At 41.5% G+C, this 288,358-nt stretch overlaps 2 protein-coding genes and 1 non-coding gene across 3 annotated transcripts; 2 read left to right on the top strand and 1 right to left on the bottom strand.

Moving 5' to 3' along the window:
- The first annotated feature begins 66,561 nt into the window (after positions 1-66,561).
- On the top strand, positions 66,562-66,634 carry trnav-cac. Its single transcript has one exon. It is a non-coding gene; the product is annotated as a tRNA-Val (tRNA).
- A 292-nt stretch (positions 66,635-66,926) lies between these two features.
- On the top strand, positions 66,927-237,910 carry dpp9 (dipeptidyl-peptidase 9). The gene is made up of 21 exons (XM_039767093.1): positions 66,927-67,112; positions 111,357-111,448; positions 149,064-149,302; positions 149,421-149,533; positions 157,837-158,010; positions 168,715-168,883; positions 171,808-171,918; positions 176,505-176,633; positions 183,703-183,764; positions 187,477-187,577; positions 197,334-197,511; positions 202,381-202,540; positions 207,184-207,263; positions 207,357-207,509; positions 217,534-217,669; positions 218,735-218,880; positions 222,302-222,448; positions 222,943-223,095; positions 223,222-223,364; positions 233,124-233,235; positions 237,634-237,910. The coding sequence occupies exons 2-21, from the start codon at positions 111,393-111,395 to the stop codon at positions 237,724-237,726; spliced, it is 2,655 nt and encodes an 884-aa protein (XP_039623027.1). The 5' UTR covers positions 66,927-67,112; positions 111,357-111,392; the 3' UTR covers positions 237,727-237,910.
- Positions 237,911-248,532: 10,622 nt separating this feature from the next.
- angptl4 (angiopoietin-like 4) lies at positions 248,533-283,811 on the bottom strand. The gene is made up of 7 exons (XM_039767092.1): positions 283,225-283,811; positions 272,275-272,385; positions 270,104-270,200; positions 254,579-254,692; positions 252,142-252,237; positions 249,053-249,331; positions 248,533-248,900 (listed from the first exon to the last, which is right to left on the bottom strand). Exons 1-7 carry the CDS (start codon positions 283,735-283,737, stop codon positions 248,719-248,721), a joined length of 1,392 nt encoding a protein of 463 aa, XP_039623026.1. The 5' UTR covers positions 283,738-283,811; the 3' UTR covers positions 248,533-248,718.
- Between the last annotated feature and the right edge of the window lie 4,547 nt (positions 283,812-288,358).

Below are 288,358 nucleotides of genomic sequence, written 5' to 3'. Positions count from 1 at the left end.
TTTTTGGGGCGCCTTTGAATTCAGGGCTCTGTAGGTTGATCATTTTCATTTCCATCAAACGATGTGGCATCCTTTCGTTCCTAACACATTACCCAGTCTATATCAGTATAGATATCCAGGAGGATTTCTTTTTCCCATTGAGATCTGATGTGTTTTCAAAGTGTTCCTTTAATTTTTTTGAGCATTTTATATTGAACAATTATTTTAAAAGTAAAGTTGAATAAATGGGACTCTGCAGCTGCATGAATAAAAAAATTTGCTATGATAATTTTATTTTGGCGAAGAATTCAGGACTTTCAGTAAGTGGGTCAAAAGTTGCAAGAGGCTTTAGTGATGTGTGTAATGTAATACTTCTACACAAAATTTCAATTACATAAAGCAAAAAGTTCTCAAATCTGCTTATATTACCATTTGAGCGTCAAACAGAAAATTGTGATTATGTCAAAACATGGTAGTTCCTTGACAAAATGCAAAGAGACAAAAAAATGCTTACAATGTGGTGCTTTACCATAATATGATGTGAAATTATGAAATTTGTAATATTTTTGGGGAAATGTTTCACAGAGTACCACATTCCCGGTTAGCGGAAATAGCTCCAAATTTGATAGAAATCTATGTTTTGTACCTAATACTTGTATGCAAAATTTGGTTTACCTAAGTGAAAGCGTACTCAGGTTATCGTGTTTAAATACACGCACGGACACACAGACATAATTTCAAAAATGGTATTTTCGGACTCAGGTGTAACATGAATGCAAGTTTAATGTCACTGTGCTCTGTACAAGAAATTATTTTATAAATTCACTCACATGTGCAGGTCAAAGTTAGCACTTTGGAGCTAGTCAGCATTGAGAAACTGCCAGCATTTGGAGAATGAAGGGGACAATTGCGAAAATAGGCATTTTACTATTCCTGTATTTCAGAGATGAAATTGAATCTTTTCCTTTCCTTGTTTGGAAACAAAAGAAGGGCCTACACGTGGAGAAGACAGTATCAATACGTGGACAAACTGTCAAACTCTTCGAAGTCGATGGATGGAAGATTATGTTATCCATCCGGAAAATCCTTTCAGCGCAGTGACGAAAATGACAAACTATACAAAATATGTTGTCATGATTTCCTCGTCTGTAATGCCGCGTAAATCGTCATTAAAGAAAGCTAAGTTACTTTCTCTTAAGTGATTTTTACCGCCGTATCACTATGGGAGGGATATCGCCTTTTACATTTTATCTATATAGTTTCTGGTTACTTAAAACGCTGCAATTTAAAACAACAGCAACAACAACAACATTTATTTCTATAGCACATTTTCATACAAACAGTAGCTCAAAGTGCTTTACATATTAAAGAATAGAAAAATGAAAGACACAATTATAAAACAAAATAAATCAACATTAATTAACATCGAATAAGAGTAAGGTTCAATGGCCAGGGGGGACAGAAAAACAAAAACTCCAGACGGCTGGAGAAAAAATAAAATCTGTAGGGATTCCAGACCATGAGACCACCCAGTCCCCTCTGGTCATTCTACCTAACATAAATGAAACAGTCCTCTTTGGATTTAGGATTCTCACGGAAGGGCTTGATGATGATGATGGTCACGTAGACTTCTGCCTTTTAATCCGTCCATCATTGTTGGAGCATCATGAAGCTTTGAGTAGGTGGAGGTGGCGCAGGCCACCACCACAAAGAAACCGAAAAAGAAACAGAAAAGAGAGTAGGGGTCAGTACGATTTTAGAGCCACCATGAATAGTTATTTTGAGGAATTGAACATATAGAGTATCAGGATTAAGTTAAATTAAATTAAATGAAGTTATAAAAAGGCCATGTTAAAGTAATGTGTTTTCAGCAGTGTTTTAAAGTGCTCTACTGTATCAGCCTGGCGAATTCCTATTGGCAGGCTATTCCAGATTTTAGGTGCATAGCAGCAGAAGGCCCGCCTCACCACTTCTTTTAAGTTTTGTTCTTGGAATTCTAAGGAGACACTCATTTGAGGATCTGAGGTTACGATTTGGAATATAAGGTGTCAGACATTCCGATATATAAGATGGAGCAGATTATTTAAGGCTTTATAAACCATAAGCAGAATTTTAAAGTCAATCCTGAATGACACAGGTAACCAGTGTAGTGACATTAAAACTGGAGAAATGTGTTCGGATTTTCTTTTCCTAGTTAGGATTCTAGCAGCTGCATTCTGCACTAGTTGCAAATGATTTATATCTTTTTTGGGTAGTCCTGAGAGGAGAGTGTTACAGTAATCTAGTCGACTGAAAACAAACGCGTGAACTAATTTCTCAGCATCTTTCAGTGATATAAGAGGTCTAACTTTACTTATGTTTCTTAAGTGAAAAATGCTGTCTTAATGATCTGATTAATATGTGATTTAAAATTCAGATTACAGTCAACAATCACCCCTAAGCTTTTACCTCCTCTTGACTTTTAATCCTAATGTATCCAGTTTATTTCTAATAGCCTCATTGTATCCATTATTGCTGATCACTAAGATTTCAGTTTTCTTTATTTAACTTGAGAAAATTACTATTCATCCATTCTGAGATACTAGTCAGACATTCTGTTAGTGAATCAATAGAATCAGGGTCATCAGGTGCTATTGATAAGTACAGCTGTGTGTCATCAGCATAGCTGTGGTAGCTCACGTTGTGCCCTGAGATAATCTGACCTAACGGAAGCATGTAGATTGAGAAGAACAGCGGACCCAGGATAGAGCCTTGTGGAACACCATATCGGATATCATGTGTCTTCGAGTTGTAATTCCCACAACTAACAAAAAATTTTCTCCCTGTCAGGTAGGATTCAAACCAATTTAAGACCCTGCCAGAGAGGCCCACCCATTGACTAAGGCGATTTCTAAGAATGTTGTGATCAATGGTGTCAAATGCAGCACTCAGATCTAAGAGGATGAGAACAGATAAATGGCCTCTGTCTGCATTTACCCGCAAGTCATTTACTACTTTAACGAGTGCAGTTTCTGTGCTGTGATTTGTTCTAAAACCCGACTGAAATTTATCAAGAATAGCATGTTTATTGAGGTGGTCATTTAACTGCATAATGACTGCCTTCTCCAGAACTTTACTTAAGAAAGGCAGGTTAGAGATGGGTCTAAAATTTTCAAGAGCTGAGGGTCAAGATTATGTTTCTTAAGTAGGGGTTTAACTACAGCAGTCTTAAGACAGTCTGGGAAGACCCCCGTATCTAGTGACGAATTTACTATGTCCAGAACATTATCAATTAGCACGCCTGATACTTCTTTGAAAAACCTTGTTGGTATCGGGTCAAGGACGCAGGTGGAGGGTTTTAATTGAGAGATTATTTTCTTTAAATCAGGTAAATCTATCCTAGTGAAAGAGTTTAATTTGTTTATAACAGGATGCTGGGGTTTAGGAGGATCCTTAGTGTTGGAGGGATATACTATGTTATTTCTAATATCATTAATTTTTTAAAAGAACTTATTCCAATTAGGGAGCTATTGCCCTTAAAGGAAACATCAGGGTAGTCTAAAATGTCGAGACTTATCAAAATCTTGAAATCGAATTTTTGGACGATTCCAATACTTTCCCTATACTTTGTATACGAGAAAGGAAAATGAAAATCTGAGCTCATCACACCAGTCTTAGCGTCACTAAACACATTACCAGTGTCTTTTAGAATTGACTTTAAAACAATGCTAATGGTGTATAAAGCTTTTTAATAATCTTGCCCCCACCCATAAAAATCTTGTAATGGTAGTCTGCTTATTATTCTAAGAGCCAACCATAAAATAAAAATTGAGGCAGTCTTTTGCTGTTGTACATCAAAAATCTGGAATACGTTACCAATAGAGATACACCAGCTAATACTATCATGACTCGGGAGTCCCAAAAAGCACCAAATTTACAATAATGCTTTCAAAGTTTCTCTCTAGGGGCAGAAATTACCACACAAAACCCCGACTAGAAATTAATGGGCCCAGGAAAATCTTTACTAAATAAAAAGATTATTTTAAACAAAGACTCCACAATCCAAGGAGCTCCCATGAACACAAAAAGAATTTCCTGAGAAGGCAATTCACTACAAACAAAGTCCCAATATGGAATCTAAAGGGAAAGTCAAAAATGGAGCACGTGTTCAAAAATCTAGAAATCGTGAAAAACAGTAAAGCACATCAAAAACACAAATGACACTCCATGCTGTGGTGCGTTCAAATTGAACCGATAGGAACTGTGCAAGGCCCTCCCATAAACAGTGAGGAGGGAGGTTCCTGGACATGATTGGCAGGTGGCCACACCCCTTGGGGGAACCACCCTCAAAACTCATGGGATGTAATCAAATAAACGCTGAGCATAATGTACATAATAAAGAAAAGAAACATTAATACAAACAAATGATACAAAATTAGACAAAACACACAACTCTGAACCCCCAGCCAGGGGAGAGATGCTGGTTGAAAGATGGCCAACACTGTGGATTATTTAAAAAAACCTGTTAAAGATGCACTTTTTTAATTTGGCCTGCTGGTAAGTACAATTTTAGATCTAACCTTAATAAAGTAGATGTGCATAGAATGATTGTAGCCTTCAACGATTCTGCAGTTTGTATTCATCTTTACCTGTCTGTTTTCTTTTCTGGTTCTCCCACCTGATCAAAGTCCTGTGCAGCCCCCTGTGATGTTTGAATGTTTGGAGGAAAGTGGATACCCCAACCTCCCATGAGGCCCACTATGCTGAATCCTCTAAGACGAATCCTTAATAAAATCAAATAAAGAACGACTTAAGAACATTTATGTTAGACAGAACGCCTAGTGGGGTCTGGGTGGTCCTGTGGCACTGAACCCGTACAGATTTTGTTTTTTCCTCAGCTTAAATGGACTTTTTTTATTTTATTCTGTCCACCCTGGACAAATAACCTTATTATCGAAACATTATTTAAAGACCTAAAAAAAAAAAATCTATATTTAAGGACTGTGTGTTTCTCTTAAATATGTACCTGTCTCACGTAAGTGTACATTGTTTAACTTTTTATACAACTTATGCACCTTAACCTATCGTCTGTGGGGGAGGAGCAAAAACTTTCTATTCATCAAAAATGTAAATCTCCGGTTTTCGGGGGATCTCGATGCTTTACGGTTCACCGATACTGAAAACATCGATATTTCGATGATGGGTGTGTGTCTGTCTCTGTCTCTATGTGTGTCTGTCTGTGTGTCACAGTTTCTTGAGGACGGTCGAGAGCTAGTACGGCTGAATGGAAAAATGGCAAACTCGAAACTTAAGCGTATTATGAGATGACGACGTGCTAATTAGTTTTTGAGTCAAATCATGCAAGAGAAAGGGGCCTTCTAGAGGAACCCACAAATACCATAATTCTGTAATAAGTTATGAATTCTTCTCGTCAATTGCTATCGTAATGACCCATTTTATGATCAGAACGATCGGCATCAGAGCAGTAAATAATTACTGAAATGTTATAGAATAGTTCGGGTAACTTGGTTTCTGGGGCGCAAAGCCTATTGACGCTCATGTCCGAATTTTTTTTTGCATGTAATTACTTCTCTGACATCACTTGTTTGAAATGAATGTTGTTGTGTTATCGCATTGTGCGACTTTTCCAGCAGTTTTCAGTCGTAGCCTTCATTTATGTATTCTTAGTGAGTCGTAGGCATTTGTCAGATGCTGCCATGAGACCATTCGCATAATGTGACGTACCCAGAGACTACGTACGTCCAGCTCGTCTATGGTTCGGCCCACCTTGCATGAGCATTGTGCATTTTCATGAAGAAATTTCTCATTAATATGGTAAGATCTGAAAGATTGAGCAAAGCATTACCGTTGAAAGGAGGCCATTTCAAAATACAGTAATCCCTTGCTATATCACACTTCGACTTTCGCAGCTTCACTCTATCGCGGATTTTATATGTAAGCATACCTAAATGTTTTTCACTTAGACAATGGGTCTTTTAACTTCTGGTACATGCTTTCTCAGTTGGTTTGCTCTGTTGATTTCATACAAGGGACGCAATTGGCAGATGGCTGAGAAGCTACCCAATCAGAGCATGCAGTTAAGTTCCTGTGTGCTGATGGAGCGCCAAATTCGATTCCGCTGCGTTAACCACGAAGCCTCGTCTCGCTCATTCAGCATCGACATGTTTCACTGTGTGAAGAGTTAACTTTTGTGCATTTTTCTTGCATTGTACGTATTTGTTGCTGGTGGCCTGTCTATCATAATGGCTGCAACATAACATGTAACATATGTGCTATCGGAGACGCTCGATATCTTATCTATAATGTTTAGGTTTTACTGTATATAAACAGTGTGTTTACATACATAATTTCAACAAATCTTACCTAACATCTAAGAGAATACAAAGGGTTTATGCTGTATAACTGTGCGGGAAATGTTTATAATAGTGTGGGAGAGTTTATAAGGGCTTAAAAATTATAAAAATAACCATATGAACATATGGTTTCTACTTTGCGGATTTTCACCTTTCGTGGGGGGGTTCTGGAACGTAACCCCCGCGATAGGTGAGGGATGACTGTATATGGCTTTTCAGTCATATCCTTCATTTATGTCATTTTAGCAAGTCGGTGTGATGTGAAATAGCCAGCGATTTAGTCCAACTAGTCCGCGATGTGGCCTACCCGACATGAACATTCAACATTTCCAGAGGAGTACAGGGTATATGTTAGAATCTCTGCATGTCTTACTGATACTGAAAGATGAAGGACCTCCATCTCCAGCTCAGCCTGGCAAAGACGGACCCTCTTGTTATCCTAGCCAGCCTGTCTATTCAGCACCCCATTTCTGTTCAGCTTAGCTCGTTATCACTAAGTCCTGCCAAGTTGGTACACTACCTCGGGGTGGTGATCGATGTCCAACTGCCCTTCATTGACCATGCTGCACACTAAACAACATCCGTAAGACTGGACCATATCTGATGGAGTATGAAACACATCTCTTGGTCCAAGCGTTGGTCTTGTCACATCGGGATTCCTGCAGCTCTCTGCTGTGTGTGTTACCCATCCATCCATCCATTATCCAACCCGCTATATCCTAACTACAGGGTCACGGGGGTCTGCTGGAGCCAATCCCAGCCAACACAGGGCTCAAGGCAGGAAACAAATCCCGGGCAGGGCGCCAGCCCACCGCAGGGCACACACACACAAAGCACACAATATGGACAATTTAGAATCGCCAATGCACCTAACCTGCATGTCTTTGGACTGTGGGAGGAAATCCACACAGACACGGGGAGAACATGCAAACACCACGCAGAGAGAACCTGGAAAGCAAACCGGGTCTCCTAACTGCGAGGCAGCAGCACGACCCACTGCGCCACCGTGCCACCCGCATGTGTTACCAGATGATTCAAAATACCACGGCACGTCTGGTGTTCAACCAGTCACGGCAGGTATGTGTCCTTCTCTTTTTGAATTGCCATGTTGGCTTCCTGTAGCAGTACACATTAAGTTCAAATCCTTGATGCTTGGCTACAAACTAGTCAGTGAGTTGGCACTTACGCATATGGAGACACTTGTGAGGTCCAGTGCTCCATCTTGTGATAAACAGCGTCTGGTGAAGCCATCTCTGTGTGATGAACTGAAAGGAGTCCTGGTAGCGTGTTCTGCTTTTTAAAAATCCTCCCAGCTATCAATGTCTGTCACATATTGGCTTTATTTATCTCAGCTCTGTGTTATTTATAAAATGGGGAGCCACTGAGGATTAAATGTCAGGACCCTTAAAAGACAAAAGCAGAAATTAGTGCAATTCATGTCCCAGCAAATCTAAATCGAGACCCTTTTCATGCATGGAATGAGCTGCCCACCTCCATCCAAACTATTTGCTCCCTTCAATACGTTTTAGAAGTGTTTAAAGACTGTGACGGGTGGCCATAGCCATTACATGAACAGAATGGACACTAGAGGGCAGTCCTCCCGGGTAGCTGTGGTATCATGGATTTCCGCAGGGCATAGTGGGAGTTTGGTGCAGCACTTTTGGTCGCCAGGGGGAGCTGCAGAGGCCTATAGTGGACTTCCAGGTGATTCCAGGTAATACTGATGAGCCACCTGAAGCACGCCCAGGAGCGGAGTAAAAGGTGCCAGAAATCTACATGTCGAGAGATCTATAACAAAGTTGCTGGAGTGTTTTAGAGAAAATATCCGCAATTTTGGACATCTAAGAGACGATTCTGTTTGCTTTTAACGCTCTGCGTGTGCGTGTGTGTGTGTGTGTGTGTGTGTGTGTGTGCGTGTGAGACGTTTTAGGGTTAGGGTGCGACCTCCTGGTGAAATTCCCCAGAGCAATGAATCAGTCAGTCATTGAATCCTGACAATAAAGCTGCAAAAATGGTGGCACCTGAGTCAAATCGCAGGAAATGCAAAACACGAAATTCATCTGGCACAGCTTGAGAGAATGTGCAAATCTCCAGCCATGCCACCTGAACTTCAGAAAGGTCATCCACCAGAAGGTAAAGGACTTGAGCTGCTAATGAAAGAAGCGTTGGGGAGGCCAACAGCGGACACATACCCCGTGGTCTGTGTGTGGATCCAGATGCCCCAGTGCAGTGATGAGGACACTGTGCTGTAAAATGGAACAATCCTTCAAATAAGATGTGAACCCGAGGTCCTGACTCTCCGTGGTGATAAAACATCCCTGGGTAATGTAAGAGTAGGGTGCACCCCGATGTTCTAGCTAAGTTGACCACCATGACCTTCTCCACACTGGGACACTAATCATTCCCTTTCTCTTGTTGGTTAACTATCTGACACATCCTCTTCATCACCTCATAGCTAATGTATGGTGAGCGTACTAGAGCAGGAATGGCTACCGTTGCATCATCCTATTTATCCACATAGGTGGTGGTCAAAGTGGCTCCCCACTGTCTACGTAAAATGGTATAAGGATTAGTTTCTATTATATAGTGCCTTATATCTATCTATCTATCTATCTATCTATCTATCTATCTATCTATCTATCTATCTATCTATCTATCTATTATATAGTGCCTTCTATCATTTATCTATCTATCTATCTATCTATCTATCTATCTATCTATCTATCTATCTATCTATCTATCTATCTATCTATCTATCTATCTATCTATTGTCACAGGAGGCTGAGGGACAGAGCCAGCCGGGACGCCTGGAAGGACTGGAAGGACCGGAAGGTGGCATATACATCCAGAGGAGCAAGGAAGTTCAAGCCTGTTAGGGCCCGTGGCCACTGTCAGGGGGTGCCCCGAGCCTCATGGAGCCTGGGAAAATTCACTTCCGCCACACGTGGGAAGACGGAGGAAGATTCTTCCAGGGATGCTCAGAGTACTTCCGGGTACAAGAGCAGCACTTCTGCCACCAGAAAGTGCTGCCGGAAGAGCATCATCGAGCACCTGGAGCACGTCTGGGTGAACATAAAAGGGGCCACCTTCCTACAGTTGGGGAGCTAGAGTCGGGAGTGGGAGCAGGACGAAGCTCCCGTGGAGAGAGGAAAGGCGGTCCAAGAATACTGGGGAAGAGGCCTGTGTTAGAGGTGGTTAGTGCTGGGAGCACAGTGTGTTTACGGGACTGTGTTAATAAAATGTGTGCTTTTTATAAAGATGTGGTCTCAGTCTGGTGGTGTCCGGGTGCCTTTCCTATATCTATCTATATATTATATAGTGCCTTTCCTATCTATCTATCTATCTATCTATCTATCTATCTATCTATCTATCTATCTATCTATCTATCTATCTATCTATAAAACTATTATATATCACCTTTCATCTGTCTATCTATCTATCTATCTATCTATCTATCTATCTATCTATCATATAGTGCCTTTAATCTATCTATCTATCTATCTATCTATCTATCTATCTATCTATCTATCTATCTATCTATCTATCTATCTATCTATCTGATGTAGAAATCACATGCACAGTATGAGACAGCCAGATAGATGTAATGGATGCTATTTAAAGTAGACAGATGCTAATGAAAGGCACTATATAATACATCAGTAATAAAGGCGCAGCATAAGATGCAGTAGATGCATGAATGTTGGAGACTTGAATTGCACTGATTTCTGCTTTTGTCCTTCCAGTGTCCTGACATTTAGGATGAACTAAAAGGAGTCCCGGTAGCGTGTTCTGCTTTATTAAAATCCTCCCAGTTATCAATGTCTGTCACATATTTGCTTTTTTCATCTCGGCTCTGTGTTATTTGTAAAATGGGGAGCCACTGAGGATTAGTTGGGGCTTTTTCATGGCAGGCAGATGCTTTCGGCAACAGCGTGTTCTGTACAGTAGGATCCAGCAATATGACGGCTGGCCAAATTCAGAACTGCCTTTGCATTTCCTGGCATTTAAAATGAGAACAGGTCTTTTCTTCTCAACAACAAAAGGACTTTGAAACCACAAACTTGAAGCTTTACTGCGAACAAATGCCTTTTGTATGGAGATTTTCCAATCAGATGGCATTCTTTATTTCAGCGAGTATAAAATGAAGATTGAATGTCTGATAGCCTCCTCTGTAGTCAGTTGTCACTTTCATGGACAGTCCTCAGCTTAACCTGCACTTGTGAAGAGTGGGCATGTGGAGGTCAGCTGGCCTTCTGTCTATGTGACTGGATTCTAGGGGTGCCATTGTGTCAAAAAAAATCAAAGTAAGCCAAAACTGTAAAAATAAAGTAAGTTGGGTTTTATGGTAAAGGAAGGACACGTGAAGAAGGAGAGAATACAAAATAATAAGACAAGACAAATGATAAAAGACGTACTGTCTCAAAAGGCCTGCCCATACACCGGGTCTCCCGGTCTATTTCTTCACAACACCTCAAAATGAGACCCCACTGCTTACCTTCCTTGAGCAACACCACACGTACCTTGTCCACATCTTGGTTTTCTATCCTCCCTTCCATCAGGCTTCACTTAACACGTCCTAACTCCAAACTCCACAGTCTGCTGTGAAGAAGTGGCTTTTAAACTCTGTTCCCTGATCACTTCTGGGGTAACTTGCAGTCATCTGTCACAGGTCATAACACCCTGAGCCTGTACTAGAGGCCCAAGATACTCCTGGATTGTCCTAGCAGCACACGGCCAGGCTGGCTGTCCTCCTCAGTACAACTCAGTCCATTCAGTACTCCACTGAGGGTAAGGCAATCCCCCTTCCTACTCCAACTCAGTTATGTGGCAGTACCGCCACCTGCTGGCCCCAAATGGTGTTGCTACACTGTCTGCATTTCCTTCATGCATCTGTTATACAGTATATTGCCTTTATGGTGAAATGTATATAGTACCCTTCATTTTGTATGTTTCCAATATACAGCACCAAAATCTACCCATATGTTATATAGCACATCTAGCTATCTTTTATATAGTGCCTTTAATATCTATCTATCTATTGTGGTAGATAGGGGGCACTCTCGGTCCCTTGAACCCCTGTCCACGACTCCAAATACCAGGTAAAAGTCCTCAGTTCGACTTTATTCTTCAGCCACAGTGTACAAAACACCCTCTCGTCCACAATACTCATACAAATCACTAATAATCACAATAATACAATCCTCCAGCTCCCAGACGCGTTGCCACCCTTCCACAAAGCTCAGCTCACCGTCTGTGAGCTCCCACAGTCCTTTTATATTCCCTGACCCAGAAGTTTTTCCAATACCCAGTCCTTGTGATTCTCAATCACTTCCGGGTCAGGTAAAAGCTCTTCTCTTCAACCCGAAAGCCCGTCGCTCTTCCTATGACGAACTTCTGGGTCATAGGGCATGAAGAAGTCCTCGGTCCTCCCTGCAGCTCCCTCTTGTGGCCCCCATGGCATCCAGCAGGGCTGTGCATAAAAACCACATTGTCCATGATGCCCTGCTGGCCTTCTGGGGACCTCCATGCTGCAAGGAGGGCTCCAACTGGCGGCTTGAGGGTATTGGCCAGGATAAACGGCCGGCCATCCTCCACACTATCTATCTAATCCTGCCAACTACTATCTATCTATCTATCTATCTATCTATCTATTGTGAAGGACAGCCAGGTCCCATGCCCGGCAGGGACACCCCTGCTGCTTATGTTCCGGGGGAGCCAACATGGGCAGTCCAGTACCTCCCCTGGGATGCTTGGTGGCAGCCTCCATGGCTGACAATGATTCCCCAACCACCTGCAGGGCTCCATGGGAGATGGAGTCCTCCACAGCCTGGTTGGGGGCTCGGATGGCCGCTAGGGGGAGCTGCATGGACTCAGCAGCCTGGCTGGACGAATCTTCAGCCCCACCCAGAGGTGCAATTAGGACCAGGTGGTCAAGCACCTGGAACACTTCCAGGTGGGTTATAAAAAGGGCCAGCCACCACCACTCGAAGAGCCAGAGTTGGGAGGAAGGAGATGAAGCTTGGGAAGGAGTGGTGGTAAAAGAAGAAAGGTGGTGTTGCTGCGTGTTGGACTGGTGTTTTGTGGGACTGTGTATTGCCTGTGGGTCACGGGGAAGACGTGCGCCCACGGGTGAAGAAAAATAAAGTTTTTGTGTTTTATACATGCCTCCGTGTCCATCTGTGTCGGGTCAGGCGCCTATATAGCGCCTTTGTTACACTATCTATCTATCTAATCCTGCCAACTGTGCTATCTATCTATCTTATAGTGTGTGACCAGTAGGAGTTGTTGCAGCACCTGAAACCCCAAACACAACCACACAGACACAAGTCCTCAGTGCAAACGTTAGGTTTATTATTAACAATTACCTTACAAAAGACTTCTTTACCAATATAGAACACCACACTTATAAATTCGTTGTCTTCTCCCTCTCTTGCTTCTCCTCCACTTCTCCCAGGTGAGTGTTGTCTATCCCCTCTCCCAACTCCGACTTGATTGGTTGTGATAGATCGGTTCCTTTTATCGTTGACCTGGGAGTACATAGCCTGATGGAAGCACTTCAGGTTCATCGGAAATCTTAAAAAGTAGGGATTACTAATCTCAATAGCTGCCCCTAGTGAACCCCACAGAACCCAAACAGGCCGCCTCCACTGAACTACAACTCCCATTATGCCCTGCAGGTATCTGTGTGGGAATTCTAGCCTGGGTGTGCTGCCATCTAGTGTATCAGGGGAGCCAATGCTCTGAATACAACGTCTCCTCCTGTTCCTCAATTACATTGGCCTCTTGGCTGGGTAATGAAACTTGGCCTGTCCCAGTCGAGATGGCAGGCCATGCCTGCTGTTCATTACAACTACCTTTCAAATCTATCGATTTTATTATTTAGCACCTTCTCTATCTATCTATCTATCTATCTATCTATCTATCTATCTATCTATCTATCTATCTATCTATCTATCTATCTATTATATGGTGCCTTTCATATCTATCTATCTATCTATCTATCTATCTATCTATCTATCTATCTATCTATCTATCTATCTATCTATCAATCATATGGTGCCTTTCATATCTATCTATCTATCTATCTATCTATCTATCATATCTATCTATCTCTATCTATCTATCTATCTATCTATCTTATTCTGTATATAGTGCCTTTCATATCTATCTATCTATCTATCTATCTTGATGAACTTGATCTTGATGTTTCAGTCTGGTCGGGATGTCCCTGAACAGAAAGAAGGAAGAAGAGCAGGCTTTTTAGGACACTGTCTCCCCCAGGACGTTAGATGGCAGCTCTCCTGGATGGAAATAGTTCCCCGGATTCCCTCAGGGCATTATGGGACATGGAGTCTGTTTCTTCAGCCCTGTTGGGTGCACTGGGTGCCACCAGGGGGAGCTCACAAGAAACCTGGGGACTCCTACGGTTATTACGACCCGGAAGTACTTCAGAGGCATGAGGACGGAAGCCCGCAGTACTTCCAGGCTACTTGAGGAGGATGATGTGGCGTTTGACCCGGAGAAGGAACACTTCAGGGTCGAACTATTTAAAGGACTTTGGGAAACCCAGCAAGGAGAGCCAGAGTTGGGCGGTTTGGTGACAAAGCTGCTGGGAGTGAAGGATTGTATTATTATTTGTGATTATTGATTAGTGTAATTATTATTAGTATTAGAGAATTGTGGAGTGTGCGGTTATAGCAGTTGATGCTTAATCCCCTGTATAAGGAACAAGCATCCGGACTAAAAATAAACTTCCATTTAAAACTGAAACCAGTCCATTTTTGCCCAGTGGTCTGGGCAGCAGCTGCTTTCCCGTTTCAGTTTCGCTGTCCCTGCATAACATGCTCTTTTTTAATCACCTCAACATGAGGAGTCGCACTCCACTCATTGACAGCTGAAATGTGAACCACCTTAACTAATGAAAGCAGAACTCGGTAGGCTGGCGTGGTAGATGGTCTTTTGTTAGTGGAGATGTCTTTTCCATGGCCGGCTCGCTCCATTTTACTATTGTTACACATGCATTAGCTGTAAAGGTGATGGCCGCTGCAAATCCACCACTAACTGACAGCACTTTTTTTCTTTTTCTTTCAGGTAAAAAACACTCAAATGGATGAGCAGATTTTGCTTTGCTTAGAAATCTCAGAAGCCCACCATTTTAGTGAAGGCACGTGCTTGAACCCCTCCTCCAAATGTTCAGCAGTGAGCTTCTCCAGTTGCTCCAATTTAATTTGCACTGTCAGAGGTGGTCTTAGGAGGAAGGGACACCATTTCTTGAACCCCAGTCAGGACCCCAGCTGGGTGATTTGAGGGAATGATGGAAAAACTAACATGTAATGTCAAAAACGTAGTACTCTCCTAAACTTGAATACGCTCAACACAAGAACGGCACGAGGTATGAGAGTACACAGTCAGAGTATGAGCAGCAAAGAAAATCACAGAAACAACACCTTTGGATTATCACAAACGTGAGCTTGGGAGACAACGTCAGGGCTCATCCTGTTGTAGTTCCACCCTGAGTTAAGGGGTGGTGCTGTTGGCAAATGTCTCTCCTCTCCATTCTTCTGCTGACCTGACAACCAGGGACGGGAAGACAACAAAAGTCGCAGAGATGTCGAAGAAAGTACAGAACAGTAGACGGAAGTGGTATGGACCTGTGATAAGGAGAGATGTGGGCAAAAGAGTGATGGAAATGGAAGTCCTGGGGAAGAGAAAGTGGGGGAGGCCAAAGTAGAGGAGGATGGATAAAATGAAAGAAGATCTGAAGGAGAAAGGGTCTGACTGGGGTGGAGGTGCCGGACCGAGATGTATGGAGAAGGTGGGTCAAGCACATCGAGCCCCAAATACAAGAGTCCCTGTACCTTTGTTTGTCTCATTTCTTATCCTTTCTCATTTTTGTAATCCATCTCCACATTCTCATTTCTGCCACATCCATCTTCTTCTCCTGCAGCACTCCTTTGACTGCCCATGTCTCAGCTCCATACATCTTGGTCTTTCCACTGTCTCAACTTTAACCTTAATTCTTCATTCACACAATACTCCTGATACTTTCTGTTCCATCCACACTGCAACCTGTGGGTTATCTCAGCATCTAATTCTCCATCTTGGGCTACCACTGATCCTACATATTTAAACATCTCCACTCTTTTCAGTAGCTCCCCCTGTAGGCTAACTTCTAAATCCTGATCACCATTAAACCTCACCTATTCTGTCTTCTTCTTCTTCATATTGTGACACTATTGGGCGCTGTCGCTTCTCAAACCCAATAGACAAACGCCCAAGACACCAGGTAAAAACACCAAAGGATCTTTTATTCCTTCTCTTCTAATGGTGAGGCCTTGAAGCACCTCCACCACCATACAAAGACAATAATAACAACACAATACACACAATCATTTTTCTCCTCTCCTCCCAGCAGCTCTGTCACACTCCCTACTAATTCCGGCTCTCCAACTGGGTCTCCACTAGTCCATTTATATAGTCCTTAACCCGGAAGTGCTTTTGTCCTTCCAACTGGCTGGCACTTCCGGGTCTAATAAAGAACAGAGATTGTCTTCAGGGCTTCCGTCCTGGTGATTACTTTGTACTGAAAGAATATGTCCCCAAGTATTTTGACAGCTCCTTCCGGTAGCACCCATGGCACCCAGCAGGGCTACGTATCCGAAGTCCATGTCCCATAGTGCCCTGTACAAATGCACTCCACGGAACCTGCCATCTAGCGTCTTGGGAGAAGCAGTGTCGGCAAGTAGCTGCCTTCTATCCCAGGGATGTCCCGGCCGGGTTGAGCTGCCGGCCATCCATCACAATATTTACCTTCAATCCTCCATCTTCTAAAGCCCCTCTCCATTCTTCCAACTTTCTCTCCACTTCCTCCTTTCTGATGTTACACACCTCAGTGTCATCAGCACAAATCCTGTACTGGGGGGATTGGCCTTTTTTCCGACGACCCACCATATCCATAAGCAGACCAAATAGAAAAGGACTTCAAGATCCCTTATGCAGACCTCCTCTAACTGGGGTCTTGTCTGTTACCCCAACCCGAGTCCTCTCTCCCTCATACATACATATCTTGGGTAATCCTCATATACTCTACCTATCATATTTGTCAATTTCCCCTTGGGATTAAAAAAGTATCTATCTATCTATCTATCTATCTATCTATCTATCTATCTATCTATCTATCTATCTATCTATCTATCTATCTATCTACCTAACTATCTATCTATCTATGTATCCATTTTATATAGTGCCTTTCATTATCTATCTATCTATTATATAGTGCCTTTCACTCTATCTATCTATCTATCTATCTATCTACTCCTCTGGTCCTCCTTTCTCTCTCATGGACCTCCAGACCTCTTGACGTAGCCCTCTATCACAAGCCTTCCCCAGATCCATGACCATCATAAGCCGACTCTTCTGGTTTTCTCCATGCAAGGCAGCTCAGAGGAGTATAAATCAGGCCATGGTCACCTGTAATTGTTAATGACACTTATTGTACTGAGCTCTTTGACTTGACCATCTTCAGGCCATTGGCTTCTTTTCTGCACAATTTTAGATACCGAATGAAGAAACCTTTGTCATGGTGGGCACAAATCAATACAATACAAGCACAGAAGATGAAGGAAAGAAAGTTAGTACCTTCTGCTAAGAAGCTGGATAAGGTGCTAGTCACGGCAGAAATAAAATTAGTGATAAACCACCAAGGTTACGCAGTGAAAGAAGCCCCCTCTAGAGAGCCCCCACAAAGACATGTGGTTTAGCCATCCTGCTGTGCAAAATATCCTCCAGCCAGTATATAGCTCATTAAGTCTTCATCACTCGCTCTTACCTGAGAGCTCGACTGAACGGTGGAAGGAGGCGAGAGTCATTTAGCACGGAATGGTGTATGGGACCGAATGAGCACAGGGTCAAGGACAGAATAATTGGCAGAGTCGTCGAAGATGACTACTTGAGTAGAAGAGTCAAAACAAAAAAAAAAAAGAAGAGAGCAGGTAGACTGTGAACCTTGGAAACAAGCAAAAGCATTGAGACTGCGAAAGCATGAAGAGATAACACTTCAGGCTTATTTGGCTGGTGTGTGCTCCCAATTAGCTAATATGGATAAAAAGGGATCTGTTCCTCTTTAGAGCACATTGAGATAAAGTTCACCCTTGGAAGATCCTAAATAAAATCTAAATACTTAGGGTCAGGCCTAACAGGACCCCAAGTGAGTCACTTACCCTTCTATTTTTTTATGGAGAGGGCCAATCAAAGAATTCATACTCTGCCACTCCCCTTCATCCCACCCCTTGGAAGTTCTCACATTTTTGTTATATAAAAAGGAATCACAGTGGAATCAATTTGGATTTTCAGAATCTTCAGAAAGACCCACCCTGCCCACATTCCACTGTACATCTAGATCTGTATGGTAGCTGGCAGAGGACCTGACGTGGTCTATCAGTACTTTCGTGATCTATCAATACTTCCACCATGACGAAGAAAACACAGCAGTGACTCCAGCTGAAGAGGGCAAGCCTTATAATGGCATATCCGCACCACATTCTACACGGGCACCATTGAAATTGTCCTGACCATCTGCATCACTGTCTGGTATGGGAACTGTAATGTGTCTGATTGCCAGTCCATGCTGGGACGTCCTTACACTGGCTGTCAGTTAAATTTAAGGCTTATTTCAGAATCCTCCTTTTAACATATAAAGCTGAGGCCCTGCTAACTTATCTGAACTTACCATTACTTCCAAACCAGAGCGCACATTAAGATCTCAAGATATCGGCCTGCTTAGGATTCCATGGATTAATAAAATAACAGTGGGAGGTCAGGATTTTAGTTACAGGGCCTCGAACCTGTGAATGGTCCGTCTGCTACTATAAGAGATTCCCCTTCAGTCTCAGCTTTTAAATCCCACATGAAGACTCACTATTATTACAAGAACCAGAAAGTACAAACTCATAACTCCAGTTCTCACATCCTTATACTGGCTGCCAGTTAAGTTTAGGGCAGATTTCAAAATCCTGCTTTTAACATATAAAGTCGAGGCCCTGCTTATTTATCTGAACTAATTGTTACTTGCAAACCTGAGTGCACATTATGATCTCAAGATGTCAGCCTGCTTAGGAGTCCAAGGATTAATAAAATAACAGTGGGAGGTCGAGCTTATAGGTACAGGTCCTCGAACCGGTGAATGGTCCATTTGCTACTATAAGAGATGCCTGTTCAGTCTCAGCTTTTTAATCCCACCTGAAGACTCACTATTATTACAAGAACCAGAAAGAATGAACATATCACGACAGTTCTCATGTCCTTGCACTGGCCTTCAGTTAAGTTTTGGGCAGATTTCAAAATCCAACTGTTAACAAATAAACCCTTAAATGGCCAAGGCCCTGCTTATTTATCTCAGCATATCATTACTTACAAAGCACAGGATGCTCAATAAGATCTCCGGATGTCAGCTAGGCTTAGGATTCCAACAATTATTAAAATAACTGTGGGAGGTCCAGTTTTTAGTTACAGGATCTCGATACTGTGGAATGGTCTGCCTGCTAATATAAGAGCTGCCCCTTCAATCTCCTGACTAGAGCTGCTGATTAACGGTGCAGACTGCACCTCTGTGGTTAGTCATTAGTACTAACATACTAGTAATAGGATATTTATAAAGTGTTTCTAACCTTCGCCTATTCTGTTTCTCTTCTCAGTATCTGGATGTGGCACTTGGTGCCACTGCTCTACTTCAATTCCGGTCTCCTACACATAAAAAGTCACCTCAGATAAAGGTTTGTTGGAATCACTGGGTGGTAAGATTCTCTCATCAGATTGGATGGCCAGCACAGACTTCACTATAGACAACCCAGGAGTGGGCAGGCGGCCAGTTGGCCGAAGTCTCCAGGTCTGTCACTATGTCTGACTTGTCAACTGGCCGTAGCTCATTGATTAGTTAATAGACAGATATTGTTGGATTCCATTTATGTTAACTTAAGTTTCTGCCTTGTTCTTGGTGTGTCTCACTTACTTTATTTACCTATATTCCAATCTATTTATCAATAGTATCATATGCTGTATTTCATAGCACCTTTGCAATATATTTATAGTTTCATATAGTTTTTTTCATTTACATAAGAAAGACATGTATGTATACTGCATCAAAGTTTTACATTTTTCAAATCTATAAAACACCATCATGAAAGTCTGGACTGAATGTAAAAACAGAGGTCAGGCCGGCATGGAGAGAATTTTATAAACCCCTAATAATAAGAGAGCAGGAGATTTACAATAGAGAATCGTACACGGGGTCATCGCAACTAATGTGTTCCTAAATAAACTTCAGAGTGATGTGAGTGATAAATGTGCCTTCTCTGGGGAGGCTTACGCCTTACTCCTTACGCCTCCTCCAGACCACAAGGGGGCGACTGCCCTGGTGGCTTTGGGGAGCACGGGAACTGAGCTTGAAAGCTCAAACCCTATAGGGGCCTGTGGTCACCGCCAGGGGGCACTTCAATGCCTGAGGAGCCCAGGCCCTCAGCACTTCTGGGTGTGGCAGAAGAAGACCAGGGACACCCGGAGTGCAGCCAGTACTTCTGCCACACTGGGGAGTGCTGGCAGAAGATTATCGGGAGGCACCTGGAGCACGTCCGGGTGATGATAAAAGGGGCTGCCTCCCTCCGTTCAGGGGCTTGAGTCGGGTGGAAGAGGACAGAGCTCAGAGGAGAGGAGTGGAGGCGGGCCAGAAGAGAGAAGAGGCATTGTGTGAGGGCCTGGACTTTGAGGTGATTGGTGCTGCGGCACTGGGCTGTGCACTTGTGTAAATATTCTGTAAATAAACATGTGTGGAGCTTTAAGATCATGTCTACCTGTCGGTGTCTGGGCAACTTACCACACTACCTATCTATCTATCTATCTATCTATCTATCTATCTATCTATCTATCTATCTATCTATCTATCTATCTATCTATCTATCTATCTATTATATAGTGCCTTTAATCAATCAATCTATCTATCTATCTATCATATAGTGCCTTTACTCACTCTATCTATCTATCTATCTATCTATCTATCTAATAGTGCCTTTAATCAATCAATCTATCTATCTATCATATAGTGCCTTTACTCACTCTATTTATCTATCTATCATAGATAGATAGATAGCGCCTTTAATCAATCAATCTATCCATCAAATAGTGCCTTTACTCACTCTATCTATCTATCTATCTATCTATCTATCTATCTATCTATCTATCTATCTATCTATCTATCTATCTATCTATCTATTATATAGTGCCTTTACTCTATCTATCTATCTATCTATCATATAGTGCCTTTACTCACTCTATTTATCTATCTATCATATAGTGCCTTTAATCAATCAATCAATCTATCCATCAAATAGTGCCTTTACTTACTCTATCTATCTATCTATCTATCTATCTATCTATCTATCTATCTATCTATTGTATAGTGCCTTCCACATCTATGTATTTATCTTTTTAATATAGTGCCCTTTCAATGTTCTTTTCTCTCATTGTTTTGTTCTCACGTCATCATCCTACCAATTTCCTTCATATCTTCATATCCTATAATATCATCCCTGTCTAATTTAACTTTAACAGCCTGCGCATCATCTGGATTTTCTTAACAATGCATCTGAATGGTGTAAATTATTTGAATAATATATAGAATATAATTAATATCCTTCTGATTTAGTATTAAAAGCCCAAACATTATCCAGATTTCCTAGATAATGTATCTGAAAATTGTAAAGCTTATTAATAAGGCCATAAATTGAAAATAGACAGCTAAAAAAATCGGCGCCCATTAAAGGAAAATTAGAAAGCCTGGCACACAAAAAGTCTATTTGTGTGGCCGAGGCTGCTTCTTTCTTCTTGCTCTCTGCGAGCTTCACCCACTTGTGAAACAAAAGCCCCTCCACTCGCGCGCCCAGCAAATGCATTAGCAATAATAACGGTAATTGGGGCTGCAGTGGGGAGCGCGATGTGGTCGCCATGGTTTCGCTTTTGTTGCACAAACAAGGCCCCACAATGTCATCTGTAGAGAAAGAAGACATTCTTCCTATGAATTCTTTTCGCTGTATTAGTGTTGGGTTTAACATTAATTTTTTTTTCTCTTTTTTTTTTATTAAAAATTTGAAAAAGTGAACTGCACAGCTCCAGGTTGGTTTAGAAAGATAACGAAATAAGACATGACCTCCTAGTTGTGAGTCTAGACTGGTAATGACAGATGTCAGCCAGCATCGACTGCAGCTTCTGTTTTGACACCACAGTCCCTTAATCTACCAGGGTGCTCCCAAATCCACCATGTGGGGACGATAAAAAGAGCAACTGCCCGCAGTGCCACAAAGCCTGAGAGGACATGAGAGGGAACTCTCAGCTTGACTTTTCTTGGTATCCTGATGAAAGGTTGAACTGCCCCACCTGCCTTAGCAGGTCAGGTGGGTTTCCTTGTGAAGACCCTTCAAACCCCCCCCCCACTTCATCTGCCCCATGACCCCTGCCGGCCTGCTTGCTCCACCAGCACATGCCCACTCACTCTTTGCTCTTTAAAGGCTTCTCTTCTCTCTGCATTGAAGCATCACGCCGCCAAGGCCATTCCCTTTATTGTGGCATAGCCTGTTATTCAGGTATTGTTTGCCAGCATACGCCTGCACTTTAAGCTCGAACACGCACACCTATATATGTCTATAAATACACACTCGGGTGTCTTCTCCTTCTGACTGCCTGAAGGTCTTCAATGGCAAAAAAAAAAAAAATCAATACGGGATGCAGCACAATTGTGCAGAACAAAAAGCTCCAGGGCTTCTTATTGCCGAAATGTTTGGGTGGCACTCAGTGTTGGCTCTACCATTTAGGCCAGCTAGGTGGTCACGTAACGTGGCAAAATACTGTATGTGGGATGGAATTTTTTAAAACAATATCAACCCTGACAAATAAACATTTGAACTCCTATTAACCCTTATCTCACACGTGCGATTGTGAGCCTGAATAATGGCAGTACCATGCCAGACCAGGGGGTGGCAAGCTGCACTGACTTTCTCTCTCAATCCTCTGCAGACCATCCTGCTAGGTCCCGGTGCTATTGATGATGTCACTGTTGGTCCTGGTGCAATTGATGAAATTAATTCCGGTACCCGGCGCATTTGATGACATCACTTACGGCACCCAGCGCCTTTAATGACATCACTTCTGGTACTGGCACTATTGACAATGTGTCAATTTCCGGTCCTGTAGATGCCACTGCCGTTTCTGGTGTTGTTGATGGTGTAACTTCCGGTCCCAGGTCACGTCACTTCCAGTTCTGGTCTGGTCCCAATGATGTCACTTCCTGTCCCGGCCTTTAAAGCCGCCATATTTGCACTCTTCAATCAGTTCTGTTTTGGACTCCAACTTGTGAACAACTCAGCAACTAAAAATACCCATTTGCAGCCAAGGCATAATTTACGGGTGGTTGCCCCAAACCTTTTTGATGTCTGTCATTTGTTACTGTGACACCCTATTATTACTATTACACTATTACACTACATTATTACTATATTGTGTTCGCTAACAGCGATGTCTGACAACCTTCACGAGCCCTTTATGGGTGGTTTTTCAAACCCTGGGATGGAGAGCACTCACCTTCATGGGGGCTCCCTAAATTTGTTTTCGTAAGAATTACTCCTGAATACTTTGAAATCCCATCTGTTTCTTTTTTGTTAGTCTGTTTGAAGCCCCTGTAGGAGAAGAAACCCCACATACGATACACCATTCAGGTCGTCTTGATGTCTAGTCATGCAAGACATTCTGTGCCACATCGCATGGTCACCATTACGGTACACATCCAATCTACAGTACAGTAACTCTGAAACAGAGGGGCACAGTAGAGATTGTATTAAGTTTCACTTGGCTTGAAAAGGAATAGTTCCTTATCTAAACACTATTTTACAATGATTTCATACATTTCAATCTGTTAATTGTCCAAAGGATGTGGCGTATCTTCCCATGCTACACCACAAGTTCAGATGTCTTCCTGTATTGTAGCTCTCCACGACTTTCTGGCTCATCTGCGCCTCTTTTTCTCCAATCGATGGTTTCCAGACCATGGCTATACATGCTGGATGTGTGAAATTGAGGATGAAAATGCGTCCTGTGAACGTTAATCTATACTCAGTGATGGAGTCCTGTAACCTCTTTTGTTCTGATTAGGGTTTGTATTTTTCCATTTGTTACGTGATCTCAGAATTGATCTTCAGAATTGTTCTCAAGCATCACTGATGGAACGCCTCCAAATGATGTGCTGATTTCATTGTCATCTTAAGCATTTCACATCGCATGTTCGCCATGGTGGCATACATTCGGTCTACAGTAAATCTGAAACAGAGGTGAAAAGTACAGGTTGTATTAAGTTTAACACGCCTCAGCAAGGGCAAATTCCTTCTCTTAACATCATTTTACAGTGAATTGATTCATCTCAATTAGCTTATAGTGTGAAGGACGTGGTTGCTGAGTCACTGAAAAATGCAACACAACCAGAAAATATCAAAAGGATAAGACTGTTGATAAGCAGACTTTGACATTCAGCATGACAATGTAATGGCCGACTCACTCTCCCCAACCGGCAGTTACACCAACAACACCTGTAGCCTGGCGAGCTGAAGACTTTAAACCCGACAAGCCATACCTCTTCCAAATAAACTTCCCCAATCGACGAATAAGGCAAAATAAGCCAAAAAACAAACAATATGCAAAATAATAAAGTGAGTATATTTTAATAAAAAAGAAATGAAATAAACTCCAAACAATATATATCTCTCTATTATATAAAAAAATCTTTGGATGAGACTTTTTCAGAGAGATAGTTTCAAGTCCCACGAGATGAGACGTTGTGCCAAGAGATTTAACCATGCCCATGGTCCATTCACCTCTCATTAGTGTGAATGCTATTGTCAGACACAGTTCCTGTGCTCTCAGCTCTTATAAATTTTTACGCTTTCCTCAATTTATTGCAAAACATACAATCTATTCGTTTCCTTCGATGTAGACCTTTTCTGGACAATAATTTTATACGTTATAGATGAAATGTCAATGACTAAGTGAAGAAGGAAGGGCAGCATGTCATAAAGAGGGCCAAAAGTGTTGGAGAGAAAAGAATTCAAAAAGAACAATAATAATCTAAGTGCAAATCTGAAAAATAAGGAAAGTTATAATCAGCCTGGACCAAGTGGAACTGAAAACCTAACAGGTACAAACGGGGACAGAAATAAAAGACAAAGAGTAGAAGACAAAGAGGTTCAAAACCATTGGTGCGATACACATGCAGAGCAGGTTAGAGATAATGGAAGTACGAAAATTCAAAGTCTCAAAAAACTCACATTAGCGCTAATAAATGGAAATTATTACTCCGTGAAATAATGGAACAGCGAAAAGAGATCAAATATATGGACATCAGTGATAAAGAAGTATGTAGATATTGTTCTGCTTTAAAGTATAAGTCGTAGAATTGTAGAGCGTCTAATTTGTGTTGCCATCAGGGAAAAAAAAGTAGTGCTTCTTTCACAATGAAGAGGCGTATTCGCGAGAAATAAAAGATTTGTTGTTTGGTGAAAGTGAAATCCCGCGAGTGAAAATTTCAAGCCCCATGAGACAAGACTTTATGCAAAGAGATTTGGAAAAGTCCTGCCTACATCTAAAACATTTACAACCACGCACACGGTTCAATCATTTATCATTTGTGTAAATGTTATTGTCAGACACAGTTCGTGTAGAGAGAAAGAAACAATATTCACTCACGGCCAATTATATGCTGCATTGTCACGAAGTAATTCCAAACACAGACTCAAAATTCAATGCGATATTGATGGAAAGGTAAAAGAAAAAAGAGATTGAGTATATGGACATAGGTGATATGACAGAAGTATGTAGATATTGTTCAGCTTTAAAATTTAAGTCAGAGACTTGTAGATCGTCTAATTCGTGTTGCCATCAGCGAAATGTAGCGTTTCTTCCCAATGACAATGCGTATCCAGGAGAATTAAAAGATTTGTTATTTGGTGAAAGTGAAATCCACAAACACTACAGGCAAAATATTCAAATCTACAATAATCTGTTTATTCAATGCTGAAAACGTAGATTTACACAATTCAGGACCATATGCTATGAGAATCTGTGATCCCAGAACAATTAAACCTACTACAAGTTTAATTTCAAAGAAACCACAATTCGGTCAGGTTTATATAGATAGATAGATAGATAGATAGATAGATAGATAGATAGATGTGAAAGGCACTATATGATAGATAGATAGATAGATAGATAGATAGATAGATAGATAGATAGATAGATACTTTATTAATCCCAAGGGGAAATTCACATAATCCAGCAGCAGTATACTGATACAAAGAAACAATATTAAATTAAATAGTAATAAAAATGAAAAAAAATTAAAATAAAATTAATGTTCGCATTTACTCCCCCGGGTGGAATTGAAGAGTCGCATAGTGTGGGGAGGAACGATCTCCTCAGTCTGTCAGTGGAGCAGGACGGTGACAAAAGTCTGTCACTGAAGCTACTCCTCTGTCTGGAGATGATCCTGTTCAGTGGATGCAGTGGATTCTTCATGATTGACAGGAGTTTGTTTAATGCCCGTCGCTCTGCCACGCATGTCAAACTGTCCAACTTTAATCCTACAATACAGCCTGCCTTCTTCACCAGTTTGTCCAGGCATGAGGCGTCTTTCATCTTTATGCTGCCACCCCAGCACACCACCGCGTAGAAGAGGGCACTCGCCACAACCGACTGGTAGAACATCTGCAGCATCTTACTGCAGATGTTGAAGGATGCCAACCTTCTCAGAAAGTATAGTCGGCTTTGACCTTTCTTACATAGAGCATCAGCATTGGCAGTCCAGTCCAATTTGTCATCCAGCTGCACTCCCAGATATTTAAAGGTCTGCACCCTCTGCACAGTCACCTCTGATGATCACAGGGTCCATGAGGGGTCTGGGCCTCCTAAAATCCACCACCAGCTCCTTGGTCTTGCTGGTGTTAAGGTGTAAGTGGTTTGAGTCGCACCATTTAACAAAGTCTTTGATTAACTTTCTGTACTCCTCCTCCTGCCCACTCCTGATGCAGCCCACAATAGCAGTGTCATCAGCGAACTTTTGCACGTGGCAGGACTCCGAGTCATATTGGAAGTCTGATGTATATAGATTGAACAGGACCGGAGAAAGTACAGCCCCCTGTGGCGCCCTGTGGTGGTGTATTGCTGAACACAATGTCAGACCTGCAGTTCCCAAGACGCATATTTGAGGTCTGTCTGTAAGATAGTCCACAATCCATGCCACCAGGTGTGAGTCTACTCCCATCTCAGTCAGCTTGTCTCTAAGGAGCAGAGGTTGGATGGTGTTGAAGGCGCTAGAGAAGTCCAAAAACATAATTCTTACAGCTTATATTTATGATCACGGAGAAGCGATGCTACATAGAATCGAAAAAGTTAAGCGATCGGACGAATTCGAAATTCTACAGCCAATAATGGATACAAATCCATACGTCCAAAAGTATTGCACTTTACACAAAATGTATCTGAAAAACACAGACAAAGAAGTTTTCTTGGATTTCAATATGAATCTGAATGATCATGCTCTCGTATATAATAAACAAACATGTGACTAATTGTCAGCGATAATAGTTTCAAAAGACAGAGTTGATATTCGTGTTTATCCTCCTGTTTAAATAGTGAATGTCCTGGATGCAGGTGATGGGATTGACAGGACAAATTATCATGAGAGACCACGGTTCCACAGTGTTATCAATCCCCCTTTGTTTCCAGGGGAGCCTTTAGACACACACACACACCATGTAAACAGGACAACGCTATGAAAGATGGGACTCAGCACAAAATACACGTATGACGACATTAATTATGTAGCACTGCTTTATCATTGCAGAACAGTTTAAATACCTCGGGGTAAACATCACAAGTAAACATAAAGCTCTTTATCAACAAAATTTCATCGTCTGCATGGAAAAAATTAAACAAGACTTGCATAGATGGTCAACCCTTCATCTCACACTAGCTGGAAAAATTAACACTGTTAAGATGAATATTCTTCCTAAGCTCCTTTTTTATTTCAAAACATACCAATATACATTAATAAATCGTTCTTTAAGCAATTAGATTCAACAATAACCTCATTTATTTGGAATTCTAAACATCCACGCATCAAAGGAGCGACCCTACAAAGACAAAAGGCAGAAGGCGGCATGGCTCTACCTAACTTCCAGTTTTATTACTGGGCAACAAATATACAGGCGATAAGAACCTGGACACAAATAGAAGAACATACACAGGCTTGGACCGCAATAGAAGTAAAATCCTGCAGTACTTCTTTGTATTCCTGCTGTGCTCCAATAAACACACGTTATCGGCAATACACTAATAACCCAATTGTGCTCCACTCACTTAGAATCTGGAACCAATGTAGAAAGCATTTTAAGACGGAGAAGCTTCTATCTGTGGCACCCTGCAAAAGAACCACCTCTTTCAACCTTCACAAACATATGCAGTTTTTAATATCTGGAAAAAATTTGGAATTAACTTGCTTAGAGATCTTTATATAGACAACGTCTTTGCATCCTATGAACAATTACATTCCAAATTTAACATTCCAGCTACAAATTTCTTTCACTATCTTCAAATCAGGAACTTTGTTAAACAGAACCTTCCAGATTTTCCTCATCTTGCACCCTCATCCACGCTGGAAAAAATATTGCTCAATTTTGAGGAATTAGACTCCATCTCTACAATATATAAAATCATTTTACAATCCCTTCCTTTCAAAGATCCAAGAGGACACTGGGAAAATGACCTCTCAATTAATATATCAGAAAAGGAGTGGAAAGTAGCAATGCAGAGAATTCACTGAGCTCCATATGCGCAAAGCATACAATTATACAACTCAAAATTATATATCGAGCACATCTGTCTCGACTAAAACTCTCCAAAATGTTTCCAGGGCGAGATCCAACCTGCGAACGCTGCAACCAAGTCCCAGCCTCACTGGGTCACATGTTCTGGGCCTGCACCAAATTAACATTATTCTGGACAAAAATTTTTAATTACCTCTCAGACAGCCTTGGACTCACAATCCCTCCTAACCCATTAACAGCTGTGTTTGGGGTTCTTCCAGAGGGCTTAAAGTGGAGAAGACAAACAAATTGTGATTGCATTCACTACACTGTTGGCACGCAGACTTATTCTGATAAACTGGAAGAACCCAAACTCTCCTCTTTTAAGTCAGTGGGAAACTGATGTGTTATATTATTTGAAATTGGAAAAATCAAATACTCAGTTAGAGGATCTGTACAGACTTTTTCAAAACATGGCAGGATCTAATCAGTAATATTTTAAAATAAGTTTATAAAGCACAGAGAATTTATTAATTTAGGTATTTTTACAAGCCTTAAATTTTACACCGTTTGGCTTGCTCTCTCTCTCAGGGGTGGGGATCGATCTGTTCTTAACATTATTCTTTTTTTTGTAAAAACTTGATTGCTATGTATTGATTGTAATAAAATTAATAAATAAATAAAAAAAAAAAAAATTATGTAGCACTGCTACAATGTCGATCGGTAGCATCAAACTCTTTGGTGAATTCTTCATGAAGATTTATCTTATCATCTGTCACACACGTGCGCATAGGGAGCGGCTTAAAGACCCAACGGGCACCGCAACATCTCATGTCAGGGAACAAAAAAGGGGTACTAACCTTTGTCTCTTTGTTCCTTCAGGAATAACGAAGCAACACCACCGTTAGTTCACCTGGGCTCGATAAAACTCAAGCCACCTCCGAGTTCCTTTCTTCCCTCTGGTCCCCACTTGATAACGTCATTTCCACCCATCTACCGCCATGGTTCCTTCCCAGCATTCTGTCTGACCACTTCCATTTCTGACCCCATAAATTGTCCACTTGTCACTATGCTTGTGGTCTAATGTTCTATGTGTGAACTGACCGAGGAAACTAGAGTATACGGGGAAGGAAACCCCAAACCTTCATGCTCTGTTGGTGTTCTTTATTACACACCCTTAAGCCTTAAAGCGCCGGAACCAGCTATAGTCTGTTCCCAATGCAATTTACCAGCACACCGGAGCTGAGTATATTCGGCGACGTACATTCGTTGAAAGCTGCAACCAGCTATAGTCAGTTCCCAGTGCAATTTGCCAGCACGCCGGAGCTGATCAGTCCATGTCGTACATTCATTGAGCAGCCAGCTCATGACCACTGGTGCCCAGAAGCGAATCGGCATCATTGTCCCTGGGATTCAGCCGCTGCGTTAGACGAGCCTGCAAATGTCAGCATTGGCCTTTGTGTGTTTGCGTGCAGCCAGTTAATGGGCAGTTGCCTCAGTGATTTACTGAATCCCATCAATGGCGTCAGTTGAACCTTGTGCATATTGTTCCAGTAGTGTTTTTTATTAGCTTTTACAGTTCATTGGCAGCGTGTACAATCATCAGTGTTGTAGTAATTGTGATGGTCTTTGAGTGAAAAAAAATGTGTTCCATTAAAATTTCACTTTTTCTTGGTGAATTGTAACATTTACTTAAAAAGTGCTGCAAAAAAGTATTTTGCGTCCAAGGGGTGAATTAACCCCCAAGTATGTGGCAGTTTAAGGGTTAAAAAATAAAACAAGTCCATATGTGTTTATAAGACTTACTTACAATGACTTTGAAATCAATTCAGTCCATTTATGTATTTATTTATTTATTTAAATACCTGCTCTTAACAATATTTCACAATGATTTGGTAAATTTCAACTCGTTAATCGTGCAAAACCCATGTTTATTAAACAACTGAAAACTTAAAGAACACCAGAAAATATCTAAAGAGCAAGATTGTTTTAAAGCAGACTTTGATGTTTAGCATGACGTCAGTCACTGGCATTAAAAGTTTCATGTTTTTGAATTCTCCTCAGTAATGTAGCTTATCACCCACATAAAGTAAAAAATAGCGTAAACAACTTGTGTTCAGAAGAATTACCTCTAACTGTTTTGAAAACACATCACCACCAGTATGAGAAAATCCCACATATGATATACCGTTGAATTGATGTGTAGTTATGAAGGACATTGGTGCCACATCGCATGTTCTCCACTGTGGCTTACAGTATATTTGAAACAGAGAGGCACAGTAGAGATTCTATTAAGTTTAATGCGGCTTGACAAGATTCATTTCCTGTGTCGAGGTCAGTGACTATGAGTGGGATGTTATTTCTGATCCTTTACTCAGGGTTTAGCCCTTGATGGACCTCCATTACAGGGTGATAAATGACAAATGTCAAACACAAACATGCAGGGTATCGTTTTAGACTTTTTCAAGGTCAGTTATTACAAATATGAGGTCACGTTTGATTTTGATACTTTACTACACATTTATCCCTCTATGGACCTCTATCAGAGGTTGAGAAATGTCAATTTTTTTTTACAATTGAAATATGTAGATTTTACACATTTAAACTAAAGCACATACAGTACTTAAATATTTCAAATATTTGACACAATTTTGCTTGTTTGTTCTGTATTTCCACCTCCTTCCTCTCGGCAATTTCTTTCGTAAATATAACACTGTTACGCTGATGACTCCCAGCTCTACCTCACAAGCAAACCAACTTCTTCCTTCCCACCCTCCTTGCTTATTGATTGCATAGCAGAAATTAAATCCTGGTTTTAAAATAATCATTATCCAAAGCCAATAATCTTTCTCTTATTATTGATAACTCCGTTCTTTCCCTATCACCTCAGGTCAAGAGTCTGGATGTCATCCTTGACAGTACTCTATCTTTCTAATCTCACATTAATAAAATCACCAAGTCTGCTTACTTCCACCTACGTAATCTTAAATCACATCCGCCCTTCCCTTACTTCCCATACCACCTCTATTCTTGTTCACAGTCTTGCTACTTCTCGGCTGGACTCCTCTTTGGTCTCTCTAATAAATCTCTTCATAAGCTTTAGCTGGTCCAGAATTCTGCAGCTCGCATCATTACTCAAATCTCATCTGTTCACCATATTACTCCGGTCTTGCAGCAAATTCATTGGCTCCCAATTAAGTTTCGAATTGATTTTAAGATTCTGCTATTAACATTTAAGGCCATTCATAACCTCGCCCCTCCATATCTGTCCGACCTTCTTCATGTTGCCATAACCTTAGATCCTCTTCCTCCATCCATCTGACTGTCCCTCTCGCCCGTCTAACCTCCATGGGGAGCACAGCATTCAGTCATTCTGCTCCCAAGTTCTGGAATTTATTACCTACTGAGTAGAAATTTCAAATCATTTTCAACCTTCAAATGTAAACTTAAAACACATCTGTTTAAAATGGCTTTTTCTTTATGATTACAGTGGTTTTCTTTGGTTTTAATTTTTATATTTTCTGATGTTTTTAGTTGTTTATAATTGTGTCTTTTATTTATTTATTGTTTTCTCGGTGTCCTTGAGTTCTCAGAAAGGTGCCTTGTATTAATAAAATGTATAGGATACAGCAGAAATAACTCCCACATTTTGAAAAATCACTGTGGGGTCCCCAAAGCAGGTAGAGGGGTGCGGTCCGTTCCCTTAGGTATGGTACATAATAAAGTTTTCAGTCGTCACCATGCCGTGGTCAAGTGAGCATCGAGGATTTGTAGTGGAGGCTTTTTTCAAAAATGGTGAATCTGTAGCTGTGACGCAGAGGGTGTTTCGTACGCGGTTTGGTTTACATGCTAATGAAAGTGCTCCAGACCAGAAAACGATTTTGCAATGGGTTCAAAGAGTAAGGGCAACAGGTTTTCAAACATCGTCCTCGGTCCTTGGACCAACTAAAAGAGGCTATTTAAGAAGAAATTGAAGAAATTTCGCCCGACATGCTAGTGAGAGTGATAGAAAACTTCCAAGAACGGCTCCAAATGTGTATCAGCCGTCAAGGCCACCATTTGGAAACTTAAAGTAACAAAACTTTTTTATATCTACATTTGGGAAATAAAAAGTTTTTAGTGATACCTCGTAGCATTTTTTTTCAATCCCCCTTTGAAATGTGGGAGTTATTTCTGCCGCAACCTGTATTATTATTATAATTGGTGGTCCTAGCCCACTATGAGTCTCTCCCAGAAGGTTTGAAATTACATTACAGGGTGAAGAATCAGTCAGTCAGTCAATGTCCAACCCACTATATCCTAACACAGGGTCACGGGGGTCTTGGAGCCACTCCCAGCCAACACAGGGCGCAAGGCAGGAACAAATCCCGGGCAGGGCGCCAGCCCACCGCCAAGGGTGAAGAATGACTAATTTAAAATATAAGCATGTTGGGTATCGTTTTAGACTTTTTTGTTGTTTGAGACCATGTCAAGGGTCAGTGGTTATGAATGTGACGTTATTTCTGATCCTTTACTCGCCGTTTAGACTTCTGTGGACCTCCATTACAGGATGAAAAATGACAAATTTCAAACATAGGCATGCGGGGTATCATTTTAGACTATATCAAGGTCATTTATTGCGAATATGAGGTTATTTTTTGATTTTGATCCTTTACTACACATTTAGGCCTCTATGGGCCTCTATCAGAGGGTGAAATGACAGATTTCTTTTACAATCGAGAAGATGTAGTATGATGGAACCAGGCCATCAGCAAGCCCCGAACCCCAAATCATGAACACGCAAAGAGTCCCAGGTTCAAATAATGGAAGGTTTATTCCACACAATACCTCCACAAAGTTGCAAAGGCACAACATGCATTTTCCTTCTCTGTCTCTCTTTCTCCACAATCCCCTCCAGTCGAGTGTTGCTCCACGTCCTCCCAGCTCTGACTCGCCTAGATAAAGGAGTGCAGTCCCTTTTATTAAGTGTCAAGGCTACTGCCCGATGGAAGTACTTCCAGGTGATATATACAGTAAGTCCCATTTATTAGGGAGCACATCTCCCTGCAGCAGGAACCCCAGCAGGGCTGTACTGCTGGACTATACTTCCCAGCATGCTCTACTGCTTTTGCACTGGGCACCGATATCCAGGGCCACTGCCATCTAGAGTCGTAGGGGAATAAAGAGTCCCTGGCGACATCTTCTGGTGGGCTGTCCGTCCGTCCACTGCTGCCATCACTTTCTCTCCGTTCGGAGCCTCCCATCCGTCCGTCCCTTTTCTGGTTGGGGTGCCCGTCCAACCCCTGTGGCATTTACAGTCGATTTTAAACATTTAAATTGAAGCACACCTTTTAATTTTACAAATATCTGACACAACTGTGCTTGTTTATTTTGTATTTCCACCTCATGAAGTAAATTGTTGCATTTCTTATGAAATATCCAAATTAGGGTGACTTTGCCCATTCAGACTTTTTCTTTACTGTCTTCAGCTCCAAGTTTGCAGTTCTACTTTTGTTTTAGTGGTGTTTTTTTCCCCTTTCAGCCAATTTTTTCTTTATTTTCTTTTCCATCTTTCTTTTGACATTTTCTTTAATGCATATTTTGGATACTTACACGTATTTTTCTTTCTGTTTTGTCCTTTGTTTTGCAAGAGCTGCATTTTACCAGCAGTTTCAGAAAGGTCTTTCCTGTGTCTATTATGAACACTCAGTATATTGAACCACACCTGGGGCCTCATGCATAATGGCGTGCGTAGAATTCGCACTAAAACATGGTGTACATACAAAAGTGGAAATGTGAGTATGCGCAAAAAAATCCAGATGGATAAATCTGTGCTAACGCCTACTTCTATGTTCTTCTGCGCCATTAAAAAAATGTGCACCCGCCTGCTGCCACTCCCCAAACTCCTCCCAAAATTACGCCTCTTTGAATATGCAAATCAATATAAATAGCCCTTAAACTCAGCATTCTGTGAAAAGACAATGGCAAAAGCACAGGGGGAAATAGAAGAATTTTAGCGAATACCAAGTGGAGGCAAAGAAAAATGTACTATTTTTTGGTTTAAACAGTGATATGAACAACAAAAGGAAGTTGATTGAGTGACATAGAGTGTCGGAGAAACTCGAAAGCTCAAGTTCACAAAGTCACACAGTGCTGGAAATAAAAAAGAAGTCAGATATCAAAGTCGCTGTGAAAAGCCGAGTCGTAGCCCACCGTCTGAGTGTCATATGGAAGCTTATCGGGGTACAGAGAAAAAAAATAGGGACACAGTGAGAAAAAAGCACGAAATGTCAACTTTAATCTCAAAATTTCCACTTTAGTCACGTAGTTTATTTTGTCATTAAAGTAGAACATCCATCCATCCATCCATTATTCAACCCGCTATATCCTAACTACAGGGTCACGGGGGTCAGCTGGAGCCAATCCCAGTCAACAAAGGGTGAAAGGCAGGAAACAAACCCCGGGCAGGGCGCCAGCCCACGGCAGTAGAACATCATAAACTTAATCTTAAAATCGTTTAATTTACTAGTTTCTAAAATCCCATCGTAACTAAAGCAGCACATTAAATGCTTTGTTTTGTATTTGTTCTTCTATGTGTGTGAATCACTAGTGCTTCTTAAACGGGTTTCCTCTTCCTCCAACAGGACACAGAATCCATTACATTCGTGATATTACAGCTCTCTGAATAATTTAAATAGTGATATGTATATGTGATATCATTTTCATGATGGTAGGAGTTAAAGCACGTTATTAAAAACGGGAACACGGTGGCACAGTGATAGTGACGAGCTGGCGCCCTGTCCAGTAATTGTTCCTGCCTCCCTCAAGATGCTTGATGCGCTGTGAGCGACCTTCGATGAAATACTTTATTGTAGCAGTACTGTTTCTTTCAAACTAACTACTAACCCCCAATTCCTGTCCTTCCTTTTCTTTCTCCAAATACCCAATTGCCACACAATCAGCTCTGTAATAGATGTTAAGCCTTCTGTAAGCTGAGAACGCGGATTCTTCAAAACGTTTAAATAAGGAACATTGAAATATCTTCATAGTACGTGATTAATTATTCTGTCCATCTATCCTTCCAGTGTCACGTCAGCACCGGCAAGAATACAGCGCGAGGCAGGAACAATCCGTGAACTAGCTAGTGCTGCTGCACCATGTCCCCGCATGTTTAATTATTAACAATATAGATTATTTAAATTGACATTTTATCTCTATAATGTAATAAACATATTTTGCTGCATTTTATCTTAAAAATTATATTGTCATCATTTGTAAATACGCGCTTTATAAAGTGGCTCAGGTTGTTCTATATTATAACTGTATCGCAAGTTTACAGTGAGGTGATTTTATTAATAAGTACTAACAGTTCTGCCAGGAGCACTTGATGGACTGACTGAGTGCGTTTAGAGTTCTTGGGATGAAACTGTTTCTGAACCACGAGGTCCATACAGAAAAAGGCTTTGAAATGTTTGTTGTATGAGAGAAGTTCAAATAGACTGTGTGCATGGCTGAGACAGCATGTGCTTGATGCTGTATACCGATAATTCTCTTTCTGATCAGCTGCTGTAGAGCTGGGATTCACACCCAGATACAGCGATATAAATACTCTGAGTGGTGCAGTAAGAGTAACAACGCTAAAGCAGATACTGTATGGTATTTGAAATAGTTTGGCCATTCTGTGGACCATTATATTGTTACTGGTTGTTTACAATTAGCTGCCTTAAACTAATACACAATATGGGGTTAATTTCAGTGTATATGATAAAGCCACGTCTATAAAAGAAAGGAAAACCACACAGGAACAGCAACACTGCTTTGACGTTGGGTGCCACCAGTTTGCAAAATTGAGCGGAGAACTTGCGTACGGCAGTTTAATATATAAATATTGATTGATTATTCTCAGCAACCTTATCAGTGGAGAATAAATTAATCCAAAACAATTGATTTTGAAGGAAGACCATCTGTAACCTCATAAAGATAAAGTCAACAAAAAGGTGAGTTTGAATTTCATGGATTTGTATTTTTATAATTGTAATGTAGAGAGGTGGGCAAAAGTAGATTTGCAGTTGTATGTGAAACCAAGAGTTTATTCATGTATTATTATTAATTTATTCATTATTGCATTATGTATCTTTATTTAAACCTCAAGAAGACCGAATACTTGGAAAGCGGCCCACAGACAGGGGGAACAATAACCGTGGACAGCCACGACCTGATCGTAAGCTTCCTCGTGAGAGACCTGAAAAGCGATGGCTCGAAAGAATCAAGGAGGACATGCGACAGATTGACGTCGACCCAGAAGACGCCATAGATTGGAAGAAGTGGAGGAAGGCATCAAAAGCAGCGGGACAAACGCTAGGAAAAAAGTTTTATTTATCTCTGTAATTTGTCTTTTGTCAAACAACCTGGAAGTTTACTTTTGCCGACCCCTATATTGTTATTTAATTTTTAAAACTGGTATTCTCTTTGTAAAATGAAGCTACCATCAAATGATCAACCCATTTGTTATCATGTCGCATTGCCATATTTGGATATTTTTTGTGTTTACACATTTTATAAATAAAATATATGTGGTACTAAAAAGCTTAGTCAAATGAATATTTGTTGACATGGTACCTTTGGCATCATTTACCAAGAATTGTGAGATTCATTATAACAAATCTATACCTGTAGTCTACATAAACTGCCTACGTGAATGTGAATATGTTAATCAGTTCATAATTCATTTACATTACTGTTATATCACACAAAGGTTAATACAGTTGGTGGGGGGGTGCCAATTACAGCTCACCTACGACCACAAAAATGCTGCAGCCAGCCCTGGTGGCATTGCCAAGGTGTGCCAGCCTAATCTCCCCTTTCTCACCACATAATGGATAGCCAGGCTAAGAAATGCCCAATCCCAAATAGTGAGGCATAAAATGACAGTTTCTGACTTGAAGATACCTGGGCATTAATTTAACTGGCACCGTGGCACATTAAAAAATAAAAAAATTAAATATAAAAAAAACATATTTTTTTATAGTTCATTTGTATTCAGTTTGGGTATAAATGTAGAGAAATGTAAAGCTGCCCAGAACAGCATGTGCTGTGTCCAGATGGCACGGAAGCAACGGCACAATCGTGCCATTGATGAACAATGTGTGGGGATGTGCCATCGCAATCTGTGCCATAGCCCCCCACCCCCACCACTCTGGCACTCAGTGCCAATATTTACTCATGGTATTTTTTTTTAAAGTGGAAATTGAACAAGCGCCCAATTTACACTCACACGTCACATCTATTTGAGTAGAGCGGGAAAAGGGCACCACTGGTGGGAGATGCTGCACCTTCGGCAGCTGCCACAGATCAAAAGGTGGGCGGCAAGTTTAGTGCTGAACAGACCCTGACAGCTATGAGATGTGAAGGATCACAGGGCAGAGTGTCCATGTATGTGTGTGTAAAGCAGCATGGGTACCCTATCATATGTGTGGTATGTGCAGTGGAAAGTAAATTGTGGGCACTGCCAGGATTTCAGGCAACTTTGGCACTAGACAGCTGCTGGGGAGAGTCCAGGAAAACAGGCATAATAAACAAGAAAAAAGAATATAAATACATGTGGAAATTATTAAATGAATATACACAAGTGAAAATAAAATATGAAATGCAGAAAAATTGAATTCATAAATGAACAAAAACCTAACAAAGTTCACAATCAAGCACACATATAAATGACAAACAAACATAAGCCAAACAAAAATAGTAAAAATCCAATAGACAAAGAAAGAGCACATAATAAAAATGTCAAAAGACATGTAAGGCACTATATGATAGATAGATAGATAGATAGATAGATAGATAGATAGATAGATAGATAGATAGATAGATAGATAGATAGATAGATAATGTGAAAGGCACTATATAATAGACAGCCAGATAGATTAAATTTTTGAATGGCAACAGTGCATAAGGGGCTGGGGTTCCAGTCAAGATGGTATACTGTTAGTGCCATCGTGAGGTCCGGCCTCTAACTGCTTCCACACAGAATGCTGATTTCCAGTCTTCAATGTAGCCTGCAATCGTTGGATTTGGGAACACAGGGTTGTAAAGAGAGTGACAGCGCCAATCTGTGGTCCTGGGTGGAATTTCATTTGGCACCGAAGTCCTGAACATGCCCCCCAAAGCATGTGTGTGTGCCACAAAATAAAGAATTCATATTTATTGTTATGCTTTTGTAAATGATTATTAGGTGCTATGTGAAACACCTTCTGAAGACACTCTTTATGAAAGGCACTATATATAATAATGATTACATGATAATGACATTTAATTTATTTTTATTATTGGATTAGTCATAAAGCACCCCTATATGGCATTGTCTAGGAAAGGCACTATGCATAATAGACATTTATTGGTATGCATTAGGATGTGCTTTTTAAAACGCCATGTTCTGAGTTTCACGTGGTATGTAAAGCACCTTCTGAAGGCTCATTATGTGTCCATGTGGTTTCTCAAGCATTTTGGGTTGGCGATTTCTCTGAAAGTTTCTGGATACCCATGTCCACACTAAACCTCCTTTGTTGAAGTGCCCTCAGAAAGGCACTATAAAATAGACATATTGGTCAAGTGGTTTTATTATTGTGCATTTTTATGACATCATCTGTGAAAGGCTCTATATAAAATAAGCATATACTGTGTGGCAGTAGGGGGCGCTAGTGCTCCCTTGAACCCTCAGGGATGACTCCAGACACCGGGTAAAAGTCCAAGACTTTTTATTCTTTTCCACCGTGCACAAAGCACCTTCCACACTACTCATAAACTATTAAATCCAACAAATAAACACAATATTCTCTCTCCTCCTCGTCCAGACACTTTGCTCCTCTCCCACCCACCACAGCTCAGTGTCTGGACTGAGGCATCGTCTTTTTATAGCCCCTGACCCGGAGGCGTTCCTGTCCAATCAGACCACAGTTCCTTTTCCCTTCCGGGTCAGGGCAAACAGTCCTGTTCTTCACCCCGGGAGCACGTCGTTCCTTCCCGTCACATGACCGTGACATACTCCCGGGTCATAAGGCACAAAAGAGCCCATAAGCCCCACAACAGCGACTCCTGGTGGCCCCCAAGGTATCCAGCAGGGCTGTGTAAAAACACTACATAGTCCATAAGGCCCTGCTGGAACTCGGGGCACGATCCTGCTGTCGGGAGAGCTCCTCCTGGTGGCCTGGGGGTGAGGGCCGGAGCACAAAGCCGGCAGTCCTCCACAACTGTTAGGCATTTGTATGTGCTTTCTAAAACAACATTACAATTATGGGGTAAATATTTTTGGGGTAGTTTTATGAACAATCATCTTTGAAAGGCACTATATAAAACAGACATTTATTCTAATGCATTTCTATGTGCTTTCTATTATGGTTATTATTAGGTTTAAAGTTTTTTTATTTTTATTATTGGATGACTTATAAAGCAGCTTTGTGTTTTTTCACCCATGAAAGGCACTATATAAATAGACATTAATGGTTATGCTTTGGTATGTGCTTTCTAAAGCACCCTTATTATAATTATATGGTGTTATGAAGTTTCATTAATTTGTGTTATTAGGCGCCATATAAAGCACCTTTGCATAGCAACACCTGTTAAAGGCGCTATATAGAATAGACAGGCATTGTTAAATATTTGTGCAGGATTTCTAAAAGCACTTTGTTATGATTATTGTGTGATTTAAGGTTTCATTAATTTTTATTATTGAATGGCTCATATAGTGTCTTTGTATGGTATCATCTTTGAAAGGCGCTATATAGAATATACATTTATTGTTATGGAGTTGTATTTGCTCTCTCAACTACAATAATGGATATTAGGTGGTTTAAAGATTCCTTACTGTTAATGATTGAATGGATCAAAAAGCACCTTCGCATGCCATCATCTATGAAATAGATATGTATTGTTAGGCATTGGTGCGTGCTTTCTAAAACTCTATTATGATTTTTAGGTACTTTCAAGCTTAATTAATCTTTATTCGTAATGCTTCTTTGTATGGTATCAGCCATGAAAGACACTATATAAAAGAGACATGCTATGTTATGGAGGTGTATCTGCTTTCTAAAGCATCCTTATTATAATTATTAGGAGTTACAAAGTTTCATTCGTTTTCATTATTAGGTGGATCATAAAACACCTTTGTGTAGAATGATCTGTGAAAGGCACTATATAAAAGAGACATTTATTGATATGTGCTCTCTAAAAATACTGTGTGATGATTATTACGTGATTTAAAGTTTCGTGAAGTTTAATTATTGGATGGCTCATAAAACATCTTTGTGTGGCAAAATCTGTAAAAGGCACTATATAGAATAGACATGTGGTAGACTGTGGCATCGTAAGGAGTCCGCAGTTTGTAGCCCGGGTCCTCCCTGTGTGGAGTCTGCATGTTCTCCCCGTGTCTGTGTGGGTTTTCTCCCACAGTTCAAAGACATGCAGGTTGGGTGGATTGGCGACACTAAAACAGCCTTAGTATGTGGTTGGGCTGTGTGTGTGTGGCTGTGTTTGTGTGTTTCACCCAGCAATGGACTGGCACCCTGTGCAGCGTTTGTGCCCGCCTTGTGCCCTATGCTAGCTGGGATAGGCTCCTGTTCAGGACAAAGCGGGATACAAAATGACTGACTGACTGTTACGCATTAGTATGTGCTTCCTAAAACACCTTATTATGAGTATTAGATGTTATGATGTGTCAATATTTTGGTGACTCATAAAGCACTTGTGAATGGCATTGACATTAAGCTTATTTTTATTTATTTATCTATTGATTGATTGGCTGTATGATCTGTCCTGTGAGTCTATATCATTGTTTTTTTTTATGTTTCTGCTGGTGTATGCACTTGAATTCCTCCCTAGGATTGATAAAGTTTATCTAATCTAATATACCTAATTGTTATACCCTAGAGTCCCTATCAGAGACTTTAGCAGGAACTTGGGGACATAAAGTATCAGGACCAAGAGTCAGTTGGACAACAAGAGAGGCAGACATAGCTGACGTAACAACTAAAAAGGTGTATTTATTGAAGAAAAAAAAAAGTCCATAAAGAAATTTTTAAAAGGCACCCAAACACTGCAATAATTAATTAAGATGAAAAACAAACAAACAAAAACAAAGAACGTTCCAAAAACTGTATTCTAACATGGAAAGCACAAACAAACAAGGATCAGCCCCCTCTTTAATATGCTCTTCAGTAATAAAATTCTTAGGCAGCTTTCTCCCGCTATCCAGAAACTCGGGGTTAAAGCTGACTTGTCCTAGCAAATCGGAATACCAATCTATTCTATCGCCCTGCAGCTCTTGTATCGCCACTGAACTGAACTGAACTGAACTGAACTGAACTGAACTGAACTGAACTGAACTGAACTGAACTGAACTGAACTGAACTGGACAGGTCTGAACTCCCCCGTATCCGGCGGACAGACTGGCTTTTATCCCGGGTCAACCATCACCTGACCGGGGTCGAAGAGCCCTCGCGGTCCCTAGTCACGTGCCTAGCCCTAAACGTTATCTATGACGTGCGCGCCTCAGTTGCCCGCAACACGTCTTTTTCTCTTATGCCCGCGACCGGCTTCGGCCACGCGCCCGACTTTTTTTTAGTCCGCAGCGCCGCAGCCTCCAAATACCACGGCCGCGTAAGAAGAACGCCGGGACGACGCACGACAGGCAGCGGGCACGCGCCTCCCAACCCGCGGAGCCACCCAGTCCGGACCACATGTGCACCCGAGGAACAAACCGGTAAGTAACAAAAGTTTTTTAATTATAAGGACGTTGCATGCAAAGAAACAAAAACGGTACTTTTAAATTACTAAATTGGGAGGTGTTTCCTCCCAGTAAGACAAGTTTTTGTTGTGCATTTGCAGGTGCCTTCTAAAACACCTTGTTATGATTATTAGGTTGTATGTAAAGCGCCTCCTGTTGATTCTATGAAAGGCACTATATAGGGTACAGAATACATGATAGTTCTGTTTTTCTAAGTGAATTCTCAAACATTCTGGGATGGAGTGTTCTCAGAGAGGGGCTGTGTGTTGATGAATAGTTCTGAATACCCATGTGCACGCTAACCTTCTGAAAGGCGCTATATAGGATAAAGATTACATGATAATCATGGGAATTCACACTATGCGACTCTTCGATTCCACCCGGGTTTAAACGTTAAACGTTAACATTATACAAAGTTATTGTCTGTTTTACCTGCATTTTTATCACTCTTTAATTTAATATTGTTTTTATTGTTTTTTATCAGAATGCTGCTGCTAGAGTATGTGAATTTCCCCTTGGGAATAATAAAGCATCTATCTATCTATTATATAGTGTCTTTCATTATCTATCTATTGTAAAAGGCGCTATATAGCGCCCGGCCCGGCACAGACTACGCAGAGGCACGTGTACAAAACACACAGGCTTTATTCTTTTTCTTCACCCGTGGGCGCACGCCTTCCCCGTGACCCACAGGCAATACACAGTCCCAAAGCACTATAAATCCCACACAACAACTCTTTCTAGCACCGCCACTCCTCCCTGGCAACCTCGTCCTCTTCCTCCCGATTCTGGCCAAGAATGAAGGGAGGTTGGCCCACTTTATAGCCCACCCGGAAGTGCTCCAGGTGCCTGACCAGCTGGTCTTAATTGCACCTCCGGGTGGGGCTGGTAAGTCGTCCAATGTGGCGGCTGGCTCTCCGCAGCACCCCCTAGCGGCCACCCCATCTCCCAACCGGGCTGTGGTGGACTCCATGTCCCATGGAGCCAAGGGGGAGACTGAGGAAGGACCCACGGCCAAGGAGGCTGCCCCCAGGTGCCCCGGGGAAGGCATTGCACTGTCCATGGTGGCTCCCCCGGGACGTATGCAGCAGAGGCGTCCCGGCCGGGCATGGGACCCGGCTGTCCGTCACACTATGTATCTATCTGATAGTTGTGCTTTTCTTTGTGAATTCTCAAATATTCTGGGATGGTGTGTTCTCAGAGGAGGGCTGTGTGTTGATTAATAGTTCTGAATACCCATGTACATGCTACCCTTCTGAAAGGCACTATATAGGATACTGAATACATGGTAGTTCTGTTTTTCTATTAGAATTCTAATGCATTCTGGGATGGCGTGTTCTCAGAGAGGGGCTGTTTGTTGATTAATAGTTCTGAATACCCATGTGCACTCTAACCCTCGGAAAGGCACTATAAAATGAAGACCAACTGGTCCAATTCTTTATTAATATTCTGTCTGTGAATGCATGATATTTAGGTGTTTTGAAAAGTGTTGTACTGTTTTGTTGGGTGGTGTGCAAAACAGCTTATCATGAAAGGTCCTTCTCAGATCTAATTGTATCGATTGATTGATTGACTGACTTGCCAAGCCACTGTTGCACTGTCAAGCTGTACATAAAATCACAGATGCCTCAAACAGCTTTATTTCAATATTTATGTTTTTTAAATCAACAGTTAATGAAATCTTTGAACAATACAGTTAACAATCTGCATGGCTCATTGACGATGCTCTGTGACGATGGTACATAAAAGAGACAAAGACTTGACAGCGTTAATGACTTAACACATGACTGCCCCCTAGAGGGTCTCCAGGGTTACAAAGGCTGCCTACTGTAAAATATGTTAATAGCAAGATGACCAGCTTGGTCAGTAAGCTCAGAATGGCTGAACAGAACCTTAAAAGTGGCTGTGAAGGTGACAGCAGAGCAGTGGAGTGAATGTGAAGATTCATTGGTGGTCTCAGAGGGAGATTTACAGTGGGTTCAGAATGTATCAAGACCCCCTCACTTTCTGTTCACTTTAATTTAATTTGAAATGACTAAATGTGTCATTAGTGCCCATCAGTCGACACTCAATAACCCTTAATGACAAACTAAAAACATGTGACTGGAAAGGTTTGCACATTTATCTCTTATTCATATGGTCACTCACAGCCTAAATCCATTACTTTGTATAAGCCATTCTGCAGCAATTCCTGCTTTGCCCCCTATACATTTTTGGAGGCAAAGACCCATTTCTCTTTGATTTGCCCCTCTGCTCCACAGTTTAAAATTACAAATTAAGATGTCGTGATTAAAGTGCGTTCATTGAAGGGGTTTTGCAGATTCAGTCACACTGTGGCCCCTCATTGCAGGGCACTATAATGTTTGAGCACAGCCACAGCCGGTCTATGAAAGACATTGTCATATTTAGTTCTTTGTCACATATCCCAGCATGCAATGACATCGATTGACAGACGTCACCAGGTGCTGAGGGTCTTCTCTGGTGATGCTCTGTCAAGCCTCTCATGCAGCCACCTTCAGCTCCTGTTTGTTTTGGGGGGCTTGTCCCCTTAAGTTTTCTCTTCAGAATATGGAAGGCCTGCTGAGTTGGACTGAAATCGGGTGACTGACTTGGCCATCCAAAAATTTTCCATATTTTACCTTTGATAAACTCCTGTGTTGCCTCAGCAGTCTGTTTGGCTCATCATCTTGTTGTAGGATGATGTGCCGTTGAGCGAGTTTAGAGGCATCTACTGGGACTTGAGCAGATCAGATGTTTCTAACACACCTCAGAATTCATTGTGCCATCAGATGTTCCATCATCCATGAAGAGAAGTGTGCCAGGACCTGTGCCAGCCATACATGTCCAAGCCATAACACCCTTCAGCACCGCTATGTTTAACAGACGAGGTGCTCTGCTTTGGATCTCTCACAGTTCCTTGTGCTCTCCACACTTTGCTGTCGCCGTCACTCTGATGAGGTTCATTTTTGTCTCATCTTCTTTTCCCAGAATTCTGCAGGCTCGTTGAAGTCATTTTTCACAAACCGTTATCAGGCCATTCTGTTCTAGTGGTCTCCATCTTGCAGTGTGGTCTCCTCTGTATTTCTGCTCGTGAAGTTTTCTGCTGATAGTCGTCTCTGACACGTCAACATCGGCCCCCGTGGTCTCTTTCTATCTGTCAGACAGGCGTTTGGAGGTCTTTTTCTTGACCATAGTGAGGATTCTTCTGACATCAGCAGTGGAGGTCATCCTTGGCCTACCAGTCCCTGAGCACACCGGTGTGTTCTTTCTTCTTCATGATATTCCAGACAGTTGATTTTGGTCATCCTAAGGTGTCACTGATGTCTCCAATGGATTCATTCTTGTTTCTCAGCCTCATGGCAGCTTCATTGACTTTCATTGGCACAGCTCTTGTCCTCATGTTGAACAATGGCAGCTACAGACTCCAAAGGGTAGAAGCAGGCCGAGGTTTCTTATGAAGCCATGAAACCCACCTGAGGAATCACAAACTTCTGTGACACCAATTGTCCCAAACATTATGGGGCCCTGAAATAGGAGGACGGTGTAGAAAAACTGTTGTGTGACCAAAAATCTCCTTAAATGAAAGTCTGCCATGTGCATTTTAATCAGTCAGCCAGTCAGTCAGTTTTTATCCAACCCACTATATCCTAACACAGGGTCACGGGGGTCTGCTGGAGCCAATCCCAGCCAGCACAGGGCACAAGGCACTTTAATCACAATGTCTGAATTGTCTGATTTGTAATTTTAAACTCTGGACCAGAGGGGGAAATCAAAGAAGAAAGTGTCTTTGTCCCAAATGGACGGCACTGTAATTAATAAAGAACATTTTCATTCTTTGGTTTGGAACATATGCTTTCACTTCCGGTTTTGATACTTGCATTTCTATTTTGTACCTGCATTTTAATTGGCCACTCAGCAACTTCTTGTAATATGTTTCCTCTTTTTTTAATATTAGTTAACCTCTTGGAGTCAGCTGATTGAGAAGCATCAAGAAAAGCAGAGAGGTTTTGCATATGGCGTTTATTGATTTGGAGAAGGTGCCACGTCAAGAGGTCTGGAGGTATGTGAGCGAGAAAGGGGGACAATTACAGTTAGGACCATAAATATTTGGACAGAGACAACTTTGTTCTCATTTTGGTTCTGTAGATTACCACAATGAATTTTAAATGAAACAACTCAGATGCAGTTGAAGTGCAGACTTTCAGCTTTAATTCAGTGGGTTGAACAAAACGATTGCATAAAAATGTGAGGCAACTAAAGTATTTTTTAACACAATCCCTTCATTTCAGGGGCTCAAAAGTAATTGGACAAATTAAATAACTGGAAATAAAATGTTCATTTCTAATACTTGGTTGAAAACCCTTTGCTGGCAATGCCAGCCTGAAGTCTTGAACTCCTGGGCATCACCAGATGCTGGGTTTCCTCCTTTTTAATGCTCTGCCAGGCCTTTACTTTCAGTTGCTGTTTGTTTGTGGGCCTTTCTGTCTGAAGTTTAGTCTTCAACAAGTGAAATGCCTGCTCAGTTGGGTTAAGATCAGGTGACTGACTTGGCCATTCAAGAATTTTCCACTTCTTTGCTTTAATAAACTCCTGGGTTGCTTTGGCTGTATGTTTTGGGTCATTGTCCATCTGTATCATGAAACGCCGCCCAATCAATTTGACGTCATTTAGCTGGATTTGAGCAGACAGTATGTCTCTGAGCACCTCAGAATTCTGTCCTGTGTCACATCATCAATACACACTAGTGTCCCAGTGCCACTGGCAGCCATGCATGCCCAAGCCATCACACTGCCTGACTCCACCGTGTTTTACAGATGATGTGCTATGCTTTGGATAATGAGCCTTCTCCATACTTTTTTCTTGCCATCATTCTGGTAGAGGTTGATCTTGGTATCATCTCTCCAAAGAATGTTTTTCCAGAACTGTGCTGGCTTTTTTAGATGTTCTTTAGCAAAGTCCAATCTAGCCTTTCTATTCTTGAGGCTTATGAGTGGCTTGCACCTTGCAGTGCACCCTCTGTATTTACTTTCATGCAGTCTTCTCTTTATGGTAGACTTGGATATCGATACGCCGACCAAGCCCTGGAGAGTGTTGTTCACTTGGTTGGCTGTTGTGAAGGGGTTTCTCTTCACCATGGAAATGATTCTGCGATCATCCACCACTGTTGTCTTCCGTGGACGTCCAGGTCTTTTTGCATTGCTGAGTTCACCAGTGCTTGCTTTCTTTCTCAAACTGGAGATTTTGCCACTCGTAATATTGTAGCAATTTCTCTGATGGGTTTTTTCTGTTTTCGCAGCTTAAAGATGGCGTCTGTCACCTGCATGGAGAGCTCCTTTGACCGCATGTTGTCTGTTCACAGCAAAATCTTCCACATGCAAGCACCACACCTCAGATCAACTCCAGGCCTTTTATCTGCTTAACTGATAAGACATGACGACGGACTTGAACACACCTGCCCATCAAATAGCCTTTGAGTCAATTGTCCAATTACTTTTGAGACCCTGAAATGAAGGGATTGTGTTCAAAAAATGCTTTAGTTGCCTCACATTTTTGTGCAATCGTTTTGTTCAACCCACTGAATTAAAGCTGAAAGTCTGCACTTCAACTGCATCTCAGTTGTTTCATTTAACATTCATTGTGGTAATTAATGTACAGAACCAAAATTAGGAAAAAGTTGTCTCTGTCCAAATATTTATGGACCTTACTGTATCTAGGACCAGTAACGGCGCACTGTACGTTCCACTTGACTTGAGCATTCCTATTTATCCTCCTCTTTCTCTGTACGTTTATCATTCGTTTGCTCAGAGGTTGATGCACTTGCTGCTTCCTGAGCAGGTCTTCTTTTTTCCACCCTTCTTCTCTTTTTCGTCAGCATCTTTTCGCGTTAAAACTGATTAAGTCAGGCTTTATTTTACAATTACTTAGAACATTTTTCTTCATTTTTCATTTAAGCTGGCACTTAAGTCTTCAACCTGCCTCAAGACTGATTTAAGATATGAAGAGGTAGGGGAAGTGATGACGAAGGTGGTAGGAATGGGAATGGCGCCCGTAGAGATGCGCCGCATGGCCACCCTGCTGCTTAGAGTTGAATCTACAATAAAATAAAATTTCAGGTCAATAGTTCCAACGGTTTGCGAGCTACCGGTGATTTAAAATCCTGGACAGACAAACGAACAGCCACGGTAGCGTATTATATATAAAGATTTGTATGACAGAGTGAGGACTCGGGTTACAAACAGTGTTGGGGTATCAGACAAGTCCCCAGTTAGAGGAGGTCTGCACCAAGGATCTTCTTCAAGTCCAAACTTCTTTGATCAGTTTATGGATATGTTGACTGGTGGGATAAAAGACCAATCCCACCGGTGCAGGCTTTGTGCTGGTGACACTGTGTTGTGTAGCACCGGAAAGGAGGAACTGGAGAGGAAGGTGGAAGAATGGAGAAGGGCTTTGGAAGATAGAGGACTGAAGATAAATAGGAAGAAGACGACAGAATATGTGAGGTTTAATGATGATCAGGGTTTAGAAGTTAGCCTGCTTGCTGGGAGAGCCATTGAAAAGAGTGGAGACATTTAAATATTTTGGATCGGTGTTAAGTCAGGATGGAGAATTATATGAAGAGATAAATCACAGAGTGCGGTGTGGATAGAACAATTAGATGAGAAGGTATCAGGAGTGTCATGTGATCAAAGAATTAAGGTGAAGGGGAAGGGCTAGGATTTTAGGACAGTGGTAAGACCAGCCATGATGTGTAGAGCTGAGACATGGACAGTCAAGAGAGCCCAGAAGAAGTTAGATGTGGCAGAAATGAGAATGTGGAGTTACAAAAAAAAAGGACAGAATAAGAAATGAGACCATCAGAGGTACAACAAAAGTGGGAAAGATGACTAAGAAAGTCCAGGACAGGAGGCTGAGGTGGTATGGAGATGTGGTGAGGAGAGACAATGGAGATGTGGGCAATGGAGTGATGGGAATGGAAGTCCAGGGGAAGTCAAAGTGAGGGAGAAAGTGGATGGATACAATGGAAGGAGATTTGAAGGAAAAGGGTCCGACAGGAGAGGAGGTGTAGGACTGAGCTGTTTGGAGAAGGTGGTCCAGGCACATCCACCCCCACATAGAAGTGGGAAAGCGATGAAGAGGAAGCAGAAGTCATCTTCCATTATTAAAACTTATTGTTTTTATTATTTTCCTGATTGGAGAAGATTGGGCGAGATAGCGTTGGTTTGGACATGTGCAGAGAAGAGATGCTGGGTATATTGGGAGAAGGATGCTAAGGATAGAGCTGCCAGGTAAGAGGAGAAGAGGAAGGAACTAAGAGAGGTTTATGGAGGTGGTGAGAGAGGACATGCAGGTGATGGGGGTGACAGAACAAGATGACGAGGACAAGAAGATATGGAAGAAGATGATCCGCTGTGGCGACCCCTAATGGGAGCTGCCAAAAGAGGAAGATTACTTTCCCGATTGGAGGGACAGTCAGATGGATGACTGGTACTTCTACTTATTTTTGCCTTATAAAGCCGGATTGTCCCTTTTTTTGTGGCTTTGGGCAGGATATTATTAAAGACAGCAGCACTCCGAAAGACACTATAGAAAGAAGTGACTTTAGCATTACTTGTGATCCCCTTTACACTTATTTTTTAGATATCATTTTCTATCTTCATGGCAGGAGTTTTTACTTCATCCCAATTTCACACACATCGATCACCACCTAAAACGAGACCTGGCAGCATCTGCGCTGTGGGAGGAAATCGAAGTCTCCAGAGGAAACCCACACAGACACTGGGAGAAGAGAAACAAGGCAGTGGGCCTCGGAATAAAGATGAGTGATTGGCACCGGTCCTTGATAAGGGGGGGCGGGTCACTGTTGGCCCAATTGGGTGGGCACAGCTATGTGGCCAGATGAATTCATTCGAACCAATTTCATAATCAGTGCTTTTAACTGACGCCTTTGATTCAACGATACTCTCCATTTTTATTTTGTAGTTTGGAAAATAATTTGGTGATCTTTATTATTGGTTTTAATACAAAAAATATTTTTTTCATCCATCCATCCATCCATCCATTATCCAACCCGCTATATCCTAACTATAGGGTCGCGGGGGTCTGCTGGAGCCAATCCCAGCCAACACAGGGCACAAGGCAGGAAACAAACCCCGGGCTGGGCGCCAGCCCACCGCAGTATCTTTTTTATTTTCCTTTAATTTTTCCTTTATTGAAGAGTTGGCCCCTTTAATTGTATAACTGTACTAGCTGTCCCCCGTGGCTCTGCCCACATCGTACTGAAATAGGACAAACTTTAAAAATCAATAAAAAAAATGTCATTCTGGCCAAGTGAAAGGTAGGTACGCTCCAATGTGAAATATTGGTACTGCATCTGATTGTGTTCAGCTCTGACGGAAGAAAAGCATATGGCTGTGATATCTCTGGCAATCGGCAGCTACCTTCTAAAACACACGTAGCTGTGATCTCTCTCTCAAAAACATTAAACGCTACTCCCCAACAATCTCTAGATGATAATGTCTGCTGAACATACAGGTATCGCTAGCTAAGCGGAGGCAAGGTGCGCTCCACCACGTGGCGACAGGTAGAGTGACTTGAACGGAGGTTGGCGCAGGAGTGAGGAGGGCCCCGCTTGCCTCCCCAGTCCTGAAGTCCCGCTTCCCCCTCCCCTCAGCGCGCAGCCTGTCTCTCGGATTCACACAAACAAATCAGTACCGCAAGCGAACTCTGATACTTAGTGAGATGAGAGGAGTCGCAAAATCAACCAGAATTTCCAAGTAAATTCTAGAAAAAACCCGATCTAAATCTATTAAGTAGTGCTCTCATAATAAGTGGACAGACAGACAGACAGACTTTGGATTTTAAAAATATATACTAGCCGTCCCCTGTGGGTCTTCCCACGTAGTAGTGAAACTGGACTTTGAGAAGAGCCCTGCCCGGCTCCCCACTCCTGATGTCACGCTACCCCCTCCCCTCGGCCCACAGCCTCTGTCTTGGATTAGATAGATAGATAGATATGAAAGGCACTATGTAATAGATAGATGGATAGATAGATAGATAGATAGATAGATAGATAGATAGATAGATAGATACTTTATTAATCCCAAGGGGAAATTCACATAATCCAGCAGCAGTATACTGATACAAAAAACAATATTAAATTAAAGAGTAATAAAAATGCATGCAAAAAAAAACAGACAATAACTTTGAATAATGTTAGCATTTACTCCCCTGGGTGGAATTGAAGAGTTGCATAGTGTGAGGGAGGAACGATCTCCTCAGTCTGTCAGTGGAGAAGGACAGTGACAAAAGTCTGTCACTGAAGCTACTCCTCTGTCTAGAGATGATCCTGTTCAGTGGATGCAGTGGATTCTCCATGATTGACAGGAGTCTGCTCAGTGCCCGTTGCTCTGCCACGGATGTCAAACTGTCCAGCTTTATTCTTACAACAGATCCTGCCTTCCTCACCAGTTTGTCCAGGCATGAGGTGACCTTCTTCTTTATGCTGCCTCCCCAGCACACTACCGTGTAGAAGAGGGCACTCGCCACAACCGTCTGGTAGAACATCTGCAGCATCTTATTGCAGATGTTGAAGGATGCCAACCTTCTCAGAAAGTATAGTCTGCTCTGTCCTCTCTTACACAGAGCATCAGTATTGACAGTCCAGTCCAGTTTATCATCCAGCTGCACTCCCAGATATTTACAGGTCTGCACCCTCTGCACAGTCACCTCTGATGATCACGGGGTCCATGAGGGGCCTGGTCCTCCTAAAATCCACCACCAGCTCCTTGGTTTTTCTGGTGTTCAGTTGTAGGTGGTTTGAGTCGCACCATTTAGCAAAGTCCTTGATTAACTTTCTGTACTCCTCCTCCTGCCCACTCCTGATGCAGCCCACGATAGCAGTGTCGTCAGTGAACGTTTGCATGTGGCAGGACTCCGAGTCGTATTGGAAGTCCGATGTATGTTGGCTGAACAGGACCGGAGAAAGTACAGTCCCCGGCGGCGCTCCTGTGCTGCTGACCACAATGTCAGACCTGCAGTTCCCGGGACGCACATACTGAGGTCTGTCTGTAAGATAGTCCACGATCCACCAGTGCCACTAGGTATGAATCTACTGCCATCTCTGTCAGCTTGTCCCTAAGGAGCAGAGGTTGGATTGTGTTGAAGGTGCTAGAGAAGTCCAGAAACATAATTCTTACAGCACCACTGCCTCTGTCCAGGTGGGAGAGGGATCGGTGTAGCATATAGATGATGGCATCCTCTGCTCCCACCTTCTCCTGGTATGCAAACTGCAGAGGGTCGAGGGCGTGGCGGACCTGTGGCCTCAGGTGGTGAAGCAGCAGCCGCTCCATGGTCTTCATTACATGTGACGTCAGAGCGACAGGCCAGAAGTCATTCAGCTCAACAAAGCAACAAAGCAGACAGACATATTTATATATATATATATATATATATATATATATATATATATATATATATATATTATATATTATATATATATATATATATATATATATATATATATATATATATATATATATATATAAATAAGAGAAGGTCTGTGATACGGTTTTCATATTTGCAGCTGGAGATCCAAAAGGGGAGAAAATGAATCGCGTATCAAAAGTAGGTTTTTATTCCTGAGCTTCATCAGAGGATAATGCTTAGACTTACAAGAATCAAAGGCAATATATAGCAAAATATGACGTGGGGGGTGGAGGTGGGGGAGTTAGCTAAGTCAGTGTGGTGGGGGTGTATTAGGTATAAAGTCTTGTTTATTATGAATATGTTCTTCTTAAGCTTGCATATGCTGGAGTTATGTCCAAGTGTCTGTTGATGGCGTTCTCATCTGATAACCAGGATTCAGCCAGCTCTCTGCCACTTTTCGTTCTGGCCTTGAATTTTACTTGTACACTGTCCCAGTTAAATGTATGTCCTGTTGATTTAGTATGCGTAAAGATCAATGATAGTGAGTCCTTTCTTCTGACTGACTTAGCTACCTCCCCCACCTCCACACGTAATATATAATATATATATATATTCGGTGGTGCACAAAAAAACAAACTACCAGCTGGCTCGAGCAATTATACAGGTGGATGCCGTCACGATCACGGAGCCTCGTTGTCACGATGGGGTCAGCAGCCCCAACTGTACATTTGGAAAGGAAGCTGTGAGCCAGCAGGTACAGACGTGGGTGAAAGAGAAGAGATCCGGAAGATGTATTCTCTGCAACAGAGGATTGGAATAGTGGAGGCGTATGTGTGTACCGGTTCTTTTAAGGAAACGCTGGACATTTTCGCACAGAAGCTTCCTGGTGTAAACCTACCAGTAAAGAGCAGTATTCACGAGTTGGTGAAGAAGTGGCGTAAGACTGGGTCAGTTGCAAAATGCAAAAAGAATCAGGCCTCGTCCGTTCATACATCTGCGGTCGTAGCAGATATTCAGGAACGGATGGCCAGAAGCCCTAGGAAATCAACACCTAAATTGGCACAACAAGCGAATGTTTCACGCTGGTCTTGTCAACATGTGTTGCTCTCACTACAAATGAAGCCGTACAGAATGACTTGTGTCCAAGAACAAGACAATGACAAGGAAAACGTGTATTTTATTGCACATGGCTCCTTCAAAGAATTGCAATTGGGTTTTTGTATTGCATATCTTTCTTTTCGTGTACGGGCTATGAAACATACATCGATGTTGGAGTCGGAAATGGTTCGGTTTTTCGTGCGCCACCCGATATATAGAATACTAGCAAAATACCCACGCTTCGCAGCGGAGAAGAAGTATGTTAAAGAAGTTATGAAAAAGAAAAGGAAACATTTTAAAAATAACGTAACATTTGCTTTCTATTCGTTTGCATAAGCACAGTCCTTCACCAGCAATTATTTAATGTTAGCTCAGACCCGGCACTTAAAAGTTTCTCTCGCACTTTCGCTGAGTCGTAGGCATGACAAACGCCAGCGGCAGCGTTTCTAAAAACTTAATTTAAACTTGTGGTTTCCACCGTGTGCTTTGTTTCCGCAGTAGCTGCACTTATGAATATGCTTGTATGCGTCACTCGCTTCATATTCTTTTGCTGCCTTCTCAATTGTGTAATGCATTTTTTGTTCAGCGCTCTTTGGAACTCTTCCTTGTTCTCTACGTACTGCGTTCACAGTCAGTTCACGTGAGCCGCTCTCTTGTTTGATCTTGCGATGTCCACGGCTTTATTTAATGTTATCTAAGACCCGGCACTTAAGTTTCTCGCTACATCAATTTTAAATCCGTTAAAAAAGTGATCCAAAGTCTCATTTATACCTCGTGTCTTCTCATTAAACTTGTATCTCGCGAATATTGTATTCGTCGTAGGCATGAGAAACGCCAGCGGAAGCCTGTCTATAAACTTAATTTAAACTTACGGTTCACACCGTGCTTTGTTTCCGCAGTAGCTGCACTTATGAATATTCTTGTCAAAATACCGGCGCTTCGCAGCGGAGAAGAAGTGTGTTAAAGAAGTTATGAAAAAGAAAAGGAAACATTTTAAAAATAACGTAACATTTGCTTTCTATTCGTTTGCATAAGCACAGTCCTTCTCCAGCAATTATTTAATGTTAGCTCAGACCCGGCACTTAAAAGTTTCTCTCGCACTTTCGCTGAGTTTGTGCCAAACTCCACTCTGACCATCTCATCTTCGTTTCCATAAGCACAGTCCTTCACCCACGAATATTTACCTTATATGAGCAGGCATTCAATTACGTGGGAGGCGTGATGATGAGGGACGCAACTCCGCCTCACATGGCGACCGAGCTGCAGGCTATGGCCGTATATATGGATGAAAGTAGGTTCCAGTTAAGACCGTTACACGTAGAATTTCGAAATGAAACCTGCCTAACTTTTGTAAGGAAGCTGTAAGGAATGAGCCTGCCAAATTTCAGCCTTCTACCTACACAGGAAGTTGGAGAATTAGTGATGAGTCAGTGAGCGAGTGAGTCAGTCAGTCAGTGAGTCAGTCAGTGAGGGCTTTGCCTTTTATTAGTATAGATTGTATTGTGTTCTTTAAAGTTTTTTTTCTTCTTCAATGTTTTAATAAAGCAATGGAAAAAGAGAACATTCCCAGCTCTGGTTTCAACATAAACATAGAAATTGAAAATGTACTATGCTGGAAATCACCAAAGAAGCAACACAAGCAAAAAGTAACCAAAAAAACCCCAACATGTTAAGCGTGCCTATCCAGTGGATGTTATAAGGACATCCAATTCCACGTGTGGGTTGCGCCGAATCTTAAAGGACAACTTTGCTGTTTTTTCAGGATGATGTTATTTTTTCATTATCATGGTATACAGCCGTTTGCCACAGGAAATTGGGTTCTTTCATGAAGCATCTACTCGTGGCCAGTAGGAGGCATAGCAGCATCCCAAACTCCAAACTTGATTTCTGGTATAAATAAAGTTTTTTTATTATTTTTTTTTTTTTTTATTATTAGCACAATTACCTTTGCAAGGTTTTATGACAGATGCCCTCCCTGATACAACCCTCCCCAACTTACCCAGATTTGGGACTGGGGCTAAGACCACACTTGCTTGTACGACCCCGATGGCTGGGACAGATGGAGACGGATGATCTGCTGTGTGAGTTGCCCAAAGAAGAAGAAGACCTTCAATGAGGTTTCTTTCTATTCTACTACATGTTACAATAACCTTCCAACTTTTCCCCTCCACTCCTCCCAGCAAGCTTTGTTCTTCCTTTGTACATGGCGCCGTGAAAGAGGAGCAGTCTCTTTTATACTGGAACCTGCAAGTTCTTCTGGTGCCACCACGCAACATCCAGGAAACAATTCCAGGTCAGATAAAACCTCCCTAAACTCGGACAGCTTCTCCCACCAACTCCCCCTGGAGGCTCCGCATACAACCCAGCAGGAACTGCAATTTGCGGAAAACCTGCCAGAGAGTTGTTCCCACCTATTGCGCTGGACCTGGACCTGGGAGGCAAACTCATTCCACCCTTCCATTATCAAGGCATCCTGGCTGGTTAAGGGTACCATTAATCCCAGCCAGGAAACCAGCCAACCCTTGTCTTCTATGACATGCTATATAATAAAACACTAATGTCTGTGTATGCCTGGTCCCTCAGAGCAACCCCGATTGGTCAGTTTGGCTTTGGCGGCAAAATCAAAAGAGGAAGTACACGTGCGAGACAGGAGTAAAGGCGTGAGAACAATTTTTTAAGTCAAAGTATTTTGTAAAGAAACATGGTATTCCTGTATTAGCCATTCAAAAATGTGTTCTGAAGTTAAGATCAGTCTATAAATTAAAATAAAATATTATGACGGCACGGTGGCGCATTGGTAGCTTCCCAGGTCCTCCCTGTGTGGAGTTTGCATGTTCTCCCCGTGTCTGCGTGGTTTCCTCCCACAATCCAAAGACATGCAGGTTAGATGGATTGGCGATTCTAAATTGGCCCTGGTGTGTTTGTGTGTGTCCTGCGGTGGGTTGGCACCCTGCCCAGGATTGGTTCCTGCCTTGTGCCCTGTGTTGGCTGGGATTGGCTCCAGCAGACCCCTGTGTTCGGATTCAGCAGGTTAGAAAATGGATGGATGGATATCATGCCTGCTCTGGCTCTTTAAATTGGAGGCCTTGGGGCATGGAGGAAAAACTCAAACTTACCATTTTTCAAGCCAAAACAGTTGTCGAGTACTGTTGAGCATATTGGTCATTTTTTAAGTTATACCCCTGAACACTTAGACTCAATACAACTGTCCACATGTACTACTCTTTCATACTAGAGATGTTTGGTTTTCACGTCTGATGACCTACATGTGGTCTTCCAAAATGTCAGTTCTACATGCATTTTCCTTAGGTACAGGTTCAGAGTTTTAAATTTTGTTTTAATGGGTACTGACTTGTCACAAACAGGGAGAGGGAATGTATAACATTGATAATAATCCGACAATAACATGAAAAACAACAACAATAACCATAATAGATAGATAGATAGATATGAAAGGCATTATATAATAGATAGATATGAAAGGCACTATATAATTGATAGATAGTGTGACAGAACCACTAGGGGGAGTGCCAGCCACCCAGCCCGACACAGGCAGACGTAGGAGACACACTTATAAAAACACAAATTTTTTATTTTTCTTTGCTCGTGTGGAACGTCTTCCCCATCCCCAGGAACCCACAACACAGTCCCACAAGCACAAAAGCACACAATAGAAATAATTCCTCTTCTTACTCTCTTTTCTCCTCCACTTCTCCTTGGTAAGCGTCATCCACTTTCCACCCGACTCTGGCTCCCTGAGTAGCCTACTGTCCACAGACCCCTTATATAAGGCACCTGGAAGTGCTTCAGGTGCTCGTTGCCCCACTTCCGGCAGCACTTCTGGGTGTGGTGGAAAAAACACCCACATGGGCTCAGGAATAGCTGTAGCGCCCCCGGGTCCTAACAGGGCTGTGTCCAACTCCATTTCCCATGAAGCCCTGCGGGAGTCCGAGGCATGGCCGCCACCCGGGGGGCTGCCATTTAAGGTTCTGGAGGAGGTAGAACTCTGTCCACACTTGCTTCCCCAATCCTTCCTAGGCTGAGGTGTCCCAACGGCGAAAGAGCCCCGGCCATTCATAACAATAGATAGATAGATATGAAAGGCACTATATAATAGACAGCTAGATAGAAAGATAAATAAATATCCATCCATCCATCCATTTTCCATCCTGCTATATCCAAACTACAGGGTCACATAGATAAATATTAAAGGCACTATATAATAGATAGACAGGCATATGAAAGGCACTGTATAATAGATAGATAGATAGATAGACAGATGTGAATGGCACTATATAATAGATAGACAGACAGATATGAAAGGCACTGTATAATAGATATATAGATAGACAGATGTGAATGGCACTATATAATAGATAGACAGACATATGAAAGGCACATTATAAAATATATATTGATAGATAGACAAATGTGAATGGCACTATATAACAGATAGATAGATAGATAGATAAAACTTTATTTGTCCCCAGGGAGAAATTTGACAGAATGAAGATCAAGTCCTATGGGATGCAAGCCCGAGACCCTTTAACATCAGGGAGCATATAATAATAATAATAATAATAATCCTGAAACTGGTGTAAGCTAGACACAAACATGGTAAAATAAAACGAAATAATCAAAACAACAACAGGACTGCAGCTCTTGAACGCATTGCTAACGGCTGATTTAATTTTAAAGATAATCATCTCCCAAATGGGCTCACATTGCAACTTGTTTAAAACTCATCAAATGTCGACCTTTTGTTGTTCTCCAACATCTATGAGATTCGCTCTTGGCATGCAAAAAAAAGTTTTCCAAAGTCCGTCTGTCACTGCAAAAACACTCTGAAGTCCTGCATTGATTGGATAGTTACACTACATCATTTGCATATGTAAGGATACAATAAATAGGAATTAATGGGTACATGTTGAAATATTGGGCAGCACGGTGGCGCAGTGGTAGCGCTGCTGCCTCGCAGTAAGGAGACCCAGGTTCACTTCCTGGGTCCTCCCTGCATGGAGTTTGCATTATCTCCCCGTGTCTACGTGGGTTTCCTCCCACAATCCAAAGACATGCAGGTTAGGTGGATTGGCGATTCTAAATTGGCCCTAGTGTGTGCTTGGTGTGTTTGAGTGTGTCCTGCGGTGGGTTGGCACCCTGCCCAGGATTGGTTCCTGCCTTGTGCCCTGTGTTGGCTGGGATTGGCTCCAGCAGACCCCCGTGACCCTGTGTTCGGATTCAGCGGGTTGGAAAATGGATGGATGGATGTTGAAATGTTTTCATTATACTTCAGTTTCATTGAATCTTGTCATGATTGGGTTTTGTGCTAATTATTTAGTATACTTTTGTTCTTTAATTATATTTTCTTGTCTTTTTAGGGAGTAAAGGCATCTGTCAAAAAACAGGGCCTGTTAAACCCATTGAGGCATCCCTTGCATGATTTTGGATTACACAAGAAATAAACTGTTCACTGTTGTTGTTGTTGTGTTATTGGGGGTTATTGAGGTTGAAGATTCTGTTGCTTTTATTATTTTATTATTTGCTTGAATTTTGTCCTGATACAGATGCTGTGTTTTGTTTTGCAACAGCTTAGATGCCATTTTAGGTTCTCATTCGCTGGCATTTCGTAATCCCGTCATTAAGTCTGCTTCCCTGCATTTCTAGGGGTGTGGCGTCTGAGGTCGCGACCTGTGCTTCATTGATGTGATGGGAAAAAAGGATGGCTGGTACGTCATTTCCTCATCTTACCTATGGATACCAAAATTCTCAAAAAAGCCTTTTTGTAAAACGTCTTGAATGTTCCTTCCGGTTTTGAGTTCTTGCTTGATCTGTCAACCTCAGATCTTCTCTCCTGTTTTCTATTCGGTTTCCTTTTCCTGTTTTTTTTTCATTTTCCTACAAACATCTTCAGGTTGTGCTCAAAATGTGTACAGTACCTGCCGGTGCTCTGAGAAAACAATTCTGTAATTATTCTGAGATTTTTAATTTGTTTATTTGATTTAATGTAAATGAAATGTGTATGTTAAGGAGCTGCCTTATCTTATATATAAATGTCTATGCGTGGAGGTGTGTGTGTCTGTCTGTCTGCCCGGCCCGGAAGTGCGAGGCTACAGCATAAAGTTCAAAGAGCCGGCAAGGCGGTCCCAAGTTGACGAGGGAGAAGAAGAAGACGAGTAATGGAAGGGGACATTGCCCCATATGACTGCATAATGTGGTGCCATTGCACTCCGCATCCTGTCTCCCTTCAGCAACCAGTAGAAGTCTGTAAAGCTCGGCAAAGAAAACACAGAGTTTAATAGAGTTCTAAGGACCAACTATTGGGATGGATGCTACAGGACCATTGTCTGATATGGTTGAACAAAGAATAATATGTGAACCTCATTGCCCTGGTGTTGCTAGGTTGCTGTGTGGCCTATCACATATCCTTGCAGATTCCTGGTCTTGACCAGATTGTAACCAGCTTCATCCATATAATGAAATTTGTATGGTACAGCACTTGACTCCAGTCCCATGATCCTCTGTAATCACAACAGACAGGACAAAGGGAAACACATGCGAGAACGAAAGAAATGGTGTGCCAGACTTGTATGCGGAGTACAACATGCAGTGGATGTGTAACAATTCTGATGTCTCCGCTCCTTCACCCACTCACTGGCCCTATCAAATGGCACTCTGTAGATTTGTTTCACGCTGATGTTATGAGGTTTCAAGACCCGAAAAATTGTGGATAATCCTGACAGTATCAATGTTGATGAAAGTTGCATGGTTTGCAATCATAGCCATCTGTACACCTAAGCCATCTAAACGTATCTCATTGTTCCTTAGCACCATCTGGACAATATCTGCCTTTTGAGCAACAGTGTGGGAAGAAAACACAGACACACAGATTAAGGGTTGGGGATTCCATCCCTGTATACTGTAAATGACAGTAAAAGATTGAGAGAATTCTAAATAACGGTCAGATTTGTAAATTACAATTGACAAAGAATGGTGGTGACATAGATGAATTTATGAGATGGGGAATGGAAATAGGAATGCTGGGAGGATGACGTGGAGGATCTTGGGACGGTGGTGACATCATCTGTAAGTAGGGATGCCAGACATCCCTTATACTGGACTTTCCACCTGAGGCCACAGGTCCGTCACGCCCTCGACCCTCTGCAGTTTGCATACCAGAAGAAGGTGGGAGCGGAGGATGCCATCATCTACATGCTACACCGATCCCTCTCCCACTTGGACAGAGGCAGTGGTGCTGTAAGAATTATGTTTCTGGACTTCTCTAGCGCCTTCAACACCATCCAACCTCTGCTCCTTAGGGACAAGCTGACAGAGATGGGAGTAGATTCACACCTGGTGGCATTGATCGTGGACTATCTTACAGACAGAACTCAGTATGTGTGTTTCGGGAGCTGCAGGTCTGACATTGTGGTCAGCAGCACAGGAGTACCGCAGGGGACTGGACTTTCTCCGGTCCTGTTCAGCCAACATACATCGGACTTCCAATACGACTCAGAGTCCTGCCACGTGCAACAGTTCGCTGACGACACTGCTATCGTGGGCTGCATCGGGAGTGGGCAGGAGGAGGAGTATAGGAACCTAGTCAAGGACTTTGTTAAATGGTGCGACTCAAACCACTTACATCTGAACACCAGCAAAACCAAGGAGCTGGTGGTGGATTTTAGGAGGCCCAGGCCCCTCATGGACCCCGTGATCATCAGAGGTGACTGTGCAGAGGGTGCAGACCTATAAATACCTGGGAGTGCAGCTGGAGGATAAATTGGACTGGACTGCCAATACTGATGATCTGTGTAAGAGAGGACAGAGCTGACTATACTTCATTAGAAGGCTGGCGTCCTTCAACATCTGCAATAAGATGCTGCAGATGTTCTACCAGACGGTTGTGGCGAGCGCCCTCTTCTACACGGTGGTGTGCTGGGGAAGCAGCATAAAGAAGAGGGACGCCTCACACCTGGACAAACTGGTGAGGAAGGCAGGCTCTATTGTAGGCACGGAGCTGAACAGTTTGACATCCGTGGCAGAGCGACGGGCGCTGAGCAGACTCCTGTCAATCATGGAGAATCCACTGCATCCACTGAACAGGATCATCTCCAGACAGAGGAGCAGCTTCAGAGACAGACTGCTGTCACCGTCCTGCTCCACTGACAGACTGAGGAGACCCCACACTATGCGACTCTTCAATTCCACCTGGGGGGTTAAACGTTAACATTACACAAAGTTATTGTCTGTTATACTTTCATTGTTATCACTCTTTAATATAATATTATATTTTATCAGTATGCTGCTGCTGGAGTATGTGAATTTCCCCTTGGGATTGATAAAGTATCTATCTATCTATCTATCTATCTATCTATCTATCTATCTATCTATCTATCTATCTATCTACTTTTATATAATATATTGGTCTGTGTGTGTAGGGGGCATATAAAAATGTATATATATAGTAATATAGAGAAAGATTTTAAGAGTGTCCCGTATTTCTAATTTTCTAATCTGGCAACCCTATCTGTAAGCGACCGGAGGTGAATTCATAACACGGAAGCAGCTGTGCCCTCTGGACGAGTCTTTTGAGACAGATTCAAGGTGCTGTGTTTTTTTGTGGCTCGTCTTTCCTGTTATAGAGACAGGTGTTAACACGTTATCTTAGTCACCCATCTTGTGGTTTCGTGCGATTCGTCGGGCCCTTTAGCTGCCCCCTAATCGCTCATGTGTGACAAGGACTATTCAAATTGAAAGAGCAGATTTTAAAAATGTATTTCAAACAAACTGCATAAGACAGAAACACATTTCACACATCACTTGATAGAGGAAAGTTCAAATGTTTGGTCCTTGAGGTTGCACGCAATCAACATGAGCCCCATGTGTAGCGCGACAAACATCAAAACGGTGGACCATTTCTTGTCACACACGAGTCAACTGGTCCTTACTTACAGAATTCACAGCTTCCTCAGTTCGATGCCGCAAATCTTGAAGATTAGCGGGCACAGGTGGAACAAACACTCTTTCTTTAATGTACCCCTATAGATTAAAAAATGCAGGGGTTAAGGTCTGGAGACGTGGGAGGCCATAGACGATGAGCCAGATCTTGTTGTCCACCTCTTCCAATCCATCATCCTGGAATGGTGTCGTTCAGGTAATGCCGGACCTCCAAGTGGAAAGGAGGCGGGCCACCATTTTGAATGAAAATGAAGTCATTCGAATCTTCTTGAAGTTGGGGAAACAACCAGTTTTGTAGCATGTCCAGGTATAAGAATCCAGTCACAGGTTGCTCTGCAAAACAGAAAGGTCCATAAACATGACTTGCAGAAATGGCACAAAACACATTTACCTTCAGTGAGTCTGTTTCATGTTCGACTGATGACTATGGAAGGATTTTCTTACCCCCAAATTCTAAACTTTCTTCTACGAATTTTGTATGCCACTCGTAAATTTGCTTATGACAAGGCGGCTGTTTGTTGAACCGTCGGCAGAATTCACATTGCACTTGAACAATGGACTCACACTTCGCAAATTGCAGCACGCAAAATGATTTCACTTGTGGTGTTGTCGCCATTTTACTATAAATGAGAAACGGCGCTCGCTGGCATTCCCTGGTGCTTTTAGGCGGGCTTTTAAACTTTGAACTTTTCTCTAACCAGTGATGTACAGAATGTGTTTCTGTCTTATACAGTTTGTTTGAAATACATTTTTGAAATCTGCTCTTTCATTTTGAATAGCATGTTACTATATACAGTGTGTATAGAAAATAATCCCCCCTTTGAAATATTCCCATTTTTTTTTGCTCTACATCCTTAAATGAAAACACACAATCCAATATTTTTTCCAGGTTTACTTACTCAATGCAATCTCTAACGTCCAAGTGAAAGATATCACAGCTACAGTTCAGAAGAATTATAAAAAAATCAAAAACAAGAAATCCTGAGATTAATAAAGGATCCCCCCCCTCCTAAACTCAATCAGGTGTCAGTGCCCACCATTCCCATTGCGGTTACTGGCTTCCTTCCACCTGTGATCAGTTGTAATGAGTGTGATTAGTGAAGGTGTTCCTGGTCCATTCATTCCCTTGCTTGGTAGATCAACTGACAGCAAACAACTGACTGTGGGTGGCTGGCCACTTTCAAAAGATCTCAGGGAAAGAGTGGTGGACAGACATAAGGCAGGAGGTGGAGACAAAAAGATCTCAAAGGCTTTATCAATCCCAAGGAGCTCATTAAAGTCCATCATAAAGAAGTGGCAAGTGTCTGGTACTAGTAGGACCCTCCCTGGATCCTCCAAACTGGATGGAACAGCAAGGAGGATACTGGTAAGAGAGGCTACTAAGAGGCCAATGTCCACTTTGAAGGAGTTACAGCATTTTATGGCAAAGAGTGGCCACTGTGTTCAGGTGACAACAATTTGACAAGCGCTCCACAGTTGTTTGGGAGGGAAGGAAAAAGCCACTTCTCAAGAAAGGCCACATTAAGGCTCATTTGAGCTTTGCCACAATGCACCTTGAAGAATCTGATGCCAAGTGGAAAAAAGTCTTCTGGTCAGATGAGACCAAAATCAAACTATTGGGCCTCAATACCAAACGGTACACCAATGCAGCTCACCATCCACAACACACCATACCTACAGCAAAGCATGGAGGAGGCAGCATCCTGTTGTGGGGGGCCTGGGGCTCACGTTAGGGGAGAAGGTAAAATGGATGGGGCAAAATACCATCACATTCTAAAGGAAAACCTGCTACCATCTGTAAGAAAGTTGAAGATGGGCAGAATGTTCACCTTCCAACACGACAACGACCCAAAGCACACAGCAAAATTGACCACACAGTGGCTGAAGGAGAAAAAAGTGAATGTCCTAGTGTGGCCAGTCAGAGCCCAGACCTAAATCACACTGAAAATCTGTGGAAAGATCTGAAGATAGCAGACCACCAACGCTCACCATCCAATTTGACCGAACTTGAACAGTTAGACTGTAAAGGAGAGTGGTGGGGCAAATATTACTAAGTCTGGATGTGCAAAGATGATAGAGAAATATCCCAACAGACTGAAGGCTGTCATTAAAGCAAAAGGTGGCTCAACAAAATGACATGGGGTAGATCCTTTATTAATCTCACTAGGTCTTGTTTTTAATATTTTATAATTTTTCTGAGCTGTAGCTGTGATATCTTTCACTTGGATGTTAGAGGTTGCATTGAGTAAGTAAAACTGGGAAATATTTTTATATGAGTTTTCATTTAAGGCTGTAAGGCAAAAAAATGGGAATATTTCAAAAGGGAGGATTCTTTTCTATACCCACTGTATGTATTAAAATAAAGGGATGTTTTCCATAACATGTCCTCTTTTTTTTTAACTTCACAGAAAATGGTAAGCCTGCATCACATACTTCTGTGGTCCTCCTTTCTCTCCCATGCACCTCCACACCTCTTGACGTGGCACTCCATCATAAGTCTTCTCCAAATCAACAAACACCATCTGCAGACCTTTCAGTTTTTCTCAAAGCTTCTCTATCCCTTAAACCATATCAGATAAATTAAAATAAACATGCTCTGCATTCCTTTTTTGATTGCCTCTTTTTTAGTTATATTATTTTTGTTGAGATAATAATCAGCCTAAAATATCTGAAGAAAAAAAAAATCCACTCAAGAAAATGAAATGCAAAGTATTCAGACTTTGTGGATAGACCCGTAGGGGTATTTTGTTAATACCAGGGCTAATTGAAAAGTAATGAGAATGAATTTTTAATTTAGAATCAGATGACTCCACAGGCTCGGAATATTTTTTCTTTTGCAAAGTAGCGTCCTTTTCATTGAATATAATTCTTACAACATTTAAAAAATGATTCAAAGACACGTCATGTCATTCAATAAATCCAGACCAAGGTCACGAGGTGGACTTGGGTTAGTTAAGGTGGGTTTAGGTGAAGGGGTTCTGGAACCAGCAGCCATTCTACCTGCACACTTCAGAGGATGTCATTAACCTGAAGTTAAGCATGTTCAGGCCCGACCAGTACTTGGGTGGGAGGCCATCTAGGAAAAGCTTGGGCTGCTGCTGCAAGAGGTGTTGGCGAGGCCAGCAGGTGGCGTTTACTCTTTGGTCTGAATGAGGATCCCGATGCCCCAGAGCAGTGCCAGGGACACTGTGTTTTAAACATGGCACCGTCTTTCAGATGAGAAGTAAAAACTGTGGTCCTTACTCTCTGTGGTCATTAAAGATGTCCTGGCTAAATTGCCCAATGCGGCCTAGCTATTCTGGCCCCCTAATCATCTCATGTCTTTAATTGGCTATCTCTGTCACCCCTTCACCACCGAACAGCTAATGCTAACAGCTTACTGGTGCAAAAATGGATTCTGTCACATCATCCAGATGGGTGCTGCACATTAGTGGTGGCTGAAGTGGCACCCCACTCACTATACAGTGAGAAAAGCGTTATGTAAATGTAAAGAATTATTATTATTAGGGATGCTCCAATCAGATTTTTTTATGTTGCCTTTTAAAAAACGTACACTAATCTGCTGCATAACCAGATTAGAAGGATTATATCCTATATTAAAGTGTATTTTTCTGAGTTGCCTTGAAAGCTTTCATATCGTAATCTTTTTAGTTAGCCAATAAAAGATGTCATTTTGTTTGACTTATTAACAAATGAAATTCTGTAGGCTTATTGTTCCATGATCATAAAATAGTAAAATAAATAATTTTAATAAATAAAATTTAATTTAACTAATAAAATATGAACAAAAATATTGATCCATAATACGTACTGCATAAAAGAACATAATCTTTTTCTCGCAATCACAGGCTGTCATATTTATTTTTTTCTGTAATGTACTTATGTGAAACAAGGCCTAATTAAAATAGTAGTTTACACGATTTTTCTAACAACAAATATGGATTAGGAATTAGTGAATTCTAATTAGCGTTAAAAGCTGTTTGAGTGTAAATACACATGCACTCACAAATTTTTATCATTTTAAATCATTAATTACATTACCTTTTATTTTTGCAATGAATACTTGAAATCTTATATAGATTTTGAGGACATTCTAACAACTACCGTTTCCGTAGTGTAGCGGTTATCACGTTCGCCTCACACGCGAAAGGTCCCCGGTTCGATCCCGGGCGGAAACACATTTTTTTTTTTCTTCCTCGTTCAATTAAATTTTGTTTCAGTTCTATTTCGTTGCATATTTCACTAATAAATCATTCGCAAAATATTTCCGAACATAAATGCACAATGTTTTCAAAAAGTCAAGACCAATTGTCGACTCCTCCTCTCCGCAAGATGGGGACGAAATCGAAAGCAGACGGCTGGGCTCAGAGCCGTTGCAGCAACTGGTTGAGTCTGCGCCTGGAATCTAAGTGGGCGGGGGTGGCCAACAGAAAATCCTCTTCCGGGTCAAAGGTGGCACATTGACTGGGCTTTGCCGTGCCTGTTTCCGTGATCTGCTCGTTGACTCCTCCTGCCGCTATAGTTCAGGCCATGGAAGCCGCCTGAGCTGTTAGATATCGTCGCTGTGAGCTCAACCCAAGCTGCTTAGTTCCTCATTGTGCACATCGCTTTTCGGAGACCGCAGAGGGGGAGAAGCCGGGCGCCGCATCCGGATCTGTGAGTACCCGGCTTTGGATATTTATTCGTTGGCAGTGGGGCGGATGGAAATCACACCCGTTTCGTGTAGTTTGATACGACAACGGAGTGGACAACTAGAGGAGGATTCAAAACGCTAACCTTAGAAATGAATGGGGACTCCGTTGGTGTAGAAAGACACCTCGGCGGGCGGCCGTGTCCCGTGTTTATGTTCCTCCTGCCATGTCAGCGGATTTTTGGCTGGCAGCTTCGCACTGTCCGTCGTCATTCTGGTAAAGAAGTGCTTCTTTCTTCGTCCCTGCATTTTTTTTTTAATAATGATGGGTACCCAAGTAACACACCATCGTCTCATCTCTTAATCGTTTCGGGGCTTTAAGGGAAAAGGCTGGTAACTCGACAGCTGACGGCACTCAGACATAGCAACACTGAAGATGGACACCTCAAAACACCACATTTCCATCTAAAGTGCAAATTGCAGAAGTAGGCGCGCACACATATATAATATCAGTTCAGCACTGAGGGTTAGTATTCCCTACAGAACATATAAATTATGTAGTCATAAAGTTGCTGGTTCACATAGGCAGTGATGCCAGAGTCAGTCATTTATTAGTCACATCTAGGATCAAAATGACTGCTCAGCGATGTGGCAGTAAAACACTTTGTAAAGCCCTTCAGTTTCCATTATTGACTCCTTCAGCCGTTCTGAGCCAGACATTTCACTGTCCAGGGCTTTAGTTGTAGGCTGGGCCCTGATCTTTACATTTCTTTGCTTACCAGAGTTCCAAAAAAAGTGACCAAAGAGGTTAACATCAGTCTGGGGGAAACAATCGCTACAGGACAAGGATACAAAATTGATTATCACGAGTGAAGAGCCCGGAGCAAGATGCAAGCTAATAGCTATCCGTTAGGCAGAAGTTCCCCTGAATGTAAGTCTTCAAACCCAGTGAGGGAGTCAGATTTTCAGATGGAGGTGGCCAGCTTGTGGTGATGGTTTTAATTATTTATAATGCAGAGGTGTCTTCAGGTTGAGAAGGAGCATGGGACCATACAAGTATCTCCATATACTATTGGGTGGTCCAGATCTAATTATGCAATTTTCGTTACACTATAACTTACTAAGTTTATTACATAGAAAATCACCAGAAAAATCCTGGACCATCGAGAAATGTGCGAGCTGACGACATGAAGAATCATCTTTGCGCCGGACTGGAATCGTCCCCGCATAAATCAAAGTCATCCAGACGATCTGGATCTGCATAATTTGATCTGGACCACCCTGTATATATAGGTGCTTATCCATTTCTTCGTGCCACTGCAGGAAGCCAGTGTCTTAGGAGAAGAGTGACATGTGCCCGCCTCAGCTGGTAGAACACCAGATGTGCTGCTGCATTTTAAATCCTCTGCAGCGGCTTGGTGACACAAGCCAGTACTCCAAACCAGCAGGGAGTTGCGGTAGTCCAGAAGAGAGAAGACCAAAAGCCTGGACCAGGAGTTGTGTTGCATACTCTGTTAGATGAGGTCTGATCTTGCAGATGTTATCTATAGGATGGTCCAGATCTAATTATGCAATTTTCATCACGCTATATAACTTATTAAGTTTATTACATAGGAAATTACCTGAAAAATCCCAGACCATCGAGAAGTGTGTGAACTGACGACATGAAGAATTGTCTTCGCGCCCAACTGGAATTGTCCCCGCATAAATCAAAGTCATCTAGACGATCTGGACCTGCATAATTAGATCTGGACCACCCTGTATATATAGGTGCTTATCCATTTCTTTGTGCCACTGCAGGAAGCCAGTGTCTTAGGAGAAGAGTGACATGTGCCCGCCTCGGCTGGTAGAACACCAGATGTGCTGCTGCATTTTAAATCCTCTGCAGCGGCTTGGTGACACAAGCCAGTCCTCCAAACCAGCTGGCAGTTGCAGTAGTCCAGAAGAGAGAAGACCAGGAGTTGTTATGATGTTATATAGAGTGAATCTGTAAGTCCGAGACTCCGTAGCAAATCTAATGTTGAAAGGTATGAGCATAAAAGGCAAAAATTGTAACATCACCTTTGTCAGAAATATTCAATCCCTTTAGTAAAAAGCTTCAGGCAATCTCAGTTTTAAGATATTAATTTAAGTCCGTTTCGTTGTATTGTCCCCTGAGGAAAACTTTGAAGAAGTGAGAAGACCAAAAGCTTGGACCAGGAGTTGTGCTGCATACTCTTGTTACATGCGGTCTGATCTTGCAGATGTCGTACTGAATGAATCTATAAGACTGAGACTCCGTAGCAAAGTGGTCTCTGAAGGACAGCTGGTCACGGCTCAGCAACTCAAAGTTGCGTACCAACTTGGCGGATATTGGTTATGCTGAACTAAGCTGAACAGAGACTGGGGCTGCTGAACGCCCGGGTGACCAGGGATAACAAGAAGGTCCTTGCTGTAGAAAGACACTAGATCAAGTCAAAGGGTTTGTGCTTCACTCCATAACTCACTGTGCCAGTGACACTCTTGTCCAGCATTTCACTTTTAATCTGTCATATCCTCGGGATATGTCCACTCTTTTATGGACAGCTAGTACTTAATTTGTTCCAAGGGAGAAGTTTTTTCCCTCTGTGCTTCACCTGGAAAACACCTTGATGTGGCGTTCACTTCAGAACGGCTCTGTATAAACTTTATAAGGTTCCTACTTTTCACTTCATTAATGCTTCATTTAAGTCAGACAGTTGCACACAGCAAATCCTTCAATGGCTTTAAGTCAGCTCTGGTTCTCTGGTTCCAGACCTTCAGGGTGTCTGAAATACTAGTTGAAAATCCAACAAGTAGCAGTATACCCGACTGCGCTAAAAGTGGAAACAATTAATTGGCAATAGAACCTGTTTTTGTCTGCTTTTTCGATCCTCCTTGCAGTGCGATGAATTTTGTGCAGTTTCTTAATCGTATTCCCACTTATAGATGCAAGGGGTGTAGTTCTTCATGGAGTTACCTTCACGCTAATGGAGGGGGGGGGGTATTGGCAGAGAGTGAAGTGTCAATATAATAATAATACATTTTATTTATATAGCGCCTTTCCCATGCTCAAGACACTTACAGAATATAAGAAAGAACGGCAGGGTATACAATATATAGCATTGTACAAACCAACCAAATAAATAAATTAAGAAGATTACGACAGTAAATTCAGAGACAGAAAAGCCTAACAGACAACATAATTGATGGTCTAGGCGCACACACACAGGTTACATGACATCTTGACAGAGAGGTAAACTGAGAGAAGGGGAATGAAGTCAAGTAGAGCTAAACGCCTTCCTGAACAGATGAGTTTTGAGTTGTTTTTTAAAAGAATTCATGGAGTCTGCTGATCTAATTAATTTCGGTAGGTCATTCCAGAGTCTGAGCGCCATACAGCTGAAGGCCCTGTCACCCATGGAGTGTAGATTAGTGTGGGGCACAACAAGATTGCCAGAATCAGTGGACCTTAGTGGGCGGGCAGGCACATAGTGATGGAGAAGGTCACTGATGTAGTTTGGCGTGAGGTTATTTAAGGCTTTGTAGGTTATTAGTAGGATTAAATATTCAATTCTGTAAGACACAGGGAGCCAGTGAAGACGGAGCAAGGATGGGCGTGATGTGCTCGCTGCTGCTGATGGTTCGAGTCAGGACTCTTGCAGCCGAGTTTTGAATAAGCTGGAGCTGTGATATAAGATTAGAAGGGGCACCTGCCAGCAGTGAGTTACAATAATCGATGTGTGGTGTGCTAAAAGCAGGGACAAGTTTCTCAGCGTTAGAGAAGGAGAGGAAGGAGCGACCACGGGATATGTTACGAAGGTGAAAGTAAGAAAGTTTCTTAATGTGGTTTATGTGGGCAGAATAAGAGAGGGAGGAATCAAAAATGACAACAAGATTCTTTACAGTAGAGGCAGGTCTGATGAGATCACCACCAAGATGAACTGGGGAGGAGCTCATTTTATTAAATAGCGCTTTAGTGCCAATTTGCAGGAGGTCAGTTTTGTTGCAATTTAATTTTAAAGAGTTCTGCTCCATCCAGGTTTTAATTTCACTAAGGCAGGTTGTGAGCTGAGAAAGCTTTGATGAAGTTCCACTTTTAACATTGGAGTAGAGTTGAGTATCGTCTGTATAAAAATGATAGCCCAGTCCATAGCTACGAATAATATGGCCAAGGGGAAGCATATAAATACAGAAGAGAAGAGGGCTGAGGACAGAGCCCTGAGGAGCTCCTTGTGTGACTGGCGCCGAGCTGGACCTGCTGTTGTCCATCAGTCAGGTAGGACTTGAACCACTGGAGGGCAGTGCCAGAGATACCCAGCATGTTCTCCATTCTGGACAGTACAATGTCTTGTCTGACAGTGTCAAATGCTGCACTGAGATCTAATAGAATTAATACGCTGGTTTGTCTAGAGTCTGCTGCCATAAGCAAATCATTGGTTACCCGTAGCAGAGCAGTTTCACCACTTATGACCGAATCAAGCACTTTGGGGTAGCCTATCCTAGCTAAATGACCCTGTGGTGCCACATCTGCTCAAATTATAAAACACACCTTATATTGGTGATCTTTGCAAAAAAAGTGCTTTAGGGAGTCATATTTGTGGATTTGGTCTCCAGAACTTGCCCCCTCTTATTACTATAAATGACACATGCTGCAGTTGTGGCCAGCTTGGCTGGCTACTTTGAGCAGTTGTTTAAAGCTGATCCTCCGGCTAGGACGTTGGACATCTCTGGGTCTGCGGTTCTTGAGGCTGATCCTCCCATTAGCTGTGAATGCCCCAGTCTCACTGAGATTGCACAGGTGATGGACCAGCTGAGGGCTGGGCTCACTGCAGGGATCTGTGGTATCTGAGGTGAACTTCTCCAGACTGGTGGTAAGGCCGTCCTTTTTCCGGTTTTCTGTGGTGGCGATCTGTCCCACCACCACCTAATCAAAGCACCGTGATGTCCTTACATTGATGGATTAAAGGCCAGAAGTCCACATGACCATCATTATCCAATTCTTCCATGAGAAACCTGAATACAATCTGGACTGATTGAGGTCTTTTATGTTAGGTAGAATGCCTAGAGGGGGCTGGGTGGTCTTGTGGCCTCGGAACCCCTGGAGATTTTATTTTTTTCTCCAGACGTCTGAAGTTTTTTTTTTTTGTTTGTTCTGTCCTCTTTGGCCATCAGACCTTACTTTTATTCTATGTTAATTAGTGTTCCCTAATTTTAATTATTTATTTTGTCTTTTTTCTCTTTCTTCATCTTGTAAAGCACTTTGAGCTCCATCATTTGTATGAAAATGTGCCTTAGAAATAAATGTTGTTGTGTTTCTCCTGGCATTGCAAGCAATCTTTGCTTCCATATGGGAGACGGGCATCATCCCAACTGACTGGAAAATGTGATTCATCGTTCCTATCTGGAAAAGGAAGGGGGATGTATCCAGTAGGGGACGCTAGCTCCCTTGTTGGAATAAGTTATTTTGTAGAGCAAGTTATTTTGTAATTACGGCATGTTACATAACCTGAAACTATATAGATATAATATAAAAAGGCGATACCCCTCCTTTAGTGATATGGCGGTAAGAAATCACATAGGAGAAATAACTTGGCTTTCTTTAATGATAGTTTACGCGGCATAACAGATGACCTTTGGGAGTGGGAACCCGATGTGCAGAGTCTGCCATTTTCGTTGCTGCGTTGGAAGGGTTTTCTGGATCGAATGACGGTATCCCCCATCTGTCTGTTATGCCGCGTAAACCGTCATTAAAGAAAGCTAAGTTATTTCTGCTGTATGATTTCTTACCGCTGTATCACTAAGGGAGGGGTATCGCCTATTAATATCATATCTGTATAGTTTCGGGTTATGTAACATGCCGCAATTACAAAAGAACTTTTTCCAACAAGGGAGCTAGCACCCCCTGCTGGATACAAGTGGCGTCGATGATGGGATTGTGGCTAAATTACTAACCGCATCATATTTATAATGTGATATATATATATATATATATATATATATATATATATATATAAACAAATAACAAGCAACTGGGAGACCAATTGAATCGGGTGCAAATTCCACATTTGCAAAATCTATACTTTCTCTGCAAAGAATTATTTGTTTTTTTAAGTACTTGAAATAATTTTGTTATCATGGAACTGATTTGTACTTAAAATAGACCTTTTCAGCCGATGTAATGAAGAGCTTCCTGTTTAAACGGGGCTGCAAGACGTGAACTCAGCTCTTCAGCGCACCTCATTTGATTTTTTCCGGCAAACAAATTTTCAAAACAAACCGCATTTGACGCCTCTAAACAGAGTCGGAGTAATAATTATGTTGCCGTGGTCATTTTAGATCTGAGATCAGCTAAAATTTAAACAATGACCATTGTTAATACCCAGCCGTCATTACTCAGTTTGCCAATAAATGTCAGAAGGACGGATGCCATAACCGAACTGCCCAAAGATAGATTTCAACGTACCAAGCAAATGGTGATAAGTTCTAAATTAGTTACGGTTCTGGAGCTGTCGAAGGGTTTAAGTCAGTCGACGATGTTAGTCCTGGAAAGTACGCCCAACCAAACCAACGTTCCAAAAACCAACCGAACTTGCTGTTATCTGCTCGAACCAACACCGACTTACTATACTGAGTCGTCCAGCGGCGTCACTGAAGCATTAGAACATTCTTAGCCAATCATGCAATACCGCGTTTGCGTTTGCCATGTTATGTTCTAACTACAGCGGCAGAGTCCCATTGCATGGTTCTAACTTGTATTGAGTCGAGGTATTGACGTGAACACCATTCATATGGATAGTATCAAATTATATATAGGGATATGCTTCTGATAATGATGGCATGGAAGGTCTCGGTAAGATACTGAATATATCGGGGTGGTTGTGTGTACCGTCATGGACTCCCATGGCAGAGTTATACTGCTCCAAATGCCTAGTCCTAACTGGAAGGGGATATTAATCCTATGAAAGTGCAAGAGGCAGTCTTGTAAATTGGGCTACGGTGCAGGGGCAAGAAAAAACAGATAGCTGCCGGTGAATTGGGGTCACTTCTGCTAATCACTTTAAGAGGGTTGGACTTAAAAGTCCAAAGTATGATTATAAAATATGTGGGTAAAAAAAGAAAATGGCAGACTCTATACATCGGGCCCCCACTTCATTGACTGTCTTGTCATGGCTTCCTCATCTGTTATGCTGCGTAAACCGTCATCAGAGAAAGCTGTTATTTCTCCTATGTGATTTCTTACCGCTGTATCACTAATTACAAAAGAACTTATTCCATCAAGGGAGCTAGCACCCTTACTGGATACAGGGGATCACCTGGATTGCAGCAGCTACACGGGGTTAACACTGCTCTCTGTGCCGGGTAAGGTCCTTGCAAGGGTCATCCTCAATAGGCTCTGTGATCACTTGCTCACCTACCAGCGACCGGAGCAGTCTGGTTTTACGTCTAAGAAGTCTACCATCAACCTCATCCTGGCACTGAGGATTCTTTGCCCAGTGGGGGCTGAGTGGTCTTGTGGCCTTGGAACCCCTGCAGATTTCTTTTTTTTTTTGTTCTCCAGCCCTCTGGATTTTTTTGTTTGTTTGTTTTTTCTGCCCTCCTGGCCATCAGACCTTACTTTATTCTTGGTTACGTAGCATTGCCTAATCTTTTTATATTTTTCTTTTTTTCTTTCTTCATCTTGTAAAGCACTTTGAGCCCCATCATTTGTATGAAAACGTGCTATAGAAATAAATGTTGTTGTTGTTATCAAATGCAAACCTAAATATTGGCAGAGGTTCTTTGCAGCCTTTGTTAATTGTCATACACTTTTTGCAGTGGCTGGAGTGCCAATCCTGCCACCAGCCCCCGAGTTTTCCATGCAAGATGGAGGATCTGCTTGCAGGGCTGGATGTAAGTTAACGTCATACCCAGGCCGGAGTAATTGCAGGTTAATGGCCTTTGCTGAAGGGCCCAATGGAGTGGAGAGCCTCTGTGCTTTTTCCAGTTGATTCTGGGGTTTGTCATTTGTGTTTTGTGCTCCTACTCTGGTCAGTGCGCGTATGGACTGGGTGGTTCAGTTTCATGGGGTCCAGCTGCTGTGGGGCATCTGTTGGTGAAGAAAGATTCACTGATCTTAACTTTGCTGACAATGCTGTGATCTTCACAGAGTCAATGGAGGCTCTAATCGGGGGTCTCGAGAGACTGAGTGAGAAGTCTGAGTGTCTGGGCTTGTGAGTGTCCTAATTAAAAAAAAATCAAGATCCAGGCCTTTAATGACCTCTTGGGCACGGCCATCAGCAGTGTGTCTGTCTGTGGAGACAGTGTCCACTGCATCGAGAGGTTTACTTACCTTGGCAGCGACATTCACGTCTCTTCCTATGAAGTCAGTAGACAGATTGGGAGCAGAGTCGGTGCTGGGCTGACCAGTCAGATGAAAGGATCCTTCTACTTGATGAGTCCAGTGCTCCTTTTTGTCTGAGATGACTTTTCCACAGCCAGGCAAAACTTGGCATTAGAATAGTGAAACCATGTGGCATGTATGGATACCTAGTAGTGGTTTGCGCTTTGAGTAGTAATAAAAGTGCTATATAAATGTAAAGAATTATTATTATTATATTGCTTATATTTTGGTACTGATGACTAACAGAGATACAGTGTGCACTGCTAATCAGCAGCTCTAGTCAGGGTATGCCACACTAAAATCTTGAGTCTTCAGCCTGGTTTTAAAAGCGAAGACTGAGGGGAAACACTTCTTATACTTGCAGACACACCATTCCTACAGCTTTGTGGTCCTGCAACTGAAAGCTCAACCTCCCATTACAACAGGAAGGATGGAAGTACGTGACGTGGGGGGAGAGGGAGTTATGGAATTGTCGGTTACTCGCTTCAAAACAGTTTTGGTGCCAAAACTGAAATCTGAAAGCTGCTGTCGATACCGAAGTCAAACTTTTAGTAGCAATCCAACACTTCTTGTGTGACAAAATACATTCAGAAAGTGTGTCACAGGTGTAAGCATTTCTTTGGGTATGTGAATATTGTGTGTATCTCTCTATTATATAAAAAAAATATTTTCAGAGAGACGAGATGAGACAACATTTTCAGAAAGATAGTTTCATGTCCCGTGAGGTGAGACTTTGTGCCAAGAGATGAATTGAAAACCTAACGGAAGGAGGAGAACAGAAAAAACTGTATTCAGGGTTCTCATGGAAGAACTTGATGATGACGGTCATGTGGACTTCTGGCCTTCAATCCATCAATGTAGGGACATCACGGTGCTTTGATCAGGAATTGAGGGCCCAGATTGCCACTACAGAAAACCGGGAAAAGAAACAGAAGAGAGAGTAGGGGTTAGTACGGGTTTTAGAGTCATCATGCATAGTTCTTATACTGAAATGAATACACAGAGTATCAGGATTAGATTAAAATGAAGTTATGAGAAAGCCATGTTAAAGTAATGTGTTTTTAGCAGTTTTTTAAAGTGCTCCACTGTATTAGCTTGGCGAATTCCTATTCCAGATTTTAGGTGACAAAGTAGAATGTCGTAAAGAGGTTCAAAAATGGTAGCGTGATACACATGCAGAGCAGGTTAGAGATAATGAAGGTACTAAAATTTGAAAGTCTAAAAAAAAAAAAAAAAAAGATAGATCACATTAGCGCAAACAAACGGAAATTATTACTCGGTGAAATAACAGAACAGTGAAAAGAGATCAAATATATTGTTCGGATTTAAACTTTAAGTCGCAGACTTCATGTTGTCAACAGGGAAAAGTAGTATTTCTTCCCAATGAAGAGGCATATCCACACGAAATAAAAGATGTGTTGTTTGGTGAAAGTGAAATCCACATACGCGAGCGACAGAGAGGTGAAGTGGCTGGCGTGTAGCTCATATGGGGGGTTTTTGGCAAGCGAAGCCCCCTAGTTTGAATGAAAGAAAACCTCGAGGTTTGAAGTCCAAAGCCTTAACCGCTACACCACACTTCTCACGACAGTCCTGTAGCTGACGAAGACCGTTTAGAAAATGGAAGGATGGTTCATTTATGTTTGGAGAGTCTTTTGTTAAGAGACTCGGTCTCCGTAGTCTACTGGAATGTGTCCAGTCCGAGAGCTCAAAATGAGTCGATGATCTTCCTGCCATTCTTGAATCAATAAAATGATTTGCTCTGCTGCAAAAAAAAAAAATAAAAAATCCTCTACGGCCGAATAAAAACAGTATGACATATAAAATCTGCCCTTTATATTCTTGTGTGATTTATTTCTAAAAGGATGCTAACACTGCTTTAAATGGTAGTTGAATTACCAAGTTTTCTTTTGTTCCATTTCATTGCATTTATTTTTAGCTACACTTTAATACTGATTTTTTTTTTTTATTATAATCTCTATTTACAGAAATCAATATACCGTATATATTTGTATTTTAGAAAGTGCTTTTAGTGAAATGGAACAGGCTAGTGTCTTATGAATAGAACAAAAATCCATGATGTATGTCCTCTGTGAAATAAGGCAGCCCTTCCTAGAGTGACATTGTTTGGTTGGAGACTTGAGGTCACGGTCACAGAGCGAGGGTCACGTTCGGTTGTTTCTTAGTTCAGTTTTGCTTGCTTGAGTTATTATTTTCCTTTTGTTTTTATATTTCATTTACATTTTTGTTTCTGTGGGTCCTTTTGATGTCATATTGTATCGGAGTAGCAGAATATCAGTGTTATACGTAGTCTTCTTGGACGGTACAATCACCTGAGGACTTCACAAGGGCTTTAGTGGCCTCAGTCCTTCGCTTAGGCATTATTATTTCTAGTTGTGTTCTCTTGACTCCCATTTCTGCTTTCAGTAGGTTTTCTGCATTCAAAAATATTTAGATTAATTTGCTTAGTATACTCTTTAATCCAAGGCAATTTTCAAAAGAGGGCCACATAATCAAATAAACACCAGTTTAGAGCAGGGGTGGGTAATGTCAGTCCTGGAGGGCCGCAGTGGCTACAGGTTTTCATTCCAACCCAGTTGCTTAATTAGATACCAATCCTTGCCAATTTCAGACCTTATTTAACTGTATGGGTTGTTAGTCTGCAATGCAAGGTTCTCATATCATAGGTTTTTTTCTTTCCAAACATGTCCTCCAAATGATTTGAAGCCTTATGCAGATCATTTTCAGTCTATCACATTTTTCTGTTAAGTGTTTTATTAAATCAAACGGTTCATTATGAACACACGCAGATGTAAATGGAAACAAGCGAGATGGAGAACTGCTGGCTGCTTTGTCATTTACATCTTATTGCTAATAAGGGGCCATTAAAACAGTGAATGCAGCTCTTTAACTCTTTGAGGGCTGAATATTTTTTCCAAAAAAACATAATAGTTTTACACATAAATCAGCATAAAACGTCTGTTGCTGCATGCTGTGGCTGGCACTTTGCCAATATTGTGCGGCAGGCTTGCGGTCAGGCTGGCTTTGCATGGCTGGGTCGCAGTCGCAGTGCATTGCAATCTAGTTTCTACCTCTTGTCATTGTTAAGTGGCAGTCCTCCGTGACGAACATTGTCAGTACAACGATTAACTGGGGACCAATCAGCTGAAGCTGGAACACCACCTTCGTTTTCAACATTTATTTCTATAGCACATTTTCATACAAACAGTAGCTCAAAGTGCTTTACATAATGAAGAATAGAAAAATAAAAGACAAAGTAAGAAAATAAAATAAGTCAACATTAATTAACACAGAATAAGAGTAAGGTCCGATGGCCAGGGTGGACAGAAAAAACAAAAAAAAAACTCCAGACGACTGGAGAAAAAAATAAATAAAATCTGCAGGGGTTCCAGACCATTAGACTGCCCAGTCCCCTCTGGGCATTCTACCTAACATAAATGAAACCGTCCTCTTTGTATTTTCGGGTTCTCACGGAAGGGCTTGATGATGATGGTCACGCAGACTTCTGGCTTTTAGTCCATCAATGTTGGAGCATCATGATGCTTTGAGTAGGTGGTGGTGGCGCAGGCCGCCACCACAAAGAAACCGGAAAAAGAAACAGAAGAGAGAGTAGGGGTCAGTACGGATTTTAGAGCCACCATGAATAGTTATTATTATGAATTGAACATACGGAGTATCAGGATTAAGTTAAAGTGAAGTTATGAGAAGGCCGTTGACAAGTCCTAGTCCAGTTCAGAGATAATAGGAAAACGTCGTCCACGGAGTGTTTTGCTATATGCATCCACTTTGGTCTCTCTCCAGATGTCAGTGCCATTTTTGCTGCTGGTTGTGCCTTGCTACTCATGCGAGCGAGCACAGGAAATCTCGGTCAAACCGAAGAATCTAACTTTCCTTCTAACAACGAGAGTCCAATGATGCCTGTCCAGGGATTGTTTCTGCCTTGTGCCCAATGCTAGCTGGAATGGGCCCATTCCTGGATTGATGGATTTAAACATTAAACATCCTTTTCAGAGATAATGCGATGTCAATGAGTGGACACTAGGGGTCGCTGTTGCCTCGTGAAACCCAACGGACAGATGCAGACACTGGTTTAAAAGCACCAAGAAGTATTTAAATTTTCTTCAATATAGTGCCTCTAAAGCACCACATCCACCACAAATACAATTCAATACACTACAATAAACCAATCCTCCAATCCCAGCGGCTCTGTCACACTCCCTCCCAACTCTGGCTCAGCTTGTTGGGTCTCTCATAGTCCTTTATATAGTCCTTGACCCGGAAGTGCTTCTGTCCTTCTGTCCATGTGATTTAATAACACGTCTGGGTCAGATAAAGACTGTTATTTTTCTTTAGCCCGGAAGTACTTTTGTTTTTCCATCCCCATGACTTGGGAGTACCTCTGGGCTATACAGGAAACAATCTCCTTGTCTCCCTGCAGCGTCACATGGCGGCACCCACGGCACCCAGCAGGACCGTGAAGCCGAACTCCAATTTCCATGATGCCCTGCAGGAATTCGGGGCACCTCTAGGCTGCAGGGACGACTCTATCTAGCATCTTGGGTGTATCAGCCGGGATAAGCTGCCGGCCATCCATCACAGTGGTAAGGTGTCATCGGAATTTAATGGCTGTTCCAGGCAATTCACAACACAGTGAAGTCGAACCTGTTCTCACCGTGATAACTGCCACTTGGTGGATTCTTCCAGATTTACGTAAAGTATGTGCGGAAGTATAAACAGTAAAACGCTTGCGTAGCAGGAGTGTCTGCTGGAGCATCATGTGAAGTACCAGGTGGTGCACAAAAAACGAATCATCTCCGACTCCAACATCGACGTATGTTTCTTAGCCCGTACATGAAACAAAAGATATACAATGCAAAAATCCAGTTGCAATTGTTTGAAGGAGTCACGTGCAACAAAATACACGTTTTTCCTTGTCGTCGTCCTTTTTGGACACAAGTCATTCTGTACGGCTTCATTTGTGGTGAGTGCAACACACGTTGACAAGACCTGCGTGAAACATTTGCTTGTTGTGCCAGTTTATGTGTTGTTTTTCTAGGACTTCTGGCCATCCGTTCCTGAATATCTGCTACGACCACAGATGTACAAATGGACGGGGCACGATTCTTTTTGCAGTTTGCAACTGACCTAGTCTTACGCCAGTTCTTCACCAACTCGTGAATACTGCTCTTTACTGGTAGGTTTACGGCAGGAAACGTCTGTGCGAAAATGTCCCACGTTTCCTTAAAAGAACCGGTAGACACATACGCCTCTACTATTCCAATCCTCTGTTGCACAGAATACATCTACCGGATCTCTTCTCTTTCACGCACGTCTGTGCTCGCTGGCTCACAGCTTCCTTACTAATGCACAGTTGGGGCTGCTGACCCCGTCGCGACAACGAGGCTTCGCGATCACGATGGCACCTGTCTGTATAATAATAGCTCGAGCCAGCCGGTCGGAGACGGTTTGGTTTTTCGTGCGCCACCCTGTATAAACCTTACACACATTGACAGAGTCAGCAGCTCTTTCACCAGATAGGAGCTACACTTGAAGAGAGTCTGGATTGAGATTTAATGCGGAACAGTTTAGGAGAAGAGAGGGTAGATGTGTCGAGGGATCAAATTCAGAAGGTCTATAAACAGGAGAGAATACCAGAGGAATGGAGGAACAGTCGGATTGTAACCGTTTTATAAGCTAATAATTTTGCCTTGTCTGTCCAGTCAGTGCCTTTTCTTTCCATTTATACCATCCTAGTCCTGTGTTTGTTTTTTTTTGTGTTTAATTGAGTCTTTGGCTTTGCCGCTTTAAGAGGGAAAAAGAGGACATCAAAGTGGATGTGTAGCTGTGGACCACGTGTCATGGTGTTGACTTAGTATGTGTGTTACATGGAGATGAATGTATTTTTACACTGATAAAAGTACCCTAATCGTCCAATTCCTGTCCAGATCTTAAAATAGCTTCAGGACATCCTTCAGTGCTATGCAGACAAAGACTTCAATTCTCTTGTCTCGTTGTTGTTTTGATTTATCAGCTGTTGTTCTGCACTTTGATTGAATTTGGGCAGAGACTTCTGTCATCATTTTGCCTTTATGGCATGGACACCTTTGTGTGATATTTATTTTTTAATTTCTGTCAACTGTAATGGCTTTGTAAAGGTAAAAGTGCAGGCTTTATAGCAATCCTGGTACAGAGTGTGCTGTGAAGGTTAGCTTGGCTTCCCTGACAACACCAACTTTATTATGTTAACTGCTGTCTCATTCTGATTTTACAGCACTGAGCTACGTACGGGTAAGTCTTTTTCAACAACTCACTCCAGTGGCGATTTGTGTATGAGCATAATGGACTTTATTAATATTCCATACTGCAACTTACCCTGGTGTGTGCCTGACTTGCTAGACGTAATTGATCCCTTTATGTGGAGCTCTGTTACTATGTGTAGTTCTTGGTGAATTGTCATTTTTATGACAGCTTTTGTGTTTATGTGTAATAAGTATATAAGTTTAATATGTCACTGTGTACTGTACAAAAAATATTTTATAAATCCACTCACATGTACAACTAACACAAGGCCAGATTTAGCACATAGGAGTTCACCATATAAGAACTGCTAGGTAAGCTTTTTTAGACGAGACAAGTTAAGGACAACTGCAAAATTGGCATTGTACACTCTCTGTGTGTCAAAGTCAGCATGACATTGGATCTTCTTTTCCTTGTTTGGAATGGCATGATTTACCTAAGTGGGGGCCTGCACATGGAGAAAGAGTATAAAGACTTGGAACATTGCCTGGCACACCTTTGAAGCCGACGGATGGATGGGACATACCGTCATCTGATCCTGAAAATCCTTCCAGTGGAGCGGCCAAAATGGCAGACTCTATACATCGGGCTATCCTATCCTATCCTACCCATCCATCTATCTACCCATCCATCTATCTACCCATCTATCTATCTATCCATCCATCCATCCATCCATCCATCTCATTTCTCCTATGTTATGTTTTTTTTTTTTTACTGCCGTATCACTAAGGGAGGGATATCACCTTTTAATATCATATCTATACCAGTAACAGCGTACTGCAGGATAACGTGCAGTGAATAAACTTGACTTGAGTATTCCTAGTTTTCATTCTCTTTCTCTGTACGTTTATCATTCGTTTGCTCAGAGGTTGATGCGCTTGCTGCTTCCTGAGCAGCTCTTCTTTTCTCCACCCTAGCGGCCCGCTGGTTCTCTTCTTCCATCGGCATCTTTTCGCGTTAAAACTGATTAAGTTTGTTTTTGTGTTGCAATTACTTAGTACGTTTTTCTTAATTTTTCACTTAAGCTGGCACTTAAATCATTCTTGAGGCAGATTGAAGACTAAGAGGCAAGATATGAAGAGGTAGGGGAAGTGACCGCGAAGGTGGTAGGGAATGAGAACGGTGCACGGCCACCCTGCTGTGCGCTGCCAAGAGTTGATTCTACAATAAAATAAAAATTAAAAGAGCAATAAAAATCATCTCCCCGAAAGCAAACAGTAGACGTCGCGTAGTATATGTGTACCAAATTTCAGGTCAATAGTTCAAATGGTTTGCGAGCTACAGGTGATTTTAAAATCCTGGACAGACAAACGAACAGCTTACGGTAGCGTATTACATAAGAAGATAGCTTCGGGTTGTGTAACATGCCGCAATTACAAAAGAACTTATTCCAACAAGAAAGTTAGCGCCCCATGCTGAATAGAGTGTGGCATAGTGGTTAAGGCTTTGAACTTCAGCTCCAGAGGTTTTAGTTTCAAATCCCACTACTAACACTGTGTGACCATGAGCAACTCACTTCTCTGGTCTGTGCTCCAATTGAAAAAACTAAGGAAATGTAGCCATCCCCTGCGGCACTGCCTGTGTAGTAGTGAAACAGGACAAACTTTAAAAATTAATAAACGGACGGGTATCGCTAGCTAAGCGGAGGCAAGGTACACTCCAACACGTGACAACAGGTAGACCGACTTGAATGGAGAGCCCATCCGGCTCCCTACTCCTGACATCACGCTTCCCCCTCTCGTCGGGCTGCTTCCTTTGTCTCGGATTAGCATGAATAAATCGCTCCTGCAATCGATCTATGAAACGTGTGATGAGAGAAGTCACAGAATCAACCGGAATGTTCAAGCAAGTTATTGAAAAAAACCTGAACGAAATCCATTAAGAATTCTGTCATGAAAAGAACAACAGAAGTTGTGTGTATATATATATATATATATATATATGAGAGAGAGAGAGAGATATGTTATAAGGATCAAGGTGTCGGGTGAAGAACATGCACTGGTACGGTGTGTTGCCGCACCTACCACACAACCAAAGAGCTCAGGAAACTGATTGGCAACCCCCCCAGGCAGACATGCGGTCTAGTCCCGTCTTCTGGAAATGTCCATCTGTCTTCTGGCACCCCGGTAATTCGTGGATGTCCCCTTGGCCTGGTCCAGCCTCACAGGTCCTCAGCAACTGATGAACCCTCACAATGCAGGTAATGAGCCTCATTCGTGACTTCGTGAGCAACACAAAGTCAAACCAGTGGTACCCAAGGATTCTCCAGAGAGACACGGTACTGAAGGAGTTCAATCTTTGTCTCAGGTCATTGGATAGCATTCATGTCTCACAACCATAAAGCAAGACGGGAAGCACCAGGACTGTATAAACTTGGACCTTTGTCCTTTTGCAGAGATATCGGGAGCGCCACACACCCCTTTCTAGTGACCTTGTGACCCCCATATGCTCTCCCAGTCCATCTACTGACTTCTTAGCAAGAGTCGCCAGAGACATGAATGTCACTGCCAAGGTAAGTAAACCCCTCAATGAGGTCGTCGCTCTCTCTTAGCAGACAGACACACTGCTGATGGCCGTGCCCAAGAGGTCGTTAAAGGCCTGGATGTTGGTTTTTATCAGGACACTTGCAAGCTCAGACACTTGGACGTCTCGCTCAGTCTCTCGAGAGCCCCCATTGACTTCGTGAAGATCCCAGCATCGTTAGTAAAGTGAAGATCAGTGAATCTCTCTTTGCCAACAGATACCCTACAGGACCCCACGACCCTGCCCAACACTCAGTCCATGCTAGCATTGAACAGAGCATGAGCAGAACACACCGCTGACGTACCTCAAAATCATCTTGGAAAAACACTGATTCTGCCTCCACACTGCACAGCACTCGCAGTACTATTGTACAGGCTGGCCATGATTTCAAGTAACTTCAGCAGGATCCCACAAATTCTCAGGGTGTTCCACAGGGCAGCTCAATCAACTGAGTCGAACACTTTACAAAAATTGACAAAGGTTACAAAGATGATTCCCATTTGTGCCTGATGACAACCCTCAGTGCCAGGACGTGGTTTGGTGGTAGACCTCTTGAGCATAAAACCAGACTGCTCCTGTTGCTGGTAGGTGAGCAGGTGATCACAGATCCTACTGAGGATGACCCAGCAAGGACCCAACCAGGCACCAAGAGCAGCGTTATCCTCTTGTTGTTGCTGCAGTCTAGACAAACCTCTCTTCCCTTTCCAGAAAGGGATGACACCCGTCTCCCAAATGGAAGCAAAGATTACTTGCAATGCCAGGAGGACAGCCTTATCACCAACATGGCGAAGTTCACCCCAGATACCACAGATCCAGCTGAGGGTAGGGAAGGCAGCAGGGATCACCACCTGTGCAATCTCATTGAGATTTGGTGGTTCACAGATGATTGAAGGATCAGCCTCAAGAACTGTGGACCCAGAGATGTCCAATGCCCTAGCTAGAGGATCAGCTTTAAACAGCTGCTCAAAGTAGCCAGCCCAGTGGGTCACAACTGCAGTGTCATCCGTACCCATTCCGATCACCCTCCCTGACTGCGACTTTTCAAGGAACAGACTGAAATGTGCGTAATGCCTCTGTAAGCAGGACATAGGTCACTAGACCATACATGGAGTGCCACGTTCACAGATTCCTCTAACAAACGCCTCCTTATCTGCTCTCATAGCCTTTGCAGCCGTCCTCAGTTCCCGGTCCAGACCGGAGTTGCCATCAGTCCGTGTGCTGTGACTCCTCTCGATGATATCCAGGGTGCCCTGCAAGATAAAATACCTCTTTATGGGGACACCGGCATGTGACCGTGCTGGTCCTGCTCCAAGTTCTCTATTCTCTTCTGGGAGCCCTTGAACCCAACACTGTTGGCAATGTAACCGGATGAACTGGCAGATGGGGACAAATCAAACTGAGACAGGGGATGGTGCAAAAAGTGAACAAGCGCTTTTATTAAAAAACAGCAAAACACAACCAAAGCAGTGTCCAAAGTGAAGTGCATCAAAATGTATCAATAAATAAATAATCCATAAAAATGACAAGTGAAGGGTAACATGTCAATAAATAATTCCTTTAAAACAAGGTTAAAAACAGGCTGGAAACAGTCCCCTTTTAAAAACCCGGTGCCGCGTTCCTTTAGCTGGCGGCTCCCCTGCTTGTCCCATACGGGCCCTGCAACTGGGGTGGGGGCCGCCCTACCTGCAGGTGCAACTGCCTTCCTCACTGGTCCGGTAGCCTTCCGTCCCCTGCTACGTAGAGCTCATCCATCCGGACTGAGACTTGGGTTCCCCAACGGCCAGGGTGCTCACTCTGAGGCTCAACCTCCCAAGCCTCCTCGACTCCTGCTGCCTTCCACGGTGAGTCCTCCATACTGCCGGTCACTCCAACTCCTAAACACCGTTCAGCTGGAGCGACTGCTTCTTTCAAAGCCCATCCCAAAGTGTGTCAGCCAAACACCAATTCCAGAGGCTCTCCTACAAGCTACTTGTCATACCCAGCGATACTGCTCTCTCTTTTGCTCGCTCGGCGCCTGCAACGGGTCTCGGCGCCTCCTGCCTTCCTCTATCCTTAACCTCCGCCTTTCTCTCTTTTCTTCTTCCCTCCGCACTTGTGCTCCTCCTAATCTAATGGGGACATGGCACAGGCGTGGCAATTAGCAGCTCCCGGCATCATTTACGGACACGGGTGATCCTGCACCTGTGCACTTCAGTGCAGAAACACCCCCACCTGTATCACACCTGGGAACCACTCCGGCCACACTACCATACCCCCTCCTTAAGCCGTGAGTGTGGCGATTATTTATTTAAAAAACTGGCCATTCGTTTAGAGCAGCAGACCTGCTATACCACACTGCAACACCAACCCAACCTTGAGGGTCTTGTCATGAAAAGTCTCCTACATCACATTAGGATCGGCACTTGCACCCAACTCTGTAAGTTCCTCACACAAACTGTGTGCAGACTCATTAGAAACCTCTTGATCTTGGTGGTAGCCTACTGGACCTAAGCTGGATCTTCAAAATAGCAGCAACAAGTCTGAGGTCAGAATTCACAAACTGGGCACTTCTATATACTCTGGAGTTCTGTAGGAACCTCCAGGTGTCAGGCAAATAAATAAATGTTAATAAAAAAATAAAGTGTGGCATAAAACTACACGTAAGAGTAGTGTCCTGAGGTACTACCTACAAGATCCAAATGAAGCTAATCCTAAGATCCTATGATTCACTGCAGTATCTCTGTGTGTTGTGAACAGTCTCCTACGTTTGGTTCGCTTCTAAGTCCTGGTCACCTTTGTTTATTTTACCGTTGTATGTTAATTAGTGGGCGGCCTGCCCAGGGTTTGTTTCCTGCCTTGCGCCCTGTGTTGGCTGGGATTGGCTCCATCTGACCCCTGTGACCCTGTAGTTAGGATATATAGCAGATTGGGTAATGGATGGATGTTAATTAGCAGCTGTGATACCTGTCTAAGGTGGACTGAAATCTAAGCAATCAATGTAAACCCACAGCATTAACGCTTGTAGTGCAATGTGTCCATATGGTTGCTACCTCGGTGTTTGTCCTCTTTTTGTCACAATACTACCTGATGACACTTTGCACACAGATGGGCCCTAATCAACTGATTATATGACTTCTGAAGTTAATTGGTTACACCAGATCTTATTTAAAGGTTTCACAGCAATGGAGATGAATATAATATAATATAAAATAAAAGAAAATCTTGAGACAAGACTATTGTTCCCAACCTCCTCTCAACCATTTACAGTTAATGGCCGATGCCCGCAGTCCTCTCGCCTGTCATTGGTGTGAATTTTTTTGTCAGACACAGTTCCTGCGCTCTCAGCTGTTATAAAGTTTTTCACACTTTAAATTCCCAATAAAAGAAGACATGTCCAAATCCATCCATCCATTATCCAACCTGCTATATCCTAACTACAGGGTCATATGGGTCTGCTGGAGCCAATCCCAGCCAACACCGGGCACAAGGCAGGAAACAAACCCCGGGCAGGGCACCAGCCCACCACAGGGTGCACACACCCACACATCAAGCACACACTAAGGACAAATTAGGATCTCCAATGCACCTAACCTGCATGTTTTTCAGACTGTGGGAGGAAACCGGAGGAGACCCACGCAGAAGGGGAGAACATGCCAACTCCACGCAGGGAGGACCTGGGAAGCGAACCTGGGTGTCCTAACTGTGAGGCAGCAGCACTACCCACTACACCACAGTGCCGCCCTACGTCCAAATCTTATTGAAGAATTTCATCCCAAAGAGTTATCAACAGAAGAAATGAGTACACGGGGAATCGTAGCAGCGAGAAACGAAGTCAAATGAATTAATGCAGAAATTGTTGATCAGTTACATACACGGCAAATTGGTTAAATGTGTATCAATAGACTGCTGAAACAGTTGGTGGTGATGGTGCAGCTGTTGAAAACATCAACTTAAAATATCACGAAGAACGTCTACAACCGTTAACACCGTCCAAATTACTGTTGAAAGAACGATGTACAGTAATCCCTCCTCGATCGCGGGGGTTGCGTTCCAGAAACCCCCCACGATAGGTGAAAATCTGTGATGTAGAAACCATATATTTGTATGGTTATTTTTATATATTTTAAGCCCTTAGAAACTCTCCCACACTGTTTATAAATATTCTCCGCACAGTTATACAGTAAACCCTTGTTTATCACGGTTAATCCGCTCCAGACAGATAAATGAATTTCCACGAAGTAGGATTCTTTATTTAGTTAGAGCATTGAAAACCTGTTTACGACCTTCTAAATACGTTTTTTAACATTATTAGAGCCCTCTAGACATGAAATAACTAACCCTTTAGTCAAAAGTTTAAACTGTGCTCCATGACAAGACAGAGATGACAGTTCTTTCTCACAGTTAAAAGAATGCAAACATATATTCCTCTCCAAAGGAGTGTCTGCATAGCAGAGAATGTCAGGAAGAGAGAGAGAAAAGTAAACAATCAAAAATCAATAGGGCTGTTGGGCTTTTAAGCATGTGAAGCTCGGGGATAAAGCGGCCGCAATGAAGGGATCAATGTGAAGGTAGTCTTTCAGCATTTTTAGAGGTGCGTCCGTATCTTCTAAGCAAACAGCCAATGTGCAAACAGCCCCTCTGCTCACACCCCCTTGTCAGGAGCAGAGAATGTCAGAGAGAGTGAGAGAGACAGAGAAAAGCAAACAATCAGAAATCAATACGTGCTGCTAGAGCTTTTAAGTGTGCGAAGTACCGCACAGGAAGCTTATATATCATTGAGGAGTTTTATTTAAATACGTAATATGTGCTCTAATCGGGTAGCTTCTCAGCCATCCGCCAATACTGGGCAAACAAACTGAGGAAGCATGTACCATAAATTAAAAGACCCATTGTCCGCAGAAATCCGCGAACCAGCGAAAAATCCGTGATATATATTTAGATATGCTTATACATTTAAAATCTGCGATCGAGTGAAGCCGCGAAAGTCGAAGCGCAGTATAACGAGGGATCACTGTATCGTAATGTTATTGCGTAATTTACAGTATGTCTGAATGATGGGCTATGCGATAGGACAAGATTAGTTGTATTCAAAATTGGTCGAACAATTCTGACATGTAAAATTTTAGCAGGCGACAAGAAAGGTAATGTAGTACATCTTCAGGGGATAACTTTAAACACTAAAGGAGATCTTGACATGCCATTCATATTAAAACGTGTACAGTTTCCCATTAAAATAGTTTTTCCTATGACAATTAACAAATCACAGTGAGAAACATTCGAAAAAGTCATTTTATTTATTAGAGAGACATCAAGCAAAATGACACCTTTTATTGGCTAACTAAAAAGATTACACTATGCAAACTTTCGAGGCCACTCGGGCCCCTTCTTCAGGCAAGATGCAAATAAAAAATAGTTTTTACTGAAGATTTACAGTAAAAATGTAAGTTTAAACAGTATTTGCTTGTTAATTTAAAACAAAATTAGAACGAAAACGTATAATGCAACATGAAACGTATAGTACAAATTGTTGAAGTGAATTTAAAATAAAATATCTTATATAGTTCATTTATACTAGGGGCTCTGCCCCCTGCTCGCTTCGCTCACCAACCTCTGGGTGGGTGCTACACGCCAGCCACTTCACGGATCTGCCTCTCACATATGGGGAAGCGGATGTACAATTTAAACAGATTATTTTCATGGGAATTGTTAAATATGCATAATAGAACTATTTTACATTACAGCAAGTAGTGAACCATGTTAAAAAGTAAGAAAACGTAATAAATTGAAAGAAAATTGTTTCATGTTGCATTAGAGTTATTCGTTGCGTAATACAATTTTGCTCTGTTTGGCTTTGAAATTGAATTGCAAATACTTTTTAAACTTACACTTTTATTGTAAAATTTCAGTAAAAACTTTTTTTTAAATTAACTTTTCGTCAATATCGCATTGAATTTTTATTCCGTGTTTGGACTTGCATTGTGACAATGCAACATATAACTGCCCGTGAGTGAATATCATTTCTTTCCCTCTAATAAATAAACCGACTTTGTCAGGAGTGTTTGTCCGTGTGATTTGTTAATTGTCATAGCAAAAGCTATTCTGATGGGAAACTGTAAACATTTTAATATGAATGGCATATCAAGATCTCCTTTGGTGTCTAATGTTATTCGTGGAAGATGTACTACATTACTTATCGCCTGTTAAAAGTTAACATGTCATTGCCTTGTAACCGATCGACAATTTTCGTGTTAATTTGTTTGACTTCATCGTTTCTTGGTGGTAGGATTGCCAGTGTACTCATTTCTCAATTCATCAATAAGATTTCGACATAATACGTCTTCTTTTATTGGGAACTTAAAGTGAGGAAAACATAAAAATTTATAGGAGATATGAGTGCAGGAACTGTGACTGACAAAAGCATTCACACGAATGAGAGGCGAGTGGACTGTGGGCGTGGTTGTAAATGGTTGAGAGGAGGGCGGGACTTGTGAAAATCTCTTGGCAAAAGTCTCGTCTCGCGGGTCTTGGAAAAAAGTCTCGTCTCAAGATTTTCTTTTATAATACAGATTATAATCGAGAGATATGTTGAAACTGTGTGATCTGCTGGCACAGTAACCAGTGTTCATACCGCAAATCTTTGGGGTCTAACACTGAGGATGGAAAAAGGGGGTAAACGTTATCTCCTTGACGGCACATGAAGGACTAGACCTATTTATGAAACACAAGAACATTATCAGATTGGGCTGAGGTCCTGGTCAGTTTCATGACAGTTTATATATGAGCTAAGGATTTAGTAACATAAGGTGGTCAGTGAAATGTGCAGTTTCTCATACCAAAGAAAATAAAAGTAGCACACTGTTTTTAACACCTTTGCATTTTATAATAAGTAACTAAGCAACATATTTAGTTACGGTTTTGCTTTTGAAGTAACGTTGCACAGCACTTGTTAGCAAGGTCTCCAGCAGACGTGATAGGTTATCTTCACTCTGGTAATAAAAGAGCACAGGGCATCTCAGCTTTTCAACGTCTTAGTCATTCTTTTGTTTCACAATCACCTTAAGAGTGTATTTTCAGAAGTCACATACTTGGCTGTATGTTGGTTAACACAGGTGGGCATCCAGTTTTCTGCATATCCTCAGCCACTCCCTTGTGTCAACAGTTGTTATGTGCATAAAGTTCACTTTTCTGATCTGTGCCCTAGAAAAGCAGCCAGACTGAAATGTAACCTTTTTCTTTGTAGGTGAAATTGTCCCTGCTCTTTAGCTTTCATTAACCTCATGCCCTCAACTCTTTTAATATCTTTCTTCAGTTAATTGTAATGCTGTTAAAATATTTCTTCTTGTGATGTTATTTCACAGTGAGCTAAATGCAAAGCCGCGGTCAAAAATGTTGTCGCCGCTGCAGCTTCTTTCAGAAAGTGCTCCACTTCTCCCAGAAAATTGTCACAATTCCAAATGGTTTGGTCTTCAAATGTTTTTTTTTTTTTGTTTGAATTGGAACAACACAAAAAAATCAGAGAGAAACAGTAAAATCTGATCTCCTTCCACACAACTCCAGAGAGAGACTGGACACAATTATAGCGGCATGCAAAAGTATACAGTCCCTGTGAAAGTGATCATACTTTTCTGCATGACAAAAGATTTGTCCACATATTTATGCATTCACTATTTTTAATGTGAACTCTTCTGCTGTAATAATACATTACCCAAGTTAAAATAAACCATTTTCTATAGATATTTAACTGAAGAAGAAAAACTGCTCACAGTTTTTTCCAACCATTATTTTTAAGCTTCCATCGCACGTATTGCCAGCTTTGGTGTCCTCTGTGTCTGCCAGTCAGTCGCTCATGTGATTTTGATCCTCCTAAGGTTTTCCTGATGTCTCCAATTGTTTTATTCTTGTTTTTCAGCCTCATAATGGCTTCTTTGACTTTCATTGGCACATCTCTTGTCCTCATGTTGAACAATGGCAACTACAGACTCCAAAGGGTACAAGCAAACTGATTTATCTTATGAAAACTAGGGGTCTCTGCCCCCTGCTCGTTTTGCTCACCATCCCCCGGGTGGGTGCTACACACCAGCCACTTCATGGATATATCACTCACATTTGGGAAGCGGATGTTCAATTTAAACAGATTATTTTCATGGGAATTGTTACATACGCATAATTGACCTATTTTACATTACAGCAAGTAATTAACCATAGTAAAAAAAAATAGTAAAACGTAATTGGAAGAAAATTATGTTTCATGTTGCGTTAGAGGTATTTGTTGCGTTATACATTTTCGTTCTTTTTGGCTTTGAAATTAACACACAAATACTTTTTGCAAAAACTTAAGTTGTACAGTTAAAGTGTATTTTTGGAATTAACTTTTCGTCAATATCGCATAAAATTTTGATTCTGTGTTTGGACTTTCATCGTGACTACGTCACGTATAACTGCCCGTGAGTGAATATCATTTCTTTCTCTGTAATAAATAAACCAACTTTTTCTAAAGTTTGTCCATGACATTTGTAAATTGTCATAGCAAAAGCTATTCTAATGGGAAACTGTAAACGTTTTAATACGATTGGCATATCAAGATCTCCTTTGGTGTCTAATGTTATCCCCTGAAGATGTACTACGTTACCTTTCTTGACGCCTGTTAAAATTTTACATGTCAGAATTGTTCGACCAATTTTGAATACAATCAATCTTGTCCCATTACATAGCCCATCACTCGGACATAAATTACGCAATAACGTTAAGATACATCCTTCTTTCAAAAGTAATTTGGCTGATGGAAGACCGCACAGTGTTGACGGTTGTAGGTATTCTACGGGATATTGTAAGTCGATGTTTTCATCTTCCGCACGATCACCACCAACTGTTATAGAATAGTCTATTGATATGCTTTTCACCAATTTAACCGGGTAACTGATTGACAGTTTTCGCGTTAATTTGTTTGACTTCATTGTTTCTTGGTGCTAGAATTGCCTGTGTACTCATTTCTTCTGTTGATGATAACCCTTTTGGGATGAAATTCTTCAATAAGATTTGGACATAAGTCTAGTGGGAACTTAAAATGAGGAAAACTTTAAAATTTATAAAAGCTGAGAGAGCAGGAACTGTGTCTGACAAAGCATTCACACGAATGAGAGGACCGTGGACGTGGGTCGTTAACCGGAAATGCTTGAGAGGAGGGCTGGACTTGAAAAAATCTCTTGACAATAGTCTCATCTCAAGATTTTCTTTTACAATAGAGTGACATGAAAAACACCTGAGTAATCACAAACACATGTAATGCGAATTGTCCCAAAGATTATGGTGCCCTGAAATGGGGAGGACTGTGTTTCAAAAGTGTTGTCATTTCTTCATGGTGTGACCAAAATGTGTGCAAAGACCCATGAATGAAATTCTGCAATGTGCACAATGTCTGAATTGTTTAATTTATAATTTTAACTTCCTTAGCATTAGACGCGAGCATCACTCAGGCTGTCAAAACAGTGCCAAAAGTGTTAGTTCTGAGCATCACTTGGGCAACCGTATAGACACGTCTTGCATAAGTGTTAGACCCGAGGATTAGTTCTGAGCATCACTCGGGCAACCGTATGGACACGTCTTGCATAAGTGTTAGACCCGAGGATTAGTTCCGAGCATCACTTGGGCAACCGTATAGACACGTCTTGTGTAAGTGTTAGACCCGAGGATTACTCGGGCTGTAAAAGTGCCAACAGAGTTCGTACCAAGAGTTGCTCGCAAAACGATATAGGTGTGTCTTGCATAAGTGACAGGCCCGGGTGTTAACCGGGCTAACCGTGCAGACACGTCTTGTCCTAGCCTCATAATGGTGTCTCATAAGAAACGTTTTTCAGCAGCCCAGGTGTTGCTCGCTCTTGACAGGGATACAAGCAGTGATGCCAAAGTGAATCTGTCTGAATACAGCAGTGTAATTGAAACAGGCCCTGAAATCGAAAGTGAGTCAGGTGAATCCGAAAGTGACGCTCGTGTCAATTGCACATGTGCAGTGTGCTGTTCAAAAACTGACCAGTCGGGAAAGAAAATACACAAGTAATCACGCTACTGTTGTCCTGACTGTGACGTTGGATTGTGTATACTGTTGGTAGAAACATTAGATCAGACATATTGGACATAAGAATTAGACAAGTATTTCGAATCGACTGATGATTGATGCAAATGTCTAGTGTTCATCCTATGACTTAAGCCTATCAATGTTTATTAACTCTTTGAGGGCTGAATATTTATTTCATAAAACATAGTTTCTGAAAAGCTATGGTTTCACACAGAAATCAACATAAAACATCTGTTGCTTCATGCTGTGGCTGCCAGTTTGCCAAAAATGTGCAGCAGGCTTGCTGCCAGGCTGTCTTTGTGTGACTGGGACAAAGCTGTGGTGTACTGCAATCTGGTTTCTACCTCTTATCATTGTTAAATGGCAGTCCTCCCTGGCGAACATTGTCAGTACAACTTTTAGCTGGGGACCAATCATCTGAAGCTGGAACCTCACACTCGTTTGCAATAACTTCAAAATCTGAGTCTGACAAGTCATAGTCTAGTTCAGAGATAAGAGGCAAAAACGTCGTCCACGGAGTATTTTGCTTTACACATTCGCTTTGACCTCTCGCCAAATGTTAGTGCTATTTTTGCCGTTGTTTGCGCCTTGCTACTCACGTAAGCACAGGAAAACTGATGAATCTAACTTTCCGTCTAGTAACAAGAGTCCAACTAAAACATAACGGCTGGTTTTATCAAAGTTTACAGTCGATTACCATCGTCAATTCCTCCTTTTGACAAAAGTCGACATCAGCACTGAAAGAGTTAAAATTGAACTTATTTTTAATAACAGTTGAAGTGAAAGAGTTTTTGAGCTGGTTGCTTTTTATGCTTGTACAGCTGAATTTCAGAATACAGTGGGTGAGTCCTGACTGACAGAAATGCTCTGCTTTCCTTAAACCGGTCTGTGGGATTTGATCATTGAGTCCTTATTTTACTGCTCCATTTTACAATTTTGATTTATTCTATTTTTGCTGGTGACATTAAAGTTTTCCAAACCAGGCTAGCAGCACATAAGTAAAAAGAGACTCCATGCAAGATCTATAGAGTGACTGTGATAAGACGAGTCCCTAGACAATTAGTAACAATTATTATAGTTTATCATGACAAAAAAAGTTATAGAGGTGGAAGGTACTTGCCTTTTATTTTAGCACGCCAATGAAGGAGAATGCAGGAACTGTTGAAAGTCACACCGGTGTTTGTTGTCCCCTTCTGAGTTGCCCCGCTGACTTGAAGGCCTTCGAGTCTAAAGGCTTCTCTGGCTTTGAGCAGGCACTACGCCGATTCGCTTGTCTATCTCCAGGTACACGTTTGCATTAAAGTTGGGCAGACGACAAAGTGCGTATCCAGGAAAAAAAAAAAAAAGAGAGAAAGCTGTGATTAAGAGGTTGCTGGCACAGAGAATACACACGTAGAGAGAATAAAAGAAAGGAATGAAGGAAAAGCAGATGAAAGTTCACCTCTTAATTTACTTGCGGAGGTGAATGAGCAGCCGGCGTGATGTGATCGCAAAAGAATAAGCGTGTGGGGAATGGAGGAGGTTTAAAATCGTGACTCTACACCCAGTCATAGGAGGAACACGGGGTGTGTGACTCGGCACCACAGTTACATAATGGAGAGAGTTGCACTTGAAAGACTCTGTGTTTTTAAGCAGTAGAGGCACTGCCATCCCTTTTTGCAGATAGATTCTGTGTTTTCATTAAAATACACAGGTTTTGAGTCTCTGAGTTTGTTTTCATGCACATACATAACCTGGTTTAGGTGAACCACCCGGTTAAGGCAGAAACCTGCTCTGTTAATGACCCGCACCTACACGCACAAGTAGTCTTCTGCGGTTTTGCTTTGTCAGAGCGCTCTGATGTCATTGAACTGCACAAAAGAAAAGTTAAAACGTCCTCATCCGCCATCGTAAAAATAAGCAAAATGCCTGTGCTAATTTTCTTGTTTTAAAATATGTTTAATAAAATTGATGATTTATTTATAACTTTCTGTTACTGGGTTTCTCATAGTTAACTCTTTTGTGCTTGGCTGTGCAATCAAGCCCTGCAAAGGACCAACATACCGGTACGTGCGTTTCTTGCTCTAAAGTCAGTGCTGCTGGCATAATAATAATAATAATAATAATAATAATGGAAGTGTTTTTACTTCAGTTAGATTGGAATTACGGGTGAACTTTTTTCCTCTAATAAAGCAAATAACCTTTACAAACTGTGTATTGCGTTCACTCGGGTTGTCTTTTATTATATCAAATTTGTTTGAGGATGAGAAACCATTAACTTTTAAGAATAAGCAGAAATGGAGGAAATCAGGTAGGCGGCAGACACTTTTTCACAGCACTGTTTGTCCCAGTGGGCGGCACGGTGGCGCAATGGTAGCGCTGCTGCCTCGCAGTTAGGAGACCCGGGTTCACTTCCAGGGTCTTTCCTGCGTGGAGTTTGCATGTTCTCCCCGTGTCCGTATGGGTTTCCTCCCACAATCCAAAGACATGCAGGTTAGGTGGATTGGCGATTCTAAATTGGCCCTAATGTGTGCTTGGAGTGCTTGGTGTGTTTGTGTGTGTCCTGCGGTGGGTTGGCACCCTGCCCTGGATTGGTTCCTGCCTTGTGCCCTGTGTTGGCTGGGATTGGCTCCAGCAGACCCCCGTGACCCTGTGTTCGGATTCAGCAGGTTAGAAAATGGATGGATGTTTGTCCCAGAAGTTGTGAGACAGCCTTGCCTCCTAATGTACCATGTTTTTTTTTTTTTTTTTTATATGTGTATAATCTTTGTGATTGTTCCATGAATTTTCCAAACCCATTTAGCTGATTACCTGTTTATATAATTATCAAAGTTATGGCCATTTCAAAACACAATTCCAAGAACATTTTATCTATTTGATTTCCTGGAACGCCTATACTGACACAAAAACATACAGTAAAAGTAAAGAAAATGCAGAAGATTAAGAAAAATGTGTTGAACAGATAAAGTTTCTATGGCTGGAGCCTGGGTTGTGAAAGTTGTAGAGATAAGATGATGAAGGCCATGGGAGAGGCTTCCAGATAGAGTTGAGAAAAGAGGGCCTTGTTTTCTTGAATTTTTTTTTTTGCCATGCTTATGTTTCATCAGAATTAATTTACGTCAACAGCTGTCATGTTTTGCTGCTGTTTTGTGCTAAAATAAAAAGCAAAAAAATTGAAATAAAATTGTTTGCAAACAATGTTTCAAATTTCCAGCTGGGTATTGGCCACTTCAAACATTTAGCAGACACAGTAGACTCATCTTAGGTGAGGGTTCCGTTCCTAAGCATTATTTATTGTGGAACTTCACATATAGTAAGGTGTCCTTTAGAACAACCCGTACTGTACATTGCCCTTAAAATAAATGCAATCTTGGCTCAACCTGTACCCATCGTGGACTGGGACCCGGACACAGGCAGACGGACAACATGGTTCCACCACACACCGTTTATTTACAAAGTCTATATTTACAAAAGTGCACAACAAACCCCAGTGCCTCCAGCACTGATTCCCCCAATGTCCAGGCCACACAGTTTCTCTGCCTTTCTCCTGGCCGCCTCTAGTCCTCCCTCCAGCTCCGTCCTCTTCCACCCGACTTCTGCCGATGACTGAAGGGAGGCGGCCCCTTAAGTAGGAACTCGGATGGGCTCCAGCTGCTTCCCGGCACTCCCCTTAGGACACACCCCTGTGTGGCGGAAGTGCCGGCTGTGCACCCGGAAGCCGTCTGGGTGTCTCCTGTCTTCTTCCCCCCCCAGCTCCAGGGTTGGGGGTTCCTCAGGCACCGGGGCGCCGCCTGGCAGTGGCTACGGGCCCCTCCAGGGTTGGGCTTCCAAGCCCTCTACCCGTGGCCCCCAACAAAACCACGACGGACGCCCCCTTGCGATCTGGAGGAGGCACAAGCCCTCCTCCAGTCCTCCTGGGCATCCCGGCTGGGCTCCAGCCCCGGCCGGGTACCACACGGGATATTCCGGCACCGGGGCGCCGCCTGGCGGTGGCCACGGGTCCCTACAGGCCTGGGCTTCTAAGCCCTGTACCCAAGGCCCCCAACATAACCAGGACGGACGCCCCCTCGCGGTCTGGAGGAGGCACAAGCCACACCATCAATATGGATATAATACATATTATACTCATATCCTCTTTAATAAAACCCATGTGTGTGTCCAGTGTCCGTGTGTGTGTGTCTTCTGGTGAAGTGCGCATGCTCTTCCTGTGCATTCCCTGTGCAGAGTGCAGACACGCACACACACACACACATACATACACACACACACACACACACACACACACACACACATACATACATACACAGGTGCGCGCGGGATGCGCACATACATACACACAGGTAGATAGATAGTTTATTAATCCCAAGGGGAAATTCACATAATCCAGCAGCAGTATACTGATACAAAGAAACAATATTAAATTAAATAGTAATTAAAAATGAAAAAAATTAAAATAAAATTAATGTTCGCATTTACTCCCCCGGGTGGAATTGAAGAGTCGCATAGTGTGGGGGAGGAACGATCTCCTCAGTCTGTCAGTGGAGCAGGACGGTGACAAAAGTCTGTCACTGAAGCTACTCCTCTGCCTGGAGATGATCCTGTTCAGTGGGTGCAGTGGATTCTTCATGATTGACAGGAGTTTGCTTAGTGCCCATCGCTCTGCCACAGATGATAAACTGTCCAACTTTAATCCTACAATAGAGCCTGCCTTCTTAACAAGTTTGTCCAGGCGTGAGGCGTCTTTCATCTTTATGCTGCCACCCCAGCACACCACCGCGTAGAAGAGGGCACTCGCCACAACCGTCTGGTAGAACATCTGCAGCATCTTACTGCAGATGTTGAAGGATGCCAACCTTCTCAGAAAGTATATTCTGCTCTGAGCTTTCTTACATAGAGCATCAGTATTGGCAGTCCAGTCCAATTTATCATCCAGCTGCATTCCCAGATATTTAAAGGTCTGCACCCTCTGCACAGTCACCTCTGATGATCACAGGGTCCATGAGGGGCCTGGGCCTCCTAAAATCCACCACCAGCTCCTTGGTCTTGCTGGTGTTAAGGTGTAGGTGGTTTGAGTCGCACCATTTAACAAAGTCTTTGATTAACTTTCTGTACTCCTCCTCCTGCCCACACCTGATGCAGCCCACAATAGCAGTGTCATCAGCGAACTTTTGCACGTGGCAGGACTCCACACACACACACACACACACACACACACAGGCGCACGCGGGACGCACATACACACACACACACACAGGTGTGCGTGTGCAATGTTACTTTTCTTGGTTGTTTATTATTTTTTTCCCTGTGCTTAAAACTAATTAAAAAAGGTGTTTTAGCGAGCGGGTCGTAAGGCTATAGCGCAAACTCTTCCAGTCTTAGTTTTCTCTGTTGTTCAAGGTTTTCTTAGTGTTATTCAATGTTTTTACATTTAGTTTACTATTACGCTGTGCATTCAGTGGTATAATTAACTATATTTGTGCTTAAAAACGTAAAAAAATATATATTTACATACAGTTCATACGGTCTGGAATGGATTAATTGTATTTACATACAATCCTATGGGGGAAATTACTTCAGTTCACGACCAAATCGGGTTACAACCAGAGTTTTGGAACGGATTATGGTCGTGAGCTGAGGTTCCACTGTATTATTGTCATACAAACAGTGACGTATATTACAGCCACATTCAAGGTCCCTTGCCATTTAATATAGACTGTTCCTACTAATGTTTAAGCCCGTTACAATAACGGGCGCTAGAACAGTAGTGCATAATGTCTAGTTCATTATAATTGTGTATGTTATGGATATACATCAGTTACTTCTACATATACACACATAGACATAATTTACAGTAAACCCTCAATTATCCGCCAGGGGCTGGAACTGAGGCTGTGACAGATAAGAGAACAGACAGAAAACAGAACAGCTACTTTAAAATTGATATACAGTAGACTAGGGGGCTTCACCCCCTGCTCGCTTTGCTTGCCAAAACCCCCACACCCTTAACCCCACTGTAGTGCCTGCGCTAGGCGCCAACTATTTCGCGCCTCTAGCACTCGCGTTGTGAAGAGGGGGGCTGAACGCACCCAAAGGAGACGCGGTCGCTCCTCCGAAACCCCCTCTTAAACGGCGATACAATGGGAAACAGTTTTTTTTTTTTTTCCCCAGACAGAAAACAAAAATTTGGGAGCCATTGGCTCCTAGAACCAAAATATTTCGGAGCCAAATGCATTTTTTGGGAGCCATAATCTCTACCGCATGCCAAATGTGAAATAAACAAATAATATTTCCTTGTATTGTTTATTTGTTTCTTCGGTCAACCTCACACTGCCTTTCCTTTCTCCTATCTGAGCTATTTGACCAGGTCTTCTAGATGATAATCACATAAATGATACTTAAATGTGAATAGTGCAGATGTTTACTAATAAGCAATACTTCAAGTCCAGAGTCTTATACACAACATGTGTAAAGAACACTACAAATACAAACACTGGAAATGCCTCACACATAATAACACAAGAATTAACTCAATAACAAACATTATGAACAATCATTTCTGAAATAATCATTTCGCAATGAGTGTACAAATATAAAGAAATGAATTACTCTTCAAGTTCACTGTCACTAACCATTACAATGTCCGCATCATTAGGCCAGCCAGTATACTTTGGTCTGCGCTTTTTTTTGCTGGTTGACACCCAGCGCTTTACACTGAGTTCTGGGTCAAAAAGTTCAAGTGTAGGGCCCTCCTTACCAAGTCTTCCAGTGTTTCTACACTTGGGGAGTTGCACACTTTTGATTTTATTCTGTTTTGTGCTGAAAATCCTCGCTCGCACTGAGCTGCAGATATCGGAAGCACCAGCATTATTTCGACTAAGTGAAGCAGATATTTAAAATCTGTACAGAACGGCTCCTTGCTCAGCATCACTGTCCATATGTCACCGTAAGTCTAATCCATAAACTGACCCTTCACTTATATTTTCAACATTAGCCGTTCCTTTTGCACAGCTGTGACATCACAGCCATTGTTTGATAAGAGCTCCCTGTACCATTTAACAAGTGTGTCTATCTCACACTTGCCATAGCTATCAATGTCCTCTGGCCATGCAGCATGAGAAAACACTGAAAATGACTCCATGATTTCTGATCCCTTTGAATGTCCGTGCTGTGTAACACTTGACATCATGTTTGCAAACCTGATCTCCAATTCTTTAACAGTAATGTCAACTGTTTTTTTTTCAATTGCGGCCTTTAGATCACTTCTGAATGTGGCCTGATTTTGGGGGGCCTTTCAATGTAACATTTTGGAAGGTTATGACTGTGTGGCTACTTGCAGCCCTCTCGCTCCTGCTTGTTGATGGCCTTTCCTGTTGCACTGAACCTTCAGGCTGAGAACCCATGTGCTGTAAGAATTCCTGTAGCTTCCCTTCTCTCAAAGCGTTTTCCTTCAATCCTTTAATTGTTACCACACAGCCCACAATTGCAGCAACTGCCTGAGGAAGTATATGAGAATTTTTTTTGAAGTGCAAGGCTCAGCTTTGAGACCTCTGGAAAAAAGGTCATGTAAAAAGTGACAAAAGGCAACGAAAGACAGGCTTTCCATTTGCTGAACAATGTGTTTGGCTCTTCCCTTTATGTCTTATGTTTTTGGACATGACTACAAGGTGCTCCATATGATGATGCACAGCAGTGTACTGCCCCTGACCTGTTGCATAGTTTGAATGGAGAAAAACTGAGAGTGCCCGATAAATGTGTGGCAACCAGCGCTGGGTTTTTACTGCTGATGGGTTTCGTACTGTGCATCCTAACTGTGCTCCTATAGCCTTCAGCTCCCGCTTGCTTTTGGGACTGAAATGATACGTTTTCCACACTAGTTGTAGAAGGTCCTAAACTTTTTCAATCATTGGCACTGACCTTTGTGTGTTTAGCATTGCCAGTTCCAGCTGATGGGGTAGACAGTGGAAAGACAGAGCATGTTCACCTGTCTCTTTTCTGAAAAGTGCCCCTATTCCCCCTGTTTGTTGCACCCATGTTCACGCTTGCACCTTCTGCTCCAAAAGCACTCATTTTATGTACCCACCAATTTGGGTTGGTTGGGTCAGCATTCTGAAGCAGTGATTTAATGGTGCTTTGAATCCCTTCTGCATGACCATAATCAATCTCGGCTAAACCTACTACAACAACAACATTTATTTCTATAGCACATTTTCATACGAAAAGCAGCTCAAAGTGCTTTACATGCTAAAGAAAAGAAAAATAAAAGACCAAATAAGAAATTAAAATAAGACAACATTAGTTAACATAGAAAAGGAGTAAGGTCCGATGGCCAGGGTGGACAGAAAAAACAGAAAAGAAAATAATAAAATCTGCAGGGGTTCCAGGCCACGAGACCACCCAGTCCCCTCTGGGCATTCTACCTAACATAGGGGTCCTCAATCACGGTCCCGGAGAGCCGCAGTGGCTGCAGGTTTTTGCTCCAACCCAGTTGCTTAATAAAAAGCACTTATTGCTAAAGTAACACTTCTGCTTCACTTTAGTGATTTTGAGCCCTTATTGCTTAATTTGGTCTTAAACAGCTATTTTAATTGCTCCTTATTATCAATAACATGCAAATGACAAGAGAGAGCAGCATTTCTCCATTTAGCTTATTTACATTTACACCTGTGTGTGTTTATCTGCACTATTGGGTTTAATTAAATACTTGGAAGAAAAATGAAGAGAAAAAAGTGAAGGACTGAGAATTACTCGTCCATTTTAGCCTTCAAATCATTTGCATGATAGAAAGGGAAAGAAAATCTAGGATATGAGAATGACCTGACATAGCAGAGTTAATTTAATTTCATAGCTTGTTAGTGCTTTATTGGCAAGAATTGCTTTCTAATTAAGCAACCAGGTCAGAACAAAAACCTGCAGCCACTGCGGCTCTCCAGGACTGGGATTGAGGACCCCTGAGCTAACATAAAAGAAACAGTCCTCTTTGTAGTTGGGGTTCTCACGGAGTCACTTGATGTTGATGGTCATACAGACTTCTGGCTTTTAATCCATCCATCATTGTTGGAACATCATGGTGCTTTGAGTAGATGGTGGTGGCACAGACCACCACCAAAAGGACACCAGAAAAGGAAACAGAAAAGAGAGTAGAGGTTAGTACAGATTTTAGAGCCACCATGAATAGTCATTATAATGACTTGGAGATATAGAGTATCAGGATTTTGATTATAGTGAAATTATGAGAAAGCCATGTTAAAGTAATGTGTTTTCTGCAGTGTTTTAAAGTGCTCCACCGTATCAGCCCGGCGAATTCCTATTGGCAGACTATTCCAGATTTTAGGTGCATAACAGCAGAAGTCCACCCGCCTCACCACTTCTTTTAAGTTTTGTTGTTGGAATTCTAAGCAGACACTCATTTAAGGATCTGAGGTTACGATTTGGAATATAAGGTGTCAGACATTCCGATATATAAGATGGGGCGAGATTATTTAAGGCTTTATAAACCCTAAGCAGAATTTTAAAGTCAATCCTGAATGACACAGGTAACCAGTGTAGTGACATCAAAACTGGAGAAATGTGTTCAGATTTTCTTTTCCTAGTTAGGATTCTAGCAGCTGCATTCTGCACTCGTTGCAAACAATTTATGTCTTTTATGGGTATTCCTGAGAGGAGTGCGTTACAGTAATCTAGTCGACTGAAAACAAACGCGTGAACTAATTTCTCAGCATCTTTCAATGATATAAGAGGTCTAACTTTACTTATGTTTCTTAAGTGAAAAAATGCTGTCCTAGTGATCTGATTAATATGCGATTTAAAATTCAGATTACAGTCAACAATCACCCCTAAGCTTTTTACCTCCGTCTTGACTTGTAATCCTAATGTATCCAGTTTATTTCTAATAGCCTCATTGTATCCATTATTGCCAATCGGCAAGATTTCAGTTTTCTCGTACTAGATGAGTCTTAGGTGTTCCATCAGATACATACCTAAAGTATGTGATGACATTGTCTTTCCCTGAGACGTCTGTTCCACAATCAGGTATAACAGAAGTGTAGTTTACCTTTAAAGCTTCTTCCAGCACATTACTTTTTAAATCATCTGCAATGCAACCTATAAACTCTGCACATGCTGTATCATTATCATATCTTTTTGACACATCCATGCCATTCTTCTTCATCAGCAGAATTTGAGATTTAAACTTTGTGAACGGTATTTCTTCCAGTGCAATCATATATGTTGCATTGAATTTTATTTGTAATTCTTTCATCTCATTTTCTGTCACTTTCTCGCAAGCACGTTGCACTTCCTTTGTTATGGGGGTGTCACGAGGAGCAGACCTAGCGATCATACGGTCTCTGGCATTCTTGTATTTCTTACTCTCACCATGCTTTTTCACAGTTTCCTTTTTAAAATGGCTCGTACCACAAATTAATTCTGTTTTACCAGCAATTTCTTGTCTGGCTTGTGCGCAAAAGCTGCAATACATCTTTCCCTTGTCATACCGTAACCAAGCCGCTTTAAACTGTCTTACAGGCGTCGGAGCCGCAGGTGCAGAAGACTTTGCTAACTGTACATTTCTGGACACCGGTGGCTGTACCTCAGATAACCCACTGACTGAATTATCTTCGGTTCGTTCAGAAGTAGACAAGGCAGGATTTGGACGAGTGGACATTGAGAAAAAGTCGGAAATTTTTCGTTTGCCCATTTTGCGTGTTACGTGTAAAGTTAGGACGGAATTCGAGGAGTAGTCGTGGCCCGATTCTCTTCTATTTTAGATCCCTATCCGCAGCAGTTAGTGAGATGACATTTGATGCAGAGTGGGTGTGTCAGATGATGCCTCGCTTTGGTTTGGCTTTAATCACGTATTAGTATAATAGGAAAGGCAGATGTGGGCTGAGAGTGTTTGCACATAATTAAAAGCAATTTCTGCTGCTTTAAATTTAAAACCTTTCTTGGATTGAGAGAGAGAGAGTCGCCACTGGTGACTGGAATGAAAAAACTTGTCGCAAAATAGAAAATCAAGTCGCATTGGCGACCATTTTAGTCGCCATCTGGAGCCCTGCCTCATGTTTGCTCAAATAGCTGTTGGCTTGCTGCTGCTTTGTCGAACACATTTCTCCAGTTTTAATGTCACTACACTGGTTACCTGTGTCATTCAGGATTGACTTTAAAATTCTGCTTATGGTTTATAAAGCCTTAAATAATCTCGCCCCATCTTATTTATCGGAACGTTTGACACCTTATATTCCAAATCGTAACCTCAGATCCTCAAATGAGTGTCTCCTTAGAATTCCAAGAACAAAACTTAAAAGAAGTGGTGAGGCGGGCGGCCCTCTGCTGCTATGCACCTAAAATCTGGAATAGCCTGCCAATAGGAATTCGCCAGGCTGATATAGTAGAGCACTTTAAAACACTGCTGAAAACACATCACTTTAACATGGCCTTTTTATAGCTTCATTTTAATCGTAATTTAACTTAATCCTGATACTCTGTATGTTCAATCTCCTCAAAATAACTATTCATGGTGGCTCTAAAATCGGTACTGACCCCTACTCTCTTTTCTGTTTCTTTTTCCGGTTTCTTTGTGGTGGTGGCCTGCGCCACCACCACCTACTCAAAGCTTCATGATGCTCCAACAATGATGGATGGATTAAAAGGCAGAAGTCTACGTGACCATCATCATCATCAAGCCCTTCCGTGAGAACCCTAAATCCAAAGAGGACTGTTTCATTTATGTTAGGTAGAATGTCCAGAGGGGACTGGGCGGTCTCATGGTCTAGAATCCCTATAGATTTTATTTTTTCTCCAGCCGAGTTTTTTTGTTTTTTCTGTCCCCCCTGGCCATTGAACCTTACTCTTATTCGATGTTAATGTTGATTTATTTTGTTTTATAATTGTGTCTTTCATTTTTCTATTCTTTAATATGTAAAGCACTTTGAGCTACTGTTTGTATGAAAATGTGCTATAGAAATAAATGTTGTTGTTGTTGTTGGCGTGATCTTCATCACATATTTTCAACATGTTTTTCAATGTTGGCATCACACTTTATATGGTTTACTGTTGTTCTTCCTCCTCTGTAAATTGAGGCAATACTTGAAACACTTTTGCCATTTCGTAAACGTTTTAACAATTAAATTTTTTTTTTGTGACAATTCCAGCAACACCCGCATATGTATATTAGATTAATTATAACAAAAGAGTAAAGCCAGAAGATGTTACTAAAAATAATGGTACATAACTGATCCTGTGATTTTTGAACTGCGGCGTGACACATGGTGCTGGCGAAGGACACTACGTGTTAGCACAAGGGAGAGCTGTTCCAATGTACACCGCTTGTGGCATACCTCAGAGTAGTAGGAATAGGTAGGTACTGGCGTTTTTTTGCCCATGATGGTTAACGGAGACTGACGGTTAATTGAGTTACAGATAATAGTGTTTTTTTTTTTTCTCTTTATCTATTTAAAAAACTTATATGTATATATTATTCTCATACAGTCAATTAATTAATATTAGCAATTAAAGACTGCTTAAATGTAAATGTATCTTATGTATAACTAGCAAAATACCCCGCTTCGCAGCGGCGAAGTACTGCCTTAAAATTTTTATTAAGAAGAAAATTAAACCTTTTTAAACTGAGGGAAAATATACCAATAATTATTTGTTAAGGATCTCTTTGTATACCATGTTGTCAGTTCGGCTCTCTGGTTGTAATATGACCAAGCTGTGCGCTGAGCTTACTCTTGAGCATGCAACATACAGTTGGCCATGTGAACAGTAATCTTGTCTCAGATCTCACAGCTTGGATTGCTGCTGTCATAATCGGTTTGAGTTTCATGGTTTGTTTCAATTACGACAGTATTTGCAGGACTTGTTGTGTTGAAGTGACATTCGGCATCTGTCAAGCGTTGTAGGCACACAAACGGTTTCATCAATAACTTCACATCCAGCTTTTGAGAGTTTAAACATTCATAAACATCAAAGTGTCCACTACTCAAATCGTCACCTGTGAATCTAAGATGTTTAAGAGGCATTGGCGGTTGTCCAAAGGTGTAAAATATTTGGCCATTTCGGTTCACTTGAAAGCGACAACCAAACAATTCAGCGGCAGCCATCAATTTTCTTTCAATATAGCGACGTTTAATTTAAAACCAGCTTCATATTTTCTCCCGATCGAACACTCCATCGTATATAAGGGATGCTCTTACGATAAAGGTGTATGAGGATCTGATATACAAAATACACAAAACAGTGCAAACGTTGCTTCGGAATAGTTCGGGTATTACTGTGTGGTCACGTAGGCACAATACATAGAAAAAAAAAAGGTGGGCGTTAGCATATCATAATCTCCTGGACCAATGGCGTGAGTTTTCCACATTCGACTTATACGATCGACATTATAAAATACCTGGAATTATATGTTAAAATCAACTTCTGACTTATCTGCGGGAGAACTTATCCGCGAGTATATACGGTATATATATTCGAAGAGCGGTTTGTGCCTCTTGGTGATTTGCGCTTAGAAACAACTAAGCATGACGTACTTGAAAAATAACATTTTCTTCTGGTACCAAAATTAATGAAATGCTGGTACCGTATTTTTATAAACTGGGTTTTTGTGTACTTTTTTTAGTACTGTTATACTGTGCAAAGGTTCACACGGAGAGTAAGAGAGTGCACTTGTATGTGCTTCATTAGATGAGAGATGAGTGCTTGTGAGGTCTACGTTTTGTTCTTTGTAATGACAACTTGCACAGTGACGGGGATGAGTGCAGCAGACAGACAACAGCATCACATGCCAGGTTGGGTGAGGCAATATTGGGGTACACAGGGGAGAGTCTCGCTCCTTCTCATCCTACTGTGGATGAGACCAAGTGACTTTGCAGCAGGTGGGCACTTCCAAGCAATTCAAGTCATAGTTTTGGCGCTTTTCCACTGCATAGTACGGCACAACACGGTTCAGTTCAGCTCACTTTTAGGGGGTTTTCTACTGGGAACAGTACCTGGTACCTGGTCCTTTTTTTAGTACCACCTCAGCCGAGGTTCCAAGCGCCGAACCGTTACCAAAACGTGACGTGTAAACTCTGCTGGTCACTGATTGGCCGGAGAAAATCGTCATTACTGCATCATTGAACTTGCGACACGAGACACAACAGACCTGCTAGATTTTTAGTACAGCCAGCGAAGGTTCAGACGCACCATTTAGTTTTAACCAAAAATGGCTGTTTCGTGGTCTATTGAGGAAGTACAGACGTTCCTCTCGTTGGTAGCTGAGGAGCGGATCCAGTGAGAGCTGGATGGGGCGACGCGGAATGAAAAAGTTTTTCAGGAGGTCGCTTGTGGCACGTTTACGATGATGTCACAGCAGTAGAGGCGGCGCAACTATAACGACACGTGAATAATCCCGCCCACTCTAAAGCGGTACTAAACTGCAGTAGAAACGCAAACTGAGCCGAACCAAGGTGAGCTGTACTGAACCGTGCTGTGCCGTACTATGCAGTGGAAAAGCGCCATTAGTTGGTTTCTTTTTGCACTGGTGGTGGTTGAGGGGAGAATGAGAGTACCTAGTGGTACTCTCCTTGCTCTGCTGTCTTGAAAGTGCAAGATTATTTGAGGCAGTCATACATTAGTGACTGAGTCAGAATGAGAGGCTCCCCTTGCACAGTATGAGATAAAAAGCACATCATCTCACATGATTTTCAATCTTTGTCCCCTACTACCTCCATTTTCTGTTCTGTAGTCACCTCACGTAAGTTGAGGTTCTGCTGTATTACAAGGTTTTAGTCTTAGTAGTATTCTTAGTATTACAGGGTTTTAGTTCCATTAAGGCCAGATTTATAGTTCACGTGACGCATGCTCCAGCGGACACTCCTACTCTGTAAGTGTTTTACTGTTTGTACTTGCGTGTGTGTACTTTACGTAAATCTGGAAGAATCCACCGGGTGGCAGTACAAGATCTGTAAGTATTCTGATGTCACCATACCGTAATATCTCTGAAAAGGATGTTTAATGATTAAATCCATCAATCCAGGGATGTGTCCATTCCAGCAGGCATTGGGCACGAGGCAGAAACAATCCCTGGATGGGGCATCAGCTCATCCATCGCAAGGTGAATACATACACACACTGGTGTCATTTTAGTGGCACCAAATCTGCATGTCTTTGGAAGGAAACTGGAGCACAGTGTGAAAACCCAGCAGAAAAACGTAAACTCCAGGCAGGGAACACCAGCAATGTGACTCCACGAGACAGCAGCGCTACCGCTCCGCCACTGTGTCACCCCCATGTGTGTAATTATTAACAGTATCCAATATTTAAATGAAATTAATGATTTATTTGTAAAATGTAACATACATACTTTAATGCATTTCATCATGACAGTGATATCAAGTATAAACCTAAGGATTCTAATTGTGCAGAGAGCTGGAACATCATAAATGTAATGTGCTCTGTGTGGTGATCTATTGTTGTATGCCGCTGCTGTCTGGTCAAGAGGAAGCCCCAGAAGATAAAGACGGCACAAAAGATGGTATGTGAGACTTCTAAAACGTATCGTGTCATTCCGATCGGGAATATGCGACGCTTGAATATAAAAGCACCACAAATGCATTTGTATGTCGTCATTTTGCTTCACCACATGGAACCATTCATCAAACATCGAAGCACACACATCGATCCTCAAAGAGGCTTTCTGTCACATGTAGATAGTAAACAGTGACTCTGACGTCACATTCCAACTTTTATCACACTGTTCCCCCCCCTCCGACTTTTTGCTGGTAATGCAACTCGCACACATGTTGCGTAAATTTCTGAGGATGTGCTCAGAGGACGCGTCAAATGAATGCTGGGAATGCGTGGCAGCCATGATGTGTGCACGTACGTGTTCTGAGCGTGAAGTATAAACGAGCCCTTTGAGCTCCATGTTTTGCAATTGAACATCATTGATGTATGATCCCTGAAAGACTCTCTACCTTCCACCTTCACCTTCTTTATGTGATTCTGTTTATTTTTTTTCTCCTTCATTGCCTTTATTTAAGCCTGGTCTTTCCAGATGTACTGAAAATACAACTGAGGTTTGCAATTTTTTAATTATAATTGTTATTTCTTAGACCACGGGTGTCGAACTCTGGTCCCGGAGGGCCGCAGTGGCTGCAGGTTTTCATTTTACCCATCTACATTAGTGACCAGTTTTTGCTGCTAATGAACTTCTGCTTTTGTTTTAATTAACTTGACTCAGGCCCCTTAGTTATCTCTTTTTCCTTAATTAGCAGCCAAACGATAATGAGACACAAAACGAACCGCCACACGACCAGCTCACCTGTGCCAATCACACAACATCTGAACATAAAGAAAGTTGAAGGTCTCCCTAAGGTTGATCTCTCAGGTCACCAAAACATTTTGACATTGTTCTTAGAAAAAAACGAAAAATCAACAGTTTTGAAAATGTCTGCTGTGGCAGAATGAGAGCAACAACGAGCCATAGAATTAACGGCTTCTCATTAAGAGATTGGTTGGAGTGAATATGGTTGGCATCTGAAATCCCAGTTTAGCTGGTCGTCTGTTGGCTTGTTTCACATCTCATTTCTGTTTGGCTGTCATTTAATGAAGAAAGGAATCAGTTCATGCTATTAAAATGAAGGGAAAAGGAGTTAATTAGCAGTGTAAACTGGTCACTGATTAGGAAAAGGGTGAGAATGAAAACCTGCAGCCACTGCGGCCCACCAGGCCCGGATTTCTACACCCTTTGTAACACTGCTTGTGGAGCAATGGCAGAATGTAGTAATGCATTGTCTTGCATATCACTCTTCTTCCCCTAATGTTGCTGGGCTAAGCTCTGCCACCCTTAATTGGAGTAGCCGATTTAAGAACATTATACTTTATTAAGGTGTTTGGGAGATTTAGTCTATCATTGTTAAGTGTGATGTTTTTCTTTTTTTCTATATTTCATCTATTCTTATAAATATGGTGTTGGCTACTCATGGTAAGCAACATTATTATCCTCTTTACTGAATTATCTCTAATTGTCCTCTACAGGTTCCCTAACCTTGGTTCAGGCGTGGTGACCGGTTAATGCATAAAATAAAGAAAGTCAAGCTTGAAGATAGAACAGAAGGAAGCTGGAACAGGTAAGTGTGACACGCATTTCTGATGGTCATCGTGCTGGTGGCGGGTGGGACTGATGTGCTTTTACAAACCTATAGTTTTTATAATTATTATTTTGTTTTTCTTTCTTGAAAAACCATAACTTATGCAAACTCGGCTCTACACAAGCTGGCAGCAGTTCTTAAAAAAACAAGAAAAGGGTGCAAATATATACAGTGCATCACAAAAGTGAGTATACTCCCACATTTCTGTAAATATTTTATTATATCTTTTCATGGGACAACACTGAAGATATGACACTTTGATACAATGTAAAGTAGTCTGTGTACAGCTTGTAAATTTGCTGTCCCCTCAAAATAACTCAACACACAGCCATTAATGTCTAAACCGCTGGCAACAAAAGTGAGTACACCCCTAAGTGAAAAATGTCCAAACTGTGCCCAAAGTGTCAATATTTTGTGTGGCCACCATTAACTCTCTTGGGTATAGAGTTCACACGAGCTTCACAGGTTGCCACTGGAATCCTCTTCCACTCCTCAATGACAACATCACGGAGCTGGTGGGTGTTAGAGACCTTGCGCCTCTCCACCTTCCGTTTGAGGATGCCCCACAGATGGTCAATAGGGTTTAGGTCTGGAGACATGCTTGGCCAGTCCAGCACCTTTACCCTCAGTGGTCGTCTTGGAGGTGTGTTTGGGGTCGTTATCCGAAGGAAGGGGATCATGCTCTGCTTCAGTACGTCACAGTACATGTTGGCATTCATGGTTCCCTCAATGAACTGTAGCTCCCAAGTGCCAGTAGCACTCATGCAGCCCCAAACCGTGACACTCCCACCACCATGCTTGACTGTAGGAAAGACACACTTGTCTTTGTACTCCTCACCTGGTTGCCACCACACACGCTTGACACCATCTGAACCCAATAAGTTTATCTTGGTCTCATCAGACCACCGGACATGGTTTCAGTAATCCATGTCCTTAGTCTGCTTGTCTTCAGCAAACTGCGGGCTTTTTTTGTGCATCATCTTTAGAAGAGGCTTCCTTCTGGGACAACAGCCATGCAGACCAATTTGATGTAGTGTGTGGCTGGCGTATGGTCTAAGCACCAACAGGCTGAGCTCCCCACCTTCAATCTCTGCAGCAATGCTGGCAGCACTCATACGTCTATTTTTAAAAGACAGGCTCTGGGTAAGACGCTGAGCACTTGCACTCAACTTCAATGGTCGACCATGGCAAGGCCTGTTCTGAGTGGAACCTGTCCTGTTAAACCTGTCACTGTATGGTTTGGCCACCGTGCTGCAGCTCAGTTTCAGGGTGTTGGCAATCTTCTAATTGCCTCGGCCTTCTTTATGTAGAGCAACAATTCTTTTTTTTTTAGATCCCCAAGGAGTTCTTAGCCATGAGGTGCCATGTTGAACTTCCAGTGACCAATATGAGAGAGTGTGAGAGCGATAACATCAAATTTAACACACCTGAGACCTTGTAAGACTAATGAGTCACATGACACCGGGGAGGCAAAATGGCTAATTGGGCACAATTTGGACATTTATCACTTAGAGGTGTACTCACTTTTGTTGCTGGTGGTTTAGACATTAATGGCTGTTTGTTGAGTTATTTTAAGTTATTTACACCGTTATACAAGCTGTACACGGACTACTTTACATTGTATCACAGTGTCATATCTTCAGTGTTGTCCCATGAAAAGATATAATAAAATATTTACAGAAATGTGAGGGGTGTACTCACTTTTGTGAGATACTGTAAATCGGCTTGGCGCAGGGTGATGAGATTTCTCATCTCCGCGCCCCTGTTGCTATTGAAATTAAATAGAATTCTACGTGGGCAAGTGTGTGTGTCTGTCTGGCCTGGAAGTGAGACGTAGAGTCGAGGTGAGGGCTCCAACTTCGAGAATACACAAGCAAGGCCAGCACACTGGCCACAGGAAACCTCCTAAGAAAGACAGTCGCTTAGCTGCTAATGCACAAACGATGCAAGCACGTCGGCAACACGAATCCACATGGCAGGGAGATGCCTAGAGTACCGTAGATCCCGGAATACAGGCCGACCCGGTATATTAGCCGAACCCCTTCTCTACCTACTAAATTACATGTATTTGCCAATGACCGGTATTTAAGCCGACCCCCTTCTCCAAGCAAAATTTTCTAAATTTCCTTAAAAGTGTCTCTTCGGGTATATTTATAATGTTTATCGGTGAGAATTTGAGACTGCCAACATTTTTGATATATAATATAATGTGCATAATTTACCAAAACACCAATAATTGTTCTAATGTACTAACCAAAAAGTTATAAAAAGTGCCTAGCCTACTGATTAAGCTAGGAGCATGGCGGCACGCATGGTCGCAGCGGCTCAGGGCTCTCCTTTTCAGTGCACTTTTTTATTGTTTTTGTACTTTTTTTTTGTCCTTGTTTGTGCACGATCGGTTCGGCGAACATCCGCTACACCATTCAGAACCTTAGACATCGGTGTCCAGAGCCAGACATCTGTTTCGAGTGTTTTTCATCACACCCACAACATCCCAGACAACATAGCGAGACCAGCGGGCTCTCCGTGGATTGTTGTCGGGTCTAGGAGACAACACAGACGGAGGAGGGAAAGAAAGCAGAAGCGGGCCGCAGACCGGCGTTATGCTAAAGCTAAAACAACCATACAAGCCCTATACAGAACTTTTTTCTGCACTGAAGGAGCTGCTTTTAATCTCATTGTAGATGCGTATAGTGACAATAAAAGGCATTCTATTCTAGAAACAATTTCATACTGTACTCACCATTTAATTTGACATCTTTGGGCTGCAGGAAGGGAGGAGGTATTTCCACACAATGTCCATCTTTTTATTTATTTTTTCTCCAGCCGTCTGGAGTTTTTTTGTTTTTCTGTCCCCTGGCCATTGAACCTTACTCTTATTCGATGTTAATGTTGATTTATTTTGTTTTATAATTGTGTCTTTCATTTTTCTATTCTTTAATATGTAAAGCACTTTGAGCTACTGTTTGTATGAAAATGTGCTATAGAAATAAATGTTGTTGTTGTTGTTATCTTCGTTTCAATTGCGATCGCTTTCTTTTACCTTCTCTTCCTTCCTTAGCAATTATGTGTTTTGCTTGCATGGTCTTAATGAATTTTATATATATATATATATATATATTTATATATATATATATATATATATATATATATATATATATATATATATATATATATATATATATATATATATATATATATATATATATATATATATATATATATATATATATAGGTAAATTATATATATATATATATATATATATATATAGGTAAATCACTGCAATGACGGAAATTACATCCACAAACACATGTATCTGGGCTCCGACTGACGCTCTTGGTTGTTTGTTTACAATCGCAAGCGGATACACGTGACTGCATCCGCTTTAGAACGCAAGATGTTGGTCGTAAATCAAAACAAAAAATTTCATTTTAAACTTCCCGATAATTTATTATACATTTTATTAATAAAATCAACAACTAAAACACTTTTTTTTAAAATTTAATTTAAAGTACCGGCATGCAAAGTTACTTCTTCATCTGAAAGATGGCTCTGTGGTTTCATCATTATTTACTTCCGTATTCATCGGCAAAACCGGCATTGGGCTGGGAATCTTGAATCTGAAACGATACTCGTTGTATACACCGACCCCCAAACTCCAAGCCAAAAATCTAGGACGAAATTCTCGGTCTATATAACGGGATCTACGGTAGTTCTGACGATTTCAATACTTTCTAGGATCGGCTTACACAGTTGGTATATACCAAGCGACTGCCAGCATTCTTTATTTTTGAGCACACCGGGTCCCTGTTGCTTTTCAAATTAAATAGAGTTGGCCGGTTCCGAGTATCAACTGGATTATAACATACATATAAGACCGCAAGACAAGGACATTAGTGAGTCTTTATTGTTTGATAATTTATTTTTATTTTTAAAGTTGTGTGTTTTTTTTTTAATTTGTTTTTTCTCAAAAAAAAACACTGTGTTCCTCATGGGCAACTCTGGGTGTTTCAGGTAATGAACTTATGAAAAATGACTTAATTGGAATGAGTTTTGCAGATAAAACCGACTTCTCTCTAAAGTTTTTTTTTATTATTATTAATTTTTAATATTAGTTCTGTTGGAAATTGGCCAGGACCAAAAGAAAAATTTAACGTTTAATACTTTGGACTTCAGACCCTGGGTTTGTGGGTTCAAATCCTCTTACTGACTCTGTGTGACCCTGAGCAAGTCACTTGATCTGCCTTGTGCTCCAATTGGAAAACCGAAAGATATGGAACGAATTGCATCATAAATGTTGTAAGTTGCCTTGGATAAAGGTGTCGGCCAAACAAGTAACGAAATATACTGCAGGAAACAGCCCAGGATGGGGAAGCCATCCTTTTGCAGAGCCCACTGACAAACATACCAGCGCTCACACTCTCTCACATATGCCCACGTAACCCAATCTACATGTCCATGGGACGTGGTAGTAAAACCCACGAAGAAGACATAGGGAGACATGGGTAGAACGTACACATTTTACACACACATCTCCAGACAGAATTCCATCTCAGGATAATGGATCTGTGAGGGAAAAGCGTTAACCATTTTGTAAAGGTGTTTTCACCATTTAAAAAGATATTGAAATATCATCAAAAACCTATGCAGTTATTACTGCAATTCCCCATTATAATTGCCCAGACCATTGAACATCTGTTATATAGTTGTAGTTACATACCCTGTTGTTTTTTTTTTTTAAATTCTGAAAGTACAGATACGTTGTAACTATGCAAGTAGACTTGTTTTTGGGGTCAGTGATAATTTGTTACATTGTAATTATAAAAACTCTAGAATAACAATGACAACTGAGTAATTAACTATAGCGTTACTTTGTATTACACAGTGAGTACGGACTAATAACTAGTAGTTACACTGTACTTATACAGGTAATTACATAGTAGTTACAGTGTAATTATGGACACTTAATGTAAAGTGTTATCTAGTAGCTTCATGGTAAGAGTTTGGTTTAAATTATTTTGCAGACAGTTTTCATTTCCTCATAACATTAGAAGATTGGATGCTATGTATTAAACTGGTAGATATAAAATAACCAAATACTTTTAAGCATTTTAAATCTTCCTGAACACCGCACAGTTTGTGCTCCCAGTAGCCTCCCAGAATTCTGCTTCTTGCCTGCTCCATTATCACTGCAACTTTGTGGTGTGCATCCTGTAAGTTCTTGAGGATGAAATGTGTTTCTAAAAGTGAAACATTCGTTGTTCTTTGTTGCTATGGCTACATTTCTGAAATTACGCTGAAAGCATTAAAAATATTGGGTATCTTTAAGTGTATTCTGTGAAAGGTTATTTCTCCATCGCCGTGCACTCACTTAATTCGCATGGCATGGAGTATTCTGCAATGTTTCTGTAATGGGTTAGAAGTACATGGTGTAAATTATATATAAGAGGCAGCCATTGGAAGACTGAAAGTCATTTGACGGCTCTATTTTGTAATCCACGTTTTCCCCCCGATAAGGGTCATGAGGAACCTTCAGCAGCAATGGGGGCAAGGTGGGAATCGACCCTGACTGGAGTGACAGCCTGTTATTGCAGGACACACTCGTGCACAGCGGGACAGTTTACTCTCTCAATTGGCCTACTGTTTTTTTTTTTCTGTTGTGATTTAATTTTCAGTGCAATTACGGTACCATACATAATATTTGGGACAAAGACACATTTTTCCTTGAGTGACCTCTCTGCTCCACAGTTTAAAATTACAAGTCCATTTAAATGTGATTAAAAGTGCACATTGCAGACTTTCTTTTAGGGGGATTTCGATACATTTCACTCATACTGTGTAGAAATTGCGACACTTTTTCTACAAGGGCACCACAACGTTTGGGACAATTGGCATCACAGGTGTTTGTGATTCCTCAGGTTTCATTGCTTCATAAGATATCTTGGCTTGCTTCTCCCCTTCTGAGTCTGCAGTTGCCATTGTTCAACTTGAGGACAAGAGTTGTGCCAATGAAAGTCAAAGAAGCCATCATGAGGCCTAAAAACAAGAATCAACAAGTATAAACTTAGAATGATTTAAATCAACTGTCTGGAATATCCCGAAGAAGAAACACACTGGTGGGCTCAGTAATCACAAAGGGACTGGTAGGCCAAGGAAGTCCTCCACTGTTGATGACAGAAGAATCCTCACTATGGTAAAGAAAAGGCCCCAAGCACCTGTCTGACAGATCAGAAACCGTCTAGAGGGGGCCGATGTGGACGTGTCAGAGACGACTATCAGCAGAAGACTGAAGGACCAGAAAAGCAAAGGTAATGTTGTAAGATGGAGACCACAAAAACAGGATGGCCAGATTACAGTTTGAAAAAAAGTACTTTAAAGAGCCTGCAGAGTTTTGACAAAGGCCTTTTGACAGATGAGACAACAATGAACCTCATCAGAGTGATGGCGAGAGCAAAGTGTGGAGATGAGGAGGAACTGCCCAAGAGTCAAAACACACCAACTCATCTGTTAAACATGGTGCTGGGGGTGTTACGGCTTGGGCATGTATGGCTGCCACAGATCCTGGAGGTTTTTCAAAGCTAATAAATGGAAAATTCTTCAATGGCTGAGCCAGTCCTCCAATTTTAAATCCAACGGAGCAGGCCTTCCATGTGCGGAAGAGAAACCTTAAGGGGATGAACCCCCCCGAAACAAGTAGGAGCAGAAGATTGCTGCATTAAAGGCTTGGCAGAGCAGCACCAAAGAAGACCCTCGGCACCCAATGATGTCTGCGAATTGTAGACTTCTAGCAGTCATTGCATGTGAGGGATACACGACAAAGGCCTAAATGACCTGACATTGCTGTGTCCAAACATTATGTTGTCCTGAAATGGATGAACCGTGTACGAAAAGTGTTGAGTAACCAAAATGTATGCAAATCCCCTTAAATGAAAGTCTGCAACGTGCAGTTTAATCACAATGTCTGAATGGTTTGATTTGTATTTTTAAACTGTGGAACAAAGGGATAAATCACGGAAAAAATGTGTCGCTGTCCCAAACGTTATGGAAGGCACTGTAAATTATATCCATCCCTCCATTATCCAACCCGCCACATCCTAACTACAGGGTCACGGGGGGTCTGCTGGAGCCAATCCCAGCCAACACAGGGCACAAGGCAGGAAGCAAACCCTGGGTAGGGTGCCAGCCCACCGCAGGGCACACACACACCAAGCACACACTAGGAACAATTTAGGATCGCCAATGCACCGAACCTGCATGTCTTTGGACTGTGGGAAGAAACCGGAGTACCCGGGGGAAACCCACGCAGACACGGGGAGAGCATGCAAATTCCACGCAGGCAGGACCCGGGAAGCGAAACCGAACCCTAATTCTAACTGCGAGGTGGCAGCACTACCCACTCTGTAAATTATCATTTTTCTTTTATCTACTTTTAAACTGCATGTCCCTACTCACAGTTTTTTAGATTTGGAGATGGTTTTGCCTGCGCTGGTTGTGGTGGAACCCCAGAATTCTTTTAATTTTCACTTTCACTGACATTGTGATTTTATTCTTTGTAGAGAGGAGTCTGTTTTTTTTTTTTTTTTAAATTGGATATTCAATTTAGAATTTGTGTGCTCTTTTGCCTTATTTTATTTAACAATCTCATGTTCATCTAACTTAGCACTCTTCCAACGCCGGTCCTGAAACACTACTGTGGCTGCAGGTTTTCATGCTAACCATTTTCTTAATTATTAAACCAGTTCTTGTTGCTAGTTAATATCTTTTTCCCAAATTTTAATTGACTTGCCTGTTTAAAACTCAGACCCCTTGTTTCATTTTTTTCATTATTAGCAACCAAACCATCCTTCTATATAAAAACGGTCGGGATTGTCCTTCCGTATTGTGAGTGCTACGCAGGCACGGAGTTTCACACACGCCCCATCCATTTTGCAATGCACGATGGGATTTGTAGTTTCGTTTTTCCAGGTAAAAGATGATTTTCTACTCCAGACTGTGCGATATCTTCTTCTTCATTCTTACTATATAAAAACGTTCGGGATTGTCCTTCCGTACCGTGAGTGGAAAGCGTAGCGGTATTCCGCTTATCACACGACTTACTACTTGCAGCTTGCGGTACGCGACATGATGTGAGCAGAGTTCTGGTGCTCCCATCGTTCCCTTGTTTTTGTGCGCGATGCGCTGGAAAAGTAGACAAAATTATGTCTCTGGATATAATTAATGTTGATGGAGTACAAATGCCTCACCGTGTAGTAAATATCAGGGGAGTTCAAAAGGGCGACCTCAATATAGGAAAAAAGTTTACATTTCATCACAAAAATAACAGAAACTACGAGTATTAAAGTAATACCGCTCAAATGCAATATAACCAAATTAATGCGTTTGTATAAAATATCAAATTGATCTACATATTGAATTGTCTTAAGAAGTGGTCAGCTTAAAAGTCGGTCGCCTTAAAAGGCGGGTCAGCCTAGTAATGAGATACAAAGTGAGCCAATACGTGACCAGCAGCCGGCATCCATCATACGGTTTCTTAAAGTAAAGAAAGGTGAAGGTCTCAGTAATGTTGATCTGCTCCAAAAAAGAAAATCAACCCCTTTTGGAAATGTCTGCTGTGGTAGAATGAGAACACTGACAAGCTATGGAAATAAAGAGCGAGGTCACTTAACATCAAGATTTAGGGCCCTGTGGAGTCGGTTTTATTTTTTCACAAATTTATTTATTTTTTTGATTTTAACCGATTTATTTTTCCTTGATTCAGATTTTTGGGTTTTTACATTTTTTTTCTTATTTTTATTGTAAGAAAGTAGTAACAGCTACAACAAAACAAACAATAATGCAATGGCACTTTACATTCCTTTTTAATGAAACAGCACACTAGCACAACTGAACCTTATTTTGCAGTTCCATTCATCAGCTAGGAGCCCAGATCCTCCATAATGCTGGATGCGGAGAGTGCAGTAGGACAACAGCGAGTGCCCTCCAGAATTGTAAGAGCTGTTACTAGTTTGATGCATCCTTCTGAGATGAAGGTTAACTTCACTTTAAGAAAAAAGAAAGAGTGACCCGCTTTTAAGAGCCTATTGCATCTGAGGAGAAGCCTGTTCTTCAACAACAACAACATTTATTTCTATAGCACATTTTCATACAAATAATGTAGCTCAAAGTGCTTTACATGATGAAGAAAAGAGAAATAAAAGACAAAGTAAGAAGTAAAATAAAATAACACTAATTAACATAGAATAATGTTAAGAAGATCCGATGACCAGGGAAGACAGAAAAAACAAAAAAAAAAATCCAGACGGCTGGAGAGAAAAAATAAAATCTGCAGGGGCTGCAGATCACAAGACCACCCAGTCCCCTCTGGGTATTCTACCTGACATAAATGAAAACAGTCCTCTTTGTATTTAGGGTTCTCATGGAAGGACTTGATGATGATGATGGTCATGTAGACTTCTGTCCTTTAATCCATCAATGTTGGAACATCACGGTGTTTTGATTAGGTGGTGGTGGTGCAGGTCGCCACCACAGAAAACCGGGAAAAGAACAGAAGAGAGAGAGTAGGGGTCAGTACGGATTTTAGACCCACCATGAATAGCAGTTATAATGAATTGAATATACAGAGTATCAGGATTAAATTAGGTGAAGTTATGAGCAAGCCATGTTAAAACATTAGGAAGTTTTTCTTTACACAAAGAACGATAGACACTTGGAATGAGCTACCAAGTAGTGTGGTAGACAGTAAGACGTTAGGGACTTTCAAAACTCGACTTGATGTTTTCTTGGAGGAAACAAGTGGACAGGACTGGCGAGCTTTGTTGGGCTGAATGGCCTGTTCTCGTCTAGAGTGTTCTAATGTTCTAAAGTAATGTGTTTTTAGCAGTGTTTTAAAGTGCTCTACTGTATTGGCCTGACAATACTATTGGCAGGCTATTCCAGATTTGAGTTGCATAACAGCAGAAGGCCCACCCGCCTCACCACTTCTTTGAAGTTTTGCTCTTGGAATTTTAAGCAGACACTCATTTGAGGATCTAAGGTTACGATTTGGAATATAAGGTGTCAGACACTCTGCTACTGTATATAAGATAGAGCAGATTATTTAAGGCTTTGTAAACCATAAGTAGGATTTTAAAGTCAATTCTGAATGACACAGGTAAACAGTGTAGTGACATCAAAACTGGAGAAATATGCTCGGATTTTCTTTTCCTAGTTAGGATTCTAGCAGCTGCATTCTGCGCACGTTGTAATCGATTGATGTCTTTTTTGGGTAGTCCTGAGAGGAGTGCGTTACAGTAATCTAGACGACCGAAAACCAAAGCGTGAACTCGTTTCTCAGCATCTTTCAAAGGTTTGGAGTTGCCGAGTTTATAACGGATGAGTCAAATGTGGACCTGGCGTGTCTCGTCACCGCGAGGCCAAACATTTATGAAATCCTGAAACACCATTGTTAATTTTTAAAATGGGACCCGTTAACAACCAGTGCCATTCACTAATAACATTTTTCTATGGGAGAAACTGTTAGTACCTGTTAAATACCTGTATAATGTAATCGGTTAAATGTTTCACAGTAAATACATTTACAATTAGAACTGCCTACATAAAAGAATTACCATACAGTCAAATGTTTATCACCTATCACTATGGTTAGAACACTGTCGTCTCGGCAGTCGGTGGCTTCATCAACTACAACATATATTTTCTTGCCACTAATCTTTTGAAGGCTGGCGTCCATATTTTGTTCAGTGACACGGGGCAAATGAGTTTGACGAAGACTGCTCTCATTTTCTGGCAGCGCACCTCCTTGTTTGCAATACTTAATAAAGAAAGGACGCATCCTCATCATTTTTTCAAGTGGTATGTCTGACTCAAACTGGCGTCTTGCATCTGACGATTTTGTTGTTGTTTGTTGGAACACTTTTTGACCTTAATTTCTTGTTTTTCAGAGGTTTTAGATTTGATGTGGTCATTGCAAGTATCTTTTCATGTCCAGTCTATGGTGTGCTGGCAGAACTTGCAGAAAAGTGGTCCGGAGTCGTAAAAGTCGCCGGGATATTGTTGTGCCCACAATTTTGCAGTTAAGCTTGTATTTCTTTGTTTTTTTTTGACGTAGTTAGGGTATCCGATATCGCTCACTTCCACATTTCTGTCTCATGCAGCTGGCTAATTCGTGTGCCTTTAACGAGAAAACTAGCAGGAAACACACGCACAAACAGAGTGCACGACTGGATTTCTACGATGAATTGCATTTGCTTCAAAAACAACACACTAGAAAATAGTATCTGAGTGATAGAACTACAGATTATTCAATCGTTTAATTTATTGGGAAGCTTGGTAACAGTGACCCCTTCCGTCTCTATATTCCGCACATTTCCGTTTTTAAATCTAAAATCCGTTTTTAAGCATTAATTCCGTGATTCCGTCTGTGATTTCCGCATCGCATAAATCATAGGGCCCTAAAGATTAAGCTTCAAATTAAGAAACTGGTTGAAATGAAACTGGTTGGAGGTTTGAGGCCTGAACTTCATGTCTCATTTCTGTTTGGGTGTTGGTTAAGGAAAAAAATGAATTACTTCAAAAGACTGGATTTAAAAGTCAGTTTCATTATTATTTAAGATGAAGTACACGCAAGGCAGAAACCAGGCAGCACGTTGGCATGCATGAAGTGATTGGAATGTGGCACAAAATGTCAAGTCATGTAGATGAAGCAGGTAACCTAACAGCTTTTCAAAAACTGGCTGGATGACCTATTGAGGGAAAGTTAGCTTTTGGCTGACTAATCCAGAATACTGGACTGAAAAGTTTTATATGTTTTATTTTATGTCGGCTCTGCTTCACAAGTGAACCTTTAATGTTAGTCATTTCAAGATCTCTTAAATCCACCTGGCCAACATGTGTTTTTTAATGTTGTGAAAAGACCGAGTCAGTTAAAAGTGTTGGGGCTGCAGTAGACACACCCTTTTTAGACAGACGAGAGAGAGTATGAAGAAACTTTATTTGTCCCTAGGGTGAAATTTGGCTTTTTACAGAAGCTGAATGAACAAATGAATAAATAATATGGCAAACAGACCTCTCTCAGATATACACCAGAATGACTGGAAATAAAGAGAATGCCTGGTTTAGCAGTTACAGTTGCAGCAAGGCACTTTACAGGTGTATTGTAGCTTGGGCTCTTGTATACCAAAAGGCGTTTCTTGATACACTTCTGCTAAAGGATTTGTTAGCTGAAAAAACAACAACATTTATTTCTATAGCACATTTGCATACAAAAAGTAGCTCAAAGTGCTTTACATAATGAAGAATAGAAAAATAAAAGACACAGTAAGAAAATAAAATAAGTCAACATTAATTAACATAGAATAAGAGTAAGGTCCAATGGCCAGGGTGGACAGAAAAAACAACAACAAAAAAAACTCCAGACGGCTGGAGAAAAAAAATAAAATCTGTAGTGATTCCAGATAATTAGACTGCCCAGTGCCGTCTGGGCATTCTACCTAACATAAATGAAACTAAATCCTCTTTGGATTTAGGGTTCTCACGGAAGGACTTGATGATGATGGTCACGTAGACTTCTGGCTTTTAATCCTTCCATCACTGTTGGAGCATCATGATGCTTTGAGTAGGTGGAGGTGGCGCAGGCCGCCACCACAAATAAACCGGAAAAAGAAATGGAAGAGAGAGTAGGGGTCAGTACGGATTTTAGAGCCACCATGAATAGTTATTATGATGAACTGAACATATAGAGTATCAGGATTAAGTTAAATTGAAGTTATAGAAAGGCCATGTTAAAGTAATGTGTTTTCAGCAGTGTTTCAAAGTGCTCCACCGTATTAGCCTGGCGAATTCCTATTGGCAGGCTATTCCAGAATTTAGGTGCATAGCAGCAGAAGGCCACCTCACCACTTTTAAGTTTTGTTCTTGGATTACATCTCGCCTGAAGAAGGGGCCTGAGTTGCCTTGAATGCTTGCATATTGTAATCTTTTTAGTTAGCCAATAAAAGGTGTCATTTTGCTTGGCTTTTCTCTAAATTCATAATGGCTAACACGGTACAACACCCTTGTACTACAAAGTTTTGTTCTTGGAATTCTAAGGTGATACTCATTTGAGGGTCCGAGGTTACGATTTGGAATATAAGGTGTCAGACATTCCGATATATAAGATGGGGCGAGATTATTTAAGGCTTTATAAACCATAAGCAGAATTTTAAGGTCAATCCTGAATGACACAGGTAACCAGTGTTGTGATATCAATACTGGAGAGATGTGCTCAGATTTTCTTTTTCTAGTTAGGGTTCTAGCAGCTGCATTCTGCACTCGTTGCAAACGATTTATGTCTTTTTTGGGTAGTCCTGAGAGGAGTGCGTTACAGTAATCTAGTCGACTGAAAACAAACGCGTGAACTAATTTCTCAGCATCTTTCAGTGATATAAGAGGTCTAACTTAGAAAGTCCTCGGTGGTGAGTCACAGAGGGCATGTGCAGCCTTGTTCATAATGGCACTCAGTTTTGTTTAATTCTCTCCTCCACTACCTCCAGGGGTCCAGAATACATCCCATTACTGAGCGTAGCTTGTTGATTCAGTGGGCCTCTCCTAAAGTGATGCTACCAGCCCAGTTAACCACACAGACCTCCAGAGAGTTAGAGAAGATGTGAAGGATGTGACTTCCCACGTGAAAGGAACACAGTCTCCTAAGAAAGAGTCTGCTCTGCTCTTTCTTATATAGTTTTTCTGTCTTATGAGTCCAGTCCAAGCTGTCATTGATGTTGACGCTAAAGTACTTGTAGCAATACATTACAATACAATACAATTTATTTTTGTATAGCCCAAAATCACACAAGAAGTGTCACAATGGGTTTTAACAGTCCCTGCCTCTTGACAGCCCCCCAGCCTTGACTCTCTAAGAAGATAAGGAAAAACTCCCAAAATAAGCCTTGTAGGGAAAAAATGGAAGAAACCTTGGGAAAGGCAGTTCAAAGAGAGACCCCTTTCCAGGTAGGTTGGGCGTGCAGTGGGTGTTAAAAAGAAAGGGGGGGACATTACAATACACAGAACAGAACAAATCCTTAATACAGTATAAAAATAAAAATTTTAGAAGTACAGAGCAGAACTTAATAGTAGATGATATCACATAATAGGATTTGGATTTGTTTAGAGTCCTGGAGACCTCAGCCATCAAGCTGCCTCGCCCATTTGGCCATTCTACAGCTGAAATAGCGCTGGGCCAGTCAATCCGATGAAAGGACCCCTTTTTCCCACGATTCCTGCGATCCTCCATCAGGGATGACTTTACCTTAGGCAGGCAAAACAATTTGGCAGACAATTTGAATACCGAGAAGAGAAATGTTACTTATGTTTTAGTGCTAATGACTAACAACAGAGATGCAGTCTGTACAGTTCATCAGCAGCTCTAGTCAGGGTGTCCTAAACTGAAGTCGTGAGTCTTCAGTTGGGATTTAAAAGCTGAGACTGAAGGCATCTCTTATAGTAGCAGGCAGACCAGTCCACAGTTTAGGGGGGTCCTGTAACTAAAACCTTGACCTCCCACTGTTATTTTATTAATCCTTGGAATCCTAAGGAGACCGGAATCTGAGATCTTAATGTGCACTCTGGTTTGTAAGTCATGATAAGTTCAGACAAGTAAGCTGGGCCTCGGCCATTTAAGGCTTTATATGTTAAAAGGAGGATTTTGAAATCGGCCCTAAACTTAACCGGGAGCCAGTGTAAGGAGTTAAGAACTGGAGTTATGTGTTCGTATTTTCTTGTTCTTGTAATAATTTTTGCAGCAGCATTTTGTATTAACTGGAGGCCGAATAAAGAACAGTTTGAACATTCGGTGAACACCACATTGTAGTAGTCAATCCTACTAGAAATAAATGCAGGAATTAATTTCTCAGAATCCTGTTTGTTTAGAAAGCGCCTTAATTTCCCAACATTTTTAAGATGGAAGAAACCTGATTTGGACAACTTTGTACTGTGAGCTTTAAATGACATGTTAGAGTCAAAGATAACTCCTGGACTGTGGGCTGATTCAGTAAAATTAATGGGGATTCCAACTGAGGTAAATGATGACAAAATACTGTTGTGATCAGCGTCATTCCTTCCAACAATTAACATATCTACTTTATCGGTGTTTAAAGACAAGTAGTTCTCATTCATCCACTCCTTTAATTCACTAACTGTACACCAACTACACATCCAATCTTTGAATAGTGACCACTCAAGTTGATGAAATTAAATGAAAAAGTGATGTAAAGGTGAGTATCCAGCAGGGGGCGCTATCACCCTTTTTGGAATGAGTTTTTTTGTAATTGCGGCGTGTTACATATCTCGAAACTATATAGATATGCAGTAATCCCTCTCTATGTCGCGTTTCGACTTTCGCGGCTTCACTCTATCGTGGGTTTTATATGTAAGGATGTCTAAATATATAATGCAGATTTTTCGCTGCTTCGCGGATTTCTGCGGACAATGGGTCTTCTTACTTCTGGTACATGCTTCCTCAGATGGTTTGCTCAGTTGATTTCATACAAGGGACGCTATTGGCGGATGGCTGAGAAGATACCCAATCAGAGCACGCAGTTAAGTTCCTGTGTGCTGATTGGCTCAGTGACGGAGCACCGAATTCGATTGCACTGCGTTAACCAGGAAGTCTCGTCTCGCTCATTCAGCATCAACGTGTTTCACTGTGTAAAGAGTTAACTTTTGTGCTCTTTTGTGTTTATCTTTTTGCATAGTCAAGCCCTTCATTATGGCTCCAAAACGATCTGTTTATCATAATGGCTGTAACATATGTGATATTAGAGATGCTCGATATCTTTAAAGTAATATTTAGGTTTCACTGTATATAAGCAGTGTGTTTACATACATAATTTCAACGAATCTTACCTAATATCTAAGAGAATACAAAGGGTTTATGCTGTATAACTGTGCGGGAAATGTTTATAAGAGTGTGGGAGAGTTTATAAGTGCTTAAAATATATAAAAAATAACCATATGAACGTATGGTTTTTACTTTGCGGATTTTCACCTTAAAGGAGGGATCACTGTAATATAAAAAGGCGATACACCTCCCTTAGTGATACGGCGGTGAGAAATAACTTGGCTTTCTTTAATGACGGCTTACGCGGCATAACACATGAGGGAAGCCATGACAGGGACCCAGTTCGGGATTGGGGGCACGATGTATAGAGTCTGCCATTTCCGTTGCTGCATTGGAAGGATTTTCCGGATCGGATGATGTTATCTCCCATCAGTAGTGTGCCAGGCAATATTCCATGGCTTTATACCCTTTTTTCATGTGCAGGTCCCCACTTGGGTGAATAATACAATTCTAAACAAGGCAAAGAAGATACAGGTTCAAGCTGACTCTGACAGATGAAATATAGTGCACGTTTCCCCAGCTGTCTTTATCTGTCTTGTCTTATGCTTTGCCTTAGCAGTTCTAAATGATGAGCCCCCTGTGCTAAATCTATGTCCACTGTGCATGTGAGTAGAAAGAAAAGTAAATTTATAAAATGTATTTGTACAGAAGACAGTGACATATTACACTTATGTTACAAGGCGCTGCTGCCTGTTGCCAGTGCTATGGCTCCGGTGAGGATCAAGTCATGTGAAAAGACAACTTCAAAAAAGGTCATGTCAAAAGACAATATCCCCTTGAGCATTAAATCATGCATATTTAATCAAGTATATCAGAAATGAAAAGTCTATACTCCTTAGTGGCAGTTTCCTAAATGACCACCAGATTCTCAGATGATAGTCAGCAAAGCGGAAGGGTCAGGGCTTGTAGTTCTGTGAAATGGAAGTTACGTTTGACTTCTTCTGGATGCTTCTCCTCAGTTCTAAAAGCATAAATGGAAATGGTGCATCACCCTGTAGTCTTCCACCAGTGTTTTCCTTTACCAAGACCCGTAACACATTCCCCAGGCTCACATGTATAACACTGTATTTACAAACGTTTCTTTCTGCCTTTTTCAGTTGAGAGTCCCTTATCCACTCTCCCCAGTACTCTTTTTAACACAATATTATTTATAGTCAATAAAAGGCTTGCAGTTAGGTTAGGTAGACCCAATTATTTCAGAGGAAAATGTGTTTGCAGTAGGATGTACATACATTCCAAGCTCTTCTGCGGATAGAAGAAACTAATATCTGGCACAAGAAATGGTATACAGTTTTACAACTAAAACACTCATTTTGCATTCTTAAATATAATTGCATAGGATAACTACAGTGTACTGTAATACCTTCATCTCATCTGAGCTGTTACAGAAACTGGATTTCATAACGCTTATAGCACTAGAAATGAGAGTTCTTAAATGTATTGCTCTTGAGTCCTGATAATCTGAATCGGCAGACCAATGGCAGCAATTGAAACTGTGTAAATGGAGAATGGCTGTTGAAAAGAATTAAATTGGTCTTCTCCCTAACCTGCTTATGATGTAATTCAGTGAGAGAGGACTGCTGCAGATACCATCTCTGCAAGTTTGGAGTTCTTTATCTGCGATTCTGATAGTCGAGAAGCTGCTAATTTGTTTTTCGTTTTGTTTTTGTTGTTCAAAACACAATCAGAGTTGAGTCGAATGTGTCCAGCAACAACAATTTATTTCTTGTATTGCCCAAAATCATGCAAATAATGCTGCAATGGGCTTTAACAGGTCCTGGTTTTTGACAGACCCAGGCCTTGACTCTCTAAGAAGGCAAGAACAAACTCCCAAAAAAAAAAACTTAAATCGGAAGAAATCTTGTGAAGGCAGTTCAGTGAGAAACTCCTTTCCAGGTAGGTTGAGTGTGCATTGGGTGTCAATAAATGGGGTAAATACGACACACAAAACAATACAGTTCACCCGCAAACTTTGCAGAGGTTACGTTCCTAGAGCACCTGCTAATTCTGAAAAACGCAAATTTTGGATGTGGTTAAAAAAAAAAAAGCCTATTTTCATAGTTTAAACCCTAAATATGCCAAAACACTTTCATTTAATTTCAAACTCAGCTTAATACATTACCTAAAAATAAAGAATGTAAAGGTAAACCTGTATACTGTACTGCTATGTCTCCTGCAGTGCTAGAATGTAAAATACCAATGTTACCACTATATGTATGGTAATTCATGCAAGCGCGTTTTCGTTGCCAGAAGCCTTAGATGGTGCAGGGCATTTCGGCGGCATCTTGGGGGTTTAATGCATCCCTGGATGCAAATACTTTTTTGTGGTACTTTAAGTAAATGTCACAATTAACAAAGAAAAAGTGAAATTTTCATGGAACACATTTTTTTTTCATGCAAAGAGCATCACAATTACTGCAACACTGATCATTTTACACACTGCCAATGAACTGTAAAAACTATTTAAAAAAACTACTGGAACAAAATGTATAAAGTGCAACTGGTGCCATGGATGAAACTCCGTAAATCACTGAGCCAACTGCGCTTGAACTGGCTGCACGCAAGCACACAGAGGACAATGCTGACGCTAGCAGGCTATTCTTAGTGCAGCAGCTCAATCCTAGGGACAGTGAGGCTACAGGGTGTCACGCTTGGGTCACAGAAACAAAGGAGATTGTAGAGATAGGATTCAAACACTTCAAACAAACATGTCTCTTTCAGAAGTAAAAGGAGCTCAGTATGCAGTTAGTTATCGATTGAAGAATAGACAAACATCAGAGGGGAGCATAACCCCCAACAGGAGCAGAGAATGTCTGGTTGGAGGAGAGAGAAACAAAGCAATCAGCCAAAAAGGACAGCTGCTGTTCAGTCTTTTAAGTAAGCATAGCGCGAGAAGCCCAGCAAGTAAGCCCATCCATGTGAAGGTAATCTATCAGTGTTTTTTAAGAGGGGGTTTCTGAGGAGTGTCTGCGTCTTCTAGGGGTGCGTTCAGCCCCCCTGCTCACAAGAGGCTTCCGCTAAGATTCACACCGTCGAGAAGACAGTGATTTATTTATTTTTATGGTGGAGATTCCAGGGACGCACCCAGCCTTGACCCGACCCGCACACCACTCACAGAGGTAAAAACAAAGCAAACCGGTAATCAAACAGCAAATAAAGAATGTAATGAAAACAAATGAAATAAGAAAACAATGTTGCCACCCCTGTTCCCCTTACGGCGATTACATATTAAATACAACAAAGCACAAACAAAACGCACACAGTAAATCATGAAAGGGTTCATGAAAAATGGCAACAGATGAAATATAATGATGAAAATTGATAGTCTAGAGATCCGCATGTTGAATTGGAATGTACAGATAGTCCTACCGGTAGTTCCTGAAATGGTGAAGACAGGTTCAGGAGCGCTCCTTTCTTTGCAGGATGGCCATGAATCCACTTAAAGTTCTCATGTACACAGGCAGACAATCCAGATGCACGAAACGATCCTGGACAAAATTAATAAGTACAGGTAACCCAACAGTAGGTAGACAGACAGGAACTTGAAACACAAATTACTTTTTTTTTCTTTTGGTCACCGGCCCCCTTTTTAAAAGCCATGCTGACATCCTTTAATCTCCCCAGCCCCAGGACCCTCCGCTGAAGACCAATCAGAGCCACTACAGGGACTGCTTGGAGTTGCAGTTTCAAATTCTGTTGGCTGCTTTCACCATCCCAAGTCGTGGTTTTCTCTACAGCTGCTTCCTCTTCTCTCTACAGTACAGTATTACCACGAAAAAAAACATAAAAATTGCGGAGGATAGTTGCAGTTTCCACTAACAGTTATTAGTTAGGTTCTAAGGAAAAATCTGTGAATGACTGAGGCCGCGAACTGTGAACCGCGACTTCGCGGTGGTCTACTGTACAACTAATCCTCTTCACGGAGCTTGATGGCCAAACTGTCTTGAGCACCTCTGAAATTCAACACAACAGTACAAACAACTTTGTCCTCACACAGCACTCCTCATCAAGTGCATGTGCAGTGTGCCACAACAACTCAAAGCAAACTGTAAGAATAGATGATGCCAATCGCTAAATACAGAACTGTCACATATAAGCATGCAGGTTTCTGAAAATACATCTAAAACAACGTAGAAACTAGTGAACATACACAAAAAAGAGCAACACCTGTCCATCAGCTGATTGTAGAATCACTGCTAGATTGTCGAAAAGCAGTCCGAGGCAAGCCAGACACAGTAGAAATCATGGACACCTTGGCCAACTTGTCACCTCCACCCTACTGGCCATTCAACAGCCGAGTCAGTGCAGGGCCAGCCAATCTAGATGAAAGGACCCTTCTTACCGATGATTCCTTTATTTGAGTTGCCTTTTCCATTGGCAGTCAAACAACTTGTCAGTAGAGCACTGGCACCAAGTGTCACATGAGGATACCAAGAAGAGAAATGGAATAGGGGAGGGTCCATAGCAGTTTATAAATCTTATATTATTAATATTTTAGTACTAAAGACTAACAAAAGAGGTGTGCAGTCTGGTAATCTGCAGCTCTAGTCAGGGTGTGCTAAACTGAAATTGTGAGTCCTCAACCTGTTTTAAAAGTTGAGACTGAAAGGGCACCTCTTATAGTAGAAGCAGGCCATTCCACAGCTTCAGTGCCCTGTAACTGAAAGCTCAAGCAGATGCCAGAGATGCTAGATGGTGTGTGAACATTGCCAGTTGCATGTTTTTGTTCCCGACAGCACAATTTAGGATAAGAACAGTGAAATGGCACACTTCTTAGTTCAGGATGTCACTGTCAGAAACAAGTGATAATTATGTTAAAACGTCCATGAGAACATTAAGTTGTTGAGGGCTGAATATTTTTCCAAATAATTATTAAAAAAAAAAAACTGCTAACAAAGCAATGGTTTCACAAGTAAATCAACATAAAATGTCTGTTGCTGTGTCCTGTGGCTGCTGTTGGCGCCTGTTTGTCGTCTCTGGTAGCTGCTCGGCGGCAGCTCGGCAGCTAGAAGGAATGCCGTGGAGGCCTGGCTATCTTTGTGTGATGGTGGCAGTCTAATTCGTACCTCTTGTCATCGTAAACGCCGGTATCTTCCTAGGCAAATGTTGCCCTTAACGGGCACATAAGCTACGTGAGCATGTTCAGCACTACGATCAGCTAATGCTGGTACCTCAATTTCATTTTCCAGTCCAACAAATCAGAGTACAATTCAACAGGTAACACACAAAATGTCACCTGCGGAGCATTGTGCTTTGCACGTTTGCTTTGGTCTCTCGCTAAATGTCAATGCCATTTCAGAGGTTGTTTGTTCTTTGCTACTCGTTCACTCAAAGGCAGTCAAAGTCAAATCAATGAAGTGAACTTTTCTTCTAGCAACAAGAGTCAAACTAAAATGTATCATTGTTTTGTCGCCGTTTATGGCTGATGACCATCCTCTACCCCTGAATTTCGACAAACGTTGACATCCGCCCTGAAAGAGTTAAAGTGACGTTAAAGAGAGATCTGTCGAGTATTTTGCTCCTCACCACTTGGTATGATATACATTATACTGTTATATACATTAAGATATGCCAGATTTAAGACAACTGGAAATGGCTAAGAACAATTGGTTTTTATAGATTTAACCTTTCCATAAATCTAACCCTATGAGTACAGTCACGTTACAGCGATGTTATAGTATCAAAGTACCAAAATACAAATAATGTACTTGAATATGTTTTGAGAGTATTTCTGTTTGAGCCAAACTTTTTCTGTCCACTTGTACTTCACTTTGTTTTCAAACAAAAACTTTTACTTGGATATATTTTGATAGACACATTCGTTACTGCTCTGTTAACCCAGAAGAGTTAAAAGGCTATGCAAATATGCAGGTTTTATTCTGTTTTTGAACAACAAATTTGGGAAAAATTTGCAAACACAAACAATATGGTGTGGTTTTAAATGTCAGTTGCTGATACTTGCTTCGGATCATTTTAGCAACCTGAAGAACAAGGCGGGCTGGACACCGGAGGTGTCTCAGTTGTAGCTGTAGGGCTCAGACATTGTCCTCTTGACAGCCTGACGAACGGGGCGAGGCCGGACATTGCAGATGCACAATCCCAGTCTCAGTTGATGCTGTAACATTCAGACATTGTGTTCGTAACACAAGACAAAGCTGGTTGTTTGGGTCTGGAATGGACTGGTCTGGACGTTGAAGATGCGTAATCCCAGTCTCCATCATTTCCACAGCTGGGGCTCCTGTTGTGTTCAATTTCTGTCCTCATGGCAGCTGAAGAACGGTGCAGGGCTGATCCACAGGCCTCAGTGAGGTATGCTTGTGCGTTCACGTTCTGTGGGTCAGTCACCTTGTCGCATGTGTGCTCATGTCTTCTTACGTTATCCTGGGCATCACAACATCAAACGAAAAACCTAAAGGCTATTCCTTGATTGTGATCGTGATTATTTTGTCTTCCTTAGTAAGTTGCTTTGGATGAAAGCTTCTGCTGAACAAATAAATGTAAATGACAATGAAACTAGAAGTGATCAAGTCCATGAAGAGCCCGGTGTTAAACATGGTTCATTGAAGGGTAATGCCTTAGTAGGGTTTGCTTAGAGGAGCGGTGTTCTTGTTAAACTAATTCTGTCCAACTTCTAGTGTAACAACAACAACATTTATGTCTATAGCACATTTTCATACAAATAATGTAGCTGAAAGTGCTTTACATAATGAAGAAAGAGAAAAAAGACAAAGTAAGGATTAAAATAGACAAAACTCATTAACTATAATCTATCTATATATATATATATATATATATATATATATATATATATATATATATATATATATATATATAAAAAATTCACTAAGGCAAGACAACCATGAAAAGCACGTCGGAAGGGGCGTGGATTCACTAAGCCGCCGACAAGTGAGACACCTATGGCGCACGCAGGAAGGAGCCACCCCACCAACTCCAAGACCATTGGATACGACGACAACTCGCAGGGCCACGCCCACCAACTCGGATGCGACGACACAGAAAAAATGGCGTCATTTATGTTCGTCTGTCGTAGAGGCCACATGCAGTGCAGGTCAGGTTAATGCCATGTGCATGTCATGCACCTCCGAGCTACGTTGACTGTTCATAGACTCGTGTTTCTCGCGGAGGTGAATCGCCATATGCAGCGTGTGAAACGGTTCGCGAGGGGTATCCCATGGGATCCTTTAAACAATCCTTTACAACTGAGGTTAAAGCACAATGAAGTAAGCAGTCTTTAAAAACCGACTTTTCCGTTGCGACGCACGCCCGCCCGCGTGCACCATAGCAAACTGTTTTATACGCTACATACAGCTATTCGCATCCGCGACAAACATGCGTCTTCTTAGATGCTCCTGCAGGAACACGGAAGACATTTTCCTGCCCACCAACACTCCTTTTTCACCGGCCGGCGTCTACCCTCGCTCTCTAGGCATTCACACTGCCTGCCCATTTGCCCGGATGCAAAAACTCACCGCCCACCCAGTTAGTCCCTTTCGTCTGTGGTAAGAGTCCACATGCACGTCTGAGCCACGCGCCGTTTGTTATGCCGCGGGTTCACTATTGTGTTGTATTCTGCTCTCTCCAGAGTTCCATCTTTTCATTCACTTACTGTTGTATACTCACACCAACCCGTTTTAGACATCCGTGTCTTTCCAGAAGTGTTTAGCATTCAATAAATAATTATGCATGACATTGAGCGTGTGTCTACCCGGCGTGGATAAGCCATTGAACCCCATTCGGGCTGCAAACCGCGGAATTCCCACTAAGTGCGACTCATACACTCCCACTGCTTACGTCCCATCACTTTGTACACATCCCCCTCCCACCTCGCTACTACCGTGGTCGGGTGTCTTGGTGGATTATATATAGAAAAGCAGCCAAAACCACACAGAGCAATGAAAAGTCTACGTCAGTCACACGTACATCTGGACTGTGTAAAGACGACGACTCAAGTGCCGAGAAATCGGCAGACTAGCATGACGAACGGAGCTGAATGGACGTCCTTCACCTCTCCTCCCGTTCCAACCTCCGCGCCGTGCACCACCATCCCTCCGTCTGGCAGGAGAAGGCGCGAGAACGGTCTGCCAGTTTTCAGTCACGGACGATTGTGTGTTGGTTCGTTCCTTACATTGTTACAATGTTGCTTTTCTTGCTGATTTATTACATTACCGATTTTTCAAATGTTAATTTTCTCCCTGTGCTTAAAAATCATTAAAAAACCGGCCTAAATATGTGGCGTATGGTACGCCGTGGTTTGACTAGTAATAATTAGTAAAAGTAAGGTCTGATGGCGGGGAGGACAGAAAAAACAAAAAACACTCCAGATGGCTGGAGAAAAAATAAAATCTGCAGGGGTTCAGATGCCACAAGACCACCTAGCCCCTCTAGGCATTCTACCTAACATAAATGATCCGTCCTCATTGTTTTTAGGATTCTCATGGAAGGACATGATGATGATGGTCATGTGGACTTCTGGTCTTTAATCCATCAATGTAGGGACATCACGGTGCTTTGATTAGATGGTGGTGGCACAGGTCGTAGTTTTGTGTTATTTGAATAAAATCAAAGATGGTTTTTGAGCCAGGGTATACTGTAGTGTAGTGGTTTACATTTAAAGTAATTTTAATTAGGTTTGTGTGTGTGTTGTGAAAATTCACTTTACAATGGACTTATCAGGAACGGATTAGCTCCTTCTTAAACTGGGGGAAGCCTGTATGCCTCCTCTGTTTGTGGTCATTTCTTTTCGTTCTTGCTGATTTGTTCAAAAGGCAGTCCTTTATCATCGTGCCTCTAAATAATCATTGTGGTCCGGTGTCTTTACAGTCTGTTCTTTTCATATTATTTAGGAAGGAGAGCATCTCATTTTGTTTTTGTATTTTTGATCTTCTTCTTTCGGCTACTCCCATTAGGAGTTGCCGCAGCGGATCATCTTCTTCCATATGTTTTTGTATTTTTGATATGCTTTATGAATCCCTGAGGGGAAATTTGTCTTTTTTGCATGACCTTTGGGGTTCAGAGCATGGAGTCAGCCATTGTGTGACGCCCCTGGAGCAATTTTCAGGTTAAGGGCCCAACAGAGTAGGATCCCTTCTGGCAGATCCTTAGCCACAGAGCTACCACTTCTACAACCATACACTTGGCTTGAGAACGATTTCTCTTTTTAAGTCATTTAGCAAAGTCATCAGTCATAAAAAACATGTCTCCCCTCTTTCTGATGTGTTAAGGACTAATGACAGATTACTTGATTTACCGGTCCCTTTGTGAGTTCTCATGGTCATTAGTATTTGGTATTGGTAGAAGACGGGATGGTCAGACAGCAGTTTCTAGATGATCCAGTGAATAAAGACAACTCATCAAACAGAGCAGCCATCCAGGCACACTCTGTCTGTTCTACTAGTTCAAAATCCAGGATCCAGCTATCCAAGTTACTGTAGTGTACAATCACAAGTGATCAGTTAGTGAGGCTAAGGGCTCATTTATACTTCACGCGACGCATGCTGCAGCGGACGCTCCTGCTACGCAAACGTTGTAGTGTTTATACTTACGCGCGTTCTTTAAGTAAATCTGGAGGAATCCACCAGGTGGCAGTGCGAGATATTATCGCGGTGAGAACATGTTCGGCTTATCTGTGTTGTGAATTGCCTAAAACACCTGTTAAATTCCGATAACACCTTACCGCAATATCTCTGAAAAGGATGTTTATTGATTAAATCCATAAATCCAGGGATGTATGTGTCCATTCCAGGAAGCATTGGGCACGAGTGAGAAACAGTCCCTTGACGAGGCCTCAGCTCATCGCAAGGTGAATACAAGTACACACATACACTAGCGTCATTTTAGCGGCACCAAATCCCCAAATCTGCATATCTTTGGAAGGAAACCGGAGCACAGTGTGGAATACCAGCAACATAACTGCTATCGCTCCGCCACCGTGACACCCCCATGTGTGTAATTATTCCCCCATGTGTGTATTTATTAACAGTATTCATTATTTAAACGAAATTATATGTAAAATGTAACATACACATTTTAATGCATTTCATCATGAAAGTGATATCAAGTATAAATCTAAAGATTCTAAATGTGCAGAGAGTTGGAATATCAGACATTTAATTTGTTCTGTTTGGCGATCTATTGCTGCTTTCTGCTGCTGAAGCAAAATGCCGACATACAGATGCATTCGTGGGGCTTTTATATTCAAGCGTCGCATATTCCCGATCGTAATGACACGATACATTTTAAAAGTCTCACATACCATCTTTTGTGCCATCTATTTTTTATTGTTCTACTTTACCTGCTGTCAGGTCCAAGAAGCTCGTAGCGACCGTTTGCGACCGTCTGCTTTAATGATAAAGTAAACTACGAGGTTAAAGTGGAAATTTCGGCTTTAATCTCGAAATTTCCACTTTAACCTTTAACCGTGTCCTTTATTTTTTTCTCAGTGGTTCAAATATAACGCTATACATTATGTTGCTGTTGTTAAGTTGCAAAAATTAAAAAGTAAAAAAGACATATATAAATGACACGATACATTTTAAAAGTCTCATATACCATCTTTTGTGCCGTCTATTTTTTTTTTGCAACTTCACATCGGCAACATAAGGTATAGCGCTGTATTTGAGCTATTCATCAAACAGCAAAGTGCGCACATCGATCCCCGAAGGATCTCCATAGAGGCTTGCTGTCACATGTAGATAGTAAACAGAGACTCTGACGTCACGTTCCGACTTTTAGCACACTGCGCTCCCCGACTTTTTGCTGGTACTGCAACTTCGCGCACGCGTCGCGTTAATTTCTGAGGACCTGCTCAGAGGACGCGTGAAATGAACGCTGGGAACGCGTGGCAGCCATGATGCGGGCGCGTACGCGTTCTGAGCGTGAAGTATAAATGAGCCCTAAATGGCATTAAAAGTGAAAATCAATTATCCACACATTGATTGGCTCTGTTGCCTCATTGCTACATAGACCAAGTCTGAAGCCTGGCCTGATGACTGTGTGAATACAGTTTGCATGTTCTCCCAATGCCCTTTGAGTTGCTCTCTGTAAATTCTCATCTTTTCCTTCCACATCCCAAAGATTTGGCCATCAGGTTAACTTTCAAATCTAAATTAAGAACATAAGAAATCTGACAAATGAGAGGAGACCATTTAGTCCATTAAGCCCGTTCATTTTATCTAATACCTAAGCTGTCACAACATCTCATCCAGATTGGGCCTCTAGTTTGTGTGTATGCACCATGTGCTGGGTGGGAGTCTTCCTAAAGCCTGATAGGATATGCTTTAGGCCTGTGTTACTTTATAATTTAATTATGTAGCTTAAAATACAAGTTATTTGATGGACTTCCACCAATGTTTGTGTATTTTGCAAAGGACCAGCATCGACATATTCCTGATGTAAGGTGGTGCACATAGAAGGGGAGCAATTGTTAGTACCCACCAGCTAAAATTGCATACAGAATTAAATAATACAGAAAATAAGGTTGAATTTCATAGATACAGTGGGTATAGAAAAGAATCACCTCCTTCGAAATATTCCCATTTTCTTTTTACTTTACAGCATTAAATGAAAACACACACAAAAAAAAATTCTTCCCAACTTTACTTACTCAATGCAATCTCTAACATCCAAATGAAAGATATCACAGCTACAGTTCAGAAGAATTATAAAAAATCAAAAACAAGACCTACTGAGATTAATAAAGGATCACCCCCCCCATTGTCAGTCATTTTGTTGAACCCCCTTTTGCCTTAATGAAAGCCTTGAGTCTGTTGGCATACTTCTCTATCAGATTTGCACATCTAAACTGAGTAATATTTGCCTCCCACTCTTCTTTACAGAACTGTTCAAGTTTTGGGCAAATTGGATGGTGAGTGTTGGTGGACTGCTATCTTTCCACAGATTTTTTTAGTGGGATTTAGGTCTGGGCTCTGACGGGCCACACCAGGGGCCTCATGTGTAAATGGTGCGTACACACAGAAATGTTGCGTAAGAGTGTTTCCACGTTCAAATCGCGATGTATAAAACCTAAACTTGGCGTAAGCCACGCATATTTCCATGGTTGCTCATACCCTGGCGTACGCAAGTTCTGCGCTCCGTTTTGCAGACTGGCGGCACACAGCATCAAAGCAGTGGTACTGTTCCAGTGTGGTTTGCCTTTCTTTTTTAGATCCACATCCCTGACGCGGCTTTATAAATACACTCAAATTGACCACATATCGTTTATTAGTTTAATGCAACTGATTGTAATTAACCTGTAACAATATAATGGTCCACAGAATGGACAAACTGTTCCAAATACCATAACTGCTTTAGCGTTGTTACTCTCATTGCACCTTCTTCTTTTTCATCTGCTTCCGTTAGGGGTTGCCACAGCAGATCATCTTTTTCCGTATTACTCTAACTGCACCACTCGGAGCAGCTGATCAGAAAGAGAATTATCGGTATATAGCATCAAGCACACGCTGCCTCAGCCATGCTTCCTGTTTGAACTGCTTCTCACATGGCAAACGCTTGAAAACCTTTCCTGTACGAACCTCGTGGTTGAGAAACAGTTTCATCCCAAGAACTCTAAACTCACTCAATCAGTCCATCAAGTGCTAATTGTAGAACAGTTAGTACTTATAAGTACAATCACTTCACTCTAAACTTGCATTACAGTTATAATATTGCACAACCTGAGCCACTTTATAAAGCGCGTATTTACATATATCATTTTTAAGATGAAATGCAGCAAAATATTTTATTATATTATACAGATAAAACTTTAACTTTATTTAAGTAACTAGCAAAATACCCGCGCTTCGCAGCGGCAAAGTACTGCATTAAAATTTTTATTAAGAAGAAAATGAAACCTTTTTAAACTGAGGGAAAATATACCAATAATTGTTTGTTTTGGATCTCTTTGTGTGCCACGTTGTCAGTTCGGCCCTCCGGTTGTAATATGACCAAGCTGTGCGCTGAGCTTACTCTTGAGCATGTAACGTACAGTTGGCCGTGTGAACAGTAATCTTGTCTCAAATCTCATAGCTTGGATTGCTGCTGTCATAATCGGTTTGAGTTTCATGGTTTGTTTCAATTACGACAGTATTTACAGGATTAGTTGTGTTGAAGTGACATTCGGCATCAGTGAAGCGTCGTGAGCACACAACCAGTTTCATCGATAAAATCACATCCAGCTTTTGAGAGTTTAAACATTCATAAACATCAAAGTGTCCACTACTGAAATCGTCACCTGTGAATCTAAGATGTTTAAGAGGCATTGGCGGTTGTCCAAAGGTGTAAAATATTTGGCCATTTCGGTACACTTTAAAGCGACAACCAAACAATTCAGCGGCAGCCATCAACTCACATGCAAAACCATAGGTGAAGGGCTTAAGCATTTCACTCTTCTAGTGCTCCTGTGTAGTCTAATTATCTCCTGTACCGTCATCAGTCCACACCTTGAACCTGTCCCAGTCATTCAATACATAAGACGCAATGTTCCTCCGGATATCAAGAGTGAGCCTGATATGGCCGTGCAATATGTAACAAAGAGAATGGAAAAGGTAAGTGGTATCTCCGGGCATGGAAACCACTTGGCAAGTGACAGTTCTTTGATCGATAGAATGTCTTGAAGATGGGCCCATAAGTAACAAAGACTGTTGAAAAGTTCAATATGGCGGCCGACAGTGGCATCATACCACCGAAATAAGTACGTACATCGGTTTTGGCTAGCGCCGGAAGCCACCTACCAAATTTCGTAAAGATGGGGTCAGCCTTCTACCTACACGGGAAGTTTGAAAATTAGGGACGTTGGAAAATTCAATATGGCGGCCGACAATGGCGTCATACCACCGAAATAAGTATGTACATTGGTTTTGGTTAGCGCAGGGAAGCCGCCTACCAAATTTCGTGAAGATGGGGCCATAAATAAGAAAGTTCAACATGGTGGACGTTGTCGACCGTTATGACCGTTACGTGTAGAACTTCGAAATGAAACCTGCTTAACTTTTGTAAGTAAGCTGTAAGGAATGAGCCTGCCAAATTTCAGCCTTCTACCTACACGGGAAGTTGGAGAATTAGTGGTGAGTGAGTCAGTGAGGGCTTTGCCTTTTATTAGTATAGATCTATATTGTTAATAATTAAACCTGTGAGGTCACGGTGTCGCTGCGCTAGTAAGGATCTGGCGCTCCGTTCACGGATTGTTCCTGCCTCACGTTGTATGCTTGCTGGGACTGGTGTGACACTGGATGGATAGAATAATTAAACATATACTATGAAGATATTTCAATGTTCCTTAAAAGGTTTGAAGAATTGGCGTTATAAGCTTACAGATGGTTTAACGTCTATTACAGAGCTGATTGTGCGGCGATTGGTTACTTGGAGAAAGAAAAGGAAGGACAGGAATTTGAGGTTAGTACATTTCAAAGAGACAGTACTGCTGTAGTAAATTATTTCATCGAAGGTCGTGCACAATCACTGCACCACCATGTTCACATATTTAATAACGTGCTTTAACTCCTATCATCATGAAAATGATATCAAGTATACATCTCAGTGTTTTAATTATTCAGAGAGCTGTAATATCATGAATGTAATGGATTCTGAGTCCAATCGGAGGAAGAGAAAGCCCGTTTAAGAAGCACGTAGTGATTCACACACACAGAGCACATAGAAGATCAAATACAAAACAAAGCATTTAACGTGCTACTTTAGTTACGATGGGATTTGAGAAATTAGTAAATTAAATGGTTTTAAAATGAAGTTCTGCTTTAATGACTGAATAAACTACGTGATTAAAGTGGAAATTTTGAGATTAAAGTTGACATTTTGTGCTTTTTCCCCCCGCTGTGTGCCTATTTTTTTTTTTCTGTACCCTAATAAGCTTTCATATGACACTCAGCCGGTGGGCAATGACTCGCCTTTTCACGGCGACTTTGATATCTGACAACTTTTTTTTATTTCGGGTACTGTGTGACTTTGTGAACTTGAGCTTTCAAATTTATCTGACACTCTATGTTACTCGATCAACTTCCTTTTCTTGTTTATATCACTGTTTAAACCAACAAATAGTATGTTTTCTTTGCCTCCACTTGGTATTCGCTGAACTTATTGTATTTCCCCCCGTGCTTTTACCATTGCCTTTTCACAGAACGCTGAGCTTAAGGGCTATTTATATTGATTTGCATATTCAAAGAATCGTAATTCTGGGAGAAGACGGGGTGGGACAGCAGGTGCGTGCACGTGCGTTACTTTTCACGCTGACCGGGATTTATGTAGCGGAAGAACATGGAAGTTGGCGTTCGCGCAGATTTATGCATCTGGATTTTTTTGTGCGTACGCTCATTTCCGCTTTTGTGCTTACATCATGTTCTAGTGTGAGTTCTACGTACGGCATTTTGCATGAGGCCCCAGGACATTCACTTTTATCTCCTTCAGCCACTGTGTGGTCAATTTTGCTGTGTGCTTTGGGTCGTTGTCGTGTTGAAAGGTGAACATTCTGCCCATCTTAAACTTTCTGGTAGAGGGTAGCAGGTTTTCCTCCAGAATTTGAGGTTATTTTCCCCCATCCATTTTTCCTTCTAACCTAATGAGAGCCCCAGGCCCACCACAACAAGATGCTGCCCCCTCCATGCTTTACTGTAGGTATGGTGTGTTGTGGATGGTGAGCTGCATTGGTTTACCGTTTGGTATTGAGGCCATGTAGTTTGATTTTGGTCTCATCTGACCATAAGACCTTTTTCTGCTTGGCATCAGAATTTTTAAGGTGCATTCTGGGAAAGCTCGAAACAGGCTTTAATGTGGCCTTTCTTGAGAAGTTGCAGCCTCTCTTACCAGTTTCCTCCTTGCTCTTCCATCCAGTTTGGAGGATCCAGGGAGGGTCCTAGTAGTACCAAACACTTGCCACTTCTTTATGATGGACTTTAATGAGCTCCTTGGGATTGATAAAGCCTTTGAGATTTTTTTGTTTCTCCATCTCCTGCCTTATGTCTGGCCACAGCTCAATCCCTGAGATATTTTGAAAGTGGCTTGCCACCCACAGTCAGTTGTTTGCTACCAGTTGCACTAGCAAGCAAGGAAATGAATGGACCAGGAACAGCTTCACTAATCTCACTCATTACAACTGATCACAGGGGGAAGGAAGCCAGTAACCCTGATCTGCAGTGGAAATGGTGGGCACTTACATCTGAGTGAGTTTAAGGGTGGGGATCCTTTATTAATCTCAGGATTACTTGTTTTTCATTTTTTATAATTTTTCTGAATTGTAGCTGTGATATCTTTCACTTGGATGTTACAGGTTGCATTGTGTAGGTGAAACTGGAAAAAATATTGGTTTGTGTGTTTTTATTTAAGGCTGTAAAGCAAAAAAAAAAAAAAAAAGGAATATTTCAAAGGGGGAGGAGGAGATTCTTTTCTATACCCACTGTAGTTGCTGCTTTTCCAGGAATCCTGCTCTGTTCTGCTGAAAACGGAAATGGCAAACCTTTACAAAAATGCTAAATGTAGTAATCAGAGTATAACCTATGCCACTCTAAGATAATGTACGTTTTTTTTCTGTGACGTTCTTCTCTCTTTATCATTTTATTGTTGTATTTCACATTTTACAGTAGAATACTCTATTATAGACTTAATAAGCTCTGTTAGAATAATACACTCTGCCATTATTCATTATTGTGCATTATTCGATTCCCCTTTCAAACAGCAAATTGGTTCAGGAGTAGCCTGTGTCATTTTGTTAGGATATGGGGAACAGTGACAGTAGGCCGGCACAGTGTGGAATGTTGACGGCCCGTGTTGACTCCAGTATGTCGTGTAAATTAGGGATCTCTGCTCTTAACGTAGTGTTTCCTCTAATCCCGCGGATGCTCATTTGCGCTGTGGTCTGGTGACTCTGGGAGCCAATGCATTAAGTGGAAACTGACTGTTGTGTTTCTGGAGTAACGTCTGGACTCTCGTAGCCTTGTGGCTGGGAACATTTTTCTGATTGAAAATGCCTTTTCAGTAGGCTGAGAGGTGATGTGACCTCCAAGACTTTGAAATGAATTATGCAGATCTAAAAATAAATGGATGGCGGATACACAAGAGCGTCTTGAATGATGAAAATATGGTACATTAAAGTCATAAGGGGAAACTCCACACCCCACCATAGTCACCTCTGAAATTCCTAACAAACAATAATCCTTTTGCCTCCAAACTCTAGAATATCCCCTAAATATCCTATAATAAAAGGATACGTTTCTGTCTGTGTGTCTATCAGATTGCTATGTATCTGTCATTCCAAAACATGATGCATCAAAAACATTTTTATTAGTAAAATGCATTGCATTAATCATTTCAACACATGGCACATCAGACATTAATACTGCTTTTGTGAATCCCATGCTTAATGGAATATAAGCGAGACATATGCACTGCATTTGTCATTCCAACAGATGGCACATCACAAACGTTAACACTGTTTTTACGAATCCAATATCAAATGTCTTAGATGGGTAGAAGGGCGAATTTAAAGGATAAGTGTCTGTTCGTCTGAGTTTACGTCTGTCTGATTGCTATGTCTCTGACATTCCAACAGATGGCACATCACAAACATTGACACTGCTTTTACGAATCCCATATGTGTTATCGTGATATTTCCCTCCACTTAACCTTTACTTATTTCCTTCAGGGATAAGTGGACTCATCAGGTTCGTTACCAGGGTGGTCTACTGTCACACCTTAAGATTAACACACGCATACATAGATATACACATACACACAGACCTTAACCACAAAAGTAACGTATGAAAGACGTATACACATACAGTACACGTTATTCCCTAGCACTTAAAACCTTACCAGTGACGTATGAATAATACCTGCACAGACAGCTTTCCCGAGTTCTCCAAGAGATTTATTTATCATAGGCACGAACAATGTACGATGTCTTAGATATTGTTTCTCAGACCCAAAAATGAATTTTGGTCTACAAGAATATATTCGAACATACAAAGGCTCAATATCCCGGGCTATAGACCATTTATCAACCAGTGAGTGTTTTACTTTAACGCACTGTTTGTTATTGGACAGAGCTCTACATCCTTAGCCGACAAACCTTGCAGTTTGTATCATATGGCGATTCCTGACTGTTCCAGGTGCTCAAAATATTTACCTTATTACCTCAATCACTCCAGATACGAGGTGTGGCAGAAAAGTAATGAGACTGACAACACTGCGCTGTTGTCCTTGATAGAGCACGTGTATCAGTACCCTCCCATAGCTCAGTGCGAGTTTCAACTCCTTCCGTTAACTACGTGATTTTTGTGACTGCTATTAGCGAAGTTGTGTTTTTGGTTGTGCGTCATGCAAAATGGAACAGCAGAATTTGGAGCAATGTTGTGCCATTAAACGGCAAGTGTGACGTTTGAAAAGTTAAAACAGGCCTATGGGGAACATTCTTTATCCCGAGCTCACGCTTTTGCTGGCACAAATCATTTTTGAAGGCAGAAAACACGCTGAAGATGAACACCGCTCAGGGAGGACTTCAACTTCGAAAACCAATGAAAACATCGAACGTGTGAACACTCTTGTGAGATCAGACCGTCGTTTAACATTAAGAATGTTGAGTGAACAATTAAATTTGAACCGATTTACCGATCATCAAATTTTGACTGAACATTTCCACATGTGCCAAAATGGTGCCGAAAAACTGCCTTCTCCATAACAGAATTTTTGACCTCAAAAGGCATTCCTGTGGTTCCCCAGCCCCCTTATTCACCTGACCTCAGTCCGTGTGACTTTTTCCTTTTTCCTAAACTGAAAAATGTCCTCAAAGAACGTCATTTCGGGACTTTAGAAAACATCCAAAAGAGTGTAACGGACATGCTGAAGACCATACCGGTTGAAGACTTCCAGCGCAGCTACCAACAGTGGGAACAACATCTCCATCGGTGTGTAGCTGCCCAAGGGAACTACTTTGAAGGGGATAACATTGATGTTTGAAAAAAATAAAAACTTTGGTAAATAAAAAATCAGTCTCATTACTTTTCTGCCACACCTCGTATGAAGACAAAGTATAGAAAGTTAAAAGCAACATGGTGTTTATTAAATAACAATAAAACCAGTAGAGAAAAGGGCAAAATAAAATGTGTATAGCCAAGTCTGGAGATATATATAGTCTTTTGAAAAAGGCTTATGAAAAGTTAAAGATGTCAAAGATGAATGTCATGCGTGGCTTGTGATCTAGCTATATATATATATATATATATACACACAGTATATGTACAGTATAATATGTGTGTGTGTATTTATATATTTATTGTGAGTACGGTCCGAACACCATCAGACAGACACCAGCACTTTATAAAACCACACGTTTATTTTCCAAGTCCCACACAGCATACACTGCTCCCAGCACCAATCACCCTCCTCACGTGCTTCTCTCTCTGTGTCCGTGAGCCGCCTCTCCTCTCCTCTCCTCCTCGCCTCACGGGACCTTCGTCCTGCCCTTGCACCCAAATGCACCCCGGGTGTCACTGGAAGGATCTTCCCCCACCTTCCCAGGTGTGGCAGAAGTGCAGAGCTCCCGGGAAACATACTTTTATTCTGCCTTGGAATTTTAATAAAGGACCCCCCACCCCCATTTTAAAAATGAATTCTCAGCCCTACAACATGTATACGTACGCAATGGGTCTGTTCTAACTGACTGTATTACACACTGATATGGCACCTGCTCATTCCAGGGCTGCTGGGAACCTAAATAACAAAGCTCAGACTTAATCTCCATAGAACATGTGTTGAAAGACCTGACAATGGCAGTTTACTTCTCATCCAGTCTCACAAAGTTTGAGATGATCTGCTTGCAAGGGATGGGATAAGCTGCCCAAACCCTGATGTGCAGTGTTTTGTAGAGAGACTTAATCAAGGGGCCTTAAAGCTTGAATTGCTACCAAAATGGCTTCCACAAAGTACTGAATTATGGGTACTTAATACCTGAATGAATGACGGGTTTCAGTTTTTAGCCTTTAATAAATTTACAAACCTTTCTGAAAACATGTTTTTATTCTCATTATGGGTTATTGACTGTTGACTGATGGACGGTAATGGCAAAATTATACATACAGCACAGTAAAGTGTGGCAAAAAGGAAGGGGGATCTGATTAGTTTCTGAATCCGCTGCAAGTTACAATTTTTAATAGGGCTGTTCGATATAACGATATATATCGGATGACAATATGAAAACGTCTATCGCTGCACATTACGCTATCGTTTGTTTCGTGGTGTCGCAAAATAAACTGTTTACGGCAATATTTTTTTCATTGTTTTGATGGCCACCACGTGGATGCAGACACACTAGCATGGCTGATGAAGACGAGGCAACACCAGGTAGCTCCACACAGAAGGACCTTGTTCCTAAACGAGTGGCTACCTCTGTAGTATGGAGATGGTTTGGGTTTGAAGAGTCTGACACGGACCAGAAAACCGATCGCTACCACAGACTCCAACACGACAAACCTCTTCTACCACCTCCGCAAAAAGCACGTGAGCGAGCATGCAGAGAGTTTACAACTGAGAGGCAGGCCACGTAGGATATTACAGTTGTAAAGGTACTATTTAAACGAGCATGTTAAAAGCTTGGAAGATTAATTGCTACCAAAACAATTTGCTTAAGGCATAATTTTCCCTGCAGCGTTTGCTGTCAGCGTTAATCTTGTTAAAATTATGTTTACGCCACAACTGCATTATCGGCAAATCTCCGTTAACGATTACGCGGATCGCCGTGCTTGGGGCTGGACGGCATCAACACGTTAGCGCCGTCCAGTCTCACGCACGGGGCGATCAGCTGTAACTCATTAACGGAGATTTGCCACACTACGATGTGCAAATTAACATTTTACTAGAATGTAGCCTAAAAAATATTATATTTAACATTATATATTTAATATATTTTTGTCGTAAGCCTTATTGCTGCTACAGTTTGAAGTACAATGTTTACATTTAGTTTTGACAGTTAATGTTAGACTTGTGTTTATTTTGTTTAAAGGGTTTATTGGCCTTATAGTTTAGTTGTTAGTGCTTTGATCCTTTTATATTTAATATATGTTGTGAGAGTTATTGCTGCTACAGTTCACATTTTGTTTATGTCGGGCATTTTATATAGCAGTATTTTATATTGGGCCTTTAGTAATTTGTTTTTGAAAAGTGTTTTATATTTGATACATTAACATTTTATGTTTACATTCTAAGTCAAACATTTGCTCAAATGTTTTAAATAAAAGAACAGAAATAATTACAAGTTAAGTACTTCTCATTTTTGATTTTTTTAATTTAAATGAAAAAAAAAGGAGTGGTGATTATATAAACTATTCACTGAATACAAAGAAAATGTACTATATCGTGATATCGGGATATGAAATGAAATATCGGGATATAAGATTTTGGTCATATCGCACAGCCCTAATTTTTAATGCAACATCCTTTGTAAATGCGCCATTCTGCTTTAGCATAATTGTAGACCTGAAAGCTACAAAAGTCGAGACATCTCCCACTTTGATAAAACAAAATAGGAAAGACACTGCTTCTTGTTTATGGATAGCAACATATCACTGTTGACAAAAATTGTTTTTTAAAAATTCTGGAAAACAATGATCAGTCAAAAATCTTGGGACTCTTTGTTGAATTGTTGCTGCCTCTAATCCCTCACTGATGTCTGTTCCTTCTCCTTCTCCTACTTCTTGCTCCAGTTGTATAGCTGATAGGATGACGGCCGTAGATGAGCTTTCAGACAGTACAGAAGTTGTGGAAATGGAAGATGTTCCCTCGCAGTTTTTTGTGGAAAAGCACTCCTGGGATGGCTTAAGGGACATCATTCATGGCAGCCGCAAGTATTCAGGGATGATCGTCAACAAGGCGCCACATGACTTTCAGTTTGTAAAGAAGCATGATGATTCAGGACCTCATTCACATCGCCTTTACTACCTCGGTAAGGAAAACAAAGGGTAATTTTTTTTTTTTTGACCCATGTTGAAATTGTCAAAACGTTTTTACTTACTGTATATAAAAAACATTTTAACTTTGTTTTTATTTTTTTCCTTACACAGGCATGCCCTATGGAAGCAGAGAAAACTCTCTCCTTTACTCAGAAATTCCCAAGAAGATTCGACGAGAGACTTTGCTGGTGCTCTCCTGGAAGCAGATGCTTGATCACTTTCAGGTAAAATAAATGCTTGGAACTCCTGTTTGACATGTTTACCTTCTTAATTTCTATAGAAAAACAAGTTGCAAGGGAATTTGATTTGGTGAGGCTCATGCTAATTCAATTCTTCTCAATTCGGTTCACTGTGAATGGGTGGAAGTACACTCGGCGACTTCAAGAAAGTGTTAGGGTGCTTGCTGGGTCTCGCAGTGTAATTCTAAAGTAACTCTCATTAATAGAAAACAGGTGCTTGATAGTGGAAAAATTATAAGAGAGCAGAAATAAATGGCAAACTTCCCAAATCTCGTTATCTAACAGCTCGGTTCACAACCATAATTCGTTCCAAAACTCTGGTCGTAAACTGATTTGGTCGTGAACCGAAGCAATTTCCCCCATAGGATTGTATGTAAATACAATTAATCCGTTCCAGACCATACGAACTGTATGTAAATATATTTTTTTTAAAGATTTTTAAGCACAAATATAAACTGCTCAAAAAAATTAAAGGAACACTTTGAAAACACATCAGATCTCAATGGGAAAAAAAAATCCTCCTGGATATCTATACTGATATAGACTGGGTAATGTGTTAGGAACGAAAGGATGCCACATCGTTTGATGGAAATGAAAATGATCAACCTACAGAGCCCTGAATTCAAAGACGCCCCAAAAATCAGAGTGAAAAAATTATGTGGCAGGCTAGTCCATTTTGCCAAAATTGAATTGCAGCAACTCAAAATTGTACGCAGCACTTTGTATGGCCCCTGTGTTCTTGTATACATGCCTGACAACATCGGTGCATGCTTCTAATGAGATGACAGATGGTGTTGTGGGGGATCTCCTCCCAGATCTGGACCAGGGCATCACTGAGCTCCTGGACAGTCTGAGGTGCAACCTGGTGGCATTGGATGGACCAAAACATAATGTCCCAGAGGTGTTCTATTGGATTTAGGTCAGGAAAGTGTGGTGGCCAGTCAATGGTATCAATTCCTTCATCCTCCAGGAACTGCCTGCATACTCTCACCACATGAGGCCAGGAATTGTCGTGCACCAGGAGCCACTGTACCAGCATAGGGTCTGACAATGGGTCCAAGGATTTCATCCTGATACCTAATGGCAGCCAAGGTGCCTTTGTCAAGCCTGTAGCGGTCTGTGTGACCCTCCATGGATATGCCTCCCCAGACAATCATTAACCCACCACCAAACTGCTCATGCTGAATGATGTTACAGGCAGCATAATGTTCTCCATGGCTTCTCCAGACCCTTTCACTTCTGTCACGTGCTCAGGGTGAACCTGCTCTCATCTGTAAAAGCACAGGGCACCAGTGGTGCATCTGCCAATTCTGGTATTCTATGGCTAATGCCAATCGAGCTGCATGCTGCTGGGCAGTGAGCTCAGGGCCCATTAGAGGACATGGGGCCCTTGGGTCACCCTCATGAAGTCTTTCTGGTTGTTTGGTCAGAGACATTCACACCAGTGGCCTGCTGGAGGTCATTTTGTAGGGCTCTGGCAGTGCTCATCCTGTTCCTCCTTGCCCAAAGGAGCAGATACTGGTCCTGCTGATGGGTTATGGACCTTCTATGGCCCTCTCCAGCTCTCCTAGAGTAACTGCTTGTCTCCTAGAATCTCCTCCATGCCCTTGAGACTGTGCAGGGAGACACAGCAAACCTTCTGGCAATGACACGTATTGATGTGCCATCCTGGAGAAGTTGGACTACCTGTGCAACCTCTGTAGGGTCCAGGTATCGCCTCATGCTACCAGTAGTGACACTGACTGTAGCCAAATGCAAAACTAGTGAAGAAACAGTCAGAAAAGATGAGGAGGGAAAAATGTCAGTGGCCTCCACCTGTTAAACCATTCCTGTTTTGGGGGTCATCTCATTGTTGCCCCTCTAGTGCATCTGTTGTTAATTTCATTAACACCACAGCAGCTGAAACTGATTAACAACCCCCTCTGCTACTTAACTGACCAGATTAATATCCCATAAGTTTCATTGACTTTATGCTATACTCTGATTAAAAAGTGTTCCTTTAAGTCTTTTGAGCAGTATAATTAATAACACCATAGAATGCACACCGTAATAGTAAACTAAATGTAAAAACATTGAATAACACTGAGAAAGCCTTAAACAACAGAGAAAATTAACATTGCAAGAGTTCGTGCTATAGCCTTACGACCCGATCGCTGTAAACACTTTTTTTTAATGAGTTTTAAGCACAGGGGAAAAAAAGGAACATTTGAACAAATCCGAACTTTATTTAAAAACCAACCATAAGCAACCAAGAAATGAACATTGCAGGAGTTCACGCTAATAGCCTTACAACCTGATTGCTGTAAACACTGAGTTTTAAAGCACAGTGGAAAAAAATGAACATTTGAAAAAAGAGAAAAGTAACATTGCAACAATTCATGGTACGAACCGAAAAATGAACATTTGAAAAATACGTAATACAAAAACTAACCATAAACCACCATGAAAACTAACCTTGCATGAGTTGAGTTCTGGCATGAAGTGAGGAGAATCTGGGTGGAGAGGAGGTTACAGTTTGGAGTTAGAGTCTGGCTCCGCGATGGAGGGATGTTTTCCTTCAGGTGTTTTCTCTGTTGTGATTTCTTGGGTTTCTGTTTTTTTTTTTAGCTGTTTAGCTGGTGGATCAGACTTGGAGGGTGTGACATTTTTTAGGCAGGTTATTCTCTTTGAGATATCGCTTCACGGCAGGAGTGAAAGCTTCGTGCAGCCATTCCAAAAACAAGGTCCTTGTGACCCAACCCTTTGTGTTTGCCCTCCACATCACGGGCAGTCTGGCTTTATTTACATTGTGCTACTTGAAAGCACGCGGGTTCTCAAATTGGTAAACGAGTAGCGGCTTGATTTTTACGTCGCCACTAGTGTTGGCACACAGCAAAACTGTTAACCTGTCCTTCATTGGTTTATGGCTGGGCATAGCCTTCTCTTCCTGGGTAATGTAGGTCCTCTTTGGCATCCTCTTCCGGAACAATCCGGTCTCGTCGCAGTTGAAGACTTGTTGCGGGATGTGGCCTTCGTCCTCCACTAATTTTGTGAAATTTTTCACAAATTCTTTCTCCGCTTCAGCGTCAGAACTAGCAGCCTCTCCATGCCTTACCACACTATGAATGCCACTTCTCTTGCGAAACTTTTCAAACCTTCCTCTACTGGCTTTAAATTCCTCACTTTTGCAACTCGTAGAAGGATAGTTTTGCAGCAAATCTCCATGAATCTTCCTGGCTTTATCGCATAACATCGCTTTGCTTACGCTATCCCCTGCAAGTTGCTTCTCGTTCAGCCACACTAGCAACAGTTTTTCCACCTCTTCCAGCACTTGAGGCCTCTGCCTGGTTAACACTGTAACTCCTTTTGCAACATCAACGGCTTTAATAGATTCTTTCTGCTTTAGAATAGTCGAAATCGTAGATTTTGACTTCATGTACTCGGCAGCAAGTTCAGTAACACGAACGCCACGCTCATACTTTTCAATAATTTCTTTCTTTACTTCGATTTCAATTTTCTTCAAAACTTTCTTCTCACCACTCTTCACTTGCTTAGAAGCCATGTTTAAATGCAAAAGCACACGAAATACTATAGAGCACAAAGAGTTCACAGTGAAAGCACGCACGCGCACGTCTGACTGAGAACAATGAACAGGGAGAGGCTGAACATGTGCTTAAATATAGTAATCGGACCGTAAAGGAAATGTAATAGAGCACAAAGAGTTCACAGCGAAAGCGCGCACGCACGCACGCACATGCAAGCGGGCACGTCTGACCAAGAACAATGCAACACGTGTGGAAATCATTGGCGCGCACAAACCGAAAGGGAGACTGGTTTGTTCGTATACCGAGTGTGTGGTTGTGAACTGAGGCAAAAGTTTGGCAAACTTTTTGGTCGTAAACCGATTTGTACATGTACCGAGACGTTCGTGAACCGAGGTTCCGCTGAAGAAAAGTTCATATCTGGGAGCTCTGTCTAGGGAATCCATTCCCGGATGGGTTTGCTTTCAGACAATATTATTTAAAGTTTTTATGCAACTTGCTGCTGAATATTTAAATTATATTAAACATTTTTTTTTCCTTCATTCAAGTAGTTGAGTATATTCTGTTAATTATCAACCATACTTTATTTGTATTATAGATTAATTCCTGAGTTGTGGTGGAGCAGGTATTGGTGGTAAATACTTTGTGAAAAATCTGTACTTTAAATAAAGTGACTTTTGTGTTCATAATGAGTTAAATGACAGAAATATATACTGCTCAAAAAAATTAAAGGAACACTTTTTAATCTGAGTATAGCATCAAGTCAGTGAAACTTGTCAGCTATTGATCTGGTCAGTTAAGTAGCAGAGGGGCTTGTTCATCAGTTTCAGCTGCTGTGGTGCACTAGAGGGGCAACAATGAGACAAACCCAAAACAGAAATGAATGGTTTAACAGGTGGAGGGAGGCCACTAACATTTTTCCCTTCTCATCTGTTACTTCACTAGTTTTGCACTTGGCCACGGTCAGTGGCACTGCTGGTAGCATGAGGCGATACCTGGACCCTACAGAAGTGGCACAGGTAATGCAACTTCTCCAGGACGGTGCATCAATACGTGTCATTGTCAGAAGGTTTGCCGTGTCTCCCAGCACAGTCTCAAGGGCATGGAGGAGATGCCAGGAGACAGGCAGTTACTCTAGGAGAGCTGGACAGGGCCCCTCATAGAAGGTCCATAATCCATCAGCAGGACCCATCGATATCTGCTCCTTTGGGCAAGGAGGAACAGGGTGAGCACTGCCAGAGCCTACAAAATGGTGTGAATGTCTCTGACCAAACAATCAGAAACAGACTTCATGAGAGTGGCCTGTGGGCCCGACGTCCTTTAGTGAGCCCTGTGCTCACTGCCCGGCACCGTGGAGCTCGATTTGCCATAGAATACCAGAATTGGCAGGTCCACCACTGGCGCCCTGTGCTTTTCACATACAAATTACTAAGTACAGTTTTGAATTGCTGCAATGAAATTTTGGCAAAATGGACTCACCTGCCTGCCACATCATTTTTTTACTTTGATATTTGGGGTGCCTTTGAGTTGTTGGGCGTTCTGGAGATTGATGATTTTCATTTCCATCCAACAATGTGGCATCCTTTCATTTCAAACACATTATCCAGTCCATATCAGTATAGTTATCCAGCAGGATTTCTTTTCCCATTAAGATCTGATGTGTTTTCAAAGTGTTCCTTAAATTTTTGGGCAGTTTATTCATAATATCTCCTAGTTAATGCAGTTTTTGGTTATTCTTCTCTCACTAATAGGGCTAAGCAAAGTTCCATAGCATTTTACGTTAAGACAGTGAAACAAGGGGAATGAATACTGTATTTTTGCAAGGCAAATTTCACTTTGTGTCCACTAACCTGGTGCGGGGATCCTCGGATTTGCGTTGGGCGTGGGCTGTGATTTATAACAGACAGCTGTGATATTTCAACCCCAGCAGACAAGAGCTCGGGAGAGATGATGAAGTCAGTGACGATGGGAAAGTCTGAGTCAGAGCAGAATCCTTTGTTGATGACAGTCATCGTACCACGTGTCTGTCGTCTATTGTTATTTGGCTGATTGCATCTGGGTCTTAACATGATTCCTCCTGCCTCATCTTCACAGGTTTTCTCTAAATGATTATGCAATAATGAGAAAAACCCAATTTTTATTAGTTTATTGGATCTATTTCTGTGCCCGAAAACCTTGACTTTGGAGACCTATAGTTAGTTCTTTCTTTTTTTGCCTCTTAATTTGAAACTCAAAAGCTAACAATCTGATTAAGTGATGTCACAGAGAAGTTTCTTTGCCCTTGTTTGACATCAGCCATCCTAACAGCCTCTTTTGCTACAGCTGCCTACAGTCCAGATCAGAGAGACTAAGGAGCTTCTTCCCATAGTCCATCTGCATGTTAAATAAGGAGAGTGTCTAGAAATACATGACTTCTTATTGTTAACTCTCTCTCACATTAAATCTTTTAAGTTCTCGATTTAGCTATGAGTATTATTTATTAAGAATTATTATGTATTACATATCGTATATACTCTCGTATAAGACGGGTCTTGAAACCCGAAAAATCGATCATAAAATTAGACTCCGACTTACACGCCCGTTCGAAAATGTGACACTTAAATTTATTTATTTTTTTTTACATGTTGTTTCCTCCAATTTCGCACCAGTACAGTTGTGCTTGAAAGTTTGTGAACCCTTTATGATTTTCTATATTTCTGCATAAATATGACCTCAAACATCATCAGATTTTCACACAAGTACTAAAAATAGATAACGAGAAACCAGTTAAACAAATGAGACAAAAATATTATACTTGGTCATTTACTGATTGAGGAAAATGATCGAATATTACATATCTGTGAGTGGCAAAAGTATGTGAACCTTTGCTTTCAGTATCTTGTGTGACCCCCCAATAACTGCAACTAAACATTTCTGGTAACTTTTGCTCATTCCTGCACACCGACTTGGAGGAATTTGAGTCCATTCCTCCGTACAGAACAGCTTCAACTCTGGGATGTTGGTGGGTTTCCTCACATGAACTGCAAGCTTCAGGTCCTTCCACAACATTTCGATTGGATTAAGGTCAGGACTTTGACTTGGCCATTCCAGAACATTCACTTTATTCTTCTCTAACCGTTCTTTGGTAGTACAAGTTGTGTGCTTAGGGTCGTTGTCTTGCTGCATGACACAGCTTCTCTTGAGATTCAGTTCATGGACAGATGATCTGACATTTTCCTTTAGAATTCTCTGATATAATTCAGAATTTATTGTTCCATCAATGAAGGCAAGCCATCCTGGCCCAGATGCAGCAAAACAGGCCCAAACCATGATACTACCACCACCATGTTTCACAGATGGGATGAGGTTCTTCTGCTGGAATGCAGTGTTTTCCTTTCTCCAAACATAACTCTTTTCATTTAAACCAAAAAGTTCTATTTTGGTCTCATCTGTCCACAAAACATTCTTCCAATAGCCTTCTGGTTTGTCCATGTGATCTTTAGCAAACTGCAGATGAGCAGCAATGTTTTTTTTGGAGAGCAGTGTCTTTCTCCTTGCAACCCTGCCATGCACACCATTGTTGTTCAGTGTTCTCCTGATGGTGGACTCATGAACATGAACATTAGCCAATGTGAGAGAGGCCTTCAGTGCTTAGAAGTTCCCCTGGGGTCCTTTGTGACCTCGCCAACTATTACACGTTTGCCTTGCTCTTGGAGTTGACCACTCCTGGGGAGGGTAACAATGGTCTTGAATTTCCTCCATTTGTGCACAATCTGTCTGACTGTGGATTGGTGGAGTCCAAACTCTTTAGAGATGGTTTGGTAACCTTTTTCAGCCGGATGAGCATCAACAACTCTTTTTGTGAGGTCCTCAGAAATCTCCTTTGTTTGTGCCATGATACACTTCAACAAACATGTGTTGTGAAGAGCAGACTTTGGTAGATCCTGTTCTTTAAAAAACACCGGACTCGAATTTCACCTTCAAACTAACTGGTCATCTGTGAGGTTCATATACTTTTGCCACGTACAAATATGTAATATTCGAGTATTTTCCTTAATAAATAAATGACAGAGTATAATATTTTTGTCTCATTTGTTTAACTGGTTTCTTTTTATCTACTTTTAGGACTTGAGTGAAAATCTGATGATGTTTTAGGTCATATTTATGCAGGAATATAGAAAATTCTACAGGGCTCACAAACTTTCAAGCACAACTATATCTCGGACACATTGAATTTCATTGCAGCAGCGCAGTTACCAATTTCTTTCGCGACTTCAAGGACTTTTAATTTAAGACCAGCTTCATATTGTCTTCTAATCGAATGTTCCATCGTAGATAAGGGATGCTCTTACAATAAAAATGTATGAGAGTGTGAGTTACAAAAGACACAAAACAGTGCAAATGTCACTTCGCAATAGTTCCGGTATTACTGTGTAGTCACGTAGGCAGTGTGCTTCGTGGTTATTCTCTCAGGTTGGCATCAGCATATCATAATCTCATGGACCAATAGCGTGAGTTTTCTGCATTTGACTTATACGACCGACATTACAAAATACCAGAAATTATACGGTAAAATCAAGTCATGACTTATCCACGAGTATATATGGTATTTATAATGTTGTTAATGGTTTTTGAATTAATAAAGTTATGTATTGCTATTGTCCCTTTATATTTGTCTCAGTGCACAGTCGTAGGAGTTGAACGACTAAACACTTTACTGCATATTGTACTGTATGTATAATTCGTATGTGGCAATTAAAATTACATTTAATTTAATTGTCTCTTCAGGCAACCCCCCAACATGGAGTCTATTCAAGGGAGGAAGAGCTCCTGCGCGAAAGGAAGAGACTTGGCGTGTTTGGGATCACCTCGTATGACTATCATTCCCAAAGTGGCCTTTTCTTGTTCCAGGCCAGCAACAGCCTCTTCTACTGTCGAGATGGGGGGCTCAATGGATTTATTGTGAGTTTAATCCAAGCTCAGATGCACAGTTGTGTTTCTTTTATATTGCACTTTTTATTTTTGTTCTGTTTTTGCTTTGCCTTCAAACAGAATACTGTTTGGTGGGTTCTGTTTGTATTGAAAAATGATTTAGTGGCAAGTTTGTCACTGAGAATTGGCATAGCACAGCATTCATTTTGAGAACTGATGAGATTCTTTGTATTTTATTGATTTTGTAAATGATGTTACAGTGAATAAGACGCAATTGGTGCTACATCCCATATGTTTTACCTTATATCAATGTCAAGAACCATCCCCAATCCATCTTAAAGCATTGTCACGCTACTATTCCAGAAATTTTAGGTCGTCATCTTAATTTAAATAATCTCCGAGAGTTGGTCTACTTTTCCAGCGCATCGCGCACAAAAGCAAGGGAACAATGGGAGCACCAGAACTCTGCTCACATCATTTCGATTCGTACCGCAAGCTCCAAGTAGTAAGTCTGTGATGAGCGGAATACCGCTACGCTTTCCACTCACGAGACGGAAGGACAATCCCGACCGCTTTTATATAGTAAGTAAGAAGAAGAAGAAGATATCGCACAGTCTGGAGTAGAAAATCATCTTTTACCTGGAAAAACGAAACTACAAATCCCATCGTGCATTGCAAAATGGACGGCGTGTGAAACTCCGCGCTTGCGTAGCACTCACGGGATGGAAGGACACCCGACCGCTTTTATATAGAAGGATGATATAATTGTCTTTTTCTGTTCATTTTATACCACTATTTTAGAGTAAGCCTCATAATAGTTTAATAATATACATATACCTTATGGTGAAAAAGACGCATTTATTGGCTTTATTGCAACATACAGTGCTGTGAAAAAAAATATTTGCTTAAATGTTTCAGATCATCCAACAAATTTAAATATTAGACAAAGATAACCCAAGTAAACACAAAATGCAGTTTTTAAGTGTCGATTTTATTTATTAAGGAAAAAAGCTATCCAAGTCTACATGGCCCTATGTGAAAAAGTAGTTGCCCCCTAAACCTAAAACTTTTTGTGCCACCCTTAGCAGCAACAACTGCAATCAAGTATTTGTGATAACTTCCAATGAGTCTTTCACATTGCTGTGGAAGAATTTTGGCCGACTCTTCTTTGCAGAATTGTTTTAGTTCAGTCACATTGGAGGGTTTCTGAGCATGAGCCACTTTTTTAAGGTCATGCCACAGCATCTCAATTGGATTCAAGTCCGGACTTTGTGACCAGGCCACTCCAAAACCTTCATTTTGTTTTCTTTTTAAGCCATTCAGAGGTGGACTTGCTGGTGTGTTTTGGATCATTGTCCTGCTGCACAACCCAAGTGCGCTTCAGCTTGAGGTCACGAACTGTTGGCCGGACATTCTCTTTCAGGATTTTTTTTGGTAGAGAGTAGAATTCATGGTTCCATCAATCACAGTAAGTCGTCCAGGTCCTGAAGCAGCAAAGCAGCCCCAGACCATCACACTACCAGCACCATGTTTGACTGTTGGTATGATGATCATTTTCTGAAATGCTGTGTTACATTTACACTAGGGCTGCAACTAATGATTATTTTGGTAGTCGACTAATCGTTCAGTTTTTTTTCAGTTAGTCACGGTTATTTCATGCCTGACTGTTTTGATGCCTGCGACCTGTGGTTGCACATCCTGCTCTGGGCTCCAGTGCATGTCCTCATCTGCTCACGTCTGTCCGCTTGTGAATGTCACCCTGATGTCTCTGCATTAACACAATTAAAATTAATAATAATCAAATTAAAATAACAACCAGTGAAACATATGAATTTGAAAATAATCAGATGTTTTATATTAGTGTGACATTCACAATAAAAAGAAATACATTACAATACACAACTAAACAAAAAAGAGTGCACAAAAATAGTGCATTTAACTTAACCAGAAATGGCCACTGGTGTGTCTTAAAGTCCAAAAGTTTAAATAAAGCTTCAATTCAAATAAAATGAAACAATAATGTACAGTTTATAAAAGATTCAGTTCATATATTCCTGATTGCAGTGCAGGGACGTGAGCATTTCGACGTGCTCTGGCGTGAGGCTGGCTCTCTTCTTTGAAATGATGTTCCCAGCTGCTGAGAAGAGACGCTCAGAGAGAGTAGAGGTAGCAGGAATACACAAGAATGATTTTGCAGATAGAGAAAGATGTTTTAATCATCACACTTTGAAGGAAAAGTGTTGTAGTTTATCACCTCATGTACTATATTATGCCAAAATAAAAAAATAACAGACTAAAATATGTAACAAGCTAATTACTGGCAGCACGCCGGAGTCGAGTATAAACCGGATTCCAAAAAAGTTGGGACACTAAACAAATTGTGAATAAAAACTGAATGCAATGATGTGGAGATGGCAAGTGTCAATATTTTATTTGTAATAGAACGTAGATGACAGATCAAACGTTTATTCTGAGTAAATGTATCATTTTAAAGAAAAAATAAGTTGATTCAAAATTTCACGGTGTCAACAAATCCCAAAAAAGTTGGGACAAGTAGCAATAAGAGGCTGGAAAAAGTAAATTTGAGCATAACGAAGAGCTGGAAGACCAATAAGCACTAATTAGGTCAATTGGCAACATGATTGGGTATAAAAAGAGCTTCTCAGAGTGGCAGTGTCTCTCAGAAGCCAAGATGGGTAAAGGATCACCAATTCCCACAATGTTGCGCAGAAAGATAGTGGAGCAATATCAGAAAGGTGTTACCAAGCAAAAAATTGCAAAGACTTTGCATCTATCATCATCAACTGTGCATAACATCATCCGAAGATTCAGAGAATCTGTGCGTAAGGGTCAAGGCCGTAAAACCATACTGAATGCCCATGATCTCCGGGCCCTTAAACGACACTTCACCACAAACAGGAATGGTACTGTAAAGGAAATCACAGAATGGGCTCAGGAATACTTCCAGAAACCATTGTCAGTGAACACAATCCACCGTGCCATCCGCCGTTGCCAGCTGAAACTCTACAGTGCAAAAAAGAAGCCATTTCTAAGCAAGATCCACAAGCTCAGGCGTTGTCACTAGGCCAGGGATCATTTAAAATGGAGTGTGGCAAAATGGAAGACTGTTCACGAGTCACGATTCAAAGTTCTTTTTGGAAATCTGGGACGCCATGTCATCCGGAACAAAGAGGACAAGGACAACCCAAGTTGTTATCAACGCTCAGTTCAGAAGCCTGCATCTCTGATGGTATGGGGTTGCATGAGTGCGTGTGGCATGGGCAGCTTGCATGTCTGGAAAGGCACCATCAATGCAGAAAAATATATTCAGGTTCTAGAACAACATCTGCTCCCATCCAGACGTCATCTCTTTCAGGGAAGACCCTGCATTTTTCAACAAGATAATGCCAGACCACTTTCTGCATCAATCACAACATCATGGCTGCGTAAGAGAAGGATCCGGGTACTGAAATGGCCAGTCTGCAGTCCAGATCTTTCACCTATAGAAGTTGGCACCTCCACATCATTGCATTCAGTTTTTATTCACTATTTGTATAGGGTCCCAACTTTTTTGGAATCCGGTTTGTATATTCGGCGACGTACATTCATTGAACCCCGTGACCGGCTAAAGTTGTTTCTCAGTGCAATTTGCCAGCATGCCAGAGGTGAGTATGTTCGCCGACGTACATTCATTGAACCCCGCCACCGGCTATTATTTGCTTCACAGAGCAATTCACCAGCACACTGGAGCTGATCAGTCAGTGCCGTATATTCGTTGAGCAGCCAGCTCACAACTACTGCCGGCCAAGGCAAAACTGCAGCATCACTGTCTCTGGGATTTAGTCACTGCACTAGACGAGCCTGCAGTCATCAGCGTTGGCCTCTGTGTGTTTGTGTGCAGCCAGTTCAAGCGCAGTTGGCTTGGTGACTTACTGAATTTCATCAATGGCTTCGGTTGCACCTGGAACATATCATAATAGATTATTGCATTAGGTTTTTTTTTTTTTATATAATTTTTGCAATTCATTTGCAGTGTGTAAAATGATCACTGGTGCAGTAATTGTGATGCTCTTTGCGTGTTCCATTAAAAATTTCATATTTTCTTTGTGAATTGTGACGTTTACCTTAAAATTGCAGTTAAAAAGTATGTGGCATCCTGGGGTGTATTAACCCCCAAGTATGTGGCAGTTTAAGGGTTAACTATCATTGTTGAAACCTTGATATACACATTATAGTACAAACATCAACGTTAACACGCGACACTAACTTTACTTGCTAAAACTTACCTCTCAAGAGACGGCGGCATCACAGCTCCAGGATGCTTGTGTTTCAAATGCTTTTGCAATCACGGTGGTGCTGCCGTAAAAAGAAAGCTCCGCTTTCCATAATCCGCATTCAACTTTTTTGGCGAAGTGGTCCCACACTTTAGAAAGGTTCTGTCTCAATTTTTTTCCATCTCCTTCCCCCTCCTCTAATGTATTTCTTTTTTTCTTGGTGAAAAGACTACTCAAGTACTGAGTAATTGTTTGAACATAATAAATTATTTATTTTTCAGAAATGCTATAATAAGACAGACAAAAATATAAAATAATGTGCCAATTCTGCTATTTCCAAATAATAAAATAAAAAAATGACTAAAAATAAATCACATCCTTACAAAATAAAGATGCACAAATAATACAAAGTTTCAAATTTCAGTTTTTTACAACAAAGCTTTTGAAGCCGATACCTACAGTAGGTAACATGTATGTTTGAACAGTGCAAACTACTTAGAGTGACGAGATATCCTGTACACTGACAGCATAATACTGCATATGCATTTTGTGGTGTAGCGGGTCCACAGCTTCAAAAAAAAAATATCCAGTTTCAAATCCATAAAGCCGCGTCACTCACTGCGGGGAGTTAATGAGGTAGCTGGAGAGAGTCGCACCTGCACATCGTTCTCAATTGATTTATTGGCCTTCTGCGGTGTGTGATTAAGGCCCATGGAGACGGGAGTGTATATATACGGGTCAGCACCATAAAGAAGGGGGGATCAGAGAAAAGACATGAGGTTAAAAGACACGAAAGGCAGCCTTGGGAATGATGATCGGGTTCTTGCAGTGAAGCTGTGACCGTTTAGCAGTGAACTGGAGCCCCGCATGACTAAAAAGTCTCTCACAGGCTGCAAGACGCAGGAAGTTTGTGTGTGGTCATGTGACTGCATGGCTACATCGGATTGGTGAAACAGTCATGCAGTAGATCCACTGGCAACTTCTCTCTTGCAAAAATAGAGTTTAATTTATAAATGGAAAATAGTAACGAGTCGAGTGTTGCCCAATGTAGCGGAGTAAGAGTAGCGTTTCTTCACAAATGTACTCAAGTAAAAGTAAAAAGTATGGTGCAGTAAAACTACACTTAGAATTACAATTATTTTTTAAAAGTTACTCAGGCAAATGTAACGGAGTAAATGTAACTCATTACTACCCACCTCTGCTTACGAGAACATCAAACAGGCCCCAGGGAAGAGACAAACAGAGTATTAGTCTACGTAGGATCCGGAGAACATAAACCTCTGAGGCTTCAGTGACTTTAGACAGAAAGAGAAGTCAGCAATCAATCTCCCCTTGGCCACATGATCATCCAGGACCTCTCTGAGCTTTATTGCTGGAAACTGAAGAAGAAAGCGAATTGGCATTTTTAGAATCTGTTGCTACCATCCTAGTGAAACTTGAGAATTCAAGCCTTGTGCTGTACCCAGCAGATCAATAAAGGTCAGAGCAGGCTGATTTTTACATTGATTTGAAGTTTTATGCTTTCTTGGAGCTACAGTACCTTTGCTTTGACTAATGTATACCATCACTTCTCAGGACTGCACAAGGTGTCATCAATATTTTCTTTGTTTACTTGCTTGCTAGTTGAGTTTAACTTTAAAGGAAAAAAAGCAGATAAATTAAAAAATCAAGCAGTGCCTTAAAAGAAAAAACATTTAGAAGACAAATTTTTTTGTCCCCTGTCAGCTCACTGAAGAAGTGCTGTATGCCCCCTGAAAAGCAATGAAATGAAAAGCAGTTGTGCCCCGTTGTTCGCCGCTTGTCTTTGAGATGTCATCGAGTAAAGCAAAGCAAGTGTGGCAAGAAATCAAGTGTTGCTTATCCTACAGACAGTGGGTATAGAAAAGAATCCCCACTTTGAAATATTCCCTTTTTTTTGCTTTACAGCCTTAAATGAAAACACACAAACCAAATATTTTTTCCAGCTTTACTTACTCAATGCAATCTGTAATATCCAAGTGAAAGATATCACAGCTACAGTTCAGAAGAATTTTAAAAAATCAAAAACAAGACATACTGAGATTAATAAAGGATCAACCCATCCTAAACTCAATCAGGTGTAAGTGCCCACCATTTCCATTGCAGACCATAGTTGCTGGCTTCCTTCCACTTGTGCTCAGTTGTAATGAGTGTGATTAGTGAAGCTGTTCCTGGTCCATTCATTCCCTTGCTTGGTAGTGCAACTGACAGCAAACAACTGACTGTGGGTGGCAGGCCACTTTCAAAAGATCTCAGGGATAGAGTTGTGGACAGACATAAGGAAGGAGATGGAGACAAAAAAATCTTGAAGGCTTTATCAATCCCATGGAGCACAGTAAAGCCTTAATAAAGAAGTGGCAAGTGTTTGGTATAACTAGGACCCTCCCTAGATCCGGCCGTCCCTCCAAACTGGATGGAAGAGCAAGGAGGAAGCTGGTAATAGAGGCTAACAAGAGGCCAATTGCCACTTTGAAGGAGTTACAGGATTTTCTGACAAAGAGTGGTCATTGTGTGCAGGTGACAACAATTTCACAAGCGCTCCACAATTGTGAAAAATGGATGGGGCAAAATACCGTCAAAGTTTTGGGGAAAACCTGCTACCCTCTGCCAGAAAGTTGAAGATGAACAGAATGTTCACCTTTCAACACGACAACGACCCAAAGCACACAGCAAAATTGACCACACAGTGGCTGAAGGAGAAAAAAGTGAATGTCCTGGTGTGGCCAGTCAGAGCCCAGACCTAAATCAAAGTGAAAATCTATGGAAAGATCTGAAGATAGCAGACCACAAACACTCACCATCCAATTTGACTGAACTTGAACAGTTAAACAGGAAAGAAGAGTGGGGGGCAAATATTACTCAATCTAGATGTGCAAATCTGACTCAAGACTATCATTAAAGCAAAAGGTGGCTCAACAAAATGACATTGACATTTATGGTGATCCTTTATTAATCTCTGTGGGTCTTATTTTTGATTTTTTATAATTTTTCTGAACTGTAGCTGTGATATCTTTTACTTGGATGTTAGAGGTTGCATTGAGTAAGTAAAGTTGGGAAGAAAAATTGGTTTGTGTGATTTCATTTAAGGCAGTAAAGCAAAAAGAAAATGGGAATATTTCGAAGGAGGTGATTTTTTTCTATACCCACTGTATCAATGAAATTCAACCTTATTTTCTGTATTATTTAATTCTGTATGCAGTTTCAGCTGGTGGGTACTAACAATTGCTCACCTTCTATGTGCACACCCTTACATCAGGAATATGTCGATGCTGGTCCTTTGCAAAATACACAAACATTGGTGGAAGTTCATCAAATAACTTATATTTTAAGCTACATAATTAAATTATAAAGTAACACAGGCCTAAAGCATATGCCATTTGTTAGGACCCATAGAAGAAATCCTAAATCATTGTGTTTGAGGGATTTTTCAAATTCGCTGTTTACTTGAATTTGCATCTCATACATGTCTCCAATTGTGCAATCAGTCATTCCACCAATTTAAAAGTCGTCACTCTGCTGTGTGGTGTCATGGTGTGTCCCACACTGAACATGGTGGACCTGAGAAAGCAAAGGAGAGAGTTGTGTGAGCAGTGCCGGATTTAGACTTGATAAGGCCCTAAGCTATTTGAGACATGGAGCCCTTTATAAGTATATATGACAATTGCTCACTCGGACAATTTGTTTTGGGGGCCCTAAGCTATAGCTTGTGTAGCTTATATGTAAATCCTGCACTGTGTGTGAGGAGATCAGAAAGAAAATAAGAGCCTAGTATGTTAAAGACAAAGGCTAAAAGATCATCATCTCCAAGCAGCTTGATGATCCTGTGATGACAGTTACAAATATTATGAGGAAGTTTAAGGTCCATGGGACTGTAGCCAACCTTCCTGGACGGAGCTGAAAGAAGAAAATCGAGCACAGAAAGAGCAGAATGACAATGAGAATGGCAGACAAGAAACAATTTTTTTATGTGAGTACCAAGAAAACATTTTCACGCGATCTTTTATAGATTTCTGCTATAATTCACTCTTTTCTCACTACTGGTACTATTCCTTCATCTTTTTAAACTGCTGCAATATCCCCAATACTGAAAAACCTGGTGCTGATCCTACTTATTTCAATAATTTTCGCTGTATCTCTAATTTGCCCTTTATCTCCAAAATTCTTGAAAAAATAGTAGCTATCCAACTTCACTCCCACTAATCTCATAATAATTTATATGAAAAGTTCCAGTCTGGTTCGCGCCCCCTCCATAGTAAAGAAGCGGCACTTGTTAAAATTACCAACAACCTTCTTAGGGCCGCTGACTTTGGTTTAATTCCTATTCTCATCCTTCTTGATCTGAGTGTGCAGCCTTTGATACTATTTGTCATGCCACTCTCCTTAATAGATTATCTTCGATTGGCATTACCCACACTTCAGTTGATTGGTTCAGATCCTACCTCTCAGGCCTCACTCAGTTCATTCAGCTTAAAACTTTCACATTCCAACCCACTGTTGCTACTTCAGGTGAGCTCTGTTCTGGGGCCTCTTCTTTTTATTGTTTACCTTCTTCCCCTTGGCAATATCCTTCACAAATATAACATGAATTTTCACTGTTATGCTGATGGCACCCAGCTCTACTTTGCTAGTAAACCCACCTCTTCTTTTCCACCATCTTTGCTTATTGACTGCATTGCTGAAATTAAATCCTGGTTTTCTTAAAAATGTTCTTAAACGGTGACAAAACTGATGTTCTCCTCATTGGTACAAGATCATCATTATCCAAAGCCGATAATTTTTCACTTGCTTTTGATAACTCCTTTGTTTCCCCTTCACCTCAGGTCAATAGTCTGGGGGTCATCCTTGACAGTACTCTCTCTTTCCAATCTCACATTAATAACGTCACCCAGTCTTCTTATTTCCACCTCGTAATATTAATCACATCCTCCTCTTCCTCACTCCCCATACCACCACCATTCTTGTTCACAGTCTTGTTACTTCTCGTCTGGACTCCTCTTTGGTCTCTCTAATAAATCTCTCCATAAGCTTCAGCTGGTCCAGAATTCTGCAGCTCACCTCATTACTTGAACCCATCTGTTCACCATATAACTCTGGTCTTGCAGCAGCTTCATTGGCTCCTGATTAAGTTTCAAATTGATTTTAAAATTCTGCTGTTAACGTTTAAGGCCATTCATAACCTCGCCCCTCCATATCTGTCTGACCTTCTTCATGTTGCCATTCCCTCCTGTAACCTTAGCTCCTCCTCCTCCATCCACCTGACCGTCCCTCTCACCCATCTAACCTCCATGGGGAGCGAAGTGTTCAACCGTTCTGGAACTCACTACCTACAGAGCTTTGAAATATCGAATCATTTTCAACCTTCAAATATAAACTTAAAGCCCATCTGTTTAAAATGGCTTTTCCTCTATGATTACAGTGGCCTTGTTTTGGTTTTAATTTTTATATTTTCTGTATTTTCTGATGTTTTAAGTTTTGTTTATAATGTGGTTTTTTTTTTTAATTTATTGTTTGTTCTGTGTCCTTGAGTGCTTAGAAAGGCTCCTTGTATAAGTAAAATGTAGTATTATTATTATTATCATCATCATCTCACTGCTACCACCAGCACCAGGCAGGATGGATCACAGCAGAAATCTAGATTCACCTGGTCAGGTGATACTTTCCTAATTTTCAGAGGTCTAGTTTTTGTGATCGTGTGCCCATTGCAGCCCGTCATGAGTGCCGTCGTAACTGATGTACTACAAGGCCCAACATGTTTTCCATTGAGTGACTTGCGCTTTTATTTGTGAATGTGTGGCCTTACTACTGTTTTGGATCAATAGAATTGAAAGTCCAACCAAGGATACAGATTTTTTTTTTTCCTCCTTTGCCATTCTACCACCATACAGTTAGTGTCCAAAACAGTTTTCGGCTCCATTCTTCCATGCCCAGTTGTGCATTTGCTTAAAGTAAAGCAGTCCGGATATCACATTGACTCATAACCCTGACCAGTTACCACATTTTTGGCCAGCCAGCCAGCCAGCCTCTAGTGGCAGCTGAACATAATCTACACACAAAGCTAATTATTTGCTTGCCTTGGCGTATCCATGTCATTTCAATATAAATTCAGGGTGCAAAAATGTCTTTATTTCTTTGGGTAGAGACTGGATTTTTGTATACATTGGTTCATTATAGTATCAATTTATTTTTTCATAGAGGTATCGCAAAAATACTGTATGTGGCAGTAAATTAATTATATTTAGGACTAAAACGGTGTCTGAATGTTGCAGTGCTTACACAAAAGTGTAAAAAGTAATATTTTTGCCTCAAAAATTTCAGATTCAATTAAAATTGGTAATTTACTCAACAAGGTCAGACATTTTTAAAAAATTATTTTTCTCTTGAGAGGTCACCACATTGTTCTATGCCAGTAGTAAACTCTTCAAAACCATCTCTTGTTCTGCAGGCTGCACCCATAAAGCCAGTGGAGATAAAGACACAGTGCACTGGATCGAGAATGGATCCCAAAATCTCCCCAGGGGACCCGCACTTTATTGCATTTATCAATAATAATGACCTGTGGGTAGCCAATATTAAATCCGGAGAAGAGATGAGGTTAACATTTTGTCATAAAGGTCAGTATTTTCCAAACTTTATTTATTTATTTTTTGGTTCTTCAAAATAATTAAGCTTATATAGCCATGTGACAAAGTGTGTGCAGCATCTTTCAACTCTGTTTGGAAGTTTAGAACATCACTAACCGTTTTCTGGTCCAGGGGTCTGCATGCTTGTGGAACATAGTGGCTGCAGGTTTTTATGCAAACCTAGTTTCTTAATAAGAGGTCAGTTATTGCCTCTGAAGCACTTCTTGTGCAAGCACCATTTTATGCTTCAGTTTACTTGTCTGGCTTGCTTAGATTCTCTGTCTGTCAGTTTCTTATCTTAGTCTTAAATGGCTGTATTCACTGTTTTTGATTACATCTAATTAGCAATGAGATACAGTATTATTGTGAAGTTTATGAGACTTACCAGGAACATTTACTAGATTCATCTACTCTCTCCCTTGAAGATTAACACACGCACACATAGATCCTAGCCAGACAGAGTTTCAGGTGGGACCAGTTGCTAGTCACCCTGCAATATTCCACGTAGAGTTCTCTTCACATGCATGTATATGGAGCTCCTATCCAGACAAAGGCTCAAGTGGTGCCAAATGCCAGTCACTGTGCAGTATTCCACATAGGATTCTCTACATGGGGACTTCACTATTACCAGCACTAACAAACATGTCGGTGTCCTTGTGACACACACACAAAAGCACAACTCTTTTGGTTATATGCCACTTACCCAACCAAACAATGTTGTACTTTTACCAAACTTATTGATGAGTGACCTCGACAGCCTCAATAAACCCTGTGAGCAAGACTGTGACAGTTTTGCCCACACTTGGTACCCTCTTATTATTTCAATCACTCTAGATAAAAGCCAAAGTATAGAAAATATAAAGTGAATTATTTTTTATAATAATAACTTTTTATAATGATAAAATGTATTATTATTATTATTATTAATATGTTGTTTATTCATTTATAACAATACCAAATATAATAAATTATAACGGAAAATAAAACTGAAAGCAAAGTCTGGATATAAACAGTTTTAGAAGAGCTTACTGAAAATCAGAGATGTCAAGGGTTGGATATTGATCTGGATGGCTTTTGATTTATCAATTGTATTATTCATAGATTACATTTTCTATTGTCCAAATCAGATGTTCACACGTTGCTTGATTTCTGATGTCGCTCCCTATGTTGTTGCCGTTCTGTCCTTTTCTGGTCTTCTGTCCCTTGGACAAGTCATATTTAAGCTCAAATGCACATGTAGGGTCCAGGACTTGTCATATTATACCCATTTGATTGGCTGTCTTGTCCTGATGATGAGTGACTTTGATTAGAGTGTTTGATCTTTTAAATATCTCCATACTTGTGCCTTTCTCAAGCTGTAAATTCTGTAATTCTTAGTCTTACAGCATCCATCCTTCCCCAACTTATAAATTAAATAAGACGGGTTCTGTAGCCTTTGTTCTTATTTCCCATTCCCGGGCCATAAACTAAATGATAAAAAAACTGACTGGAACAGAAGCATAAATTACTGATACAATACAAGAAAAATGTACAAGAAAGGCTTGCAATTTCAATAATCAAAATCCTGTACTAAAATATGAAAACGTTTCTGTTTTAACAATGTGTTTACACAGATTACTGTAGAAAAGGAACACACATGAAATGCGTGTGTTCCAAATAACGATTTATTATTTCCACTCTAAAACTCCAGCAGTTCACCCCAGATAATCAAACAAGGCATGAGCTGGGAGAAGTTTGTGAACGTTCTGCGACTTGGATCGGGGGGGATGGAATAGCAGGCTGCTTGCTGCATGTCTTAATCGGCACAATTACAGGACAAAAGACGCTGACGGAGAGGTGCGAATGGATTTAAGGTGGACCGGATTTACGAGTTTTCTCGTAGGCTCTGGTAATTCTAGTGTTAAAATGTCAACCAGCCACCCACCCCACCAAACTGAAGTCCAAATTAAAATCTTTAATAAGTCTCTCTGCCAGAAGGTGGAGCTGGGTGTTATTAAAAGCTGACGACAAGTCTACAAACAGGAGCCTCGCGTGAGTCTTGATACCCTTCAAGTGGTTATACAAAAATGAAGCAAAGCCACAGTGGCGTCGTCTGTCCCTCTTTGAGCCTGGCAGACAAACCGAAGTGGGTCTAATAAACTCTGATATGCTCAAATTGCTTTAAGGTTTGGGAAATGTTGCTCAAATGGATATGCAAAATATAAATTGTATTGTAATGTTTTTTTCATGTTTGGAAGTTGGTAAATTTCTTAGCTTTATGTACGTAGTCTTCTGTTCCTTTAATTTGCTGTTGACTATACTGACAACAGACATTTATTTATTTATTTATTTTTATATGAAGCACTTTAAAAACAATATCAAAGCTGACCAAAGTACTGTACAATAAAAACCCAACATATCAGATAAACCATAACCAAAGGGTAAAAGAAACAGAAACACATAAGAGCTGAAGAGGTTCATAATATAAAAGTACACAGATAGTCGACACATCATACTGGGTTAAAGGCCAGGGAATAAAAGTGTGTTTTTAAATAAGATTTAAAGACACCAAGTAAAGGAGCCTGCCTAACGTGCAATGGCAAATCGTTCCAGAGTTTTGGAGCTGCAACTGAAAAAGCCCGGTCACCTCGGAGTTTGCATCGTGCCTTAGGAACACGTAAAAGCATCTGGTCTGCTGACCTGAGAGAGCGAGACCTGTACATAAGGGTGCAGATGACTTGGGTATTTGATACACTGTATTAATCCCCGAGGGGAAATTGTCCTTCTGCGTGACCTCTGGAATTACTCTAATATGGACCGTAGCTGTAAAATCATCGTAATTCTGACAAACTCTCACATTTATAAATAATTAAATTGAGTGATTGTAACTGTTTTCACAATTGGTGTTTTCAGTCTTTCCTGACTTTATTTTTAAGGGCTTAATAATGTGAAGGAAGACCCAAAGTCGGCTGGTGTGGCCACGTTTGTGATTCAGGAGGAGTTTGACCGCTTCACAGGATACTGGTGGTGTCCAGCAGTTACAGAAGGTAAGAACTGACAAAAGAAAATCTCATGTAGCATTTTAAATCTACAATTTTATTTTGATTTTAAATTTATATTTCTTTTTTCATTTGATTAAATGATATTCCAAATGTTAAAAAGTTGATATTCAAAGGTTGCCGTGTATAAGTTATTATACAGGGGTGTGAAAAACTATTTGCCCCCTTCCTGATTTCTTATTCTTTTGCATGTTTGTCACACAAAATGTTTCTGATCATCAAACACATTTAACCATTAGTCAAATATAACACAAGTAAACACAAATGCAGTTTTTAAATGATGGTTTTTATTATTTAGGGAGAAAAAAAAATCCAAACCTACATGGCCCTGTGTGAAAAAGTAATTGCCCCTTGTTAAAAATCACCTAACTGTGGTGTATCACACCTGAGTTCAATTTCCGTAGCCACCCCCAGGCCTGATTACTGCCACACCTGTTTCAATCAAGAAATCACTTCAACAGGAGCTGCCTGACACAGAGAAGTAGACCAAAAGCACCTCAAAAGCTAGACATCATTGCAAGATCCAAAGAAATTCAGGAACAAATGAGAACAGAAGTAATTGAGATCTATCAGTCTGGTAAAGGTTATAAAGCCATTTCAAAAGCTTAGGGACTCCAGTGAACCACAGTGAGAGCCATTATCCACAAATGGCAAAAACATGGAACAGTGGTGAACCTTCCCAGGAGTGGCCGACCAAAATTGCCCCAAGAGCGCAGAGGCGACTCATCCGAGAGGTCACAAAAGACCCCAGGACAACGTCTAAAGAACTGCAGGCCTCACTTGCCTCAATTAAGGTCAGTGTTCACGACTCCACCATAAGAAAGAGACTGGGCAAAACGGCCTGCATGGCAGATTTCCAAGGCGAAACCACTGTTAAGCAAAAGAACATTAGGGCTCGTCTCAATTTTGCTAAGAAACATCTCAATGATTGCCAAGACTTTTGGGGAAAATACCTTGTGGACTGATGAGAGAAAAGTTGAACTTTTTGGAAGGCAAATGTCCCGTTACATCTGGCGTAAAAGCATTTCAGCATTTCAGAAAAAGAACATACCAACAGTAAAATATGGTGGTGGTAGTGTGATGGTCTGGGGTTGTTTTGCTGCTTCAGGACCTGGAAGGCTTGCTGTGATAGATGGAACCATGAATTCTACTGTCTACCAAAAAATCCTGAAGGAGAATGTCCCGCCATCTGTTCGTCAACTCAAGCTGAAGCGATCTTGGGTGCTGCAACAGGACAATGACCCAAAACACACCAGCAAATCCACCTCTGAATGGCTGAAGAAAAACAAAATGAAGACTTTGGAGTGGGCTAGTCAAAGTCCTGACCTGAATCCAATTGAGATGCTATGGCATGACCTTAAAAAGGCGGTTCATGCTAGAAAACCCTCAAATAAAGCTGAATTACAACAATTCTGCAAAGATGAGTGGGCCAAAATTCCTCCAGAGCGCTGTAAAAGACTCATTGCAAGTTATCATAAGCGCTTGATTGCAGTTATTGCTGCTAAGGGTGGCCCAACCAGTTATTAGGTTCAGGGGCAATTACTTTTTCACACAGGGCCATGTAGGTTTGGATTTTTTTTTCTCCCTAAATAATAAAAGCCATCATTTAAAAACTGCATTTCGTGTTTACTTGTGTTATATTTGACTAATGGTTAAACGTGTTTGATGATCAGAAACATTTTGTGTGACAAACATGCAAAAGAATAAGAAATCAGGAAGGGGGCAAATAGTTTTTCATACCACTGTAAATGTGTTTGGTCGTGCATCTTTGCCCATTTTCATTTAGCTTTTCCTGACACACAAATATGCAAACAAAAGTTAAGGTTTTCACACTTAGGTGACCCTCTCATCCACTGGACAGTATGCCACTTATCTGAGGGTTTTAGGGATTCTCAACCTCACCACCCAGGGCCCTTCTAATATGTCAAAACAGACTGACATTATTATTTTTCCCCCCCGTTTTTTTCCACATTTCAAATGATTTAATATTGAAACCTGAGGTTTAAATGCCCTTCTTTACAACTTGGCTAAGCACTTTACTTACATGTTGCTAAACGCCACACGACTGATGTATTGCATCTTCAGCATGTTTTTACTACACAGAAAGCATTGGAGTCTGTTTCTAATTTAATTTTTACACATGCACATGATCTGAACATCGATAGACATTCCATTTCTGTCAGGCAAGTAGGCAGTTTATGTGGTTTGAAAGGAGCTGGTTATACCCTCACCAGTTGCCAATCTCCTTTCCGTGGTAAAATGTTAACTTGTGCATACAGATCAATATTCTCCATAATTATCTCCTATGCATTGCCTCTCTTTGAAGCCCTTTGTTTCTTTGTACAGCGCCAGGCTGTCAGTGTGTTTTGAAAGGTCCTGGCTGTGGCTTTGCCACCCACCATTCCATTTGTTACTGTAAAATGGTGATGGGGATTCTCCCAAAAAATAGTATATAAACTGAAACAGATCATTTTAGGTTAAGGTTTTTATGTAGTTATGTATTTACACCAGAAAGCATGGAATTTGTCTTCTGGTTCGCATCCACATTGATGTGAAGAAAAAGCACAAATACATGTTAGGTGAAAATTTCACAAAAGTCAGACACATTTACACAATTTAAAAGTTTTTATAAGTGCTCACAACTGACTAAGCTTTTCCTTATTTTGTTCACCTTTAACTACATTTCCCATGACCAGACTGTGACTCAAATCTGATTATTTTTTTTTATTATTGTGACACAAATCTGATATTTTCAAGGCTGTGTGAACACAAAACTCTAGTCTTTTCAAATCAGATCTGAATCACTTTCATATGTGTCTTAGATCGGATAGCCATGCGATTTGAGAACAGTTGGAGTGTAATTTTTGTTTTTTTTTAGCCAATGTGCATCCATCGAGTGCTGATGTCATCAGCCAGCACCAACAGAACAACAAAGGAGGGGGAGCTACATCTGTGACAATGGTCGCTTGTGTGTATATAAAGCCAAATACCACTGACTCAATCATCACGAAATCTCCCCAACCTTGAGGACTTGAAATTTGAAATTTAGGTTACCCTTGGCCCATAGATGCTCGCTAAGAAACAGTTCATGCACGAAATTTCTTAAAATTTTTTTAGACCCGTTTGTATGTCTGTGCGCTTTTCACGAGAGAAATACTCAATGGATTTAGATTGGGTTTTTTCCTATAATTTACTTGAACATTCCATTGATTTTGCGACTTTCTCATCGGGTCAAGTATCAAAGTTCGCTTTATTAGCACAAATTCGAGAAAGAGAGAGAGGGTCTGCTCCCTCCTCACTCACTCGTTTGCCTCAGGGCTTAACCTTAACTCCACTTAGTTAGTGGACAAGAGAACTACTTAACGGATTTAGATCTTTTATTTTCTATAATTTGCTTGAACATTTCGGTTGATTTTGTGACTTATCTCGTTGTGGTAAGAATCATAGTTCGCTTGCAGGAGCGATATATTCACGCTAATCTGAGACGGAGGCTGCGGACCTGGGAGAGTGACCTCAGGAGTAGAGAGCTGGGCCGGGCCCTCCTCACTGTCCTGTTTCACTAACACGCAGGCAAAGCCGCTGGGGACGGCTAATATAAAATAAAAGTCTGTATACAGTAAGTATTACTGTATGCATGTTATTCTTCTATCCTTTGGGGTTGAGCCACCACCCTTGACATTTCTGTGTATATGACAGCTGTCCAATCTTGTTGAAAACGGATCATCTGATCTTTTAGTCATTTTTCAGTACAAATTGTGTATTACATTTTTGTCTCTGATGTTCACTCGGCCTTTATCTGGTTGCCTGATGTGCCTGATTAGGTTCTGACATGTGTTAACCCTTAATGCTATTTCTTTAAAATTAATGCAGTGTTTCCCTAAAATTTTTCTTCCACACTTGGTGCAGCAGTGCCATGAATAGCTGCAAAAATATTCTAAACGCTAGGTCGTCTTTTCAACCTAATCATGTACAGCTGACGAACTGTTTGCCATCCTCCAGAGCAAAATGTGATCTATACACCGCAACAATTACAGCATATATTTCTGTAGCTCAATTTCATACAACAGTGTTTCTCAAAGTGTTTTACAAGATGTCATAGAAAAAGTTGCAAGAAAAGAAAAACAATTAATGCAATGATATTAAAGTATAAGAAACAAACAAAGAGAGAAAGAAACAAAAGACTCCAATTAGGCTGGAGAAAAAAAAAAAAAATCTGCAGGGGTTCTAAGGCCTAAATACCGTGCAGCCGCCACTGGGCATTCTACCTAACATAAATGTTCGTAAATCTGTCCTCCTTTGTTTTACGCTACCTATCAGTGGATCCATTTTGTCAGATTTAATACCACAAATTGTCTCACGAATATGACTTTTTATTTTTGTTGTTGTTGACACATATATCATGTGCATAAATGTTTCAATTTTTAAACCATATGAAGTCAATACGGGTCTAGCCCTTCTACAGTACAAGTCAAAGCTGGAGTGTGATTTGTTCATATTTAGGATAATGAGTAAAAAATATGTAGGGTTGTGTTTGTGTGTGTTATCGAACCTAATGTGTATTTCTTCTCTCTTAGATTCCGAAGGGGGCAAAACCCTGATGCTTCTCTATGAGGAAGTCGATGAATCAGAAGTGGAGATCATTCATGTACCTTCACCCGCTCTCGAGGAGAGAAAAGCTGATGCCTATAGGTATCCTCGCACAGGTCAGACAACTTTAACCATGTTATTTATTTAACTGTAAACGTTCTGAAAATCAGTATGTTTAAATAATAAACTGTGTTTTATAATCGGTAAGGTACAGAGCCGCTGATTGACAGTAATGTATGCGATTAACACGTTACATTTTTCTGCAATTACATTACATTAGTGTGAACCCTAAATGTGTTAATTTAATATGGTTAATTTGACCCTGTTTCACAAATTATGAGACCAGTCTTCTCATAGCAAGTCACCAGCGCTTGTTTGTTTCCTATGTTGTTTCTTGAGTATGATCTTCATCTGCACACTCTAGTAATGTTGCCAGCTATACCTCATGATACAAGATCAACCCATATTAGAGCATAAAATGCTATGTACTGTACTGAATAAATAAGGAATGCCATTTATTCTGTATTTTTGTACACATTGTTTCTTCCATATACTAGCACTTCAAACTGCAGGGAATAACACGAGAACAGTTAAAATCAAACCAGTTATACATGCAGAATAAATGAGTTTCATTTTGTGTCATACAAACGTCACAGGTGGATAAACACTGTGCACTGAGTGAGATTGTATGTCATCGTCCTCTTGCTATTATGTTGGGTTCACACATAGAAGATTAATAAAATCTATAAATGTCACATCGCACATTTGAGCATTTGTGTCAGTTAGTGCAAGTCTGCCCATAAAACATTAGAGGCTGTTGATGTATTGGTCTGCCCTATGGAGCATCCCTGTCTCCGCTGACAAATATGCTTTCAATTGAATTTTTTCGGTGTCCATGAAAGAGAGATATCTGACTTGAAACCGCAAAGAGCAGGTGCTACTCTTGTAGAAACATTTTAAAGAGCGGATGACAAGAGTGGAATTGCTTGATTCCTTATTCTTCACTCCCTCTTTACCCAAAGCAGATGTGGCTTTTTGTTGTTATTTAATTAATTGTGTGTTACCTACTGTAGCCTACTGGCCTATATTGTATTATAACCAATAAAACTAGGCAGTAAGCAGTGCAAATGGTTCATGTTAATATTTACAACCATTTGGGCTGAAGGTTAAACTTATTTAGTAAATAAATAATGCATTGTGTGACAATGTACAATTAAAATTAGGGAATCCAGTCCCGGTCTCCCGTACACTTTTCATTCCTGGGAATGAAACTGCTGGAATTCCTAGCTGAACGGGAACGGTCAAGCTTGTATATATAGCGTGTAAAAATCGATCAAGAAATAACAGTTATAGTTGAAAATAATTTAGTGGCACGGTTATTTGGCCCACGGTGTAGTGTGTTGCTCATAAATTCAGGCAACAACAGACCAGCAGCAGTCAGTCTCCCTGCTCCCACTAAGACTGAACACCGTGGATTGGGAGGTGTCTGCACTCTGCAGCTCATGAATGCCAGGACAGGGCATAGTTCGTTGACGTCTGTGGCACGTGCTGTTGACAGTACAGGCTGGTGTCTTCATCAGACAACAGCTTTGAACATCAACTTGAAATTGCAAAGCGTCAGTCTGTTGCATCCGCATTAGCTGTGCCAAGAAACTTGCCATCATCGAATGATGACGAGAAACTGGATGCATCAGTAAAAGCTCAAATGGCGGGGTTTCAGAGCAATGGCAAGCGCGGGCGTTGTTTAGAGCAAGTGTGTCAGTATCTGATGACTCTACCACCTACTTCAGTAGAGGCAGAGCGTTCTTTCTCAGCGGCTGGCGTACTCTGCACGAAGGTGTGTTCTCGCCTGGACGACCACACGCTGGACACGTTTTGCTTTCTACGCTTTTATTTCGCAATTAACTAGATACATGTACTTATATGACAGCATGAACTGCTTGTAGCTAAAGTTAGTCCTTTATTGGTGTCAACATATTGCAGTAGTTTTATTAAAAATAAGTGTCGGTCGTTCTAAAACCATTCACATGTGAGATGCCCGTGCACTGCGTCATTCATGGGAGCCCAGGATTCCCAGGAATGACATGTTGGATTCCCGAATTCCCGGGAATGGGTAAACCCATCCGGGAATGGATTCCCTAATTAAAACATCTAAATAAATAACCCTGTCAAATACATATTTTAAGATTTCTATCCTTTGCTATTACAAAGACAAATCTATACACATTTTCAGTCTAATTAATGACTACTTCTCCCAGAGTAATGACAACAGAGTCAACTCGTGTATATCACGCAGTTAAGTGCAACCTGAGCTATGATACTGTGAGCAAAAGTTGAACCAGAATTTTTGTTTCTTTTTTTTAATAATTGTTCTTGCTTTTTGGTTTGTTGTCTTCCAACTTAGCAGTTCAAACCAAGCGTGTTTTGATTTTAAAATTTTATAGCAACCCCAGGGTGTGGCCATTGTTTTTACTTGTAACACTACACAGTTCGATACACTAACTCTAATAATTTAATATGCAAGGAAAGTTATTATTAGTGATTATTAAAATGGTTTTGCATTACAAATTAGTAACTGACTTATTTCTCTTTATTATAAAATAAAAAATCCTGGCAGGGAGACCAGAGAGACGAGACATGATCTTCTTGGAAAGCAATTTGACGTCCCGTGAGACAAGTCAGTGAGACAGAAGGACAGCTGCTGTGCAGGCTTTTAAATGATCGACATGCAGCACGACAAGCAGAAAAAGCAGCTCGGCAGCAGCAGCTGATCCATATGCCTCTCCTTAGCTTGCGTTCAGCTCCCCCCTTCACAACGTGAGTGGGAGAGACACGAAGTGGCAGGAGCGTTGCGTTCCTCCAAGGGGGGGTGGGGGTAGTGGTGGGGGTTGAGCAAAGCGATCGAGGCCTGATCATCTTAGAGAGACACTTTGACGATACGCAAGACTAGACATTACAACCTTAGGAAGCAAAACCCGTGAGACGGTGACTATTGCATGTCACGCCCTACTTATAAACAATTTAAAACACGTTACACAGACATCTAACCTAGCAGTTGTTGGAATGCTTTTGGCAGACACACCTCATGTGCTCCCAGCTCTTAAACAACAAGCAAAACATGCAGCTCACCAGCAGATGATCTGCGTGCATCTCCTTAGCGTGCGTTCAGCCCCCAAACACCCCCTCCCCCCCTTTTCACAACGTGAGCGGCAGAGATGTGAAGTGGCAAAAGGACAGCTGCTGTAGAGGCTTTTAAATGATCGACAAGAAGCGCAACAAACAAAACACGCACCTCTCCAGCAGCAGCAAAGGAAGACGATCTGACCGCATCTCCTTAGCATGCGTTCAGCAAAACCGCCCACACCCCCCAAACATGAGCAGCGTTCTACGTCCGCGAGAAAGAGATTTAACCATGCCCAGGGCAGGAAGTAAAAGGACAAATATTGTTTTTACAAAAGTTTTAAAGTAAAAGTGAAAATAATGCGTATGTAACAATTCACATGAAAATAACAATATCTTTAAATTGTATATCCGGTAAACCAAACCCGGGGGTGGGCGAGTGAAGCAAGCAGGGGGCGGAGCCCCATAGTCTTCTTTATAAGAAAAAATATTAATATGATTGAAAAATAATATGATACGTTGCAATCAATATGCAGTTAATTTCAATTAAAAATTTGAATAGAACAATTCATTGTAATTCAGTTTTTTAATTGAACAACAGCCCTAGCGAGATGCCCCGACAAAAGAGTGCGATAACGGGCTTCTCTTTCCATCTCGAGTAATTGGCAGGATTTAAGAGAGAATAGTCTTATCTTTGCTGTGTTTGATTTGGAACTCTTTGCTTGTGGTGATCAATTTTCTAACCTAGTCCCATAACGTTTGTTTTCAAAAACAGTCCCCAGGCTGATTTACTCGATGTTTTGCAAGTCACTTTAGATAAAATCATCTCCTAAGTGATTCAGTGTAAATATATGTAAATGTAATTTAGTGGACACCGCTGTATCAGTGTCTGCTCCCAACCTCTCCTCCTTTCACAAATATCGAATCTCTTGCACATTAAAATGTTAAACGTTTTGTGTCTTAAGATGACATTCCCTCCACTTTTGAAGAGCTTGTGAATACTTTTAAACATAAAGCATGTCGTATCGTACTAGGAAATGGGAGAATGTGATTCTGTACTGCTCTATTATAACAACAACAGCAACATTTATTTATACAGCACATTTTCATACAAAAGATGTAGTTCAAAGGGCTTTAAAGGATGAAGAAAGAAAAAAATGAAAAAATATAAAAATAAAATTAGACAATACTAATTAGCATAAAATTAAAGTAAGGTCTGATGGCCTGGGAGGACAGATAAAACAAAGCAAAAAAAAAAACTGCAGATGACTGGAGAAAAAAAAAAACAACAAAATCTACAGGGGTTTCCGAGGCTATGAGACCACCAAGCCCCTACTAGGCATTCTACCTAACATCAATGATCTCAACCAGTCCTCATGATTTACAGGCTTCACATGGAACAGTTAGATGATGATCATGTGGAACTCTGGCCTTCAATCCATCAATGTAGGGACTGCATGATGCTTTGATTGGGTGGTGATGGAGCAGAATGCCATCATAGAAAAACTGAAAAAGAACAGCACAGAAAATAGGGGTTAGCGGAGCCACGAATAAAATAATTAAATGCCTATACAGAATATCAGGGTTAAACTAAAATGAAGCTGTGAAAAAGCCATGTTAAAGTAATGAGTTTTTAGCATTTTTTTTTTTTTTTTTTAAGTGTTCCATTGTATTTGCTTGGCGAATTTCTATCTGTAAACTCGTATTCCAGATTTTAGGTGCATAATAGCAGAAGGCCGTCTCACCACTTCTTTTAAGTTAGCTCTTGGAATTCTGAGCAGACCCTCATTTGAAGATCTAAGGTTACGATTTGTAGTATAAGGTGAGAGGCATTCTGAGATACAGGATGAAGAAGATTATTGAAGGCTTTGTAAGCCATCAGCAGGATTTTAAAGCCAATTCTAAATGGCACAGGTAACCAGTGTAGTGACACTAGGACTGGGGTGATGTGCTCGGATTTTCTTTTCCTAGTTAGGATTCTAGCAGCTGCATTCTGCACTCGTTGCAAATGATTGATGTTTTTTTTGGGTAGTCCTGAGAGGAGTGCATTACAGTAATCTAGACGACTGAAAACAAAAGCATGAACTAATTTCTCAACATCTTTCAAAGGTTTGGAGGTGCCGAGTTTATAACGGATGAGTCAAATGTGGACCTGGCGTGTCTCCTCACCGCGAGGCCAAACATTTATGAAATCCCGAAACACCATTGTTAATTTTTTAAATGGAACCTGTTAACAACCAGTGCCGTTCACTAATAGCATTTTTCTATGGGAAATACTGTTAATACCTGTTAAATACCTGTATAATATAATCGGTTAAATGATTCACAGTAAATGCATCTACAATTAGAACTGCCTACATAAAAGAATTACCATACATTCAAATGTTTATCACCTATCATTACGATGAGAATGCTGTGGTCTCGGCTATCAGTGGCTTAATCAACTACAACATATATTTTCTTGCCACTAATCTTTTGAATAATGGCGTCCATATTTTGTTCAATGACACGGGGCAAATGAGTTTGAACGAAGACTGCTCTCATTTTCTGGCAGCGCGCCTGCTTGTTTACAATACTTAATAAAGAAAGGACGCATCCTCATCATTTTTTTATAGCGGTACGTCTGACTCAAACTGGCGTCTGGCATCTGACGATTTTTGTCTTTTTTGGGTGTTCCCGAGAGGTGTTTATTATAGTAATCTAACCGACTGAAAAAAGAAGCGTGAACTAATTTCTCAGCGTCTTGATAATGTCTCTGCTTTTTGCCTTTTTTGTGATCTGCATGTAATATTGGAGCCTACCACTTTATCAAAAGTGCACATGTTAAAGAAAATGAGAAGTTTGTTTCATGTCGGTGTGTTAACATTTTCAAGGTAACGTTTTTGTAAATCGACTTGTATGTGAACGGTGTGTGTAATAAGTGTGCCAATGCCTTTAATAATAATAGCCAGCGAGGTGCAATTTGAAACCGAAATAGAGACACAAAAAAATGTGCTATTAAATCTATTTGAGCAGCAGAGCTTTAACAAGCATTTTGATGGATAAAGAGGTGCACCAGTGTGCACCGTTAATCATTAATACATTATTTTTTAAAGATTACACATTTCAGTTGCTATGCTAGTATCCACCAAAACATTCCAAATTTGTAGTTATAACCTGACATGAATTGTTGGCCATACTGCCTGTTACTACTACATCCAAACCAAGATGTGTCCAGCTTAATTGCTGCCTTCAACAATTAATACCAACATATGGACTGGTGCCGCTTTTAGACTTGCTGCGGAAGATTGGGCTTGTGGTACCCCTTTATTTGTTTTGTGTATAATTTTTATTTATTTTTTTTTTTGCCATTAAATATTTTGTTATGCTACATATGCATTTCATTTAAATTAAAAAATGTAAATATACATAATTTTGGCTGGAGTGGGCCTCAAGAACTTCAGCAAGAAGCTTGGTGAGAAGGTGACTACTGTTGGTGTGATTATTCATAAAATGGAAGAAATATAAAATGATCATCAATCGTCCTCAGTCTGGAGCTCCATGCAAGATCTTGCCTCATGGGGTGAAGTTGATTATGAGAAAGGTGAGGGATCAGCCCAAAACTACACAGGAGGAGCTTGTTGATGATCTGAAGGCAGTTGGGACCACCACAGTTACTAAGAATACCATTGGTAACAAGCTAAGTCATAATGGATTGAAATTTTGCATTGCCCGCGAGGTCCCCCTGCTGAAGAAGGCACATGTATTGTACAGGCCGAGATGTTCACTGGCAAACTTAAGATGGGCCTGTACAGTAAATGTGCCTTCTTGAGTAGGGGGACGTTACGGGAACTGCAAGATTTCAATCCGTTACGGCATAGTGTGTTATCATTAAGTAATCTGCTGAGCAGACTGGTGTTGCTAGCTGCACCCATTTGTCACAGCACAGTTTTGTCAGCGTGCTTTATCATGGCACTAATCAGCAGCCTGTGCTCACAATCTTGATGATGCTATTAATGGTAATTACAATATGTACAGTTAAAAACATAGATGTATAATTCTTTCCCCTTTTAATTTTGTCTTTAGGTAGCAAGAACCCAAAAATTTGCCTCAAACTTGCAGAGGTCAAAACAGATTATCTTGGGAGGGTAAGATTCTTCAACTGTTTACTTTTAATTTTTCTCTTATGCCTCATTAGATTTAATGAAGTACACATTGCATCTGCTGCCAGCAGGTATTAACAAAATATGAGCCCACCCACCCAATCTGCTAGCCCTATCTCCCTTTCCTCTATAGCATTTTAAGCTTTTGTAGCTGTCGAAGGTTAGCCATGAGGCTGCCCTTGCACACTTTCTCCTTGCATCTAGTGTCTGTGTTCCTCTGTGGTTATTTTGTTCTCTTCTCAGATAACAGAAGTAAATCCACAGTTATTTAATTCTAGGTTCACATTTAATATTTGAAATCCTGCAGAACTTTGCTGCCCTTTACAATTCAGACCTTGGACATGAAAACATTGTAGGTTAATTAGTCACTGATGGATTTTATAATCAATTAATGTTTGTCTTGATTTTGTATTGCCTCTATTTCCCAATGCACTATAACATGAATAATATAACTATATATATATACATACACACACACACAGTGGGTACGGAAAGTATTCAGACCCCCTTCAATTTTTCACTCTTTGTTATATTGCAGCCATTTGCTAAAATCGTTTAAATTACTTTGCTCAGTATTTAGTAGAAGCACCCTTTTGAGCTCATACAGCCATGAGTCTTCTTGGGAAAGATGCAACAAGTTTTTCACACCTGGATTTGGGGAACCTCTGCCATTCCTCCTTGCAGATCCTCTCCAGTTTTGTCAGGTTGGATGGTAAACATTGGTGGACAGCCATTTTTAGGTCTCTCCAGAGATGCTCAATTGGGTTTAAGTCAGGGCTCTGGCTGGGCCATTCAGGAACAGTCGCAGAGTTGTTGTGAAGCCACTCCTTCGTTATTTTAGCTGTGTGCTTAGAGTCATTGTCTTGTTGTAAGGTAAACCTTCGGCCCAGTCTGAGGTCCTTAGCACTCTGGAGAAGGTTTTTGTCCAGGATATCCCTGTACTTGGCCGCATTCATCTTTCCCTCGATTGCAACCAGTTGTCCTGTTGCTGCAGCTGAAAAACACCCTCACAGCATGATGCTGCCACCGCCATGCTTCACTGTGGGGACTGTATTGGACAAGTGATGAGCAGTGCCTGGTTGTCTCCACATATACCGCTTAGAATTAAGGCCAAAAAGTTCTATCTTGGTCTCATCAGACCAGAGAATCTTATTTCTCACCATCTCGGAGTCCTTCAGGTGTCTTTTAGAAAACTCCATGCGGGCTGTCATGTGTCTTGCCTCTCCTCAGTGTGTGGAGACAACCAGGCACTGCTCATCACTTGTCCAATACAGTCCCCACAGTAAGGCATGGCAGTGGCAGCATCATGCTGTGGGGGTGTTTTTCAGCTGCAGGGACAGGACGACTGGTTGCAATCGAGGGAAATATGAATGGGGCCAAGTACAGGGATATCCTGGACAAAAACCTACTCCAGAGTGCTAAGGACCTCAGACTGGGCCGAAGGTTTACCTTCCAACAAGACAACGACCCTAAGCACACAGCTAAAATAACGAAGGAGTGGCTTCACAACAACTCTGTGACTGTTCTTGAATGGCCCAGCCAGAGTTCTAACTTAAGCATCTCTGGAGAGACCTAAAAATGGCTGTCCACCAACATTTACCATCCAACCTGACAGAACTGGAGAGGATCTGCAAGGAGGAATGGCAGAGGATCCCCAAATCCAGGTGTGAAAAACTTGTTGCATCTTTCCCAAGAAGACTCATGGCTGTATTAGCTCAAAAGGGGGCTTCTACTAAATACTGAGCAAAGGGTCTGAATACTTAGGACCATGTGATATTTCAGTTTTTCTTTTTTAATAAATCTGCAACAATTTCAAAAATTATTTTTTTTGTCTTTCAATATGGGGTGCTGTGTGTACATTAATGAGGAAAAAAATTAATTTAAATAATTTTAGCAAATGGCTGCAATATAACAGAGTGAAAAATTGAAGGGGGTCTGAATACTTTCCATACCCACTGTGGGTATAGAAAATAAATTACAGCCTTAAATGAAAACACACAAACCAAAATATTTTCCAGCTTTACTTACTCAATGCAATCTATAACATCCAAGTGAAAGATCTCACAGCTACAGTTCAGAAGAATTTTAAAAAACAAAAATCCTAAGATGAATAAACGACACCCCTCCCCCCCCTCCCCCATCCGAATTCAATCAGGTGTCAGTGCCCACCATTTCCATTGTGGTTACTGGTTTCCTTCCACCTCTGATCAATTGTAATGAGTGTGATCAGTGAAGCTGTTCCTGGTCCATTTATTCCCTTCCTTGGTAGTGCAACTGACAGCAAACAACTGACTATGGGTGGCAAGCCACTTTCAAAAGATCTCGGGAATAGAGTTGTGGACAGACATAAGGCAGGAGATGGAGACCAAAACATCTCAAAAGGCTTTATCAATCCCAAGGAGCTCATTAAAGTCCATCATAAAGAAGTGGCAAGTGTCTGGTACTAGTAGGACCCTCCCTGGTTCCTCCAAACTTGATGGAAGAGCAAGCTAGGAAACTGGTAAGAGAGGCTAACAAGAGGCCAATGGCCACTTTGAAGGAGTTACAGGATTTTCTGGCAAAGAGTGGTCATTTTGTGTATGTGACAACAATTTGACAAGCGCTCCACAATTGTGGCTTGTTTGGGATGGTCGCAAGGAAAAAGCCACTTCTCTAGAAAGGCCACATTAAGGCTCGTTTGAGCTTTGCCAGAATGCACCTTGAAGATTCTGATGCCAAGTGGAAGAAGGTCTTATGGTCAGATGAGACCAAAATCAAACTATTTGGCGTCAATACCAAACGGTACACCAGTGCAGCTCACCATCCACAACACACCATACCTATAGTAAAGCATGGAGGGGGCAGCATCCTGTTCTGGGGGTGTTTCTCTGCTGCAGGGCCTGGTAGAGTAGAAGGAAAAATGGATAGGACAAAATCCTGTCAAATTCTTGAGGAAAACCTGCTACCCTCTGCCAGAAAGTTGAAGATGGGCAGAATGTTCACCGTTCAACACGACAACAACCCGAAGCACACCGCAAAATTGACCACACAATGGCTGAAGGAGAAAAAAGTGAGTGTCCTGGTGTGGCCAATCAGAGCCCAGACCTAAATCCCATTGAAAATCTGTGGAAAGATCTGAAGATAGCAGACCACCAATGTTCACCATCCAATTTGACCGAACTTGAAAACATCTGCAAAGAAGAGTGGGGGGCAAATATTACTTAGTCTAGATGTGCAAAGCTGATAGAGAAGAATCAACCGACTCAAGGCTGTCATTAAAGCAAAAGGTGTCTTAATAAAATGACATTGACATTGGGGTGATGATCCTTTATTAATTTTACTAGGTCTTGTTTTTTTTTTTTTTTTTTTGAACTGTAGCTGTGATATCTTTCACTTGGATGTCAGAGGTTACATGGAGTAGGTAAAGCTGGGATGAAATATTTTTTGTATGTGTTTTCATTTAAGGCAGTAAAGCAAAAAAATGGGAATATTTTGAAAGGGGTGATTCTTTTCTATACACACTGTATATAGTGGAGTATTCCCTTCCAACTTTTTTTTTTAAGTGAAATTATGTAGAGGTGTTAAGCATAGTGCGTTTTAGGATTTGAAAATCCTAGTAATTGAATCCCTGAGTTTCCCATATTAATTACACCAACTATTTAATGAGAGATTTTTATTTTTCATTTTCCTTTCTTCATGAATTGCATTTCTCTTACAGTTTGCAACTGCCCAAGATAAAGAGCTTGTCGTCCCTTTCTCAACGCTCTTTCCTACTGTGGAATACGTAACGCGAGCTGGCTGGACAAAGGATGGCAAATAGTAAGAATTTGTTTTATTTAAGAAATACTTTGCTTGTATTCTGCTACTGTCTAGGCAGTGGATGGGGAAAATCAAGGCAACCCTGCCATAATCCTGGAACACTATGGAAGACCCCAATGAATGTGAAGAACAATGTATTAATCCCGTCTCGGTCAGTTTGTCAGTCATTCAGCTGGTCTGTATTTTTGTACAATTATCCAGAGCAGTTGGTCTTTATTTTGTATTGCACCTTTTAAGCTGACTTCTATCACAGAGCATCGGTGAAGTTTTATTCCATTACAATCTTCCAGGGAGACAGTAGCAAGGGGAGTCAGACAGGAGCCAGCCAAGAGGAACTTCTAGTTAATCATGGTCACAACTCAGGTCAATTAGAAGTTTTATGTTTAAAGCAAAGTACCTGGAGAAAAGCCACTCAAACAAGCACTTAGCATACAATTCTACTTTAATTGTCATCAAGCAGGAATATGATATTATTTGTCAATGTATTTTACAGCTGCATCACTATGCTGCCCTTTCCTGAAGCAACACATATTCTTTTCATTTAGCCATTCATAATAATGTATTAAGACCACCTTTACACAAATCAATCAATCATTTATTTTATATAGTTCCTAACATTGTGACCACTATTACAAGGCACTTTACAAATCAATATTTCCTTCTTGTCAATAGCACCTGTTATAATGTGCACAGATGTTAACCATTCAGTTTCAGTCATATCACCTCTTAACTCTAAAAAAGAATGAAAAAGAAGGAAGGAAGCTGTTTGAATTCAAATGGAAGTTTCATCGTTTGAACAGCAGACAAATAAGGCACTCAACATCCATCCATCCATTATCCAACCCACTATATCCTAACTATAGGGTCACAGGGGGCACTCAGCATACAAGAAATATAATACTCATATGTATGCTAACAAGATTCAAAAACACATGAAACAAGAATCATCTATAACACTTGTGTCAAACTCCGGTCCTGGAGGGCCGCAGTGACTGCGGGTTTTCATTCTAACCATCTTCCTCATTAGTGACAAGTTTTTTTCTGCTAATGAACTTCTTTTAAAGTGACTCAGGCCGCTTAGTCGTCTCTTTTTCCTTAATTAGCAGCCAAACACTAATGATACACAAAACGAGCCGCCACATGACCCGCTCCCCTGTGCTCATCACACAATATCTGAAAATAACGAAAGGTGATGGTCTTGGTAAGGTTGATCTCTCAGGTCACCAACACATTTTGACAGTGTTCTTAGAAAAAACAGAAAAATCAACAGTTTTGGAAATGTCTGCTGTGGCAGAATTAGAGCAGCAACAAGCCATGGGTTTAATTGACAGCAAGAATCAGCTTCTCGTTAAGAGATTGGTTGTAGTGAAAATGGTTGGAATTTGAAATCCGAGTTTAGCTGGTCATCTGTTGGCTCATTTCACATCTCATTTCTGTTTGGTTGCCATTTAATGAAGAAAGGAATATATTCAGAGGACTGAATCCTTAAAAAAAAGTCAATTAAAATTCAATTCTGTTAAAAGAATTGAAAGTTCATTAGCAGTGAAAACTGGTCACTGATTGAGGAAAAGGGTTAGAATAAAAACCTTCAGTCACTGTGGCTCTCCAGGCCCGGAGTTGGACACCCCTGCTCTACATAATCATTTTGAAGTGCTTTTAGTGTTCAAAGCAACTAACTGCACACGTTGGTAGTTCACTGTGTTTATGATGCTGATGTTGTTCTTGCTCACAATCTGGCTAGTGCTTGTTTTCCTCATAAATGGTTGGAAAAAGCGGAGGGTGTCAATGTATTTGATAACCCACAAAGAGAATTATTACAATGTACTGCCTATCTGTGTCCACACTTTCCTTTTCAAAAACACTCTCCAGAAAAAGTTTTTTGAAATAATCAACTGACTCATAGTTTATAGAGTCCACCAGAACCCCATGTTTTTTTTTTTTTTTTTTTTTTTAAATTTCCTAAATCTGGCAACAAAGAAGGCTTATAGGAATCGGTCTCAGTCTTCCCAAGTGACAGTCTCAGGATTTTGTATGGTGATATCACTCTTGTTACTGGGGACATTTCAGCAGCACTGCCATTGTCATTTTTTCTGACAGCTCAAAATCCTTGTCTGTAATCCAAGCCATCAACAATATGTAAAACATCTTTTGTAAATTATTTCTTTTGATGAGAGGCTGGTATTTCATGTGAGGAAAACAAACGCCTGAAGTGCAATGGACTCTCTTTATCTTGTATTTGCTGCCATCTAACTGATAAACCAAACAATACAGTTTAGGTGACATTCATTCATCAGTTCATTTTTTTTTTTTTTTCTTCTTGCTTATCCAGGACGGGGGGGTGGGGCAGCTTAAGCCTATCTCAGGAATCAGAGTCACGCTTTATTTCAACTCTTAACATTTTTGTAGCTCTGATGTGTGCATCAATGTAATCGATGTACCAGGAAATCATGCATTGACAAAGGTTCCCCTTTGCTTGGAATGCAAAGTGTGATTAAATGCGTTATTTTTTTAATGTATTATGTAGTACATGCATCGAAGCTTCTCAGCTGTGCTTGTGCTAAGAAAATGAAACATTTTAAACATGAAACATGATTGTCAAAGTAATAGTTTTGTGACCGTTATGAGTGTTGCTGTCATCAAGGATTTGATTATCATTATTTCTTGCAATCAGGTTCGTATTTGGAGGATGTGTTGTGTTCAAGTTATATTCCGTGTTTGTCAACCGCTGTAAAGATAACAGGTTTCATTCATCGAAGTGTTCACCACCCAATTCGGTACTCGTGAATGTAAGATGTTCAACAGGCATTCCTGGGATTAAGTTGTGGAAATTGCCTGTGAACATTTAGCGGTAGCGTGTGTATGAACTTAATTTAATCTTTTCCAGTCCTGCAAAGTCAGTTGACGTGAGCCGCTCGGAGTACATGCATCGAAGATTCTCAGCTGTGCTCGTAAGATCTCGCGATGTCAACGGGTTTATTTAATGTTAGTTAAGACCCGGCACTTAAAAGTTTCTTGCTACAGCAATTTTAACTCCGTTACAAAGTGATCCAAAGTGTCTTCTCATTAAACTTGTATCTCGCGAATACCATATTCGTCGTAGGCATGACAAACGGCAGCGGGATTGTGTCTATGAACTTAATTTAAACTTACGGTTCACACCGTGCTTTGTTTCCGCAGTAGCTGCACTTCTGAATCTATACTAATAAAAGGCAAAGCCCTCACTGACTGACTCACTGACTGACTCATCACTAATTCTCCAACTTCCCGTGTTGGTAGAAGGCTGAAATTTGGCAGGTTCATTCCTTACAACTTCCTTACAAAAGTTGGGCAGGTTTCATTTCGAAATTCTACGCATAATGGTCATAACTGGAAGCTATTTTTCTCCATATACTGTAATGGAGTTGAGCTCGAAAGCCGTGGGGGGGCGGAGTTTCGTGTGACATCATCACGCTTCCCACGTAATCCCGTGAACTGACTGTCCACTGCAGTGCGTAAAAACCAAGAAGACCTCCAAAAAGCGCTTAAGAAAACATGCATTATATAATTGAGAAGGCAGCGAAACAATAAGAAGTGAGCGAGTGACATATACTACCATATTCATGAGTGCTGCTACTTCGGAAACAAAGCAAGGTGTAAACCTAATGTTTAAATTAAGTTCATAGACAGGCTGCCGCTGGCGTTTGTCATGCCCTCGGGTAATGCGGGATACAAGTTTAATGAGAGGACGCAGGATATAAATGAGAGTTTTAATCACTTTGTAACTAAGTGAAAATTGCAGGTGAAGGGCTGTGCTTATGCAAATTCCGAGAGACTGTGTTTGTGCAGGATTGACAGTTAAGGCGGGTTGGGGAGTCACGTCATCATCTCCCCTCCCATTCACCTCATTTCGCTCTGAGCTGAGCTCCGCAGCTAACGCAGTGTTACAGAAGCGGCTTTGTGACGCTGCCACCAAATACTCACAGAAAAATCCACAAGTTAATACACACGCTGTCTCTACAGTTCCTCCACACTGAATCCTCCAGGCACTACTTACAAAAGGTTACATTGACGATCATGTTACGTTATTTTTAAAATGTTTCCTTTTCTTAGCACAAGCACAGCTGAGAAGCTTTGATGCATGTGCTCCATAACGTGTTAAAAAATAATCCATTTAATCAAACTTTGCATTACAAGCAAAGGGGAACTTCTGTCAATGCATGATTTCCTGGTACACCGATTACTTTGATCAGCGCACCCCGATTCATTTTACCCTCGCACCCCCTTGGTTTGAGAAGAAGTATGAAAAAATATGAGGTTAACACAGAAAAACAGATCACCAATTGAAGCTTTATGAATAATCGATTCGCCATCAATAATTGTTTTGGTAAAGCCATACTCAGTGTAATCCTCCTTCCATTTTATAATTTTTCCGCCACTAGCCATGATTAAATGAACGGTAAAAAGTAAGAGCGAAGCGAGGGTGACTTATTCAGGCAGGCAGGCGACAGCTGAATAGCTCGAATTTGGATATAAGTAGGTTCTATTTCGTCGCCAGAAATATCTTTGGTAGGAATGGAAGTTGAAATTAGTCTTTAAATTTCTATGGTAAAGAAAAACTTATGCAATGTTGACTAAATTTTAACTATATAAAGTCAAAACGTGATTATATAAAGTCACTGTCGGAATAAAAAAGTCAAAACTTGAATATACTGTATAAAGTCAGCATCGGTATATATAAAGTCAAAACTTGTTTTTGAATATATCAAGTCAAAACTTGAATATATAAAGTCAAAACTTAAATTTATAAAGTCATTCCCAAATATATAAAGCCAAAACCTGAGTATATAAAGACGGTGTTGGAATATTTCGGAATATATAAAGTAAGCCTGGAATATATAAAGTCAAAACTTCAATATATAAAGTCAGCGTTGGAATATCCATCCATTTTCCAACCCGTTGAATCCGACCACAGGGTCACGGGGGTCTGCTGGAGCCAATCCCAGCCAACACTGGGTGCAAGGCAGGAAAAAATCCTGGGCAGGGCACATGCATCATTTTCAAAACATTAACCGAACAGTGTTTTTTTTATTTATTTTTCTGAATATGTTTTTATTAACTTTGTTCAGTTCAGAGTCGTTTCAATCAATATATTTTGAGTTTGACTTTATATACAGTATTCAGGAATGAGTTTATATACTCCGACGCTGACTTTATATATTCAAGTTTTAACTTTATATATTCCAGTGCTGACTTTATATATTCAAGTTTTGACTTTATATATTAAGAAAAAAGTTTTGACTTTATATATTCGGGAATGACTTTATATATTCAAGTTTTGACTTTATATATTCTGACGACAACTTTATATAATCAGAAAATCAATGTATTTGCCTGTTTGGCAACCCATAGTATTTGTGTGTGTGTATATATGTACACATGTATGTATGTATGTATGTATGTATATATATATATATATATGTATATATATATATATATATATGCCAGCAACACTCATGACAACGACAAAACAATTAATTACATTCTCAATCATGTTACGTTATTATTAAAATGTTTCCTTTTCTTTCTCATTACTTCTGTAACAAACTACTTCTCCGCTGCGAAGTGCGAGTATTTTGCTAGTATGCTTGTATGCATCACTCTCTTCATAATCTAAATCATAAAAGCCCACAAAGCAATGGTTTCATACATAAATTAACATAAAACATCCGTTTGTACGTGCTGTGGCTGCTGTTGGCACATGTTTGGCATCTCTGGCAGCAGTGGCTTTGCTGGGGCACCTCGATGGTCAGCAGGAGTGCACAATGGACTGTCTGCCTGGCTGTCTTCACACGCAGGTGGTTGACGGTGGTGGTCTCAATGTGAATCAATATGGTTTGTACCTCTTGTCATCATAAGTGGCGGTCCTCCCAGGCGAACGTTGCTATAGGTGCATCAGCTACACAAAAGTGTTCAGCACCACAATCAGCTGGGAACCGATCAGAAGATGCTGGTACCTATCTTTCGTTTTCGATATCCATCTCCAGATCAGAGGTTTAAAAATGTTTTACATGTAATGCAGGACAGATACATACCTAAATTTGGAAGTAATAGGAAACTAAAAAAAACTCCACGATGGATTAATAAAGATTTAAAAAAGAAGTTGCAAAGGAAAAAACTGCTGTATAAGGCATATAAGACTAATGACTGCAAAGAGAACCGTAGCGTATGAGAAAATGAGGGCAACCATTAAGAAGGATATCAGAGAGGCTAAAAGACAGTTGGAGAGGAATATAGCAGATAAGGCGAAAGAAGACCCCAAGAGATTCTTTCAGTATTTTAGTAGTAAAAGAACAGTTAAGGAGGAGGTCAAGTTCATCAGGAATAGTAAAGGGGAATTAAAAGATACAGACAATGAAATAGCAGATGCCCTAAACTTACATTTTTCTGAGGTGTTTACAAGTGAGCAAGTGGATAACCTGCCAGAGGTAAACAAACTACTAAGGAGGTACTGAGGGATTTGGAAATTGTAGAGGGAGAAGTGCTGCTCAGATTAAATAAGATGAAATCAAACAAATCACCAGGCCCAGATAATATTTATCCTCGTGTTCTTAAGGAGGCTAGTGAGTACATATATAAACCCTTGACACATATTTTTAGGAAGTCACTGTGCACTGGAGAGATTCCAAAGGACTGGAAAATGGCAAATATCATCCCATTATATAAAAAGGGTGACAGGGCAGATCCAAGCAACTATAGGCCAGTAAGCTTAACAAGCATCACAGGAAAATTAATGGAAGGAATTATTAAGGATAAGATTGAGCAACACATGACAAGGACAGGAGTTATTCTGAACAGTCAGCATGGGTTCAGAAGAGGGAGTCGTGTTTTACTAACATGTTGGAATTCTATGAGGAGGCAGCAAAAGGATACGATCAAAGTGGAGCTTATGATATTATTTATCTGGACTTTCAGAAAGCATTTGATAAGGTGCCACATGAGAGGTTGGGCATCAAGTTAAAAGAAGTGGGAGTTCAGGGTGATGTTTTTAGATGGGTGCAGAATTGGCTCAGACACAGGAAGCAGAGGGTGATGGTGCGAGGAACCTCATCAGAACTGGCCGATGTTAAGAGTGGTGTTCCACAGGGTCAGTGCTAGGGCGCTGCTATTTTTAATATATATAAATGATTTAGATAGGAATATAAGTAACAAGCTGGTTAAGTTTGCAGATGATACCAAGATAGGTGGATTAGCAGATAATTTGGAATCCGTTATATCATTACAGAAGGACTTGGATAGCATACAGGCTTGGGCAGATTTGTGGCAGATGAAATTTAATGTCAGTAAATGTAAAGTATTACACATAGGAAGTAAAAATATTAGGTTTGAATACACAATGGGCGGTCGGAAAATCGAGAGTACACCTTATGAGAGTGGACTCCAAGCTATCAACTTCCAAACAGTGTTCAGAAGCCATTAAGAAGGCTAACAGAATGTTAGGTTATATAGAACAATCTGTGGAGTACAAGTCCAAGGAGGTTCTGCTCAACCTTTATAATGCACTGGTGAGGCCTCATCTTGAGTACTGTGTGCAGTTTTGGTCTCCAGGCTACAAAAAGGACATAGCAGCACTAGAAAAGGTCCAGAGAAGAGCGACTAGGCTGATTCCAGGTCTACAGGGGTTGAATTATGAGGAAAGATTAAAAGAGCTGAGCCTTTACAGTTTAAGCAAAAGAAGATTAAGAGGTGACATGATTGAAGTGTTTAAAATTATGAAGGGAATTAGTACAGTGGATCGAGACTTGTATTTTAAAATGAGCTCATCAAGAACACGGGGACACAGTTGGAAACTTGTTAAGGGTAAATTTCGCACAAACATTAGGAAGTTTTTCTTTACACAAAGAACGATAGACACTTGGAATAAGCTACCAAGTAGTGTGGTAGACAGTAAGACGTTAGGGACTTTCAAAACTCGACTTGATGTTTTCTTGGAGGAAGCAAGTGGATAGGACTGGTGAGCTTTGTTGGGCTGAATGGCCTGTTCTCGTCTAGATTGTTCTAATTCTAATTCTAATTTTTTTAAACTTGCATTAAACTCGGAGTCTGACAAATCAGGGCCCTACTCAACAAAATTACGTAAAACGTCCATGAAGTATTTTGCTTTGCACATTCGCTTTGGTCTATGGCTGGATGTTGACGCCATTTTAGAGGCTGTTTGCTCTTCGCTACTCATGCACACATTGGCATTCGAGGTTAAATCAACAAAGCTATGCAACTTTCCTCCTAGTAAAGTGAGTCGAACTAAAATGTAAGGGTGAGTTTTGTTGCAATGTACAGCTGATTACCGTCCACTACCCCTGAATTTTGACATAAGTCCACATCAGGCCAGAAAGAGGTAATTGGTCCAGTCATTGAGATGATTTTCACCATCTCCTGTGTTCTAGTTAGCCAGGTCAAGGCTTGGTTTGTTCCTGGGGTCCCGGTGATAAAATAAACAAATCTCCATCCTTGGAAGTTGTGAGTCTTGGTGTCCTCGTGACTGTGGCAATGTTGTGACAGATGGCAGGGGTTGTCTGACTCCCTATCAGGGTGTACCTTTACCTGACAGGCAGGCCAGAGTAGTGGATGGACAGGAGGAGACAGCCGCCCTGACCCACTACCACGCTGGGTGCCAGGATTCCTGGGCCATCATGTCTATTCATGTGTCTGCAAAGCATGCTGGGAGTTGCAGTGCTGGGTGCTGATGAGGGGAGAGCTGCCTTCCTTTTTGTCACCGGGTATATTCCCAGCTCTGGCATAAAAGGAGCCTTCTCCTTCTTGTCAGGTAGTCATCATTGGGTGAAGCTCACCTGGGAGGAGTAGAGGAGGAGATGAGAATTGGAGAATTGTGCTGTAGTTGTATACAGTTTGAAAGGAAGAGACCTATGTAAAGTGTTTGTAACATAAAACAATTTGTTTACACCAGTACTGTGTTTCTAAAGTGTATCAAGGGTTTGGAACTGTGAAATGCCCCAGATGGATCCAAAGTGTTTAAAAATGGCCTGTTTTTCAGAGTGTATAGTCAATTGCATCAGTGTTGGCATATTTGTATCTGGGTCCGTTTTTGTGTGCTCTTTAAACTTGTACCCCATGCAGAGCAGGTCGCTACCTCACACACGGTAGACCCCGAGCTCTCAGCAACATTAGATAGGCAATTTTACAAGAGCGACTAATGGGTCAGAAAATAGATAGACAATAGGACAGAAGGTGGGACACAGTAACATCTGCCTGAAACTGATCGGAGGAAAAAAACAGTAATAAAAAAAAGGTTTTGACACACAGCAACACACCAAATGAGTTACTGTAATGGAAAAATTTAATAGAGTAATAAAAGGGAAATGCTCTCATAAACGCTGAGCCACTCAAATAAGCAGCATTTACAAGTGCCATCTGAAGCAGAGCTGGGTAGTTAATGGGGCTCTGGGATGTTTCGTCCGTATTTAATTGGTGTTCCTGCTTTACCAAAGCACAGAATCAAGACAAGAAATCATTAAATGAACCATATGACGCAGGGAGAAACTCATTTAAAGCTATCAGTGGAAAAATGTACATTTAATATGCTGTTTATTGTATATTGAAGAATACAGAGTCTTTTAAACATTTTAACTTTCAAGTGCTTATAAATTGCCTTGTCTGCTTGTTGTTTCTTATCTATTTATTTCCAGTTGTAATTTAATTTCAATTGATAAGTGCTATGTATTTAATATCATTTTTTTTTTTATTATTTATAATCTTGTATAGTGCATGGGCAATGCTCCTCGACCGCAGTCAGCAGAGGCTACAGCTGGTGCTGTTTCCTCCTGAGCTCTTCATCCCAGTGACCAGCGACGAGGCAAAGAGGCAGGTCTACGTGGAGTCCGTTCCAGAGAATGTGCATCCCTTTGTTATCTATGAGGAGGTGACGGATATCTGGATAAATGTAAGTGTTAAATTAGAACTCTCCAAATTTTTTTATTGCAAAAAATATGAAGTGCTGAACGGGGAGAGTGGTACTAGGAATAAATGAACTCCCAGCAAAATGGTGATGAACATCTGGATTTGAACTAGAATGGCGTCCAAATTCGCTATCATTAATAAAGTTTAGTCTGAAAGCTACACGTGTGACGCAAGGCACACATTAACTGACAGTCCTTGCCTTCTAGATGAAGATTGTAATGCACACAATATGGTAAGCAGTGAAAGTGACCCCAAACATAAATGAACTCATAATGAGGCGGTGACATACAGCTTGACATATACGAGTGTCGGTGTGTCATGTCAAAATTTAGTAACATCCGAAAAAAATGTAGTTGTGTGAATTCACATTGAAAGGGATAATGGATGTTGAGATGAAAATGTGAAGATACTCATAGGGAAGTTGAGTCAGCCAGGGTACAACAATTCCCTATGCAATTGGATCCTGGACTTCCTGATAGAGAGACCCCCGGACAAGTCTGCATTGGTAACGTCCAGCACCATCACACTGAGCACTGTCATTCCCCAAAAGACCTCTTCTGTTCACTCTGTTGACTCAAAACAACTATATGGCAGCACACAGTTCTTAACATCGTCATATTAAGTTTTCGGATGAGACAAGAGTCGTGGGCCTTATCAGCAATGGGGATGAGTCAGCTTACAGAATGGTGATACGATGACTGGCTGACTACAGTCTGTCTCTGAATGTGGACGATGAATAAGATGATTGTTGACTTCAGGAAGGCCCATGTTGCCCACACTCCATGGCAATCTGAGAGTTTTGTAATGGAATTGGTCAAAGCACGAAATTCATTGGTGGACTGGTACAAGTGCATCAATCTGTCTTTGAATGTGGACAAGATGAATGAGATGATTGTTGACTTCAGGAAGGCCATGTTGCCTACGCCCCACTGTAAACTGACGTCTCTATGATGGAATTGGTCAAAAGTACCAAATTCATTGGTGTGCACCTGGCAGCTGACCTTTCTAGCACAACTAACACCATCTCCATACTTTCATTTCCACTTCAAGCCTACAATAACCCTACAAGGGCTCCATCAAGAGCGTTCTGACTAGTTGGGTCACCTTCTGTTTTGGGAACTGGAGTGTCTCTGACCACAGTGTCCTTAATTGGATAGTATACGCAGCAGAAAAGGTCTTTTGAACCTGTCTACCTTCCACTATCGATACCTTTATCAAGGCTACAGCTATGTGAAGGATGGCTTCCACCCTTCACACAGTCTCTTTGGCCTATTTCCATCTGGCAGAAAGTACCGTAGCATTCAGACACTTTCTGCAGAACCTTCTAGCCCTTGGCTGTCTGGGTTCTGAACTCTGTGCTGAGCCCAACCCCCACCCTCAGATCTTTACCTAGCAGTTTATCTATATAATTCCACCTGGGGGAGTAAATGCCAACATTAATTTTATTTTAATTTTTTTTTATGTGAATTTCCCCTTGGGATTAATAAAGTATCCTATCTATCTATCTATCTATCTATCTATCTATCTATCTATCTATCTATCTATCTATCTATCTATCTATCTCTACTATTATCTTTATTACATTGAACGATGAAGATTTTGTTTGCTGAACCCTTATTGGTGTGTATATTATACACTTTGGTCTGTTGATCATAAAAATCAGCTTTAATGTTTCCTTTCCCATACTGTTTTCACCTATTTAATGATTTCTACTAATACACTATTATTGCCCAAAGGTTTGGGACTCCTCTTCAAGTCATTGAACTCGGGTGTTTCAATCACTTCCATGGCCACAGGTGTATTAGGCCAGGGGTTCCCAAACTTTTGGACGTCAAGTACCACCTGGGGTTAACTGAGTTGCGTTGCGTACCACCCACACCTTGTTGAAAGGGAGGGAGAGCTGTAAGGGGGCAGTCCAGGTTTAAACCGCCCCGAAATCTGAATAAAAGTTAAACAATTGGAAGAAATTATGCATAAAAAGAATGAAAAAATTTGTGCGTGTACATAAATTGATAAATTTCACCCCGAAACTAAATCCTGCCTTCGGCCTGTATGTGACGCAGTTACCGAAGACGAAATGGTATTGGCTTTGTGCTTAGATGTAGTGACTACGATGCGATACAGCGACAGTGCACGTATAACAACAAACACGAGCGATTTCTGTGAGGCAGAGTTACCGAAGACTAAATAGTGTCACCGTTGTGCTTTCATCTAGTGACCAAAAGCTCAAACAGTGAAGAAGTAGAAGTTGACTTCCGCGAAACGGAATTATGGTAGTGTTAAATGAACTAAATACTGATTCGAATAATAGGTTTTATTTATTCAGATGACAAAATTTCACATCACACTAAATTTGGGAATCCACGTATTATTGTATTTAAACAGTTTCATTGGTTTTTGCTCACAACAGGCTTGTCATAAAGGGTTTTGCACAGATAAATTTAAATTTCAGGGACCGCAATGCGTAACACCTGAAAAGGCTCTGCGTCCACTGCAGTTTAGGAACCACTGTACTAGGCTATTCAGAATGAAAGGACAGATTTCAAAAATTTATTTCAAGCAAACTGTGTAAGACATAAACACATTCCACACATCACTGGATAGAGGAAAGTTCAAAGTTTGGTCCTGTGGTCCTTGAGGTTGCATGCACTCAACATGGTGCCCCGCCTCATTTCCACTTGGAGGTTAGGCATTACCTGAACGACACCATTCAAAGGACGGTGGTTTGGAAGAGGTGGACAACAAGATCTTGCTCATCATCTATGGCCTCCTAGGTCTCCAGACCTTACCCCCTACATTTTTTATCTATGGGAGGTACAATACAGAGTGTTTGTTCCACCTATGCCCGCTAATCTTTAAGATTTGCAACATCGAATTGAGGAAGTTATGAATTCAGTAACTAAGGACCAGTTGACTCATGTGTGGCAAGATTTTTATATTTGTCGCTCCACACATGGTGCTCATGTTGAGTGCATGCAACCTCAAGGTCCATAGGACCAAACTTTGAGCTTTCCTGTATGCAGTGATATGCAGAATGTGTTTGTCTTACACAGTTAGTTTGAAATACATTTTTGAAATCTGCTCTTTCATTTTGAATAGCCCTGTATAAAATAGAGCACCTAGGCCTGCAGATGGCATTTCACAGTTTCACATTTGTGAAAGAGTGGGTCCACTCTCAAGAGCTCAGTGAATTCAAGAGTGGTACCATGATAGGATTCCACCTGTGAAATAAGTCCGTTTGTGAAATTTCCTCACTACTAAATATTCCACCGTCAACTGTTAGTGGTGTTAGAACAAAGTGAAAGCAATTGGGAACAACAGTAACTCAGCCATGAAGTGGTAGGCCACGTAAAATCACAGAGTGGGGATAGTGCATGCTGAGGTATGCAGAAGTCGCCAACTTTCTAAAGACATGTCCACTGGAGGGATGAATCATGCAATCCGATGGATGAGTCTGGGTTTGGCGGTGACCAGGAGAACGGGACTTGCCTGACTACATTGACCCAAGTGTAAAGCTTAGGGAAGAGGGGGATTATGGTGTGGAGTTTTTCAGGGGTTGGGCTTGGCCCCTTACTTCCAGTGAAAGGAACTCTTAATTCTTCAGCATATGAAGCCATTTTGAACAATTTCAGTTTGGGGATGGCCCCTTCCTGTTCCAACATGACTGCGCATGTTCCTGTGCACAAACCAAGGTCTATAAAGAAATGGAAGAGTGAGTTAGTTGTGGAGGAACTTGACTGGCCTGCACAGAGCCCTGACCAACCTCAACCCGATAGAACACCTTTAGGATGAATTTGAGTGGAGACTGCAAGGGAGCCAGGCCTTCTAGTCCAACATCAGTGCCTGACCTCACAAATGCTCTCCTGGTCACAAATTCCCATAAACACACTCCGAAACCTTGTGGAAAGCCTTCCCAGAAGAGTTAAAGCTGTTAGAGCTGCAAAGGGTGGGCCAACTCCTTATTAAAGCCTATGTACTAAGAATGGGATGTCATTAAAGTGCATGTGTGTGTAAAGGCAGGCATCCCAATATTTTTGGCAGTATAGTGGTATGTTGACTGCAAAGTTGTTTTGTTTAGTCCAGGAGCAGCTTTGGGTTATGAGCGTGACCCTCAACAGTGGTGTCTTTTTATTGATTTGTGTTAAGCTTGAAACCTCTCTCGTTATACAATCGCAATGTTCATCTTCAGTGCCCTAAGCCATGGCAATGGCTATGCAGTTAACATGAAAGAGATCTACAAAAACATGAAACTGTCGTTGAAAAAGATACAGTACAACTACTACAACTGGAACATCTGTGGGGATCTGAAAGTAGCGGCACTTGCTAGCGTGATGTTAGCACATTGCTCGAACTGCGACATTTTGCCAAATGACTATGTGCACGTCTATCTGAAACGGTAATTAAAACAATACTACACCCCAAAGCCAATCCAGACCTGTTGTAACCGGTCTACAGACGTGCGGCGCTCCCCTCCACAATAATGTGTGTGTAATCTGATCTTTCACTCTCCCGCTGTATCACAATTCCCGGGAACTGTTTGACTGCCCCTCGTATATAAAAATCTAAATGACAGACGCATGCAGGTTTCATACAAATCCTTCCAAATAGAGACTAAGCAGAGTTGTTCCTGTCTCAGTTGATCAAATTTTGGTTTTTTTGCAAGAAATAAGGTGAGTTTCACTGCAAATTTGTTCTGCTCATCGCTACCTGTAGACAACCCAGGTTTGTGTTAGAGGAACCATTTTGCGTCTGTAATACGTGTGCACTGCTGCCATGGTGTTGAAACATACTGAGGAAGACGGACCTGACATTTAGTATGCACTAAAGATTTTTTTTTTCCTTTGTTTCACAGGTCCATGACATCTTCTACCCATTTGTGCAAACGCGAGAGGATGAGCTGACTTTTATCTGGGTAAACGAGTCCAAGACGGGGTTCTGCCATCTGTACAAAATCATCGTGAATTTGCAGCGGGGGAGGTACCAATGGTCGCAGGGTTACGACTATAGCAAAGGTAGTGAAAAAGAAACATAAACGTAACCTGCGCTAAATACAAAATCCAAGATTTCTAACATGCCCATGTGTACAGTTCAAATCTCAGAGACCACTCTGGATGTGGATAGCAAGTCGAGCGTGCTCTTTTTCATCAGAGAAGTATGGCCTTGGGATTCCTGTAATAAAGCTTCCTCCACTTCTCTCTATCCTGTACCACTCATTTCAGGTTTCTTCCCCTTGCTTCCTCTATCACCGTATCTATCCAACAATGACATTTATTTCTAGAGCATGTTTTCATACAAGTGATGTAGCTCAATGTGTTTTACAAGATGAAGAAAGAAAAAAGAAAATATAAAAATAAGCTTAGACAATACTAAGAAGGTCCGATGACAGAAAAAACAAACAAACAAAAAATAACTCTAGAAGGCTGGAGGAAAGACCAGCAAAATTTGCAGGGGCCCTGATGCCACGAGACTGCCCAGTCCCCACTTCTTTGTTGGCCTTCCTGCTGTTCTCCTTCCTAGTGGAATCCATCTTTCCTCCCTTCTTGCTGCCCTAGAGTCATCCTTGTGCCATCCAAGTCCTGCCCTTTTTATCATTCTCAATATGCCTATTTCAGTCTGCTCCATTTGACCAGTCTTTTCTCTCAAGTCTAATTCTTCTTGGCTAGTCTTATTCCCATAATCCATCTCAAGCATCTTCGGTCAAACACACCCAGTCTTCCTTGGCTACATTTCCAGCTTTCAGCTCCATACATGGCTACTGGCACTACTAGTGTGTTATAGACTCTTAATTTTGTCCACAGTTGGATGTCTCTCTGCCTCCAAAGTCCTCTTTCCTGCTTTTGCTAAACCTACTGTCTTCGTCACGTCCGTCAAACTGCTGTCGCTCACCTTGATCTCGCTTCCAAAATATGTGAATTTCTCTAATCTTTCCATCTCTTGACCTTATTATTCCAATCTTTTCATTTCTTCATCTTTACCAAACTTCATCCATTTTGTTTTGGCTATGCTTATATTTAACCCCAGCTTTTCTGATTCCAATCTAAATTTTCTCAACAGCTCTACGAATGCCGTTATACTCACTTTCAGAAGCAGTAACAGGATGAATACTTTTCCTAGGTACTTTATTTAGGGAGATGTGGATAAGCTGCTATTTAAAGAAATCCATCCATTATCCAACCTGCTATATCCTAACTACAGGGTCATGGGGGTCTGCTGCAGCCAATCCCAGCCAACACAGGGCACAAGGCTGGAAACAAACCCTGGGCAGGGTGCCAGCCCACCGCAGGGCACACACACACACACACACACCCAGCTCACACTAGGAACAATTTAGGATTGTCAATGCGCCTAACCTGCATGTCTTTGGACTGTTCGAGGAAACCAGAACTCTCAGAGGAGACCCACACAGACACCGGGAGAACATGCAGACTCCATGCAGGGAGGACCTGGGAAGCAAACCCGGGTCGTAAACAAATCAGAAAGATCAATTAGTGGTGGCCATTTTCTGTTTTAAAAAGTCGAGGCTACAGTGTCACTTGGACTTTGCTGGCTTGGTCTTTTATTAAACGATCATTATTCAGCAGCACAATGATCTCAAGATTGAGACCAAAGTAACCTGTGAGTGACTCAAGCAGTAAATGTTAAATTTCCTACGATGCCCTAGTCAATTGGGATTCTGTGCCACTGTTTGAAAAATTGAGTAGGCATCATCTGTCCAACGTTGATCACTGGAACAGGTGTGCCTGGAGAAATCGGCTAAAGTTACTTATAAAAGTGTACAAAGCTGGGACATAACTTACCCAAAAGATGACTATAAATATTTAAATGTTGGGATTTAATAAAACAGCATGTTTTCTTTTTTGTTCCTTCTTAAGTTTATCTCGCACAAGCTACAGCAGCATGTACTTCTTTAGCACTTTTTTATACACAGAATGTCGCTCAACGCGCTTTACAAAATGTCAATGAAATAGTTACAAGAAAAGAAAAACAAGGTAAATTAGGTAAGAATAATAATGAATACATAAGAAAAAATAAATCTACACAGGATTACTTAACATCCAAATCTACTATATAATAAATCACAAAGGTCTGTGTGTCCAGACCCTCAGAGCAATCGGATTGGTCAGTTTGGCAATGGTCATGCGAAGAAAGGAAGTGCAAGTGTGAAATGCACGAGGAGGAGTAAAGGCACACGCTAAGAGAGTCTCTTTTAAAGATGGAAAGTATAAAACCGGACAGGAGATGAGAAAGGAGCGTCATAACTAATGGCAGAGTCTGTGAAGCAGGCTTTACAGGAATGCACTCGAGAAAGGCAGTGCTCGTGAATAGATGTTCACACACAGGCAAGCAAGCAAGTGAATTCAGTGGGAAGGCTCTGACAGTACATGTAGGACAAGAGATCACAAAATATTTCTCAATTATTATTTAACCCATCTTCAAAGGGTACCATATATTGTCTCTCTAGTATATAATAAAATGCTAAGGTGTGTGTCTGGTCAATGAGAGCAATCTGATTGGTCAGTTTCTCTATTTGTGATAGGTCCATTTTGATTTTGTAAAAAGATAGAAATAAGATGTGGGGTATGTGATACACGATGAGTAGTTAAGGCTTAGGATGCATGCAGAGAGTCTTCTTCGAAAACAGGAGGTGAGCATGGCACCTATAAATCTGAAAGGCATGCTTTACAGGACGACCTTTCAAGAGAGAAAAAACCTAAAGGTAAACGTAGGGCAAGAAATATCAAATATTTCAAAAGTTATTCTATTACCTGTCTTTGACAAGTTATTGTGGCTGGTATACAATCCTTCTATATAAAAGCGGTCGGGATTGTCCTTCTGTCCCGTGAGTGCTACGCAGCCCTGTCCATTTTGCAATGCACGATGGGATTTGTAGTTTCGTTTTTCCAGGTAAAAGATGATTTTCTACTCCAGACTGAGCGATATCTTCTTCTTTCTTACTATATAAAAGCGGTCGGGATTGTCCTTCCGTCCCGTAAGTGGAAAGCGTAGCGGTATTCCGCTTATCACAGACTTACTACTTGCAGCTTATGTGCGGCGACATGATGTGAGCAGAGTTCTGGTGCTCCCATCATTCCCTTGCTTTTGTGCGCGATGTGCTGGAAAAATAGACAAAATTATGTCTCTGGAAATAATTAATGTTGATGGAGTACAAATGCCTCACCGCGTAGTAAATATCAGGGGGGTTCAAAGGGCGACCTCAATATAGAAAAAAGTTTAAATTTCATCACAAAAATAACAGAAACTACGAGTATTAAAGTAATACCGCTCAAATGCAACATAACCAAATTAATGAGTTTGTATAAAATATCAAATTGATCTACATATTGAATTGCCTTAAGAAGTGGTCAACTTAAAAGTCAGTCGCCTTAAAAGGCGGGGTAAGCCTAGTAAATTGATAAGCAGTGTGTGTGTGTCCTGTCCCTCAGAGCAATCTGATTGGTTAGTTTGGCTTTGGTGATGCAATTGAAAGAGTAAGTGCGAGTTCGAGACACACAAGGAGAAAAAAAAAGGCATAGGAGGAACCCTCAGAGTCTCCTTTAAAGATGGGAAGAATTAAACCAAGACAAGGAGGCGAGCAAGGTGCCTCGAAATGACAAGAGTCCAAAAACCTGACATAAATGATGTCACTTTAGGGGAAAAAAAAAAGAAAATTGTATTGGTACTTTAAAATATAATGGCCCAGTATAGGATTTGTTGCTTATTAAAGGTAGAGAATTGGTCTGAATATTTTTGCCTGGCACCTGGTAAATGCATCCAGGTATTTGGTCTTATATTCTAATTGTGGGAATACTCTAACATGTGGGAATATGAAAATGTTCTCCACTTTCACTGAACAGAAATTGTAATGCATGTACCAAAGTATCTGCCTGGATTATCAGTCAATTAACCTGCCTGGGGTATTGTGCTGGTATGGGGATACATGAAGATCACACACTGTATGTCATGTAAATGGATTCAATTATGGCAAACAGTTGTACGCTATATACATATTTTGCTCCCTGGGCTGGTGTTTATTATAGAAACGTGCTGTAGAACCTATAGTAGAATTTAGCAGTTTTGGAATAGTAGCACAAGTCTTGATTTTATGTCCAGCGGCAACATTTAAAGAAACTGTTTTTGTGTCAAGTGGGTAGATCTGCGCTACAATGTTAAAAAATCTTTTTGTGAAGAGCTCTATTCTCCTCCTCAAATCCCTTTCACATTTGTGGGTTTTTTCACATTTTTATTAAATACATATTTAAAAATAGATTTTTAAGGTACAAATTCTCAACATTTGCGAATTTATGTTGCTTTTCTTGACACACTTCTGCCGAATAATTTCTTGTCGTAAAGTCCTCAGTGTTGGTGTGTCACAGAGAGGATGTGCAGCCTTGTTCATAATGGCACCCAGTTTTTTTTTTTTTATTTTATTTAATTCCCTCCTTTGTTACGACCTTTAAGGAGTCCAGAGTGTGTCCCATAACTGAGCCTGCCCTTTTAATTCTTACATTTCATTATACACAGTAAATTTTTGCCCAGTCATATTTTACCTCTAAAATCAAAGCTTTATGTCATGTACTGGACACATCAGATTTTTAAAAAGTTTAGATACTTGATATGACATTGGTGCTCGATATTCTTTTGTTTTTCTATTCAGGCGATTTTACCTGCCCAATCAAAGATGAGCTGGCCTTGACCATTGGAGAGTGGGAAGTGCTCGCACGACATGGATCAAAGGTCAGAGATTTAAGAGTGCAGAATAAACACTGTGAGTTTAGGCCTCACTCTGCTTTGTTTTGTGTATTTTTATTGTTTGTTTATTTCTTGCAGATCTGGGTAAATGAGGCTACCAAATTAGTGTATTTCCAAGGAACTAAGGACACACCTTTAGAGCAGCACCTTTACGTAGTTAATTATGAAAATCCAGAAGAAATCAAAAGACTCACCAAGCCAGGGTTTTCACACAGCTGCTCCATGAGCCAGGTAAAGAAAACACTGTCACTATCCCCAAGCCCTTTACCTTTATGTAAGTTTTAACATTAACTTTAACATGTTATTTTTTGACTTGCTACTTACTTGTATGATAAACTGAAAACCACTTTAAGCTTTCAATTTCTGTGGCTTTCTTTTTGTCCCTGATGTTGTTTCGGTCTGTGGTGCATTTATTTTTGATTCAGGACAGTTATCAATGAAATAGTTACGAGAAACGATAATTCTATAATCTCTTCTTCCTTCCAGGTTAAGAGTCTAGGAGTTATTCTCGGTATTACCTTAAAATTCGAGGCACATATTAATAATGTCACTCGGTCTGCGTATTTTCATCTACGTAATATCAGCCGTTTTTTCGTCCGTCTCTTTCAGCTACCAGCCCTTCTATTTTTGTTCATGCTCTGGTTACATCTCATATTGATTATTGTAATTCGAACCTTTCTGGTCTTCCTCACAAACTCCTTTACAAACTCCCAACTGGTTCAGAATGCTGCAGCTTGCATTATTACCAGAACCCCTTCCATAGAACACATTCAACAGCTTCACTGGCTCCCTATTAAATATCACCTTGATTTTAAGATTCTGCTTGTTACTTACAAGACCCTTCATAATCTGGCACCTCCTTATCTTTCTGATCTTCTTCACATCTCCCTTCCTTCTTGTATCCTTAGATCTTCTTCCTCTCAATCTTATTATACGTCCTGCTCGCTTGACTACCATGGGGTTTAGAATTTTCAGTTGAGTGGCCCCTCGCCTCTCCCACAAGCCATTCGTAATATCGACTCTCTTCCCACCTTTAAATCTCATTTTAAAGCACATATTTTTAAGATGGCTTATTCTGTCTGATAATTTTAACTCGATTTAAATTTAATTCTATTATTGTATTTATTCTGATTTTATTGTACTGTAACATTTGATTAACTTTATGTTGTGACTGTTGTTATTAATGTGCTCTGTCAGGTGTCCATGTGTACCTTGAAAGGCACCTATAAATTAAATAAATTATTATTAACTAGCCATCCCTTGTGGCTCCGCCTGCGATTAGTGAAACAGGACAGTGAGGAGGCCCCGCCCAGTTCTCTACTCCTGACGTCACTCTTCCCCCTCCCCTCTGCCCACAGCCTCTGTCTCGGATTAGCACGAATACATCGCTCCTGCAAGCGAACTATGATTCTTAGCACAATGAGAGAAGTCGCAAAATCAACCGGAATGTTCAAAGATCTAAATACGTTAAGTAGTTCTCTTGTTCAGAAAGTAAGTGGAGTTAAAATTAAGCCCTGAGGCAGATGTGTGAGTGTGGATGGCCCCGTCCCCCTCCCCGCAGCCCAATGAGTCTCTATCACATTTGCGCTAATAAATCGGAACCGCAAGCGAACTGTGATACTTAGCGAGATGAGAAAGTCACAAAATCATATATATAGAAAAAAACCCAATCTAAATATGTTAAGTAATTCTCTCATGAAAAGCAGACAGACATGCAAACGGTCTAAAAAACTAGTAAGAAATTTTCGCGCTCGGACAATTAAATTTTTAAAACCGTTTCTTAGCGAACACCTATGGGTCAAGGGTAACCTACATTCCAAATGTCAAGTCCCAAGTCTTCATGGTTCGGGAGATTTCGTGATGAGTGAGTCAGTGGTATTTGGCTTTTTATATATACTGTAGATTATTATTAAAAGAAAAGCAAATTAAATTAGGTAAGAATAATAGGTAATCCTATGTAGATTTACTTTTTCTTATGTATTCACTAACATCTGAATCTGCTATATCAGGAGTGTCAAACTCCGATCCTGGAGGGCCTCATTGGTTACAGGTTTTCATTGTAACCATCTTCTTAATTAGTGACCAGTTTTTTTTCTTTTGCCTTAATTTTAATTAACTTGACTCAGGCACCTTAGTAGTTTGTTTTTCCTTTATTAGCAGCCAAACAATAATGAGACACAAAACGAGCCGCCACATGACCAGCTCACCCGTGCCCATCACACAATATCCGAAAATAAAGAAAGGTGAAGGTCTCAGTAAGGTTGATCTCTCAGGTCCCCAAAACATTTTGACAATGTTCTTAGAAAAAAACAGAAAATCAACAGTTATGGCAATGTCTGCTGTGGCAGAATGAGAGCAGCAAGAAGCCATAGAATTCAATAATGAGTTTAATTAATAGCAAGAATTGACTTCTTATTAAGAACTTGGTTGGAGTGAAATTGTTTAAAGTTTCAAATCCCAGTTTAGCTGGTCATCTGTTGGCTCGTTTCACATCTCATTTCTTTTCGGCTGTCATTTAATGAAGAAAAGAATCAATTCAGAGGACTGAATCCTTAAAAACAACACCATAAAATGAAGGGAAAAGGGAGTTAATTAGCAGTAAAAACTGATCACTGATTAGGAAAGGATTAGAATGAAAATCTGCAACCACTGTGGCCCTCCAGGACCAGAGTTTGACACCCGTGTGCTATATAATAAAAAAAAAAAAACTGAAGATGGCAGTGACTATGCGCCATTAACTTGAGAGATGGGGAAATATAATGTGTGGGCAAGACAAGAAAAGGAGCCCTTTACTTATCCCAGCTTTGCAAGTTTTTTGTTTTGGGTGTGTTATTTTATTTACAGTGCCTATAAAAAGTATTCACACCCTTGGAAGTTTTTACATTTTATTTTTCAACAACATTGAATTAGAGTGAATTTATTTCATCAACAGGAAAATAGGTTCTTTAAAGTGAAAACATATATCTGTAGAGTGGTATAAATTAATTACAAATATAAAACACAATTTATTAATCACATAAGTATTCACTCTGGGTAATACGGTGTAGCGGGTCAACATAATAATAAGGATTTGTTTTATGTCTATGCTGAGTGCGTTTTGTTTTCATCATCCCGTTTATTTCCGTTATATCAATCAATCAATCAACATTTATTTATATAGCACATATTCGTACAAAAAAATGTAGCTCAAAGTGCTTTACAAAATGAATAAAAAAAATAGAAGACACAATAAAAAATAAACATAGGTCAACATTAATTAACATAGAATAAGTAAGGTCCGATGGCCAGGGTGGACAGAAAAAACAAAAAAAAACTCCAAAGGCTGGAGAAAAAAAATAAAATCTGTAGGGGTTCCAGACCACGAGACCGCCCAGTCCCCTCTGGGACTATGCATATATATGCATCAGTAAATGTTGTCCCCGTAAGTGAAGAGGGGAAAGATGATGGAGAGAGACTGCAGCCCCGAGACGGAAACCAACTGTTAAACTCACCAGATACATCCGGGCGAGAGAGAGAAAGGAGGCGGTTTACCCATTCATTTACAAAATCATCACTGCCGTTTATTGCATCACTCCACTGCTTGCTTTTTTAACATCCTATTCAACATCACAACAGCCAGGGCCGAGTGACCCTGGGGTTCGGATTCATACAAGCGATTGCCAGGACTTTCCCTTTGAGGTTGTTTTGTTTTCGGGAAGGAGAACAATAACACAACAGTCAATATCAGTACTGCCGGACATTATTTTGGACTCATTTTTCACCATATTTCAATTGCTGTGCTTAACTAATTTGTGTTCCGTGCTTCTATTAATTGTTTAGGGGCAAGGGAGGGTTCTTTGTAAATATTTCTATATTTGTGACTTATATAATAATTAGTCACTGGTGTCATTGGGATAGTGGTGTTTTGTGCACACATATATACATTATTGAATATTCGTCTGTCCTCAGTGTATATTTATATTTCATTTACAATATATCCTTGTTTGATTTTACATATCTGTGTACTGTTTTCTTATTTCGTCATGTGGGGAGAAAAGGTACAACTTGTAAGGAGTACGGCTTGTCATTAGAACAAGAAACCTCAGGTGATCCAAGGAATAGTCTTGGTAGCATAATGGCCAGTCTGGGTAAAGGGTCGGCTGTTACAATGGCACCCCTGAATCATCACTGGTGAGGCCAACAGCTTTTAGAAGTCACAGAATTGGCTCAACTAAGATTACTTGTCTGGGGTTTCCATCAAGGATGCTCCTATCAGGTTTTGTTATTGCCGATCACCGATTTCATGTTACTGAATTGGCCGATTACCATTTATTGTTTTTCTTTATCCTCTTCAAAACCTTTGTACACTCCTGCATAACCAACTTTATGTTCTATCCTAAGTTGTTGACTGTGGTATTTTTTTATAATTAAAACTATAGATAACAGGTATTACCCATTCATTTTTTATTAACAAAATGAAATGGGCTCTGGATGGTCTCCCAGATGGGGAGACCCAGACTTTGATTTGTCCCCATCTGCCAGTTCATCCGTTTGCATTACCGACGGTGTTTGGTTCGAGGGCATCTATAAAGGAAGAGGGAGCGTGGAGCAGGGCCCGCAGCGTCACAGGGATCCACTGACAAGTTCTGATCAAGTCGAAAGAAATGAGGGGTGAGATCCACCATCAAGTTCCGATCATGTCGAGTGAACAATTTCGACTTCACTGAGAACCTGATGGCTTTAAAACTATAGTTAGGCTTGTGTCCCGCGTTAAGTTCAAATCCTGTTGAAGGATGAAGGTTCGATTTCACAAACTACAATAGTGACCGCCTTGGAAAACTGGCCTTAACTCTGTTACTGAAAATCCTGAAATTCCGGTACCTTAATGTTTTTGAATTTTTTGTTACCTTTCCAGTATCGTTACACCGCACAACCCTGCTCTGGCCCCACCGGAGGTAGTAGTGGGGGAGAAAGTGAAGATAAAAGTGATAGCCATCATGAAAGTGCTGTGCATCCTCTCTGACACACTAACATTGAGGACTTTTAGCCATTAAATTATTCAGCAGATGTGTGTCAAGAAGTGCTACTGGGGCTCCTTCACGCCTATGGCAATACGCCTTTGTAATGCCTCCCTGGGACTGCTTTCTAATCATTAGCCAAGTCAAACATTTTCTTCTTTTTGTGTAATTCTTTGTGTGCAGTTAAGGTTGTTTATGTGTTTATTATAATATTTCAGGTTTAGTTAAAAAAAAAAAAAAAATACATTTATTATAAAGTAAAATCTGACTGTGAGTAGAGGTCCTCTTCTACAGGGTGGTCCAGATCTAATTATGCAGATCCAGACCGTCTGGATGACTTTGATTTATGCGGCGACGTTTCCAGTTCGGCGCGAAGACGATTCTTCATGTCGTCAGTTCGCACACTTCTCGATGGTCCGGGATTTTTCGGGTGATTTTCTATGTAATAAACTTAAGTTATACCATTATGAAAATTGCATAATTAGATCTGGACCACCCTATATCATTCGCCAGCCAACTGTCAGAGAGGTTTGCCTGCGATTCAGCACGCAACGCCATGTGTTAACATGGCTGCTTGGATGACCAGTCAAAGGATCTGCCATTCTTCAGCTCTCAGAGTCTTCCAGATCCTTCCCAACAGTGAGAGCCTTCCTTTAACCATAATCACCAGCTTCATTAAAGTTTTGCATTTTTTTTTATTTTATTTTTTTTTATTTCAAAGATCACATTACAGTGAGTTAATTATAAGCTTTTTAGACATAACAGTACTACAACTTATTCAAATCGAATCAGACGTGGACAAAATTGTTGGTACCCTTCAGTCAATGAAAGAAAAACTCAAAATGGTCACAGAAATAACTTTAATCTGACAAAAGTAATAATAAATAAAAATTCTATGAAATTTAACCTATAAAAGTCAGACATTGCTTTTCAACCATGCTTCAACAGAATTATTTAAAAAAATAAACTCATGAAACAGGCCTGGACAAAAATGATGGTACCCCTAGAAAAGACTGAAAATAATGTGACCAAAGGGACATGTTAATCCAAGGTGTGTCCACTAATTAGCATCACAGGTGTCTACAATCTTGTAATCAGTCAGTGGACCTATATATAGGGCTCCAGGTAGTCACTGTGTTGTTTGGTGACATGGTGTGTACCACACTCAACATGGACCAGAGGAAGCGAAGGAAAGAGTTGTCTCAGGAGATTAGAAAGAAAATTATAGACAAGCATGTCAAAGGTAAAGGCTATAAGACCATATCCCAATGTCATGAGCGGCTGTGGCCCCAATGGTTGAATCTGGTCTGAGAGGAGTTTACACCTTCTGTTGGTGTCTTTATGGCTTTTCCTCAGGCTTACTATAGTTTCCTCTCACATCCCAAAATACTTGCAGTCACAATAAATGACAATTCCAATACTAGCCTTGTCTGAGTGTGTTTGTGTGCAGAAATGGCACAATAATGGACTGGCACTCGGTCCAAGTCTATGTCCTACCTTGCACCCGATAATACAGAGGCAGGCTTTGGGCCCCATACTCGTGATTATTGTATGTACCATGTTATGTTATGCTTGTAGGGTGGACTCACAAAGACCAGCGCATTGTCCTCTGTACAACACAGTTCTTTTCAACTACTGTTTGTGTCATCTAGGCGTTAGCAGCCATATTTCTAACAATAGACGTTTTACTTATCTTAAAACATTCCTCATGGGATTAAAGGCATTTAGTTTCCTACTGTGGGAATTAAAGATATTATCTGCTCTATTTCATACTGTTGTGTTGTTCGGCTTTGTTCAGGATCCCAGTAATTCTATGTAGTTTCTCTTGGGAATGAACTTGCTGTGTGATGTATGTCTAAACCATCAAGACAGACTTTAATTGGTTATAACAGGGGTCCTCAGCTTCGGTCCTGGAGGGCCCCAGTGACAGCAGGTTTTCATTCTAACCATTTTCTTAATGAGTGACCCGCTTTTGCTCCTAATTAACTTCTTTTCAATTAATTTTATTTGACTTGTTCTTGAAGACTCGGACCCCTTAATTGTTTCTTTTTCCTTAATTAGCAGCCAAACAATAAGATACAAAATGAACCAAAACATGACCAGCAAAACAAGACTGACATGGTCGATCATTCAGTATCTGAAAATAAACGAAGATAAAGGTCTCAGGAATGTTGATCTGCTCAGGTCCCCAAAACATTTTAACACTAGAATTACCAGAGCCTATGAGAAAAGTCATAAATCCAGCCCACCTTAAATCCGTTCGCATCTCTCCGTCAGTGTCTTTTGTCCTTTAAATGTGCCCATTAAGACAAGCAGCCGGCTATTCCATCCCCCACCATTGCAGGACATTCACCAAGTTCTCCCAGCTCATGCCTTGTTTGATTATCTGGGAGTGAGTGAACTGCTGGAGTTTAACAGTGGAAATAATAGATTGTTATTTGGAGCACATGCATTTCATGTGTGTTCTGTTTCTACAGTAATCTGTGTAAACACATTGTTAAAACAGAAACCTTTTCCTATTTTAGTAATAAATGTGTGAAGCCTGAAATCCAAAGATCAAATAAACACTTTCACAAAAGGTTCAAGGACGATACAACAGCTTCGAAGGCATATCGGTAAGATTTGCTGACGTGTAATCAAGGGGCCACCGGTTTGATCCCCGCTGCCTCGTATGTTTGCCGTTTTCAGTAGTGAGCTGTTCTTATTGTTAATATCATACAGTACATACATACATTTGATTTGTGTCTGTAACAGACCATGTACATTTATAGTACTGTACTTGTAAAAGTTACCTTTTTCACTTTTATTCTCTCACTCACTATCACCCTTCTTTTCACAGTGGCCCCTGTTCATGCCTTGCACAGTACATGTGCGTTGATCCTGCTGCACTTAATAAACTCACGCCTTATAGTGCACGATGTCGATGCAGTCTCTCCAGCATAAATTCACACCCGGGGGCGTCAGTATGTATCATGATCGTGAATGAGAGAATAAAATGTAAAAGGTAACTTTTACAAGTACAGTAGTATAAATGTACACGGTCTGTTACAGACGCAAATCAAATGTATGTGTGTACTGTAATATATTAACAATAAGAGCAGCACACTACTGAAAATGGCAAATATAGGAGGCAGAGGGGATCGAACCGGTGGCCCCTTGATTACAAGTCAGCAAATCTTAACGCTACGCCACGGAAGCAGTTGTATCATCCTTCACCCTTTTGTGAAAGTGTTTATTTGATCTTTGGACTTCAGGCTTCACACAGTCTATAGTTTATGCCTACATTTTGTAAAATTTATTACTAAAATATGAGAAAATTTCTGTTTTAACAATGTGTTTACACAGATTACTGTAAAAACGGAACACACATGAAATGCATGTGTTCCAACTAACGATATATTATTTCCACTCTAAAACTCCAGCAATTCACTCACTCCCAGATAATCAATCAATGCATGAGCTGAGAGAACTTAGTGAACGTTCTGTAACGGTGGGGGATGGAATAGCCGGGTTGCTTGCTGCTTGTCTTAATGGGCACATTTACAGGACAAAAGACGCTGACAGAGAGGTGCAAACGGATTAAGTTGGGCCGGATTTACAAGTTTTCTCGTAGGCTCTGGTAATTCTAGTGTTAACAATGCTGCTCTTAGAAAAGAGAAAATCAACAATTTCAGAAATGTGTGCTATGGCACAATGAGAGCAGCAACAAGCGCATGGAATTAAGGAACAGGTTTAATTATTAACAAGACTTGGAATCCTCTAATTAAGCAACTGGTTTGAGTGAAATTAGTTGGAGTTTAAGGCCCTGACTGAGTTGGTCTTCTGCTGGCTCACTCACTTCACATTTCATTTCTGTTTGGGTGCCATTTGAGGAAAGAAATGAAGAAATTCAGGGGAACAAATCCTAAAAAAGAAATCAGTTAAAATTAGTTCAAATGAAGTTAATTAGCAAGAAAAACAGTGCAGTAATTACTGTATATACTCACAGATAAGTTCTCCCGCGGATAAGTCAGGACTTTATTTTACAGTATCATTTCCGGTATTTTATAATGTCGGTCGTATAAGTTGAATGCGGAAAACTCACGCTATTGGTACAAGGGATTTTGATATGCTAACGCCCACCTGGGTGAGTAACCACAGAGCCCACAGCCTTTTTTTTACTATGTGGGTGTGGCAATGCGCTGTATCAGCGGGTGCTCCTAACCCTCCTCTCTCTCTCTCTCACTCTATTTTGACTACATGACCACACCGTAATACCCGAACTATTCTGAAGCAACGTTTGCACTGTTTTCTGTTTTTTGTATCTCGCACCCACATACACCTTTATCGTAAGAGCATCCCTTATCTACGATGGAGCATTCGATCATAAGAAAATATGAATCTGGTTTTAAATTAAATGTTGTTGAAGTAGCGAAAGAAATGGGTAACTGAGAAACTGATGAGAGATTGGAGGGGGCAAGAAAATAAAATAAAAAGTCTAAGTGTCGCATTTTTGAACGGACCTGTAAGTCGGGGTCTGATCTTATGATCGATTTTTCAGGTTTCAATACCCGACTTATACGTGAGCATATACGGTAAGTAAAGGATTAGAATGAAAACCTGCAGCCACTGAGGCTCTCCAGGACCAGAGTTGGGGACCCCTGGGTTATAACTTCCATCAATGACTAATTATGAGCTATAAAAGGACCACATCTGTATTTTCAGAAAAAAATTTTTTAGAACAAATATTTTTTAAAGTTATTTTAGATAAAATATCAGATTGGAAATTAGTATAAAGATGCTGACATTTGAGTGATTTTTTATTTTAATAATGGTTTAACTGTAGCTGTTTTGGGGACTTCTGGAAGTACGCCGGTTTCATGAGCAGTTTATGACACTAACATAAACTGACATGACGTGACTTAATATGCCTATTCAGTAAGTGCAGATGAATTGAGTGACACTTCATTTGTGAGTTTCTTCAGTGTGTGAAATCCAAATATCTTAAATTTTATGCTCCAGTTTTGCAAAGAATACGTATTAGTTCACATTGCAGAGTAATTTGGCAAACATATTCTCGGTTACAAAAACCTGTCTTTTATCTTTTTATTCACATCTTTCTCCATATCAAACAAAAGTACCGCATTGTCCAGTGCCACCTGAAACACAACACATGCATATGTGTTTAAATATTTTTGAATATTTGTATATGCATATTCTTCTCCGCCTTAGTGCCGTCATATCATTCACTTTTCCATTTGCCTTTGTTTGTTTTTTAGAGTTTTGACATGTTCATCAGCCACTACAGCAATGTCGGCACTCCACCTTGCGTTCATGTCTACAGGCTCACGGGCCCAGACAGTGACCCCTTGCATAAGGAGCCAGTGTTCTGGGCCAGTATGATGGAGGCATCTGGTAAGAGACTCTTTATCCCCTCACTGCCATTTAACCTAACGTGCCAGTGACGTGCCGCAGAGTGTACAATGGTTCCAAGTTGCATTCCAACCTAAACCATAATCGGTGAGCCAAGAGAAAGTGTAAAGCTGATATAACGTTTCAAGAAGGTGTTAGGGTTATCATCTTTCCAGAACATTTTATGGGTTTAGATTTATGCGCTCAGAATGGACTAACTTAATAAATGTGGGAAACAACAACACAATGGAAGATGACTTTTATGCATACAGATTTAAGCTATCAGTTACTCATCTATTGCTCAGTGTATTAGTGTGAGAAAATTATTGGGTTGCCGCTGGAAGAGGTGTTGGCAAGGTTAGCTAGCTGGATTGGGGCAAACCTTATGGTCTGAATGTGAATCCTGATGGCCCAGTGCAGTGACGGGGACACTGTGTTGTAAAAATGGCGTTGTCCTTCGGATTAGACGTAAAACTGAGATCCTGATTCTCTGTCGTCATAAAAGTTCCCTGGGCATCCATCATAAAGAACAGGATGATACCCCGCTGTTCTGGCTTGCAATCCATGGCCTAGTCATTCTAGCCCCTTTATCATCCCCTGTCTCTAATTAATTGGCTTACTGTTTCTTCACCACCCTATAGCTAACGTGTGGTGAGTGTACTGATGCAAAGATGGCAGCTGTCGTATCATCCAGGTGGGCCTACACATTAGTGATGGTTGAAGTGGCTTCCTGCTCACTAAACATGCTTTGAGTAGTAGAAAAGCTCTATAGAAAAGTAAAGAATTATTATTAAAATTACTGAATCCTGATGTCAAACTCCAAAGTGTCTTTAGACTAGTTTGCTTGGGTTATGTCTCTCTTTGGGGGTTGGGGGTTCTTAGATTATTTTGCATTTTTACAGTGTCCTTTTATTAGTACTTCTCTACTGTTAGTCTGTTTGTATACGAGTAATTTAATTAGTTAGGGCCCTTGAAGTCGAGCATTAATCCATGCTCGTGATGGTAGTGGCAGCATTTAATGTAGAAATACATGCGTTTCCCACCCTGATTTTCCCTTTTTTTTCGCAGGCTGTCCTCCGGATTATATACCTCCAGATATATTTGACTTTCCAGGACAAGCAGGGTTCCAGTTGTATGGAATGGTATACAAACCACACAACCTCCAACCAGGAAAAAAGCACCCCACAATCTTGTTTGTCTATGGTGGGCCTCAGGTACAAAGAAGTCCTTTTGTTTGTATCTTATTCACCTGTCTGTTTCTGATAAACCTGGCACACGGGACCTTAAAGTACGTGCATAAAACATTTGTCTGTGCTGGTCATAAATGGTTTAGTCATCGCTGGTTAGTGATACAGTTGTGGAAGTACATTCCCAGCTGAGTTCTTCAGTTCGCTGCTGCTCTCCACTGTGAGATTCATACTTTTCCATTCACTCCATGTTTTCATAGACATATACTATCGGTCATAAATTTTAGAACACCTCCGTTTTTATGGAAATGCATGCAGTTTAATGTGTTAATGTTTTATTACAGTGATCCCTCTCTATATTGCGCTTCGACTTTCGCGGCTTCACTCCATCGCAGATTTTAAATGTAAGCATATCTCAGTATATATCACAGATTTTTCGCTGGTTCGCGGATTTCTGCGGACAATGGGTCTTTTAATTTATGGTACACGCTTCCTCAGTTTGTTTGCCCTGTTGATTTCATACAAGGGACGCTATTGGCGGATGGCTTAGAAGCTACCCAATCAGAGCATGTATTACGTATTAACTAAAACTCCTCAATGACATACGATATGCTTCTCGCGCGGTGCTTGATTGTTTGCTTTTCTATGTCTCTCTCTCACTCTCTCTGCCTGACGGAGGTGGTGTGAGCAGAGGGGTTGTTTGCACAGAGGCTGTTTGCCTAGAGGATACGGACGCTCCTCTAAAAAATGCCGCTTTATCGCGGTGCTTCAGCATACTTAAAAGCACGTATTGATTTTTTGATTGTTTTATTTTCTTATCTCGCTCTCTCTCTCTCTCTCTGAAATTCTCTGCTCCTGATGCGCGCACTCCTTTGAAGAGAAGATATGTTTGCATTCTTTTAATTGTGAGAAAGAACTGTCATCTCTGTCTTGTCATGGAGGACAGTTTAAACTTTTGACTAAAGGGTGTTATCTCATGTCTAGAGGGCTCTAATAATGTTAACAGTGCGGGAGAGTTTATAAGGGCTTAAAATATATAAAAATAACCATACAAAAATATGTTTTCTACTTCGCGGATTTTCATCTATCGCGGGGGGTTCTGGAATGCAACCCCCGCGATCGAGGAGGAATTACTGTAAAGCACAGAACAAATTTGCAAAGTCAAATGAACAAAATAAGTCAAGGAATCATTAAGTGTACACATTTTTTGATTCATCAAAATAGCCACCTTTTGCTGATATTACAGCCAAACACACACTTGGTATTCTTTCTATAAGGGAAAAGAAATATTGGTCAGAAAGACCTTCCTCCTCCATGTCTGACAATTAGTGTCATGCACTGAGGGACCATCCTTTCACCAACTCAGCAGAGTACAAACACACTCCATGGTGAACCGAAGATTTCAAATTTGGTTTCATCAGTCCATTAGACTTTCTTCCAGGCTGCAGTAGTCCACGGCTGGTATTTCAAGGCCCCATTTGGTCCTTTAAGGATTGGCTTTCTTTTGTCCACTCGCCCTGTCAAACCTGCAGCACGAAGTTTCCTCATCACAGCAGAAACTTAACAGTTTCTTCCAGTTTTCAGTTGCTTTTGGATTGTGTAGGACACCACAGTACTCACTGATACTTGATTTTTATTATTAAATTATTATTATTTAATAATTTTTTGGTGCAGTTTCTCTAAATGAAAGGCCTACACTCATAAAGGTAATACTGCTCTGTCTCATTTCATTTGTTAATTGCCATCTTCTTGTTGTTATCCAGGTGAAATTTCAGAATGTGTAGTAACACAGTCTGTTCAAACTCTGCTTTAAGACACGCCGAGAGTTTTTTAAGTAATCGACAGACACTGGGACACCTGTGCAAATTGTTTGCTTCAACTTGCAAGGCTTCATTAACTTGAATTTCTGCAGAACATCTGTAGGTTGTAACCTATTAGTTGAACCCTGAAGAAGGCCCGTTTTTAATATTCTGAATTTCCTTGTTTTCAGTTTTTGCAAAAACTAAACTTTAAACCTCTGGCAGTTTACTGCTTACCTTTTCACCATATTAGGTCATTCATTGCATTTCAGCTGATTAAATTTGAAAAAAAAAATGGAAAAACTGAGGTGTTCTAAAACGTTTGACCGGTAGTAGAGATAATATAAAAATATCTCTTTAATCCACATAAATCTATACAAGAAACAACAACAATATTTATTTATATACCACATTTTCATACAAGTGATGTAGCTCAAAGTGCTTTACAAGATGAAGAAAGAGAAAAAAGACAAAATATAAAAGTAAAATTAGGCAATACTAATTAACATAGAATAAAAGTAAGGTCCAATTGACAGGGAGGACAGAAAAAACTGCAGACCACTGGAGAAAAAAAAACAAAAAAATCTACAGGGGTTCTGAGGCCATGAGACCACCCAGTCCCCTCTAGGCATTCTACCTTACATCAATGATCTCAATCAGTCCTCATGGTTTTCAGGCTTCACATGGTACAACTTGATGATGATAGTCATGTGGACCTCTGGCCTTCAATCCATCAATGTAGGGACAATCACGGTGCTTTGATCGTGTGGTGAGGACGCAGATCGCCACAGCAGAAAACCGGAAAACGAACAGCAGAGAAAGTAGGGGTTAGTACGGATTTCGGAGCCACCATGAATGATGATGATAATTAAATGCATATATAGAATATCAGGGTTAAGCTAAAATAAAGCTATGAGAAAGCCATGTTATAGTAATGAGTTTTGAGCAGTTTTTTTAAATGCTCCACTATATTAGCCTGGCGAATTTCTGTCAGTCAGCTATTCCAGATTTTAGGTGCATAACAGCAGAAGGCCGCCTCACCACTTCTTTTAAGTTTAGCTCTTGGAATTCTAAGCAGACCCTCATTTGAAGAGCTAAGTGTAAGGTGACAGGCATTCTGAGATATAGGATGGAGCAGATTATTGAAGGCTTTGTAAACTATAAGCAGTATTTTAAAGTTAATTCTAAATGGCACAGGTAACCAGTGTAGTGACGCTAAGACTGGGGTGATGTGCTCAGATTTTGTTTTCCTAGTTAAGATTCTGGCAGCTCCATTCTGCACTCGTTGCTGTTGATTGATGTCTTTTTTTGGGTGGTCCTGGGAGGAGTGCATTTCAGTAATTTAGCTGACTGAAAACAAAAGCATGAACTAATTTCTCAGCATCTTGCAATATTATAAGAGGTCTAACTTTTGCTATATTTCTTAAGTGGAAAAAATGCTGTCCTAGTAATCTGATTAATATGTGATTTAAAATTTAGGTCAGAGTCAATAATTACCTCTGCATTCTTTACCACTGTCTTGACTTTTAATCCTAATGAATCAAGTTTATTTCTAATACCCTGTGCTTTGCTTACTTTTTAAAATTTATTTGCTACACTACATCTCCACTTTGTTAAGTCTACAGTAGATGTACTTCTTTCTCTTACAGGTGCAACTAGTAAATAATTCATTCAAAGGAGTCAAATACCTGCGATTGAATACATTGGCCTCTCTGGGTTATGCGGTGGTAGTTGTTGATGGTCGGGGCTCATGTCAGAGGGGGCTCAATTTTGAAGGAGCACTCAAAAACAGAATGGTAAGTTGGCAAATTGAGCAAACGTCGCATATAGATCGTATTCTATGCTTGTCTCTGGGAGTGTTACGTCCGACAAAGCAAACCATCACCATAAACTTGGACATTTACTCAGTTCCTTACTGCGTTATAACAGCCCACACACATTAAAGGATAAGTTTGGTATTTTTCATCACAAACTTAGTATATATGCATTTGCCATGCAAAATTGTTCTCTAAAATTGAGCATTTTCTATACATCTAAAAATATTTTGCCTACGCTGGCACTTTACAAAGGAGGCAATGAGGTGAGAGCATCCCTGGTGGATGCTGCACATTAGTGATGGTGGAAGTGACTCCTGACTCACTGACATGCTTTGAATAGTAAGAAAAAAAAAATTATTATCATTATTGTTGTTATTTCCGTCTTCTTTAATCCAATTTTAATTTTTGAAAGTCTCTTTCTAACTTGTCATAATAATCTGATTACCGCAGTCTTCCTCTTGTCATCCCTTCAGGGCCAAGTGGAAATTGAAGACCAAGTGGAAGGCTTACAGTATGTAGCTGAGAAGTACAAATTTGTTGACATGAGTCGAGTTGCCATCCATGGCTGGTCTTATGGAGGCTTCTTGTCTCTCATGGGCCTTATTCACAGGCCGAACATTTTTAAGGTGAGCAAATTGGACAGATCCATTCATTTTTGAATTTGCAGTTACTAGATAAAGCTTGTTTTTTTTCTCAAAGACATTGCCCCCCTTCTCCGCCATGAAATGCATTTTTTTTTCCCTGTACCACAGGTGGCAATTGCTGGTGCCCCAGTCACAGTGTGGATGGCATATGATACAGGGTACACGGAGCGATACATGGGCGTTCCAGAGAGCAACCAGCAGGGTTATGAAGCAGGATCTGTAGCACTACATGTGGAAAAGCTACCCAATGAGTAAGTCCGGGGCAGGTTTAAAGGTTTTAACTGTGTAGTAGTACATGACAAAACACAGTTAATTCTTGCTATCTGCAGTTTTTGTACCTTCAGATTTACTTAGCCTTTATTATACAAGTCTAACCCATTGTATGACACTTGCAATCTCATTGCACCTATCCGTGGATAAGGTCCTCGCCGTGGACCACAAGATGAGACAGGGACAGACATCAGGGTACTTGTGTTTGTGGTCATGTGTAGGTCAGGTGTGGTTGGGGAGCATGCACTGGTACAGCGTGTTGCCACACCTACCACACGACAAAACCGATCAGGATTCTGGTAGGCAACCACCCAGGCAGACATGCAATCCAGTTCCACCCTATGGAAATTACCATCTATCTGCCACAGCCAGTGGGTGTCCCCTTGGCCTGGGTTCTTAGCATTTAGGATCCTGTGAGCTTGATCACCCTAGGAGTATCGCACTACGTGGTTGTAGTGCCGTAACTGATGCCCCCTCACAATGCAGGTAATGTCCATCATTCAGGACCCCGTGAGCAACACGGAGTCAAACCAGCGGTACCCAAGGATTCTCCAAAGAGACACAGTACTGAAGAAGTCCAGTCTTCATCTCGGGTCACTGAATAGCATCCATGTCTTACAACCATATAGAAAGACAGAAAGGACTTGGACCTTCATCCTTTTGCAGTGATATCAGGAGCACCACACACCCCTTTCCAGAGACCTCATGATATCCCCCATGCTCTCCCAATCCATTTAATGACTTCATAGGAAGAATCGCCAGAGACGTGAATGTCATTGCCGAGGTAATTAAACCTCTCCATGATGTCGACACTCTCTCCTCAGACAGACACACTGCTGATGGCCGTGCCCATGAGGTCATTAAAGGCCTGGCTCTTCGTTTTTATCAGGACCCTGGCAAGCCCAGACACTCAAGACTCATCGCTCAGTCTCTCGAGAGCCCCCGATCAGAGCCTCCATTGACTTCGTGAAGGTCACAGCATTGTCTGCAAAGTCAAGATCAGTGAATTTATTTTCACCAACAGATGACCCACAACCACTGGACCCCACGACCCTACCCAACACCCAGTCCGTGTGCAAAAGAAGAAATATTCTGATAGGCCTGTCGCACACCTAATATTGAGCAATAACAGGTTTCTCATTCCCTTATATATGTAGTGCTTCATATCCGCTTATCTAACCGACAACAAGAGGCATTCATCCTGGGGACGGGGGCTTAATATTGGTCCCCTCGAACAAGTGATTTGAAGTAAGTGCAGGTCATAAGCTCACAGTGATTAAGTCCCGCCTGCCCTTTGTACACACCGCCCATCACTACTACAGATTGGATGGTTTAGTGATGTCTATTTTAATCCAGATTCTTCTGCTTGTATCTTGGCTAATTTGCTTTTAATGGCCATCACAATATACAAGTGTCCTGTGATTTTGTGTTGTATTTATATTATAGATCCTTCTATATAAACGTAACCGCTATAGTTTTATCTGTCTTGACCATTAGTGTGGCCTCCACTCAAATGAAAAGCTAATCCTTTGCAACAGTAATACCCGTAATGTCGGGGAAAAAGTCAGTCTGAATATATAGTAAGGGCAAGGGGCATCTAGCTGGTATTGCAGTATTCAAACTATTAGATCATATCTTTGCTGCTATGAAGGTGAGTCTTAAGGTAGGCTTATCTTGGTTTACTACAACACAATGTCAATCATTCCTATATTTTTTGACACCTGTGTTAGTTCCGTTAAGGTTTTAGTGAGTGAAGGGAACTCTTCTGGAGGACCTCTGAATTTGATCAGGGATAAAGCCTATAAAATTCCGCCCAACCAAGCAGAATAAAGGATACCAGGTAATCCATTCCAAAGACTGGGAACATTGGATAATAGTATACACATATACTATATAGACATTTTCCAGCAAAGTGGAGTTGGCTATAAGGTCTCAACAAACAGTGCACCAGCCCCTGAGAAAGAACTCAGATATATATAATATTAGGGAAAGGATTACAAAGCAATTTCTAAACCCTGGGAACCCATTGAACCACAGTGAGAGTCATCATCTCTCAAATGGAGAAAATTTGGAATAGTGGTAAATGAGTCCAGGAGTGGGAGTCCAAGAGCTCATAGGAAACTCATCACAAATGAACATCTGAGGAACTGCAGGCCTCTCTCAGCTCATTTAATGTCAGCATTCGTGATTCCACCATTAGAAAGACAGTGGGCCAAAATGGTGAAAACCACTGCTAAACAAAAAGAACATAAAGATTCTTCTAAAATTTGCAGATAAATCCCTTGATTATCCCCGAAAACATTTGGGATAATTTCTATGGACTGATGAGTCTACATAGAATTTTTTGGGAGTTATTGATCCTGTTTCATCTCAGGTAAAGCTAACACAGCTTTCCACAATAAGGACATCATGCCCACAGTCAAACGTGGTGGTGAAAACACAATGATATGGGGATGCTCTGTTGCTTTAGGGCCTGCGCTTGTTGCCATCGCAGATGGAAGCAGAAATTCAGCTCTCTTATCAGAACATACTGAAGAAGAATGTCCGGCCTTCAATCCGTAATCTGAAGCTCAAGCACAATTTGGGTATGCAGTAGCACAATGATCTGAAGCACGAGAGCAAGCCCACCCTTGAATGGCTTCCTAAAAAAAAGTCCAGACTTCAGCTACTTTAAGATGTTCTGTCAGGACCTTAACACTAGAATTACCAGAGTCTACGAAAAAACTCGTAGATCCGTCTCACCTTAAATAGCTTCTTAAAACTGTTCTCACCTCTCCACCAGCCTCCTTTGTCCTGTAAATGTGCCGATAAAAACAAACTGCAAGCAGCCGGCTATTCCATCCCCCCACCGACTTAGAACGTGCACAAACTTCTCTCAGCTCATGCCTCGATTATCTGGGAGTGAAGTGGAGTTTTAGAGTGGAGATAATAAGATTGTTATTTGGAACACACGCATTTCATGTCAGTTCCATTTCTACAGTAATCTGTGTAAACACAATGTTAAAACAGAAACTTTCTCATATTTTAGTAATAAATGTTACAAAATGTAGGTATAAACTATAAAATGTGTGAAGCCTGAAGGCCAAAGATCAAATAAACACTTTCATAAAAGGTTCAAGAATTTAACAATTGCTTTCATTGCGTAGTGGTAAGATTTCGTCACTTAGACTGCAGCAGACTTGCTGTACCTCAAGAGATCCGAGTTCGATTCCCCGCGGGGGGGAGAATTTATTTATTTAATTATTTTTAACCTTTGCCGTTCTGCCTGCCTGCCTGAACTCCCTGTCTATCTACAGGTATATAGTAATAACAGTAATTTTATTATTATATAGGAGCTTCCCTGTCTGCCTATCATATAGTGCCTTTCCTTCCTATCCCCTTAGCTGTTTTTTTATATATCTATTATACAGTGCCTTCCCTGTTTATTTATATATCTAGTGCCTTCTCTGCCTGTCTGTCTGTCTTATTGCATATAGCGCTGAACTTACTGCTTTGTACTATTTTGTCCTCTGCATGTCCTGGAGTACAAAAGAAACACCACCATACAGCAACATGTGCGAACTGGCAAGATCGGGGGGAAAAAAACACGCAGTCACTGATTACAAACCACAAGATGAATAAAAGAGACAATATATGTAAAAACATCATCGCACTAATGCAATATTATTTGAAAACGAACAGCGTCAGATCAGGTTTGAATATGCGCCCGATCTGACGCTGTTCGTTTTCAAACAATATTGCAGGTACTGTGCGTTGAAACTGCTGCACTGAATAAGCTGATGCCTTCTGTAATCAGTGTGTATTCGAACCCAATCTGACGCTGTTCGTTTTCAAATAATATTGCATGTACTGTACTATTTTAGAATAAAAACATACATTTGATTTCAGTCAGTCTGTAAGAGCCAGTGTAATTGTAAAGGTTAACTTTTTTTTTTTTTTTTTTAAATTCAGTTCCATTCTGTCAGTCGCATTCATGATCCCCCCTCTCTCCCTATCTGACACTGCTGTTTTCACATAAAGACGCGCTATATCTCAAATGTGATTTATTTGGAGACGCGCAATAGCTTGAATGTTATTTATACAGGGAAGAAAGTACAGTGTCAGGTGCTCATTTAGTGTAATAGGAACCATAGCACAGAGAGGTGTGTACACTGCAACAAGTACACATGTCGTGAATGTAGAAAGGGTATGTGGGAATTGTTAATATTTGAATGGGATGATTTTATATACCACGGATCGGAAATCAGCAGTTCTTAGCATTGCACCACGCAAGCTGTCGTATCAACTGCCTACTGTAACTTGCTTTATTTTTTCTTCCCTTATAGTCTAGAATAAAAGTGCACTTGTTTTGTTATACTTGTACACCAACATATGTTCCTGTGTTTGAGCGTCACGGGCATGCTAAAAAAATAGACGTGTAATGCCACGAAAAGTGCACGCAGGCATTGGTACGAGAATGCAGTCACAAGTACGCTGTACAGCTATAGCGCATCTTTATGTGAAAACAGCATTCTCAGATGGTTGGGGTAGGGAAGGATCCTGAACACAACTGAGAGAAGGAAAAGTGAATAAAAAAAAAAAAACTAATCTTTACAAGTATCATAAATTACACCGGCTGTTACACACTGAAATCAAATTTATGTTTTATTCTAAAATAGTAAGAACAAGAACAGTTTACTTCTCAAAATTCAACGGTGCGGGATTGAACTCATGACCTTTTGATTACCAGTCAGCAACTGATACCATTACGCTACCGTGGCAGTTGTAGTGAATGTGTGTCAATGTGGCATGCTAAGGCGGCTTTTTTTCTGCAGTTACACACGTGGACAAAATTGTTGGTACCCTTCAGTCAATGAAAGAAAAACTCACAATGGTCACAGAAATAACTTTAATCTGACAAAAGTAATAATAAATAAAAATTCTATGAAATTTAACCAATGAAAGTCAGACATTGATTTTCAACCATGCTTCAACAGAATTATTTAAAAAAATAAACTCATGAAACAGGCCTGGACAAAAATGATGGTACCCCTAACTTAATATTTTGTTGCACAACCTTTTGAGGCAATCACTGCAATCAAACGATTCCTGTAACTGTCAATGAGACTTCTGCACTTCTCAGCAGGTATTTTGGCCCACTCCTCATGAGCAAACTGCTCCAGTTGTCTCAGGTTTGAAGGGTGCCTTTTCCAGACGGCATGTTTCAGCTCTTTCCAAAGATGCTCAATAGGATTGAGGTCAGGGCTCATAGAAGGCCACTTTAGAATAGTCCAATGTTTTCCTCTTAGCCATTCTTGGGTGTTTTTAGCTGTGTGTTTTGGGTCACTGTCCTGTTGCAAGACCCATGACCTGCGACTGAGACCAAGTTTTCTGACACTAGCCAGCACATTTCTCTCTAGAATCCCTTGATAGTCTTGAGATTTCATTGTACCCTGCACAGATTCAAGACACCCTGTGCCAGATGCAGCAAAGCAGCCCCAGAACATAACAGAGCCTCCTCCATGTTTCACAGAAGGGACAGTGTTCTTTTCTTGATATGCTTCATTTTTCCATCTGTGAACATAGAGCTGATGTGCCTTGGCAAAAAGTTCAATTTTTGTCTCATCTGTCCATAGGACATTCTCCCAGAATCTTTGTGGCTTGTCCACATGTAGTTTGGCAAATTCCAGTCTGGCTTTTTTATGATTTGTTTTCAACAATGGTGTCCTCCTTGGTCGTCTTCCATGAAGTCCACTTTGGCTCAAACAACGACGGATGGTGTGATCTGACACTGATGGTTCCTTGAGCTTGAAGTTCACCTTGGATCTCTTTAGAAGTTTTTCTGTGCTCTTTTGTTACCATTCGTATTATCCGTCTCTTTGATTTGTCATCAATTTTCCTCCTGCGGCCACGTCCAGGGAGGTTAACTACAGTCCCATGGATCTTAAATTTCTGAGTCATATGTGCAACTGTAGTCACAGGAACATCAAGCTGCTTCGAGATGGTCTTATAGCCTTTACCTTTGACATGCTTGTCTATAATTTTCTTTCTAATCTCCTGAGACAACTCTTTCCTTCGCTTCCTCTGGTCCATGTTGAGTGTGGTACACACCATGTCACCAAACAACACAGTGACTACCTGGAGCCCTATATAAAGGTCCACTGACTGATTACAAGATTGTAGACACCTGTGATGCTAATTAGTGGACACACCTTGGATTAACATGTCCCTTTGGTCACATTATTTTCAGTCTTTTCTAGGGGTACCATCATTTTTGTCCAGGCCTGTTTCATGAGTTTATTTTTTTAAATAATTCTGTTGAAGCATGGTTGAAAAGCAATGTCTGACTTTTATTAGTTAAATTTCATAGAATTTTTATTTATTATTACTTTTGTCAGATTAAAGTTATTTCTGTGACCATTGTGAGTTTTTCTTTCATTGACTGAAGGGTACCAACAATTTTGTCCACGTGTGTATATTTTTGAATAAACGTATACTTGTTCTGTTATATTTGTACCTTTTGTGAAAGTGTTTCTTTGATATTTGGACTTCAGGCTTCATACATTATATAGTTTATGCCTACATTTTGTCATTTACTACTACAATATGAAAAACGTTTCTGTTTTAAAGATGTGTTTACACGGATTACTGTAGAAACGGAACACACGTGAAATGCGTGAATTCCAAATAATGATCTATTATTTCCACTGTAAAACTCCACTTCACTCCCAGATAATCAATCAAGACATGAGCTGGGAGAAGTTTGTGCACGTTCTAAGTCGGTGGGGGATGGAATAGCCGGCTACTTGCAGTTTTCTTTATCAGCACATTTAGATTACAAAAGACGCTGGCGAAGGGGTGAGAACGGTTTTAAGAAGCGATTTAAGGTGGGACAGATCTACAAGTTTTTTCGTAGGCTCTGATAATTCTAGTCTTAAATGGTGAGTTTATAATCAAAAACCATCCAATGTGTCTGAGTTAAAACCAATCTGTAAGGATAAATAGAAATGCCCAATACTGATCTCCTGTTAATGGAAAATGTTTGATTGCAGTTGTGGCGCAACCGAGTCTTAAGTTTAGAAGGGCAGTTACTTTTTCACATGGATTATGTAGGTGTTGGTGAACTTTTTTTCCTTTGTTCAATTAAATGGTCATTTACAAAAATGTGCTGTGTTTACTCTTGTTGTCTTATGTATTTATTCCACCACATGGTCAAACGTCTTAGAAAAGTTTTTCCAGTTTTTCATAAGTTTATCAGTTGAAATGCAATGAATAACCTAAAATGAGGTTAACATTTAAAGTTTAGGTTAGCAAAAACTGAACAAAAAGGAAATTTTAGAATATTACCAAATGGACCTTCTTCAGGGAGTAACTAGCCTACATATGTTCTACAGCAAATAAAGTAAATGAAGCCTTGCAAGTTGAAGCAAACAATTTGCACAGGTGTCCTAACTTCTGTTGATTACTTGAAAACCTTCTGTCTGCCTTAAAGCAGATTTGGAACAGACTGCTGTGTTACTGCACCCTCTGAAGTTCTACTTGGGCAATAATCCAATGATAACAGCAATTAACAAATGAAATGAGACAGAGAATTATTACCCTTTGAAGGGTAGGCTTTTCATTTTGCAAAAAAAAAAAAATCAAAGTGTCAGTGAGTCCAGTGGCATCCTACACAATCTAAAGGCAATTGGAAACTGGAAGAAACCTGGCAGAGCCAAAGTCACAAGCCAATCAGAAGACAAGTTTCTGAGGGTCACCAGCTTGTGTTGATCACAGGCGCCTCACAGCACAACAGCTTCAAGCACAGATTGACAGTGTAGGTCGACAAAAGCAAATGTCAGTTTATACTGTGAAGAGGAGACTTTTTGTGCTGCACATTTGACGGGGGCGAGTGACAAGAAGAAAGCCATTCCTTAATGGACAAAATAGGGCCTTGAAACACTGGCAGTAGATGACTGCAGACTGGAAGAAAGTCTTATGGACCGATGAATCAATATTTGAAATCTTTGGTTCATCACACAAGGTTGTTTGTACTCCAAGTTGGTGACAGGATGGTTCCTCAGCATGTGACACCAACTGTCAAACATGGAGAAGGCAGTGTGGTGGTTAAGGATTCTTTTGCTAGAGACAGAGTTGGTGATTTGCACAGAGTGACTGGCATTCTGAATCAAAAGGGTTACCACACTTAAGACTGTTGTATCAGTAAAAGGTGCAGGCTACTTGGATGAATCAAAAATTTGATTAAGATTTTGTACACCTAATGATTTCTTGACTATTTTAATTTGCCAATGTTTATTTGTTCTATGCCTTGTTTCATGATGAATTAAGGCAGTGGTTCCCAAACTCGGTCCTGGGGGTCCCCCTGTGGCTGCAGGTTTTTTTTTCCAACCAGATTCACAATCTGTCATGATAATCGGTAACAACTGATCTCATTTAATTAGCTGGCCTTTTTTTTTTTACTCTTCTCTTATTCTGCATTCAGAAAAAACAAAACAGCATTGTTTTTTACATTTATAAGACATTTAGAAATATTTGTTTATTTTTTTCTAAAGTTATAAATGCTAAACTCTCTTTTGTTCTTTTTCTATTTCCCCCTTTTCCTGTGTAGTTTGCTCCCTTCATTTAACCCTAATAGTGACAATTAACAACCAGCACAGCAAACACCTGGGATGATGAAAGCAACGACGACTTCAGTGTCAGACGTGCTAATTAGTAAAGAATCAATTAAATAACCACAACACGTGGAAAAGCAGAATGAAAATTAGGCTGAAAATACTGTTAACGATTAAAAAAAAAAAAGCTTACATATTCCCCATTTAATTGCTTATTCAATTTTTAAAATCTACCAAACTTATTTTGCAATTTCTACATTGACTACAAAACACTGAAGCTAGGAAATAAGGACTCATTTAATTAGGCAAAGAGTCCAATGAAAAACGGAAGTTGGTTGGAACAAAAATCTGCAGCCAGGATCGAATTTGGGAACCCCTGCATGCATTTTCATAAAAACTGAAAAAATGAGGTGCTCTAAACCTTTGGAACTGGTAGTGTATGATAAATGTCTTTGTAGTACAGGAAAAATTAAGTGTTATGCATAAGTAAAAGTAGAGAACAATCAGGAAGGGGCAAACACTTTTTCACAGCATTGTGTAAAAGGCTACCCAATACATGCTGAGGGGAGACTGTGCCGTACACAGAGAGTGTGAGACCACCGCAGGGCTTGAGAGTTGAAAAAAGCAAAACCTTTCCCAGCCAGCAGGTGGAAGCAGATGACTTCATATTCCCTGCCTGTTGGAGCAGCCCAGAAGTTACTCGAGAGGTTTAGGCTGAGAGGTGCAGTGGTCGTAGGAACTGTGGCCTAATAATTTCAAGATTCTACCAAACCTGGGGTGGGGATCGATCTGTTCTTAACTCAATTTTTCTTTTTGTAAAATCTTGATTGCTTTGTATGGATTGTAATAAAATTAATAAAAAAAAAAAAAAGATTCTACCAAACCTTACACATTTACCCCTTTGTTAGGGCATCACTGATTCCAGAATTACAAGGTGAGCTGTGAAAAGGCTGTCTAGGAGGAAAGGAAGGGTGCTCCGTCTGATAATCGCAATGTCTTTAATAGCTCAGTCTGATGTGGCAGAAATGGTTTTGTTTTTCATTTGTGTGTTATATTTCTTTACTTTGTGCTTGGCTAATAAAAGTGCCTAGTGGGTGGTCTGTCTGCCACTTGCATCTCTTAACAATGTTTTCTTCTTCTCTGTCCCAGGCCAAACCGCTTGCTGATTTTACATGGGTTCCTTGACGAGAATGTGCACTTTTTTCACACAAACTTTCTGGTGTCACAGCTTATTCGAGCCGGAAAGCCCTACCAACTACAGGTGAGAATGGAGTGGCGCTCCAGCTTAGCGCACAATTTGTTTTCAGGTTTCAATATTCATCGCTCTCTTCCCTATAAAGGCATACATTTGTATGGCCAAAAGTTTCTGGACACCTGGCCATCATGTCTATATGAGCGTGTTGGGCATCCCATTTCAAAAGCCATGGGTATGTATGTGGAGTTGCCCATTTCCCCACTATGCAATTATAGTAGTGCTCTTCTACTTTCCACAAGATTTTGGGAGTGTGTTTTTGGGGAATCTGTGCCAATTCGGCCAAAAAGAGCATTGGTGAGGTCAGGTATTGATGTAGGACAAGAAGACCAGCTCACAGTCCAGGTTACCATTCATCCAAAAGGTGTTTTAATAGGGTTGACGTCAGGACTTTGTGCAGGCCACTTGAGGTCCTCAATCTCTTTATGGACCTGGCCTTGTGTATAGGGGCACAGGCCTGCTGGAACAGAACACAGCACAACAGAACCTTCCCCAAACTGTTGTCACAAATCTTGGAAGTGCACAGTTGTCTCAAATGTCTTAGGTTGCTGTAGCAGTGACGGCACCCTTCAGTGGAGCCAAGGGGCCAGGCCCAAACCTACACCCTCCCATTATTATTGTTTCTTCACTCCAGAGAACATGTTTCCACAGAGTCCAATGATGGTGTGCTAATCATCACTCCAGCCAACTCTTGGTGTTGCTCATACTCGGCTTACACTTGTGTGCTGCTTCTCGGCCGTGGAATGCCATTTCATGAAGGCCCCGATGCACAGTTTTTGGGCTGATGTTGCTGTCAGAGGCAGTTTGGAACTCTCTCTGTTGTGAGTGGTGCAGCAGTGGGCAGGTGATTTCTATGTGCTGCACCACTCGGTGGCCCTGCTTTTGCAAGTTTAAAGGTTTTCTACCTCTTGGCTGAACTGTTGTTGCTCCTTGACAATAATAGCACTTACAGCTGACTGGGGCAGATCTAGCAGAGCAGAAGTGTCACGTACTGACTTGGGGCAAAGCTGGCATCCTATGACTGTGCCACGTTTAAAGTCCCTGAGCTGTTCTGTTCAACCCATTCTACTGACAGTGTTTGTCAATGGAGATTGTGTGGCTGATTTCAGGCCCATAACAGTGAAACACCTGAACTGAATTTTGGGGGGTGTCCACGTACTTTTGGCCATTTAGTGTACAGCTCTGGTGAAAGGTTTACACTCCTATAACATACATGTATGTCAGGGTGGTATGGGGCTTTCAGTGATTTCTACACCTGTACTTTATTTGGGGCAGTTTGATTGTGCATCTTTATTACAAAAAAACAATCAGAAATGTATTAAAATTTATTATGTGTTTTCTGAAATGACCATCACTGGGTCAAAATTATACATACAGCGTCACAAATATTCATACAACACCCCTAACATTTGGTTAGATGTCGTTTAGCTTGTTTCACCTCAATCAGCTACTTCTGGTGGCCATCCACAAGCTTCTGGCAGAATTCTGGTTGGATTTTTGTCATCTCATCAATGGCATCTGACCATCTGGACCAATTTTGTTCTCAGTTTGGGTCATACTTCCAGACCTTGGCAACGCGACTACCACTCTAAATAACCTGTACCTACGAGCAGTTGTTTGAGCTGATGATCATGGAGTCTGAAGTAGTTTAGAAATGGCTCCAAAGACATTCCAGACTTTCATAAATCTACGATCCCCATTGTCACGTCAGCACTGATCTTCTTGAACTTCCCCATTGTAATGTTTGCTTTGGTTAGGCAGATGAGTGCCATGAAACGAGCAATATGGAGAAGCTACCAGCTGGAGTCAATCCTGATCACTAATAGGTGGTAGTTGTTGTTATTAGGTGCCGTTGAGTCGGTTCTGACTCCTAGTGACCCTGTGTACTGCAGAATGAAACATTGTCTGATCCCAATCCATCCTTGTCACTAGCAGGCAGTTAAGAGGTGCCAAGTTCAAACACATTTTGGAATCCCTTAGCATGTTTAACCTTCATCAGATGCTTCTGATAGCCATCCATAGTCTTCTGGCAGAGCTCTGGTTGGATTTTAGACCACTCTTCTTGTCAAAGGCATCTGACCATCTGTTCCAGTTTTCCTGTCAGCTGAGGGTGACAGTTTGGGTTCTTTTCTAGGTACTGGCAAAGCATCTACAGCTCCAAATAACTTGTACTTAGGAGAAGATGTTTAAACTGATGATCTTGGAGTTTTGATATGGCTTTAAGAAGAGACATTGCCAACTTGTGTAAATCTATTATCCTCTGTCACATCAGCACTGATCTTCTTGAACTTTCCCATTGTAATGTGTGTTGACCAGACCAATGAGTGCCATCAAACAGGAAACTTGGAGAAGCTACCAGCTGGAGTCAATCCTGATCACTTATAGGTAGTTTGGTGTTATTAGGTTCCGTTGAGTCGGTTCCGACTCTTAGTGACCCTGTGTACAGCAGAATGAAGCATTGTCTGATCCCGGTCCATCCTTGCCATTTCCTCCATGTTTAAACCCATTGTTCCAACCACTGTGTCAATCCACCTTGTGCAGGGCCTTCCTTTTTCCTTCTACTTTACCGAACATGATGTCCTTTTCCCTTACTTATATAAATCTGTGATCCTCTTTGTCACGTCAGCACTGATCTTCTTGAACGTTCGCATTGTAATGTGTGTTGGTCAGGCCAGCGAGTGCCATCAAATGAGCAGTGTGGAGAATCTACCAGCTGGAGTCAATCCTGATCACTAATAGGTAGTTTGGTGTTATTAGGTTCCGTCGAGTCGGTTCTGACTCATAGCGACCCTGTTTACAGCAGAACAAAACATTGTCTGATCCCAATCCATCCTCGCCATTTCCTCCATGTTTGAACCCTTTGTTCCAGCCACTGTGCCAATTCACCTTGTGCAGGGCCTTCCTATCTTCCGCTTTCCTTCTACTTTACCAAAACGATGTCCTTTTCCAGACATTGTTCCTTCCAAAGAATGTGAGCCATAGTTTCATCATCCTCGCCTCTTAACGAGCATTCTGGATGAACGTCCTCCAACACAGATCTGTTTGTTCTTTTGGTGGTCCATGGTCTGTTCAACATTCTTCTCCAGCATCATAATTTGAACATGTCAATTCTTCGTCGATCTTCCATTTTGAACACATTTTGGAACTTTCAGGACAACTTGAGTAATAATCTAAATAGTTAGGTGGATGTTTTGGACCCTGTATGCGTAACTTTGATTGGGTGATGTTTTTAGAAAATCCACAATAAATTTAAACTTGTGTACTTTATTTCAGATGTTTTTTATAATATACTGTAGATGCATGTTGTACAAACATTTTGCCACAGGAATAAGATCAGGTGTAGAAATCATTGAAAGCGCAGTACCACCCTGTCTGTTGTTTGAGCAGTTGTAAACGTTCCACCATTACTGTATGTCATTATTTGCATGTATAACCATAGCTGAACTTTGAATGACCATCTAGGTGCAGGCGTCTGCTGCTCTACTTGTTTCTGCCCAATTCCAGAGCAAATCTTCTAAGACGAGATGCATATTGCACATCTTTCGGTGGAATGTCTGTCGTCCAATGCTAAAGCCTCACTTTTTACTTTCTTGTATACAAAGTATAGGGAAGGTATTGTAATCGTCCAAAGATTTGATGTTGAGATTTTGATGAATCTTAACATTTTAGACCTCCCTGACTTTCTTGTATGCGAAGTTTCGGGAAAGTATTGGAATCCTCCAAAAGTTCCATTTCGAGATTTTGATGAATCTCAACATTTTAGACCTCCCAGATTCCGAAAATACCATTTTTGGAATTATGACTCTATCTGTCTTTCTGTGTGTGTGTATTTAAACACGATAATTTCAGTACGATTTCACTTAGGTCAACCAAATTTTGCATACAGGTATTAGGTACAAAATGTTTGGGCTATTTCCATTAACCGGAAGTGGTACTTTACTTTTTATTTTAGGAGCTGCAGAGTCCGATTTATTCAAATTTACTTCTATAATAATTGTTCAGTTTATTATTAATTTGATTTTATTTGTTGCTGATGGTTCTTTAATGTACATAATATAAAAATATAATCATTGTCTTGCGGTTTACTCATCAAATATCTATCCCCATATCTGAGTATATAAGAAAGTTAAGGGGAAACCACTGCCGATTTTCTTTATCAAAGGATAGTAAATTTAATATTGTTCTTTATCAGTATGCTGTTGCTGGATTATGTGAATTTCCCCTTGGGATTAATAAAGTATCTATCCATCTATCTATCTATCTAAAATATTTTCCGCTTTAGGAATTTCTGTAGGCCTGCAGGTTGTATTATAAGCCCCGCTTTCTCCACGGTGTCTACTTTGTGTTTGTTACGTGACTGAACGCACTTCTATTTAAAGGTTCACCTCCTCTCTTTCTTTCACACAGATCTACCCCAATGAGAGACATAGCATCCGATGCCCGGAATCAGGTGAACACTATGAGATTATGTTGCTGCACTTTTTACAACAATACCTCTGAAGTCAATCGATGCCATTGGGCCCCATTTCTTCTGCCCCCTCCCTTTACTCGTCCCCTTCTCCTCCGTGCTCTCAGTGAACCCGCCGCCATAGGAGCCCAGCCACGCTAAAATCCCACCTCCGCTGAGAAGAGTTTCCTTTGACTTTTGATCAACTGACTACACGGGTTTAGGAGGGTGGGATTTTTTTTTAACACGTTTCAAGAGCACAGTGACTTTTTAAAAAGTTAAAAAATAATAGTGAACCCCCTCCTGAATGAATTCTATAATTCACTAGTAAATTATAAATTTATTTTTGTTGTGCTGCATTTATATTGAGTTTTTTTTTTTTATAATTATTATGGAAGACCCTAACGTACAATTTGCCAAACAAAGCGCCCCCTCATATTTTTTAATTGGTGCCTGTGAAACACGCAAAAAAACAGTCTTTTGCTTTTCCTTTCAATTTGTCTACAACGATTCCATCTCTGACGTACCTCAACCACCATGAAATTTCTGGGGAAGATGCCAGCCGCCGTTGCCCACCCCTTGCACCCAGTATTTTAAGTGTGTATTATTAAAAGAAAATATTTTTATGAATTCTTATTCTTTTTATAATGAGTGTAAAGCGTAGTAACTCATTAAAATATTGGAAACTCTGGTTTGTCGACTCATTCTGCCGAAAATTTTCAGTTTGATTTTATTTTACTTTTTTTTTTTGTTTGTTTCTTCCAAGAGCATTAAATGTACACCCAAATTTGTTTTTAGCTTGTTTGAATGATTGTTTTTTTTTCTCCTTATGTTATAATATTTAACTGTAATTTAGAAGATGTTATTATTTTTTAAAAAGAGTATTTGCTGCTATATTTGTTAATTTTTGTGTTTTTTTTTTTCTTTTTTTCTTTTTTAAATAAATGTTTTACGTTTGTTAACACTGAGAGGCCACAAGGTGGCGCCCTGGATGGGACAAATAAAAAGAGCAGTGACAAAACGGCAAATAGTTGAGTTGATTCTGAAGTGAAAGAAGGGGAAGAAATCAGCGTCATGGAAAAACGGGGAAAAAATGCAACGTCTGAAAACGTGGGTAGAAGTTTTTAGTAAATTTATAAAAGCTTCTATGTCCAAAACTGTCATTTTATGTAATTCTCTACCATAAGAGTTATATACAGTGGGCTAAGAAAGGATGCAGACCATTTTACTTTCTGCACACTCCTATTGTGTTGTAAATTTAATTTTGATTGATAAATTTGCCTATCAATTTGCTTTCAGTATCCCATGATGACAAAGGTTTGCAAATTTATTAAAAATCAAAAATCTCTCGTTCAAAGACGTTTAAAGACCCCTTAATTCATCACTTTGTCGAATTCCCACTGATGGCAATTCCAGTTGTGAGTCTTTGTAAGTTTTGCACTCCCAGATTTGGGCAGTTCATCCCATTCTGCCTGGCAGAACCTCTCAAACTGTCAACTTTCAGAACCGCCGTCTTCAGTTGTCTCCACACACTTGTTCTCTGGGGTCCAAGTCTGGGCTTCGAACATCAAGAGAAGATCAGTGTGTGTATCCGTCACACCCTGCTGCTTGGAACCTCCCATTCCAATACCACGGCCATTAATATGCAGTTGTAACCAAGGGCCGTGGCTATAACGGCCTCCACTCTTCTTTCCACAAGAGTTTGGAGTGTGTCTGTGGGAATTGGTGTCCATTCAGCCAGAAGAGCATCCATGAGGTCAGGAACTGATGGCAAGTGAGACAAACCTGCTCACTCTTCACGTCCAAATTCATTCCAAAGGAGTTCATTAGGATTGAGGTCAGGGCTCACCCGAGGACCTCCATGTCTTTATAGACATGGCTTTGTGCTCAGAAGGCTCAGTCATGCTGGAACCAAAAAGATCCTTCACAAACTGAAAGGCTCCATCGTCTAAAATGTCTCTGCTGTAGCATTAGCAGGTTTCTTCACTGGAACCATGGGGCCAAACCCAAACCCTGCCATTATCCCTCCTCCACTAAACTTTACAGCAGGTACCATGAAGTTTGGATGGTAATGTTCTCCTGCTGACCACCACACCCAAACTGCCAGGCAGTAAAGCATGATTCATTACTCCACATTTCCACAACTCCATCCAGCGGTTGGCATTGTGCATGGTGACCCATGGAAGCCCATTCCATGGAGCTCCTGGTGCACAGATCTTGTGTGGACGTTGCTTCCAGAAGCAGTTTGGAAGTAGGTTGTGATTGAGGCCGCAGAGGAGAGGTGACACGTATACTCTTCAATACTCTGTGGTCTTCCTCTGCGACCCTTGGATCTTTTGTGACCTCGTGGACAATCGCACGTCTTGCCCTCGGAGTGGTCTTAATTGGTCGCCCGCTCATGGTAACAATAGTCATAAACATTCTCCATGTGCACACAATGTGTCTGACGGTGGATTGGTGCAGCCCAAACTCGTCTGAGGTGGTTTTGTGGTCTTTTCCCAGCACAATGAGCATCAAGAGTTTTTTTTGGGAGGTCCTCTGAAATGTTGCCTGTCTGGCATGTGTGGAAGCCATCCCCGGACACAGACAGACACCTCCATGTCTACAAAAGCACACGTTTAATTAGCAACTATTTACAATGTCCCGCACATAGCACACGGTGCCCCTGCACCAATCACCCTCTTGAGTCCTTCACCGGGTCCTTCACCGCCTCCACTCCTCTCTGCCGAGCTCTGTCCTCTTCCTGCTGACTGGAGGGAGGTGGTCCCTTTTATATCCACCCGGACGTACTCCAGGTGCTTTCCGATGGACTTCCTGTGGCACTTCCTGGTTTGACGGCAGTGTTGCATGAGCATCTGGAAGCACTCTGGGTGTCTTCGGTATTCCTTCTGCCAACACCTCCAGGTGTGGCGGAAGCGCTACTGTCCGAGGCTCCACAATCAACTGGGCGGCTACAGGCCCTTACAGGGTTGAGCTTCCATGTTCAGACCAAGTGGCACCCAAACCAGGCAGGGCAGCTGCCCTCTCGTGGTCTGTCCAGGTGTCGCGACTGGGCACAGCCCCTAGTTGACCATCACACATGACAAACTGATACTGCACAAACGTGTTGATAGAACGCTGCTCTTTTATCATAAACAAGAGTGTCTGTTCACACCTGATTGTCACCACACTGATTGAAGAGCATGACAACACCGGACCCGAATGTCACAGATATGGAATGCTGGGTGATTTTCCTCAATAAATAAATGACCAAGCATTATAGTTTTGTCTCATTTGTTTAGCTGGGTTCTCCATATCAACATTTAGGATTTGTGTGAAGATCTGATGACGTGTTAAGTACAGACCATTCTGAAGGGTTGACTAACTTTCAAGCTCCACTGTATCCTGTGGCCGTGAAGAAGATGTTACACTGTTTTGAAAGGGTCAAATTATTGGCCTGCACCAAGGAAAGAAAACATCTTAAGGAAATTGTTGAAGCTACCAAAATTGGGTAAAGAATGATCAACCCGCTATTAAAAATCTGAAAGGATAGAGGCGAAACATCGTCTTCGAGAACGGGTGGATAAAAATGTTGAGTGATCGTGATCAGAGATCACTTAATCACTTAAATAAAGCCAACTCTGGAGCAATGGGAAAAGATCATGTGGTCTGATGAATCCGTTTGGTGAAATCAAATCATCAAAAAATCAACAGCAGAACGGTCGCGTTTAATAGAGAAAGTAATGCGAGGAGAACTTGGGGGGCCGGGGGAGAGGCTTCAGTTGGCTAGGGAGCCATGGATAAAGATCATGTGGTCTGATGAATTCTGGATTTATCCTGTTCCAGAGTGATGGGCACATCATGCCTGGTGCCTACTGCATACGCCCGTGGAGGGAGTGTTGTGATCTGGAGTCGCTTCAGTTGGTCAGGTCGAGGTTGACCAGCGTTTTGTGCCCAAAGATTTGAGGTCTGCTGACTTCCTGCATATACTGAGTGACCAGGTTTTTCCATTCCTGATGGCACAGGCATATTTCAAGATGATAATGCTAGTTGTCACCGGGCTCAGATTGTGACAGAGTGGTACAGGGAGTGTGAGGCATCCTTTTTGACACATGGATTTGCCACCACAGAGTCCAGAACTCAACACAGGCCCACCGCCAAGGGGGGGACAAACGGGACTGTGGTCCGTTAGGGCCCCTTCACGCTTGATTTTTTTGTATACGTATTTGAAGGTTTTGGCATGTGGGGACCCGGGGGAAGGCAGAGGGGCCCACCCGTACCCAGTTGTCTGGAGCCCAAATATTTCTGGCGGCAGGCCTGCTCAACACGCATTGAGAATCTGTGTGATTTGCCCAGAGAAGATTTGCAGTCCGACTCTCCCATCATCAGTACAAGATCTTGGTGAAAAATGAATGCAACTCTCGATGAGAGTCAATGTTGTGACCAGCGCTGTGGAGTCGGCAGATAAATCCTTCGACTCCGACTCCTTAGTTTCCGGTACTTCTGACTCTGACTTCGACTCCTCTGTATTTAATATGCGAACGTATTTTCTATGTTGATTGAAGGAAGGCAACATACACGTCATTTAACCGCAGAACTACTGGCTAGGAAGCTGACTCTCTATCTTTCGTATTGGCCACTTTAAACAAAAGACAAGAACCCCTGAACACAGCATCAGGCCGTAGCACACACCTCCACCTGCATCATTACACTTGCTTACACTCAAATGAACTTGTTAAACACATTATATCTGAAATTAAAATGAAAACACTTTTTGTGATGTACCTGAATGTCAGGTTGTATAATCGCTCAGCTGAACTTCACACTAGTAGTAACACGACTGTGCACTGCACTTTATTCTTACATCAATGTAGCTGCGTTTTTTCCAAAATTACCAAAGTTCAGCAGCTCTAACTCAAAAAATGGGATTCAACAAAAGCCTGGCGTGCAGAAATGATTCCACAGACAAAATATCTTCGTTTTTAAAAGTTTAGTTAAATTTCAAAGTAAAACCGTTCACATAAAAAAGAAAATTCTTGTTAAGAAAAGTTCTGTTCAAAGTTTAAATCTTGTTACATCTCAAATCTTCACTATTTACTTAACATTTCTGAACCATTTCAAAACGGTCAGAAAACTGTATGCTTATCCCATCTCCGAGTTGAAAATGGGTCTTTCAAGTCCCTCTTTACTGGGACCAGTTCTAAACACAACTGAGCTTATTATCACACTGTTTGTGACCCTGTAATTGGGGATCCTGATGAGGGTGTGAAAGCATGACGGTATCCCCCCAATCCTGAAAACCCTTCACTGGCTCCCTGTCCCACTCAGAATTGAGTTCAAGGTCGTTCTCCTCACCCATCAGTACATCTGTGGACATGCCCCCCTTTACTTACAGGAACTCCTTACCCCTCATACCTCCTCACGCACTCTCCAAGTCCCTAGAACCAAGCTCAGCAGTATGGGTGACAGGACTTGTTCATCTGTGGCGCCGAGACTGTGGAACGCCCTCAGTCGACTGATGTTTTTAAACGGAATCTAAAAACTCCTCTTTTTAGAAAGATATTTTGTTAAAGTATAAATAGATTTTCTTGTTTTATTATTTTTATTTTTACTCTGTAGCACTTTGAGATTGCTAAAATATGAAGTGCAATATAAATAAAATGCATTATTATTATTATTTATTATATAGCGGGTTGGATAATGGATGGATGGATGTTTCTCAGTTATAGTAAGAAGGTTCGATCTCTTACTAACTTACAGGGGGAAGAGACCATACCATTGTCTATGACTATAGAAGAAATTTATACTCTGTTCAAATTAAGCAAACATTAATATGAGTTTAACTCAAAATTTGAACTTCCTAAAATCAGCTCTTACAATCAGAGAAGTACTTAATTATGACTGTTGTTTTTGAAATGGGATATTTGAACTTGCTGTATTTTTTTTTTTTCATTACAATTTAAATTTATTAGGAATCGGAGTTGGCACATTTTTGCCAACTCCAACTCCAGGTACCCAAAGTTGTCTCTGACTTCTCAACTCAGACTCCACAACCCTGGTTGTGACATCGCGTAAGGTTATTGAGACGATACCACGGCGAATGCGTGTTGTAATCAAAGCTAAAGGAAGCCCAGTGAAATATTAGATAGATAGATAGACAGAGTGACGGGCACTATATAATAGATAGACAGATAACATAGTTGGCAGGATTAGATAGATAGATAGATGTGAAAGGCACTATATAATAGATAACATAGTTGGCAGGATTAGATAGATAGATAGATGTGAAAGGCACTATATAATAGATAGATAGCATAGTTGGCAGGATTAGATAGATAGATGTGAAAGGCACTATATAATAGATAGATAGACAGAGTGAAAGCCACTATATAATAGATAGATAGATAGCATAGTTGGCAGGATTAGATAGATAGATAGATGTGAAAGGCACTATATAATAGATAGATAGACAGAGTGAAAGGCACTATATAATAGATAGATAGCATAGTTGGCAGGATTAGATAGATAGATGTGAAAGGCACTATATAATAGATAGATAGACAGAGTGAAAGGCACTATATAATAGATAGATAGCATAGTTGGCAGGATTAGATAGATAGACAGAGTGAAAGGCACTATATAATAGATAGATAGCATAGTTGGCAGGATTAGATAGATAGATGTGAAAGGCTCTATATAATAGATAGATAGACAGAGTGAAAGGCACTATATAATAGATAGATAGATAGATGTGAAAGGCACTATATAATAGACAGAGTGAAAGGCACTATATAATAGACAGAGTGAAAGGCACTATATAATAGCATAGTTGGCAGGATTAGATAGATAGATGTGAAAGGCACTATATAATAGATAGATAGATAGATACTTTATTAATCCCAAGGGGAAATTCACATACTCCAGCAGCAGCATACTGATACATAACAATATTAAATTAAAGAGTGATAACAATGCAGATATAACAGACAATAACTTTTTATAATTTTATCCTGTTCAATGGATTCTCCATGATTGACAGGAGTCTGCTCAGCGCCCGTCGCTCTGCCACAGATGTCAAACTGTCCAGCTCCGTGTCTACTATAGAGCCTGCCTTCCTCACCAGTTTGTCCAGACGTGAGGCGTCCCTCTTCTTTATGCTGCCTCCCCAACACACCACCGCGTACAAGAGGGCGCTCGCCACAACCGTCTGATAGAACATCTGCAGCATCTTATTGCAGATTTTGAAGGACGCCAGCCTTCTAAGGAAGTATAGTCGGCTCTGTCCTCTTTTGCACAGAGCAACATATTAGGGGCTGTGGCCAGGTAGTGTATGTTATTCGATAAAGTATATCAAATCAAAATAAAGAAAAGGCACAAAGAACAACACTCCCAAGTATTTTTTTTTTAAATTGTCCTCTTTTCTTTATTCAGTTGGTCAGGTAGAAGATGAGAGCTTAGCCACAAAAACAAACCCATTAAATTTACAAACTGCAGTTTGCATACAGCGACAAATGGAATTTAATTTAAAGAGCAGAGGAAAAAAAATAAGTTAATTCAAAGCAATACAAGTAGACAAATATTTGTTTTAGCTGATTTTACATTATAAAAAAGAACTTCCATATATACAACTCAAACTCATTGTACTCACAGAGCCCAAACGAACCACAAACCCCCAAAAAATGTCAGTGGCTACAAAACGCCTTCCCAGTGCAGTCAATATGACCAAAGGACAAAAGTGCCAGCGCATCGCGGTGGCAGTGTTTTGTTGGAGATGCCAGGCGGAACTCCAGTCTCGTACACACAAGTGAGGACCACGGTGGTGGCCTTCAACTGAATTCTTCGTGAATTTGCGTGGCTTGCTTCCTTGTTTCCAGATTCGTTGCCTTTCTGTTTCCCCCCATGCCGTGTGTTTGGAGCTTCAGTGAAATTGTGATTGTTCTCGAGGCAATCTGCACACGTCTTGAACTTTTAGGAGAGGAACTGCAAAGAGTGGTGAAGTTCTACACGGGGGAGATACGCCTTTGGGCTTCAGCTTACCTTACACGTGTGGTTAGTCTGTAAGCATCACGTCGTTTGACGTACCATCCACGCTCCCACTGATTCATTTCAAATGCCATTTTTGAATGAACATTTTGATGAAACGATCATATCGTTTATGGAAATATCTCTGCTCACACTAACCGTTATCATACACTTAGAATTGAAGTGCAACTACAGTGTCATGAGTTGTAAATTAATAAATGAACTTTCTCTGCTCTGTAATCAAGTTGTAGTTACAATGTAATCGAGCATTTAGAACTGCAAGTGCACTGCAGTGTGTGCATTCTATGGTATAATGAACTATTTATGTGCTTAAAAATCTTTAAAAAAATATATATTTACATACAGCTCGTACGGTCAGGAACGGATTAATTGTATTTACATACAATCCTATGGGGGAAATTACTTCGGGTCACGACCAGAGTTTTGGAACGAATTACAGTCGTGACCCGAGGTTCCACTGTATATAAGAATGACCTGGCATGGCAGAGTGAAAACGGTAACAAGCCACGAAATTCCGTAACATCGATTTCCTGGGAAGGGTTGTCTTCTAATTAAAGCAATCAGGTTGGAGCAAAAAGCAACTATGGGCCTCCAGGACTGACTCTGCTTGCAGACCCCCGTTATTGAGTAATCAGTGCATGAACACGGTTGTAAATGATGATTCCAACCCCCAACATGGTCAGCGGATCGATTCTGTTAAATGAGAAGTTCCATTAGCGACTGGAATCGTCCCCTAGCCGAGGGCTGTGACACCATAACACCTGTCCTCAAAAGACAGCAACTGCAGCCCCTTCAGGGACTTGAGCATCCGCCATTGCAGGTTTGTAAACGCAGAGTGGATCATTGCTTCTTAACTGCGAGTGTCTGGTCCTCTCGCTGAAAAATAAACATGGAATAAAGTCTATGCCCCCCCCCAAAAAAAAACAATGAAAAAGAAAAAAAGTCAAAGGGACTGGTGTGGAAATGAAACGATAATAATGCCCCCTAAACGAATTCCACACCCATCGCCTCCTCTGAAATGCAAGTAGCTCATGGAGAAGAGAAGGAATTAATACTGTATGACGAGGGACTTGCTCCTGATGAACAGAATGAAAGAGTTAACACTCGTCTGGAAGAAATGCTACATGATGGATGACCCCCCCCCCAATTCTGAATTAAAGGATCGATGCACATGAAGGGGAGAAACCTTTCGCTCTGAGATTGAATGCCCCCAAGCAAGACGCTTTCCTTTTCTTCTCCTGGTTTGCTCTATTTGAAGTTTACTGGTGGCAGAAGTGGGATGGTTCACCGACAAAAGCGCGATAGACATATGCGACCGACAAACCCGCTGACTGGTTTTCGACAAATGCGCGCCGACAAAATCGCGAGCGAGGCCAAGAGAGTGGGACACCCTTGCTGCCATTCTTCCTGCATATGCAGGGCGTGATCTTAAGGACTATCTGCGTGCCGTGCTGATGGCATACCGCGTCTCATAATATTGACTTCTAGATTGATAGATAGATAGATACTTTATTAATCCCAAGGGGAAATTCACATAACCCAGCAGCAGTATACTGATACAAAGAAACGATATTAAATTAAATAGTAATAAAAATGAAAAGAATTAAAATAAAATTAATGTTCGCATTTACTCCCCCGGGTGGAATTGAAGAGTCGCATAGTGTGGGGGAGGAACGATCTCCTCAGTCTGTCAGTGGAGCAGGACGGTGACAAAAGTCTGTCACTAAAGCTACTCCTCTGCCTGGAGATGACACTGTTCAGTGGACTCTTCATGATTGACAGGAGTTTGCTTAGTGCCCGTCGCTCTGCCACAGATGTTAAACTGTCCAGCTTTAATCCTACAATGATCCTACAATCTGAAATAAACATTATTATGTATGCTTTAAACTAGTAATTCATATTTAATGAAACTGTCACGATTTTGTCGGCGCGTTTTAATCGGCGCTATTTTGTCGGCACACATATGTCTATCGCGTAAATGTCGGGTCACAAGTGGGATTTGTGTAAATCGTGCTCTAGACGGGATATTTAGCTGCAGTGATGGACCTGACAGGGTCACCAGTGTAAACATCGGGATGGGGGGCTTATGCTCAAACACTTCACACTGTGGTAATGATTGAATTAACAAGCGATAATAATTGTCATTCCCAGCTTGCGTGCAAAAGAAGAATAATAATAATTCTTTGCATTTATATAGCACCTTTCTCACTACTCAAAGCGCTCAGCAATTCCAGGTTAAAGGCCTCGCTCAAGGGGCCCAACAGAGCAGAGTCCCTATTGGCATTTACGGGATTCGAACCGGCAACCGTCCGATTGCCAGTGCAGATCCCTCGCCTCAGAGCCACCACTCCGCGAAAGTTTGGAGAAAACTCCTAACAGAAAGTCGAGAAATGCTACTCTATCGACCTTTCCGTTCTCTTTTCTCATGCAGTGGTTTATATACAGTAAGTACAGAAAGTTGCCGTACGCTGCAAACAATTGTGCGTGCTTCGTCTTTTGATCCCACTCGGGTGTAATCACGGCTGTCAAATCGGCTTCCGCTAGCAAAAAAAGCAAGTAGAACAAATTGTATGTAACAGGAAATCAACTTTGGCGTCGGAAGAGAGGTCCTGCATTCATGAAATAAATGAAAGGGTTGAGGAATGCATTGTTTCGACAGTCACACGTTAAGAAAATATAAACTTAATAACAATTCAATAATGTACTGCATTGCTCTGTTGCAATGTGGAAAAAAAAATGAAAAAATAAAATAAGACCTTAAGCACTTCTGAAAGGCCAAATTTCCAAATGGCAGCCATGGTTTCAAACCACTGAGAGCGTTGCCAGCAGCGCCCCCCTTTTCCTTTATTCTCTGTCTTTTTTTGCCAGCCATGGGTCCACAGGAGGGGGTCCGCGTGCGTCAAGCCGCTTCGTGCCAGCCCAGGTCTGTAAACATTGTCTTTAGCACCAGGGTCGATGACTCAGCAGGAAGGATGAGGTTCCAGTCTTGTTACACGAGTGGTAAGGAAACGGGCGCAGTCCCTCTACGACTCGTACTCCAGCTCGGCAGGGGCGATCTTCATTAGGGTGCTCTTGAGTGGGTAATAGCGGCCCCGCCACGTCTTCCAGAAGACACCTTGCTTCCTCTCGTGTCTCTGCCGGGGAATTCGACTGAAATATTTTCCATTCAGGTTTGCTCGTCCACAGTTGCTAAACCACCAGCCACCTGGAACGAGAGAAAATAGTGTAAGACGGAATCTCGAAAAAACGTTTGGAGTTAACACGGCTTATTATTCTCGTGTATTGCTAAATTAATGGGAAAGGCAGGCAATGTGAAGTCTGTACGGTGGACGGGGTTGGTAATGCAAAGAGACGTACCGCTAAGATGTTTTGCACAGTTGATATCTTGCTTGAGGTCGTTGTCCCTGTCACGGGTGGAGAAGGGGACGCCAGTCAAGTCATTGGTGAGGGCGTTCTCCACACTGCCTGTCGCCACTCCTTGGACGTAGAGACTGTAGCTGGTGTTCTCCCCTCCGAGGCTGAATGGAAACTCGATGAACTGGGTCTGGTCACTCCAGTCCTTCAGCTCAATGTGTAGAACATAGCCACCTTGCTGTGTCAAAGCGCGAATCCTTTCTAGACCAAGCCAGAACTCTCCTGGAGGTAAGCAAAAAAAATAATGAAGTTTTAATAACATCAAAAAACATGTCAAAACTTCCAAAACGAAAACAGTTCTTATGAGTTGCCTCCACCATTGCAACCGCTAAATCCAAGGAACTCGAGAGTAAGATTTTGAACATCTCTATTTTTATGAAGGTCGTCTTCTAATTTCTGAATACACTCACCTAAAGGATTATTAGGAACACCTGTTCAGTTTCTCATTAATGCAATTATCTAATCAACCAATCACATGGCAGTTGCTTCAATGCATTTAGGGGTGTGGTCCTGGTCAAGACAATCTCCTGAACTCCAAACTGAATGTCAGAATGGGAAAGAAAGGTGATTTAAGCAATTCTGAGCGTGGCATGGTTGTTGGTGCCAGACGGGCCGGTCTGAGTATTTCACAATCTGCTCAGTTACTGGGATTTTCACGCACAACCATTTCTAGGGTTTACAAAGAATGGTGTGAAAAGGGAAAAACATCCAGTATGCGGCAGTCCTGTGGCTAAAAATGCCTTGTTGATGCTAGAGGTCAGAGGAGAATGAATGGGCCGACTGATTCAAGCTGATAGAAGAGCAACTTTGACTGAAATAACCACTCGTTACAACCGAGGTATGCAGCAAAGTATTTGTGAAGCCACAACACGCACAACCTTAAGGCGGATGGGCTACAACAGCAGAAGACCCCACCGGGTACCACTCATCTCCACTACAAATAGGAAAAAGAGGCTACAATTTGCACGAGCTCACCAAAATTGGACAGTTGAAGACTGGAAAAATGTTGCCTGGTCTGATGAGTCTCGATTTCTGTTGAGATATTCAAATGGTGGAGTCAGAATGTGGCGTAAACAGAATGAGAACATGGATCCATCATGCCTTGTTACCACTGTGCAGGCTGGTGGTGGTGGTGTAATGGTGTGGGGGATGTTTTCTTGGCACACTTTAGGCCCCTTAGTGCCAATTGGGCATCGTTTAAATGCCACGGGCTACCTGAGCATTGTTTCTGACCATGTCCATCCCTTCATGACCACCATGTACCCATCCTCTGATGGCTACTTCCAGCAGGATAATGCACCATGTCACAAAGCTCGAATCATTTCAAATTGGTTTCTTGAACATGACAATGAGTTCACTGTACTAAAATGGCCCCACAGTCACCAGATCTCAACCCAATAGAGCATCTTTGGGATGTGGTGGAACGGAGCCGTGCCCTGGATGTGCATCCCACAAATCTCCATCAACTGCAAGATGCTATCCTATCAATACGGGCCAACATTTCTAAAGAATGCTTTCAGCACCTTGTTGAATCAACGCCATGTAGAATTAAGGCAGTTCTGAAGGCGAAAGGGGGTCAAACACCGTATTAGTATGGTGGTCCTAATAATCCTTTAGGTGAGTGTATATTAACCTATTTAAATCTTCTTCTTCTTTCGGCTGCTCCCGTTAGGGGGTCGCCACAGCGGATCATCTCCTTCCATATCTTTCTGACTCGTCATCTCGCTCTGTCACACCCACACTCCGTTATGTCCTCTCTCACTACATCCATAAACCTCCTCTTAGACCTTCCTCTTCTCCTTTAACCAAATAACGGTGTGTAAAGTCAGGATTTATTTAGAAGTTAGACGTTTCATTTACCACTCGCTTCCATGTCAGAGGTCATGCCTCTCAGCTGGAAAAGGGTGGAGGAGTTTTGAGTATCTCGGGGTCTTCTTCACAAAGGAGGGGACAAAAGGAGCAGGAGACGGACAGACAGATCAGACCAACGTCTGCAGTTATGGGGAGGACGCTCTCTCGATTTACTGGACGATCCCTGTTCCTACCCTCACCTCTGGTCACAAACTGTGGGTGGGGAGCAAAAGAATTAGATCACGGAATACGAGCGGCCGAAGTGAGCTTCCTTCGCAGGGTTTCCGGCTCAGCCTTAGAGGTAAGTTGAGGAGCGCAGACATTCAGGAGGAGCTCACAGAAGACCTACTGCTCTCCTCCACGTTGACAAGTGAACCAGTTGCTGTGGTTCAAGCATCAGACGTGGAGGCCTCCCTGGGGAGCTGTTTTGGGGATTTCCAACTTGGGCAAGACCTCAGAAACACTGGAGAGGTTATATCTGCCATCTGGCCTAGGAACACCTCGGTTTTCTCCTGGTTGTGGGGAAAAGAGACTCTTCTCCTCTTCCCTGGCAGCTCTATCCTTACCATTGTTCTACCAATATACCCCTCATCTCTCCTCTGCACATGTCCAAACCAACTCAATCTTACCTCTCTGACTTTGTCTCCTCACCATCCAACTTGAACTGACCCTCTAATGTCCTCATTTCTAATCCTGTCCATCCTCGTCAAACCTGGATAAGCTCTAGAAAAATGAATGGATTGACCAGTGCCTGTCCAAAGAAACGCCTGTCTTGAGATCTGGTTTGAGCGATGGGCCTGCAGAGACGTACCTAGAAACTTCTACCAGTTCTACAGTCCACCTGGGCCAGGGTAAGTGGCAGATATTGAATTGATGGGTTTATCACGTAGGGATTAAAGGGTAGAGGTGGGCGCCATTTTCCTATTGATTTGTTCTCTCCTTACATTTATATTTGGACATAAATCTGTGTAATGTATTTCTGTTAAGCATTCAAAAATATGTCTCGGTGGTGTTAGGTACTACACATTATATTGAAATGGAAAATTAAAAGTGAAATTTCATAAAGTCGATGTGGCTTTTCAGTATAATTTAAAACTTTGAAGTAACCGACCACTGGAAAAAAAGGGGTTTTGGTCTTCTCTGTCTATGAAGGGCATTAAATTAACAGAAAATGAATTTACCATTAAAATCCCCAAAGCCATTCTTGTAGGCTTGCCAGAGCTGATCGAAATCCACGGCACCGTCTGTTCTTCTCTGAATTACGGTCCAACCTCCTTCTGTGGACAAGAAGATTCATCAGTTTTAGAAACAGCCATGTCGGAATTGAATTCTTAATTTCTGTTTTACATTAGCACATTAGAACACTCTGGACGAGAACGGGCCATTCTGCCCAATAAAACTCGCCCGTCCTGTCTGTTTATGTCTTCCAAAAAAAACATCGGGTTGAGCTCTGAAAGTCCATGAAGTCTTACTGTCAACCGCACTACTTGGTCTACCGTTCTTTGTGTAAAGAAAAACCTCCTAATGTTTGTGCGAAATTTACCCTTCACGAGTTTCCAACTGTGTCCCCGTGTTCTTGATGAACTCATTTTTAAGTCACCGTCTCGATCCTCTGGACTGATTCACTTCATCATTTTAAACACTTCAGTCAGGTCTCCTCTTAATCTCCTTTAAAGGCTCAGCTCTTTTAATCTTTCCTCATAATTCATCCCCTGTAGCCCTGAATCAGCCTGGTTACTCTTCTCTGGACCTTCTCTAGTGCGTCTATGTCCTTTTTGTAGCCTGAAGACCAGAACTGCACATATTACTCCAGATGAGGCCTCACCAGTGTGTTATAAAGCTGAGCAGAACCTCCTGTGACTTGTACTCCACAGATCAAGGCGCTATATAACCTGACATTCTGTTAGCCTTCTAAATGGCTTCTGAACACTGACTGGCAGTCGATAGCTCAGAGTCCACTACATCTCCTAAGTCCTTCTCATGAGATGGTCTCTCAATTTTCAGATCTCCCATATTGTATTCGACCCTCACATTTTTACTTCCTACGTGTAATTCTTTACATTTACTGACATTAAATGGTTAAAAGTCATAACCCCTTTAGTTTTTCCTCATAACTCATCCTCTGTAGCCCTGAATCAGCCTGGTCGCTCTTCTCTGGACCTTCTCTTGTGCTGCTTTGTCCTTTTTGTAGCCTGGAGACCTAAACTGCACACAGGACTCCAGATGAGGCCTCACCAGTGTGTTATAAAGCTTGAGCAGAACCTCCTTGTGACTTGTACTCCACACTTCAAGGCGCTATATAACCTGACAGTCTGTTAGCCTTCTTCATGGCTTCTGAACACTATCAGGAAGTCGATAGCTCAGAGTCCACTACAACTCCTAAATCCTTCTCATAAAGTGGACTCTCAATTTTCGAACTGCCTATTGTGTATTCAGACCTCACATTTTTACTCTTTCCATGTAATACTTTACATTTACTGACATTAAATTTCATCTGCTCAAGCCTGTCTGCTATCCAAGTCCTTCGGTGATGATATAACGGATTCCAAATTATCTACTAATCCATCTATCTTGGCATGATCAGCAAACTTAACAGCATGTCCTTTATCTTCTTCTTCTTTCAGCTGCTCCCATTAACGGTTGCCACAGCAGATCATCTTCTTCCATATCTTCCTGTCCTCATCATCTTTTCTCTGTCACACCCATCACCTGCATGTCCTGCTCTCACCACGTCCATAAACCTCCTCTTAGGCCTTCCTCTTCTCCTCTTCCCTGACAGCTCTATCCTTAGCACCCTTCTCTCATTATACTCATCATCTCTCCTCTGCACATGTCCAAACCAACACGATCTCGCCTCTCTGACTTTGTCTCCCAACCATCCAACCTGAGCTGACCCTCTAATGTCCTCATTTCTAATCCTGTCCATCCTCGTCACACAGCTCTGTCTCCTGTGCCACCGTCTCCAGCCCACATAACATAGCTGGTCTCACTGCCATCCCGTAGACCTTCCCTTTCACTCTTACTGATAACCGTCTGTCACAAATTACGCCTGTTCTTTATATTCCTATCTAAATCATTTAATGATATTAAAAATAGCAGCACTGCCCCCTGCTGGTCACCACTCTTAACATCGGCCAATTCTTTTTTTTGCCTTATACAATTTCTTGTATTAGGAATGTGTTAGTTTTCACATACCCCTTGGGGTCAGCCATTGTACAGCGAGCGCCCCTGGAGCAATTGAAGGTTAAGGGCCTTGCTCAAGGGCCCAGCAGAGTAGGATCTCTTTTTGGCAGTGATGGGGATTCAAACCGGCAACCTTCGGGATACCAGCACAGATCCTTAGCCTCAGAGCCTCCAGTCTGCCCTAAACTCTGATGAGGTTCCTCACACCATCACCCTCTGCTTCCTGTGTCTGAGCCAGTTCTGCACCCCACCTACACCCCACACCCTGAACTCCCACTTCCTTTAGTCTTTTGATGCCCGCCCTGTCGTGTGGCACCTTATCAAATGCTTTCTGTAAATAATATCCTCAGCTCCACTTTGATCAGATCCTTTTGTTGCTTCCTCATAGACCATTAACATAAATGAAGGGATGTCTACTAGAAAAGAGCGACTTACCATCAGTCATCTCACAGTAGGCCTGAAATGGCTGGGAGTTAACAGGCTGAATGGCATATAAACCGCTTTGTCGTTCCCCTTTTAGAAAAAGGTCATGGCAGTCTACGGAAAGGCCTAGTTCAAAGAAAGAAAGAGAAAAAAAAGGTTTTGAATTAAACAATGATACACTTTCAGGGTTTTGAATTCAACTAGAACAGGGACAGCATGGTGGCTTAGTGGTTAGCACTACTGCCTCAGAGATCCTGAGTCCAGTCATTTTCTGTGGGTTGTTTGCAAGTTCTCCTGATATCTGCTTGGGTTTTTCTCCCTCAGCCTCATCTCTTTTTCCATCCATCCATTATCCAACCCACTATATCCTAACTACAGGGTCACAGGGGTCTGCTGGAGCCAATCCCAGCCAGCATGAGGCACAAGGCAGGAACAAATCCCGGCCGGGGAGCCAGGCCACCACAGGGCACACACACTAGGGACAATTTAGGATCGCCAATGCCCCTAACCTGCATGTCTTTGGACTGTGGGAGGAAACCCATGCAGACACGGGGAGAACATACAAAGTCCACGCAGGGAGGACACAGGAAGTGAACCCAGTTCTGGCTTTAAAACCTGCAGGAGATGCCATACAGAGACTGGCATCACCGCCAGGGCTCTACAAAGATCCTTAATCTGGCTGGTATAAAGTATAATGGAAGGTGTGACGGACAGCCGGGTCCCATGCCCGGCCAGGATGCCTCTGCTACATACGTCCCGGGGGAGCCACCATGGACAGTGCAATGCCTCCCGGGCGCCTGGGGGCAGCCTCCCTGTCTGTGGGTCCTTCCTCAGTCTCCCCCGTGGCTCCATGGAGTCCACTACAGCCCGGTTGGGGGATGGGGTGGCCGCTAGGGGGTGCTGCGGAGAGCCAGCTGCCACATTGGACGACTTACCAGCCCCACCCGGAGGTGCAATTAAGACCAGCTGGTCAGGCACCTGGAGCACTTCCGGGTGGGCTATAAAGCGGGCCAATTTCCCTTCATTCTTGGCCAGAATCGGGAGGTAGAGGACGAGGTTGCCTGGGAGGAGTGGTGGTGCCAGAAAGGCTTGTTTATAGTTTGTGTTTTGTGCTTTGGGACTGTGTATTGCCTGTGGGTCACGGGGAAGAAGTGCGCCCATGGGTAAAGAAAAAGAATAAAGCCTGTATGTTTTGTGCACGTGCCTCTGCGTGGTCTGTGCCGGGTCGGGCGCTATATAGCGCCTTTTACAAAGGACAGGGGCATACAATTAATTTGGGTTTTATCTTAGGTAGCTGCATCCCAGGGTTAGGGTTAGGGTTAGAGTACAGGTACCTACAGGGCATGTTGGGAATTGTAGTCCTGAGGGAATTTTTTGGGACTTCCACCTGAGCCAGAAGTGCTTCCGAAGGACAGTCTCATGACACCCAAAGTATTCCCTGCCACACATCTGGGCAACTTTGAATGACCTGGAAAGGTGATTTGTATAGTGTGGAAGCCAAGGGCGCGTAGAGTCGACCTAACCCGACACAGACAGGCAGAGACGGAGGATTTTACCACACAGCACACGGTTTTATTACTCTTCCTCGTGGAAACCAACTCTGCCTCACTTCCCAGCCTTACAGCACCGATCTAAACTACAGTTCAACACACAACAGGTCATCTTCTGCCGCTTTCCGCCTCCACTCCCTCTCTGCCAAGCTCTGTCCTCTTCCTCCCGACTCTCGCTGGCTCCTTTAAAGGAGATCCTGGGAGCATTCCAGGTGCTTCATCACTGTTACGTGGAGTGACTCCCAGGTATGATGGAAGTTCACTGCCGGATTCTGCAGCTCCACCCCGGAGGCCCCCACAGAAACCGACAGGGCTGCATCAAACAGTCACTCCAGCGTCCCAGGAGAGATCATGCCCTTAGCGCTCCCTCCAATTGGCCGTGGCCGCCCATCACAATAGTAAATCGATTATCGGAACCTGGGACTTGTGTGTGTGGGCACTCGGGCTTGGGGTGCTACAGTGCCCCCTGGTGGTCGCAAACCCCTTATCATGACACATACTCCTAGAGATTCAACACACGATATTAATTTACAAAAGAAATACGTTAGCTGGAGAAAGTGAGTTTTCCAGGGTGGGAGCAGTGGGATCAGAATCCGAGACTTCCAGGTCGGCTTTCATAACCACTTCATTCCATCCATCCATCCTCTTCCGCTTATCTGAGGTCGGGTCGCGGGGGCAGCATCTTGCGCACAGATGCCCAGACTTCCCTCTCCCTGCCCACTTCTTCTAGCTCTTCCGGGGGAATCCCGAGGCGTTCCCAGGCCAGCTTGGAGACGTAGTCTGCCTTCTGCCACCACCCAACTCACACTGCACCCGACCTCCTTGGCCCATCCTACCGTTGGTGAGCCCATGGGAAGGGAGACCCACGTTGCCTCTTCGGGCTGTGCCCGGCCGAGCCCCATGGGTCCAGTCCCGGCCACCAGGCGCTCGCCATCGAGCCCCACCCCCCAGTCCTGGCACCAGAGGGCGTCCTCGGTGACCCACGTCCACGCGAGGGAAAACGCCATCCAAAGTTTTTATTCTTCATAGGAGGTTTACTGAACTGCTCTTTGTCTCATCCCTCACCTAGGACCAGTTTGCCTTGGGTGGCGCTACCAGGGGCATAACGCCCCAGACAACAGAGCTCCTAGGATCTTTGGGACACGTAAACCCCTCCACCACGATAAGGTGGCGGTGCGAGGAGGGGACCACTTCCTTTGCATTTATTTATTTTCAAGAAGCTCTTGCACAGCAGCTTTCGTTCCACACTCTCTGCCTTTTTTTTTTATACTGTGCCCTTAATGTCGGCCGCCTTTCTTCATGTGGAGCTTAATGTGGCAACCATGCCAACTGTACATACATTTTTAAAGTTAGCACTTTTTTTTTTCAAGAACATTTAACATTTAAGTCAACATTTAAGTAAGATGACCTATACCCCCTCCCACCTCACAAATGGTGGTCACTGCCATCACCTTGAACTTTGTATTGGTAGATAAACATGCCAGCAGGGCGCTTGTTTGTGTGGCAGGGAGCAAAAGTCCACCTTCGCCTCAAAGGAAAAGCAAGGACGGTGTTGACAAAACTCGGTGGCTTTCCTGGAAGACTCTGGGGCTGCCTCAGTGTGGTGGAAACAAACCGAAAGATTCAAATGAAAAGCAAAAAGAAAAAGAGAAAGACGAGGCCTGCAAGGGTGGGCTGGTAAACCGCTCCTCAACTTTTACCTAATGTCTCCGTAACTCCTTCTGCCAGAGCGTCTGGAATATTTGCTGTGCCGATGTTGGTTAACAGTCTTGCCATACTCTTCCCCTTCTGGGACTATACGGATTTACAGTCGGTTATGATCTGCTTTAATGGCAGCTTTTCCTGTGCCACCCCAAATCATAAGTGAGGAGATTAAACGTAAAGCTTTATGAATAAAAACATGCTGCCTATTTGGTTTATTTTTTAATGTCCCAGATGTGAAAAGCTAATTAAATCATAATAATGACTTAGTTATGTCCTTTTCCTCCGTCTTCGCTGACACATTTAAGCCATACGTAAAATAGAATGGAGAGATTCACAATTGTTCAATTTTGACCAAAGAGCGCCCTCTAATGGTGCATGTAACCAGGCTGGAGAAACTGGTGGCACCCATTAAAAGTGACCCGCTAACAGAGCAATCAAGCTGAAGAAGCTGGTGTGGCATCCAGATTGAGACCAACCCCTTCTTTAGTGACTCGCTCGAGTGCCCTCTAATGGCACAACCAGGCTGGAGAAACGGGTGGCACCCAATTAATGTGACCCGCTAACAGAGCAATCAAGCTGAAGAAGCTGGTGTGGCATCCAGATTGAGACCAACCCCTTCTTTAGTGACTCACTCGAGCGCCCTCTAATGGTAGAACCAGGCTGTGTGCCATCTGGAATGAGACTGCGCCCTTTTTTTTAAGTGACCCACTTGAGTGTCCTCTTAAGTCAAATCAAGTCAAGTTGGGGAGCCTGCACTGGCACAGCACGTTGCCGCACCCACTACACGAAGAAACAACTTGGGATCCCGACTGGCAACCCCCTAGGCAGACACACAGTCCAGTCCCACCCTCCGGTAATGACCCCCCCATCTGCCGCAGCCAGGTGTTACGTAGGTGACCCCTTAGCCTGGTCCAGCCAAATAATGAGGAAATTACGAGCCGGATCACCCTCGGGGAAACACGCTACATGGCTGTAGTGCCGTAACTGACGGGTCCTCACAATGCAGGTGATGTGCCTCATTTGGGACTCCATGAGCAACACAAAGTCACACCAGTGGTACCCAAGGATTCTCTGAAGAAAGAGACACATGAAGGAGTCCAGTCTTCATCTCTGGTCACTGGATAGCGTCCATGTCTCACAGCCATACTGTATATCACCTGATATCTGTCCTCTGAGGGTCGGTTTATACTTCACGCTCAGAACACGTACACACACACACATCATGGCTGCCAGTGTTCACTTGACGCGTCCTCTGAGCAGGTCCTTAGAAATTAACACAACGTGTGCACAAGGTGCAGTACCAGCAAAAAGTAAGGGGCCGCAGTGTGATCAAGTCAGAACGTGACGTCAGGGTCTCTGCTTACCATCAACATGTGACAGAAAGCCACTCTGAGGACTGAGGTGTGCACTTTGAAGTTTGATGAAGCAAAAGGCCGACATACAAATGCATTTTACGATACATTTTAAAAGTCTCACATACCATCTGCTGTGCCATCTGCACCTTCACAATAGCAACAGAACGTACGCCGGCGTATTTGAGCCACAGAGAAAAAAATATGAAGGACACGGTGAAAAAGGTGTATTATGGGATTAAAGTGGAGATTTTGGCTTAAATCTCGAAATGTCCGCTTTAATCTCATAATTTATTTTATCATTAAAGCAGACCGTCGTAAACGTCATCTTAACACCGATGTGTGTGTGTGTAAATGTGACAGAAAGTAATGTGCCGAAGCAAGGCAGCTGTTAACAATACACTTGGCACAAGACAGAGAGAAGTGGGCACCACTCCATTGTAGGTCACTTATTAACAAGCACTGCCGCTTACTCCTGCTTTTTTGGTTTTCACAAATGAATGAGCTTGATAATCATTAGGTTTAAGCATGCGCTGCATGTTTCTTTATTCTGTTGCCCTCACACTGAGGCCGTTCCCACGTGCAGTGACTTTTTGTTATGCAGAGTGTCCCATAATCCGCCAAGCACTAGAAGTGTTTATTTTGAGCCTTATCTTTGAATGTTGTACACCAGCGACCCTGCTAGACAAAAGACCAACACAGGCCTTTCAAAAACAGCCTGAGCGAGGCGGCTCCTTGTAGTAAACACGAACTTTCACCCACATACCACATCTGCTCAGGCTGGCCTTGTCAAGAATGTGTGTGTTAATATGAGTCACGTCTGGAGGGGGTTGCTATCATTAAGGGTGCCACTCACGGACCCCCCTAAGGTGTACTCCTGCAGTGCTGACAGTGGCGTATAGAAATCTATGTCTGGTAATGATATGCTGTTTATTAAAAAAAAATATATTTGTACTGTTTGTGTTTCGGGGTACATATATCTATCTATGTGCAGATTTTACAGTATAAACTATTTGTTACATTGTATGGCTTTATGATAACTTACACATAAAAAGTAAGTAAAATAAAAATGATATGCTTAGACATGTATGGGATACTGTATTATATACTACTGCTAAAAAAGAAATAGAATTATGAACATATGCATTAAGATAGATAGATAGATAGATAGATAGATAACTAGATAGATAGCATAGTTGGCAGGATTAGATAGATAGACAGATAGTTGGCAGGGTTAGATACATAGATAGATAGCAGGATTAGATAGATAGATAGACAGATAGCATAGTTGGCAGGATTAGATAGATAGCATAGTTGGCAGGATTAGATAGATAGATAGATAGACAGATAGATAGCATAGTTGGCAAGATTAGATACATAGATAGATAGTGTAGTTGGCAGGATTAGATAGATAGATAGATAGCATAGTTGTCAGGACTAGATTGATAGATAGCAGGATTAGATAGATAGATAGACAGATAGATAGCATAGTTGGCAGGATTAGATAGATAACTAGACAGATAGCATAGTTGTCAGGATTAGATAGATAGATAGCATAGTTGGCAGGATTAGATAGATAGATAGCATAGTTGGCAGGATTAGATAGATAGATAGATAGCATAGTTGGCAGGATTAGATAGATAGATAGCAGGATTAGATATATAGATAGATAGATAGACAGATAGATAGCATAGTTGTCAGGATTAGATAGATAGATAGATAGCGTAGCTGGCAGGATTAGATTGTGTGGCAGATGGCCAGGCCCCTTAGACTTCTGTTCTGGGGCAGGAACCATGGGCTGCTCAATACTTCCCCCAGGATGCTTAGTGGCAGCCTCCCTGACTGATGGTGGTGCCTCTGCTCCCCGCAGGGATCCATGGGAGATGGAGTTCTCCACAGCCCTGTTGGGATCTAGGGTGGCTGACAGAGGGTGCTGCATGGGTCCCTGAGCCTGGCTGAACAAGCCTTCAGCCCCACCCACAGGTGATCAAATACCTGGAATACTTCCGGGTGGGCTATAAAAGGGGCCAGCAACCACCACTCAGTGGCCAGAGTTGGGAGGAGGAGGACGAAGCTAGACAAGAGGAGTGGTGGTGCCAGAAGGGAGTGTGTTTTGTGCTTGTGACATTTGGACTGAGTTGTGCCCGTGGGGTTCACGGGGAAGACATGCCCCACAGGTGAAGAAAATAAAGGTTTTCTTACTGCTTTACATGTGCCTACGTGTGAGTCTGTGCCGGGTCGGGTGCAATAAGGCGCCTATTTTATGATAGATAGATAGATGTAGACTTTCACCTTGAATATGTCATCTAATTAGTTTTATATAGCGCCTTTCAAAGTCAACACTATCCTGATTACAGATTTGGCATGTAACATTTGTTTGTGTATCTGCACAATGCAGAGTATCACCAGTGAAGTGACTCACTTGAGGTCCTACCGACCTGAGGGTTTGAACCTGTGCTTTGGTGATCTTATATACGTAGCACCTTCCATAGATCACCCACTCACAACTTGTTTTCTTGTACCATACTCATATTTTTTGCATTTCTTGCCATTAAATCAGTTACACCAACAGCCTGACGGCTTACAGCTCGATGTCTTAGACAAGGCAAACAGCACGTGGACTCCTCCCTGAGTTGGTTACCACTGAGCCTACTGAGCTACTCGCACGTGACGGGCGCCTACAAGACGTACTCGGTCACCTGCCTGTGTATGCATGGAGGTCACTGAAGACAGACTCTTACCTAAAGAGCCTCTGGCCATGTGGTGCTCTTCACGGCCGACAGTCCCACTTGTTCCATTTGAAGGACTGCGCCGGTATGTGGCTTGGTGGAGACACATTTTTTTTTTTAGGGGATTTAGAGATGGATTGCCTTAAGCAGCTACAATGGGTTGAATGAGTGTGGAGGGAGGGAAGTTGTAAATAATGTAACTGGAGCAAAGGTTATACATTCTTGGGGATTTCTGGGGGGTTTCTATTCACCACACAGAAAGTCTGTACAAAGTTCAAATCCTTAAATTAGAAGGCACTCTTCCCAGCCTCCAAGCACTTGAACTCTTCCTTACTTGGCTTTTCGACTCCAGCTTTACTGATTCGGCACTCCCTGTGACTACAAAGCCCCGCTGTTTTCTTATTTGTGTCCTTTTTTATCTTTAATCCGATTTTTGACGTCTGTCTGTGAGAGAATTCTGTGACGGGTGGCGGGAAATGGCTGCTGACCTTTTCCCTAGTTGGCAAGATGCCAGACGAGCCGACGGCGTGATTCAGCATGACGTCACTCGGGACGCCGTAACGGTTGGGCTTGACATCTGCGCTGCAGCACTTGGCCGCATTGTTCTTTCCGGCCATGGATTTACCTTTCACCCAGATCCCAGGCTCAAAGTTAGGGAGATCGTAAAAATGGAGACAAGAGTGTCTCTGTGTCTGTCTTTGTCACAAATGTGTGAGAGGAGAGGCCGTGTCAGCTTTGGCAAGCTGAGGGGCACAAGAGCCAGGCCTAAAAGTGACAAAATATACAACAAAATAGAATAAAGAAGAACTGGATATGAAATTAAACACAAGGGACTAATCTTACGAGACTGACATTAAATTGAATAAAGAATGCACACCCACAGTGGTCAAGTAGCACAGAGTAGTGTAGTCTAGAATGTTATAGTATGGAGTAGTGGTCTAGAGTAGCACAGAGTAGTGTAGTCTAGTATACTATAGTATGGAGTAGTGGTCTAGTGTAGCACAGAGTAGTGTAGTCTAGTATACTATAGCATAGAGTCCTGGTCTAGAGTAGCACAGAGTAGTGTAGTCTAATATACTATAGTATGGAGTTGTGGTCTAGAGTAGCACAGAGTAGTGTGGCCTAGAATATTATAATATAGAGTAGTGGTCTAGAGTAGCACAGAGTAGTGTAGCCTAGTATACTATAGTATGGAGTAGTGGTCTATAGTAGCACAGAGTAGTGTAGTCTAGTACACTATAATATAGAGTAGTGGTCTAGAATAGCGCAGAGTAGTGTGGCCTAGAATATTATAGTATAGAATATAGAATATAGAATAGTGCTGTATCGTATAGTACACATTAAAGAGTGTAGTGTAGTATTCAATAGTACAGTGCGCAGCAGTATAGTATAACAGAGTATTGTAGTCGCCATTGGTCTATTTCTGTTTTGTGCAATTTGTCTGAATTATTCCTCTTATTTTAAATTAAAAGCTTTACGCTGTACTGGCATGGTGGCACAAGGTAGTGCCAATTCCTCACGGTAAGGAGACCAAGGTTCGTGCCCAGGGTTTGTATGTTCTCCCCAGGTCAGCGTGGGTTTCCTCCGGGTTGGTGACGTTAAATTGGCCCTAGTGTGTGTGTGTGTTCAGTGTGTTTGTGTTTCCCCTGCGATGGACTGGCGCCCCGTCTAGGGTTTCTTCCTGCCCTGCACCCTATGCTCGCTGGGATCGGCTTCAGCCCTCATGTCACCCTGGGCTGGACTAAGCGAGTTTGAAGATGACAGAATATTTGCAGTTGGGCCAAACTGGGATGGGGTTTGAATGCTGAGTTAATGCATTTTATTTTAGTTTTTTACTGTTTTCGAAGCAGCCTATGTTAATGTCGTTTGTCTGTGAAGTCTGTTCTGTTATAATGTTACATTCCCAAACAAATCAAACGAGATTGATAAACGGCACACAGACATACAGTGTAGCACCCAGAATTTCCCATTTGCCTCAGTGTTCTGCTTATGCTGCTGCTGCGATTTCATTTTCGTTTGACTCCAAGTGTTCAGACATGGCAAGCAGCAGGTCACATCAGCACTTTCCATCCGACCGTGGGATTCGGTCTTTTACAGGCAGGACTGCGTGACAACTTACACGTGCACGCCTGCATGAAACCCTCCAAGTTAAGCTCAGCTTAAACTGAAGTACAGTTGGCACATTCTGTAAAATTCTTGGCAGGCATCTATCAACTTTAGTGGCAGTCCTGCCAACTACTTCAGTTACCATTTGGACTTTTCTGTCACCTGCTCTGGCAGTACTGTAACGGAATGCCTTTTTTTTCTTTGACTTTCTATTTACTGTAAATACAGTAATTGTTTAAATTGCTGGCAGGAAGTCTCATATTGATAGAGGATTATTTTCATGCTTTCCCTTTCACCCAGATGGCACAAAAACTCAATTACAAATGGTACAAAAAGAATGCTGATCTTGTTCTCTCCCCTTGCCGTGATTAGGATGTCTGCTGTTGCTCTGCCAATTGCACTGGGGTTTGAACTTTCCTCTAGTTGGCAGCCTTCCAGCACCCGCTGGGTGTAAATGAGGCGGCATATTAGCCGCTCTCTAGATCTCGCTTAAAATAACACGGTTGGTACAGCAATGGGTTTGGATCGGCACTGAACCGGAACCCCTGCAAATAAACCAGCCTGAGCCTGGCACCACTCAGAGCCCACCTCTCAGCTGGCCCTAACAGCTTGGCAAACAAGGAGGCAGATTTAACAAGTATCCTGATGGCACAACTCTAGGACCATTTGGTTCATTTTAACTCAAAACTAATCACTGGAATGAAATGACACTGTGACATGGAAGGAGAAATATAAATGTCATTGTGTCCTCCCCCTGTCTGTGTGTCTCAGACTTTATAGTATAACTTGACATCTGTCTAGTGGTCTGTGACATGTAATGGCTACCATATAGCGCCTTACCCGGTGGGGCTGGGTGGTCTCACACCCCTGCAGGTCTTGTTTTTTTTTTTTTCCTCCAGCCTTTTGGAGTTTTTTTTATTTCTTGTTTGTTTTTTTCTGTCCTCCCAGCCACCGGACCTTACTTTACTGTTTGTTACTTAGCATTGTCTAGGCGTATTTTTGGATTTTTCCTTTTTCTTTTTCTTCATCTTGTAAAGCACTTTGAACTCCGCCATTTGTACGAAAACGTGCGATCGAAAGAAGTGTTGTTGTTGCTACCTGTCTGTCTGCATTAGACATTCCATTTGGGTCTATGTACCCTAAAGCCATCCATCCATCCATTATCTATCCTGCTACATCCTAACAACAGGGTCACGGGGGTCTGCTGGAGCCAACACAGGGCGCAAGGCAGGAAACAAACCCCGGGCAGGGCGCCAGCCCACCACAGTGTATCCTCTATAGTGCCCTTCATATCTCCCACATGTACAGCGTCTTTCGTACCTATGGATCTGTGCTTCTGTCTTTCTGATCCATCCGTCTAAATTCTGAATGAATGTCTAATTTATACTCCTATCTACCTTGTTATTATGTTTCCAACTATTTTACACCGTGTTTGTTTTTCTTAAGTTTTCAATATTTGTTTTTATAACACCTGTTATGTGTTTTATTTAATGCCTCACAGCTATGATATATGTGATTTATTTCCTGCCTTATACATTTAATTTTATACAGTTCCTATCTTTAATCTATTATATAGTGTTTTCATGTCTTGTTAATCTTTATCTACCCAACTTCCTTTTATTACAATGCCTTTCATATCTAACTATGCATCTGTCTGTTTTTAGCCCTCTATCTACGTTACTAATTTATACTGTCTGCCTCAGGGGTCTCCAACTTTTTTTCTTCCCCCCTGAGAGCTACTTTTACAAAATGAAAATGGCCGAGAGCTCCTCATGTTTTCTAACGTTTATTCTCATAGCTTATTTCAACCCAAACATACTGAGTAAGCGGGTGGCACGGTGGCACAGTGGGTAGCGCTGCTGCCTTGCAGTTAGGAGACCCTGGGGTTTGCTTCCCGGGTCCTCCCTGCGTGGAGTTTGCATGTTCTCCTCGTGCCTGCGTGGGTTTAGATAGATAGATAGATATGAAAGGCACTATATAATAGATAGATAGATATGAAAGGCACTATATGATAGATAGATTGATAGATAGATAGATATGAAAGGCACTATATAATAGATAGATAGATAGGTAGGTAGATAGATACTTTATTAATCCCAAGGGGAAATTGTGTGGTTTCTTCCCACAGTCCAAAGACATGCAGGTTAGGTACATTGGCGATCCTAAATTGGCCCTAGTGGGTGTGTGTGTGCGCCCTGCGGTGGGCTGGCGCCCTGCCCAGGGTTTGTTTCCTGCCTTGCGCCCTGTGTTGGCTCCAGCAAACCCCCATGACCCTGTAGTCAGAATATAGCATGTTGGATAATGGATGGATGGATGAATTAGGCATGGGCGACACGGTGGCGCAGTGGGTAGAGCTGCTGCCTCACAGTAAGGAGACCTGGTGTTTGCTTCTCAGGTCCTCCCTGCGTGGAGTTTGCATGTTCTCCTCGTGCCTGCGTGGGTTTCTTCCCACAATCCAAAGACATGCAGGTTAGGTGCATTGGCGATCCTAAATTGCCCTTGGTGTGTGTGTGTGTGTGCCCTGTGATGGGCTGGCACCCTGCCCGGGGTTTGTTTCCTGCCTGGCTGGGATTGGCTCCAGCAGACCCCCGTGACCCTGTAGTTAGGATATAGCGGGTTGGATAATGACTGACTAACTGACAAGAACCCCTGAACACACATCAGGCCGTAGCACACACCTCCACCTTAGAGCACTTTAGACAAGAACAGGCCATTCAGTCCAACAAAGCTCGCCAGTCCTATCCACTTATTTCTGCCAAGAAAACATCAAGTCGAGTTTTGAAAGTCCCTAACATCTTACTGTCTACCACACTACTTGGTCGCTTATTCCAAGTGTCTATTGTTCTTTGAGTAAAGATAAACTTCCTAATGTTTGTGTGACATTTCCCCTTCACGAGTTTCCAACTGTGTCCCCGTGTTCTTGATGAACTCATTTTAAAGTCTCCGTCTCGATCCACTGGACTGATTCACTTCATAATGTTAAACATTTCACTCAGGTCTCCTATTAATCTTCTTTTCCTTAAACTGTAAAGTCTCAGCTCTTTTAATCTTTCCTCCTAACTCAACCCCTGTAGTCCTGAATCAGCCTAGTCGCTCTTCTCTGGACCTTCTCTTGTGCTGTTATGAACGTTTTGTATCCTGGAGACCCAAACTGCACACAGGACTCCAGATGAGGCCTCACCAGTGTGTTATAAAGCCTGAGCAGAACCTCCTGTGACTTGTACTCCACACGTCAAGGCGCTATATAGCCTGACAGTCTGTTAGCCTTCTTATTGGCTTCTGAACACTGTCAGGAAGTCGATAGCTTAGAGTCCACTGTGACTCCTAAGTCCTTCTCATGAGATGGTCTCTCAATTTTCAGACCTCCCATTGTGTATTCAGCCCTCACATTTTTACTTCCTACGTGTAATTCTTTACATTTACTGACATTAAATGGTTAAAAGTCTTAACCCCTTTAGTTTTTCTTCATAACTCATCCCCTGTAGCCCTGAGTCAGCCTGGTCGCTCTTCTCTGGACCTTCTCTTGTGCTGTTATGTCCTTTTTCTAGACTGGAGACCCAAACTGCACCCAGGACTCCAGATCAGGCCTCACCAGTGGGTTATAAAGGTGGAGCAGAACCTCCTGTGACTTGTACTCCACACATCAAGGCGCTATATAACCTGACATTCGGTTAGCCTTCTTAATGGCTTCTGAACACTGTCGGGAAGTCGATAGCTTAGAGTCCACTGTGACTCCTAAGTCCTTCTCATAAGGTGTCCTCTCGATTTGTGTATTCAGACCTCACATTTTTACTTCTTATGTGTAATTCTTTACATTTACTGACATTAAATCTCATCTGCTCAAGCCTGTCTGCTATCCACGTCCTTCTGTGATGAGATAACGGATTCCAAATTATCTGCTAATCCACCTATCTTGGTATCATCTGCAAACGTAACCAGCTTGTTACTTATATGCCTATCTAAATCATTTATTTATTTATATTACACTTGCTTACACTCAAATGAACTTGCTAAACACATTATATCTGAAATGAAATTGATTTGTAACGTACCGTAATCCAGATTACAACACGTGAATGTCAGGTGGTATAATCGCTCAGCTGAACGTCACATTAGCAGTAACACGACGGTGCACTCGGCTTTATTCTTACATCAGAGAAGTGCTTCATTAGGGCTGCTGTTTGTGAAATGGGACATTTGAACTTCCTGTATTTTTTTTTTTTTTTCTCGTTACAATTTAAATTTATTAGGCACATTTTTTGCCGACTCCGACTCCAGGTACCCAAAATTGTCTCCGACTCCACAGCCCTGGTTTTTACATTTGTATATCTTAAAAACTGAAAAGCACAATATGTTGTATTTCTGCTTTTTCTTTCCTTGCAGCTCTTCACTTTTTTCTCACATTCATTTTTGTGTTCTGCCTCGCTTTTTTGCATAACAGATTTCAATCGATCAATTACTTTGTAAGTATCCATCTATCCATTATCTAACCCGCTGTATCCTAACTACAGGGTCACTGGGGTCTGCTGGAGCCAACACAATGCGCAAGGCAGGAAACAAACCCCGGGAGTGGTGCCCGCCCACCACAGGGCACACACACCAAGCACACACCAGGGCCAATTTAGGATCGCCAATCCACCTAACCTGCATGTCTTTGGACTGTGGGAGGAAACCTACGCAGACACGGGGAGAACATGCAAACTCCACGCAGGTAGGACCCGGGAAGCGAACTCAGGTCTCCTTACTGCCAGGCAGCAGCGCTACCCACTGCGCCACCGTGCTGCCCTAATACAAGACTCAATGATGGTCATTTGTTCCTTGTCATTTTATATAGTGCCTTTTCCATAGTGAACAAATCCCGGGCAGGGCGCCAGCCCACCGCAGAGCACCCACACACTAAGCACACACTAGGGACAATTTAGGATCACCAGTGCACCTAACCTGCATGTCTTTGGACTGTGGGAGGAAACCCACGCAGACACGGGGAGAACATGCAAACTCCACGCAGGGAGGACCTGGGAAGCGAACCCGGGTCTCCTTACTGCGAGGCAGCAGCGCTACCCGCTGCGCCACCGTGCCGCCCACTCTGTAAGTATGTTTGTATTTATTTATTTGGCGCTGATCACTAAATTAGCTGTGATTGTTTGCTTCATTGTGCTGCCATCACTCTGCTCCCCAGCGTTTCGCTCAGTCTGCCTTTGTTTCGTCCCCTCTCTTCTCCTTTATGCTTTTCATGACAGACTCAGCCATTGTTCCCCAAGCCTTCCCGCCTCAGATGTTTCTTGTTGGTTGCAGAGCCGTTTTTTTTTTTTTTTTTTTTCTTTTCTCAACCCTGACTGAACCTTCCCTGCTGCGTTCAACTTTGCCTTACTTGGCACTTTTCCACGGGTGTATCTGCCAAATAAGCAGAAGGCGGCCTTTTGTGGCTTGTTTCACTTCTGAGTGGGCAGAAATGCCATTCCCTGCTTGCCACTCTCGATGCTGGCTTTTGTGGCACCAGTGTAACGAGGCATTTAATTTGTGTACCAAGGCCTAAAGCTGCAGGCTATCCGTTGTGAATGCCTGACTCTGAAACTTTTGGGATTTTTATTTCAGGAAAGGTTCCTGAAAGCTGTTTGTCATTTGTTAAGTGGAACTCTAGGATGGCAGTGGAAATTTGAGCCCAAATGTAATGTTATACGAGTGATTTCATTATTGTAAAAGAAGCACAAAAAGGATGTGCATAAATAAATATGTCTGCTCAATATGAAAACACAAATACCGGAGTGAAAGGTCTGCGAAAGAACAATCAAAAGTAACAAAATCTGCTCCACGCCGGCTGAGTGTGCCCACCTGGTTATAAAGGCTGGCAGGTTCCATCCTTCTGTTTTTTGACTCTCACTTTACCCTGTTTGGGATTCACAAACTCATTGGGGGCACCAGTTCAACAATGAGGGCCCTTTTACACCTTCAGAATATAAGACCACCATGACAGTGTGAACACAAGGAGAACTTTCAAACTGGGATCTGAGTAATGGGAAACAGCAAGCCGTCCCACTAAACCACCAAGCAGCTCCCCTCTAATGGGACTGTAAAAAGATTTAATTTTTAACATACCGGTGGAATTTGAAAGTTGCTCTGCGGCTTCATTGGCGTCAACTCGTCGCTTTAAAACGGTTTTCCATCGTGGACTGCTTACTCGGCTTTGTTCCACCTGATAAGAAAGTAAAAAGGAAAGAATTTGAAACAAACGTCAAGAATTTCTATGGGGTTGTCTTTAAAAGTAAAAATAAAATATGAGGTCAATGTAATGATTTCTATTCATTATATAAAACATCTGTCACTGATAGATAGATAGATAGATAGATATATATGAAAGGCACTATATAATAGATAGATATATAGATAGATGAAAGGCACTATATGATAGATAGATAGATATACAGATAGATGAAAGGAACTATATAAAAGATAGATAGATATGAAAGGCACTATATAATAGATAGATAGATAGATAGATATGAAAAGCACTATATAATAGATAGATAGATATGAAAGGCACTATATAATAGATAGATAGATAAAAGGCACTATATAATAGACAGATAGATAGATATGAAAGGCACTATATAATAGATAGATAGATAGATAGATAGATATGAAAGGCACTATATAATTGATAGATAGATACTTTATTAATCCCAAGGGGAAATTCCCATACTCCAGCAGCAGCATACTGATAAAGAACAATATTAAATTAAAGAGTGATAACAATGCAGGTAAAACATTACATACAGTCATATGAAAAGGTTTGGGAACCCCTCTTAATTCTTTGGATGTTTGTTTCTCATTGGCTGAACTTCCTTTTAATATCTATAGAGAGAGAGACAGTGCCTTTTCTAAATATGTAATTTAATTTTTTTTTATTGCCTTCCATTTAGTTTCATTTTAGATAGCACCTTATTTATTTATCCACTGATATGTCATATACTGTAGTTCCATTCCCATCTGTCTAGTTTAATGTTCTATACAGCCTAACCTATCTATTTAAGTTTAATTTTATGTAGTACCTTATGTATTTTTTAAATAGTGTCATTCATAACTATTATAAAGTAATAATCACCAATATCTTTATTAAGTAGTGTATTTGTCTTCTATATCCATTACTGTTACTATGCAATATTAGTGGCTTTCCTTTCTATCTTCCTACATTAATGCTTTACAGAGCCTTCTCTACCTGTCTATATAGTTTAAAATAAATGTAAAAGGTGTTATACAGTATTATATTATAATGTCCTTCATAACTATGATATATTGATATTCATATCTAACTTTGTTGAATAGTGTATCATGTTTCTATATCTTTCTGTTAGACAGTGAAATAGACAGACAGATCGGAGTCACACTGTCTGTCTACTTCCCTGTTGTACAGAACCTCATCTGTCTATTTAGTTTAATTGTATATAGCACCTTATCTATCTGTTATACACGGTCATTTGAAATCGTATGCTAGTCTAGTGGCAGTAGTAGCAGCATTGTGCCTTCCATGTAAATCTTTGATAAAACGCCTCCTACTGTTTCTCTCCCCTACATAGAGCTTCCCATACCCACCATACTGTAGATTGCTGTTCACATCTATGTTACTTAGTTTACAACACCTTGCCTTTCGCTCTATGATATAGTTCTTTTCATATTCATTTTGAATTGCTGTTCATGTCTATATTCAGTAAAGTACAGTGCCTTCCATATTTATGATATAATGCCTCCCATATTTAGCCATCTTTGATATAATGTCTTTCACATCCATTATATACTGCTGTTCAAATCTGTGATAATGTACAGTGCCCTGAATATCTGCCTAAGATATATAGTGCCTTTCATACCTAATAAATATTGCTGTTCATATCCAAGTTAAATAGTGTGCAGTGCCCTGCATATCTCTTTCTTATATAGTGTCTTTCACGCTCATCATGTATTGATATTCACAGTCTGTATCAGATTGTGTGCAGTGCCCTGCATATCTCTTTCTTATATAGTGCCTTTCATACTCATTAAATAATGCTGTTTATATTTATCAGTGTCAGTGTCTGTCTTCTGTAAGTTTCCAGGCCTTTTCCCTTTCCCTTTGCCCAGTTCTTCTCCCGTCTTAGAAGATTTAACTTCATCTTAGGAGTGCCGCCCTGTTGCAGTGGGTATGAATAAGAAGAAGTGCAAGTGTCCCTCCCGATGAGGGAGACCTGACGAACAATAAGATGGTAATGGATGGCCCCTTGAGCAGAACGTCGTACCTGAAACTGAAGAGTTCGGATGCGGGCGTTTTGCTTGTCCAGCTTCTCTTGCTGCTGCTGGATTCGCTCCACCAGCTCGTCGATGCGTCGGGTTTGTGCTTCAAGTTGGAACTGGAAATCAAAAGAAGCATCTTAGAACATAACTTTGCATGGTACTTCTATGAATGAGAGAGATTTTGGTTTTGTTAAACTTGCAGAACTTTCTTAAAACGTGTTATCACTTTGTCATTAGGGCTACTGAGTATGGATTGATGGGCAAAAATGGCAAATGAATCCATTTAAAGTTCAATTTTCAACCCAATTAAGTGTGCAGAAAGTGCAAGGGTCCGAAAACTTTCTGAATCCACCAGGTTTGAGTCTGTGTGGCCGAGCAGGTGAGTGTTGGGCAGCAAATCAGAAGTACATTGGAATTCGCTCTCTACACACGTCATTTGTAAGTTGCTTTGGTTAAATGTGTCTGCTAAAACTGAATGTACTTTGGGTCTGTCAGATAGATAGACAAGACAGAAGTGAAAGACACTATATAATAGATAGATAGATAGAAGTGAAAGACACTATATAATAGATAGATAGATTATAAAGGTGTTTTATAACATAGATAGATAGATAGATAGATAGAAGTGAAAGACACTATATAATAGATAGATAGATAGATAGACAGAAGTGAAAGACACTATATAATAGATAGATAGATTATAAAGGTGTTTTATAACATAGATAGATAGATAGACAGACAGAAGTGAAAGACACTATATAATAAATAGATAGATAGATAGACAGAAGTGAAAGACACTATATAATAGATAGAAGTGAAAGACACTATATAATAGATAGATAGATAGAAGTGAAAGACACTATATAATAGATAGATTAAAAAGGTGTTTTATAACATAGATAGATAAATAGATAGATCGATAGACAGAAGTGAAAGACACTATATAATAAATAGATAGATAGATAGATATGAAAGGCACTATATAATAGATAGATAATTTATTAATCCCAAGAGGAAATTCACAAATGATGTTAAAATAAATGATGTTGGGAGGACAGCACAGCTCCATTCTGCCTGGTGCCTCCAGGACAAGCTCTGCCAGCCTCAGAATCAGATTTGACTTTAAGAAGAAGGACTCATTTATGTGACAGCAGAGGAGACATCTGAACTGTGAAAGGTGGAATGGAGTCAGAGAAAATGCTGAGCCCCTCAAAGACCCTTTGAAGTTTGGTCATTGCACATGTTTTCCCCCAAAAAGATCCGCTTCCTGAACTTTATTTCATCGCCAGGCCTAACATTCTTCCACTTTTACCCTCCCTGCATCTCATCTTTCAGTAAATGAACCGAACAAAAGCAGCATTGACCTCAGCATCTCGGGAGGAAGTCGAGAGAACAGAAAGTACCGAGTTGTTTGAAATCGGCCGCCTCTCTTTTCTCTTTCCAAAGGTTTCGAAGGAAACAAGAAACGTGGCTTCCAAGTCAAAACAAAAAAAGCGCTTCCATAACCTCGGTCAATGTGAAGCCCTGGAACTTGGACCGCTCCAGAGCTCAGGAAGGGGGGACCAGACGAGAAGAAGGAGTTCAGCATTAAGAACGGTGATGCTGGAAAGGATGAAGGGCCGCATCACCAGTTAGAAAAGGACAAAGCACTGGAAAAGAAGGAGATGAGAGACGTGACAGTGGTGGGCAAGACCACTCTGAGGTCACCCCATTTTAAGAGGATAATCTGGCTGTCGGCTTACCTCACAGCCGTTTTGTGTCATGTCATTGCTCAAAGAAAAGCACACTTGAGTTTGTGTCCTCTGGTCAAATGTGCTGCGGTGGGTTGGCACCCTGCCTGGGATTGGTTCCTGCCTTGTGCCCTGTGTTGGCTGGGATTGGCTCCAGCAGACCCCTGTGACCCTGTATTCGGATTCAGCGGGCTAGAAAATGGATGGATGGATGGTCAAATGTAAAAAGCTGACTAAGATGGATGAATGAGCTGTGACGTTAATCAGGTCACTTAGAAGCGGTGCCAGGGACAGTCGGGATTATCACCAGCACAGCAGCACACACCTTCAGGAGAAAGTAGTGACACGGGGCTATAACAGGAAGATATGAAAGGCACCATACAATGGATAGCAGTGAAATATAAAATAGATTGATAGATGTGAAAGAAAGAAAGAAAGAAAGAAAGAAAGGGCACTCTATGATAGACATACTGCTGTGGGCTGGCACCCAGGGTTTGTTTCCTGCCTTGCACCCTGTGTTGGCTGGGATTGGCTCTAGCGGACCCCCGTGACCCTGTAGTTAGGATATAGCGGGTTGGATAATGGATGGATGGATGATAGACATACAGTATATAGATATGAAAAGCAGTATATAAAGGTCAGAGTAATATGATAGGCATTATAATAGAAATTAAAGGCCAGTATATAATGGACAGATTGATATGAAAAGCACTGTGTAATAGATAGGGTACTACAGTCATATGAAAAAGTTTGGGAACCCCTCTTAATTCTTTGGATTTTTGTTTCTCGTTGGCTGAACTTCCTTTTAATATCCGACATGCCTTATGATAACAGTAGGATTTCAGCAGTGACATTACGTTTATTGGATTAACAGAAAATATGCAATATGCATCATAACAAAATTAGACAGGTGCATAAATATAGGCACCCCAACAGAGATGTGACATCAATACTTAGTTGAGCCTCCTTTTGCTCCTTTGAGCCTCTCGACGCTGTCCTCCTATAGCCGGTGATGAGTGTCTGGACTCTGATGGAGGTATTTCTGACCTTCTTCATACAACATCTCTCCAGTTCAGTTCAATTTGATGGACAGCCTGCTTCAAGTCATCCCATAGATTTTCGATGACATTCAAGTCAGGGGACTGTGACGGCCATTCCAGAACATTGGACTTCTCCCTCTGCATGAACGCCTTTGTAGATTTCAACTGTGTTTTGGGTCATTGTCTTGTTGGAATATCCAAACCCTGTGTAACTTCAACTTTGTGACTGATGCTTGAACATTATCCTGAAGAATTTGTTGATATTGGGTTGAATTCATCCGACCCTCGACTTTAACAAGGGCCCCAGCCCCTGACCTGGCCACACAGCCCCACAGCATGATGGGACCTCCACCAAATTTGACAGTAGGTAGCAGGTGTTTTTCTTGGAATGCGGTGTTCTTCTTCTTCCATGCAAAGCGCTTTTTGTTCTCACCAAATAACTCAATTTGTGTCTCATCAGTCCAAAGCACTTTGTTCCAAAATGACTCTGGTTTGTCTAAATGAGCATTTGATACAACAAGCGACTCTGTTTGTGGCGTGAGTGCAGAAAGGGCTTCTTTCTCATCACCCCGCCATACTGATGTTCTTTGTGCAAATTGTCCTGAGTTGTAGATCGATGGACAGATACACCATCTGCAGCGAGATGTTCTTGCAGGTCTTTGATGGTGATCTGTGGTTGTCTGTCTCCATTCTCACAATCCTCTTTATATGTCACTCCTGTATTTTTCTTGGCCTGCCAGACCTGAGTTGGTTTAACAGCAGCTGTGCCTGTGGCCTTCCATTTCCTGATTCCATTCCTTACACTTGAAGCTGACAGTTTAAACCTCTGAGATGGCTTTTTGTAGCCTTCCCCTAAACCAGGAGACTCAACAATCTTTGTTTTCAGATCTTTGGAGAGTTGCTTTGAGGATCCCATGCTGTCTGTCACTCTTCAGAGGAGAGTCAAAGGGAAGGAAGCACAACTTGCAATTGACCACCTTAAATACCTTTGACCACTCGTGATTGGACACTCCTGTCTATGAAGTTCAAGGCTTAATGAGCTCATCCAACCAATCAGCATTGAGCAGTGACAGGCATTCAAATCAGCACAATGACAAGGGGACCCACATTTGTGCACGGCCAGTTTTTCACATTTGATTTAATTTCATAAAACTAAATACTGCGTCACTAAAAATCTTTGTTCAGAAAATGCCGCAATACTCCTAAGAAATGAAAGACGTACCACTGGTATCTCTACTGTTGAAAGGAGAGTCAATTATTATGCAGGCTGAGAAGGTTTCCCAAACTTGTTCATATGACTGTTTAAATATAATGGTTAGAGTGATATGAAAGACACTGTACAACTGACAGAATAAAATGAGGGGGCATCTTGTAATATGTGGAAATGAAGAGCACTCCATTATAGAGAAACATTAAAGACATATTGAGTGATGAAAAGCACTATAGAATAACATTAATCGCTATAGCACATTTTATACACAGAATACAGATCAAACGACTTTACAAAATGTCAGAAATATTTGCAAGAAAAGAAAATCAAATTAGTTAAGAATGATGAGAAAAAGACAAAAAAAATAAATCAATACAGGCTTACATAAAATAGAATAATAATAATATATAGTTAGTAGAGCAGTAGAGTCCTTATATATAATACCATATTCTAAATCTCTGTAAATGAGTTATGATGATAAGTTCAGATGAGCTAATGGAAAGTATAAAACAAAAGGCACTGTATAATGAACAGTGATATAAAAGGCTGAATATGATAGAAATAAAAGCCACAATATAATGGACAGAATGATTTGAAAGGTGCTTTATAATGGAGGGAGTGATATTAAAGGCACTTCATTAATGAACAGATTGATGTGAAAGGCACTATATAATAAGTAAATCGAAAGATCTTCTAGTCCATCTCCCAGCCTTGGTTGTATCTGTCTCTAATTCTGTCTCATTATGGTATTGAACATTTGCTACCAGTTTAAAAATTGAAAACTGGGCACATGAACGTGTCTATGGTGCTCTCCTCAATAGTCCATGAATATGTCTTGGCTTATTTTTGGACATTATAAGATACACCACAAGAGAGCTGTGGAGATCGATGTAAACGCAGCTGCAATAGGCTGGTTAAGACAATGTAGAAATCAATTTCTTTATCTTCTCCATTTATCTTTATCCGCCTGTTAAACTCATCAGTGTATTTATTTTTACTAGCTTTAAGTTTTATTCCGTTGGCCATGCTCTCTTTCTCAGGGGTTGGGGTTGATTTGTTTTCAAACTTATTTTTTTGTAAAAATTGACCTATTTGTATGGAATGATTACAATAAAATCAATAAAATAAGCTATAGAGAGGTGGCACGGTGGCGTAGTCAGTAGCGCTGCTGCCTCGCAGTTAGGAGACCCTTAAGGGTTCGCTTCCCGGGTCCTCACTGCGTGGAGTTTGCATGTTCTCCCCGTGTCTGCGTGGGTTTTCTCCGGGCGCTCCGGTTTCCTCCCACAGTCCAAAGACATGCAGGTTAGGTGGATTGGCGATTCTACATTGTGTGCTCCTAGTGTGTGCTTGGTGTGTTTGTGTGTGTCCTGCGGTGGGTTGGCACCCTGCCCAGGATTGGTTCCTGCCTTGTGCCCTGTGTTGGCTGGGATTGGCTCCAGCAGACCCCCGTGACCCTATTCGGATTCAGCGGGTTAGAAAATAGATGGATGGAAAAGTGGTAACATTTCGCAGGTCAAGGTGGAGTGATTTGGTGATATCCAGCACTTTCAAAAGTGAGATTACTTTGGAGAAAATTAAAATGATGCTTTGCTGGAAATAGATTAATGCAGGCAGGACGATGCCCGACGAAAAACATTTTAATACACTCGAGCTGCAAATATTGTCATTCATCCCAGTCATTTGGCTCGATCTCCACACACTGCGGACAGGCAGCTCTCCCTCACCTGCGCAGGCTGCCATTGCCCGATTGCTGAATTGATTGCCAGCAGAGCTCGAGGACGCTCACAGAATGTCTGCTGTGTTAACGGTGCGTCTACAGAGCTGTAGAGACTGAATTTGCGCTCAAATGGCACCGTATCGACGATTAATTGATTGTCGGATGACAATATCTGTTTGAAAAATTTACCGATTCTTCCTTTAATCGATATCTTTTCTAACGGGATCTTCAGGGTCAGTATCTCGGGGGTCGCTGTCCGTGATTGGAGCTCAAGTTCGGAACAAGCCCTGGACGGGACGCCAATTTACCGCGTGGCTCGGGACCAGATTAGAGATGATAGCGTCTAAAGGCATCATTTGCGTTGTCCTTACTGGTTTGCCAAATACGTTACAATGGCACCACAAAGTATCTGATGCTTAAGAAGGCCAAATGCGTGCCAAAATGTCCTCAAAACCACGACATTGGAACAGACCTCGCGCATAAATCCTGGAAATACAGGTCGTTAAAGTTGAGCTCCGCGACTAACCAGCTACCACAGCTTTGCGAAGGAAGTGCGCGATGTTTATTTATTGTTACATTCCAGTGTACTTTTATTTATCGATTTTATTTTGTCTGAAATAATCCTCAATATATGATTGTGGCGCAGCTCGCATATTCCAAGAGATAGGGATATCCTCACTTTTAATAATATTAACAGAGGTCTGCCTAATTCAATTTGGATTATTACACAGCTACGCTAGGCTGGCAATCTTTCTATATAATACGTTACCGTGGCTGTTCGTCTGTCCGGGATTTTAAATCACTTGTTAGCTCGCAAATCGTTTGAACTATTGACCTGAAATTTGGTACAAATATACTACGTGACGTTTACTATCCGCTTTCGGGGTGATGACTTTTATTACTATTTTTATTTTATTTTATTGTAGCATCAACTCTCGGCAGCGCGCTGCAGGACGGCCGTGCGGCGCATGCGTATGGGCGCCGTTCTCATTCCTACCACCTTCGCTAATCATTCTTGAGGCAGATTGAAGACTTAAGTGCCAGCTTAAGTGAAAAATTAAAGAAAACGTACTAAGTAATCACAACACAAAAACTCACTTACTCAGTTTTAACGTGAAAAGATTCCGACAAAAGAACAGAAGAAGCGGGCCGTTAGGGTGGAGAAAAGAAGAGCTACTCGGGAAACAGCAAGCGCATCAACCTCTGAGAAAGGAATGATAAACGTACAGAGAAAGAGGATGAAAACTAGGAATACTCAAGTCAAGTGTATTCACTGCACGCCGTTACCGGTACTTCATATTTGTGCTGCTAAATGAGGATTTCGGAAGGCTAAAAAAAACATCCGTCCATTTTCAGAGCTGCTTATCCTGAAGTGGGACGCGGAGAAGTTGGAGTCTATCCTATCACATGTTGGCTTTTTTGTCGCATTTTCCTCCGACATTACAGTAATAGCGTGCGACACTACAATATGAATATAGAAGCCCGCCGCCCCCCAATCCCCAAACCAACCGAACCCCCCAACCCCTATCCCGTTTGACGCGCATCGCACGTACTGCATGCAAGTCACACATTCACCTAACTCAGCACTGTTGACATCACGCCTGTCGCCCAGCCAGCAAGTGTGTTGTACGTGCGGAATGGAGCATCAAGCGCAAAACCTCCTCCCTCCCGACCAACTTCCCCTTCTGACTCTGCCAAAGTCTCAAAATCGGATGGGCATTTTTACTCTTACATAAGTAAAGTCCCCGCATGTTGAGTCAAAATGCGCCTAATCTGAAATCGCATGTAGATCTGACGCGTGCCAGGGGCACTTCCTCAAGTGCAACCTTAAATGCCCCGGATAAAATGTTTTAGTTGGGCGCGATGATCACAAAAAAATGCGACATGATGCCAATTAAATCGAATCTGCCTTGTCAGTTTCAATGCGGGCTAAGCGCGCCACCCCGCACGCGCGTGCATCCGCACTTTAGGTCGAAACGCCCCGCTGCGATCTTCGCTGTTGTTTTTTTTTAAATAGAGGTTTTAGTTCCTTACTTGCGCAAGAAGCTGCCAGACTGGGCTCCTTCCGCCTGGCTACCTTAAACACACTTAAACGTGTTGGACAATTGATGAATGAATATAACAGACAACAAAAATGCAGCAGCATCAACCCGATAGCCTCATACGTTTAGTTATGTATTTTCATTATAGGACGTGGTGTTCCGTAGCCTTTCCCAGCAATAATAGCAGAAGCAAGACTGGAACAAATCTTAGACAGGATGCCAATTAATCACACACATACAGTATATTATATATTTTCCTGCTATTAATTTAAGCAGTATGTACCTTATATAGCGCCTTTCACCAAGCAATAACATGGACAAATGTTTTAAAAAGCACACCTGACTAACACAGAACGCATTCTGCATGCCTTTTGAAATGTTACCCTTACACAAAAAAGTCACAATGTTATCACATGGAAATTCAGTTTATTCCTAAGACTTAGGAGTCCATCCATCCATCCATCCATCCATCCAGTATCCAACCCGCTATATCCTAACTACAGAGTCACGGGGGTCTGCTGGAGCCAATCCCAGCCAACACAGGGTGCAAGGCAGGAACACACCCCGGGCAGGGTGCCAACCCACCGCAGGGCACACACACACACACACACACACAAGCACAACAGACATTTTCCTGGAAGTGTCCATATTGATTTTCCGAATATTTTATTAAAACTTGTGTGTGATGATATTCCCAACTGCAAAATCCAATTTCCGAGCATTTGGGCAGGGTCATATTGCAAACCCAGAGACAAACACACACAAACATTGGCCAGTGTCGCATCACCAGTCCACCTAACCTGCACGTCTTTGCATTGTGGAAAGAAAGCCATGTGGACACAGGGAGAACATGCAAACTCCACAAAGGGGGGGATCTGGGCTCATGGACACTGGCATCCTCGTTGCAAGGCGGCACTCCCCTGTGAATATCCCACTTTTATCCATCCATCCATTATCCAACCTGCTACCTCCGAACTACAGGGTCACGGGGGTCTGCTGGAACCCAATCCCAGCCAACACAGGGCGCAAGGTAGGAACAAACCTCGGGCAGGGTGCCAGCCCACCGCAGGGCACACACAGCCACACCCACACACCAAGCACACACTAGGGACAATTTAGGATCTCCAATTCCTATGGGAGGAAACCCATGCAGGGACACGGGAGAACATGTAAACTCCACGCAGGGAGGACCCAGGAAGCAAACCCTGGTCTCCTTACTGCGAGGCAGCAGCGCTACTGACTGCGCCACCGTGCCACCTCTCTATAGCTGTATTAAAGCAAAATGTTTTAAACTGTATGCTCTAAAAGTAGAGGGACTGAAAGATGGATGGGTGAGGGTTAGACAGGCGTATGGAGGCAGTGATTGTTAATTGGAAAAACACATGCATGGGTGAATGGACACTTGGGGAGGGGGGCATCATTTTATAAGCAGAGATGGAGGTTTCCTGCGTATAACAAAATAGATAGATAGATAGACAGATAGATAGATAAATAAGTGCTCTAAACACAATCCCTTACATTGTCAATATTCTTGTGTTTGTGCTCATGTTTATCTTGCTGACTCTTTTAAAGCCAGTAATGGATGAAGGCTACGGGCAGGACAATTATTTACTGTAAAAAATGAGGAGAACTGAGATGGATGCCGACGTATAATCTCATGATTAAAAGACGAAACATATATTTGATATAGTGCCTTCAGACATGACAACTAGCCTAACCTTTAATTAAAATAGTGCCCTTACTGTATGAAGTGAACTCGGGTCTCCTTACTGCGCGGTAGCAGTGCTACCAATGCACCACCGGGTCGGGTCGCCCACCTTTGTGCAGTAAATTGGTTTAATATAGTGCGTTGTGAACACCACCAATAATTTTTATTTGAGCACTGCAAATAAACTATTTACGATTTTCTAACCTGCTTAATCCAGACAAACATCACGGAGGGTGCCAGAGTCTAACCCAGCTAGTGTAGAGCGCAAGGCAGGAACAAACCCTGCATGGGGTGCCAGTCCAACACAGGGTGAACACACGGGCCAATTGAGCATCACCAGTTCACCCATCCAGCAGGTCTTTGGATAGTGGAAGGAAGCCATATAGACAGGGGGAAAACATGCACAGTCCATGGAGGGGGGAATGCAAACCCATGTGAATGCGATGCCACTGTGGTGCCCTGCTTTGTGCAGTGAACACTACAAATAGACTTGGTTTAATGTAGCGCCTTTATTCAGTGAACACTGCCAGTCATTTTTATATAGTGTGTATATGTAGTGCTACAAATAAACTATTTAATGCAGTGAAAATTGCATGTAATTTGTAGTTCAGATATTATACGGTAAACACTACAAATAAACTTTATAATATGCTGCATTTGTACACTACAGATATTTATATAGTGCCTTTATCTAGTGATCAATGCAAATATTTATATAGTGCCTTTATGTGGTGAACACTACAAATAAAGTTGACCTGATATGGAGAGATTATGCATTGAATGTTACAAATCATTTTTATTTAATGTAGCGCCTTTATGCAGTGAATGCTAAATTCTTTTTTTATTTAATACAGGGCCTTTAAGCAGTGAGCACTACAGCCCACTTTAATTAGCTTGTAATCGACGTCTTCATTACTTTTGTTCTCTTTTCACGAGATTGCGCCTCCCATCAGCCTCAGTATATGCTGTCCATGACAGGTGTGAACAAGAAATGCAAAAGAAAAAGGAAAATTCATTAAAAAGTGGACTGGGGCAACCCTGGCAGCCAGTGCAGGACAGGCGTGTGAGAATCTGCGGAATGGCGCTCGTCCTCAGGTCATCTCGAAGACGCTTTGAAGGTGCAGGTCTAATCTTGTTCTGCGTTTCACTGCTCCGAGGAGCAGAATGCCACCTGCCACCCGTATTCTCCCCTTTTTATGTTCTTTCTTTTTCGTATTTCAGATGATCCACTTCACTGTGTAATTTTGTTCACACGGCGTCTGTGTGCATTCACAATTGTTTACGGGCTGCTATCTGGCACTGGCCCTGCCTGGCAAACCTGCATGTTGTTATTTTAAGTGCAAAGGTTTATTCAGCCAGCCCTTTGGCTCTTATGCTCCATATTCTATTCTCATAAAATTCATGCAGCACAATAACAGACTCAAGTTCAAGAACTGGGAATGAAATATTTTCTTTCTTTTCCCTTTGAAATGTGAACGGCCGCTCAAAGATGCTCATAAAACACTCACCTGCAAGCTGTGGAGGTCGGCCTGACTGCCGTTGCTCGTGCTGGCATTGCTGCCCTCGGCCTTGAGCAGCCCGTTCAGCATGTCCTCCAGCCGGCTCATCCTCTCGTTGACCCGCTTGCTGTCTGTCTCCAGCTGCTCGGCCCTTTGCTTCAGTTCTTCAGAGACGTTGGCTGCCAGGCTCTCCTTCTCCTCCAGCCCTTGCGCCCTGGCTTTGAGAGCCTCGCCATCCACCTGCAGCTGCTTGGACTGCATGCTCAGCTCAGCCACGGTGCTGTTGAAGGAAGACATCTTGCTGGAGATGTCCTTGATCTGGCCCTTGGTCTTGTCTACATGCTCTTTGAGACCGTGGCCCAACTGAAGGAGACCGTGGGCGATGACGTTGACCTCATCCCAGGAGGCGTATTGGACCTTTTTTTCCTTTCCCGGCGCGCCTTTCCTTTCTACATTGGGGAAGCTGCTGCCAGGCTCCAGTAAGGCAGCCGTGCAGAGGACTAGTGCCACAGGGAACTTCATTTTCTTTATCTGCCTGTGCCTGGTAAGTGAGCTGCTGTGATCTCTGGTGTGCTGTTTGCTCTGTTATTCAAATTCGGCCTGCTCCTCCCTTTTATACAAGTCTGCTTGCGACTTATTGGCTGCTCTGGTAGGAGGCGGAGATGAGCAGTGTGTGCATGAAGGAGTGTGTGTGTGTGTGTGTGTGTGTGTCTGCTGGGGCTCGCTGGAGGGGGTGGGTGGGTCAGGGCTTGGGCTAAAGCTCCTTCTCAAGTTTCTTAAGACGTTAACTCTTTCTGGTAACAGCTGAGCCAGGCGATCACACTGACCTCATCCCAGGAGGCGCATCGGACCCGCTTCTCTTTTATTGGGGCATCCCCGCTCTACCAATTGGGGAAGCTGTCCTCTAGGTTCCAGGAAAGTAGATCATCAGAAGACTAGTGGGTGGAAATGACCCTTGATTAGGACATTCTCCTAAAATACAAAAAAAAAAAAAAAGAAACACAACAAACAAAAGAAAAGAGCAGGTGTGATGAGACCTGCAGAATAATAGTTAATTGCATTTATTTATATGGCACTTTTCTAACCTACTATACATAGTAATTCCATTTATATGGCACTTTTCTAACCTACTGTACATAGTAATTCCATTTATGTGGCACTTTTCTAACTTACTATACATAGTAATTCCATTTACGTATAGCACTTTTCCAACCTACTATACATTGTAATTCCATTTACGTATAGCACTTTTCTAACCTACTATACATAGTAATTCCATTTATATGGCACTTTTCTAACCTACTATACATAGTAATTCCATTTATATAGCACTTTTCTAACCTACTATACATAGTAATTCCATTTACGTATAGCACTTTTCTAACCTACTATACATAGTAATTCCATTTATATAGCACTTTTCTAACCTACTGTACATAGTAATTCCATTTATATGGCACTTTTCTAACCTACTGTACATAGTAATTCCATTTATATGGCACTATTCTAGCCTACTGTACACAGACTGTGTGAAGCACATCAACTACCACCTGGCTGATGCAACAGCAGCCATTCTCCTCAGTGCACTCTCCATGTTCTTAGTTTATTAGGTGGTGAAGGGTTGAGACAGAAAATTAGCCAATAAGGGACAGGGGATTGGGCAAAATGGACAAAGCTGTGGTGGGCAAGTTAGCCAGGACATTGTTGTACACCCAAATCTTTTTAAACGGGGCCCAGGGATCTCTTATGACCACATTTGAGTCAGGACCTTGGTTTTCTATCTCACTTGAATGTAGTGAGAAGTCAAGCAAAATGACTCCTTTAATTGGCTAACTAAAAAGATTACAATATGCCCCTTCTTCAGGCAAGATGTAAGCTTGCATATTGTAAACTTTTTAGTTTGCCAATAAAAGGAGTCATTTTGCTTGACTTCTCACTACATTCATAATGGCTAACACGGTACAACACCGTAGTACTAACTCATCTGAAGGAAGACACAAATTTTTACAGCACGATGTTCTCGTCACTTCACTGGAGCATTGGGACCCACACACAGACCACAGGGTAAAATGCCCCCTGCTGGCCTCTTCAAAACCTCATTCAGCGGCAAGCCAAGGTTTTATTAGATCGGGGTACTTGACTCCGCTCCTGAAGGTCCACAGTGGCTGCTGTTTTTGTCTTTAACCCCATTTTTAATTAGAATCCATTTATTTATTACTAAAGCAAGTATGTTTTCTGGGCTTATTTTTAGTTAACGATTCAGAACCCTTAATTGCGTATTTTAGTTTTAACAACGGCATTTAGTTTTAATTCTTGTCTTTTTTCTTAACCCGGACATCAGTTAATAATGATGTGCAAATGACAAAGGGACCAGCAGCTCTCCAGTTAACGTGCTTCCATTGGAACCTTCATCATGAAGTGCCTGTGTTAGTAAAATATTTTGAAATAAACAAGAGAGAAGGGAAGGGCCAGGATCAGACCAGAAAACATAAGGGTAATGTTCACAGAAAAGAAAAAAATGTACAATGTGATAAAGATGCGTCTTTAGAAGAATAAAAGCATTAACAAGCTGTTGAATTAAATGCCAAGTTTCATTATCTGCTAGGCCTGGCTTATAATGGTGAGACTGCTTGGAATGAAAACCTGCTCCCACTTGTTCTTAATGGTCTCCCATCCAAGTACTGGCCAGGCCCACGCATGCTTAGTTTTAGGTGGATTACCCGTTGAAGTGTACATGTGTGATAGAAATGTCCCCCCAGACTCTTTAAGGCACTTGTTCTGATCTCACCATTACATTGTAATAGATACTCAGACAGCTGAACTCCTCCCTTTATCAATATGACGACTCGGAAACTGGCTTGACACGAGGGGTACAAATCTCCAATTTATTAATAAAGAGCAGGTGTGAAACTACAAGTAAAGAAATATAATATTCAGAATGCAAATAACAAACAGTTTGATAACAGCTTTAAACTATAAGCCACCCTGCCCGGGGTTTGTTTCCTGCCTTGCACCCTGTGTTGCCTGGGATTGGCACCAGCAGACCCCCGTGACCCTGCAGTTCGGATATGGCGGGTTGGATACTGGATGGATTAAACTATAAGTAGCAGTACAGAATGGTAACATTTTATAAATATAAACTTACCGGCTATGCTACCAAAGGATTAAACAGGCAGGATGAACTTCGCTGTATGTGTTTGTGGCAGATACTGTACATTACCTTCATCGGGAACGTCCCACTGTAAGGCGGCTCAGGAAGGACAAACATCACCAAGCATGCATAACTGAACACAAAATGGAAATGGTCAATAATGAAGCACTTTACCCATCCCAACAAACATGACAGCACTTAATATCATATTGTAGGGGGTTTCAAGTTCAGTCCTGCCCCTCTTCTCCCCAACTCCATGGCTGTAGGTTTTCGTTCCCAGCCAAATCCACAATCAATAAGTCATTGTTAACTTTTCAGTGATCCCATTGTTTAATTAGCTGACCTCTTTTCCTTTTTTGCTTATTTTGCATTCAGGTATGTGCGCTAGTGTGAGTTTTACATTGTTTAGAATTATTAGTAGGGCGGCACGGTGGCGCAGTGGGTAGCTGGGGGTTCACTTCCCGGGTCCTCCCTGCGTGGAGTTTGCATGTTCTCCCCGTGTCGGCGTGGGTTTCCTCCCACAGTCCAAAGACATGCAGGTTAGGTGCATTGGCGATCCTATTGTCCCATGTGTGTGCTTGGTGTGTGTGTGTGTGTGTGTGTGCCCTGCCCGGGGTTTGTTCCTGCCTTGCGCCGTGTGTTGGCTGGGATTGGCTCCAGCAGGCCCCCGTGACCCTGTAGTTAGGATATAGCGGGTTGGATAATGGATGTTGGTGGCACGGTGGCGCAGTGGGTAGTGCTGCTGCCTCGCAGTAAGGAGACCCGGGTTCACTTCCCAGGTCCTCCCTGCGTTGAGTTTGCATGTTCTCCCCGTGTCGGCGTGGGTTTCCTCCCACAGTCCAAAGACATGCAGGTCAGGTGCATTGGCGGTCCTAAATTGTGCTTGGTGTGTGTGTGGCGCCCTGCCGGGGGTTTGTTCCCTGCCTTGCACCCTGTGTTGACTGGGATTGGCTCCAGCAGACCCCCGTGACCCTGTGTTAGGATATAGCAGGTTGGATAATGGATCGATGGATGATACCAGTAACAGCGCACTGCGCGATAACATGCAGTGAATCCACTTGACTTATAGTTTTCATCCTCTTTCTCTGTACGTTTATCATTCGTTTGCTCAGAGGTTGATGCGCTTACTCCTTCCCGAGCAGATCTTCTTTTCTTCTCCACCCTAGCGGCCTTCTCTTCTTCCGTCGGGATCTTTTCACGTTAAAACTGATTAAGTCAGCGTTTGTGTTGCAATTACTTAGCATGTTTTCTTTAATTTTTCACTTAAGCTGGCACTTAAGTCTTCAATCTGCCTGAAGAATGATTTAAGATATGAAGAGTGAGAGGAAGTGACAGCGAAGGTGGTAAGGGATGAGAACGGCGCCCGGAAGCATGCGCCACACAGCCGCCCAGCTGGGCACTGCCAAGAGTTGATTCTACAAGAAAATAAAATAAAAATATAAAGAGGAATATCTTGGGAGGTCAGTCATCACCCCGACAGTGGGTAGTAGACGTCACGTAGTACATGTGTACTAAATTTCAGGTCAAACGGTCAAGCGGTTTGCGAGCTACAGGTGATTTAAAATCCTGGACAGACAAACGGACAGCCACGGTAGCGTATTCTATAGAAAGATGGTTTTTGCCACCTTTAAGTAAAATACTCTGCCTTGTCATTTTCTTTTGTTCCTGTGGAGTTGCTCTCGGCGGCACGGAGGTGCAGTGGGTAGCTGAGGGTTCACTTCCCGGGTCCTCCCTGCGTGGAGTTTGCATGTTCTCCCCGTGTCTGCATGGGTTTCCTCCCACAATCCAAAGATGTGCAGGTTAGGTGGATTGGCGATTCTAAATTGGCCCGTGTGTGTGCTTGGTGTGTTTGTGTGTGTCCTGCGGTGGGTTGGCACCCTGCCCAGGATTGGTTCCTGCCTTGTGCCCTGTGTTGGCTGGGATTGGCTCCGGCAGACCCCCGTGACCCTGTGTTCGGATTCAGCGGGTTAGAAAATGGATGGATGGAGTTGC

The sequence above is a fragment of the Polypterus senegalus genome, chromosome 10, assembly GCF_016835505.1.
Source record: "Polypterus senegalus isolate Bchr_013 chromosome 10, ASM1683550v1, whole genome shotgun sequence".
Taxonomy (NCBI): Eukaryota; Metazoa; Chordata; class Cladistia; order Polypteriformes; family Polypteridae; genus Polypterus; species Polypterus senegalus.
The sequence above is the reverse complement of the archived record's forward strand: the minus strand, read 5'-3'. Positions and strand labels throughout refer to the sequence as shown.

What these genes read in the sequence shown, in the direction of transcription:
- dpp9 (XM_039767093.1), top strand. Translation starts at nt 111,393, where the DNA reads ATGCATAAAATAAAGAAAGTCAAGCTTGAAGATAGAACAGAAGGAAGC. An exon ending in TGGACAAAGGATGGCAAATA is followed by an intron (nt 187,578 to 197,333) that starts GTAAGAATTTGT and finishes AATCTTGTATAG; the next exon opens with TGCATGGGCAATGCTCCTCG. An exon ending in ACAGCTGCTCCATGAGCCAG is followed by an intron (nt 207,510 to 217,533) that starts GTAAAGAAAACA and finishes TTTGTTTTTTAG; the next exon opens with AGTTTTGACATGTTCATCAG.
- angptl4 (XM_039767092.1), bottom strand. Translation starts at nt 283,737, where the DNA reads ATGAAGTTCCCTGTGGCACTAGTCCTCTGCACGGCTGCCTTACTGGAG. An exon ending in TCCGAACTCTTCAGTTTCAG is followed by an intron (nt 270,201 to 272,274) that starts GTACGACGTTCT and finishes CTTTCTTATCAG; the next exon opens with GTGGAACAAAGCCGAGTAAG. An exon ending in CTGTGCAAAACATCTTAGCG is followed by an intron (nt 248,901 to 249,052) that starts GTACGTCTCTTT and finishes CTCTCGTTCCAG; the next exon opens with GTGGCTGGTGGTTTAGCAAC.